This window comes from Eschscholzia californica, unplaced genomic scaffold (genome assembly GCF_041429995.1).
Source record: "Eschscholzia californica isolate CP2 unplaced genomic scaffold, dmEscCali1.0.p SCAF_1, whole genome shotgun sequence".
Taxonomy (NCBI): domain Eukaryota; kingdom Viridiplantae; phylum Streptophyta; class Magnoliopsida; order Ranunculales; family Papaveraceae; genus Eschscholzia; species Eschscholzia californica.
In genome coordinates, this window is record NW_028238198.1 from 24,994,928 (window position 1) to 25,225,324 (window position 230,397).

The window sequence follows — 230,397 nt, forward strand, 5'->3', positions numbered from 1 at the left end:
GCTACTTCAATCACCAAAACAAACAAACAAACAAAAGCAAGTTGTGACTTATTTATCTTATCAATACTTTAAGTGGGCTGGTCTTGATTTAAGTTAGTTTTTGAGTCTTTTCAGCATATTAGTTCGACAAAAAAAAAAAAAAGAGTCTTTTCAGCATAAGAGTCAATAAATTAGTCTATTAAAATAGGGGAAGAAAAGGCAAACTGCTTTTTTAGAATGCTGCCAACACCAATCAAGTCTAGAGTGTCTTTGTAACATTATCCACTTGTAACTAAAAAGTTTGTCAATTGGATGTGGGCATACAATGAGAGTTTGTATTAGACTAGGGTATAGCCCGTGTCTGTAGGACACGGATTTTTCAATATTGATATTATGAGAGAGTAATAAAAGTAAATTAAAAATAATAGTTGTGATTAAATTAAGTTTGGAGAATAACAATCATGGAGATTTTATTGAGTTCTTTTGAAGAAAGAAGATGAAAGAGAGAAAGAATCGTGTGGAAGTTTTAAGATAGGAGAGAGAAAAATAGTTTGAGAATATATAGGAAGTGGGTAGTTATTTTAACTTTTAAATATTAGTATAAAAGACTTTTGTAAGGAAAGGTCAAGATTTACTTAAGATATTTAAACGTTTAAGATTTATAGATAGAAGTTATGACATGGCAAAAAACCTATCTCATTTGTTATATAGATATAAAAAGAATCAAATACTTTTAATAAGTGAATTCATATCTCAAAATCATAGGATATTTTAATTGGATTTAGACTTAAAGCCCTAAATTTACTTAAATTTTTTTTTTCCATCTTCGTCTTCATCTTCATCTTCACCACCATCACTAGCACCGGTTCAACAAAAAGAAAAACCATCACTAGCACCGCTGCCGCCACACTGTTTTATATGGCGGTGATGTGAGTCGATTAGTGGTGAAGTTGAACAAGAGAGGGTGAGAATGACCCTTTTCATTTTAGTCACTCTTTGAAGTTAGAATACATACATTTTTTTTGTTAGATGTTGAACTTCGATATAAAACTTATATACTTAGATCTTTCTAACAGAATTCACTTTCAATAACTTTTTCTCACAAAGAAACGACGTTCTTTTCATTCTTGTTTTTATAAACCAGACCGCAAATTTTGCAAACTAGATAGCAAAATATGCAAACTAGATAACAAATTTTGTAAACTACGTACATTCGCAAATCTCACAAATTCGATTTGTAGATGTAATTCAATATGTAAATCTGTGATTTGTGAATCTCGCAAACTGGGTTTGGAAAAGCTCGCAAACTAGGATTGCGAAATTTACAAACGCGGTTTGCAACTGCAAGCAAATCTAAAACCAAAACTAGGAAAAAAAAATCCAAAGAAAACATCAAAAAGCTTAACATTCTCATTGAAGAACATCATAATTCTACTTTATAGGTCACTGGTAATGTCACAATGAACAACCCCAGAACTCTAAATATTTTCACTTGCACTCTATCAAATAACTAATAACTATGACATAATAATAACTCTCCATGGCATAAGAGCATGTTCAACCCCAGTCTGTCTTAGGCCGAAAAATCACTTTTTCACTCAAAATTTTTGGCCTCAGCTCAGCCTCTAAAATTCAGCTCCAGTCCCAGCCTCTCTTGAGGCCGAAAATTTGTTCATGTGGGAAACGCGTGTGTGCACTTTTAGTTGGTGTGCGAAAAACGTGTGTGACTTTATGTATATATAAAACACGTGTTTGAACTATTTTTCGAAAAAAAAATTATTCGGGGACCGACATTTGGTGAATGTATTTTAATTATTAATATTTAAGTTTTTCTAGAACTTTAAAAAAAAATTAAAACTAATTAAAATTACAAAAATATGATTTACATTTAATGTTAGTTTTGATTTTTAAGTTATTTTTAATTTTTTAGTTATTTTTAGTTTTGTATTTAATTTTTTTGTATTTTTATTTTATATAAAAAAAAAGAGGTAGATCTGGCCGTTGGATAAACCCAGGGCCGTGTGGTGGGGGTTGCGGGCCGTGCGCCCGCACAGGGCCCCCACCACACGGGGCCCATTTGTTGCTCCTTTTAAGGGTATATAGATAATTAGAGATAGAAAATTCAGAAAGATAACATATAGCTGAACCAGCTCGGTTGGTTTTGCTGCGTGCTTGCATACCCGGAGGTCATGAGTTCGAGAACAATTAGGGACAATTGCATTATTTTATCAACATAATACTTATGCTCTTTTTCTCTAAGAGCACAACACTTGGTGCTTTCTGTCTTTTTTTCTTTTTCTTTTTTGAGATCACAATGCTTGTTTGGTTGTTAGTTGGTTATGCCATATTCAATTTTAGTTTGATTTTAATATCTCTTTAGTTAGTAAGTTCTTGCAAATCAAATAAGTATTAATGGTCGCAAACAAATCACGCTTCATCACTCTCTAGTGTGTATCTCCTTCCAAAAAATTTCTTTCTCTTGTTCATCGACCTCACCTCTTTCTCAAGTTTGTCGTAGGTCAAAATATAATGGACAATCGTACATTGAGAGGATGATATTTCAATCTTTCTCGTATCTTACCAGACAATAACATTTGATTATTTCGAAAAGAAGTTTTCATGAATAGTGTTATGTCCTTATTCTCATAGTTTAGTTTTCATGTCTTAAACTTCAAAATAATAGTTTATAAGAAAAATAAGACCCGTCAAAACAGACAAGTTTTACATGAATAGTGTTACGTCAATCATATATTAACATCATACATTGAGTTTAGATTCGTCAATGATTCAATATTTTTATTATAGTTAAATCATTTCAAAACAAAAATTTGAAGTAAAAGAAAATTTTCAACTCTCGTGTTTTTCATAGAAAGGGGCCTCGTTTCAAGTTTGGCATCGGGCCCCTAAATTGTCAGGCACGGCCCTGGATAAACCAACGACCAAGATCTGTCCCCAAGTGACCGTTGGGGCCCCAACAGTCACTTGGGGCCTCTCTTCAGTCGCCCCTAACATTAGGGGCGACTGAAGGAGGAGCCCCAGCCTCCGCTCCAAGCGGCTGGGCTTGGAGCGGGTGGCTGAGGCTATAATTTCAAAATTATGGCCTCAGCCGGGTTGGGGCTGGACTTGCTCTAAGTAAAGGCTTGAATTTTTTATTTGACTATTCTTGTTTTAGATTCATTTGTTAGAGTGATCATGATTTAGTTGATTCGTTTTAGTATAGGAGTTGCAAGTGTTCCTACTCAGATCTAAAGAAGAAGATGATATTCGGTTAGTACTGATGCTACTGAAGATGACATTGGTGAAGAAAAATAAGTAACAAAGAAAGAATCTTTGGGTGGAGTGGTAAGAGGTATAATCTTCCACCTTATAGGTCAAGGGTTCGAGGCGCACGCTGAACAATAAAAAAAAAACCTTAAGATATCCAATTATTCATGAGTGAAAATGAATTTTTTTTATTTAATATATTTTAGAATGAAAATATTGTAAATAAACTAATTTAATTTTAGACATCAATCCACACGTAAGTCAGAGTAATACATGATCATGTAGGACACTTTGAATTATTCAAAACACTTTATATCGACTCAAACAACAATTATTCATAGAGGGAATTTACCATACTTTTATTTTTGTTGAACTGAAATTTACCATACTTTTTTTTTTTTTTTTTTTATGTTGAAAGGAATTTACCAATACTTTTTTTTTTTTTTTGTTGAAATTAATTTACCAATACTTGATATGGCGAAGATATAATTCTAACATTTTCCATCCATCTAGAATTAGGCCCCACACCTAAGAAAACACATAATAAGCCTTATGGATAAGAGAGTGGAAATGGTCTATAGCACGTGATGTTATTAGTCCTAAACTGATCGATCCTATTCACATTCAGGTGGAACCCCACCTAGATCTGCTCCACCAGAGGTCATGCGGAATTTTAGTTATAGATATCAATTGTTATACTTTTTCTCAAAAAAAAAAAAAAAAAAAAAATTGTTATACTTTTAGTACATAGATGTGCCTATATTTTATAATACAAAGGTCTAGGTTTCTCCATTGATGACATAGTGTTCACAAATGTTATAATCATGACTATTTTTTCCACAAAATTATTTATATTCACTATGAGTAGTTGAGTGGGTACGTATAAGATTTCGTTCTCGGAGTCTTTTAGCCTATCAATAATCTGTACATTATCTTTCAAAAAAAATCTTCACATCATTGTAGTCTCATTTAAATGATAAAGTTACAAAAATTTTTAACAAAACAAAGTTCCTAGTTGATGTGGCGGGAGTAGTTTGAAATTTTGACGAAATCTAGGCCGTTGAGAGATGAATATCACAACCGCCACATCAGTTGGAAATTTTCTTTTGTAAAAATTCTTTGTAACTTTAGCATCACCCTTGTTTTTTTCAGTTTAAACGAAAATTCTCAGTCGGGTAATTAGATAAAAAACACTTAATTATGTATTACACGTTTTTTGTTTTTATGTTTCTCACTAGTACATCTGTTTTCCCTTGTTAATTATTTCCTATTGTTAGTTGTGTTTGGCCATTTCTACTATAAATAATTGTTTTATCAAAGAAAAAGTTAAAAACAAGAAAACAATTTTGTAGGGATACTAACAGACCACCTGAAATAGGAGGTACACACAAAGCTCAACTTATTGTTTAACTTAAAGATCTCCGATGTGAATTTACAAAAAGAAAATTCATTAGTCACGCGTGTCAAGTCTCATTTATGACTCTCATATCTACGCGGCAAAGTACATTTATGGCTCTCATTTCTATGCGGCAAAGTAGAGATTCTTCAATTTTTGTGTAGCCAGTGCAAATTTCTAATTTTGTTTTGTTATTTTCTTTATGAATAGGAAAACAACAAGAATAAACAATCTAAGACCTTGCCCCAACAGAACTGATTTGTCAAGTTATGCGCGAACTAATTTCGAGCTCTAACACAAAAACCCCTTACACCACTTTTACTTATTTTATTGGTAAAATAAGGAATTGTCATCTTCCATTTTATTGGTAAAATAAGAAGGCAACACCATGTTTACTGGTTGTTCTTATAATGAAAGATGGCGAATGGTTTCTCCTTCATCAAATCTGAGTTGAAGAAGATAGCTATTAAAGAGAGTAGGAGAAGGAAAAGAAGAGAAAGAGAGGATGGAGGAAGAGGAGATGGTGGTCAGAATTTTTGGTGGCCGAAATTTGTAGTGCCAAGAGTTTCTGGGATTGAGGTAAGGGAAAATGAAGATTTAGAGGCAATTTCAAAGGGTCCGTGGGTATATAGACCAAAATAATATTCAAAAAAGGTTTATGATCCAATCTTCCCAAAACATGGATATTTAGTCCTTTTACATTATGGACATAATAACCCATTCTTTATGAGATAACTACCGTCCATGTCCCTCCTACAAAAATCACGGGATTTTTAATTTTCCAGGGTGAATTTAGAATGTTTCTAATGTGGGCGTGATTTAGGGGATTTAAAGCTGCTAACGTATAAATCCGAAATTGATTTTTCTCTATCTTCTAATCGTTTTGGAAAGCAAATTTATTTCCAAATCAATTCAAAACAAAAATCGTAACCAAATCAATTTTCTCTCTCTTTACAGATTTGGAAACCAAATCAATTTTCTCTTTCTTGCTATGTAAATTTTTTTCGATTCAAATCAATTTTCTCTCACTTAACTTTCAGATTTGGAAATAGTGTATTTTCTAGGATCAATTTAACGTGATTTGGGGGTTAATATACAAACATATATCACTTTCTCTCACTTAACTTTCAGATTTGGAAATAGTATATTTTCCTGGGAACATTAAAGCAACATATGTTTTCGTTTTTACTCATACATAAATACACATAGAATACAAATTATGAAACAAATACGTAAATTATGTATTATTTATGACGAGCAAACCATCATTTGTCAAGTATACAACATAATTTATCAAATGCATGTGGGTCTTGTTCAATAAATTACACATAATTTCTTTTACATTACACATCCTTTACATTCTGTTACGAAAAAGAGTACAAAATCTTCTTTGGTTCAAAAATGGTGCCCATCCATGTACTCTCCATTAGTTTCGTTGACTCACTTTGATTTGATGATTCTCTTTGAAATTTCATCTGGTATATCAAATCTACACACATAAATACACATACATTAAAGAAAAAAAAAATCATATATTGTATTATAAACTACATGTACAGTTTCGTAAATTATGTATAATGTTTGTCAAATTTTGACAACATTTGAAGGTTTTGAGTAGTTTGGTAAACTTATCAAGACTACTGTTTTGGGTGAAAAGTACACGTAATGGTAAATAAATAATACATAATTTATGTGCACTTATACGTAAATTATATACATAATGGTAAGAACATGAAGATATACGTAAATCATATATACTTTATTGCAAAGTACACGAGATTTGATAGTAAAGCGAAGTATTTCTACTAAAGAAATGAGTACTGTTTTGGTGTTAAAGCACGGGTAATGTTCTACAAATTATCCATAATTTACTATAAATTGTGGTAATTTACGATAAAGTACATGTATTGTAAATTCTGTTATGAGTAACCGTACGAAAGAACAAATGTTTCATAAATCCGTACGAATTGAAAACCAGATCTGAATAAAAAAATGAGAATATCATTAAGCTTAAACTACAAATCTAAAGATATCTGCTATGATGATTGATTGCAATAATGTCAATCTCGAGTTGAAGGAGTAAACATCAAGATCAAAAACATAAATGAAATTTGAAGAGAGAAAAAGAAAATAAACATCAAACATTCGATTGATATTGATAATCTGATATTTTGTGAGATCAGATTATCAATATCAATCGAATGTTTGATGTTTATTTTCTTTTTCTCTCTTCAACTCGAGATTGACATTTGAAGAGAGAAAAAGAAAATAAACATCAAACATTCGATTGATATTGATAATCTGATCTCACAAAATATCAGAAAGAACAGAAGATTAAACATAGATCTAAAGAAATATGATATTATCACTGGATGCAAACATAACATACTAACTTTGAAGGAATCATTGAATAAGGAATAAACATAAAGATCTTAAACAGTTATGAAAATTTTAGGGTTTTAGTTATGAATCATTGAATAAGGAATAAACATAAAGATCTTAAACAGTTATGAAAATTTTAGAGAGAGAAAATAAACATCATACATTCGAAGTTAATGAATTAGTAAACAGATCTTATAGATATGTATCATAAATCTGATACGTTTTATAATAGAGCGAAATAATTAGGATTTTAGTTATAAGAAGATATATTAAATATTAACAATGGTGTTTATAAAGATTTCGAAAATATTAAACCTGATAAATGATGAATTTGGGCAGCAATATAATGTAGAAGAAGATTTTCTGAGTTTAATGGAGGTTTGTCAACTGAATCGGTTTTAGAGAGATCAAATAAAGAATTTCCGTTACTGAAAATAATGAAGATATCCTTACTTTGAATAGAAACATGATTGCAGAGAAATATGGGAGATAAATATAGAAAAAGATATGCATAAATTTCGAAGGTAAATCAGTCATAAAATATGGAAAGGTTAGATTAGGAATTATGAAATAATATTTATTCTAGAGATTTGTGTTTTCTCTCTAGATGAGACCAAATGGACTAGATATCCATTTATATTATTTTTTTGGTTTTAAAACCCTTTATAGGATTAGAGAGGATTATATCTACTATTAGGACCCGTTTTTGGGCTATAAGCCCAAAAATTCAATTTCAAATGACAACTTAGTAAATTTTTGGGCCAAAGAATAAATATTCCCCTAAGTCAATCTTGATTGACTAAGTCTTTTTTCCCTATGAATTTTTCTTTATAAAGCCGTGGTTTTTCTTAGTCTTCAGTTTCTAGGTATTTTGACAGCTATCCGTTTAATGGCATGTTTCTTGCTACTAGTGTCATATTTATGGAGGCCATATATGCTTCCCTATTAAAGAGTTGATATTTATACCTTGTGTTTGAATTTGGGTTAGATATATAGAATTTAAATTAAATTTTATTTTGAGTATAACTCTTCCTAAATTATACATTTATGAAAAGCTTTATCCTGTAAGTTACAATTTTCTGGTTAATTACATTACATTCAACTGACACGGGTAACTACCATAACATTGTACGAATTCCTTACCCTAAGAAAATAATAAAATAAATTTATAAACTGTTAAATAACAGAACCGCAGCTGGCAATTTACAAGTTCCATATCGAATTTTAATCAGTGTCTTTTTGTACAATAACAAGGTAAACCTATAACTTTATCCGTACAAAAAAAAAAACATTTAAAGTGCAACCCATGTAGAGCCTCGTGCGCAAAGACAAAATTATTCATTATCTTATTCGAAATGGTACAAAATAAAATACATAGGAGTAAGCTTCTGCCACTATTTAAAAAAATCTTTGGGTTATTTTCTAAATGGCCCCTAATTTATGACTAGCTTCTCCCGTAGTCCCAGAATTTATCGAAAATATTCAGATGGGTCTTTTTTTTGCCGTTATCATTCATTGACCATTACATTCTGATTTTTTCTTTTTCAAAATTACCCTTCTTTTAATTCTTTCACATCAACCCAATTGTTTCTCTCTAAAAACTCTTTGGTTCAACTTCCCCGAATTGATTTTTTTTTTTAATTAAAGTGAAAATCCTGTCATTCATCATAAAGACACATTACATAAGGGGATGTGATAACAATTTCACCACAAGATCACAGTGAACTTACATAATAAACCCATACCATAAGCCCTAAAAGAAAAACCATACAAACCCTAAATTCAAAACCACACAAACCCTAGATATTGATGAAATTAAGCACTTTTTACTTGAATTGTCTTGGGTTTGGTAGGTTCTGGAGGCAATTTCTCAATAGTAACATTAAAACACGCCATCTTTACAAACATGTGAAATTGATTCAAGCAGTACAACATTCTCACGTGATACAAATTTCCTCGTTATTTTTCCAAATCTTCTTTTCATTCTCAAATCTTCTTCCATTATGTGATGAAGTGTTGAGATGATTGGGGATTCGAAATCCATGAATATGATATCCATTTTGAAATTTAAATGCAAGATTTGTGATTTTTATTGTGATTTTTAGGGATTTTGATTTCAAATGGATGTGATGTTGGAAGATAATGGCAAGTTTATAGTCGTTTGTGATTTCATGATGGTTTGAGATCAGGTTTTTGGTGTTTGAAGATGAATATCTGAATTTACAAAATTCAAACTTAGGTGATTGGGGAATTCCATCCATCATTTAGCCGCGACAATTCTTGGATTCCGGCTAGATGTCGTTGATTGTTAGGTTTTCCTCCTAATGGGAAAACCTAGTTGGATTTGGTTTAGGAAACAAACCCGGGCCCAAGTCGAGTTTCTTAGGGTCGGTTGCTTATGACGGTGGAATTAGGGTTAAAGGAAAGTCTATAATACTTCCTTAATCTTAATTAGAAGCAAGCAGCACAATTAGAAATGCACAAAAGAAGAAGGGAGAAAGAGGTTTGCCGAGAAGAGCGGTGGCCGAGTATTTTCAGCACGCACAGTTTTGGTTGTTCGGTAAATCTGACGGTGAGATCTTCTCCGATTAAACTAAAATTACGCATCTAATATTTGTACGGTGTGATTGAGATTTGGTGGTAGGAATTCTAGTGAATTTAGGGTCGTTTTGGACTGCATATTTCTAGGTTGTTTTGTTCTTTCTTGTGAGGGTTTCTTCGTGTCTCTTCGTGTTTGAGATTGATTCCTTTTGGAGTCATAGTCTCGGGTGGACGTAGTCTATACTACTTTGCTTATTATAGTTGATTTGGTTAGACTACTAGTCCCGTGTTCTCTCTTTAGATTTTCATGTTCATCCTTGGATATTTATCAAGGCCAGCGCTTTGGGGAAAGCTAAATAGTTTCCGGGGTGTGAAGACTTGGTCAAAAATTTGTCAATTTTGTTTGACAATTTTATTTAGGGGGAAAGCAAAATACTTCTCCACCTCAGCTCTCTCTCTCCACCTCACCTCTTTATCTTCTCCGATTAGGTCGCCGGCCGGAAAATTTTCCGGCCGGCGACCTAATCGGAGAAGACAGAGGTGAGGTGAATTTTCCGGCCGGCGACCTAATCGGAGAAGACAGAGGTGAGGTGGAGTGTTTTTTTTATTTCTCCTTAAAATTTATTTCCCTGGAAAATTTCTAAAATTCTACATATTCCCTTTAAAATTTCACACCCCGGAAACTATTTAGCTTTCCCCAAAGCGCTGGCCTTTATCAATCATCATCACTTTTCAGAAATTAAATATTCTTCTTCTTCTTTCCAATCTCCCGATTTTTTAAGCTAAATATTTTATTGATTAAGCTATTGAGGTGATTTGATGGGAGAGCGAAAGTGTTTTGATGATGAACGTGGCGATTAGTACTGGGAGTTGGAAATTGTTGTAGGGGAGGTGTAGTATAAAATCAATTTTTTGTACTACAGCTCCCCATACTAATTTGGTATTAGGAGCTATTTTTTCGGATTTGAAACTAAATAATGAAATGAAGAGAGATTAGAAAAAAAAACATTTACACAATTCAAATTTTTTTAAATTTTTCTTTTCTTTCCTATTCTTTCTTAAATCCTAAATATTTTAGCAACAATACCTCTCTTTTCTTCTCCACCATCAAGTTACAAAACAACCATTACCAATATCTCAAGATATTTATGATGTTGCTTCTTTATTGGAGGAAGAAGATATTTTTCAATCGAACCAACAACTACCAACTCAATCAAACAGTGTTATTATATATAGATGAAGATATCTCTTAAGATGTAAAGAATTCGCAAGATAAATATTTTCGGTTAAGTTTATTTCTCTTTTTTCCTTTAACTTTAAAAAATTGCCCAAAAAGAGGCAGAATCTTTCGGTTCGTTTAACAATTTCCTTGGGGAAATTTTAAAAAATTTCCCCCCAGGTTAGGGAAAAAAAGTAAAATAGTTTCTCTATTTGTAAAATTTCTCTATTTAGAAAAAAGGAAAATTGTTTCTCGATTTTGGTTGATGTCTTTTTCATTGGGGAAAATACTTGGGTAAAAATCGCCGGAAATTTGTAGTTGATGAAAGAAAGAGATTGCAAGAGGAGAAGCCGAAGGGAGAGTGGGAGAGTCGAATTCAAAAGAGAGAATGTGTGAAAGACGAAGAAAGCGTTTTTCTTTTTTGTTATTTCTGAGATATTTGACTATATTACACTTGAGTTCTTCAAATACTGAGTTTTACATTTCAAAATTTGTAACATAGAAGGTCTTTAAAATAACAATGCAAAAGTCTTATCTCCCCTTACTAATCGTTATAGCTCCCCAACCACAATAGCTCCCCGACAACAATTTTCAGCTCCCTTTACCAATCGCCATGAACATCTAGGTTGATGAGAGAGAATAATTTTTAGAGAGATAAACAATTCGGGAAAGATGAACCAGAGATAGTTTTTAGAGAGAGAAACAATTTGGTTGATGTGAAAGAATTAAAAGAATGGTAACTTTGGAAGAAAAATCTGACTTTAACGGTCAATAGACGGTAACAATAAAAAGGAGATCATCTGGGTATTTTTGATAAATTAAGGGAGCTATGCGGGAAGCTGATCATAAACTAGAGGGTCATTTGCGAATTAACCCAAAATCTTATGAACAAGTAATTAAAGTTGAATGGCCTCCATGTCTGTCCTCTTACGTGGAAAATCATTATTTGTCGGACAATTTAGACCAAGGGCTGTTGAATTAATCAAGCTAAAATAACTCAACCAACAATCATTTGAGGTAATAAGGAAATACTCAATAGTGAATTTTTTCTCTTTAGGAATTCTAACCATTCACCTAAACCAGTCAGAATTATACTTGGATCTAATCAATGCCGGGTCGAACGATTCGGAGAAATTAAAAATTAATTAAGACTCTATTTAACCCAAAAAAGATAAGGAAAATTTGTAACAGTGTTCAAGTTGAAAGTTTGGATGAAAGGTTGTTTTCAGAAAGAATACCACAGTGAAGGTTGTTGATGATAAAGATATTATTTAGTTTGGATATTTCTTTCTTTCTTTTGTCAATTCCCCACAAATAACACGTTCTTAATTTTGTTTCATGTCTCTGTCACTCTCTCAGCTAACATATATTCAACCCACCTCTCTCTCTCTCTCTCTCTCTCTCTCTCTCTCTCTATATGTGTATGTCTGTCTGTCTCTTTCTCTCTCTACCTCATAAACTTGTATTTAAGTATGAACTCTAGGTCATGTTTCATCTTGTACTAAATTTACAGATCATTAAGAACCAATAAAACATGAGTGAGTTACAAGAGTGGCCTGAACCAATAGTCAGAGTACAATCTCTTTCTAATTCCACAGTCATCCCTGATAGATATATCAAACCCCCCTCAGAAAGACCTACCCAAATTGACTCAACAAATGAACTTGATCAAATCCCTCTTATCGATTTAAGTCGACTCAATTCCGATGATCATGAACTTCGTTTATCGACTATGAACGAAATTTATAAGGCATGTACAGAGTGGGGATTCTTCCAAGTTGTGAACCATGGAATTAACCATCAACTTCTTCATAATACCAAAAAATCATGGAGGGAATTTTTCTATCTACCAATTGAGGTTAAACAAGAATATGCAAATTCACCCACCACTTATGAAGGTTATGGGAGCCGTTTGGGAGTCGAAAAGGGTGCAATTCTTGATTGGAGTGACTATTTTTATCTTCACTTTCTTCCAACTTCTATCAAGGATCATAACAAATGGCCTTCTTTACCAACTTCATTGAGGTATATATCTATTTATCTAAATTACCCTTGAAGATTTTAATCCATATATATAACAAGATAGTATTTTATCAAAGTTAATTGATATGTGTATAGTATAGGGTTGATATTAAAGGAAAATATAGGAGTATATCCATGGATCATTTAATATCCAGCCAGCCAAGATAGACTGCCCAATGGGTGCTAGTAATGGTCAAATTATAATGATTTCCAAATAATTATGTCAATCATTTATGGGTGCACTCACAGTTAGATCTAAGTTTTACTCATATACTATTTCAATAAAATAAGGTTAGATGCATGCACCAATATAGCATATTTATATATATACATGCATGTGGTAATGGACATCTACACCCATAGTCTTCTTAATTAGCAATTTCATATTGGGAGAGCCTACGAGTGCGAGCTCAAATTTAATAAGTGTTGAGGTCTTTTGTGTGGCCTTGTGTTTTTGCCAATAACGATACTCTGTATTAATTGGGTTTGAACTTAGCTAGCACCACAAAAATACAAGTTATTGTTGACGGCATAAGAACGTCAACAATAAAAAGAAGTATTGTAGAAACCACGTCTAACGGGAAAAAAAAACATCCGCAGTGCGTCGGGATAGTCTAACATAGCCTGGAAGAGCATTCAGAATGTAGGCTCTAGGTGTGTGCTCAAATATAGTAAATTTTGGGTGGACTCATGGAGTCTTTGTCAGGAAGAAGACCCTGTATCCATAGACTTTGATATGGATGTGAAAAGCATAAACAATTCGCTTACAGTTAAGGTTTGGACCGTTAAAACTTTTCTTTTTGAAAATCTCGGTATTAAGGCGAAAAAACCGACTAAACTATGAATTAGGCGTGTAGAGACTGCAGTACTCAAACTGGCCTCCTAGAACAATCTAACCCATGTTGGAAAATTTTTCTTAAAAATGGAGTTAGATTAATTATATTAGCAATATAAATTTGATAATGGACTGACTAATAAATATATGAATGATGTAGGGAGGAAACTGAGGAGTATGGGAACCAATTGGCCAAGCTAAGTGAAAAGTTGATGAAGATTTTATCAACCAACCTAGGGTTGGTTGAGGACTACTTCGGGGAAAAATTTGGAGGGGAAGATATTGGAGCAACTATGAGGGCGAATTTCTATCCAAAATGCCCACAACCTAATCTTACTCTAGGTCTTTCTTCACACTCTGATCCTGGTTCTATTACTCTTCTCTTACCCGACCAATATGTCTCTGGTCTTCAAGTTCGTAAAGCCGATACTTGGGTAACGATTAAACCCGTTCAAGACGCAATTATCGTTAATATTGGCGACCAAATTCAGGTGATCATCTCAACCTCTTCTCTCTCTATTAACATATTTTAGTCTAGCTAGCTAGCAAGAGATATATTATAATAAAAGAACCAAATATGTTTAGCTGTAGTTGAGATTTCGTGGTATATGCAGTTCTTTACTCCATGATACATATATATATATATATGATCACATGTAAGTAATGGTTTATATATGCTTGAAGAGGATGAAATAATAAGAGATGATTGTATGAATTAATATTGGCACATGGAATTGTTTGTCTTGGCTGAGTATTATCCTCATTAATTCTGTAGTTTTGATTCCATGGACTTCTGCCTGAGAATATTATATATATAACATACAATATTTTGTGGCAAAAGCTGAAACTTAGTTGCAAATTTAGGTTAAAACTGTTTGATAAATTAAAACACTTTTATGTATCAAAAATTTGGTTCATCCCTGCATTTGGTCCCTCCCCTAACCCTAGAATATATGCTCAAGAACAAATTCTATTCATCCCTTCATTTTGGTCCACCTCCCAGCCAGGGCCGTGCCTGAGAATTCAGGGGCCCGGTGCAAAATTTATTTGGGGCCCTTCCCCTTGTATAATCAAACTTAAAAAATATTTTAAAATCAGAATAACAAAAAAAATCAAAATAATTGATCATATTTGTGCTTGAATCATTTTTTTCTTCTTTTTACTTTTCCATCCTCTTTAAATTTCCACATTTGTGTTTTTTGGTGTCATAGATATGAACTACAAAAAAAATTTAAATATCCTATATTAAAACTTGATTTTTTTCTATGTAATTTGTAATCTCCATATAAAATTTTGTAGATGGGAGAAATCAAAAAACTATTAGAACCATTGCATCAAATTTAAATTTCTTCTTTAATTTATAAGAAATAGTTTAGGAATTTAGGTAAAGATAAATTAAAAATAGAAAAAGTTAAAGATAACAAGAGAGAAATCAAAGTAGTGCTCAAAAAAATAAAGAGAAAAACAATGAAATGTACTAAAACACAAACCCAATATTAAAGGAGAGAATAAAAGAAATATATCAGTACATACATAGAAAGTGGAAAAGTGATGTGGGGCCCCTCGTCCACATTGCTTAACGGTGAGAGAGAGATTTAAGGAAGTTACCGTGTTGGGAAACAGTCAACACATCCCCAAATAGCCAAATGTAGTCATAGTTAACAACTACCCTTAATTAACAATTCCAAAAGCTACCCTTAATTAAGTTTTGTGGGCCCTCTACATTGCGGGGCCTAGTGCGGGCGCCCTGCCCGCACTGGGCACCGCACGGCTCTGCTCCCAGCCCTCCGCTGACGTGCAACACATCACTTGAGTGTGGAACAATTGGAGAGAGAATGGTGAGAAAATGTACTCCAATGATATGTCGCCACGTTAGCGGAGGGCTGGGGGAGAGACCAAAATGGAGGGAGAATAGAATTTTTTATGCTCAAATAATATGTCGCCACATCAGACGGAGGGCTGGGAGAGGAACGGACGGATGAATATAATTTCTCTCTATCAAAACCATGGATGGTTAATTATTGAAATATGTACATTTTTTTAATCAATTTATGTTATCATAAACAATTATGTTATTTTTGGAATTATAAACAATCTGCTCAAAAATAGCCTTTCCTTCTATAGAAAGGACTAGTGGTTGAGTCTACAACTCTTTTTGGAACTATTCAACATTTCAAAGATAGAAGGAAGGGTGCATCAAGGAACAAGGTTGTTAATTGCAGAGGAGTTGCCCATTATTGACCATATGTTCATTGGTAGATGCAAAGACAAAATAGAAGGTTCATAACTATACCGAGGATCCCACTAAAGAATCTTCTAAATTTTAGACACTTTATAGAGAATAAAAGTCTAATTTTTCTTGATGATGTCCATTTTGATATTTCTTCTTAAAGATCATAAAGAATGGATATCTTGACATGTATGCGCCCTATAGAAACATAAGAAAATTGTGATAGTTCGTAGTGCTAATGTATACCATCTCATATCGAGAATGATCACTTTTATATATGTTTTCTTAATTGGGAGATGCTAGAGTTACAAAGGATTTTGACACAAGAGAGTTCCCAGTTGATGTGGCGGTTGTGATGTTCATCTCTCAACGGTCTAGATTTGGTCAAAGTTTCAAACCACAACCGCCACATCAGCTGGGAACTATATTTTGTCAATATCTTTTGTAACTTTAGCATTTTCCTTCTTAACTTTTTAGTTTGTATAATGAATTTTTCTTTTTTGTAAAATTAGATACTGAGCAATGGGATATACAAGAGCGTGGAGCACAGAGTGGTAGTTAATCCGGCTAAAGAACGTATGTCAATTGCCTTCTTCTCCAATCCAAAGCTTGATTTAGTCATAGAACCAGCAAAGGAGCTTGTGACACCGACTAGACCCTCTTTATACCAACCAATGACATTTGCCGAATACAGGCTTTACATGAGGAGAAGAGGACTCAATGGAAAATCTCAAGTGGAGTCTTTAAAATCGTAAAGTTGATTTACCACAAATACGATTATTTATATGTACATCTATGATCTATGGCTTAGTCAACATTAAAATATATATTACAAGATATAATGTAAAAGTGCCAACAACGGATAGCCTAGTTGGTAAGTACATCTACTCCGTAATGCAGAGGCCTCAAGTTCAATCTCATGGAAGTGCACATTCAGGAATATTGACCTTGGTACGAATAAAATAGTTTCTGCGGGCTTTAGACCAGTAGTAATTCGACAGTTATCGTGCTTATCACATCGTATCGATGTATTTATACTTTTGTATTGACCATTAAGTCAATATTAAAAAAAAGATATATTGTAAAAGCTAAGTATATGTTGCACTTGATTTTACAACTTCAACCTATATATATGAAAAAATATATATAATAATGTAAAATGAGTTGAAGTCTTTTTTTTTGTTAAGTCTTTCATTCATGAAGTCTTGTAGTTAAAAATAAAGTGAATATCAAAGCACTATAACTTTTGTTATTTGAACACTGTTTTCAATAAAACATAAACTCTTTATTTATGTCTCTTTTATATTACTACCGAAAAGTTACCAAGAGTGAATGAGGGTAATGGCCTATATATTGGATTGAGAAATGCCTTGTAAAGAAGATAAGAAGTAGTAAGTTCCTTGATGGGTACGAAAACTCGTTCTTACTGATGCAGGCGCATAACGGGACAGACCCGCGATCCCGCGCACCCGAGGCCTAGTCGGCCAATCTAGTTAGTTTAGGAAGTTTTAATTTAAGAAGGATTCATAATGAATCTAGGTTTAGGAAGTTTTAGGTATTTCTATTGTTTAGGAATCCTAGTTTATGTCTATCTAGGAAAGTTTAGTAACTATAAAAGGAGGTCCAGTCTTGTTTATTATTCATATTGAAGAGAAAAACCATTGAAGTTAATTAAGTTTTAGTTATTTATCGTTTTCTTTACCGTTCTTCGTTTATTTTATTGTTCTTATTTTAATTCCGCTGCGTCTACATCAAGTGGTATTCAGAACCATCAAAATTCTGGAATTTTTTTTCGTGAAGGTTAGTTTTTATATCAATGGACTCTTCGTCTTATAGTGATGAAAGTTTTCTTGAAGAAAGATCGAATTGCGAGGAAGATGATTTATCTTACCAAAAAATTTATTTCAATGATCGACAAGAAGATAACTTCTCCTACTATGAGGCAGAAAATTTCGATGAGTCGAATATGGATGATTTTGGATACGAATGGAAATATTCAAAACATAACTATGAAGACAAAATTCCAATTGAAGAAAATCATCATAACCAAAAGAAGCATTCAACATGTTCGTATGATTGGGAACTCGGAGACGAATGGGGCTATTCAAAACATAACAATATAAAACAAAATACAAATTGAAGAAAATCATCAAAAGAAGAATTCAACATATTCGTATGATTGGAACCCGGAGACGAACCAAGTAAGTCATATTTTTTTCCTTCCCCTCCATCTTCCTATTGCTCCATAGAACAACCAAATCATAACAAGTTTTTTGGAAATCCCTTGCCGACGCCACCATCACCACCACCACCACCACCACCACCACCGTATTCCACTTATTATTTTACACCAAGCCAAAACCCTGAATCTTCCCCAAACCCTAGTCCCACGATAACCACCCTAGTTCAACCAAACCGTACCCAACCCCATTACACACCGGAACACCAGGACCCTGTTAGGTCTTACCCGTTTACTACAACCCCATACAGGATGTCTAGTAAACCCATGACCTCGCTAAACCCTAGCACCATCCATCACCCATCTTTCCCCAACCAAAGCCTAAACGAAACTTCTCCAAACCAGAGCATATTCGGCCACCCTTTACCACCCTACCAAACCCTAGCCGAAGCAACACCAAGCCCCAGAGAAACCGTCCAACAGAACCTACCCACTCAAACCCTAGCATATCAACACTTCTTTGCCCATTACCCTAACCTGCCCGTCCACAACAGTAACTCAACGGCCCCATACCCACACACCACCAACCACCTAGCATACCCTACCCATTCGGCTGCAAATACCCGTCTCTATCAACCTAACCAACATTCCCCGTGGCCCATTCCGGAACCAAGATACACCCCATCTTTTACCCACGTCCCTTATGAAGCCCGACATTACCCTACCACCACTACCTACTCGGTTGCACCCATCAACTACACAACAAGCACACCTTGCACCTCTCCAAATCGCGACCCTACCCTATTACACGGAGACCTCGTCTACAATCAACACCCAAGCCCATCCAACTCCTTCCTAGCCCAAACCACGAAACAAAATTCTTACCGTGATCCTTATCAATCCTTTGACCATGAAACAACACCAAACCGAATCCACCTAAACCACCCACATGAACCGTTTACTCCAACCCTTGAATTGAACTTTCGATCACCACATTCATATCAACATAACCTATCAATAACCAACCTTACCACCACAACCGAAACCATCCACCAACCAACTACACCACCACCTAAACCAGCCAATTTCAAGAGGAATAAGATGGAACTATCTTCCACGCAAGAGTTTGACAAAAACATAATAGAGGAAAGTCATAATCTGGATTTTACGAAGGAAGCTGAGGAAGAAATACTTGTTACACAATCACCATGGATACAAGATGTCTCTACAAGTTATGGGATTTCAAATGGAGTTCTCTCTTCTTATATCATTGGCGTATGTAACTTTGTTGATTATGCTACTCGACTATTTTCGTGTGCCAATTATCAAGGTAACTACATTTGGAAACCCGGAGAATTGAGTATTTGCTTTCTAGAAGTTTTACAATGTTTTGAAAGGACATGCCTCTAAGTCAAGAGAGATCTCGGCAATTCATTGTTGCACTGAAGGATATTGGGAGACCATGAGATTTATTCTTTTCTGTTGATTCTGTTATTCGATAACTTTCTTGTGATGATTATCAAAGCAACTACATCTGGGAAAAAGGACATATATTATTTCAAATTCTGAAAGTTTTAAGAGGAGTTGTCCTTCGGGCATCTCCATTTGTTGATCCTTACCTCTTACGAAACAAAGTACGAAATCAAGTCCTACAACGTTAACCCGACATGTCTTCAAGAAAAGAGAGATCCCGACGATTACATTTTGCATCTCTCGGGATTTTCACTTTATTCCAGGCACACCCTTATATGTTCTTTATTGTGGTTCCTATGCACAACTCGAGGGAGGCCTCTTTTGCTCAAACCAAGCTTGGGTCACTATTGCCGATTGAAGAAGGTTCTGCAGAATTGAACACCATCCAAAAGTCGGTTCGGGACGAACCTTCTGAGGAACGGGGAGCTGATGCAGGCGCATAACGGGACGGACCCGCGATCCCGCGCACCCGAGGCCTAGTCGGCCAATCTAGTTAGTTTAGGAAGTTTTAATTGAAGAAGGATTCATAATGAATCTAGGTTTAAGAAGTTTTAGGTATTTCTATTATTTAGGAATCCTAGTTTATGTCTATCTAGGAAAGTTTAGTAATCTATAAAAGGAGGTCCAGTCTTGTTTATTATTCATATTGAAGAGAAAAACCATTGAAGTTAATTAAGTTTTAGTTATTTATCGTTTTCTTTACCGTTCTTCGTTTATTTTATTGTTCTTATTTTAATTCCCCTGCGTCTACATCACTTACCCATACCCAAAATTGTGCCAGCAATAGTTACCATGACCTTACACCTCATGCAACTTCATTGACACCTCAATCTCATGCAACTTGAATATAAGCACTTACCACCCCATACAACTTGAGTGTTGCTACATGCATCCATAATTTAATGGGCAACCACTAAATAATGTTACTCCCTCTGTCCCAATTTAAGAGTCTCGTATTCCTTTTTCGTCTGTCCCAAATTAAGAGTCCCATTCCTCTTTTATCATATAAAATCCGTAGATTTTGCAATTATACTCGTGTTGAAAATATATAATGTATTTTTACTTAATTAAAACAATTTGTATTTTGGTAATCTTTTAGAAAGAGATGAGAATAATTTGTGTTTATGGAAACTAATCTTATATATAGTACTAATTCTTTTGAATTCCAAAAACATGTTAAAAATTAATGTGGGTAAAAATGGAAAAGTAAAAGTTGTGAAAAAAAGTTACGTTTTTAAAATGGGACTCTTAATTTGAGATAGAGGGAGTATAACACTTCCCCTTGGATGACCATTAATAAAAATAATTGCCATGTTAAACTCTTGTCAGCAAAATCCAGTGTGACAAAATATGACACGCAAAATGTTGTCTCGTTAAAACCTTGCCAGGAAAACCCATTGGGATAAAAATTGGACAAAAGAAGAAGAGTACAGAGCGTAGATATCCAGTACTAGTGATGTGAAAATCTCCAAATGATAATATTCTCCTCCTGATGAATATCATATCGTGCCCGGTGTAGATGTACACAATCTGATTATTCAAGCTTCGCATTTCGATACCTTCTACTAATTTTCTGAACGTTGTAGTAGGCAGAGACTTTGTAAACAAGTCAGCATAATTCTCACTTGATTCTATTTTCTGAATATCAATTTCACCATTTTTCTGTAGATGGTGCGAGAAAAATAACTTTGGTGAAATGTGTTTCGTTCTGTCACCTTTAATATATCCTTCTTTGATTTGGGCAATGCAAGCCGCATTGTCTTCATAAATAATGGTAGGCAACTTTGTAATTTCAGGAAGTTCACAAGAAATTCTAATATGACTGATAATAGACCTGAGCCATACCCATTCTCTAGTAGCTTCATGAAGAGCTATAATCTCTGAATGATTAGAAGATGTAGCGGGCATACTTTGCTTACTTGATCGCCAAGAGAAAGTTGTACCGCCACTGGTAAAAATATAACCTGTTTGTGAAACTCCTTTATGTAGATCAGAGAGATATCCTGCGTCAGTATATCCTGTTACTTGTGAATCATCAGAAGAATTCTTCGAATAGAATAACCCCATGTTAGTAGTTCCTCGAAGGTATCGAAGTATATGCTTTACTCCCATCCAATGTCGCTTTGTTGGTGCCGAACTGAATCTGGCTATTAAATTTACTGCAAAAGAAATGTCAGATCTAGTACATTGAGCCAAATATAATAAAACACCGATTGCACTCAAATATGGTACTCCAGGACCAAGTAGTACTTCATTATCTTCTTTAGGATGATAAGGATCTTTTACAGTATCCAATGATCTGACAACCATTGGAGTACTAAGAGGATATGAAGTGTCCATGCGAAATCTTTTCAAAACCTTTTCAGTATATAAATTTTGATGGAGAAGAATGCCATTTGTACTTCTCTCAATTTGTAAGCCAATGCAGAATTTTGTTTTTCCAAGATCTTTCATCTCAAATTCTTTCTTTAAATATTCAGCAGCTTTTGTGACATCTTCAACTGTCCCAATTAGATTTATATCATCGACGTATATTGCAATGATAGCGAATCCAGTATACGATTTCTTAATAAATACACATGGACAAATAGGATCATTTACATATCCTTCTTTGGTCAAATATTCACTGAGGTGATTGTATCACATTCGCCCTGATTGCTTTAAACCATATAAAGCTCTATTAAGTTTCAGTGAATACATGATTCGTGGTTTTCCCTCAGGTAATTTGAATCCTTCAGGGACTTTCACATAAATATCAGTATCTATTTCCATATAGATACGCAGTAACGACATCTAGTAGATGCATATCAAGTTCTTCTTGAGCGGCCAGACTGATTAAATATCTAAAAGTAATTGTATCCATAACAGGAGAATATGTTTCTTCATAATCTATACCAGGTTTTTGTAAAAACCCTTGTGCCACAAGTCCTGCTTTATAGCGAACGATCTCATTATTTTCATTGCGTTTTCTTACAAATACCCATTTGAACCCAACTGGGTTTACATCCTTAGGTGTGAGAATCACTGGTCCAAAAACACTACGCTTATTGAGTGAATCTAATTCTGCCTGATTGCATCTTTCCATTTTGACCAATCGGGTCTTTGCCGACATTGCTCAATAGAGCGTGGTTCATAACCATCATTCTCTTTCAGAATTGAGGTTGCCACCGCAAAAGAGAATACGTCATCCATAATTATTTCATTTCGGTTCCACACTTCTTTTGAACATTCATAATTTATAGAGATTTCCTCATTGTTTGGTATCTCTGCCTCATTAAGGGTTTTACCTTCTTCAAGGGGTATTTGTTTAGAAAGTGTGGTTGTATCATTAATAGTCTCTTCTAGAGAACTATTATTTTGTGATTGGTTCTTCCTCTTTCTAGGGATAGTATCTTTAGAACCAATTGGTCGTCCACGTTTCTGACGTATTTTAGATGATTCATTCGCTATAGCAGTCCTTTAGGAATATTAATTCGTGCACGAGCATTAGCGGCTGGGATATATGATTCTGTTACCTTTGCTGCATCATTAAATGCATCTGGTAGTTTATTTGCAATGCCTTACAAATGTATTATCCTTTCTACTTCGAGCTCAGATTAATTTGTATAAGAATCAAGATGAGATAAACTTTGTGTACTCCAGCACAATTCAATTTGTTTGATATTCACTACAGACGAATTTTCTCCCCCTAATGGTGGGAAAACTGTTTCGTCAAAATGACAATCTTCAAATCTTGCAGTGAAAGTGTCACCTATTATAGGTTCTAGATACCTGATAATAGATAGTGAATCAAACCTAACATATATCCCCAGACGCCGCTGAGGTCCAAATTTTGTTCGTTTAGGAGGTGTAATTGGCACGTGCACCGCACATCCAAAAATACGCAAATGTGCTATGTTTGGTTGATGACCCAAAACAAGTTGCAAAGGAGAATGTTGACCATTCGCTGTAGGGCGTAGGAGGATCAGAGCAGCAGCATGTAATACTGCAGATCCCCATGCAGAAACCGGCAACTTGGTTTTCATCAACATTGGACGTGCAATCAGTTGTATATGTTTTATGAATGATTTCGCTAGACCATCCTGTGTATGAACATAAGCTATAGGATGTTCAATATCAATACCAACTGATATACAGTATGCATCAAAAGCCTTTGATGTAAATTCGCCTGCTCCATTAAGGCGTATGGACTTAATCGGAAAATCGGGAAAATGAGCTCGTAATCGAATAATTTGGGCAAGCAACCTTGCAAATGTATTATTACGAGTAAACATAAGATTAACATAAGACCATCTCGCAGAAGCATCTATCAATATCATAAAATATCGAAACGGTCCACATGGTGGGTGAATAGGACCACATATATCTCCTTGATTCTAAAAATTTAGGAGATTTGATATGGACTTTTGTGTGAGACGGTCTTACATTTAATTTCCCCAATAAGCAAGGTGTACAAGCAAAATCCATGCTTATTAGAATCTTTTGATTCTGTAGTGGGTGTCCCTGAGAATTTTGAATTATTCTACTCATCATGGTAGATCCCGGGTGTCCCAAACGGTTATGCCAAAGCGTCGTCACACTTGGATCATAAAACTTATGTTTTATGACAACATAAGATTCAACCGTTTTTATCCTTGTAATATACAATCCTCAAGAGAGAGTTGTCAATCTCTCGAGATCATGCTTCTGACTCGAAGTAGTTGAAATACTATACAAATGTTCTTCATTATTTTCATCTCTAGTCTCAAGGTGATAACCATTTCAACGTATGTCCTTAAAACTTAACAGATTCTTTAAAGATCTATTTGAATACAATGCATCGTCAATGGTTAACTTCGTACCACTTGGTAATATTATAATTGCTCTGGCAGAGCCGTCAATGAGACTAGATGAACCAGCGATAGTAATCGCATCAGCCTTATACAATTTCAGAGTCAAGAAGTACTTTTTACTTCGAAAGATGGAATTCGTAGTTCCACTGTCCATCAGACAAATATCTTCATCATCTCTCAAAAATGTACTTCTAGAATTCATACCTTAATGAACATAAAATATAAACATAAGATATCGATAGAAAACATGTAAGTTTTATATATTACATTGTTATACAATAGTCAAAAAGTAAAACATTAATATAATACAAATTTTACAACAACTAAAAATATTATAAAAATACTACTAAGGAGAGTTACGAATTCGATCAATCATTTTGTCAAACTCATCATCGAGTAATTGATCGAACTCATTATTAGTAAGATTTTCATATCCACTATCATAGATATCCTTTTCTTCGATGGGGTATTTCAACAACGATGTGGCACTATTCAGATTAATCCCATAATCTGTGACTTTTGACTCGGTCCTCACTTCAGTAAGATATATTTCAACATCGTCAGTTAAATAGTCAGATACATCCAATCTTGTGTTATATGAAGAATCACTAATTTCCATATGATTTGTTTCTACATTGGCAGTACGTTTTTTCAAGGATGCTTGATAAAGATCTATTAGATGTTTAGCAGTCCTACATGTTCTTTGCCAATGCCATGTCATACCACATTTAAAACAGGGTTGATTCTTCATTTCAGAAGGTTCATTTACCACCTTCTTCCCTTTATTTTGCCGATTATACGACTTGTATCTGTTACCCGAGTTATTTGCCCTTCGGCCTCGATCGTTGCCACGACCATTGCCACGACCGCGCCCCCCAGAACGGTAACCACCATTTGTAGTATCTTTATTTTGATCGTCACCGCGACCAGGTTCCTCCAAACTTTTATTGTGGTAGTTGCCACGATCACTACCCTTATGGTTTTGTTCCCGTCTTTCAGTAGAGACGGATATAGAATAAGTTTATGAAAAGTTAGTATATCCTGTTGGACGGGTTTCTTGATTTTTCATAATTACTTCCCTATTTTGTTCTGCTACAAGAAGACATGAAATTAACTTTGAATGACACTTAAAATTTATATTTCTATACTGCCCTTGCAGATTCATATTGGATATATGAAATGTGGAAAACGTTTTTCTAGCATTTGTTATTTAGAAACTGGATAACCACAGTGACCCAATTTTGTAGTTATTTTGACTAAGACAGAATTATATTCAGAAACTGTTTTGAAATCCTGCAGCCGCAGGTTTATCAAGTCATTCTGGGCCTTCGGTAAAATAACCTTTTTTAAATGACCATATCGATTTTCTAAATATTTCAATAATACAAGTGGGTCTTTCTGATATAAACATTCTGATTTGAGTTCTTCACATAAATGATGGCGGATTACAATGAGGGTCGCTGAGCGTCTGTAAAGCGGTTTAATATTTCCCTCGCAAATTGTCTTCTCTAGTTGTTTGGCTTCTAAATGAGCTTCGATTTCAAGCTTCCAAGTAATATAGTTTTTCCCCGATAAGTCGAGGGCTGTAAAATCAATACTTGTTAGATTCGACATATTAAACTTGAAAGATTACGAAATACCTGTAGAGTTTGGTTATCTCATTAAGTTGGATGAAATCTCCTCTATAGTACAGCTAGAGACTATCTTGCTCATAATGTTATAACATATAACCACTTAAAATAATATCTGCTTGGAGAATTCTCTTTTGGGTTATTTCTCAAATGACCCCTACTTTATGACCAGCTTCCCGCGTAACCCCTTACTTTGTCAAAAATACTCAGATGACCAATTTTCTGCCGTTAACGTCAAAAGTCCGTTACTTTATTTAATTCTCTCTCTTAATCTTTATTTAATTCTCTGACATATGTATATTTAATTCTCTCCCTTCCTTCTCTAAAAACTCTCTCCACAAAACTCAATTTTCTTTTTTAAAAGCTCTTTCTCTCTCTCTCTCTAAAATCTTTTCAAAGTGAGAATGAAAATGAAAATTTTGATCAATCGTAAGATTGAAAGAAAGTGAAAATAGTGGTGAGCTTGAAGTTACTAGTAATTCTATTTCCTTTTTGGAACCTTAATTGTGTCAATCTCCGACACCATGAATATGATGATGATGATGAAGGCGATGAAAATCAAGTTGTTCCATGGTTATGAATTTGATGATGATGAAGACGTTGATGATGATGATGATGATGATGAAGAAGAAGAAGAAGTTGATGATGATGATGATGAAGACGTTGATGAAGATGATGATGAAGACGTTGATGAAGATGATGATGATGAAGACGTTGATGAAGATGATGATGATGATGAAGACGTTGATGAAGATGATGAAGGAGATGTCCTTCGACCAAAGATGCAACGCGAGCAATTTGTAGGATATGACAGTTGATGATGAAGATCATCAAGTTCGGATGATTTAGGGGTCGTAGTGTTTATCCAGAAACCAACTGCGATCGTCGAATCGCAAAGCGATTCGCGGCTAACTTCGTCCGGATCCTACAACGGGTTACACAAAGAGTGCCAACTTGATCGGAGGATATGACTAGAGGGATGAGACATATATGAATGGGCAAGACCCATAGGTTTTTCCGTTAGGCCTAAAGGAAGTTTGGGCAAAGATAGTACGAAAGGGTCGAAAAAGGGTTATTTGCGTCGGACACCTAAAAGAGGTTTTTGGGCCCATTATAGGGGTCGGTCTTGCTTGGCCGATCAGCCTAAGGAGACCGGCCAGATCTTCCCTTGTAGGGCATATCTTGGCCGGCCCAAGGCAAGGAAAGAAGGAAACAAACTATTTCCTTAATCTTATCCATAAGGGACTTTTTGGTAGGGTTGTACTCTAACTTAGGGTTCTATATAATGTCTCTCGGCACTTGAATAAGTTGTGGATTTTCTTAAGAAACTTTCAATCTCTACAACATCAAATAGAGAAAGAAAGAGAGATAACACCTAAAACTATCTATTTAGTCAAAAGAAGTATTCTTCAATCTAACTACCATTGGTGTTATAGCTAGCAACTAGGTGAGAGATCAAGGTGATTACTCGGTGTTCCAAGTAGAGGAGCTACAATTAGAGCTCTTGGTCTTCTCAAAAGCGATTGGAAAGGTTCGAGGGAGAAACTAGTGATTAAGGTAATCTCTAACTCTTAGTTTATTATTAGCTTATGCATGAGATCTGGGGATACTATTGTTAGACATATTAGATGTCTGAGATTCCGCTACCAACACTAGGAGACATGATAACCCTACAAATGATGATGATGATGATGATGATGATGATGATGATGATGATGATGATGATGATGGTGGTGGTGGTGATGGTGATGATGAAGATGTTGATGATGATGATGATGATGTGATAATGATCAAGAGTTGCTTTTATTTGTATACTTATCCTTCGATGTGAAGGTTGTAACTCCCTTTCCATTCGCTTTCTTAGACTTAGAATGAGCTTGTAAAAGTCTTGGAATCTAGAGAGTGTGTCGACTCTAGAAGGATAACAATGGAGTAGTGAACCATGATCAAAATGGTTCTTTCTTCTCCAATTGAATCATCAAACAGATACATAATAAGAAGCGGAAATTTGAAAAGATGATTAAATTGTTGTGTTGGACCAGGAGATGGTCATGTTAAGTCGTGGAGTTTGATATTTCCTAATTATTGTTGGCTCTTGACTTGTCATTGGAGGACATGTATTTGAAAGTAATGACAGTTGAAATAAGAAAGAAAACAACAACAAGAACATCATCATCAGCATCCAAGTAAACCTTTTCTTGAAATAACCTTCACTTTCCTTTTCTCTCTAAAAAGACGAGAGAAAGTTTTTGAAAAAAATAAATAAATAAATAAGTATTTTTAGAGAGGGAGTTTTTAGAGAAGAGGGAGAAAGAGAATTAGATGCATATGTCAAGAGAAAAATATAAGGCAACGACTTTTGATGTTAACGGCGAAAGGGGATCATGTGAGTATTTTCGATAAAATATGGGGCTACGCGGGAAGCTGATTATAGAGTAGGGGCCATTTTGAGAAACAACCTTTTCTTTTTCTGTTTATTGTGATGAATGAGTGAGATTTGGATACTATATCAGTCCCATGGCACAATTTCATCATGTGTTAAATTGTGCTAATTTGGTTAAAATATTATTAATAAAAGTATTAGTATTATTATTAATATTTTCTGACAAAGTCATAAAACTATTATTTCAAAACACATCTGGAGCAATATTCTTGAAGCATGCTCCCACATATGATTCAATATATTTAGTGGCTCTAATCTTTCTAATGATTCATTATATCATTACAGTAGGATACTTAGTATTATATCATATATAGTAAAGTGTCACAAATAAAAAAAATAAATGTGGCGATAAATAATTCTAAAAGCTGCCAAACAAAGTGAAGTTGCATCTGTTTTACCGGCGAGTCACATCATTAAAAAAATTTGAACTATATATTATAATAAAATAGGTAAGCCGGGTTGTCAAAGGAATAAGTCTAACCATCCATTTTTAATGGAAGTTTGATATAGATTAAATCTGAGGGGCGACATGAAATTTTGTTTTTGTAATTCGATTCAAACTAAAGGGGTAGTAGTGTCAACAATTAAATAAGTTAAAATCGTCCTAAAAACTCTCTTATGACCCTTTCTTTATTACCCCCCTTCATTTTGCTCTTTTTTTTTTTTGAGAAATCGACTACGATCTACTTTAGTCGTTAGAAGGCATTGATACATCATGAAGATGTGATGAGTACGATAACCGCCTAATTGAAACTATAATGAAAGAGGCCTAAAGCCCGACAATATGAAAGAGGCTAAAGTCCGACAAATTTATTACAATATTTAATTTATTATTGCCTAAATTACATGGGACAAATTTGATGACAAACTGCTTCCACCGAGTCCCGAGACTCGATCCCATGACCTCATGGACTTAAGAGGGGTGTCCAACCATTACCAAAGGGTGGTGGACCCCACTCTCTTTTTTAAATCTTAATATATTATTATCTTTCTTCTTCTTTTTCAGAATTTTTTTTAACCATCACTATCTTCTTTTTTTAGACAAAATGTGATTTACCGGCGTAACCAGGAAGGATTTATCGCGTCCATAAAATCGTTTGTTTTAGTTTATAAAGGGGGAAATTGTGAAGCGACAATGATAAAACAAAGAGCGTCCGTTTAGTACATATAAACATGCCCTAGAGATCTTTCATGAATCATGAGTAAACAGAGACGCAAGTCCATGGGTCTCGTGTAAGATTATATAGTTTTGTTGTAAATTATCTCACTTTTGTGGAAATGATTATATAGTACCATAGTTAATAAAGGCCAGTGTTTTAGGGAAATAAACAAAATTTCTGGGGCTATAAATTTTGAGTGGAAACAAAATATTTTTGTTTCTTCCAAACATCACCCTTTTAATTTTTTTTATTTTTTCTTCTTCTCCTCTCATCTCAACTAAAACTCCGGCGAGTTCCACCATTAATGTCGGTAATCACCATCAACATTATTCTTTCTTCTCTATATTTTCTTCTTTCTTCTTTCCTTTCTCTCTTTACTTCTCTCTCTTTTCATCTCTCTCTCCTCTCCTCTCCCCCTCTCTCACGAAATTTCCGACGAAGGGGATCTCCCTTCGCCAGAAACTCGTCTGGATCTGGTTCTTCCAGATCCAGACGATGGTGTCCAAAGGCCTTCGTCTGGGAAACCAGACGAAGGAACCACACCTTCGTCTGGAAACCAGACGAAGGGTTCCGGCGAAGGGAAAGCCCCATCGCCGGAACTATCAAATAAAAAAAGAAAGGGGGAGAAGAGATAAAAGTGGTAGATAGAGGAGAGGAGAGAGAGAGAGAGAGGGGAAAGAAGAGAGTAGATAGAGAGAGAAACACGTCGTTGCTGATCATTTCCGGCCGGCACCTTAATTCCGACAACTTGGGGGAGTGCTTGGTTTGATTTTTTTTAATTTTTTACCGTCTTGCCTGAAAATTTTTCTGCTTTCCCCAAAACGTTGGCCTTAATAAATTATCTCACTTTGATGGAAAATTAAATTAGAGTTGAGTTATATTTGAGTGGCTAGTTTTTTTTATATAAAAAAATGTTATCACGTCCGACCTCTAGGACTATCGTAGGTAAATTGCACGATTTAGTGAGAAAAGTGAGATTGGTTTCTGTTTTATGCCCATCTACCTAAGCGGACGAAGATTATGCCGGCTCAAAAGTCAATACGAATGCCATAGTCCTTTTCGTATTAGTGGCTAAGACCTAAAAGTAGTAAAAAGACCAACATTAATTATAGTTTAAAAGACTAATAAGCTACACATCCATAGGCATGTAAGAGTCATTCTTTTCAAATTTGATAATCATGATTAGAAGGCCATTAACATTGGATGAGTGCAGTAATCACCAACCATACATGTAGTCTTCAAAAGAAATGTGGTTTTCCTTGTCGGGTACTTTTGAATATTTGATGGTGACATTCCCTATTGGACCACGTTTTGATTAAGTTGGTTGTTGGTATATACATGTACATATGTATATCGTATTTTGGTGACGTAATATATTGACTAGAAAAAGTCTCCAAACGAGTTTTACGTCATGCAACACCTCATATCATTTAGTCAAATATTTTTATCCGCATTTTCTTATAATAAATTTTCACATTTGTTTTTAATTGACATTTTCTAGATAAAATTAAGGCGTAAACTTAATGTAAAAGCAATGTGCATAAAACACAAAAGTAAAGAAAAGAATATACTCCACAAGATCATGTTGTAAAATTGTGTGGACCAGCTCTGGCGATGGTTAGTGATCCTATCTATTTTGACATTTTAGGACTTAGCCGAGAGAGCTGAAAGACTAGGTATGGTTGCAAATCTTGAGAGCCAGAGGCCCTCCTTTTGATTACTCACTCCAACACTCAAATCCCTAGAGTGGTTAAAGTGTTGACATATACTCCAAAGGTCTCTGGAGGTCCCGAATTCGATCCCTATAGAAGGTGGAATTTCTGGATTATTGATCCCGGAGTTATTAAGGCATAAATAATGTAGATGGACTTTAGGTCATAGTTAGTTGTGGTTTAGGCCATAGGTCAGATGGGTTTTAGGCATGTTCTTGTTTAATTTGGCAGCTACCGTGCTTATCACATCTTTGATGTATTAACGCCTTGTTATGACTATCGTACATCGAAGTCAAATTATCAAAAAAAAAAAAATTCAAATCCAAATAACAACTTGAGTCTATAATTCCAAGTTAGACTACCTTCATCGTCTCCTGCCTCATTTTTCAAGCATTCGAGATGAAAGATCTTGGGAAAACAAAATTCTGTCTTGGTTTACAAATTGAAAGAAGTACCAGCGGCATACTTGTACATCAGACTTTATACACTGAAAAAGTCCTGAAACGCTTTAACATGGAGAACTCTTATCCACTCAGTACTCCCATGGTTGTTAGGTCTCTTGATGCTCTGAAAGATCCATTTCGTCCTAAAGAAGAAGACGAAGCACTCCTTGGTCCAGAAGTACCATATCTGAGTGCTATTGGCGCATTATCATATTTGGCTCAATGCACAAGACCGGATATTGCTTTTGCAGTAAATCTATTAGCCAGATATAGTTCTGCACCAACTAAGAGACATTGGGTCGGAGTAAAGCAAATTCTTCGATATCTTAGAGGAACAACTGATCTAGGATTATTTTATTCAAAGAATCTATCTGGTGATTCTCAAGTGAAGGGATACACAGATGCTGGTTATATTTCTGATCCAGACAAAGGGATTTCACAGACAGGTTATGTTTTCACAAGCGGAGGTACAACTTTCTCATGGCGATCTAGTAAACAAACCATGCCTGCAACCTCATCTAACCATGCAGAAATTATTGCTCTCCATGAAGCCACAAGAGAATGTGTTTGGCTTAGGTCCATTATTGAGCACATTAGAAAGCTCAAGTGGTCTTGTCTCTATCACAAATTCCCCCACAGTTATTCACGAAGATAATTCGGCATGCATCGCTCAAATCAAAGAAGGATACATCAAAGGCGATAGAACTAAGCACATCTCTCCGAAGTTGTTTTATTCACACCATCTCCAGAAGAATAATGAGATTGATATCCAGAAGATACAATCATGTGAGAATTATGCTGACTTGTTCACCAAGTCTTTGCCTACTACAACGTTCAGAAAACTAGTCGAAGGCATCGGTATGCGACGTGTGAATAATTTAACGATGTAAGACTACATCAGTCTATCTGATATTCATCAGGGGAGCCTATTATCATATGGAGATTTTTGCATCGTTAGCACTGGATATTTACGCTCTGTACTCTTTTTCCTTCGTCCAGTTTTTGTCCCATTGGGTTTTTCTGGCAAGGTTTTAACGAGGCAGAATTTCGCGTATCCAACACCACTCAGCATCTATGCTATTGTACTCTTTTTCCTTTATCAGATTTTGTCCCATTGGGTTTTTTTTTTCTGTCAAGGTTTTAATGAGGCAATTAATTTGTGTGATGGTCATCCAAGAGGGAGTGTTATAGATGGATGCCCATAGAAAGATTTCTAGAAGAGTGCTTTTGGTTTCACACTTGCCAACATATTTATCCAATAGAAATGAATCATCTACAACCTATTGGAATAGAGGAAGAGGCATCATTTCCTTGCTAAAGAAGTTTTGTGTCAGGCGGTTTAGGGAGGAAGGCATGCGTGGGTATTTCTCTCTGGCGGTTTGCATGGGCGGTTCGGATAGAATTGTAAACCGCCTCTAGCCATTCCCACCTCCTTACTATTTTACTATAAATAACCATTACCCCATGCACTTGTAGAGACATCTTACCTCTTTCACTTTTACTTGTAATAGTAGATTCTCTCTCTCTCCCATACTCATATTAATTAAGTGAAAGTCCTTTAGAATTTATTTTGTTCTCCATCTTTGTCCATTATAATTTCAACACGTACCAGTTGTAAAGCTGACTTTGGTTGAATAGTCACATGTATACTACTAGGATTCAAATCTTAACGGTGTAAAGTATCATATCCCTCAACAGTACATAAACAATCTATATAAGAAGGGAGGAGGGTATCTTTCCCCCTCATCCCAAGGGTCAAGATTTGTCCTCACTAACTTATCTCTAATGGACAAGATTCATTCTCTCAAAATTTAGTGGCCCAGATTTATTTCTTAAACTGTTCAAGGGCTCCGATTACAAACAAAAATAAAGCAACATCTTTTGATAGATCATTTTTTTTAGTATACTTTTCCCCCCAAAATTTGGCCATTGGTAAGGGGAGCTGGAAATTGCTATTGGGGAGGTGTAATTTAAAATCAATTTTTTGTATTCCAGCTCCCCATACCAATTTGGTATTAGGCGCTACTTTTTAATTTGAAATTAAATAATGAAATATAGAAGGATTAGAAAAAACAATTACACAATTTAAAAATTTAAAAATTAAAAGTAATTTTTTTTCTTTCATTTCTTTCTTAAACCCTAAATATTTCAACAAGAATACCTCTTTTTTCTTTTCCATAATAAGTTATTAATTATCACTTTTTTCTTCTATTAAACTTACATTTATTATGTCTAAAGATATTTATGATGTTGCTTCTTTAATGGAGGAAGACGATCTTTTTCAATCGAACCAACAATCACCAATTCAATCAAACAGTGTTATTATAGATGAAGATCTTCCTCTCAAGATGTAAGGAATTCCCAAGACAAATATTTTCGGTTAAATTTTATTTCTCTTTCTTCTTTCAATTGCAAAATCTTTCCCAAAAAGAGATAAAATCTTTCGGTTCGTTTAGCAATTTCCCTGGGGAAATTTTAGTAACTTCCCCCAGGTTAGGGAAAAATGTACGAGTTTTACAAAAAAAATCGGTTTGGATTCAGAAGAGACAACAAGTGAAAGAAGAATAAAGCATTTTTATTTTCTTTTTGTTATTTCTGAGATTTTGACTATATTACACTTGAGTCCTTGATATTATGAGTTTACATTTAAAATATGTAACATAGAAGGTCTTTAAAATAACAATCCAAAAATCTTATCTCCCCTTACTAATCTTTACAGCTCCCTAACTATAATAGCTCCTCAACAACAATTTCCAGCTCCCCTTACCAATCGCCCGAAATTTCATCTCATCTCACTCCCGCCTCTCTACTTTCTCTCTCTCATGCAAGCCCCTCTTCTCTCATCTCATCTTCCTCTCCATCCACTCTCATCTCATCTTCCTTAATCCCCTCTCACCTTCCTAAACAAAGACTCATACATCCAACCATAACTGCAGTTCAACGGAAGACAAGGGTTTTCAATTTTGAGGTTTTCCATAACTGCTGGAGGTTTTCGATTTTGTGCAGATTCATCCAAATTTCTTTTTTTCACTCATGGACTGGTAGAGTTCTTTTCCAAAAAAGTCTAAAAGCAGTTGGTATTTAGTTTTTACTACAAAAGACTAGGGTGTTTGGACACTTAAGGTTTCATATTATAGATTTAACTCAAGTTGCAAACTAGGGTTCTTGAAAACTAGGGTTCTTAAAAACCAGGGTTTTTTTTGTTGAGGAAACTTTTCACAGAACCTATACCATATTTTATATTATAAAAACCATGAAACTTTAAGTATCTATCTATGGTATTTGGTTTACTAGACATGGTTCTTGAAAACTAGGGCTTTTTAGTTCTTCATTGTGCTCCTACCGGACAGGTTAGTACTTCTTATGTGCACCTTATATTCAGTTGCCCCTTAGGTTATCATCGAGAAGAGAATTTGAGATTTGTAAGTCTTATTCAAGTAAGCAATTTGATAATGGAGAAGAAAATTTGAGATTTGTAAGTCCTTTTCAATAGACGAAGAAATATTTGAGATTTATGATGTCTGAATTCGTTGTTATTCTGAGTTAATTCACTATTAGCTCAATTTTACACCGACAATAAGGTAGAGACGAATGAGATTGATCGTCGTTTAGGTTTACTTTTTAGTTTTCTTTGATAATCTATCATTTTTGTTAGATGAAAATCTTCAGTCTTTCTTTTGATTAGTCTTCTTTAATTTTGTGAATTAGATAAATTCATAAATTGCGTCCAAGTGAGTGATGATTGCTTAAATTGTGAAAGTTTGTGTTACCTTTGATTTTTCAGTGTTTTATATTGTAAATGTGATCATTGTAATTGATTTTATTTGGGTTTACAGTATAGGTGCAAATAGACTTAAGAATGTTTGTGTTGGCTTTCAAAATTGGTTTGAAAAACAAAACGCTTATGAGTATGTTTTTAGGCTGAGCCAGAGAACTGCGTATCGTTTCCAAACTTCCAGAAACAAGATTAATGATAATTAAAGGATGATCATATTTGGATATGTTTTCATTTGTTTTATTTTCATGTTTATATTTGCGAGCTATTAATACATCTTAGTTGTCACAATACAGTGCCAATACAAGTGGCTCCAGTAGTATAGGATGGCCCATCTTCAAATTATCTTTCAATCATTAAATTTTTTTCCTCTAAATGGTTAATGCACTTTTTGTTATAGGCAAATAAGGCTCGAATGTAACTGTGAGTAACATGTTCGAGAGTTCTCCTCCATACTATTGCAAATCTGAAACTGATTGTAAGTATACTTGGTGTCAACTTGATTTAGGGGGTCTTAACTTTGCATAGAGTGATGCCATGGAAATTTCTGGAAAAGCTAAAGTCTTCACATAAAACTTCTTCGGATTAATAATGTCCATCCTTCATTCAGTTGACGTCCTTCTTTATGTGCGATTCGAATAGAAAAGTCATAATATTAGGACATCTTTAGTTGAAGTTTGATTGGGACTTACATTACGCTTATTGTAGGGTTCGAATCGAAGAAGACGTTCATGACAGCAACGCCAACCCAACTTAATTGATTCACTGTCAACTTTTTATATTTTCACCAATACGCTTATGTACAAAAATTTAAATTTGCCTCGAGTTTGAGTTTCGAGCAACTTCTTAAGTTCATTATATAATTCATAATATTTTTTTGTTTAGTTCTTATCAAATAAATTCACATTCACTCAAAGTGAATCGAATTGGTTAATGCTCTTAGTGGAATAATTTTCTAAACAAAGTTCTTCAAATTCTTTTAATGGGTGATTCTAACGTTTTGTTCGAACAAATCTTGAGCTCAAAGTTTATTCAAACATACTCTAAGCTTACTAAATCTTGCATCTGTGATAGATTATTTTTTTCTTGATGAAAGAAAATAACATTAAACCACCAAATATACAAGATTTCTAGAGTAGTTTAGGAACAAGAGAAGGTACAACATTCCAAATTTCTCTTTTCCCGCTGCGTCTACCCCATTTCGCTTGGGCATCTGCCTGGATGTTGTTTACCCTCGGAGAATAGGTGAAGATGATGCCTTCGAACTTATCCTTGAGAGCTGTAACTTGTTACAAGATCTTCTGAGATTGCCAATGAAGTCCATTACTGTTGCCATTAATGAACTAGATTACTGCTAGATTGTCGCTCTCTATGTGTACATGATTTAATCCCAGTTGTATTGCCCATAACATACTAGAGTGAATAGCCAAGCTTTCACCTTCTTCCGCATTCTGACATCGAACTGCGTCAGCTGCTATGATAAAGTTTGCTTCTGCATCATGAATTATGCAACCAATACCTGCTGGTTCAGTGATTGTGGAAAAAGAAACGTCGACATTTAACTTTAGAAATGGTGTCGATGGAGGTCTCCTTTTTTTATTCTTTGGTTTTACCCTGCATTTGTTAGTGATAATAGACTCAATTTTGAGTGGGTTGGTAGAAGCATTGTTGATCCGAGAGATCATTTGTAAAGGGTTTTGTTTATTTGTTGAAAAGCAATTTTCGCACTTGGCTTTCCAAATAAACCATAGTATTTTTGCATATAAATTGATAGTCTCCTCATCAAGTTTTTTCCATTGTTTTATCCATAGCGTGACTGTAGTTAATTGATCCGTTCTGACCTGAAAGTGAAACCAGATTGGTTTCGCAAAAGTACAATGTAACATCACATAGTCAAGAGTTTCATATTCATTACAATTAATGCAGGCGAAAGAGTTGCCAATAAATTTTCCAATCTTGATTTTACTGGTAGACTGTTCGTACAACACTTCCATAAAAAATTTTATACGAGGAATCGTATTTATATTCCAAAGAAATAACCAATCATTTTGATCGTGCATTGGCTCTGCGCTTCCTGTCCTGAGAAAGTTATACATAGATTTAATCGAGAAGTTACCTGATTTAGTCAACGTCCAAATAGGTTTATCTTCTTGGTCTGCTTGTAAGTTTATGCTTTCTATTGATCTGCAAATATCATTATCAAAACATTTATTTATAACACTCATATCCCAGTTATTATTAGTAATTAGTTGCGCCACCCATTACAGATTCGAACCGCTCTGATTGATAATGGGAGGAGGATGATTGGGAATCCAGTAGTCGTGTCAAATATTAATATGATTACCTTTATTGATATTCTAGAAAACCAGACTCTCCATTTGCTTGTACTGCTTGCTAATAGATTTCCAGGGCCAAGAGTGATTAGCTTTAGGAAGGGATGGATTTCTAGATTTGGGGAAGTATTTACCTTTGAGCACTTGAACCCAGATAGCTTGAGGGTTATTTAAAAGACGCTAATTAATCTTGTTGAGGAAGGTTTGATTATCAAGGAGGGGGAGACGAAAGCCCAATCCGCCAAGTTTGCGAGGCTTGCAAATGGCTGACCAGTTTAGAGTGTGGAAGGTTTTGGATTTTCCCCACTAGAAAGTCCGTTGGAGGGACTCAATGCTGGTGCAAATGCCTTTAGGAATGGCAAAACACTGCATTTGGTATCGGGGAACGACCGCTGCGATAGTTGAGATCACTACCGAGCGACCAGCTTGGGAAAGAAGGTTAGTTTGCCATTTGGCGAGTTTAGTTTTGATTTGGGATAGAATTGGCTGAAAAGCCTGCTTTTTGCTCCGATTAATGAAAAGAATGGGCACGAGGTATTTATCTCCCGCGGAAGATTGATGAACCTTGAGTTCTTTAATAATCATCCGCTTGAATTTAGTGTGAGAGTGTTTGGAGAAGAAGATGTTGGATTTAGAGTAATTTATCATTTGCACTGACGCCGCGCTGAATTCCTTCAAAATTTGTTTGAGCTGGTGGATATTATCAAGAGAATTAAGCTCGAAGATAATGCAATCATCTGCAAAGAGAAGATGTTTGATAGTTAGTTTCGAGTTGGGGATGGGGAATCCAATAAAGGAAGTATCATTGTTATTTTTCTCTAATAACCGACTGAGGCCTTCCATGGCGATGGCGAACAAGAAAGGAGAGAGCGGGTCACCTTGTCTGATCCCTCGACTGACATCAAAAGTCAAACCGGGTCGACCATTGATAAGCACCTCCATAGAGCTGGTAGTAAGACAAGTGTTAATGAGTTTGATCCAATTCTGAGAGAAGACCATAAGTCTCATAATGTTATCTAAATAGCTCCACTCAATTCGATCAAAGGTCTTCGACATGTCAAGTTTAAGACCGAAATAGCTTTTGGGCCCTTTAATCTTTTTAAAAAGAATGAATGAGCTCTTGACTGATGATGATGTTGTCAATGATTTGCCTACCGGGCACATAAGCGGCCTGGAAAGGGGAAATAAGATCAAACAAAACCGGCTTGAGGCGATTTGCCATAATCTTAGTAATGATCTTATAAGTAGTGTTGAGCAGGCTGATCGGTCTATAGTCAGTGGGTGATTGGGGGGTTTTAGTTTTAGGGAGAAGACAGATGTGAGTGTGGTTAGAGTGGGCTGGGAGAGAAGCATAGCTAAAGAATTGGGAAACCATGAGAGTAATGTCCTCATGAACCGTATCCCAGTTAGCCTGATAGAAGAAAGGAGGGTAACCATCCGGGCCTGGAGCAGCCCCCGGTTTAAGGGAGAAAGTGGCTTTTCGTATTTCCTCCACAGAAGGAATCAAAATCAAATCCTCATTCTGAGTATTAGTAAGCTCGGGAGTGCATCACTCCATAAGGTTGGAGGACAGAGTAAATCCCGTAGTCGAAGAAATATTGATAAGATGGTTGGAAAAGATGGCAGAGATTTCCGTCTCGTCATCCGTCCAAGCATTATCATCCTTCTTAATTGAATGAATCTGATTCTTGCGGTTTCTAGTGGTAGCTTTAGCCTGAAAATATTGGGTATTTCTGTCTCCAAGATTGATATTCGCAATACGCGATTTCTCTTTCCACAAGCTTTCTTGTTGGAGCAGAAGAGTTTCGATTTGAGAGAACGTCTCCTTAAAAGCATTCAGATCTTTTATAGATTGAATCTTTTTGGTGAGTTCTTTGATGTTATTATCGAGATGACCGAAAACTTCTTTGTTCCATTTCGAAAGCTTAATGGCTAAGGAGTTGAGTTTAGCTTGAATGGGATAGGAAAGAGTAAGCCAGTTGGATTTGATGAATTGGGCACACTCGGGGCGAGGCATCCAGTTGCGAATAAATTTGAAAGGTTTACGACCCAAAGGCGAGCTGACTTTGGTGGTAAGAAGGATAGGGTTATGATCCGATCCCAGAGTAGAAAGGTGAGAAAGTTTAGACTGGGGATAGATAGTAAGCCACTTGTAGTTAACCAAAGCACTATCGAGCCTCTCCTGAATAAGATTGCCGCTAAATTGTTTGTCGGTCCAAGTATAAGGGTAACCAGAGAAACCAATGTCATGCAATCCCAGAACATTTATGGCTTGTTTGCAATGAAGCATAAATGGATTGTGGGCTTCTTTACCACCCTTCTTTTCAGAAGGGTCCAAGATGCAATTTAGGTCACCATTGACCAGCCACGGTTGATTGTTATCAGGGGTGAGATGGGCCAAAGTCTCCCACGACTTCATCTTGTTATTGTTATAAGGGCACCCATAAAAACCCGTAAGATATAAAGAACTACTGTTATCAACTTGAGTGCCCTTAACATGAATCATGTGGTGCTCCGCATAAAGAATGTCTATATTATACTTAGGGGACCGAAACAGAGCAAGCCCACCGGCTTTATTGATCGGATCTACAACATGTTTATCATAAATTTTATCAAGATTGAAAAGTTTGTCCAGGTTAGTGTTGATGCATTTAGTCTCCGAAAGGAAAATAAGGTCCGGGTTGTTATCTTTAATAAGACGCCTCAAATGCTTACGATTGACAAAATTGCCACAACCACGAACCTTTCAGGCCAGGACAACCAAGTCCATAGGAGGGTGCATAAGGCCGACAAAAAGGGCCCCCAAAGAGGCCAGAAAACAAAGCCACCATCCCACAGCCAACCACACCCACCAAAAAGGACGCCTCCTAAGAAAAGGTATAAAGGCAGCATCCCACACGAAAGCCAAACCCCAAAAGCTAATAGAAGGAACCCGCCTCAAAGGAAAGTAGAAATGTAGCCCTCTACTGGGAAAGACAGAGTCCACTCCCTCCTAGAACCCTTATAGAGGCACCCACCTAGGGAGAGGTCTAAAGCCAACCCCCAGCTGGGAAGGTAAAGCCACTCCTTCCAAAAAGAGAACCTACTGAGAAAAGAACTAAAGGCAGCCTACCACACTAAACCAAACCCTAAAAGCTAAAAGTTACCCGCCCCGACCAAAGTAAAAAAAACAGCCTTCTGCAGGGAAAGACAAAATCCTCTCCCTCCTAGGACTCTACAGAGGCACCCACCTATAAAAGAGTCTAAAGGCGGCCACCACAAAATAAACTTTCGCTAGAGCAGATGCTGCCACTTACGGTTTGTTCGAGTGATTAGGTTCCCTTACCCATCAGCTCAACTTACGGTTTGTTCGAGTGATTGCTGAATGGATTTATTAAAGAAATAAACTCCCGCAAAACTACTCACTAGGGTTTAGTGACTATCTTAGGGAAGTTTAAGAATGGTGGTAGAAGCAATAATGAAAAGTTTGTCACAGAAACTTCTCAGAAGATCGCAGGGTTGTGGTTGTGGAAGCGACAAACAAGATTTAGGAGAGTTTTTTCTTTAATTTGAAATGTTTATATGTTTGAACTTTTTTCCAAGGATTATATGTTTGAACTTATTACTTTAAAACTATTTTCAAATTGTAGCTTACATTTTGGATTTCAATTAGTGTTTATTTTGTTCTATTAAATTATTGTGAATTTGTAGATTTGTAAAATTGGATCGCGTATCATTTGAAAATACTGTTTGTGCCCTACGGGCACGGGTTACACGCTCCTATATATATAATATACAACATATGTATACCATACGGTGTATATACACACAAACACAATGAAAAATCTACTTTGACCTTTTTTTTTTCAGTTTTACCTCTATTTAAGTTTATTAATGGGTACATGTTATCTGTTTCGCATCTACAACATCCCAGGGATATCACTAATGGACATAGATATCATTTGGATATTGGACCTTCCTTGGTGATGGGAAAATGATTGTTGACGTTGAATCCTTGCCGCGGGAGAAAACGTAAGTTTGTAAGATATGATAGACTATTAGGGATCAATATAAATCATGACCTTCCCAAATCATTCATGTTTCCCATATACCAAATAGGGGACTTCACTAAGTCCATTCTTATGAAATCTCCAATCAGATTGTCGAGCCTCACGGCATAAAAATGCGTCACTACCTAAGGGTGCTGGATCCTCGTAACAGAGTACGTCCTGACTCCCACTTACGAGCAAATTTTTGTTGTTTGAACTTGCCATGGCTTGGATCATATGGAATAATTTGATTGAATAAAAAAAAGCTCTAAGGGTTAGGTACCCAAAGGGCATACCAAGAAACTAGAGAAAATTACATAGATATGAGTCAAATCCACTGGAGGAACCAAAATCTACTTGGGAGATTGCCCAGAGAACCGCAGAGAGGGATCAGGCGCCACTGCCATAGCTTACCTTCTTGAATGTGGTAGGTCTCGATTTTACTGTCCTCGCCCTAATGAACCGTTAACATGAGGTTTGCTTTTTCTCATTGTTTGAATCTAGCTCATCTCAATTCTCGCACTCAAATGAACATAAACATTATAAAGGGTCAGACGTCACTGAGTCGAATACTCTGAAATCTAAATGGAGTTGATCAACACCTCAAGTCAGATTTCAGGAAATAAAGAACACTATCAACAAAAAGACGCCTAGACCCCTCGCAAAAACATGCCCACTGCACATCCACCGAATAGAAAGAGGAAGAAGACATGAAAACAGAAATACAAAAGACAAACAACAAACCCAAAGCATTCTTATACAATGTCTAATATATAGATAACAGTAAAACAAGCATACATAGTTCAGGTAAGGAAAGCAAACAAGCAACTATACTACACTCCTGTCTGCTAAATCATCATCATAAATATCACATAAGAAAGATAACAACAAAAATAACTCACCCTAAAGTTCTTGCACCAATTGTTACTTACTCCATAGGTCAGCCGACACTCCCGATTCCTACTGCCTGCCTCTCTTCATCCCAGTGCAAGAGGGACATTTGTATTGTTTTATAGTCTCAGCTTTGGCCGGTGTTATCTTAACACATTTGCCATGGAACCATTTCTCACACATGTCACATCCAATCCAAAACTCGTCAGCGTTATAATTACCCCCACAACTTCCACAAAGGGTTTCGCTGTGTTCATCCTCATCCTCCCCATAAGCTTCATCGGCCAGCTTTGGAGTGCTCTTTACTACCTGTCCATCACTTGATCTCTGCCAAAAGCACGTACGATTTAAAATCAAAAGACTCATAAGAGTCGGACAGTATCACAGTAGTATAATGTTTTACCTTTGTGCTGAGTCTAGATTTGCTTCCACTATCTACACTTGGCTTTTCTTTTACAGGTTTCCTTTCTGCTACAACTTCATATACAGTAGGCAGATCATTGATCAGACTGAATAGCCTCTTCCTGTCAAACAAGGATACACAACTAGTGAGTAAGCACAACAGAAGACAGGCATGGTAAAAGAAAAATGTCAACTGCAAGAAAGCCTCAAAAGGATATATTCTAGTGAGTGCTAGATGAGTCAAGGGTGATGTGTTGGTTAACTCGCCTAACCGTTTTTTTTAAAACAACTTGAACGACGGCTTCCTAAAAACTCCACCTTTAATTCTTTAAGTATGCCAGTATCTACATGCTTAGTTTGTAAATGCAATAACTTTTTCAACAAATATGCTTGATATATGTACTATATTTATGCCTTCCTATTTAATAGACAGCTAGTAAGATGAAATTGCATACTTAAGTACACAAGGATTTTGTCCAAAACAAATGTCATGGAGGCTATAAACGTTTTATTCAAGGACTCAAACTTATTGAACTAATGTAACGATTTATAAGGGTTGTTACGTATCATTTGGCAAGTCCAGGTAAGGCAAGTCAGGCGGAGCTAATCACTTGCTTAAGTGCGAATTGATCATATAGGAATCACACTTTAAGTGCGAACAAACCAGACAAGGGAAACATATGCAAGGTTAGTCGATCCTTTCGCAAACGCAGCACAGGTCACAGTTAATTGGGCCCGTCTGAAATATTTGACAACGTAGCCTTGAACTTCAACAAGGCAAGAAAAACCTCGTATCATGAGTAATACTTTCTGTACGGTAACACACTGCAAATAGCCAGAGGCTGAGCAGAGCTTATGGTAGCAGGTAAATGTCCAGGACAAAAACAACTGTATAGCATGGATGAAGATTGTATCATTAATCCAAAATTAACGTATTAGACTCTAAAACCGTAACAGAATCTGCAATGTCCAACATTATCAATTCCTCTCATCTGGAGATTTAACCTTGCATTGAATGGCTTATCATTTTGATGTTCATCAAAATATTTCCAAATATAATCTTTAAGCAATATTTAATTATTATGAAATTTCAGAGTTGGAACAAATAAAAAAACCTTAAAATGTAATTTCACTCAATGACGGTTAACATCCATGGCAAGCCGCAAAATCTCTAAAAAGATGCCACCCACATTATGGTAATTCCCCGAACGACGTCACATGATTTCCTTTCTGCATCCTTTCTCTCTCTGACCACATTTCATTCCTCTACGTCCTCCCCGTATTCCCTTCTTTGTTCTCTTCATTATTGCTTTTCTCATCCCTTGATATTCTTTATGACTGACTTATTCTTCAAATGTCAAAATATTTTCTAAGCAATATGTACTGTGAAAATTTTGCATGTCATCTAATGCTTGCTTTTCTTGTTCTCTTCATTATTGCTTTAAGACTTCAGCATCAAATACTACCAAACCATTAAAATGTAATTTTCGCTCTATGTTTCTTACCGTCCAGCCGCCAAATCTCTACAAAAATGCCACCACATTTAAGGCAATTCTCCCACCGAGGTTACACGATTATATTTTCTTTACTTCACTTTCCTTTTTGGCCAGTTTCTTTCTCTGATTGATTTTCCTTCTATTACCACCTCACTTTCCTTTTTATCGTTCTCTTCATTACTTAATTATTGCTCATTCATTAAAGCTCTCTCCCGGATACTTATTATCTCGACTCTGAAACCATTTCCGTTTCTTACGTCAATCTTAACAGTGGAACAGAATCCAACCCTAGTTGCAGGAAAAGATACTTTCCGCTCGAATTCCTCTGCATGACAGCAGGCTCTGAGGCTTTTCGGAATTAATAAGAAGCATTTGCTAGTAATATAACAACACGTGGGTTTTTTCTCTTCTAAAGAACAAGTAATTGGTGGGAGGAGAAAGAGAAGGTGCAAGAAAAGCAGAAATAACAAACTTATTATCCTTCCACTGTACTGCTGATTTGCTCCAGCAGCAGCCAATCTGTCCACACCTCGCCTCTCGCTTTCCATCTTATCCTTTTCTCCATACATCAAACGAAAGAAAAAAAAATGTGTCCGGTCCAACTTAAAATCTCAGTGTGTAACAATCTCCAGATCAGGATAGAGAGTTAAAGCTAAAAGAGATGATCCTATCTAGAAAGACAGACTCTTTTGCATCAACGCGACAACACTGCATGAACAAATCAGCCCTAAAAGCTGACTGTACAAGCAAAGTAAAGAAACAAGCAACCATAGTATTGAACACAATCATGCAATATCATACAACTAACAAAGGAAAGTAAAATGGGACAGAAGGGGTCAAACCTCTCATTCCGATTAAAGCGGGCACCAAGATAGAAAGCCACCGAGAGCAACCAAGAATCGCTATGAACAGCTACGAGCGAAAGCCAGTCCCTACGATTCATCCCATCTCTTGCAAAGTTAATACCCAAGGCTGGCTCAGGAAGCTCAGGCGGAACTTCTTCAGCTGGAAGATTAACTTCCCAATTCTCATCCGGATGTCCATAAAGACACAAATTTTCCTTCTCTGAATAGCAAACATTAATCAACATTCCATAATACAAAACTCAATCAAAGATTCTGTAGAAAAAAAAAACCCTAACTAACAAGATCAAAAATTTATATATACCAAATGAAACAGCTAGGCATAGTTAAGAAAACCTAGCAAGCAACATGAAAGGAAAGTGCTAAAAAAGGGAGAATATTAACCCTAACAAAAAGATAATTTACCTGGATCGCAAAGGGCGTAGAACTCCTCAACATCTAAAAGAGGAAAAAACACAATTAGTTAGAGAGAGATCGAAGAAAAAAAAAAGGGGAAGTAAAGAAACAAAATTAGGGTTAAAAAAGTTACCTTGGGTTAAAGCTTTAACAATACCAGTACGACGACCACTATAATCCTTAAAGATCTCTTCAACAGTACGAGGACTGGAAGAAATAGGAGCCATTTCCATGGCGGAAGAAGATAAAAAAGGGGGAAAAAGAAAAAAGAAAGTGGACTTGATGAAGTATACTACCTAGTAAAGACAGAGATCTATCTTTTCGGAAGAGAAGAAGATGAGAAATTTGTTAATTTTGTAGGGATAAAGAGAAATGAACATCATCTGTCTGGGGGGTCAAGAAGAAAATACGAGACTAGAAGAAGAAGAAGAAGTTCCAATCCTTGAGCCCATTTTTACGCTAACCCTTTTCTTTCTTCTATACTTTTGCTGCCCCTCCTAGATCGATAGAACCGATTATTTCTAGAGAGAGAGAGAGAGATAGGTAGTTTCTAATATGCGCCGTGTGTTATAATTAAGTACTACTACTAGTTAGATAATTAAATGATCTCTTTATAATTCAATCTAGACCCTTAATTTGAGTTATTTTAAAAATAAACGGTTATGATTTATTGTATAAAACGTATCATGAAGAGGTAAAGAGCCCCTTTTCTGTTTTTTTAATGTTCCACGTGGCACCAAAATATGTACTAGTATGAATCAAATTGCATTTTTTAACAAGCCTAACCTAGTTAAGTTGACTTCAATTTTGACCCTTTATTTGACCATATTCTGCATTTTCATAGAGGTTAAATTCAAACGAGAGAGAAGTTTTCATAACCTAACACTTGGGTCATCACCTAACACTAGGGTTATCTTATTAACTCTGTTAAGAAATTTTTTTATCAAAAATTAAAAATGTTTTTAGGAGAGTAATATCGAAAATTTACGACAATTTAACAAACTAGTAGAGGAATAGATCAATGTGGGATTATTTTCTTTTAGTTGGTTTTCCTTCAATATATTTTATCTATGTACTGGATCATTATATCTTCGATCAACCCAAGCAGGTGAGGAGCCATATGTAGACTAGTCTAGGCCAATTTGATAATATGTAGAAAAGGATGGAAATCTAATTAGGAATTGGGTTTGGTCTAGTTAGGTTTCTCTTTAGAGCAAGTCCAATCCCAACCTGTCTTAGGCCGAAAAAACCACTTTTTCACCTAAAATTATTGGCCTCAGCTCAGCCTCTAAAATTCAGCTCCAACCCCAGTCTCTCTTGAGGCCGAAAATTTGAATTTGGAATTTCCCAATTTACTAATAAAATTCAATTAAAAAAACATCGATTACAACTAATAATTGATTAAAAATTTAAAACTACTTAAATACGACTAAACAACACTAGAAAAATTAATTAAAAATAACTAGAAGGGGTTTCTTGGGTCTCGTGGTGCACCGTTGAACCAAGCCTCTCGCGCCGCTAAAAGCATTTGTTGAGCATGTTCGTCGAGAGACCTAATATCAATCTTCATTAAGTCCATCGCATATTGTCGGTTCGCCACCTCCGTTTGCACCCGTAGTAAATCTTGTTGCACCTTTAGGGTCTCTTGTTGAACCCGTACTGCTTCACTCAAAGTTACTGATCTTTGTTGGGAATCTTCGTCTCTTTTTTCCCAATATCCCTCACTGGGAGTTTTTGAAGCGGTAGAATGTGTGGATGGTTCGCCAACTCTTGCATTTGCTTTGGCTTGTTTACGGCCAATTGGTCTTTCTTCCGATGGATTGGTATTAGAATCTCTTTTACCGGATGTTGACTCTCCTGACATGTCTGCCATCCATTTGTGTGTCATCAAAATTTTGTAAACATGTAGGAACCTAAACCCTTTACCTTGATGATTTTTTTTATACATTTCGATAGCTCTTTGTAACTAAAATAAACAAAATATATATATAAGTATATATTATGAATGAAGTGAAAAGATAGAAAAAAGAAATTAAAAAGTTAGAAACAATTACCCGGTCATAATCGTTTTCTCCGCTTTTTGGAACTTTATTTATTATCCTCAAAGTCGATATAAAACTTTGACATTCCGAGCTTATCTCACTGAAACGAGATTTACAACTTCTAAGTGTGCGTTGAAACTTTGCACTCGCATTATATTCATCCGATATTTTTTGCCAAAATACTTTGTATTTTTGGCTATTTCCGACAACCGCATCAAATGTTATTTTCAAATAACAATTAGTAAGTAAAATATCTTTATCCGGCTTATACGGTTCCCGTTTAGTTATCTTTGTCGAAGACGTCCCTCCTTGCACACAAGAATCCTCACATACTTCATAATCATCAACTCCTAGCTAATTGAGCCGACGGGTAAGTAGAATTAGGGGACAACATTTCCATATAACTTTGGTTATCGAATTCGTTGATGTCTAATGGATCCATGGGTGAACAAATGAAAAGATCAAAAAAAAATTGAAAGAAAGAGAGATAGAAATGGAGAGGAAGTTGCAAGAGATGGAGAGAAAGAAAGTGATGAAGAGGGTGAGAGATGAAAATGGATCCAACCCCTATTTATAGGGGTTGGATCCATTTCTAGCCGTTGGAGCAAACCCAACGGCTAGGGGGGCATCCCCAAGTGACCGTTGGGGCCCCAACGGTCACTTGGGGCCTCGATTCAGTCGCCCCTAACATTAGGGGCGACTGAATGGCCGACCCCAGCCTCCGCTCCAAGCGGCTGGGCTTGGAGCGGGGGGCTGAGGCCATAAATTTGAATTTATGGCCTCAGCCCGGCTGGGGTTAGACATGCTCTTAGTTTGGGCTTGAGAGGTCCCTAGTCCGAACCTTTCATCCCTCATAAACCACAACTCTATTTCACTTTTGAGACTATATATAAAAAAATGCTACAATTCAACGCACAACCACAATTGTTGTTGAGTTGGTCATAAGGTTAACTAACTACACATGAGTTGATAGTTCAAATCACATTCTTGACTTGCTATTTTTCGGGTGTTTTCTTTTCGTTCCAATCAAGACTATCAATACACACCCAAAAGTAACTACAAACCCTAGAAACACTAGTTGTTTCATTTCGGGTTTTCTCAACTTAGCCAAAAGAATTACTAATAATGATTATGATTTTGTATATTCCAAACAAGTATCTCAATGCACTCAAGATAACTATAAACCCTAAGAAAATAACCCTTTTCGAACAAACACTAGCTACCTCCATGAATCACACTTTCATTTATTAAAACTTTGATTACGACAACTAAAACTTCTCAATTTCTAAGATAAATCATAATTAAAATAGAAACGATAAAAGAGCAAAACGCTTAATTGAGAAGAGGTTACATGGTAATATTGGGAAAAGAAATTAGATCTAAGTGGTTTTGGGGCCAAATATGACTGTTTGACAAATATTGGGCAAATTTTCTAGTCCCACACAAGCTAAGGCAATATAATTAATCCAAGGGAAAAGAACTCTTACATTTTACAAACCAGCTTATTTAATTTCGGCTTTTTGTTCATATTTTAACCTTTGTCATGTAAAAATTTCCAATCACCTTGAAATACATTTGTTGTGACAAGTTCCCATTTTTTTTTGCATGACCTAAAGCTTATAATTACGAGTGTTCTCTTCTTGGAGTACCAGTAAAACTTTAGATCAATGGATTTTATGAAATTTTTGCATTACCTAATTTTATTAGTATTATTTTAGATTTGCATATCCAACAAGGTTGAAATGTTGGAAGAAACTTAGTTGCCACATTTACCTTATAAAAAATCTAAAAATACCTGTATTCCTATCATACTGGAGGGTGGTCTTAGGTGCTTTGGATAGGAGTATTAAAGTATGAAATAGTTTAGATAATAATAGAAAGTAAGAACTTAAAAATGACATGTAAGGTCCATTGGTACTTCATGGACCAACATTATAAATTTTATCTTTCTTAATTTTGTGATTTTTCATCTTCTCACTTTTCCACACAAAAATGAGAATGCAATTAGTCTAGAAAATATAGTAGAAGAACCTGGAAGAGGGGATACTAAGCCAATTGACAGAATTGAAACAATGAGTGCTCCCCCTATCTCGCATGATCGGGCAACATAATGAGATAAAAACAAGAAAGAAAGAAAAATAGAAGTGAACAACCGTACAAGTATTTTTTGTGCATTGCATATAGCTCTAGAATGGAATTTACTTCTTTCCATTCATGGAAGAAATAGAAAACATAAAGCCCTCAACATGATACCACATTCCCTTGTATTCTTTGCTTCAATTTTTCCTATTGCATTATTTTTCAGCTCTATTTGCCGTTCCATGATGTGACATATTTACTACGCTTGGTATTTGTTCTATCCAATTATTTTCAATTTATTTCTCTATTTGTTTTTAGACTGCGATTTTGGGTATCTAAAAAAATTTCCGGAGAATAAAGACTTTGATCCCCTCTCTTTATTTTGAGTCCAAAAATTGACTTGTTTATGTCTTTGTCCCCCTCTCTTCATCTCATTTTCTCCTTTTTTCCTTTCCTCTCTCCTGGTCATTCTCTCTTTCTCTATCTCGTTTTCTCTCTCCTGTTCTCTCTCATATTTTAGTTATAACCCAAAATTATTTAGTATTTAAAAATAACTCTCTTGATTGTGGTTTAGATCATATTGGTCTCCAAACCCCACTACCACAATCCCCAGGGCCAGGCCCATGTGCAGGCCAGTTTGAGCCATGGCACAGGTGGAAATGTGGAGATTAATAAGAAAGGATAAATCTAATTAGGAAATGTGTTTGACCTAGTTGGTTTTCTCTTTAGTTTGGGCATGAGAGGTTAATGTTCGAAATTTTCATCCAGACATAAACATAACGCTTTTACTTTTTAAACCGGACTTCAAATAGGGGCGAGGCCCCCGAGGGGTCTGCGAGGGCATGTGCCTCCACAGGGCCAAATGTGAGAAAACCTCACTACCACCTCCAACCCTTCCTGCACCTAATCCAAATCCAATCAACCATGTTCTCGTATTTAGAATCAAATCAATTTCAATAAACGGAAGCACATCTGCCCGCGAAGGAAATCTCTAAACCCATCTCACCCAATAAACCTTATCTACGCTGCTTCGATTTGTAATGACATAAAACAAACTTTTTTGTAGTTAGATGAGAAAACTGATTTCTCGCTTATTATTCCAAAACACTTTCTCTCTCCTTTCTTATCGGATGAGTCTCACATCCCCCAATTTTTTCTTTCTCCGGACTTTCTCACTCTTTCTCAGATTCTCTGGATCGACTCCCTCTCTCTAAAATTCATCTAATATTTAAAGGAACAATCATATCTTAGAACCCTAGCCTCCATGAAAGAAATTTGAAAAATCCAAATTGAAAAAGCGTGGCCAAAAGTTATCAAAAAAGTGTTGTTAAAATTGACCATAAAAGTATCCTCAAAGGTACTGAAAGTGTTGTTGAAACTAGTGTAAGGCTAAAATGTTGTTGAATAACCCAAAACATTGCAGAAATTGACCCCAAAAGTATAGCCGAAAGTTACCTCAATTACCTCGCCAGTAGTGACTCGGTAAAACGTCATCAAAAGTGACACCAAATGTGATATAAGCTAGTGAACTCTCTGGCTATGGTTGGTGCGCGGGAATGGAATGTCATTCCCGGGATCACATTCCCGTAATGTGATTTCCTGGAATCATATTAGTTTGGTTTAATGTTTGGTTCGACCAGGAATAGAAATTCCATTTCCGATAGATTCCTAACTTGTTGTTTGGTTTGTAAAGGAATAGGAATGAAATTTTTTATGAAAGTCATGTTATATCCTTTTACTTAAACTACATGAATTATAGGTCAACTTTGTTATATATATTTAATTAGTATTATCTATTCAAATTTATAGATATGAAATAGTAACGTAATACAGTAATTTAAATTGTATTTAAAGATTTATTTAAATAAATGAGGTCTCGGCAATTTTTTTTTTAAACGTTATGAATCATTTTTTAATGAACAAAGAGTGAGAGAGAAGAAAAAAAAAGTTGAGATGTGGAGAGAGAGAGAGGGATAGTTACGTTCGAGCGAGAGAGAGAGAGAGATGGTGGGAGAGAGAATGTGTTGGTGGTGGTTGAACCCCTAGGTTTTTAATTTTTTAGTTAAAATATAATGAGAATGACGATTTTAATATTAGTCATTCCAATATTTATCAAGGATTATTTTGTCAAGAAGTATTAAATCAAACAATCCCGGGAATGGGAATCACAAACTCACCCCCCTACTTGGGTTTGCTATAACCCGCGAGGCAAACAGTAGTCCGGAATATGATTCCCAAGAATCACATTCCACTCCCACGAGATTCACTTTTTGGGGAAAGTTGGCGGAAAAGAGGGGCAGGTGATCTTACTTTCTTTTTTCTCCTCTAGTTTGTCAATCAAACACGCAAAAAGTTTCTATTTAAAAAAAGAAATATATATTTCCTGAAAAAATAGTCTATCAAACACACCCTAAAAAGTTAGTCCCCACCCTCTTGTTACCAAGGCATTACCGGGGTGCCCCAATCCTCATATGAGGTAAACTTGGTAATAAATCAAGCATAACAATCGTTAGATTTCTTAAATAATTGCAGCGGAGATTTGTTCGCTAATTACACAACACAATGGATCTTAAGTTTCACCTAACAATCCTGATATCCTGTCCAATCCTACTCCGACTGAATTCCAATAAAAGTATGTGGACAAACAAGATTTAGAGTTAGTATTTGATAAGAATGTGTAATGTGTTTGTTATACTTTTATCTCATCCTATATCCCAATGAAAACTCACGTACGAATCATAAACTAACATTGATCTCTCGTAGACGGCAGACCCGTGGAAGGCCCAGTGCGGGCAGAGCGACTCCACTGGGCCCCCCACCATTTGGGCAGTGGCGTATCCAGGATTTACTTTGAGGGGGGTCTAAATAATCTCTATTAAAATTATAATAGAAATTTAAGCAAATAATAATGTCAGAAACTAGTCTTTCAAGTTAGAAAATTCGAAATTATGAGATTTGATGATTAGTTAGGATATATCTATAAACTAGTCTTTCTAAAGTTAGAAAATTCGAAAATCGGCTTGGAAAATTCGGCCAATTTCAGAAATCCTAAAAATTCAAATTCATCCACCACAAAAATAGGACTATGAGTCTTGAACCCGTGACCTAACCCTTCGGATTTGGTATCCAGAACTAACCACAGCGCCAAGATTCAATTTCTGTTGGTTAATGCACAAAATTTGATTTATTACTCCTCTTTCCAAGAAAACAAAGAAAAAATGACTGAGGGTGGTCTCGAACCCCCGCATCATTTAGGACGCTGCCCAACCCTTCATCCACTGAGCTAGTGATGAGTACTATTATAAGGAGCAACCTGAATCTATATACGCTATTAGGATATATATATATATATATATATATATATATATATTAATACATGTCGTATATTAAACCGTACAAGTTGAGAGGGGTCTATAGACCCCCCTAGACCATACATGGATCCGCCACTGATTTGGGGCCCATTTCTCTTATAGACCTGATTAACGCACTATATAGATATAGTTATAGAATCAAACAGTTAAGCCTCTTAGCTCAACTGGAAACCATTCTCATTTCCATGTCAGTGGCTCGGGTTTAAGACCCCTGGCCTCCTAATCACTTTTATATTTTCTCTAGAAGTACAATTGTTAAGTAACTCTTAATTTCTACTCCATTACATTTTTTTAACGTTTTTTTTTCTGAATAAATTGTTTTCATTCCCCCTAGTCATATTTAATAACTTGTAAACAAGTATTCAATACGATATCATATCAACAAAAAAAAATACGAAGTTTTCAATACAATATATTAAAGTGCAAACAATAATAAACGTACAATCTTTGTTTTTTGATGAATAGGCTTTTGCCTAATTTATTAATTAATTTCAGAGGTTACAAGATTGAGTTTAACTAACTCAAAACCAGTTACATTACTAGGATCAGGGAAATTCCCTATCCACCTCTTATTTAATCTATTATCGAAAGCAAAATCTGCAAGATTATGAGCCACTTGATTGGCTTGTCTTGGACAATGTTGGAATCTGATAAATAAACGTACAATCGAGGACATAATAAATTATCATGCACTCTAATTCACCTATGATTTTCATATAGATGTTAAATTATCTTGCACTCTGATTAACTTTTATTTGTAATTTTTTTATTGTACGGAAAATTCGTATTCAAATTTGACACAGGGTCCCTAAATTCTCAGCCACGGTCCTGGTAGACGGTAAAAGATTTACCGGTCTATGGGTACCTCAACGTAGAATTTTTCTATTTTTCTTTGAGAACCGATTACATTGTCGTTACAATTGGCATTGAATACATCAAAGATGTGATAAGCTTTCTATCCGCCCACTCAAACTCTAACATGACCTGACCTATAGCCCACTCAAACTCTAACATAACATGGCCTATAGCGCAACTACACTACACTATTTATACCCTAATAATCCCAATTCAAATAACCAAAGATTCCATCTTCTCTGGGATTCGAACCTGGGACCTCGAAGGATTTCTGGAGTTTATGTCAACACCTTGGAACCACTTAGCTACCAACGGTTGACTAGAATTTTTGTATTTGAAAAGCTTGAAAAGAAGAAGATAAAATCTGTATTCCTATTTGACTTCTTACCTAAAAACACAGATAATGTCTTCCCCAGATCAAAGATCACCAACGAGGTCAATAGCTCAATACGGTTCAAATGTATTCAAAATTCAGTTAGTACTCAATAAGATCCAACGGTCCTTATTCAAAGAGTATAGTCAACTTGAGCTGATAATAATCCAGAACCAAGCATCTTTGTGGTTTTGATTGATGTTTGGACCCACAGAAAACCAAAATCCATGAAAAGAACCCTAAAAAGAGAAAAAGAGATTGACCCTCCTCAATTTTGTCTTTCAGATTTTATAGAAGAAGGAGAAATCTTCTTCATGCATGCAACTCTTAATTTCCTCTTTTGACCCTTATTTTCAATCTTCTCTGCTGATTCATTCAATTTCTCAAAATGGGTTTTTGTTATTTTTGTCTTTCATCTATCTATTCAGTAGTAATTTGAAGTTTCAATTTAATGGCGGTTTCAGATATAGAAGCTGTTTTGAATTTCTTGAGAAAAAATGGGTTGTTAGAAGAAATAGAGAATATAATTTCGTTTGATTTTGAGAAATTTCAGTCTCCGATTAATCCGACACTTCCTCCTGTTAGAATTGTATTGGGTCAAAGTAAATTGGGGATTTCTGATAATGTTCTTGCCTGTTCTAGTTCCAGCTCTGATGATTTCATAAGCTTAGGTTCTTCTTGTATGAAATTTTTTTCTCCTTCCGTTATTCAACTTTAAATTCAAGGGTTTGCAGTTACTGGGTTTAGGAGAAAAATGTCATCTTTTGAATCTGTTTTAGCTGATAATTTCTGCTATTACAAGTTGTTTTGTACTAATTTGAATTGTTATTCGTTGACATTCAATTTGTAGAGTTTGGAAGTAATTAATTAATTTGTTAATATTGATGTTTTATATTTGTATTCAAAAACAGGATTCACTAATCCATATGGGTTGCCCTCGACAAATCAGACTAATAAATCAGATGATAGTTCATCTGATGGATTATCTCAATTCGGTGCTGCTCGTAATTACCCTGACTCTGATATGTTGAATGATATGTTTTATGTGATGAAAAAGATGAGGACTATTTCGATAAAGATTTCGTTAGTTGACGAAGTGAGGATAAGTTTATAACAACCCCAAATGCCATTGAGCAATATGAGAGTTCATCTCTATTGACTTATGCATCAGAAGGATTCCATTCTGTGACGGGTATTAACGGAACAAGCAAGTCTGTTAGAGAAGACGATGGTGTTATTGGAGTGTTAGCATAAGTGTTAGCATAACTTTAGTTGTTTCTTCTATAGGCACTCCTGTTAGTGTTCTGTTAGTGTTAGTTAAACATAACAGAATTTATCTTCTCTTCTCTCTCTATAACAAACTCTATAAACACTATAAATAGAGTAGAGATGTAAACTTGTGATTAAGAAATAATACACAATCTCATTACTACTGAAATTTCTCTCTCTTAGGGTTTCTATCATGGTATCAGAGGACCCAGCCAATATTATATCATCCACATATAGAAGTAACACCAATGTATCAACACCCAATCTATATACAAACAAGGAGTGATCAGTAGAGCTCTTTTGAAAACCATAATCCAAAAGAAAGTCAGCAAATTTGGTGAACCAAGCTCTAGGAGCCTGTTTCAGGCCATATAATGACTTCTTCAAGTGACACACATAATCCTTCTTTGAGATGTCTATAAAACCAGGAGGCTGTTTCATAAAAACATCTTCTTCAAGATTCCCATGTAAGAAGGCATTAGACACATCAAGTTGTTTGATGGACCAGCCTTTGGTAACAGCAACTGTGAGAACAGACCTTATGGTAGTTGGTTTAACAACTGGACTAAATGTCTCAAAATAGTCTAGCCCATCTAGCTGATGAAATCCCTTAGCCACTAGCCTGACTTTGTACCTCTCAATGCTCCCATCAGCCTTAAGTTTAGTTTTGAACACCCACTTACATCCTAGAATGTTCATAGAGGATGTTGCTGGTACCAACACCCATGTGTCATTCTGTTTTAAAGCACTAATCTCCTCAGACATAGCCTGACACCATTCAGGAACCTTAGATGCTTGTGTGAATGATGTAGGATCAGGGGTATGTTCTAATAATGCCATATATGTCTCAGAGAGAGGATGACACACTGAGAAATTAGCAACATAGTCAAGTAGATATTTGGGTCTATGTATAGCTCTAGTGATCATAGGATGTGCAGAAGTAACAGGGAGCACAATATCATCTTGTACCAATTGAGTGGACATATCAATAGGGGTACTAGAAGAAGAAGCTACCTGAGATGAAGAAGGAACTACTACCTCTGGCTGAAGAGAACCAACCACCACTTCTGGCTCAACTGCAATAGGAATATCAGGTTGAAAGTCTAACACCACTGGAGATGAAATGGGAAGCTCAGCAGATGAAGAGGATGAAGGAACCTCCTTGAAAGGAAAGCATTCTTCATCAAACATAACATGTCTAGAGATGTGCACCTTGTTTGTTACCAAGTCCAAACATTTAAAACCTTTATGTAGAGAGCTAATACCCAAGTACACACACTTAGTAGACTTAGGACTTAGCTTATCTTGTCTCACAGCAGATAGATGAGGGAAACAAGCTGAACCAAAGACCTTCATAGAAGTATAATTTGGTACCCTATGGAATAACATTTCAAAGGGAGAAGCACCATTATGTAGCTTGGTTGGAAGTCTATTAATGATATGAGTTGCAGCAGCAAAAGAGTCAAACCAAAACCTTTTTGGAACAGAAGCTTCAAACCTTAATGTGTTACCCATCTCTGTAATTTGTCTATTCTTTCTCTCAGCTCGACCATTCTGCTGAGGAGTATATGGACATGAAATTCATAGGAGAATACCAGATTCTGGAATTTCTATTTTACCAGGTGATCTTTCACATTTAACTGCCTTCTGTGATTCAGATTGGGCAGGTTGTCCGGATTCCAGAAGATCAACCAGTGGTTATGGTGTTTTTCTTGGGTCTACCTTAGTGGCCTGGTCCTCTAAGAAGCAGCCTACTGTGGCTCGGTCGAGCACAGAAGTTGAATACAAATCAATGGCAGTGGCTACTTCAGAATTGCTATGGATTTATTATGTTCTTGAAGAATTAGGCATTCCTTTATCACTTCCTATGGTTCTGAAATGTGATAATATGGGAGCAAAACATTTGGCTATGAACCCTGTTTTCCATGCTCGCACCAAGCATGTTGAAATAGATTATCATTTTGTTCGAGAATTGGTTGCTAATGGTGTTATTCGTGTGGATTTCATTCCTTCCTCTGCTCAGCTTGCTGATGTTTTCACAAAGGGACTGTCTGATCCACTTTACTCTCATCTTCTTTCCAATCTTATGCTTCGAAGCTCTGCCTCAGATTGAGGGGGAATGTTAGAGAAGACGATGGTGTTATTGGAGTGTTAGCATAAGTGTTAGCATAACTTTAGTAGTTTCTTCTATAGGCACTCCTGTTAGTGTTCTGTTAGTGTTAGTTAAACATAACAGAATTTATCTTCTCTTTTCTCTCTCTATAACAAACTCTATAAACACTATAAATAGAGTAGAGATGTAAACTTGTGATTAAGAAATAATACACAATCTCATTACTACTGAAATTTCTCTCTCTTAGGGTTTCTATCAAAGTCACTTTTTCTTAGTAATAATTCAGTAGATGATGTTGATGACATCTTCCTGAAAGATTGTTATCATTTGTATGAAACTTCCCAACTCGAAAATGGCATCAAATCTGAGACAGAGGGTGGAACCGAAAGTAATCTGTTGGTTCCGATTTATGGTTGTTGTATTGGACTAGAAGGGTTTAATGTCGAAGAGTCAGAGGATGGAAACCACCTAAAAATTGTGAAAGAACCCAACCTGATCGATATTGGTGAAACTGAAAGCCTCCTGGTAGGGATTTTACTTTAGAAAATAAAATTTTAGGATATGGCAATCCCTCCATTGACAAGGAGTCCGCTAATTTTGATAGTAAAAACTTAGAAAAGGAATCTGGTTTGGGAATTAAAGTTTGTGAGCAACCCTCCGAACCAATCGAAGATGATTGCTTTGAAATAGATGATAGTTTATTAATGGCTGAAGAAGCCCATGATGCTCAAGTTGTCGGTGAAGGAGAATATTGCAGTACTGAAAATGACCTGCCAATATATGAAGCCCTTGAGGATGAATACGAAGTATTCGATCTGAGAATTATTCATCGAAAAAATAGGTAAGAATTCAAACATTAGACCAGATAATGAAAGTTTAATGTTATTCAATTTGCAACCCAAATTTCAGTACAACCTTGTATAACTTATTTGAATTTTTGCTTCCAACCTTCAATCTATCTACTTGGTCAGATTCTTCTATAATTTTCTTGTACCAGTATATTTAATGGATAATTTACAGGACGGGTTTTGAAGCGAGCAAAGATCTGCCTATTGTTTTGAATACTATCTTAGCCGGCAGATATTATGTTACAGAATACCTTGGTTCAGCTGCTTTTAGTAAGGTTGTCCAGGCACATGACATACAGATGGGAATAGACGTCTGCCTGAAAATAATAAAAAACGATAAGGATTTTTTCGATCAGAGTATAGATGAGATCAAGCTGCTAAAGCTTATCAACAAGCACGATCCTTCAGACAAACACCATATTTTGCAACTATATGACTATTTCTATCATCAGGTACTAAAAAAACTTTTTCAATAGAGTAATAAATCATCACATGTCGAAAATATAAGTAGCATTTCATTATGGTTATATATATATATATATATATATATATATATATATATATATATATATATCCTTAGGTGATATCGGGAGAACTTCGTGAAACTCGTTAGCTGATATTTGAGGGTTCTGAATTTTGTGCAGGAGCATCTTTTTATTGTCTGTGAACTTCTCCGAACAAACTTATATGAATTCCAAAAATTTAATCGGGATTCTGGTGCAGAGGTTTATTTTACACTACCCAGGTTGCAGGTTTGTTCAAAACAATATTCGTACTTCCAATTTTAGGCATAGCCTCTGTTTAATTCTCCGTCATAGGTCAACCGTCTTGCTTGCTGAATTCGTGTTATTAATTAGCTGGTTATCCCTTTTTCCAGAGTATTACTCGGCAATGTTTAGAGGTGTTAGAATTCTTGCATCAATTGGGAATCATCCATTCTGACCTAAAGCCGGAAAATATTCTTATCAAAAGTTATAGCAGATGAAAGATAAAAGTTATTGATCTTGGGAGTAATTGTTTTCGATCAGACAACTTGAACTTATATGTGCAGTCTCGCTCCTATAGAGCCCCAGAAGTTCTCCTCGGTCTTCCGTATGACGAAAAGATCGACCTATGGTCTCTTGGTTGTATCTTGGCTGACCTCTCTTCTGGACATGTAAGTTCTTAGTATCTTTCCTCATGAACTCTGCTTAATTCTCCGTCATATCGTTGAAGATTTTTTATAGCTGAACCCAAGCAAATGAAATAAGACTTCCATTTGTGATTCCCAAACTGTTACTTTTAGGCCTTTTGATATTCCTTCACCGACCAACTAGCTCTTAGGATTTGGGAGACTAAGGCAATAGAGAGATGCATTATTGATCATGTATATATTCTTCCTTGTGATTTCGTCTGGTGTTCCTAACAGGTGCTCTTCCCGAACGAGGTATTGGTAATAATCCTTGCACGGATTATCGGGATGCTTGGTCCTATTGATATGAAGATGTTAGTAAACGGGCAGGAAACAGACAAATACTTCACGAAAGAATATGATTTATATCATATGAATGAGGTTTCTTTACAATCTTTTACTTATTTCGAATCAAACCGAGATATTAAGATGAACGTTCTTATACGAGTTTTAGTTTTATTTGTTGATTTGGTTCCACCATTAAACTCCCAAAAGCGAAGCCTTAAAGTAGTGCGGATTTCATATATAAAGTTATGTTCTCATTTCACGAAACAAACCAATTAGAGTATATAATTCCAGACGAATCATCATTGGAGCATCAACTAGAGGTTATCGATATCAGATTTATCGAGTTCATCAAGGAATTGCTCGAAACGAATCCAAGGAGGCGCCCATCTGCAAGTGAAGCACTGAAGCATCCATGGCTCTCGTACCATTACGAGTAAAGTTGTTTCCCTAATATCAAGCTAATAAGCAGGGGATTTTTTCGGCACACCATTTGAGTATGTCTATCTTGTTCAGGTTTTTTTATTTGTGATATATGAATGTATAGTTTTTGTTTTCTTTTTTGGCGTACTTCACGTGAAGTTCACGTAGTGGTAATAACTTCCTTCTTGTTTTATTTATCTTCATTACTTCCTCTTTGTCACATCCGTATGTATGAAGACTATTAGTTCACTAGTCATATCTTCCTTTCGAAAAGGTGACTTTGTCAAATAGTCCTCTTGAACAAAATTCACATGTGTCGTATGATTCTAAATTATTGGACTTAAAAGTCCATACCAATGGATCTTCTTCATGTGTCTTATGTCAATTTGACGCAATGACAAAACCAGAGTTGACCGGTTTGAATCCTTTGATTATATCCTATAGTATCATTGTTAACGTTTTAGTTTTCCTAGAACCGACTTTGTTAATTTAGTACTGATTTGAAACATTTGATGTTTCTAGAAGAACATAATAACACTTATTAAGTTCTAAGCTAGATCAGTGTCTAAACGAAGACTTTTGATCCCTTTCAGCATCCTTAGCAATTACTTGCTTCTGCTCCCTCTTGGATCCTTTCTCCTTTTAGTCAATTATGTAATTCCCTTGAGCTCCCACTGAGCCGCACATCCCGTTTCAAACACCTGATGAAGGAAGTCTATAATACTTGCCAAATTAACTTTGCTAACGAAGATACAAGAACTGGAATTTGCAATTCTGTTTCTTTTGTCTTCGAGGTACTTAGGGTAGTTTCCTTTAATGGCCTAGCCATTGTTTTAGAAACTTTTATACCAACCCTTTGTCCCATTGAATCATAAGAACTCTTCTTATATTCCTTTGGTTTCTGAATCTCACGAACTTGCCTCTTAGATTCAAACGTTCCTCAATGTTCTTTTCAGTTGTCTTCACAAACTGAGTGACTTATCCATGATTTTATCCTGTCTTTGTTCAATCTGTATTAAACCGGTGAAGGATAATATCTTTAGTCATTGCTTGAAGAAGAGAAAATCTGGAACCTTCCAGTTTTTCTTTCTTAAGACGATTTTCTTAGAGGTACCGAACCTCCCCATCCACGACATCTAGAGGAACTTTTCCTTTATTCGTCGAATGTTTGTGTATGCATCCATATTATGGATGTTCAAAAAAGACCTTTTGGATAATCATATCCTACTATTATCCTCAGTCGAGGTAGCTGCGAACATTAGAAATGGGATATTCTCGGATGTTTTATTTGTTTCGAATTCGAGAGTGTTTCTCGGGATTCCTTTTCAATCAAGAAAATAACTTTCGTTTAATTCCTTCTCAAGGAATGAATGAAGGTTGGAAAACTATTTTCTAAGAGTCATATATACTCTACATTAAAAGAAAAAGCAAAATCCTAAAACTTATAATCATAGCAAAAACACAGGTTTTGCCACATTATTCAATGAAAACTGTCCCTGTTGAATAATACGATTCCAAACCCCATTTTTTCGAGGTTAAGCGTACTAGGGCACTGCCCTTAACCCCGTAGTCCTAGGTGAGTAACTCCTTACTGGTCATACTCCTATGACTCTTGATTGATAAATAACACTTTTATGTGTTCAATTCATCCTTTGCCTCGAAGTCCAAAACCTTTTTGCTGACTCGTTGAGAATAACCATTAAGACATGTAGACCTCTTCATAGGTCTACCCGTATTGTCCCGAGGTTAAAGATGGCATCTTGCGGAGGCAGACCCACCATCGATGAACAAGGGCTCAACAGGTTTCTTAATCGGGTAGGCTTTACTCAAAATTCGTTTTCGGAATTTTTACGTATTTATCTTAGATTCATTCTTGTGATCTCTGACGTAATCATCCACGATGTAAAACGTAAACTAATGAATGCGCGCGAGAAATAAATCAAGCTGATTTGATCCTATTATGGCCCTATCCTAAAAAATCTAATCTTCATAAGTAGCTTCTTGTTTTGCCTTAGCTCGCATGGATCTCCATCATCGAACTTCCATTGATTTCTCCTATTTGAACCATGATCTCATCTTTCGGTTCTTCATAGGGGTGGGAATCGGTCCGGACGGGCGGAAAACGGACACTAACTCAACCGGTCCGGGCGGAACGGACACGAGTCCTAAGTGTCCACTCGGACATCCGGACAAAACGGGCGGACATTTCGGATTTTTCTTCAACAAAGTGCCCGTCCGTGACCGTTTTGATAGTCGGGCAAACCGGGTATCGGTCGGGCGGACACCGGTCACTAATGAACAAATAAAGAAACTTTTATTCGAAATTAAAAATGTTTAGTCGCTAAATACAACTTTCTAAAACTCCCACTTTACAATTTTAAAAAGTAAATGAATTCAAAATCGCAAGATAAGCATTAAGATTTCTCATGGATTATGATCGGTTTCTATGCTTCTTCTCATGGATTACGATCGGTTTATTGTGGATTCTCGAGTTATTGATGAGATACTGAGATTTTGGAGGAGATAGAGACTAGAGAAGTAGAACGACGAAGACAAGATTAAGAAAAGTGATTTATAGGGTTATTTATTTTTACTCTTGAAATCTAATGGTTGTAGCTAACTCTACAAATCTAAAGGCTTAAAATCAATCATATAGGCGGGCGGGTATAACGGGTAGGATAAACGGACGGGTGTGGACGGGTTCGGTCGGGCGGACGATATAAGCGGGCGGACGATATAAGCGGGCGGACTCGGTCGGACCACCGGGTAAAGACCTATGCCCGCGTCCGTCCGCTTAAGATCTTTCGGTCGGGCGTGTACGGACCGATTCGGGCATCAACGGTCACGGACCCTTCGGACTCGGACGGTCGTGGGCGGGTTCCGGGTTTCCGGGCCAAAATCCCACCCCTACTTCTTCAATGGACACTTCTATCGCCATACTATTCTCCGCATTCACATTCATACCTACAATAATATGATTTTCATAGGGGTCCGTGGGTATATAGACCAAAATAATATTCAAAAAAGGTTTATGATCCAATCTTCCCAAAACATGGATATTTAGTCCTTTTACATTATGAACATAATAACCCATTCTTTATGAGAGAACTACCGTCCATGTCCCTCCTACAAAAATCACGGGATTTTTATTTTTCCAGGATGAATTTGGAATTTTTTTAATGTGGGCGTGATTTAGGGAATTTAAAGCAACTAACGTATAAATCCGAAATTGATTTTTCTCTATCTTCTAACCGTTTTGGAAAGCAAATCTATTTCCAAATCAATTCAAAACAAAAATCGTAACCAAATCAATTTTCTTTCTCTTTACAGATTTAGAAACCAAATCAATTTTCTCTCTCTTACTATGTAAATTTTTTCCATTCAAATCAATTTTCTCTCACTTAACTTTCAGATTTGGAAATAGTATATTTTCTAGGATCAATTTAGCGTGATTTGGGGGTTAATATACAAAACATATATATCACTTTCTCTCATTTAACTTTCAGTTTCGAAAATAGTATATTTTTCTGGGAACATTAAAGCAACATATGTTTTCGTTTTTACTCATACATAAATACACATAGAATACAAATTATGAAACAAATACGTAAATTATGTATTATTTATGACGAGGAAACCATCATTTGTCAAGTATACAACATCATTTATCAAATGTATGTGGGTCTTGTTCAATAACTTACACATAATTTCTTTTACATTACACATCCTTTACATTCTATTACAAAAAAAAGTACAAAATCTTCTTTGGTTTACATGTACTCTTCATTAGTTTCTTTGACTCACTTTGATTTGATGATTCTCTTTGAAATTTCATCTGGTATATAAAATCTACACACATAAATACACATACATTAAAGAAAAAAAATCATATATTGTATTATAAACTACATGTAAAGTTTCGTAAATTATATATAATGTTTGTCAAATTTTGACAACATTTGAAGGTTTTGAGTAGTTTGGTAAACTTATCAAGGCTACTGTTTTGGGTGAAAAGTACACGTAATGGTAAATAAATAATACACAATTTATGTGCACTTATACGTAAATTATATACATAATGGTAAGAACATGAAGATATACGTAAATTATATATACTTTATTGCAAAGTACACGAGATTTGATAGTAAAGCGAAGTATTTCTACTAATGAAATGAGTACTGTTTTGGTGTTAAAGCACGGGTAATGTTCTATAAATTACCCATAATTTACTATAAATTGTGGTAATTTACGATAAAGTACATGTACTGTAAATTCTGTTATGAGTAACCGTACGAAAGAACAAATGTTTCATAAATCCGTACGGATTGAAAACCAGATCTGAAGAAAAAAAATGAGAATATCATTAAGCTTAAATTACAAATCTAAAGATATCTGCTATGATGATTGATTGCAATAATGTCAAACTCGAGTTGAAGGATTAAACATCAAGATCAAAATCATAAATGAAATTTTAAGAGAGAGAAAGAAAATAAACATCAAACATTCGATTGATGATTGATAATCTGATCTCACGAAATATCACAAACAACAGAAGATTAAACATAGATCTAAAGAAATATGATATTATCACTGGATGCAAACATAACATACTAACTTTGAAGGAATCATTGAATAAGGAATAAACATAAAGATCTTAAACAGTTATGAAAATTTTAGGGTTTTAGTTATGAATCATTGAATAAGGAATAAACATAAAGATCTTAAACAGTTACGAAAATTTTAGAGAGAGAAAATAAACATCATACATTTAAAGTTAATGAATTAGTAAACAGATCTTAAAGATATGTATCATAAATCTAATACGTTTTATAATAGAGCGAAATAATTAGGGTTTTAGTTATAAAAAGAAATATTAGATATTAACAATGGTGTTTATAAAGATTTCGAAAGTATTAAACCTGATAAATGATGAATTTGAACAACAATATAATGTAGAAGAAGAATATTTTCTTAGTTTAATGGAGGTTTGTCAACTAAATCGGTTTTAGAGATATCAAATAAAGATTTTTCGTTACTGAAAATAATGAAGATATCCTTACTTTGAATAGAAACATGATTGGAGAGAAATATGAGAGATAATAATGAAGATATCCTTACTTTGAATAGAAACATGATTGGAGAGAAATATGGGAGATAATAATGAAGATATCCTTACTTTGAATAGAAACATGATTGGAGAGAAATATGGGAGATAAATATGGAAAAAGATATGCATAGATTTCGAAGATAAATCAGTTATAAAATATGGAAAGATTAAATTAGGGATTATGAAATAATATTTATTCTAGAGATTTGTGTTTTCTCTCTAGATGAGACCAAATGGACTAGATATCCATTTATATTATTTTTTTTGTTTTAAAACCCTTTATAGGATTAGAGAGGATTATATCTACTATTAGGACCCGTTTTTTGGACTATAAGTCAAAAAATTCTTTTCATAGTATTCTATAGTATGTATGAGATTCGATTTTAAGATCGAATCTAGATTTGCTATAGTCAAAATAGTTCTTCGGGAGAAACTATTGACATCTATATGCCAAACGGACCCTAAATTTACTTTTGTAAATTTCAGACTAATGGCGTATTTTGGTTTTACCCTTAATGATTTCCAAAATCAATTCTAGGAAAAATTCAGCTTGGACCCTCGGATGCCCGGGTGAATTTCTGAAAAATTTGGGTGAAACCGGGAGAAAAATCGGAGAAAAGACCGAAAACTCCCACTCTCACTCAAGTCAAGGCCCATTAAGCCTCTAGTCAAACTCAAAAGACCCAAGTCAAATCTTGGGCAAGGCCCATTGACTAAGTCTCGTGTAAGCCCAAGACTAGTCTCGGCATGGACCGGTCATGGCCCAGACCAAGAATATGTTCCGCGTCCCTTTGAAATCAGTGGGTTCGAGCTGAATTTTGGAACCAAAGTCGGCTGGAGTCAACCGATTTCATGTCAAACACAGAAGTGGGAGTGTTCGTATTGAGAGAGGGCGCTCTTAACTGCATGGGAGGCTCTAGTAACATTGATGGGCGCCTCCATAATTTCCTTTTTGAAATTGCTAATTCATGTTCAGCACCCAGAATGTGATCAACTTGTTCTTTTCACCCCTCATTTAACCAATTTTCATTTTGACTCCATTTTTAACTCTTCAGTTAAAATAAATAAATAAATAAATTTTGACTCTTCTTTTTCGTTTCTTCCGTAAGACTGCCACATAACGTCACACCCAACTTGAGCGCAATAGACGTGTCATAGTTTTCGTTATAAATTAAGTTGGAGTCTCCTTAAATTTGTTTCACCGTAAGAAAACCATAGGCTATAGTAAGCTAATAACAGTATATTACAACTCTTTTTTTATGTTTTCAAATATGAGGATAAATTACAAAAGTACAAGTAGTACCAATTACATACTCTTTATTTTCTATAGCTAATGTGTAATCCATCTAACCATGATATGATGATCGACACTTTTTTTTTCTCCAATTAAGCAAATTGAACAGAAGGAATGCTTTGTTCGTTTTTGAAGAAATTTCCAGGATCAACCTTGGTCTTCACATGCACTAACCTTTCGTAGTTATTCTTAAAGTATTTTTCGCCCCAAGTCTTAGCTTGTAAATAAGTTGCTGTGCCGTTTTTGCTCTGACCTAAATCAATATCTCTGTAGTTGAGATATGCAGCTCTTGGAGATCTTGAAACATAAGGTGCCATATATTGATATAGCTTTCTAATCCAGTTGATTTGGTTCTCAGTTTCAACCAACCCTTCCCAATATGCCAAATACTGAATCTTGAATAAGTTTCCACTTCTATGTGGGAATGGAATTTCGGATTCTGAAATCTCACTCATTTTTCCACCATAAGGACTAAAGATCACCACAGGTTGCTTTTCTTCTAATAACCTTCTCCATAGTCCTTCTAATCCAACTTGTGAAATAGGTTTTTTCACGTAATCCGATTTTGCTTTGTAAAACCTCTTCTCTTGTGTCTTATTTAAGAGGGTTTCTAGAGGACCATCAATTTTGAATCCAGCAAAGTAGAGGGTAGATTGAATCCAACTCATTTCGGTACAATATTTTTTCTCCAAACCCAACTCAGGAAATCTCTCTTTCATCAAAGTTAGGAGATTCTTGGTAGTTCCAAGAAACATGGAGTTGAATGAAGCTTGAATAGTTTTGTCTCCTCTTTGATTAGAATTCGCGACCGTTAACATGATTCTAATGAAAAGATCATTAGAAAGTGTATGTGCAATTTCTTGCCACCTATGAACAAGTGAAGTAGCACCTTGTTGTAAGGTTTTAGAGATTGTAAAAACAGTGACAGTAGGTGGAACAGAAAGCAATTTGATCTTCCATGAAATAATGATTCCAAAGCTTCCTCCACCTCCACCTCTAATTGCCCATGTTAAGTGAAGACTTTGTGATGATGATGGTGTTATCAAAGTGTAAGAATAGTAAAGTTTTTAAAACAAAAGTGTGGGTGCCTTACCGTGCTATTGAGTGCCTAAACAAAAGTAATGTCTGCTTATATTCTAAATAGTTGTTAAAAGTTAGTTAAGAAGTTGTTAATCTAACAACTCTCTAACTAACTTTCTCTTTCTCTCTCTAAACTCTTTAAATAGAGCTAATCAGTTGTAATTCATTTTGATCGATTTCCAAGTTAATAAAATCGTGATTTCTCTTTATCCTCTCTGATAATCTTCATCTTCTTCATTACTAATTCATCACTGATTGATCATCTTCAATCACTATCATCTTATCCGCCATTATTGTCTTTAAGCTAATCTTTACATGGTATCAGAGCTATTAAACAACAAATTCACCTTCAATTCAACGAAATCGAATCAAGTAAGTTCCAATTTCAATCTCTCTTATCTCTGATTCATTCATATTCAAATGGAATCCTCAAGTTCTTCATTACAAAATTCGAATTCAAACACAAATGTTTCAATCTCAAATATATCCAATTTTATATCTGAAAAGTTAGATGGATCAAACAATTTACTGTGGAAAGATCAATTTGAGACTATTCTCTTAAGTATTGATCTTTTAGGTTATGTTGATGGATCAATTATGTCTCCAAGTAAATATATTGTTGAAAATGGTGTGGAAATGTTAAATCCATCTTTTCTCACATGGAGGAAAACAGACAGTTTTGTCAAGGCTTGTATGAAAGCCACATTCACTCGAGTTGTATCATCTGATGTTTTAGGGCTTGATTCAGCCAGAGAAATTTGGAAATTTCTTGAAATGATGTACATTGAGGAGTACGAAGCTAAGATTGCCTCTCTAAAAGAGCAACTCCAAAATGTTAAGAGAGGAGATCTATTTGTTAGTAATTACTTAAGGAAGATAAAGAATATTTCTGATTCCTTGACTGATGTGAGTAATAAAGTACCTGAATCCGAGCTATGTCGAATAGCTTTAAAAGGATTAGGGAAAGAGTATAAACAATTTGTTATTGCTACACATCAAAGAGAATCCAAATTATCTTTTCCAGAGTTGAGAACTCGAATTATTCATCATGAACAATGGTTAAGTACTCAAGAAAATGATGAAGTAAATGAGTCTGCCTACTTAACCAGAAGAATACAATTCAAACAGCAAGCAAAACCAAATCAAGTTAGTCAAAATCAATTGAGGTATTCACAACCTCAACAACAAAGGTATTATGCAAATCAAGAGCAACAAAATCTCTCAAATAGCAACAAATATAGCAATCATAACAGCAATCAGTACAGCAATTATAATAGCATTCAAAAGTCAAATAATAACATTCAAAAGAACTCTCAATCAGGTGAAAGAGCAAATGATTTCGATTTCTCTAGTATTCCTTGTGGGATTTGCAGAAAATGGGGCCATGCGGCCTCTAAGTGCAGATACAGGTATGCTCCTGATGACTCTTATAAACTCTATAATAGCAATAATCTAAATAATAATCATAATAGTACAAGCATTACTCATAATAGCATAAACAAGAATTTCAATAGCAAAGATAGACCAAACTTTGCTGGTTTGCATCTATAAGAACAAGGTGAGACTTCTCGTTCTCATTCTCATCATGAAGAAGAGAAACTAAGTGAAGAAGAAGCATATGATGCTCAATGTGGTCAATTTGGTCAATTTTTGGACAACAATGATTATGAAGAAGCTCTAATGGTTTCAGTGGTTAAGAAAAATAATGATCCTTCTTCAGCAATTTGGTTAGTTGATACAGGGGCTACAAGCCATATGACCTATGATGCAAATACTATTATAAATGAAAGAAGCTATTCAGGTTCCAACTCAGTTATGGTTGGAAGTGGAACATGTATACCCATTTCTAGCACAGGTGATACCAAGCTTACAACTGATGATCATATATTTGATCTCAAAAATGTGTTAGTTGTTCCAAATATCAAAAGGAATTTGCTCTCCATCTCAAAATTTACAAGAGATAATCAATGCTTAGTACAATTTTCTCCTTGGGGATATAAGGTCTTGGACATTTGGTCAAATCAAATTTTCAGTGAAGGTCCAGTGATAAATGATCTATATCCTATCACATTTCAAGTCCAAAAGTCCTATGAAGCTCATTTTTCAGAAGTGGCTATCTCTTCTTCCATCTAGCACAGTCGTTTGGGACACACTTCTGATTCCACACTTCACTTACTGGCTAGGAATAAGGCTATAGACTTGAATTTTGAACCCCAAAATGGCCTATGTCACTATTGTCAATTATCTAAAAGTAAATCACTCCCTTTTGCTAACTCTCAAAGCTATACATCAGCTCCCCTCTACTTAATTCACTCAGACATTTAGGGTCCAGCACCAATCTCATCATCAAGAGGAGAAAGATACTATATTCTCTTTCTTGATGACTATAGCAGACATTTATGGGTTTATCCACTTTAGACAAGATCTGATAGTCTTTCTTGTTTCAAACATTTTAAAGCTCTATCTGAAAATCTACTAAATACCCAAATCAAATACTTTCAATCTGATGGTGCTTCTGAACTAGCTAAAGGGGACTTCAAAGTTTTTCTTGATCAATGTGGCATCCTATTTAGAAGCTCTTGCCCATATACACCACAACAAAATGGCAAAGCTGAGAGAAGAAACAGGCAAATCACAGAAGTTGGAAATGCTTTGCTTTTTCAGTCCCATCTTCCAAAAGAATACTGGTATGAAGCCTTCTCTTCTGTTGTGTTTATTATAAATAGGTTACCAACTAAATTGCTAAATGGTTCCTGTCCTCATGAGGTCTTATTTCAAAAGAAACCAGGCTATACTCAGCTAAGAGTCTTTGGTAGTCTATGTTATCCCTTTTTGGGTAACACTAGACCAAACAAACTTTGCCCAAAATCTGCTGCTTGTGCCTTTATTGGCTATAGTCTTCATCATAAAGGCTATAAATGTTTAGATATTGAAAGTGGGAAAATTATAATATCAAGGCATGTTGTGTTTGATGAAAATGTGTTTCCCTTTTCATCTATTCAAAACTCTAAGTCCTCTCCTTGTACTTCTTCTACAATGTTGGAGTTACCACATCATATTCAATTTGGCTCTGCACCTATACAAAGTACTGCACCTGTTCAAAGTCCTGCACCAATTCAAAATACACCACCAATTCAAAGTCCTGCACCAATTCAACATTCCTCACCTATTCACAGCTCACCCTCTCTTGAACAACAAGTTGATCACTCACAGTCTGTTCATCCTATGAGAACTAGACTTAGAGATGGAATACTAAAACCCAAATTTATTCCTGATCATATAGCACACTATAGCAGTTGTCACCCTCTTCCTCTTACATATGTGGCCTTGCTCAACCAACCAGCTGAGCCTACTACCTATAAACAAGCAGCAAAAGATCCAAATTGGTGTAAGGCAATGCAGGAGGAATATGATGCTTTAATAAGCAATCATACTTGGGTTTTGATTCCAAGTTTTCCTTCTATGAACATTTTGGGTTGTAAGTGGGTTTATAGAATACAGTATAAGGCTGATGGCACTGTTGAGAGGTACAAAGCCAGATTGGTGGCTAAAGGTTTTCATCAAATGGATGGCCTTGATTATTCAGAGACTTTTAGTCCTGTGGTTAAAGCTACTACTATCAGACTTGTGTTAACAGTTGTTGTTTCAAATCATTGGAGCATTCTTCAACTGGATGTTTCAAATGCATTCCTTCATGGACTCTTGGAGGAGGATGTTTTTATGTCTCAACCCCCTGGTTTTACTGATGCTACATCTCCCTCCTATGTTTGTAAGCTTCAAAGGAGCCTTTATGGCCTCAAACAAGCACCTAGAGCTTGGTTTACCAGATTTGCTTCATTCTTATATACTTTGGGGTTTAAGAAGAGCTCTCATGATCACTCAATGTTTGTGAAGAGTCAAGGGTCTTCTATTATCATTCTCCTACTCTATGTTGATGATATAGTTCTTACAGGTACCCACTTTTCTGACTTAACTCTTCTTATTCACACTCTAAAGTCTAAATTCCCAATGAAGGAACTTGGTCCTCTCAATTTTTTCTTGGGTATTGAGGTCACTAGCAACTCTACTAATGAGCTTCTTCTCACTCAGAGAAAGTATGCTCTTGAATTACTACAAAAGGCAAATTTGTTGGATTCAAATCCTAGCATTACTCCTGTTTCAGGGGGTAATAGATTATCTAAGTATGATGGTGAGCTTCTTTCTGATCCCACTTTCTATAGAACTTTAGTTGGGGGTCTTCAGTATCTCACTATAACACGACCTGGCATCTCCTTTGGTGTCAACTATGCTGCCCAATTCATGCAAAATCCAAGTTTTCTTCATCTTCAATTGGTTAAGAAAATTTTAAGATATGTTAAGGAAACAATTGGGTATGGGATTTCTATTACTCAAGGAAATTTGACCAATTTGGTGGGTTATTCAGATTCTGATTGGACTGGATGTCCTGATACTAGACGCTTCACCACTGGTTATTGTATTGTGCTAGGAAATTCCCTTGTTTCATGGTGTTCAAAGAAGCAACCAATTGTTGCTAAGTCATCAACAGAGGCTGAATACAAAGCTCTGTCCATTGCTGCTGCTGAAATGCAATGGATTTCTTTTGTTCTCACTGAGCTAAAGATATCAATTGCCAAACCTTTTGTTCTCTATTGTGATAATCTTGGTGCCAAAAATATTGCTGCTAATCCTATTTGTCATGCTCGAACAAAGCATATAGAAGTTGATTACCATTTTGTTCGTGATTTGGTATCTTCTGGTTCTATTGTCATTAAGCATATTCCAACTGTTGAGCAACCAGCCGACCTGCTTACTAAGGGTTTGAGTCGAGCACTCTTTGTTCCTCTACGTGACAAACTGATGTCTTTGTTTGGTTCATCAGTTTGAGGGGGCATGTTAAGTGAAGACTTTGTGATGATGATGGTGTTATCAAAGTGTAAGAATAGTAAAGTTTTTAAAACAAAAGTGTGGGTGCCTTAGCTGTGCTATTGAGTGCCTAAACAAAAGTAATGTCTGCTTATATTCTAAATAGTTGTTAAAAGTTAGTTAAGAAGTTGTTAATCTAATAACTCTCTAACTAACTTTCTCTTTCTCTCTCTAAACTCTTTAAATAGAGCTAATCAGTTGTAATTCATTTTGATCGATTTCCAAGTTAATAAAATCGTGATTTCTCTTTATCCTCTTTGATAATCTTCATCTTCTTCATTACTAATTCATCACTGATTGATCATCTTCAATCACTATCATCTTAAATTCTGCCATTAACGTCGACTATTCGCGCATCAATAACATTATCAGCAGCAAGACCATATTTCCTTAACAAAGTACCATACCCACCTCCACTAAAATGACCACCAACACCAACAGTATGGCAAATCCCTGCAGGAAATGCTAGGGTTTTACTCTTCACTCCAATATTATAATAAACTTCGCCCATGGTTGCACCAGATTGAACCCATGAAATATTATTTTCTGTATCAACAACAATGGATCGTAAATTAGACAAATCAACAATCACGAAAGGAACATCGGATACGTACGATAGACCATCATAATCATGTCCTCCGCTTCAAATTTTTATTTGAATTCCAAGTTTCCTAGAACAAATTACAGAAGCTTGAACATGTGATTCATGCATGGCAGTAATTATTAGATTAGGTTTTGGAGAAGTAGGGGATATGAATCTTAGGTTTTGTATAGTAGATTGTAAAGTAGATGTATAATTAGAACTGGTTGGGGTGTAAAGAGGAATGGGTGTTCGAGAAGGTTGGGTAGTAAGGCAATTGAGGAAGTTGTTATGGATGGAGGTAGCTGAAGTTTTAAATGAAATTGATAACAACAAGAAAGTAAATAAGAATATGAAAGAACTTGGAGTACTAAATATTGTCATATTTGTGATGAATTTGTTATCATAATATGGATGGTTATTTATACTACAAAATTTATGACTATTCTATGCAATTAATTGTATCAAATTTGAATTTAGTTTGAATATGGAACTATTAATTGATGTGAGCAGGCTAAAAACGATAATTCTACTTTGAATGTCAATGAGCCACATTTTAATTAAGGGTCCCTAGTTTATGACTAGCCTCCCACTTTAGTCCTCATCTTTCAAAGAGTCTGATTTCATCCCCTTTGCTAACAGCCCATCAATTAGCTTTTAGGTATTTTTATTCCTTTTACAAGAATGCCCTCTCTTTTATTTGTTTTCTCCCCCCTTCTCCTTGTTTCTTTCTAGATTCATATTCAAGTGCCTCTGTTAATGGGTCCATGTCGTTTGTTTCTCTAAGAACAAAGAAAGAATAACGAGAGGAAAAATACAATTGAAGATCGACATTGGGGGTGAAATTAGCCTAAAAAAATTAAGATAATTTAATTTAGAAATTCTTATAAATTTATAAATTAAGAAACCCCCTAATGATTTAAATGATACAATCAAGGTCAACTGTCAAACATACATTACACACCAAAGAAATATAGATTTTGAAAATTATGCCATTCACTGTGCATTGGTCTTTGGCTTGCTAGAGAATTAGTTTCTGGTGTCTTGTCCATGGATAGAGACACTTTGACATATATCTAGTGGATGCCTTTTCCAATACTATTTCTGTATTAATTAGCAAATACAATATTTTTTCAATGACTATTCCATGGATTAATTGAACAAAAAGGTTGATTAAGTGAAAGTTGAGACTTTGATTTATAATTTGGTTAGGAACACAAGAACTTGGACTGAAGACACAATTTAATTCTTTTAAGTTAAAAATACAAGTTATGTTTCTGTGCTAAAACCTCAAACATTTATATTTTGTTTGGTTAAAAATTCAATATTTTTTACAAAATTGTTGTAAGGCATTACAAAGTTGTCGCAAGGTGTCACAAAACTGTAGCATGTTGTTGCAAATTAAAAAAACACCTACTTAGCTGAAAACTAAAAAAAGTTGACTGATCTTTTTTACCAAAACAAAAAATATATATGACGTTTTAATCAAAATTCCAAAAAAAATGGTTTGTGACGACTAGTTGCAAAAGAGTTACAAAGCTTACTTGCATTGGTTGCATTGCATTTGGATTTTTGACCAAGCAAAAAATATGACTAGTCTTTTTTACAACAAAAAAAGAAGTAAAGAACAAAAAGCTTGAGATACAGCCTTCGACCCAATTTCTTAGGTTGTTTTCTAACTTGTGCTCTTAGGTCACAAATTAAGACATGTGAGATTTTATACGCGATGTCTTTTATCCTAAGGCAATGGATTTTAACAGTTTGACTTGATCAATTTATTGTGACTAAGTTTGGTTAAAGACAATGCAATCTTTGAGGGTTCCGTTAACCCATCCGCCAAAAAGTCACCGGCCGACAAATTCCTCTTCCTTCTTCTCTCTTGTCTAGAAAAAAAATTTGCGACTCTTATTAAGATAATAATTTTTTTTATTTATATTTTGATAAAAATAGAAATCAGTCAGGAATTTATTTAAAGAATGGCATAAAAGTGATAAGGATGAGAAAAAGCGGGAGGGAGAAACAGTAGAGTAGATGAAGGTTTTGTTTGCTTTTTTTGTTTTTGTCTGAATCTAAATTGGCTTGGTTAACAAGTTAGTGTTAGTTTTTTAAATTTGAATCACTAGGTTTGAATTAAAATTTAACATTTTTAGCATTCATTGATATTTCTAAGAAAAATCCTAGTTTCTCTTAAAAATTTACTCTCTCCCTCTCTCTCCCCTGCTTTGTCTCTCCCCACTGTCGTTCCTGTCTCTCTCTCTCTCTATCTCTTTCTCTGTTTCTAGAACGGAAGATTAGGACAAAATTCTAAAAAATACTTCACTTTCTTCTTCTCCCTCTCTCATATGCTCTTTGTCTTCCTCCTTCTCTCTCTAGATCGAAGATTAAAGCTAAGCCTTTGCTAGATCTAGCGAGGGTTTCAAACAAGATGATCTGGCAAGGATTCACAAATCAAGAGTGTTCACAAGGATCTTTACTTGGTGGTTGTGGTGGTAGGGGATGTGGTGGTGTTGGTTGTGGTATTGTGTCCTCTGGTGGTGATGTTGTGTGTGGTGGTTTAGATGAATCCGAAAATAAATGGTTACATAAATATGCGAAAATTGAAGAGAAGTTCTTCCATGAGACCAAATCAATTTCTTCTTCTGGAGAAGACAAATACGAAATCTCAAACATTAAATTGCGAATTACATATACTTTTGTGCTTAGTGGTGGTGTTGTATTTTATGGTGGTGGTACTGTAATTCGCGGTGGTGGTCGTGTTGTGGTCTTGTGGTGGTGTGGTGTTGTTATGGTCTTGTAGTGGCATTGGTGTGGCGGTGGTTCTGATTATGGTGCAAGAAAATGAAATAAATTCTTTTTCAATTTTTGCAGGAGTGTACTTACTTATCATTTGCATTATTTCAGATTTTGGGCTCTCATTTTAGACGTATGTTAAAAGTCTGAAATGAGTGGACCTTTATCATTTCATTCAGACGTTAAGTTTAAGTCAAGATTACAAATTTTCTTAAATAAAAAAACAAGCATTTGAAATCTGAGACAGAGTCAAATTTCGGTTTCAAACATGAAAATAAGAGATCAACAGCAACCGAAGATACTTTTGTAAAGTCAAAATCTGATTTAGTTAGAGGCTAGGAAAATAAGGAAGTAATCATCTCAGAGTTTTTCCTAAACTAAGGGGCTAAAGGGAGATTGACCTTATTTCAAGAAGCCAAACCAAAAATTTTAGGGTTAATTCTGTTTTTGCCCCAAATTGTTGACCAACTCACCATTTTAGTCCCTAATTGTGTCCGGTAGTCCGTTTTGGCCCCAAGATCCACTTTTCGGGCAGTGCTGACATCATCAAGGCATGAGCAATATTTTTCTTTAACTAAATTACCCCTCTGACCAAATCAAAACAAAATCCCAGACGTGAAATAATTTAATCCTAATTTCTTTTCCCAAAACTCTTTCTTCTCCATTTTCATATCATTTCACTTTCTCTCTCTACATTTTCTTCTTTTTCTCTTTCTTTTCTTTCCACCTATTTTCTTTCTACCACCACAACCTTCATCTTCTTCCACACCCACCATCATCACTTACCACAAATCCATATAAAAACGAATATACAGAGATTCATTTTTATAGAAAAATCTAAAACTGTTGAAACGAATTAAACCAAAAACATTAATAAACAAGAATGTTGAAAGAAGTTTGAAACTTTTGGAGAGAGAGAGAGATAGGGATTCAATAGTGAAAACAACAGAGAACTGGTCGTTCAAGGGCTGATGAAACGAATGATTCTGAGTGGCTGAAAAAATTACGGGAGCTCCTACTTTGAGAGGCGTGAAAGAGGTGCAGAATGCGGCCTTATACATTTACAATCTATGGCTGATCTATTTGATTGTTAGGCATCAGAGGAAAAATCAAAAGCTCAAATCAGAAAAGAAAGCACTGGTTTCTCTTCCAGTTCCAATCTAATACCATTTCAACAAAAAATAAAAAATCTAACACCCCCACTACTTCCTATTTATAAATTAAATAATCATCATAGCTCTCAATTAGAACTACCCGTCTCTTCATCATTAACCAATGTTATCCCACCATTTCACCACCATCATCATCATCAATCCCACCATCATTGCCGAGAACAAATACTCTATATGAAATTTAACCACAAACGACCCATGAGCAGATCTTCTCTCTGCCCCTCATAAAATACCCATAACGAATCACCACCACCACTTTTCTGTAATTCATTGGAGCAAGGCCAAAACTTGTATTACAACCTAGGAGTGTTTCTCCTACAACAATGGAGAACACCAGCAACAACCAGAATTTGGATCTCATACTAACTCGATTGCTAAAAAATAACCCGACCAAGAAATTAGTCAACATGGTACGAGGGATTAAATGATTTAACATATGCATCCAACAAAAAGTAGAGCGAGAAAGAAGAAAATGTAGAGAGAGAAAGTGAACTGATATGAAATTGGAGAAGAAAGGGTCTTGGGAAAAGAAATTAGGATTAAATGATTTGACGACTCGGATTTGGTTTTGATTTGGTCGGAGGAGTAATTCAAGTATAGAAAAGTATTGCTTATGCCTTGATGATGTCAGCACTTCCCGAAAAGTGGATCTTGGAACCAAAACGAACTGTCGGACACAATTGGAGGCCAAAATGGTGAGTCAGTCAATAATTAGGGGCCAAAACATAATTAATCCAAAATTTTATAATGTTGCATGCCCCTTAAAAGGGGCCTAAAATGTGGTATGAAATTGAATTAAACCTGGTCAACCCATGGAAGCCCACAAAAAAGAGTTGAATTTGACATGTCAATATTTTTTTTTTTTTTTTGTTGAAAGATAAATTATATTAGATAGAAATAAGAGTTCTATTACAATTCAGCTTGCATAAAAAGTAAGGAACATGTTTCCAGGCCTTCGATCTGTTTTTCGTTCTTGCTCATTTAGCCAGCTTGGAGGACCACAACCAGTGAAGGAAGATGACCCTGAGGATTGACCAGAATTCCACCCATGAAGAAAGCTAGGAAAAGAAGAACCCCTACCCAAACTGTGCTCCTTGAATTTCTTGCTCATATATTGATGATGTTCATCTATTTCAATTTTAACATCTATCAATTTATCTTGGTCCTTCCTCTTTCCTTTCTGTTTAAAAATTTCATGAGGGGGAATAGGATGGGAAGGAACTAGATTAGGGGGAACGACAGTAAGGGCCCAGTTCTCCTCTGGACCATGAGCTACAAAGTTCACTTCCATAGGGACACTATTGTTATGATCATGATGAGGGAGACAAGGGTTAATGGGGTGCTCTACTATTCTGCATTTGTGGCAAATGGCCTTTGGGAACTTAAGATAGCTGAAGTTGATTGGCTTACCTCCGTCCGAAAACACTGAGTTGAGGGTGGCTAGCAAAGGTGTACGAACATCGTACATAAATTGAATCCGGAGGGTGGTGTTTGTAACCTTGCTAAAGTTTCGAGGCTGAATTTGAAGAATGAAACCCATGCATGAAAAGATAATATCTAAGTCATGTCGGTTTTGAATGGAAGAAGGCAAGCCTGAGAGGCTACACCACATCGGCTCAAGCATCAACTCTGGAATCTCTCCTTGAAATGGAAAATCCACCTCTTGCATAATAACCAGATACCCTCTGATAACCCATGGCCGACCTTGGTTGATTTTACTAAGGGCTATAAGGTTTCTGGGTTTAATCATAAAGTGGTTGGGACCTGTAGATGAAGGAGTGATCCTACTTTCTCTAAAGAATCTGGACTGAGCTGAGAGGTGCTTTCTTATGAAGCCAATACCATAATCGTATTGGCAACATAATCGAGCAAGAAAGCCAGACGATATCACTGGTTGTTGCTTGATCTCTGCAGGTTTGGGGTAGTTTATCGTCAGCTTGCCGTAGTCTGATAAACTTAATTGGATCGACATAAGCTTAGTGAGTTCTTCTGTGTTAGCTTGGGGTGTAGACGACATTAGAGAAAGACTGAGAAGGAGGAAGAGGAGGAGAAGGCTTCTCTGAATATGAAGGCTGGTCATAACTACTCTTAAATGGGTAGAGATAGAGAAAACTATAGGGCTTCTGCATGTCGAGATAGAAGCCCCATTAATGATCTCTCAATTGAATGTTGACCACGTGTAGTCTGCCAAGGTTATACTGCTCAACAAGTCTTCTCTCTCTAAACCACTTGGAAGATTCAGGGACAACAAAACCGAGACGGAAGGCCGAGCGTCTGATAATCCTTGGAACCCGGCGCATGCGTGATGTTCTTATGAGTAGCCCGTCTTGGATTACGGATTAGCTATTCCCCATGTTAATTAAGCTAATAGAAAAGAGACAGATGTAAATAAGGAGAATTAATGGAATAACTTACCTGTTGCTTGATCTTCTTTGGATTGTTCCCGAGGTTATTCGACTGGGCTTGCAGGTTCACCGTGTATCCTTCTATGAGATCTTTTTGGCGGCTTTAGATTTAGCTTGATTATTCCTTTATCCTTCAGCAAAGATAAGGTATCATTAATGGAACCAGTTGTGTTATTGTGGTTCTTTCAACAAAAAAGTTGTGTTATTGTGGTTTCCGATTCCTATTGTGTCTTGGTAGGTTGATGCTAGATCTTCTTGCTGTGGTTTAATCTTTGTTAGATATCCGATGAGGTTGCTAGTAGTTGTGGATAGGGATTAGGGTTACCAAAAGGAGAGAAGGAGGAATCGCCCGATGACGTCAGCACGGACTCTCTCTCTCTCCTCAAAAAAACCTCTCTTCATCTTTGAATTTGACATGTCAATAAGTCATGCCAACTCGCAATCAATTAATGTATTTGTACGCAAATTAAAATTGCATATGTTTGGACAAAGAAAATTGATTAGTAGGATGTATTAAATTACGTTTGGCCACTGAAGTTTCACAAAAATTTCTTCAAAATTCACTTAATCATATTGGAATTAATTGCATATATCCAAATTGCTATCCTAACCGATAGGGGTTCCAGGTTGGATATGCGGCACAAGTAGTTTGTAGATACGATAAATATTTTGAGGTACAAAACAAACTGTCAAATATTTAGGTGGCCAATATAGGGACAACCATATTTCTTAAGTGGACAACAAAATTGGGTCTAAATAAATTTATTTCAAGGCATCTAAATTGAAGGATTTAAATCTAAAGTGTACTATTCTTTCTTCTTCATCATCACTATTTCCACCGGCAACAACATACAATAACCAGCCAATCACCACCGGCAAGCACCATTTTTTCCGGCGACTACCACCATGTTCGTGTTCTTCACCCCTTCTTCATCTTCATCTTATCATCTAGCTACCAACCCATCATCTCATCTCTCTCTCTCTCTCTCTCTCTCTCTCTCTCTCTCTCTCTCTCTCTTCTTTCTTTGGTTTATAGAAAAATTAGGGTTTTTGTTGTGCCGGTGGGTGCCGCAGGCAAAGGAGTTCTTCCCCTTCCTCTGTTGAAATTTAGCAATATATGTTTCCAATATCACAAGCACATCTCTGAAAAGCAAGTTATGTAAAAGCATATGTGATTTTAGTCTAGCTTTACAAGACTGAGAAGAACACACCATAATGAAGTTCAAGCTCAATTAACGGGTTACCTCAACCTCATATGTTGGTCTTAGGTATAGTTGGAAGTACAGTAAGAATGTGAAGGATGTTTATGACATGTAGGAGAATATTGATACTGGACTTCTTGAGTCTCCCATAGGATGCCCTAATTTGCACAAACTGGAAGTTGGAGGATGCCCTGATTTGCAGAGTTTTAGATGTTTGTGGGTTTGCTTAGGTTGACCCTTGTGATAAAATCCTAGTTTTTTCTAAAGAAAAAAAAAGAGAGAGATGCAGAGGAGATGTGTTGTTGGTGGTGATGAAGATGAAGAGGGTGAAAAATGAAGACTATGAACATGATTGTAGTTGGTGAAGATGGTGATGAAGAAGAAAAAATTGTGTATTTAGTTTTAGGTCCTTCAATTTGATCTCCTCGAATTATAAATATTTACACCCCATTCATGGTTGTCCATCTAAGTAATTCGTTTGTCCACGTATTGGCGACCAATATTTATGAAGGTTAAAACAGGAGTGGCTAACAAATTAGGAGCCAAAATAGAATTAACCCATCTATATGATAAGAGATGTGTGTATCTTTTTAAGAAAATACCATCTTCTTTGCAGGGTCAGGGCCGTACTGAGATTTCGGAGACCTGAAACAAATTCTAAGAATGCGGCCTACACGTGTTTCACAAAAAAAAATTGTATATCAAAACCTCTTAAATTTTCCTTGCACATAATGTGAGGTTTAAACATGCACTTTTGTTCATAATTTGTAGTTTAAATCAAACGATCTGATTGAGTTAACTCGAAAATCGTCTCGGATTGTTCAAACGTCCTTAATTAGTTGATCTCCCGATCAAGAAGTTCAGCAAGTTCGGAACTTGGTTTGGGTCATTAGTTTGTTTTTTTCCTTTTTCTTAACCGAAAAAAGAATTATTACAAAATGGTGCTTATGGTGATAGTTTTGGTTGTGGTGTTGAGGTTTAGTAATGGTGGTGTAACGGAGGTACAGTAACTGTGGTGGTGGTAATAGCGGCGGAGGATTAGTATGTGTGGTGGTGGTAGAAGTATATATCAACTAAAGTAATTAAAAGAAGTACAATCTAAAGGTGGTGGTTGTGGTGTTGAAGTTTAGTAATGGCGGTGGTAGTGGAGGTAGAATGGTAGAAGTTTAGTAATTGTGGTGGTGGTAGTGGAGGTTTAGTAATCGTGGTGGTGGTAGAAGTGTCGACTAAAGTAATTAAGAAAATACACTACTATTTAAGAAGAAAAAATGTTTTGCTTGAGATTGTACTTGGGTTGTTCACACTCATTAACATGCTTTCTACCAATTGAACTAAAATAAGTTTTTTTTTTTGTTGAAAGGAGCTAAAATAAGCTACTTAGTGCTTTTCGTAATTTTTTCTTTTAATAAAATAACTCGGCACCCCCCTTAGTTCTTTCTTTGTAATTTCGTATAAGGCCCTTGCCTGTCCTGAAGGCCCAAAGCGAAGCTTTGCCTCCTTGCACCCCAGAGCTGGTCCTGCCTCTTTGATGGCTATCAGGCTAAGATTACTACTCACAAAATACTCATTCAACACAAAATCACAACAGACAACAGTTTTCAACTGCATATGTTTAACAAATAACAACGTGAGTATGTAACCAAGAGTCAGGAATGTCTGGTTCACAGGCTTGAAGGAGATTTTGCTTCAAATCAGATAATTGCTTACGTTATAATGTTTTTGGGTTCAAATTTTCATTGGCACATTAAGAACTTGAGTGATTCTATGGCGATTATGGTTGTTCAGTTTCTACTCATTCACTCACAGTATTATAACTAATTTATTTATGCTATTTGGTATACGTGTTATATACACTTTCTTTCCGGTTTTTACATATCTTTCGGTAACTCTATTTTGAGACGTAGTATTCAACCCATTTCTTGGTATAGCTTTGGGTTAATAGATTTTGTATTAATGGGGTCCCTTTATAATTAAGAGATCAATGTTTTGCTCATCAACTTAAATTTGTATTTTGTAAATTTAGAAATTTTTAATATGTTTTAAAATTGCTAAAATGTGATGATGGGAATGGTCTTAAGAAGTTTCAGTGCTACAAAAATATTACAGAAATGATTTGTTTGATATTGTGCATAACTGTATACCATCGTGAAAATGTTGTTTACGAGTATGAGCATCTCTATCGCCATCTGATAGTCAAATCTATGACTTCTTAGTATTTATATTTGAAACCATGAGTTATACATCATGAGTTACGGTAATTCTTTTAATCGTCATTCACCTCTACTTAGGGCATCTCTAATGCGAGCCCATCTTTTGGTGTGACAAAGTGTTGATAATGATCAAGGGACTTCTTAGAATAACAATACTTAACATAGCCTAGAGTACTTTATGAAATTTTAAGTAAATTATCTTCCTCCACTCTTTTATTATGCATACAGTGCTTTATTAAATCGTTCTTACCGGAAACAGGGTCATGCCTAGTAATAATACAAAACTTCAATTTGTTTTGATATTACATAAATGTAAATGAACATGAGGCTTGTTATAATGTCTAAATAAAGTTAAGTTTCAAGCTAAGCATCACTTGTCATCCCTAATTTTATTTCCACAAACTAGAAAGTTGGTATGCTTTGTTCATTCCTAAAGAAGTTTTCAGGATCAAATTTGCTCTTAATACGTACTAATCTTTCATAGTTGTTTTTGAAATACCTCTTTCCCCAAGCCATTCCTTGTAAATAACTTGTTGTACCGTTTTTGCTTTGACCTAAGTCGAGATCTCTATAATTAAGATACGCTTCTCTTGGAGAATTTGAAACATAAGGAGTCATGTATGTGTGCAATTCTCTAATCCAACTGATATGCTTTTCAGATTCTTCCGATCTGTTTCCTGCCCATGCCACTATATATTGAATCTTGTATATATTTCCATTTCTATGTGGGAAAGGGATCTCCGAATCCGATATCTCACTCATCCTTCCTCCTAAAGGACTTAAGTTCATCGTCGGCATCCCTACTTGTAAGAATCTACTCCATATACCTTCTAACCCAATTTGTGAAATAGGTTCCTTCACATAATCAGATTTTAGCTTACCATACCTTTTGGGTTGAGTCCTATTCAATAAAACATCTAGAGGAGCATTAACAGGATAATTCCAAAAATAAAGAACAGATTGAATCCAACTTATTTCTTTACAATCTTCACTCTTCAAACCCAACTCAGGAAATCTCTCATTCATCACAATCATGAGATCTTTAGTACTTCCAAGAAATAAGGAAGGAAATGAAACTTGTACTGTTTTATTAACCCCATTTTGAGTAGAATTCACCACAGTAAAGACAGCTCTTACAAAGAGATCATTAGGAAGTTGATGTGCAACTTCTTGCCACCTATGAACAAGTGCAGTTGCACCTTGTTCTAGGGTTTTGTTGATTGTAAAAACAGTAACAACAGGTGGAACCGGAACCAACGTAATCTTCCATGAAAGTATAACACCAAAGCTTCCACCAGAACTACCTCCTCTAATAGCCCAAAATAAATCTTCACCCATTGTTTTTCTATCTAGTATTCTTCCATTAACGTCGACTATTCGTGCATCAATGACATTATCAGCAGCAAGTCCATATTTCCTTAATATGGTACCATATCCACCTCCACCTAACAATCCACCAATACCAACAGTAGGGCAAATACATGCCGGAAATCCAAGGGTTGGACTATTTTCGGCGATCTTATAATAAAGTTCACCAGTAATCGCACCAGACTGAACCCATGCTGTACGATTCTCTACATCGATACTGATAGAGCGAAGATTAGACATATCAATGATAACAAATGGAATATCAGATGTATAAGAAAGACCTTCATAGTCATGACCACCACTTCTAACTTTGATTTGGATTGCCTCCTTTTTGGAACAAATTACAGCTGTTTGAACATGGGATTCAACCAAAGGTGTAATTATGAGAGTGGGTTTTCGTGTTGCAGACGAAATAAATCTCAGATTCTGAATAGTATTTTGTAAGATGGAAGTATAGTTTGAAGTGTTAGGTCTGTAAACTGGGATTTGAATGGAAGTTTGATTAGAATCAAACTGCTGGGAAAGACATTGAAGAAAGTTAGTATCAATTGAACTTGAAGCACCCAAGGAAAAGAAGAACAGAATAAAACCAATTAGTGTGGAAACTGCAGAAATGGGATCTTTTAAGCCTATAATCTCCATCTTAATTTGATGATAATTTTTTCAAGAGATGGATAAATACATAATTGTTCTTGACTATATAGACTGCAATTCAAGATCATTTGGATGTTGAATCGGTTAAGTATTTGTCAATTTATGGTGAGATTTATGCAAATTAAGTATTTGTCAATTCAAAATATTTTTCTCCCTGTCTTAGAAATGTTGAAAACGTGAGAGGAGGTAAGTTTGATTTGTTCAATAAATATATAATTTTTTTTTATTTAACCAGAAATGTTCGTAGTCAATCTTAAAGATCTTCTTATAACTTAGAGCATCTCCAATGCAAAACTCAAAAAAATCTTCATTCATCCTATGTGTTAAGTTCCATTTGAGATCCTCACTCTTAAGTGGCGTTAATAGAGATCCTCAATTTTTTCTGTCTCTAATGCAAAACTCTAAACTTATCTTATTTACTTATGTGACATAGTTATTTTTGTAAATAAATAATTAGTTATTTTAGAAAATATAGAAGACTCGATTTCTATTGGTTGAAAATCAAATATTGATGAGTTGGATCTTGAGATATCTCTATTCCACCCTCGACACGTCACCTTAGAGATCCAAATAGAGTGTTGCATTGGAGATGATTATTAAGAAAAAACTCTAAAAATCTTAAGTGGCACTCGGAGTGTCCTCTTAAGATATCTCTAATTGTCCAACTCATCAATATTTGATTTTCAACCAATAGAAATCAAGTCTTCTATATTTTCTAAACTAACTAATTATTTATTTACAAAAATAACTATGCCACATAAGTAAATAAGATAAGTTTAGAGTTTTGCATTGGAGACAACAAGAAATAGAAGATCTCTATTAACGACACATAGGAGTGAGAATCTCAATTGGAACTCGACACATATGATGAATGGAGATTTTTTTGAGTTTTGCATTGGAGATGCTCTTAGAGCATCTCCAATGCAAAACTCAACTAGGATCTCAAAGATGACGTGTCGAGGGTGGAATAGAGATATCTCAAGAGGACACTGTAGAAATAGAGTGTCCTCTTGAGATATCTCTAATTGTCCAACTCATTAAGATTTGAATTTCAACTAATAGAATTCAAGTTATCGTATATTTCCAAAATAAGTCATTATTTTTTTACCAAAATAACCATGCCACATAAGTAAAAAAAACAAGTTTATAGTTTGCATTGGAGACATACAAAAATTAGAGATCTCTATTTTCGCCACCTATGAGTGAGAATCTTAATTGGAACTCGACAAATAGGACGAATAGAGATTTTTTTGAGCTTTGCATTGGAGATGCTCTTATATGATGAAATATTCCTAGTCAATCTTAAAGATCTTCTTATATCTTATATCTTCTTATATCTTATATGAGTTCCATCAACAAAAAAAATGAGTTCTTATTTGAGAGGAGTTAGTTTGTGAAAACAAGATTGCCCTTATTTTGTTTTCTTTTTTTCTTCCTTGATGAGACATGAAAATGTCCCATCTGAATCCCATTAAGCCCTTAGTCAAACTCAAAAGACCCAAGTCAAATCTTGGGCAAGGCCCATTGACTAAGTCTCGTGTAAGCCCAGGACCAGTCTCGGCATGGACCGGTCATGGCCCGGACCAGGGACAACACGTTCCAAACGTGTCGAGTCCCTTGGTCCAGACGTGTCCTAGCCCTAGGCAGGAAGCGTCTTGACCAAGACCGTGTCTTTGGCCATCTCGGACGTGAAGTCCGAGATGCCTTAAACACACCCAGACGCGTCTAGTCAACAGCTCGAGGATGCGTCTTGACTTGTGATCGCGTCTCTAAGGCGCGACCTAAATCAAGGTCACATCTTCTCAGACTTTAAGTCCGAGAAGACCGGGACCTATCCTAGTCCTACACGGACTAGGGTTGTTGGTCCGGAAGATTAGAACTCCTAGTCCGAGAAGGACTAGGATTCCTGGTTGGATAGGCTAAGGACGCGACCTGGACACGACCAGGCCAGCAAAGCCAAAAATTTAGAAACTTCTAAATCTTTAGCTTCTTATTCCTTCTCACATAGTTGTTGTTGTATACTTCTGTTTTTGATGATTCGAGCATTCAGACCAAATCAGGGCTCTTCCTCGGGGAGAGAAGGGTCAGGACGACCGCCAGAACCAGGATAGAAAAAGTAGAGCCTTCATTAGAATCGTCACCCACCGGAATTACAGAGTCAGCAGTCTCGTTTCCTCATTCATCATCACTGAAAGGGAGGTCTTCCTTAACACCCTGCTCGGCAGCAACAGAACAATGAGCTCGGCCATATTATCCTTGCTGACACGACGTAAGGGAGAAGACAAATCAGGGGCATAGAAACCGCGAGCAGACTCCCAAGCAGCTTTGAAACTTAGTTTGCGTTGTCTCCTCAAAATCTATGAGAATTCTTCTCCACACTTGAAGTTGGCGATCACCTTCGCCCGGTTCTGATTGGCTAGGTCGAGGATGTTACAGCGAGACTAATGAAGAAAGAGCTTGTCTTTCTCCCTCCAAGTAACGAAAACGGCTTCCCTCTCCTTGTAGGCGTTAAGCTGCTTCTCGAGAGCCGAAATACGAGAGTCCGCTCGGGAAGACTGAAGCTCAGAACTACACCGGGACTGCTCGACCATCAACTTCTAGGAGTCTCTATCAGCAGCAGTGACATTCAAATCAGTAGTCAGGAGTGATGATGCATAAATTTTCCAAACGTTGTCTGAGTCCGGAAGTCAAGAACTGACCTGAAGTCCAATGGGTCAACCCGATTTAAGGCAACAGAACAGCTCAACCCTCGACGCTCCGCCACCTACACCCCTTGTTAGTTTTGTACGTCTCTAAGACTACTTAATCACCTAACTAATGTTGTAAGAGGAATCTCAAACGTCATATGTTTAACACTAGTTTACCCAGGATCATATGCATGAACTAATAATGAACTAAAAACATAAAGAGAATACCTGGATTCGCTTACCCGAATAAGATTCCAATGCCTTTATCCCGTAGATAAGAGCTCCAATTGTCGCTCCTCTACTTGAGACACCCAAGTAAGCGACTTGATCTCCCTTCTTTGATGTCAGCTAGGACTCCATTGAAGGTTGAGAAGAAGAACCAATCTTCTTTTGACTAATTAGATAGATTGAGAGTTTTTTCTCTAAAACCCCCTTTCTCCACTTAGTTATATATTGAGAGAGAGGGAGACTGTTTTTCCTTAGAGAAAAATCCACACCTTTTCTGTTCTCTAATGACCCTTATATAGAGAAACCCTAATTAGAATTCCAGTCCGATTAGGTTTCAGTAAGAGTCTCAGAAAAGATAAACACCAGAGTCCCATCTGAATGGGAAACCCTGGGATTCCCATTAAGGTTTCCCCTAATGGTGTGGCCGGCCAGACTAGCCCCTTAATGGGCTTAGTCTGTCCGGCCCACTCCCTCCTTTTGGTCGGTTATGATCAACCCATTACTGGGCTTGATCCGATCGGCCCAAAAGTGAGTTTTACACTTTTTCGGACTTCCCTTTCGAGACCGTTTTTTTCTATCTTTTTGCGCCTATCAAACTGGATCATATCCATCTATAGGCAAGCTCCCACTAGTCAACTCTCTCCGATCAAGCCACCACTCTTTGGTGTAACCCGTTGTAGGATCCGGTCTATGTTAGCTGCGGATTACCGAAGTAACCTGACGATCGTAAGCGGCTTCTAGCTATGCATTACGACCCCTAATTGGACCGGACTAGATGATCTTCTGGATAAAATCATCGTTATCTTAACTGAAAAATTGAGCGCATTGCCACCTTGGTCGAACTGCTATGCTCAAAAAGTCGGAAATCGGGACTAGTCGGTCGACCCGGGCCTAGCTACTAGGCGGGATGACAACGGGACCAGTCGGGTTTCATCGGTTAAACTTAAAATATAAATACATATATAATATATATATATATATATATGTATGTATATAATTGCATATATTATTATATTATATACTATAAATTATTACCATTATAAACATGGTTTATACATTAGAAATACAAAATTATGAATAAAATCAACTAATTATGGAAGTTATAAAATAAATCAACTAATTTTATCTAGTTAGAAGTAAGAACTTACTTAGAGAAAGAAATAAGACCAAGATGTAGAAACAATTAGAGTATAGAGAGAGAAAGAGAGATAATAAACAAGGTCGAACATACTTAGAGAGTTAGAGAGAGAAAGAGAAGAAAACATAATGATAGAGAGGGAAACTTTACTTGCAATGGAGGATTGGAGCTAGTTCTTGTTAAAGGAGTGAAGGGAAAACCCTTGAAACCTAGATCTAGGAAAATCTCGTTTCTAAAAAAAAAACCTACCTGACCCATAAACAAGTAACTCGGGGCCTAGCCAAGTCGGCTAGTCGGCTCTAGTCGGCTTCAGGCGCCGCATTACTCGCTTCTCTAAAAGGACTAGAACTTTTGACCCTAGTCGAGCGGCCACATGGGGACTAGCGTGTGATCGGGGCCCAGGCGATGCCTAGGCGGGGACTTTTAAAGCATAGGGTCGAAGGACATCTCCTTCAGACCGCAAGGATATATCCTTCACCCATAACTGGGATGTCGGTCAGGATAAGATAAGAGGCATCAGATCTGTTTCGCCCCCGGCACGAACAGGTCAACCCTAAAATATCTAAAGGAATGAGGGGGGGTCCATGTAAGCTACGCCTCTGTCTCACGCCCTAAACTGGAGAGGCAGGAAAGTGCCAACAGCTTACCGACTCAATCCCCGAATCTCCCTAAAAGATCTCAGTTGGTTACAGATTTTAAGTGTTTAAGCAAGTTTGGGCTCCAAGAGTCTCAAAAGAGAAAGTATATCTCCAAAGGTATATCACCTCGGCAGGATATCAACGAAGTATCTTTAAGCATAGGAACTTTCTGTTATTTTAGATATGAGATAGACTCTAAGGGAAACCCTAGATACTACTAAAGGGTAACTTCCCTACACGGTTTGACGGCCACCGCCGCACCTACGCCACTCATCGCAGTCGGCCTAACATCGCCTATAAAAGGGCCCCCCATCGTCTTCCACAAGACATCTCGAACTTCGCCCTAAACTACCACCACATCCACTGAGTAAAACATACTCGCCCCTAAAAGGTTCAATCAATATTCAATCTTAATCTTCAAAGAGCACCCTGACTGTCTTGAGTGCAGGAGCGGTTTTCAAACCTTTTGCAGGTTTTCCCCCAGGAATCAGGAACTATGAGCTGGAGCTAGGAGCGGAGTTAAGATCATGAGCAGGAACAAAGAGCTGGAGCAGGAGCAGGAGCAAGGAACGGAAAAAGGAATCTTAATCAACTCAAAGAATATTCGATCATAACGGAGGATGTCATGCATCAACTCTTTTTTTCATGCAGATATAACGGAAGACCATTTTTTGACATCAACATTTGGCGCTAAAAGGAGGGCATCTCTAGCAATACCATCAGTTCGGTAACCCGAACTCTCTCTCTCTCTCTCTCTCTTTATCTCAAAATTAACCATTTTCATTAGCTTCCCAGACAATTATGTCTTTTGAATCTTTGATACACACGCCTCCTGAAGGTCTCGAGACAAACCCCTCACAGCTGAGGAGTGGCTGGTCGAAATCGAACGACTCGAGATTGATCAGTTGAGAAAAGAACAAGAGATCAAACGGCTTCAAGAGAATATGTGCAGAGTCGAGGCTGCCCGAAAGAAGGCCATAGCAGAGGAGCGAACATGGACAATTGATAATTTGTCCAGGAGACTCTTCCCAACGTCCGCGGGCGCTCACCCAATAGCACCAACCGACGGACAACCGACGACCGATTCAAACCGAACTGACGTCCCAAAGCATGGAGGGGTCGATAGTGGACACACAAGGGAGCCGAATATCAATGAAATAGTCGTACATCAGTCGTTGGAGTTAACTCATAAGTTTGACCATAAATCAGAAACTCCAACAGAAGAGCCCAATGAACGCTGGAAGGGAGAGCGCCAGAAATCAGAAGGGAGACTGATTTGAAGATTCCAACTGATCTAGTAGCGTATAAGAAACTAAGAGGAACAAAGTAGAACATAAAGTAAACTAGAAATGGAGGCTAGATGAAAGAGAGATTGAGTTATGGAAGTGAGATTCAGAAGAATGTGGATGAGAAATTTTCTCTCTACTTCTAGCGGCTAGCCTATATATGGGATGAGTTTGGGTTTATGTGAATAAGATAGGTAATCGATGGCTCAGATTAAATTATATGTGGAGAGTTTAGGGTTATATCGGACGGGTTCTCGGGTTGAAGGTTGCGGGCTCCTATCGGTCGGGCTTGTCGAGCCGGACGTCGGGCAAAGGGATCTGCCCGTGTCCTGACCACTAAACCCGTCATAACGGACCGGGTGAGCTCGCCTCGAGTTCTCGGACCTCGGGTCTCTACAGATCGAGCGGTTAGGGTCGGGTGACAGGTTCTCAGACTGTTTTCCCAGCCCTATATCAGCCTATATAGATTGTTTAAAGTGCAGGAGATATATATCAGCCTATATAGATTGTTTAAAGTGCAGGAGATATGCAATTATCTTCTTAGTTTCTAACTTCCAAATTTCAGTGTACACACTTTTTTTTCCCTTTAGTGATCTTTTAGCTTGTTATTTGGTGTGTCTTGCACAAATATCGATGTATAGGCCTAACTTTGATACCATGCTAAGCTTGTAGTCATCAAATTAAAAACCAATTAACAATGAATAGAGAAGAGACATTATATTCTTGCTTATTAAATCACGTTCTTCCATGTGGGACTATTCTCACAACCTAAAATCTGTTACGGTTTTGTTTTTATTTTCAGTTTTCACACAAGAACTGGACTTGAAACATTAGAGGAAGACCAAGTAGACGCTTGGGTTAAGATAAAAACAAGCGACGTTTTAATTTAACGACGAAATGTTTATCTGTGAAGCGCCCAAAGGACACAGGTTACACATACAACCAATATCCATTTCACCTTACTCATCAAGTACATACAGAATTATGTATTTACAATACCATATCCTATATATATATATAGTATAAGTTTTTAGAGAGAATGTATGTGCTTGACCCTCTGAATTGCTTCTCTGACTTTTGCTGATGGTTCTTCATATAAAATGGCTGGATCATCAAACTGAGAAGCTGAACTTGGCTCGCAGAGAAAAGCCCTAAATGAATCTGCTACTGAATATGAAAGTGATTTCAGATTATAACCACCTTCTAGGAAAAATACGCACCGTCCTCTGCATAATTCTGTCGCTAGTTGTTTGATGTTCGATGCTAGCATATAGTATGTACTCGTCGTAAATTGTAGAGAGGCTAGTGGATCTAGAACATGAGCGTCGTATCTGATCATAAAAAAACACCAACCCCAAAATAATGATAATTAATAGTAATTCCTAAGTAATGAAGTACATTCTCAGTTTCTGAGGTCTGCTCTGATCGGGTGTTAACATGTGCATCTCTCCACTGACAGAGAACCGGGTTAGAATCCTGGTTGTGGAGGTTTATGGTCCTTTACAGGACCACAGTGCAATTCAGAATTGAAGAAGTAAATACTTGCTCCTCACCCAGCGGAAACAAGAACGATATCTGGCTTGAATCTTCGGGCAGCCGGTACAATGACTTCCTCGAACACATATCGCATCGTTGTATCTCCCGACCCTCCGGGTAAAGGTAAGTTTAGTGTTGTTCCTTCTCCTTTTCCTTCACCTGTCTCATCTATCTTTCCTGTTCCAGGGTAACTGCCATCCTAGACATCAAACATTAAAGTTCGTAGTTACTATGGTCTCTAAATGAGTGAGCGGTGAGCCTAATATCTTTCGAAATCTTACAATGGTAATTCACAGTATAAAAGTGTTGGGTGGTCCACTAAGGTAATGTTTGGGAGACTAGAATGGTTCTATTATGATTTGGTTTCGTTTTCATTCTCCGGATAATATAGATGCATCAGTTGAAAAAGCTAACAAGGGTAGTAGCTTCAAAATCTTCACTACTGCTGGCAACATCTGATATAATTTGTATAATGATGAAGTGCTTACTTGGTGAGTTGAAAGGAAGTAAATATCCGGGTCATCATAAAATGCATCATTTGTTCCATTTCCATGGTGAACATCAAAATCAATTATGAAAACCCTCTTTAGTCCATGAACACGCTGAGCGTAACGAGCTGCTACAGCCACATTTCCGAAGACACAAAAGCCCATGGGTCCTTTAGGAATAGCATGATGACCTGGAGGTCTTATCAAAGCGAATCCAATAGGTGGGCTCTTGCTGATCTTTGATGCCGCTACCTGGATATATACATCCAACGTTAACAAAAGAAATTGCCTAAATTCCTCCTAACAGACACGAGACAGTTTCTCATTGGAAACCGAATATGGGAGAAAAGGATCATATGTTTTACTTAGGTAGTGCTTGTGTCTTTCTCATTGTCCGAATCTGACTCGTTAAACTTGTCTCAATCTGAATCTGATTGACCCAAAGTCAAACTGAATCAGACATCAAGACGAAACAGACAAAAATAAACAGCTCGAAATCGACTCGTAATAATTCAGATCTGGCTTAGGAAAAAAAAATACTTCCTCAATCTCGGATTGTGAGAGGAGTTAGAACAGCAACTTTACCACAGAATCAACTAAGGAAATGCCTGCTCCAGCAGCTGTGAGTGACTCCTGAAATGTCTGCATCATCAATAGATTCAACAACATAAGAAAGATGACAATGAGGTAACGTAATCCTACACATGGATTTCATTTAAAAAAACTATATTAACCAAGTGCAAGTATCTAACATCCGTGACTAACATTACACGGTTAGAGCATACATCGTGGTTGATTTTTCATCCGATCAATCCGAAAGACCATTTGCTACCATGATGTAGAGCGAAAAATAGGTTGTAACTTGGCAGATGGAGAGGATAAAACCAGAGAACAAGAAAAACAAATTTTGGCGTGGTTTAGCCAATGTCTAACCAACATAAACAGTGCAAAGAAATCAGATTCGGCAAAGATAAATGCGTCCTATCCATCAAACTTTTTTTTTCAACCCAAACCATCTTATTGTAGAGACCCGAATGAACAACAGTTAAGTTACAAACTATTATTTTGTACTATGACACTCTTCTTTCTATCTGTGGTGGTGGTTGAGATCTGATTGCAAAAAAAGAAAAAAGAGTTTTGATGGGTGGGTGCAGCAAACAAGCAATACCATAGTTGTGAGTTTTAACAATAACACCACACAATAAAAAAGAAGCAAAAAGCTTAAGTAGCCATCTTACAGTTGAAGTAGCATATGTCGGCCCGGTACCTTCGATGAAAATAAGACCTTCTTGAGAAGCTCGACCCATCGCCTGTGTGGGACATGATAATATGTAAATTTACCTGACAAGGCGTCCCGCTTAAGTATTCTTTAAGTCCAATAGAAGCTCAGTTTACTGAACAGCAACTGCTCAGAAACGCCGGCTTTGTCCTTTAAGTTCTAACCCCTAAACCAAAAGGTTTATGTTCCACTTGGTCAAATTGTATCATTTTGTTTCTCCACTGAGGTAGCAGGGCTTGGCTCTTCGTCTTGGAGGTCAATGGTTTTATACAAAACCGGTGTGCTATTTCACACAAAAAGTATCTCAAGGCTCATAGGAAATGCAAAGAATTCATACATTCTCGTCTCCAAGTAAAGAAATTTCAAATAACGTTACGTTCTTTCTTTGAATAGGAAAACATATACAAGGTTGGATAGGAAAATGATATTGGTACCTTCTCCAGACCAGTAACGTAAGATCTTGCATGAACAGCTGCAATATCATTGACACTTGCGAACTTGAAATTTTGAAGTTCAACCACGTCTGAACCACGGTGCTGAAACAAGATTTCAACAAAGAACAAGTCTATAGGTGAAAGAAAGAGAAAAACAGGCATAGGTGAAAATTATTAAGAATTAACTTCAATGAAAAATATTTTGAAGATTATATTTACTAATACCGAAACAAGAACACAAGTTGTAAATAATGGAACATAAAACCGAACTAACTTCCTACTGTCCTTTTCTCAACCAAATCTATAAATGGCTTATTTTGTTCTAGATTATTACAGGAATGGATTGCAGGTTTCACTAATAACATAATGAGTTCTAACATGAAAATAGAGTGAAACAATAAATTATACCTTTGGTGTGAGCTCCATCTTTTCAAGAGCGCTCGTAATTGCAGGAACCCTGAAATGAGACTCTGGATGTGCTTCCTGTTAGTTATTATTAGTCAAATTATCAATTCAAGATACAATAGAAATAAAACTATCTGTAAGTCAAAGATATAAAATGCTAATCTCATGTACTTGAGAAGCTACAATCTCTAAAGTGCCTAAAAGGCTTGTCTAAGGGAACTTTAACCAAGCCTAGAGAACATGGCAAATCGGCTTCACTACGGTGAATAGATGTATAATGTACAAAATGGCAAAGGAGTCAATCCGTTACACGTTCTTTGGGTGTGGAGGCTCATTTTAGATATGAAAGCATTTCATAGGGGACGAGAAAAAGGGAGTAATATCCTCAGTTAGGCAAACTTATTTGAAAGGTCTACTAGAGTCCTGCACATACGCATGATGGTCTGCTCAAAACTAGCTAAACTTTCATGACTGAAAATTATTGATTTCTCATTTCCCTAGTCTTTCTTTTGGTGTCTGTGGGGGAGTACTTGCATTAACAATCACAATTAAAACAAAAGAAATGTTACACACCTGAAAGATACCACGATTAAAAAAACCGTGGATTATAAAGCGAAGTAGGAGAAAATGAACTCAATTACCACATACCTTGTTATGACCCATTGCTGGTGCTACACAATAAATGATACGTGCATCAGATAGTTGCTTATCTGAAACAGATACAACTGCATTTTCTTCTACACCATTTGAACAAGAAACAATATCTCTATGATTTCTTAAGGAAGTTCTTTTCTTTGATCTCGTACTCACAGAGAAACTTTTCTCTTGTTTGGATATCTTGTTTGCTAAACTAAACATGCAACGGTTCTCTTGTTTAGCTAGCAATGGCTGGTGTATCGAACTCAAGAGGTTCCCTGTTAAAAGTACATATATATAACTCATTGTTGAAAAAAAAAACTTAAGTTACATGGAGCAGAACAAACAATCGAATATCAACCAAACAAAACGGATTAACAGTAACACACAAGTAGTGGAGACAGAGTACAGGTCAATGTTATCCGAAAATCTGATCGTTGCGGTACGTAGTACGTGAACCGGTGCGCGATCCGCTATAGTATCCGATATGCTAGATGTATACCTATTCGATAAACTATTTTTGGTTTTGCTACATGTTGGACTATTTTCCTTGACAATATATACTCTTTATGATGTATATATAAAATGACATTGTTAACTAGGGGACTAAATGTTGATTGATAGTTACCAATTAAGTTAAAATATGTATAAATTCCCTTAAACTAAACAAAAATAGTATTTGATTTGCATTTTCCCAAGCATTTGGGTGATTTCTTATTCCAAATGATTAGTACCTAGGTCATATTTTAAATCAAAAGAAGAATCAAATCAATCTTGTATACTATTATTATCTTTTTACACTCAACTCTAGAAGTTCAACATCATAAAAAGAAAAAGAACATTAATATTTACCATATTCTCTAGAGTAGTTGGAGTAGGATTCAGTTTAAACTGGAGAGAGAGAGAGAGAGAGAGAGAGAGAGAGAGATAATACCTCCATGGCTTATTCTGATCATTGAAATCAAACCCCCAATCTGATAGCTTCTGTGGGTGGTGCTGAATTGGAGAGAAGACTGAAGCCTTATTCTCCAAAGATTCTTCTAAAGTGTGAAAGAGGGTTTACTTATGGAGAACGGGCCGGGATCGGGTAGGTTTAACGGGTGGGCGGGTTCGGTCGTTTAACGGGCGGGCGGGTTCGGTCGTTTAACGGGCGGGCGGGTTCGGTCGTCTAACGGGCGGGTGCAACGGGCCGGGACTCGAGTAAGAGGCCTTACCCGTGTCCCGCCCGCGGCCGATCGAAATTTCGGGTCGGGTATGCCCTACCAGGTTCTTCTCAGTTGTCGGGTCTCACTGGTCTGGCGGTAAGTGTCGTGTTTCGGATTTTCAGACCGTTTTCCCGGGCCTAAACACCATGAAATGAACCCAACAATCTGTCCAAACCTATTTTTTTTATAAAGTTGCTAGAATTTCATAAATATATATATATATATATATATATATATATCAACTTGTATTTACATAGACATTGTTCTTGTAGTATTTTAATAAAAAAAGATGGAATCTCCCACGCACAAGACAAAGAAGAGGTTCGGGTTGTTCGAGCTATAACATCAGCCAAAATATTAACCTTTCTAGCAACCTTAACAAAAGTAACTTCCAAAAACTTACTTTCAGCTCGATTTCCTCGACAGTGGCTCTGGAGATCCAGCTACATGTGTTCTTCCCAAAAAAAATTGCGTCAATGACATTCGAAGAATCTGATTCGTTGACGATCTTTAAAAAACGGAGCTGAAACGCCCATTCCAATCAGAGTATATGGACAAACAAGATTTAGAAAAAAATTAGTATTCGATAGGAATTTGTTTGTTATACTTTTATCTCATTTTATATTCAGAAAACTCACGCACAAATCACAAACTAACATTAACCTCTCGTAGATTGTAAAAGATTTAGCAAGTTATCGGTCTGTCCCCGTAGAATTTATGTATTTGAAAAGCATCAAAAGGAAAAGAATCAAACCCCATCTGCCTGTATTCCTATTTCACTTCTCACCTAAAAACACAGATAATGTCTTCCCCAGATCAACGATCACCAACAAGGTCAATAGCTCAATAAGGTCCAAATGTATTCAAAATTCAGTTAGTATTTAATAAGATCCAACGGTCCTTATTCAAAGAGTATAGTCAACTTGAGCTGATAATAACACAGAACCAAGCATCTTTGTGGTTTTGATGTTTGGACCCACAGAAAACCAAAAGCCTGAAAGAACCCTAAAAAGAGAAAAAGAGATTGACCCTCCCCCAATTTTTGTCTTTCAGATTTTACAGAAGAAGGGGAAATCCTTCTTCAAGCATGCAACCATTAATTTCCTCTTTTGACCCTTATTCTCAATCTTCTCTCCTAATTCATTCAATTTCTAAAAATGGGTTTTTGTTATTTTTCTCTTTCATCTATCTATTCAGTAGTAATTTGAAGTTTCAATTTAATGGCGGTTTCAGATATAGAAGCTGTTTTGAATTTCTTGAGAAAAAATGGGTTGTCAGAAGCAGAATCCGCTCTCAAAGATGATATTCTTGAAATAGAGAATATAATTTTGTTTGATTTTGAGAAATTTCAGTCTCCGATTAATCCGACACTTCCTCCTGTTAGAATTGAATCGGGTCAAAGTAAATTGGGGATTTCTGATAATGTTCTTGCCTGTCCTAGTTCCAGCTCTGATGATTTCATAAGCTTGGGTTCTTCTGGTATGAAATTTTTTTTTCTCTTATTGCTACTTCCATTATTCAACTTTAAATTCAGGGGTTTGAAGTTAATGGGTTTAGGAGAAAAGGTCATTTTTTGGGGATTTCTGATAATGTTCTTGCCTGTTCTTTTGTACTAATTTGAATTGTTTTTCCTTGACATTCAATTTTATAAAGTTTGAAAGTAATTCATTAACTTGTTAATGATTGATGTTGTATGTTTGTATTCAAAAACAGGGTTCACTAATCCATATGGGTTTCCCTCAACAACTCCGACTAATAAATCAGATGATAGTTCATCTGATAGATTATCGCAATTCGGTACTGCTCGTAATTACCCCGACTCTGGTATGTTGAATGATATGTTTTTATGTGATGAAAAAGATGATGATTATTTCGATAAAGATTTCGTTAGTTGTCGAAGTGAGGATAAGTTTATAACAACCTCAAATGCCATTGAACAATATGAGAATTCATCAGGCAAGTCGTTTTTTCTTAGTAATAACTTAGTAGATATTATAGATGACATCTTCCTCAAAGATTGTTATCATTTGTATAAGACTTCCCAACTCGAAAATGGTATAGAAGCTGAGCCAAAGGGTGGAAGTGAAAGTAATTTGTTGGTTCCGATTTATGATTGTTGTATTGGACTAGAAGGGTTTAATGTTGAAGAATTTGAGGATGGAAACCGCCTGAAAATTGTGAAAGAACCCAACCTGATCGATAATGGTGAAACTAAATGTCCTTCTGGTCGGGATTTTACTTCAGAGAATAGAGTTTTGGAAAGTGGCAACTCTTCCATTGACAAGGAGTCGGCTAATTTTAATAGAGAAAACTTTAAAAAGGGATCTGGTTTGGGAATTCAAGTTTCTGAGCAACCTCTTGAACCATTTGAAGATGATTGCTTTGAAATAGACGATAGCTTATTAATGGCTGAAGAAGCCCATGATGGTCAAGTTGCTGGTGATGGAGAAAATTGCAGTACTGAAAACGACCTGCCAATATATGAAGCCATTGAGGATGAATACGAAGTATTCGATCTGAGAATTATTCATCGAAAAAATAGGTAAGAATTCAAACATTAGACTCAGATAATGAGGGTTTAATGTTATTCAATTTGCCACTCAAATTTCAGTACGACCACGTATAACTTATTTGACTTTTTCTTCCTAAGCTTTGATTATCTATCTATTTGGTCAGATTCTTCTGTATAATTTTCTTGTACCAGTATATTTAATGGATAATTTACAGGACGGGTTTTGAAGCGAGCAAAGATCTGCCTATTGTTTTGAATACTATCTTAGTCGGCAGATATTATGTTACAGAATACCTAGGTTCAGCTGCTTTTAGTAAGGTTGTCCAGGCACATGACATACAGATGGGAATAGACGTCTGCCTGAAAATAATAAAAAACGATAAGGATTTTTTCGATCAGAGTTTAGATGAGATCAAACTGCTAAAGTTTATCAACAAGCACGATCCTTCTGACCACCACCATATTTTGCGACTATATGACTATTTCTATCATCAGGTACTTATAAAAACTTTTTCAATAGAGTAAGAATCATCTCATGTCGAAAATATAAGTAGCATTTCATTATGGTCACACACACACACACACATCCTTCAGTGATATAAGAACTTCGTGAAACTCGTTAGCTAATATTTGAGGGTTCTGAATTTTGTGCAGGAGCATCTTTTTATTGTCTGTGAACTTCTCCGAGCAAACTTATATGAATTCCAAAAATTTAATCGGGATTCTGGTGCAGAGGTTTATTTTACACTACCCAGGTTGCAGGTTTGTTCAAAACAGTATTCGTACTTTCAGTTTTAGGCATACCCTTTGTCTAATTCATCGCCAGAGGTCAACCGTCTTGCCTGCTTAATTCGTGCTATTAATTAGTTGGTTATTCCTTTTCCAGAGTATTACTCGACAATGTTTAGAGGCGTTAGAATTCTTGCATCAATTGGGGATCATCCATTCTGACCTAAAGCCGGAGAATATTCTTATCAAAAGTTACAGCAGATGCAAGATAAAAGTTATTGATCTTGGGAGTAGTTGTTTTCGATCAGACAACTTGAACTTATATGTGCAGTCTCGCTCCTATAGAGCCCCAGAAGTTATCCTTGGTCTTCCGTATGACGAAAAGATCGACATATGGTCTCTTGGTTGTATCTTAGCTGAGCTCTCTTCTGGACATGTAAGTTCTTAGTATCTTTCCTCGCGATTCGGGAGATAAAAGCAATATTGAGCAATGCATTATCGATTATGTATATTTTCTTCCTTGTGATTTAGTCTGGTGTTCCTGACAGGTGCTCTTTCCGAACGAAGCATTGGTAGTAATCCTTACACGGATTATCGGGATGCTTGGTCCTATTGATATGGAGATGATAGTAAACGGCCAGGAAACAGACAAATACTTCACGAAAGAATATGATTTATATCGTATGAATGAGGTTTCTTTACAATCTCTTACTTATTTTGAATCAAACCGAGATAATAAGATGAACGTTCTTATACGTGTTTTATTTTTCTTTGTTGATTTGGTTCCATCATTAAACTCCCATAAGCGAAGCCTTAAAGTAGTGCTGATTTCGTATTTTAAGTTATGTTCTCATTTCAGGAAACAAACCAATTAGAGTATATAATTCCAGAGGAATCGTCATTGGAGCATCAACTAGAGGTTACTGATATCAGATTTATCGAGTTCATCAAGGAATTGCTCGAAACGAATCCAAGGAGGCGTCCATCTGCAAGTGAAGCACTGAAGCATCCATGGCTCTTGTACCAATACGAGTGAAGTTGCTTCCCTAATATCAAGCTGATCGAGCATCGGATTTTTCAGCACAAGACTTGAGTATGTCTATCTTTTTCAGATTTTTTTATTTGTGTATGAATGTATAGTTTTCATTTTTGTCGTACTTCACATCGTCACGTAGTGGTAATAACTTCTTGTTTTATTTGTTACATTTGCTTGCAATAATCCCATTCTTTTCAGTCTCATGTCTCTTTTTGTTTTTGGTAGTTTGGTCATTTCCCCTTTAATGGATTTTTAGTTTTTTTTTCTCTGCTATTTATTTATGTGTTTGCTACTACTTTTAAAACCTAATTTATGTCTAATGAAACCATAGCCTCTACTAATGGTTCATCTCTCTTCTCCAATCTGCTTCTTTGGTTATTTGTATTTGGTAAAAAAAATTCACACATTGTATACATATGGCATTTTGTTTTATACAAATTATAATATATAAACGGCGATTTACATGCTAACGACAATTTCTTATACAAAATATAACATACAATATATAATTTGTTTTTTGTATAAAACAAATTGCAGGTATTATTTTCTAGCCTAGTAGAGGCTATGGTTTCATTAGAAGAGAGATGACCTAGAAGTGTTGACGAAAACATCACCAATACTGACACGAAAAACATCACAAAAATCATCTGAAACAATGCAAAAGTTATAACCTCAAGATAGAGCGAAACCCACTAAATAAGATCTCTGTAACTCTCCTCCTTATAGATACACTCCAGGGGCTACTAAGAATAGATTTAAAGTTGTCGATTCTCTCTTATTTGAGTACAAGAATGATTTTGTCATTGAAGTGGAAAAACAAGGTTAATATCACTGTAACTTAACCAATCCATTGGCTGCGTTCGATGATGGTAAAACTATCACTGTAACTTAACCAATCCATTGGCTGCGTTCGATGATGGTAAAACGGTTATAAAACTCGATCTATTGCAGTTCCTCCATAACATTACATAACATATCTTTCCCCTACACCATCACCACTTTCAAATGGAGGATTTAAAGAATTGAAGACCGATTGGTGCGAAGAAAGGGGATTGGAAAACATCTTGATTTGTTTTTTATTAGTATTATTGTGAATATTTTGTCGACCTTTAGGGTCTTTTCATCACGATCTTCAGGATCTTTTGTCGGCCTTTAGGGTCTTTTAGTCAATGTCGAGTCAATTTCTGTCCCTTCGTGAGGCACTTTACATTCGAAAGTTCAATGAACTTATCTTATGTAACTCTCATGAAGTTGAGGAGAGAAATAACAATATTTACCATGTAACTTCGTGATATTTATCAATTATGAATGAAAGTATGATTTTACTCAAAAAAAAAAATCACTTGTTAAAAAGTGACAAAGGCTCCAGTAGTGCGTTACAAAGATTTTGACGATATGAAAGAAGAAAAGCGTTAGGAAAAACTCCTGGAACATAAATCGACATCATTTTACACGAAAGTTAAGCAAGATCTCAAAGCACAATATTTATTGCCCTCGCCATTATCAATATTGTCCGGCTTAGACACCAATCCGCTGAGTATGAGTTTTGATCATAACAAAGACTCTTCAAGTTCAACTAAAAACCTTGGCACTTGTGTTCAAGGCATCACTTAGGGTTTGATATTGACAAAAAAAAAATGTAACGGCACAAACTTTACTAGTAGGCACATTATTTTTTTTCTCCCAAATTTTGTCTGGTTGGCAGACCTCAAAAGAACCATCATATTTCCTTCCTTAGTCCCTCCTCTCTCTCTATCTAGGTGGTGGCTAACGGGTTGTGCCATGACGGTGCAGCCAAGTAGTCGTGACGTGTCTAACACACCACGACTACAGACGCGACTTTGAGTCTCACCGTGTCGTGTCGTGCCCAAAGCACAGAAGTATGGGCAGAGAAACACCTAAGTCAAACATTGTGGTATTTTGTTTAAAGCACAACATGTTTTTTATTTTCTTTGTTAATTTGTTAGAAAAGAAGTTGTTATCTATTATAACTTTTTATTTATCTTTTAGTCGTTTAGACATTGGATTATATTACCAACTTAGGTTTTACTTTGTTACGATGTTTGTAAACATCTAATCATTACTTTCAACAAGGTGGTAGTAATATTTTATAAACTAAAACAATCTGTTTCTAGCGGGTTAACATGACTGTGAAGGAACGACATGGGTCGTGTTGTTGTTCCTAAAGTGTCGTAGTTAACAAGTTTGGGAACTTAAAATCTTACACCCCCACGACCAGTTTAAACCGTGACAGGTCAACACGAACGGGTTGTTCCGTGTCTACCGTGTTGCCTTATAAACAACGGGTTGTGCGGTCTGTTCTGGACTGACACGGTTTGTTGGCCACCTCTAATGAGTTTTCTTCTGATATCTTCTTCGGTTCTCTCCTCCCGTGACTTCTCATCTTTTGTTTGGAGCTTAACAAAATGCTAGTCAAACACTATGGACCAAATGAAGGAGGGAATATATGGGCCCTTTGTAAAACCCGTGTGCTCCTACTACTTTCCATCCCAAATTTATATGGGTTTATATACACTCACCGTTTTTACCATCCATACCCGACTTCTTAATGGGTTACGTCTTGTCGCCAATTCTGAAAGGAAAATGTTACATACACTTTACCGTTATACACCACTTTGATTTGGTCAATCAAAGCTTTGTTTTTTTTAGCAAATAAAACATATATTAAAAGTAGAGTTACAAAGTTTGAGTCCTATAGCTGACGGACTAAAATACGTAAGGATCAAAACAGTAACTAAAGTTAACAACAAAGGGTTTGAAAGGTAACTCGACACAATCAAGGGGCTAAACACGAACCAGGGAGATTGGGGGCGACTTGGTTATGAATTCTAGGGGTTAAACACGAAGCGGCCAGATTGTGGGCGACTTGGTTATGAATTCTAGGGCAATGAGATATCACCACGTTGCTTTGCCAGATTCTTGCATGCAAAGCTCCATGATGTCCGTAGATAGACGCCACATAATAACGATTTCGATGGTTGTGATCAAATCAACCTTCTCTCTATTGTTAGGGATCATACACCATTTTTACCACACTTGTCTCCCCACCTCCACCTAGGGGTGGGAATCGGACGGGCGCGGGCGGGCTCGGGCAACAATAAGCCGGACTCGGGCGGATCGGGCTCGGATAAGCCGAGCCCGCAGTAGGGAGTCGGGCGGATCGGGCCGGACCAAAAACGTCATATTGGTGCCCGTAGCCCGTCCGAGCCCGGCTGCCCGAGCGGGTTCAAAAGGGCTCGGGCCGGACGGGCTCGGGTTATTATATTGAAAAATTACAATACTAAAAATTGGTCCTCTCAAGTCTCAACTATCCAAAACCTCAATCAAAACAAAAAGTTCAATCAACTATGTCTTAACTAAGGAGGGGGTGTGTTATAAGCAGCCTCAAAATTTCAAGCATTAATGTTTTGGGAAGTTTCAAACTTATTCATGATGAAATTTCAAGCATTAGTGTTTTAGGATATTTCAAACTTGTTCATGATGAAGTTCAACTGACAGGAAATGGTGGAAAAAAATAATACTGCAGAATATCAGTCCTCTAACAAAAATTACAACATAACTAACCAAGATTACAACATTACTGACCAAGATTACTAACCAAGATTACAACATTACAACATTACTAAACAAGATTGATCAATCAAGAGAGATATTTACACAATGAAAATCTCAATAATAAAATAAAAAACAAATCAAGAACATTTAATCATATATATTTGTTTGATCAAATTTTTAAGATCTGTTTTACAACATGAAAAATAAATAAAAAAACAATTACAGTAAAAACCAAGAACATATATATATCAATATATCATGATAATATTAAATCAGAAAAAAAAGTAACTAATGTCGAAGATAATGTTCAAAAGCTTAACCGCTTCATGTGATCCGAAGATCATCGGCGTATACCGAACATCATCTTATCTTCTTGAATCTAAACCCACATGTAGATCGGAGAAAATGAGGAAGAAGGCTCCGGTTTTAGTTTATCTTGGTCTCTTACTCTCAGCCTTACATGAGATTTGAGAAGGGATAGAGTAAATGTTAATGGATGGTAGAGAGAGAGAGAGAGAGGCGGAGTGAGAGAGGCAGAGATTAGGGTTAGGGTAAAGTTTTGTCTTTTGAAACCCTATTTATAAGTCCAAGCCTCCAAGGGGTGTACCCTATTTAATCCAACGGCTGAAGTGTACTCAGTCGTTGGACTTAAAGGTGGACACACAGATGTTCTAGCGGGTAGCGGGTACATCTTAACGGACGGGTATCGGGCGGACATTTCGGGCGGGTTTATCGGGCCGGGACTCGGATTTGAGTCCCTGTCCGAGCCCGGCCCTATAAGCCCGAGCCATCGGGCCGGGTTAGCCCGGCTCGGGGAGTAAGCGGTCAGCGGTCTCTAACGGTCCGGGCCGAACGGGCCGGACCCCGGGGTCCCGGACCGTTTTCCCAGCCCTACCTCCACCAAGACCGCCACTTTCATTCTCTCTATATTGTTCTCTTTCTCCAGTAGAGAGAAAGTCGCTTGATTGACTCTCTCTAATCTTCTAATTGAGATCGTTGGTCAACCACTGATCGGCAATCTTCACTCGATGCAGATGATGGCTGGAATATGAGTGATAATTTGACTTGGTCAAAGTAACTTTACCAAGTCAGAGTATGGGTAACAATGGTCGGTGTGTATAAATCTTCCACCGTAGTAATCAACGAGAAATTTCACACTAAAGATTTTTTTTTATTGAAACGGTAAACATTGTATTATTTATATAACAAAGTTTATAAATGGGAGACAAAGTTGTAACATCATAGTAAAAAAATTAAACGGTTAATTCCATTTAGGCCCCCAATTTGTGACCAACTCACCGTTTTGGCCCCCATAAGTGTCCGACAGTTCGATTTGGCACCCAACTTCTTGTTTGACCCCCAAACATTTTCTAAACCTCCCAATTCTACCCTCATGGAAATTCTGTAAATTTAATTCTTTTTTATCTCTTTGCCCACCTCACCTCAACAATTTCCACATCACCTTCTTCCACATCAGAGTTCGCTGGAAAATGTCGCCAGAGAAGGTCACAGGTCAGTGACTTTTTCCAGCGACCATTAATTTTTTTTACCTTCTTCCCCAACCTCTTTTCTCTCTCTATCTTCTCTCTTCCCTTCCATCTCTATTCTCTTCCATCTTTCTCACTCTCCCCTCTTCTCTCCCTCCCCTCTCCTCCCTCTTTCTTTTGAGTTCCAGCCAAACCCTTCGCCGGAAACTCGTTTGGATCTGAGGTTTGGAGAACCCCAGATCCAGACACTCTTTGTCTGGGATATCCAGGCGAAGAAGGTTATCTTTGCCTGAAAATCCCAGACGAAGAGGGTGCTAATTGTCTGGGATTTCCCAGACAAAGAAGGTTCCTCTTCGTCTGGAAATCCCAGGTGAAGAGAACTCGGATCTGGGGTTTTCCATACCCCAGATCTAGACAAGTTTTCGGCGAAGGAAACCCCTTCGCCGGAACTCAAAAGAAAAAGGGAGGGAGAGAAGAGGAGAGAGTGAGAGGGCGATGGAAGAGAAGAGAGATGGAAGGGAAGAGAGAGAAGATAGAGAGATGAAGGAGGTTGGGGAAGAAGATGAAAAAAAAATTAAAGGTCGCCTGAAAAAGTCGTCGACCAGTGACCTTCTCCGGTGACATTTTCCGATATAGAAGAAAGTGATGGAAATTGTTGAGGTGAGTTGGACAAAGAGAAAAAAGATTTAAATTACATAATTACCATGAGTGTAGAATTGAGAGGTTTAGAAAATGTTTGGGGGCCAAACAGGAAGTCGGGGCCAAATCGAACTGCCGGACACTTATGGGGGCTAAACCGGAATTAACTCAAAATTAAAATATATAACTCTGAGCACACCCTCAAACTTGTAACTTTCACGACTGTAAGTAAAGTCGCTACGTGACTCTTTTTAGAGATAGTAGTATTCCCATTGACCTACGACTATACCCATGGTCGCTTGAAAATAAACGGACATGTCGTTGGTGAGCAACCATCAAAAAACAACCTTAACCAAGACCACCACTTTAACGTCTAAAACGGCTAAAATCACACAAAAAAACATATGGAAAAAGAAATACATAACTTCATAGAAGTCCTATGATTTCTTAAAAGCGAAGCCCGAGATTATTATGCCTCACCACAATCTAAAGAGATCACAATGAGACACCTGATAACTTGAGTTGCTAACGAAGTCCAAGCCAAAGAGTTCGTCCAAGCCAGTTAGGTAACGCATATAAATTGTGAAGGATGAGGTAGAGAACAAGAACTGGTTCGGAAAAATTTCTAACCAAAAAGTTTTGTTGTGTCAATCAAAACTTTGGGCTTGTAAAACTGGTGCCCTCACACTTACCGTTTGGAATAAGCCAAATGAGTTTGAACTTTGAAGTCATAGGAGAAAAAGTAAGAAAAGGATGCAAGTAGGTATTAGTCTCTTACCAGGTTGATGTTGAGGGTCAACATTATCAGAGTGATGAAGAAGAAACCAGAGGTTGCTTGACTTTTAACTACATCATGTACACTTCTATACTTGTTCTACTTCAACATATTGACCCAAATTAGTGAAAAGGACAATGAGGAGTTCTACAGGCGCCCTTATTACTGCTCTACCCACCCCGAGTTCCACCTAATTCAGATACGAATTCTGAACTAAAAAGCTCTCACTGTCTTCTGTCACAGTTCGATTTCGATCCGTATCGTATCGGACACGAAACGACTAATTCGAAATTTGTTTCTGTTTTGGATTCAATTGTTTCCTACCAAAATGGCATAAATCTCTGAATTTTGTATACAGCTCATATCTCCCCTGCATTCATTACTCTCTCTCTCTCTCTCTCTCTCTATTCTTACCGATGAAGAAGAAACCAAATTCAAGTCTCCTCTTTTCCGTCAAACCCAAGTTCGTCAGATGACGACGAACCCATCTTCCTCTTTCAAATTGAATCTACTTATCATCTTCTCAACTGTATTGATAGTTATAGTCAATGGACTTGGTTCAACTTCTACTATCGCCGTTAGTTATGGTTCCGGCACCGTTTGTGGTATACTAGCTGGAAAACCCAGACAAGGAATTCAGTGTTATATGGTAGGAAATAGAAATACTATTTATTTAAACCCTAACATTTCTTATGATTCAATTTCCGGTGGGGAAAATTTCTTCTGTGGATTAAAATCAGGTGGGTTTAGTTTTTTCTGTTGGAATTGGAATTCTTATTATTCATTCTTTCAACCTAAACGAATCTACTATAGTAAAACCATTGGATTGAGGGATTTAACGGTGGGAGATACCCAAGTTTGTGCTTTAGAGAAATTAACAGGGGTTGTTCATTGTTGGTGGAGAGGAGAGAGATTGGGATTAGGAGGATTAGGGTTTTCTTCTCCACAAAATGGTGAAACCTTTAAATCAATTACTTGTGGAAAAGGTTTTTCTTGTGGGATTTTGAAGAACAATAATGAAGTTCACTGTTGGGGGATTAATAGTAAAACTGCTACTGAAATTCAAAAACAGTTTCAAAATATTTCTATGATGAGTTTAGTAGCTGGTGATTCTCATGTTTGTGGGTTAAATTTTAATGGGTTTTTGATTTGTAAAGGAATGAATAATTTAGGTCAATTAGATATCCCTTTTGATTCAAAATCAAAAGCTTTTGATTTTTCGATCTCCGGTTTGGCATTGGGGATGAATCATAGTTGTGGGATTAGAAGTTCTAATGGTAGTGTGATTTGTTGGGGAGGAAATGGGAAGTTTTTCAGTAATGAAATTGAAGGTATATCTTTTGAATCAATAGTTGCTGGATTGAATTTCACTTGTGGGTTGACAACAAGAAATTTGTCTTTGATTTGTTGGGGACCTGGTTGGGATTCAAAAAACCCTAATCAAGCTAGATTAGATCTGCCATTGTCAAAAATTATTCCAGGTTCTTGTACTCAAAGTTCTTGTAGTTGTGGCATTTACCCTAATTCTGAAAATCTTTGTTCTGGGTCTGAAAATATATGTAAACAATGTGAACCCCAACGTCCACCATTTCCCGTTTCTCCACCATCACCACCACCACCACTACCGCCACCGCCACCAACAACAACAAAGTCGAATTCGATTGTTAGAAACAGGGCATTATTAGTTTTCGCCATTGTTGGTTCAGTTGGAGCTTTATCAGGTATCTTTAGTATTATATATTGCTTATGGGCAGGAGTTTGTTTTGGGCAGCAAAAGATTCATAATTCAGTACAACCCACCATTAGTGGAGGAGATCAAAATGTGGGTAGTGATCGAATGAGTCCTTCTGTTTCAAGATCATCGACTTTTAGACGTCAAAGTTCTCGAATGATGAGAAGGCAAAGAAGTGGGCCTTCGTCGAAACATGCCGATAGAGCTGAAGAATTCTCCTTTTCAGAACTTGCTATTGCTACTAATGGATTCTCTTTGGAAAACAAAATCGGTTCTGGAAGTTTTGGAATAGTTTACAGAGGTAAACTCTCAGATGGTCGAGAAGTTGCCATTAAAAGAGGAGAAATAAGTAAGAAAACAAAGAAATTTCAAGAGAAAGAAAGTGCATTTGAATCGGAATTAGCATTTTTATCGCGTCTTCATCACAAGCATTTGGTTAGTTTAGTGGGTTTTTGCGAAGAGAATGAAGAGAGGCTTCTGGTATACGAGTACATGAAAAATGGTGCATTATATGATCATTTACATTCGAAAAACAACACCGAAAAATCTAGTGATCTTGTAAATTCATGGAGAATGAGAATTAAAATTTCATTAGATGCAGCAAGAGGGATTGAATATCTTCATAATTATGCAGTTCCACCTATAATCCATAGAGATATAAAATCATCTAATATCTTATTAGATTCAAATTGGGTAGCTAGAGTTTCTGATTTTGGATTATCTTTGATGGGTCCAGAATCTGAGGAAGAATACATGTCGGCGAAAGCAGCCGGAACAGTAGGATATATGGATCCTGAGTATTACAGTTTAAACGTTTTGACAGCGAAGAGTGATGTTTATGGTCTTGGGGTAGTTCTATTAGAGTTGTTAACAGGAAGAAAAGCTATATTCAAGAACGACGAAGAAGATGGAGGACCGATAAGTATTGTTGATTTTGCGGAGGAGAAGATAATGGCCGGAGAGGTCGAGAGAATTTTAGATGAGAGAGTAGGATCCCCGAACGTTAACGAGGTCGAAGCAGTTGAATTAATGGCTTATATAGCTGCACATTGTGTGAAACAAGAAGGGAAAGATAGGCCAAGTATGAGTGATATTGTGGGTAATCTTGAAAGAGCTCTAGCTTTATGTGATGGTAGCCATGGAAGCATCTCTAGTGGTTCAATATCTGTTGCATCATATTGAAAAACCAGAAGATTGAGTAAAACATTACGAAGATGGAACAGAAAAATAAGTTCATGGGTTTTTTAAGGATTTCCATTTTTTTTAAGAATTTTAAACTTTTTATGTAATTTTTTAGTGTAGAGGTTAGGATTTGACATTGAATTTTAGTTGCAAACTTTAAACACTAACTAGGAAATTTGATTTTAGTGAAGAAGGTGTGTCTGGGGTAGAGAAAGGAGAGAAGGGTATTTGTTCATTCTTGGTTATGATATCTAATTTAAGCAATGTTTATAGTTTACTCAATCTCATTCCAATTCAAACATCACTTTGTGATCCCTTTCGGGGTAGATACATGTACCACCCCAGTTGATTACTTACAAAGGTATGTTATAAGATAAGAGGTAAAATTGTCATTTAACCGGTGAAACGATGATTTTGCCTCTAGTCCTAGTAGCCACCACGTACGTATGAAGAGACTGGCGTGGAAAGTTATTTAAATTATCCTACAACTACGGCTAGAATACTTCAACAACTGCACTCTTGTTTTTCGGTATCCTACTAGGTTTGGTATATTACTCCAGTCCTGATAATATGATATGGAAAGGGATCCTATGATTTTGAAATGGAAGTTTAGAAGTGTGAATTTATGGTTTAGGGCTAATGTGAACTATATACATAATACATGTGGTGAAGGACCGACCATATGTGAATCACATTAATAATAGGATTAATAAGGGGGGACAGGACAGAGACTTCACTCTTCCTCTACTATTTTTGTGAATTGTTTAACTTTTATTAATTTAATACTACTTCATTATTGAGGCTGGCAGCTATAAGAGTTAACAAATTTAAGAAGTACAAGTTTGAGATCTTAACTGAGCCTATCTTTTTTAATCAGACTTTCAATTCCAACAGAGAAGCAGGTAAAAGTTCTGGCCCACACCAAAGTCATACCAAGATGCATACTACCTGCTCCCAGACAAAAAGAACTGTGAAGCTCATCAGCTTAAGTGGAGGGTGAAACAGAAGAAAACTTCATTCTTGATTAGTTCGTAGTCATCTAATTTAAAATCAATTAGCCAAAGTACTCATTCCGAATGTGAGACTATTCTCACAGTTCTGATTGTCCGATCATTACGTTGGTTTTTAGACTATTACCCTATTATCGAAGAGTTACCACTTGGACAGTATTTCTGTAGCCACATTCAATATTTCTATCAAACCCAAGATAAAGTATCGTGTAAGTTGATTTGCAATATTACACAGAAAGCACAATGATTGACATAATTCAATACCCAAACTATAATGGGGGGTCTACAGGCGTTCTGGAAAATTTCTATAGGCCCGCCCCTCACTCTTAGCGCCAAATGGACAGGTCAGTCCGAGGGCACCTGTTGGGTTTGAACAACACAGACTCAAGCTAGTCTGACTGCCAATGGGTAGTGTGCTAAGAGAGAGGTGGGCCTATGGCAAATTTTAGGAGAGCCTATAGACCCTCGGTACTACAAATAAACAAACAATCATCTTTATACGCTAATGATCTCGAATCGCATAAGAAGCTTTACGTTCTTGTACTTCTCTCCTTTCTGGTTGTGAAGTGGTACGGCTCGAATCCCAGACCTTAACTCCGATACTGGCAAACAAGTTTGTCCTCCGAAATCATCCTTATCAGACATGTCATACTCGTGAACTTCAATCCTAAGCAACGCCAACTCTGGAACAGTCAATGGGAACTCGAACTCCTCATTCCATACTGGTATCCAATCATCCTCGATCTTCTTTGTTTTCTTCATTATACAATCAGCTGGTACTCCGGCAATTCCTACCTACATATATTAATGGGTATTATTTTGCCCCTCTTATATACAAGTTTAGGTCACAATCATTGTAGATAAGGAGCATTTCAGGAACACGTCCGATTTTCTCCCAAACACGAACAAAACTCGGGCAGTCTATATATATATACGAGAGAAAGTTATCTAAATCATAAGCTGACAGCTTAGTAGTAATGCCTTACCCGTGTATAGAAGTCGGGTGGGGAGTATAGGTCGAAGTGTGTTCGACTGAAATCCGAATACCAGCCTTCTCCCATGTATACTCTGACCTGTAATGTTGACATGAAAACCCGAATCAGAACAACTTCAGAGAATTCACAACTTCGGAGATGAAGATAAAATGATGGATATTCGGTGTACAAGATGGCGCATTCACCTTCAAGATTTGCTTCACTGGTAACCGTGCTTTAGGATTAAAGACGTCGTTATCTGAACCAGATTTTAGTAGAAAATCAGGCTTTTTTATATAACCACATCCTCCGTTTCCTCTGAACATTCCATGCATCAACCAGAGTGACTTCCCATATCCCTAAAAGAGTTCAACTCAAGTATAAGTACTTTTGTCCAAAAAAAAAGACTTTTAATCTCATCCACGATGATTTTCTTCGAGATGGTAATGTTCCTTCGAAAACGAACAATGAGAAGGACTAACCTGCATATTGAATGCAACCATTTGAGCTCCATGCATCCAACCAATTAGAGGGTTATAATTAGATGAATCAAAGCGTGTTCCCTTCGGGTATATTCGAAGCACATTTCTCTGAGTGAACCTAGAACAAATTCAGTGATTAGAGCAAACACCACACCGTACCGATATTCCTTCCAAGCATCGTTCATATGTAAAAGGAGACTGTATATGTGCAGAAATTTCTCAAAGTTAGGGCTTTTTGAAGGATCACATGCATTTCGTGTGGGATGTTTTGACTAGCTAGACTAACCAACAGGGCCTAGTCGAATCTGAAGAGTCCAATAAATACCTGACAATAGCTTTTCCATGAGTTAGCGAAGCCTTTTCAAGCTCTTGTTCGCTCATACTAAGACGTCTAACTTTGTCTGGATCCACCTTCAGTGCTTCTTCCAACCCGCCCCTAGGTTTCCCAGCACGAATGGCAATTAAAAGTCTATATTCTTGTGCAACATCTTGACGCATAGATTGGCTCCCATCATCAAGATTCTCGTCGTCCAAAAGATCTGCACTATCTGAACCTTCCTGCTAGCAAATGAGTATGTAATGAAAAGTTAAATTAGACAGCATACAGCACGTTCTTCAATATATACACTAACGGCAATCCGTTATTTCGGGATTGATAGCGGCCTACTGCCAAAAACCTGAATCCCAAAAGATGCTGAGGTATTATTGTGCGGGTGCGTGTGCGCGTGTGTTCGTGCACGCGTGTGCCTGTACATGTCTTTATACGAATAAGGTGAAATTTATAATTTTACTATACCTTACTATCATCCTCTTCAAGTTCAGATTTTTCTTGTACCGTTCCCCAGTTTTCATCGTCCGAAGAATCCTTTCTCTTCAATACATCATTGTCTTTATCCTTGGCAGTTCTATCAAGGTATTCTTTAGGTGGTTTAGTCGAGATAATAACCCGTCTTTTCAGTGACTCAGGTGATGGCAATTCTACTAACCCTTCTGGCCCAGTTGTAAACAACATTTCTCCAAATGTCTCAGTGATCATCTAAAAGATAAGGTCAAACAATCAAACAAACGAAAAACGAAAACCATGAATTCTAAAATCCTAGAAAACAAACTCACTTTTGCAACTTTAGCTTGAAGATGTGAAGGAAGGTGATCTTCTAGTGTTATAACAACAGGATATTCAGAAGCCGAAAAAGCATGCTCCTTAATTGACCTCAAACATTTGATCATTTCGACTGGAGTTGTAAGAGTTCTACAGAATTTCGAAAAAAAATCATTTCATTTCAGACATACCCAAGGAGATCAATAATGGCTAACAGATGACAACATTTCATTTCAACTGGTTGTAGTTTCATACCTTCCATGAAGAATGTTGACGTTATCGTCTGAAGAGTTAGGCCACATATCCAATTCAATTACTCTAACACCATTCTGTAAGGCTTTTATGATTGGGACATCACTACAATCACTACTGAGTTGATTTCCTGTTAAATAGGAATTATGCCCTGTATATATGTAATAATGGGATAATGGAGCTGTCATATCTTGGTGTACCTGCCATTAAAATAACCCTTAGATACCTAAAACTTTGATGATTTTCACCACCCTAAAGGGAAATCACAAATCCAACAATTCATATCAACAAAAACTTTGGATACTAAAAATCAAATTCTAGAAGACGGATTTTAGATACCAATTGAGGATATTCCTAGTAATCCCAAAATATCAGTATATTGTTTGGTTTGGTCAAGAATGAGACTGGTGAAGATTGATTTTGATTATTCAACATCGTAATGTGATTCTTAGTACTGCAATACTTTACTATATCGTCAAGTTTAGTCAAGAGTAAGATTGGTAGAGATTGATTTTTTTTATAGTAGCTTGTTTGATTGACTATTTCAAAGGAAAGGGAATCGTAAACCCACTCACCTATTGGGTTTGGGATGGGCGATGAATCACAATTCCTCTTCGAAATGTGACTCGCGATTAATTCTCGTGTATCAAACACCAATTTAGCCTAATTCCATTTCCACGCTAAAACATGGTCTAATGGATGACAAGTTTCTACAAATTTCCCAATTAAAGGACTTAAATAATTACTTAAAAAAGAGAAAGAAATAAAAATTTTAACTAGTAACAGAACTATTTGATGTGAAAGGGAATTTGAAAACATTTTGCAGTAATCGGCACTCCTATCCTCTTTGATGTGAAAGGGAATTTCCCTATAGTATTTCGGATTCCCATAAAACGGGAATCACGTTCCTCTTATGTGATTCTTGATTCATTCCTACCAATCAATCACCACGATTTGACCGATATTAACTAGAAATTAATAGAAAAGTGAAAGGGTTTTTCAAAACTTACCAAATTAATGTGTGAAAGAGGAGGATTAATAATATCAGCAAAGAGATAACGAAAGAAAGCTTCAAGATGAAGACCTTTTCGATGGAAAATATTGAGATGTTTAAAACTATCGATAATAGTTTGAGCATTTTCTTTTGTTGAATTCCTTTCTTTTTGATATTCAATCATGAATCTATGTAACTGATCAACGGTCATGATTCCATTATCTGAGTAAGTATTGAATAGGGTTTTAATCTCATCTGGTGCTTCAGCTAATGTTACTCTGAATCTTCTTCTGAAACAAAAGCAAATACTGTATGTCTCCTTCGTCGTCGTCATCTTTTCTTTGTCTTTTAGAGAGAGAAAATAAAGATTGTAGTTTTAGAGAGAGAAAGTAATTGCATTGAACTGAAAAATGGTAGAGAGAGAGAGAGAGTTTGAGTACAGTAGTGGGAAATGAAGAACTTCTTCGTCAACTTCGATCTGGGAAGACGAACGTTCATTTATTATTTAAGGCTATCGGAAACTTCAATTTTGATTTGGACCGTCGGATTATTTGATTAGTTATGTCAGTCTCAAAGTGGTGGGTGTGGCCCACTTTAAAGTTGACTCTGTCTTTTTGAATTTTTATTTTGTCGTGACTTATCAGACTCTTCTAGTCTTCTTTACTTGGTAGATTAAAATAGGTGCATGTGTATCTTGTGGAGCAATGGTGGGGAATGGGAATGCAATACCACTCGTGACTTTCCCATCATGTGATTTAGTGTGAATTTGATTATGAAGAAGAATTTGATTTGACTACAAAAAAAAAAAAAAAAATTAAGAAGAGGCTCTACTGAAACTCTAAAAAATAACATGTGACACTCTAAAGTGTTAGAGTTTGTTTGAGTGTCCCATTTGAGATGTTCTTAGAGCATCTCCAATGGGACATTCAATCTCTAACACTTAGAGTGCCACATATGACTTTTTGGAGTTTTTGTTAAAAAATCATCTCCAATGGAACACTTTGTTACACACTCTATTATGAGTTGGACATATTTATTATAGAGTGTCTAGAGAGAGAATCTCTAAAATGAGAGTGTCTACTTGAGACTCTCTAAGTGTTACTTTATTATTTCAACCAATAGAAAACTTTGCTTTTCAACTACTTTTTATCTATTGAATTGAAGAGGAACATGTGTATTAAGTAAGAGATTTTAGAGATCTCCATTGGAGACCAAACAAATGTAGAGTGTCTCTATATTGACACTAGGAAAGAGAAACTTTATTTGACACTTGACAACTAGATTTTTAGAGTGTTTATTAGAGTGTCCCATTGGAGATGCTCTTAGATTGTCTATATGTGGCACATAGGAAATAGACGCTTCAGAGATTTACTTTGACATTGAACACTTAGGATTTATAGAGTTTTCATAGAGCATCTCCAATGGACATTTAAACTCTAGAACTTAGAGTGTCACTTCCTAGAGACTTTGTCAAAAAAACTTCTCTAAGGGACACTCGAAGAGCATCTCCAATAGACACTCTAACAAAAACTCTAAAGTCTAGTTGTCAAGTGTCAAATAAAGATTTTCTTTCCTAAGAGCATCTCTAATGGGACACTCTAAAAAACGCTCTAAAAATCTAGTTGTCAAGTGTCAAATAAAGATTCTCTTTCCTAGTGTCAATATAGAGACACTCTACATTTGTTTGGTCTCCAATGGAGATCTCTAAAATCTCTTACTTAATACACATGACCCTCTTCAATCCAATAGATAAAAAGTAGTTGAAAAATAAAGTTTTCTATTGGTTGGAATTATAAAGTAACACCTAGAGAGTCTCAAGTAGACACTCTCATTTTAGAGTTTCTCTCTCTAGACACTCTATAATAAATGTGTCCAACTCATAATAGAGCGTCTAACAAAGTGTTCCATTGGAGATGATTTTTGAACAAAAACTCCAAAAAGTCATATGTGGCACTCTTAGTGTTAGAGATTGAGTGTCCCATTGGAGATGTCTTATTATAGAGTGTCTAGAGAGAGAAACTCTAAAATGAGAGTGTCTACTTGAGACTCTCTAAGTGTTACTTTAATATTCCAACGAATAGAAAACTTTGCTTTTCAACCACTTTTTATCTATTGAATTGAAGATGGACATGTGTATTAAGTATAGAAACTTTAGAGATCTCCATTGGAGATCAACAAAAATTAGAGTGTCTCTATATTAACATTTAGGAAAGAGAATCTCTATTGACACTTGACAATTAGGATTTATAGAGTGTTTGTTAGAGTGTCCCATTGGAGATGCTCTAAGTGTCAATATAGAGACACTCTAAATTTTTTTTGGTCTCCAATGGAAATCTTCCAAATCTCCCTACTTGATACACATGCCACTCTTAAATTGAACGAGGAAAAAATAGTTGAAAAGAAAAAGTTTCTCATGGTTTAAATTTTAAAGTGACACCTAGAGGGTCTCAAAGAGACACACTTGAGTGTTTCTATAATAAATGTGTGTTTACATCATCATGGATTCTCAAATAGAGTGTTCATTTGGAGAAAGTTTTTTAACAAAATCTCTAAAAATCCTAATGGCACTCTAAGTGTTAGAGTTTGAGTGCCCCATCGAAAATGTTCTAATAGAAAATTTTGTTTTTTTTATTACTTTTTGCCTATTTAATTCAAGAGTGACATGTGTACTAAGTAGAGATGTTTTAGAGATCTCCATTGGAAACAACAAAAATTTAGAGTGTCTCAATTTGTATCCCTTGTTTCTTTTTTTTGCTTGATATTTTGCTTAGTTTTACGTCTTCTATTCAACTTTTGTAATGGATTAACATTATAAGTTTGGTTTTTTATACTACATATTGTAGACATCTAAATTTACATTGTAAAATAAATAAGATAAAAATGTTTGTTTTCTAGATCATCAATTATTTCGAATGAGGGTTTCCTTATCTGAAATTTCCTCTTGTTATGTATATATTTTTCGTTTAATCTGCAGTAATCTTTTAGAAGTAGAGAGCAATTCGTTTTTTGGTTCTATATTTGAGAGATTTTCAAGATAACAGGCAAGAAGGAGAAGAAACTAGAAGATATTTTCCATATCCAAATTTCTTTCTCTTCCTCGTCAATTTGGAATTATGTATCTTGATGATAAGAAGAAAATCTCAATGAAGGAGGAAAGATTATGCAAAAACAACAAGAAGATAATGTTATGAAATCACTTAACCTTCATCTTCGAAATCAAGTATAATAATTCGTCTTCGAGAAACTTGGTGGTGCTCTTGATGAAATCGTAATTCGTCTCTACTTGGTCCATTCTGATTACATATTATTAAGTATCATAATTCACGAGCTTTAGGGTCTCCTTCGTGATCTTTAGGATCTTTTATTTGTGACCTTTAAGGTCTTTTTATTTTTGTAATCTTGTACTTCCTTTCCCTTCATGTTGTCATTAGTTTTGTAAGTTTCATTTTGTTATTTACTTGAGTAAATCCATGTTGTACTCAAAGGAGTCAAAATCATCAAAACCATGTAATTTGTTGGAATGTATTCTTTCTACGAATGAAATTCTGGTTTATCTCAAAAAAAAAAAATTTGTTTTCGACAACTATGTCGTATTCAATTTATGAATAATGAGTAGAATGAATTTTTGTCTGCATTCCTGCAAGGCAAACAATAATTTGGAACGTCCATGACTTACATTTTTCACGTGTCAAATATAATATTAATACAATTTTTTATTTTCCTTTCTTTCTCTAGTGATTTTCCAGTTTTGTTCACACTTAAAAATTTGTTATTGGGTTCTTGTGGCCAGACCAAAATAATAGGAGAGACAGTCATACATTACAGATAATTATAGATTAAACTAATTAAGCTGGGGATGAACACATTGGAGACACAATGAGAAAACTAGCTAGAGAACTTAAGAAGAACATTTATTGATTATTAAAAATACAGGAAGGAAGATAATACTAATCTTGATCTGGGAAGATCTCAAAAAGATTTCTTAAAACAGAACAATATAAAAGACCCAAGTATTTTTAAATTGAAGTCTTCCCTTTGAAATCCTCAATATTTGGAAAATATGAACAATTGACCCAACTGGTTCAGTACTTCAGTCTTATATTTAAATCCTTAATTACAACTCATGAAATGTTTTTTTTTTGAATAAGTTGATTTAATTGATTAAGGAAAACGACAGAAATACAACCGTGCAGAGACAAGGCAACGAGGCCAACGAGCACAAAACAAAAAAATACAAAACAAAAAAACAGGGATAGGGTCTAAACAAACACAACGCACTCTAAAGCGACTTAACAAAAACATCCCACGACTCGACCATGCAAATGAAAGAGAAAACTTTAGCCCACTTGTACAATCTACTCCAATGGTAAATAAGGCATTTAGCCGCGAAGAAGATGTATTCTGGCGATCGGGATTTATCTCTGAAAATACCATCGTTTCTAGCACTCCAAATCGCCCAAATGATTGCTTTAGGGATGATGTTGATGATAGCCTTCTTGTGTTTACTGCCCTTAATTCCTTTCCAAGCAAGCATGAGATCACTAATGGACCCGGGGCTACACCATGCAATACCAATACTACTCGTGAAGTAGTTCCACACTTCCCTCGTCTTATCACAATGGAGAAAGATGTGTTCGGCTGATTCTTCATCTTTCCCACAAAAGCCGCAACGATTAGGCGAAACAAAACCTCGCTTTCTCAAATTGTCCATGGTTGGAATCCTATCCCATATCACAGCCCAAATAAAAACGCTCACCCTCATGGGTATATTCTTTCTCCAAACATCTCTAAAGACCGGATTGATCTCCACCTCCTGATTTGACAATTTTAAAAACATCGCTCTAACTGATACGTCTACCGTAGTCGGATCCGGATTTGCAATCCAAATCCTCGCGTCCGGATCCCTGGAAAGGCAACACGGCTCTAGATCTAATAAAAGACGATTTGCCTCCTCCACCTCCCAATCATAAAGCCCTCTCCTAAAATCCATCCTCCAAACCTTAGAACTAATATCGAAGAACTCACTCACAGTCCCATCCTTCGAATTGGAAAGCACAAAGAGATTTGGGTAAGCTTCTTTGAGAGAGATATCCTTAACCCAAATATCCCCCCAAAAACTCGTATTCGTACCGTCCCCGACCTTGATTTTTGAAATTGATTTAAACTTGTGCCATCTATTGAAAATCCCCCTCCAAACCGAGACCCCATATGCTTTTTTAGGAGGTTTCGAAATCCACCCTAGATCCTCTTCCCCATATTTTTCCTTTATAATTTTTCTCCATAATAGATTCCTTTCCTTGCCGAACCTCCAAAGCCATTTAGATAAGAGAGCATCGTTCATCCTCCTCAAACTTTTGATACCCAATCCCCCTTGATCGATCGGCCTACATAGAATCTCCCATGCCACCCAATGGGTTTTCTTGTTGTCCAACTCGCCATCCCAAAAGAAGTCCTTGAACTTTCTTTCCAACTCATTGCACACCGAGGCTGGAACTGAGAAAAGAGATAAGAAATAAATAGGAAGAGCCGATAACACCGCTTTGATAAGAGTCAATTTCCCCCCTCTAGACAGGAGTCTTGCCTTCCATGGCGAGAGGCGTCTAGCCACCTTCTCCATGACTGGGTCCCATAAATGTTTGGATCTGTATGAGCATCCCAGAGGCAGACCCAAATAAGAGATAGGAAGAGATGCTTTAACACAACCAAAAATCGTGGCCAAGTCGTCTAAACCTTCCACCTTGCCAACTTCAATCACTTGGCTTTTTCCGAAGTTTACCTTAAGACCGGAGGCTGCTTCAAACCAAATGAGTGTATCTTTTAATTTGCGGATCTGGTCGATGTCTTCCTTAATAAAAAATAGGGTGTCGTCCGCAAATTGCAGAAGCGTACCGTTATGAATATACTAGAGTTATGTTTCTGAATAGAAATCCCTATAGCATCTAAGCACCAGTGGTCTAGTGGTAGAATAGTACCCTGCCACGGTACAGACCCGGGTTCGATTCCCGGCTGGTGCAATTTACATTTTTACGTTAATTGTGAACATACTGAGTGGTGCCTATATAATACTTCACATAATGTTAAGAGTAGAGCCCAAATTTTTCTTCCAATTTAAAAATATTTAAGGGCACTGCAAAACTTCTAAATCCAACCTGTTTATACACTGACAATGGACCTGATGATTATGACAGTGATGATGATTATGACAAAGGTGATGGAGATGGTAATGATGATAATGAAGGTGATGATGATGACAATGGTGATGGTGATGGTGATGGTGATGTTGATGGGGATGATAATGGAGATGGTGATGGGGCAATATTACCCATATTACTTTTACTAACATTTGCTTCATTTTTCTCATTCTCCTCCAAATCATTAACTATTTTTCTTCTCTTTTCAGTCCATTTCTTCATCCAATCATAATCAGCCCCCTGAAGTTTACATGGTATAGATGTTGATGGAGAAGCCATGGAACTTTTCAGGAATTGCTTCTCTCTTTCATTAGCATAACAAAGAACAGACTCCATACACATTTCTTGAGCTGATAAAGGCTTAACTGGCTTGAAATTTTGCAATTTCGAATACTCCAAGAGGAGATGATACATATAATCATAAACCCTTTCCATACTCAAATCTTCCATTAAATCTCTTCCTCCTTTACCTATAAACTCAGCCTGTTTAAACATAAAATTCAAGATATAAGTTTTTTGCTACTTCAGAAACCGTTGCGAAAAAAATACTAGTACTGTAACCATTTATTTATGTCCTACTTTCATGAATATTTTGTGATCAAATGAGGTCTAAGAGAGTACCTTTGATGGGTTAGAGTTCCCCCAATTGACAGCGAATTTTATCGAACGGCATAGAGTGGCATGAGAGACGGGCCAATAGTTCTCTCTCGGTATGAGACCACGGCTAAAGAAATCTTGGTACTGTGGAGATATTATTAGCGTCTCAGAACCACACGAGAGGATGTACTTCAAGCTAACTGACCAAGCGAAACCCTCTGCATATATCTTGTATCTTCAAGAGTATCAAAACAACTTTAGAATCAATTTTAATTTTTTAACCATTATTATGTTCAAATAAATTAGGCATATTAGGATAATCTTATAGTAAATTATCGACATACCGATGTCTACATTGGCTTGCTAGATCACATGTCTTGAAGCCCCCTTGTTTCTCTTTAACCCAATCCTATATTCAAATAAGTTCATGTTATCTTTAATATTTCGCGTATAAGTTTTTCATAAGTTTATACACTAATTAGTCTGAATCAATCTAGGTCTTACCACAGATTAATCGGTTATTGGTATAGAAAATCTACATGCTTTCAAGGTACCTGACGAAAAATTTCCGCTCCCCAGAGCTTAGAGTTATTGCACTTTAGTAATTCTAGTCAAACAGGCGAAGCTACATTCGGGTTTCCTCTCCAGTATGCATGACCAGTCCTGTTTCTCCAATTTAGTCCTCCAGATACTTTCTTTATCTTCTTGAATTCCTCATCCCATGGTTGAATATCTGTTTCTGGCCTGCATTTTGCAATTTGATCAAAAATCTCAGCTCAATATAGTTACAACTAGAATCATTTCGTGTCTCTGTAATGGGGTTATCAAAGTTCAGATCTTACTGTTTCAAGAAAAGAAAACACAGGCTCTTAATTATTAACTTCTTTTATAGTTCGTTGAAATCTGTGTATAACATTTCAAAAAATAAAATTATCACATGTTGAAGTTTCGCAGCCAGCTAACGCATGACACTTCAATAAGATGTGTTGTGTGGTGCCGGTCCCTTGACACCTGAGCACGGCATTAAGGTCTGGTGTGTTGTGTTTGTGTGCCACACGAGGTAGGGCAAGCATGTTGGCCTACTAAAACGCTTGTGGGTGGGCCACAACAGGCTGGCAATGCCAACCTCTGGACCACCGACGAGCTGTACTGAACCGTTTCCAAGTCAAACATGGCATGTTTGAAAACTTACCACCCCCAAAACGACCAATCGGGAAATGGGATATCAAAATGTCCTTCCGTAGTGCAGTACCGGAACAATGGTGGCGGGGGCCATCTCTTACGAGGCCTATATCTTGAACGGCTAACTGAAGGCCTATCCATACAATCTAACATAAGATCGACGTCTGGGATCATCCCAGGATATCTCCTCAGAAGTTGAAGTAATCCCCATATCGTAAACATAGCCCGTGTTTGTGTACAAGAATAATATAAATCCACATAAAGTCTTCCCTCAACAATCACAACACGAAATGCAGCAAATCTCTGAGCTTCCATCAAGTTTGACTGAGATATACCAGAATGAATCCACGGCTCAAGATCGTAATGTATCCAACGGTAGAAAGAGGGACATATGGAAGTCGAATTCCGGTATTGATGAAGTTTATTTTGTATTGGAACGTTGGTGCTAAATAGACAAGATAAATAAGAGCATTTGAGGAATTTGGAAGCTTTTGAGTATTTAGAAGAGTCTTCTTCTTCATTGAAGTTCTTGGGAGGGAAATGGTGCCATGGGGTTTGACCCAAGTTGTGACCAACTACTGTTTTAGTTTGTGTGGCTATTTGAGATGAAATGTCGTCTACCTGCGACAAGCCACGAAATTGTGAGAATAACCCTACTTGGAAAAGATACTATAGTAATCATGTAACTTTTATCTGCTCTCCGCCAGTTGGTTTCGAGAGGCACTCCGGAAAATTGTTATAGGCCCGTCCTAACTCTTAGCGCCCCCACAGACAGGGCAGTCTGAGGATACTGGGAGTAGGCCTAACCTGTGCTAGATTTGAACAACACAAACTAAATCAAATCCAAGTGCTCTCGGACTGCCCACTGGGTGTGGTAAGAGAGGGCGGGCGGGCCTTCGGAAAATTTTCGGAGCATCTATAGACCCATCCGTTCCGAGTTAGATGCCAACAAATTAACATAGTATCGGTGTTAAGCCTACACATGATATATAAAAGAAATACACGTCATAAACTTAAAAGAATGCCATATGTGAAAGGGGTATGTGAGAAGAGTCTCACATGAACAAAAAAATAATAATCTAGTGTTAATTTAGTTTTGAGTTAGACGTCCACAAACTTAACAAAAAATCGATCCCTACATATTTTATAGAGAAAAAAAAACAATGAATAGGAGAGAAGAAACCTTGAAGAGGAGAAGGGAGAGGAGAGAGAAGATAAACAAGAGAGTGGTGATCTTGAAGAGAGATGGTTGTGAACAGTAAAAGGTACTCCCGTGACCAATTTTCCATGATTCAGTTGTTGTTTCCATTTACTAGCTAGGTTAAAAATTTACTAAAGGATCATGGACTTGTCTTCTTTCTCTCCCCATAATATATACTCTTAATCAGTTGTAATTCACGAGTTTAGTACACACCAATTAAGTTTAGAAACGGATGCATGATTCTACATAAAGAAAAGTTGTCTAGTGCTTGCTTTTATGAGCATGTAGAAGGTGAGTTTCTCTCTTCCCAACCGTTAATTACTGGCAAAATGATTTACTTGCTTTCATAAGTGAAGGAGGTTTTGAAGGGACCTTTGTCTTATTGGCACCCCCACACTCCTATTGACTTGGTAAATCTAGGTTGTGTGCCGTTAATTACAGGCACTCTAAAATCGGTGGACTCTGACTGAATTTTGTTACATAATTCGGCTCAAAGTACTTACATGAGCTTAATTTGTGACAAAAGTTCGATCCGAGTCCACTGATTTGAGTTGTAGATTATTTTGTAACAAATTAGATCGAGCTCGCCAATTTTAAGTCTAAGAAAAAAAGAGTGTTTATTTTGAGCGAGGACTCTTTTAACAATTTTGTGCAGTATAGCGGCGTCAATAACACTATAAAGACTCTTGTAAACCACGTCAAGAAAGAAATAGTGAGTTTTTAGAAATTAATTTTGTTCATATAATATTTGACTATGATTCCATTGTCACCAAAACCCAATTTCTTCATGGGATATTGGGTTTCTTCTTTTAAGGGGGCATATTCAGCCGGGAATGCAATTTCTGATACATTTGGATGCGCACCAAACTCATTGTATAGTGCAATTTTAGGTAATTGTATTTAGTCTCCTGTCACAAGCATAGCTTAAATGTGTAAATATCTTTTTACAACCATAGGTAGACTAGAGTAGTTGGATCAACCTTTGTACGTATGATTATCTGAATTGCTTTTTGGACTTTTTTTTTTTTTGTTGAACAATTGCTTTTTGGACCTTGGTAGAGAAAACAAATGTTACCATGACGCAGTGGCAAATAGGTTATTTCAATGCAGACGGACATTTATTTGTAAACACGAACATTACAGGGAGTAATATTGATGGCGACCATCATCCTAGTGGGTCTTTCGGCTAGAGTAGTAATAGGCCTAACGGCCAAGTCACGTCAGTCCACGTTAAAATAACTACCAAGTTTGAGTATTTAGAGTTTCCATGTTTTAGTTTTTAGTTATCCTAGCAATCAAGGAAAGTATGTGTTAATAGTTATTTTCTTTCTTTATTTGAGTCTATCTAAAAAAGTCTAATCTCTATATAAGAGAAGTCCAATCTGTCTTGTTAAGCATTGAATTGAATCATCTAATACAAAAATCTACCTTGATTGCATCTTCTCGTTTTGTTTATTTCAGTTTAGTCTTACTTTTATCAATGAATTCTGTTAATTTTACGCTTCCGCCAAAGTCTACATCAGCTGGTATCATGAGCCCGCAAAATCCTGATAAGAAAAACGGTAATTTTTTTTCTCCACCACTCATCACGGCTTCACCACTACAACGTTCTTCTTCCATTCTTCCTAAGCCTCCAAAACACCCGGAACGACATAAGGTTTTCAAATTGAGTCTCACTATTAACACCAAAGTCTGCGACTTCATCATAGACAATGGTAGTGAAGAAAATATGATTTCTCGTCGTCTTGTCCAATCACTCGGTCTGCCTACAATCGAGCACCCCTTCCCATACAACATTGGTTGGATTTCTGCTGAGGGAGAGTTGGTCGTTCACCAACAGTGTAAGTTTTCTTTCTCGATCGGTTCTCACTATCGTGACTCCACATGTTGTGACGTCGTTGATATGGATTACTGTCACATTATCTTCGGTAGACCGTGGATTTTTGATGTAGACGCTATACACCATTGTCGCGATAACACATTCGAGTTCGTCTGGCTTCGAAAGAAAATTCTGTTCTTTCCACTTCAAGAAGAAACACATAAGCAAGTCGTACAGAGTTCTAAAAACGATAACCACGTACCACTTCCACAACGAGGATTCCTCCTAGCTGCAAATGACATATCGACCAAAGAGAGTGTTATACCCTTTGAGGTCTGAACCCTACTAGCAAGTAATCAGGATTTGGTCCCATCGACCTTACCACCAACCCTTCCACCTTAATGAGATATTCAACATCAAATCGTTCTTATCCCAGGGGCGAATTTACCAAACTTACCACATCACAAGATGAGCCCACATGAACATAAATTGCTTCAAGAACAGGTTAAGGAATTACTCGATCAGGTATTTATTCGGGAAAGCCTTTGTCCGTGTGCAGTTCCGACGTGATTGATTCAGAAGAAAGACGAAACATGGAGGATGTGTGTTGATAGTACAGTTGTCAACAAAATAACAATTAAGTAAGGATTTCCGATCCCTCGCTTAGAAGATATGCTTGATCACCTTGCTGAAGCTACAGTCTTTTCGAAAATCGATCTTAAAGCAGGATATCATCATATTCGAATTTGTGAAGGGGGCAGATGGAAAACAACATTCCAAACAAAAGAAGGTCTTTACGAGTGGCTAGTCATGCCCTTCGGTCTATCTAATGCACCTAGTACTTTCATGCGTTTCATGAATCAGGTTCTCAAACCGTCCTTAAACAAGTTTGTTGTCGTTTATTCGATGACGTTCTCATATTTAGTAATTCCAAGAGCGACCGACCACCTTCAACACATTCAAGCGGTTTTCGATACAATGCGCCTCAACTCGTTATACATGAATGTTCCGAAGAGTCACTTCTTCTTAGATGAGGTTTATTTTTTAGGTTTTATTATCAGAAAGGAGAGCATGAAAGTCGATCACGCAGAAGTTTGGGCTATTTCGGATTGACCGACCCCTTCTCCTTCGGAGATTCGTAGTTTCAATGGCTTGACATCGTTTTATAGGCGCTTTATTCGGGATTTCAGTTCTATTTTGGCTCCACTTACAGATTGCTTGAAAAAAGGGAAATTTGTGTGGGGGAGAGACACAATAAGAAAGTTTTAACTTAATTAAACAACGTCTTTGTTCAGCCCCCGTTCTCGCATTCCTGGATTTTTCTAAACTTTTCGAAGTCGAAGGCGACGCCTTAAATTAGAGCAGTCTTATCTCAACACAAAAGACCAATCGAATTCATGAGCGAGAAATTAGGAGACGCATGACGCAAGTGGACTGTTCATGAGTCTGACTTTTATGCTTTATATCGGGCACTTCGACATTGGCACCGTTTTCTAATAGGGGTGGAATTCGTTCTATTTACAGACCATAAGGCGTTACAAATGCTCAATGATCAACGTACAACCGACTCGATACATATGCGGTGGATATCTTATATCCAACGGTTCAATTTTGTGATCAAACACAAATTAGGAACCTTAAACACGGTGGCCGACACACTTAGTAGACGAGCCAGCCTCCTCACAATGATGGTTGTTCATGACCCCGGGTTCGACATCATCATCAACCAATACAAGGACGATCCATACTTTGCAACCATTTGGATCAATTGTACCGAAAACCGCTTGCCAGGTGAGTTCTTCCTCTCTAATGATTATTTATTTCGTGGGCAGCAACTTTGCATATCGATTTCGTCTCTCCGAGAACACATCATCTGTGAACTACATAACGAAGGCCATGTGGAACGTGATAAAATGTTCGCTTTGATTTTTGAATGTTTCTACTAGCCTAAATTACGGCGGGATGTGTCTCGTCTTATCGAACGATGTTTCACTTGTCAGACTAGTAAAGGCAAGACTCAACATACATGGCTATACATACCTTTATCGATCCCCGTTACCATATGGGAAGATCTGTCCATGGATTTTATATTCGGCCTTCCTCGCTCACAAAAGGGTCGTGATTCGATACAAGTAGTAGTCGCCCGATTCAGCAAGCTAGATGGCACATTTTATCGTTTGTAAGAAGACAGACAATGCTTCTAATATTGCCAATTTGTTCTTTTGGGAGATCGTTCATTTACATGGGTTACCTAAGAGTATAGTGTCTAATCGAGATGTGAAGTTTCAGAGTCACTTTTGGCGCTTCTTGTGGAAGCGACTCGATACTAAACTAAATTTTAGCAGCACTTGCCACCCTCAAACTGATGGTCAGACCGAGGTGGTCAACCGTTCCCTCGGCAATCTACTCGATGTATTACTAAGGTCAAGGGTATCAATTGGGAAACGACACTTCCACATGCGGAATTCATGTACAACAATACTATTAATCGGACCACAAAATGGCTCCTTTCGATGTTGTTTACACGTCCCCGCTAAAGCATGTCCTCGACCTTGTTCCACTCCCTTCAATACCAGATTTGATCCAATCGCCGAGACATTGGGTACTAAGATCCTACGCTTACACGAAGAGGTGTGAACTAATATTTCAGAGGCAAATTCCTCGTACAATGCTTCGGCAGACCGCCATCGGGTTTAAAGATTTCGCGGTGGCGACTTGGTTATGATCTATATATCGAAGCAACGAACCCTAGTCGGCACTTTCAAGAAACTCGGACAGAAGAAGTTTGGTCCTTTCAAGAAACCCTAGTCCGCTTTATGATGACACCAACTTGGGGGCAAGTTTTTCCGCAGTGGGGGAGTATGATGACGACCATCATCCTAGTGGGCCTCTCGGTCAGAGTAGTAATAGGCCTAACGACTAAGTCACGTGAGTCCATATTAATATAACTACCAAGTTTGAGTATTTAGAGTTTCCATATTTTAGTATTTAGTTATCCTAGCAATCAAGGAAAGTATGCGGTAATAGTTATCTTCTTTCTTTATTTGAGTCTATTTAGGAAAGTCTAATCTCTATATAAGAGAAGTCCAGTCTGTCTTGTTAAGCATTGATTTGAATCATCTAATGCAAAAATCTACCTTAATTGCATAAGGGTTTTTGGGCTTACCCCCTCAAAACTAATCATTAATTGAGTTTACCCCCTTCAGTAATTAGTAATTGAGGTTACCCCCTTGAATTTAGTGTTTTTAGCAAAACTGCTAAGGACATGTTTGGTATGGGACGATAAAATCGCAAATTACAACCAAAATCAATCTTTACAAATCTTATTACCGACCAAATCAAACAATAAAAGTAAGGTGGAATAACTACGAGGAATCATATTGAAGGATAATTGTTCTTGGTAGTCATATTTATTTCACGTATGCCAAACACAACCTTTGTGTTTTTGTCAAAAATAGTAAACCTAAGGGGGTAAACTCAATTTCCCATTATTGAGGGGGGTAAACTCAATTACCAATTACTGATGAGGGGGTAAGTTCAAAAAACCCATTGCATAATTCTCGTTTTGTTTATTTCAGTTTAGTCTTATTTTTATCAATGAATTCTATTAATTTTACGCTTCCGCCAAAGTCTACATCAAATATTTATATAAAAAATGAGGTATCTTGTCCCATGACGCTTCCCACAAAGTTTTTTTTTTACAAGTTTAGCTAAGTAATCTGCTATAAAGTTATCAGAACGGAGCGCATCTCTTTCCATCATAACCTGTTAAATCTCCCGTTCCTTCGCCCATGGGGATTCTTTTTTGCTTCCCCTTCCTCGATGCATCTTGCCGTGTCAACCTAGATATAGCGGCGGCAACACAGGTTTTTTTTTGTTGAAAGTGTGGCAAGTAGGATTGTAGATGTGACTTCACAAGGTTTTTACATATACATGCATCTGCGTGTGTTTCTTTCATCTGGTCTATCACCAATGTGGAATTTAAATTACGTAAGTCATCAGAATTTTGATGTAAAATACGATGGTGTTTTCACCTCTCACATTGACAACTTGTTTGATCTAATCTAGCTGTCTCAGTGTTCCTTAATCATCGAGTCACTATTTTATAACAACAAATGCACCATTTTTGAAAATTTCTTGTAAAACAAAAAGTATAATCAGGGGAAATAGAGATGAATGGCTACAAAAAAAAAAGTATAAAAAATATTTATGGCTTATTTTGTTAGAGCATCTCCAATGGTTCCCCTCCAAATGAGCATCTTCTCCAAATTTGGAGCCCACTTTTGGAGGGGTTCTCCAATGGTTCCAACTCTATCCACCCCTTCAAAACATTTACTACATTATTTTAATCTACCATTTAAACAAAAACTCATTTACTACATATATAGGAAATAAAAAAAGACATAATAATTATATTAAAAATCACTAATATTTAGAAAAAAAAATACTAAAAAGATTGCATGAAAAGAGAATTAAACAAAAAATAGATAAAAACAAAAAAAAAATTAAAGCAGGGACTTAAAATGAATAAGTAAGAACTTATACAATAAATTAGGACTAAAAAAATAATTTAAAAGACTTAAACTAAACACATAAAAGCAAAAGGACCAAATAAAAAGTCCCATCTCATATGGAGAAGGTGAATAGTGGCCCCTTCATGTTTGAAGAAGCACTATTCATGGTTCTTCAAATCTTTGGAGATTTGGAGAACCATTGGAGAAAGATTGGAGCTCCATTCCTCCAAAAGTTGTACTCTTTGGAGGAATGGAGCTCCCATTGGAGATGCTCTTACATGATATGTCTATTTATTGTTACATAATTCAAAATATTTATACGCTCATTGATCTTGTCGTTTCACCAGATGAGAACCAAAAATGTTGGTTCTATATACTTATTGTCCGCATTAGTATGTTGGGTAGTAAACTATAAAATACAACGAAAACACTATATATTAGTATTATATTGCCGAACATACACCCATGTGACTTGAGTATGGGTTAGCCGTTAGTGTTGCATGTGAGAGGTGATTTTTGACAATCATTTCGAACTTATTCCGCGTTCAACCTAATAGGATTTAAATTATGTTATCATTGGATTTGGGTCAAAACCTTAATTTCTATTCTAATGGTATTCTTTTGACTAGATACAAATATGACAAATACGAAAAAAAAATATAGATAAAAGGGTTACTCTTGATTAAGAAGTTAAACGTATTAAATACTACATTAGTTTAATAAAAATTTAGGATTTGGCTTAAATCAGATCATGATAAACTGATTAAATAATCATAATGGTTGAGAACGGCCCAATCATCCACGATGCAGTAATTGGCCGACCATTTTGTTTCTTATAATGAAAGAATCTAACTCATCGATGGGTTACATGCGTATATAGTAACATGGCTCCCATACTGACTAGACTTCGTTTTTAAAACTCTCAAGTCTCAATCATCAGAAAAAATTTCAATATCATAATGGAATTAAAAGGTAATTCAACAAAGGGTCAAATGAGAAAGGTCAGATCTTTGGTCTCCATTTTATTTTCATCACACTCCTAAGACAGAGGAGGTCACAAATTTCACTTTTTCATGTAAAAAACATGTCTATTAAGACAATAATCATGTAACTAATATATCAAGAAAATAAAAGAAGATGATTGCAAATAAAAGAAGATGATTTTAAATTCTTCACTGTAGCTCATTTTCCAGTAACACAGAAGGTAGAGAGAGCATGTATATATACATATAAGGACAGAGAAAACGAACAGGTGACATAGGGAGGAGACAATGGATGGAGATTAAGGAGTACAAGTGAACTTTTGGGTTAAAAAATAAATGTCCTTTAAATCAATCTTGATTGACTAAGTCTTTATGTCCCGAAAACTTTTCTTTATGCCCTAAAGAATCTTTGCCTTATAGATTGATGAGCGTACGCCCACCCATTAGGACCTGTTCGGTTCCTTGAAGGGCAAAACTGTTTCAATTTTGGATCTTGACAAATAAGTTTGTTAGAGCATCTCCAACCTCAGTCTGTCTTATGCCGAAAAAATCACTTTTCCACTCAAAATTTTCAGCCTCAGTTCAGCCCCAAAAATTAAACTCCAATCCTAGCCACTCTTGAGGTCAAAAATTTGTGCATATGGGAAACGCGTGTTTGGGGTTTTTTGTAGGTATGCGGCAAACATTTGTGATCTTGTGTATGCGCGAAACACGTGTTTTGAACTATATTCGAAATAATATTTTTTTTCCAAGGTTGGAGAATTATTCGGGGATCGACACGTTGGTGAGATGTATTTTAATTATTAATATGTGAATTTTTGTTAGAATTTAAAACTTTTTTTTAATACTAATTACAGTTTTAAAAAAAAATTTAAAAGTAATTACATTTAAAAAAGAAAAACAGAGAAGACCTAGCCGTTGGATTAACGACTAGGGGATTACATCAACATGACCGTTGGGATGTCCCCAACGGTCATGTTGGGGACTTCAGCCGACCCTCATCTTAGGGTCGACTAAAGTGGTCGGTTGAGGCTAAGCCCCAACCGACTAGGGTTGGACTCTCCGACTGAGGCAGAAAAATCAAATTTTCGGCCTCTGTCGGGCGCAGGTTGGAGATGCTTTTATACCCGTTGACTTTAATTAGTTATAATTTTAGCATTAATATTTCTTACTTTCGACTCCCATTTCAAATCAGTTCCAAGTCTAGCCCTTTCATTTGTGAGTCTGTTTATTCGTTTCAATGTCATCAAGACTTTTGGAGAACTTACAATATTGTATTACAACTAAAAGTGCCCTCTGAAGAAAAATGTTTTGGATCAGCCACGGTAGATATTAGGGAGTGAGAGAATGAGAGATTTGCGAGAGGGAGAAAATAAATAGACTTACTAGGTAAAAAAAAACTAGATTTGGGAGCCATTAACATTAAGCCGGTACATCTTTCAACTGCAGTATTGCTGTTTTATTGCACAAAAAATACTTTCGCCTATAATTATAAGAATATAATACGTCTCCCACTTTGGTAGTTGGAAACAAAAGGCCCTTTGTAGTGCCCCTCCTGATTAGTCGTTATAGTTGCACGAGATGAAATTTGAGAGCAGGGGCGGTCCTGACTTTTCGGTGGCCCGAAGCGAGGTCTGAAAATGTGGCCCTTTCTATCAAATTGTAAAACGTATAAATGTATTTACATGAAAACCGTAAGTACAGCAAAATATTTTCATCATATTTATATAACAAAATAATTTTTTGATAATTACAATCACTGAAATTTTGTTCTTCTTAAATTTTTCGCTTCAAAGTCACTAATAATTGTCGAATAATCAAGACTGTCAGCTATATCCTTCTCAACAGATAATATAGCTAACCCGTTTAACCTTTCTTGTGACATAGTAGATCGAATATAAGACTTAATCAACTTCAACTTAGAAAAGCTTCTTTCTGGAAAGGCAACAATAACTGGAATCGTTAACATAATTCGATAAGAAACCCATGTGTTCGGTTAACAACCTTTCATATATTTCAAATAATCTAGCACTTCAGTTGGTCTTTTGATCTCATCTGGTAAAAGACGCTTCAACACTTTCAGTTCAGAAAATAAGTCTATTCCGTCTATGTCATATGACTCATTATGCTTGAAAAAGGTTCCAAGACGAACACATGAATCTCTCAAATCACCATCATCTTGGGAGTTTAACTTTTATAACTCAAACAGAAAACGAAATATTTCTTTGTATTTCTAGTTTGCTCGAATCTGCTCTTAAATGAAGAAAGAGTCTGATCTGATATGTATATGTAATAATTAACTCTAAATGCTTCTTCAGGTGACATTGATGGATCTTCACACGCATTCTCGTCAAACTGTTTTTTTCTTCGAATAATACGTTTTTCTCGAAATGTTATTTCAGATCCCATTTTAATGACAATCTCTTTAGCTTCAACCATGCCTTCTTCAAATCTCACTTCTCTATAATCTTCAAGATAACGAATGAGTTCATTCAATTTCCACTTTTCTTTAATGCAACATCAATATCTATATCTTCAGTTTGAAGTGTTTTGCTAACAGAGTTTACCACAAACAGTATATTATGCCAAATAACCATGATCAAAAGGAATTCAAAATTTTCAAAGTCTTGTTTTAATATATTTTTGGCATCATAAATTGTTTTTGAATCATCACTTGTCTCCACCAATTCTTCTAAAGCTTCTCGTAATTGTGGAGCTTGAAACCTAATGTCTTGGTGACCCTTTTTACTTAACATTTTTTAAATGGGTTAAGCTTCTCGTAATCATCACTTGTCTCCACCACTTTTTGAATCAACACTTTCTACTCTGCTTTCCCATAAATCAAACAAACTTTGAGCCCGCCTTTCATTTAAAGATCAACAAATTTGGTGGCCCTTTTTACTTAACATTTTTTAAATGGGGCCCTTATAATTTTTTTTAGAGAGTTGGACTTCTTATATATTTCTTACAAAAATTAATGTCTTGGTGGCCCCTAAAAACCGGTGGCCCGAAACGACGCTTTGTTCGCTTTGGCCCAGGGCCACCCCTGTTTGAGAGAGAAAAGAAGAGAGAGTTGGGCAATAGAGTTGAAAAAAAGAAAAGAGTTGAAATGAATGGAAGCCGGATCAGGAAATTAGGAAGTTGGAATCTTTGACAAAGAAAAGAGAAGTAGAGAGAAGAGAAGAAGCCTCCATTTGACTTTGACCAACGACTTCCACGTGTTCTAAACTACCAAGTTACGTTTCTTCTTTCTTCAACTACCAATTTTTTGCCCTCTCCACTCCAACCTCCAACTTTACTAGGCAACTTCTATCCATTACTCTAGAAGCTTTTCGTTACAGTCATAAATACACACCAATATCTATAGGTCCGCCAATCAAAAAGAAAGATACTCTCTTGTCTAACACTGTCTCAATTTTAAAATCCATCATTTATTGATTTGTGTTCAACAAAAGTTGATCTACATTTATTGATTTGTGTTCAACAAAAGTAAAGATCAACTTTCGTTAACCGAGGACGATTTTTAGGAATCTTTATATGAATTTCTAAAGACCAAAATGTTTTTAGTGATGGTAAATATAAATCAAGATATGTCTGGCCAACAATCTTTGGTTGGAGTGGTAAGAGGTATAATCTTCCACTTAGAGGTCAAGAGTTCGAAGCACACGCTGAACAGTTCAAAAAAAGGTACGCCTGAAAATGTCTAAATTGACTCGAAAATTTAAAACTCTTATTGTTGTATTTACTTTGTGAAGGTCGACTCGTTTAAATGATTTATTTGGGTTGATAGGGTGAGAAAAGATTTACAAAAGAAAAAGAATTGTCAAGTAAGTAATAATATAATATCTAAGTCATTTTCGATCCCATTTAAATTATATGACTGTAAATATGTATAAAAATTAGGTCAATTTGAGAGAGATGATTCAGGCTAAAACAAGTCAAACTATCCCAATGAAGAGACAAAAAAAGGCCACTTTCATAGGTTTTTGTATTAGAGATTAACAACAAAATAGTTTAAGCGTTTGGGACGCGTTCGTCACTATTTTTCATTTATATATAAAGTCATCGATTACGCCAAGTTCACGCGCAGGGGCTTTTCTCCTTCTCTCTCTTCCTCTCTCTCTCACTGTTCTTTTTCTTCTCTTTCTCTCTCTCTCTAGCTTAACTTTTGTGCTAAGATTTATTGAATCATCAATTTTGATTTGAGAAACAAGAAGAAGAACAAGAGGATTGAATCACTGAAGAATTAAAGATGGGATTGAAAAATCAAGAGAAGTTTAGACGTAGTTTAAGAGCTATTAAGACTTTATTTTTCTTAATCACGATGTTATTCTCTTTCCTTTTATTCTCAGCTCCTATTCTACTCATTTTAGCTGATTCTATTCTACCTTCTGCTATTCTCTCTCTTTCTCTTCCTCCTTCATCTCTCTCTCTACAAAATTTCTACTCCAATTTGATTTTAAATTATGATTTCCGATCATCTCTCATTGATATTCCTTTACTCTCTATTGTTCGATCCGCCGTTATACTATGTAAGTAACTATATATTGAATACTTCAAGAAAGAAAACCTAATTCCTGATTTCAATTTGAAAAGCAAAACCTAATTATTTGGGGATTTTTTTTTTTTTTTGGTGCAGGTGTTTATTGTTTATGTGATGGGCCGAAGCTTTCTCATGGGCCGTATTTGGGGATTACTATGTTTTGTTCAGTTGGGTCTTTGATTTTTGTTTCTCTAAAAGCTTCATATGTGGTTTGTGGAATAAGTGGCGGCGCCGGCGGCGGCGGTGGTGGTGGTGGATTTGTTCGACCGGTTAACCTAGCTTTGATTTTGAGTTCTATTGTTTTGGCAGTGGGGCATATAATTGTTTCATATCGGACTAGCTGCCGAGAGAGAAGAAAACTTCTTATTTACAAAATTGACATTGAAGCTGTAAGTATAGTCATTCCTCTAGTCATTCCTCTGCGAAAAATGTATCTGTACATATAATTCTCTCACATAAGGTCTCTCTGATTTAGCTGGTCAATCTGTCGTACAACCGGCTCGTGTGAGAGAACTATATCCGATGTTAACATCCTGGCTGACTGAACTTTTTTTTGTTGTTGGGTTATTTCTGCAGGTTAATGCTTGCCACAAGGGGTATTCAAGTTATAATAAAATTCTACAACAAGCAAGAGCAAAATAGTTAAGGTAGTTTCATTTGTCCAAATTTCATACACTTATTTATTACCAACCGGAACGGTGGGTGTGAATTTGAAGATGAATATTTACTTCGAAGTGGCGGCAAAGATACGACACTTGACTACTTGTTTGGGTACAAGATTATCAGGTCGGTCGATAATTTGTCGAAGTCTTTGTATTATACTATAGAGAGGTCCTAAACAAGAACCAAAAACAAAAGAAGGATTGATATATCAGGTATCTTCCTTCAATTACAATTACATGTATATTTGTAACTAGTTCACTTATTACATTCAAGATAGACATAAATTTCTTTTTCTATAGGGGAGATTCGAACTCAAGTTCGAAAAGATTAAATGTTGTAATTTTTTCACATTATGTATATATACTCTTTATTCCTAATGTCACTGTTCTTGACTAACACCTAACACAATTGCGCAAAAGAGGCGGATTTCACCATCATCATCATCATCGGTTTAATCTTCTATTTCTAACATACATTTCGTGGTTACTTCAGAAAGATTAGTTATCTTCTTTGATAATTGAGGATCTTAATCGAGGCAGCATAGAGACTAAAGAAGAGTGCACAGAAACAAACAAGTATAAGTGCACTAATACCAATCATACCAGAACCAAGTCCATAACCAAGGTATTGTTTGATGTATTCTTGAACTGACCCTTCGAATCCAGCACCGGTAATATGAGCTTTAGAATCACCTAACTGAGACGTTATAATACCTCGAAGTGTCCATGCCAATGGGGAAATATAGTGGCACCAAATCCACCACGGGGGAATGCTCTATATGTATATTTATAAGTTAGAATTCAAGAAAAATGTATGGGGAGTATACGAATTAAGAGGAAAAGTAGAGGACTTACTGGCTTGGGGATAAGAAAACCAGCGGGGAGGTTCCAGAGTGAGTAAAATGCGGAAGAGATAACAGCGGCTAATTGTGTTGAAGGTGTTAAACCAACGGCCGTCATCCCAAAAAATGTGAAATACATGAACGTAAGGAACATAAACAACACGTACAACAGGAATTTTGCTGCAAAAATCAGAAGCGTTTTATCATATTCAGAACCAATGTTACTTCACAAAAATGAGATTATTTCAAGTTTCACCAATGTTACTTCAATGTTACTTGAGATCTGAATTGACTCAAGTCAGATTTCAGATTGTTCAGTTTTGTCTGACTCATAATGTCTCGCTCGTCAAAATGGTCAAGGCATCCTTCTTTTGAGTCTAATTGAGTCAAGGGCATGAAATAAATCTAAAATTAAGAATCCCTTGTCTGAAGTAATCTAAAATAATTAATTTGCCCCAGACTAAGACACATAGGATTTAGACGAGTCAGTTTCGGACAATGAGAATGTAATAAGTACCTTCACTAACATGAAGATTAGTCAAAAAATATTACCTATTGTTCTCTCGAAATTGATCATAAAGAATGTAATAACAGCATATATTACTGTCTGTACAGCAATGTATGGAATTTCTATAAGACCCTGTTGGATGAGAAAGAAAATAAGTATAACTTGCTCGCTTTCAAATACAACATAGATAAATTCAGTTGAAAAAGCTCTTACTTGGGCAGCCGCGTAAGGAAACGAGGAGTACATTCCAGTTGCTTTCTCTCTGTAGTACACAGTTCGCTCGATGGCAACTACTGGTTGAATGGTGGAAGAGTTATTGACGCCAAGAAACAAGCAAGCTGAATATAAGGCTCCCATTACTGTAATCACATCTTGAGTTGTTTCCCTATAGAACATAAGGAACATGTTATATATTAACCGAACGATAAGAAAAAAGAAAACGAAGATGCAAAGATTTTTTCATCAAGGGTATATATGAGGCAAAGATCATGCGATTGATTGGAATTTCGGAGGAGAAGGAAAATTACCTTTTTGAACCAAGTTTCCAAAAACACGAGCCTAATATGAATGCACAAATTGTAGTAAAGATCAACCGCATGACATTATACGATGGATTTCTCCAGTACATAAGATTTTGTTTCCATAAGCAAGTGCGAAGTTGAGTTATACTGTCTTGTGAAAATACGGAGTCAAATTTCAGGGGCTGTGAACCAACAGGTGGAGTACTTAAGTTCTCGATTCGAGCTTCCACTTCCCTGCATAAGAAGCATGTTATTTAGTTATAAGTTATATCATTTTGTCCAGATGTAGAGTGTGTTGTTCCAATAAGAAAGTGTTCAAAGTTACCTGAATTGAGCAGAGTTTCTGTATATATCTGCAAAATCTTGACCAATTTGTTGTTCCGAAAATAGTGTTGTAACCTCGAGAACCCAAGTTGCTGGATTATATCCACTACGGATACGAGGAATTCCCTCAATACTCTGAGGAAAAAAGAGATAGTCATGTTGAATATTTTATTCGTAAATATCATTGTAACAGTATAGTATTTGGTATTTATACTCGCTTTTAATAAGCAAGAAAAACACTACATTTTGATCTTGACCTCTTCAATTGAATGAGCCGTCCTAGCTCAGCTGGTAGAGCGCACGGCTTTTAACCGTGTGGTCGTGGGTTCGATTCCCACGGACGGCGTCTCATTTATTTTTGCTTTCTCACAACCTTATATAATTCTTTCGACTAAAACATGAATGGTTTTTAGCAACTATAATAATGCTGAATTTAAAGACAAGCCTCTATGAGTACATATAACTTGACCTCCGCCTAATGAATTAACTATACCTGAAAGTAGTCGATCATAACTTGTGAATTTTCGCCAAGATTCCCACCATATATAACTTGACCTCCTCGTTTCATTAGAAGTAACTGATCCAACAAACAAGAAGCTAATTTAATATCGATAAAGTGTGCAAGTTACACTAATTATCAGAAACACGAAAGCTACCAACCTCATCAAATGCTTCAAATATATCGATACTTGGTTGATGTATAGTACAAACGACTGTTCTTCCAGTGTCAACAGTATTACGTACAGCACGCATTACGATAGCTGCTGCTCGTGCGTCTAACCCAGAAGTTGGTTCGTCCATAAAAATAATAGAAGGATTCGCCACAAGCTCAACTGCAATTGTAAGACGTTTTCTTTGTTCTGTTGATAAACCACTAGTTCCCGGCAAACCAACCACAGCGTTTCTCAGCTTATTAAGCTCTACAAGTTCCAGAACTTGTTCAACAAACTCCTGCATCACAAGAAAAGAAACTGTAAAAACTCATGCCGCAGCATTTATCAATGTTGTCTTAGCTTTTGACACCTCACACTAAGTCCAACAGCTACAGCCTACAGGGTTTTGTTTCTGATGAAGGAACCACAAAATCATCTAAAAAGCCTCGACGCTTACGAAGCTTGAGCTTGTACCTATAGCCCAGTGTCCAGATGCTCCTCAAGGACACAAAATACTATTGAAAAGTCTGAAGGCAAAAACAAGCAACTTACATGTTTCGTTTCTTTGCTGATTTCACTAGGAAGCCGAAGTGTTGCAGAGAACCATAGTGACTCTTCAACTGTCACCTGAGGAGAATGTATATCTGTTTGTTCTACGTATCCCGAAATTCTGGCAAAAGTACTTTGCTCTTTCGGGTACCCTGATATCATAATATCTCCTTCTATATATCCACCAGTCTTCCTCCCAGCAAGCACATCCATTAATGTTGTTTTGCCTGCTCCACTTGTACCAACTAATGCCGTAAGGACGCCGGGTGAGAATACTCCGCTAACATTTGATAAAAGTTGCAACTTCTTTTGTCCAGTACCTTCCATTTCCTGACGTAATCAAAATAAGTTTTAAGGTAATTTTAGTGATATTAAGTGATGAAAGAGAAGATGATAGACATTTTTTTTAAACAATAAGGATACAAATTTACCTTGGGCATATCCACAGAGTAATTGACATTGTGAAATGTCATTGACAATGGTTGAAATGGAAGAATCATTCCCTTCTCACGAGGTCTGTTTTCAATAGACACGGATCCCATTTTACGCGTGTTTTTTCTTACTGGTGTTACTGCAATTGTCAGGTTACTATTAGTGTGACAAATGTATAGCTAACAGTAGCCAAATGTTTACCTTCAGGTGAAATAATAAAACGTAAATATTTTTATTAGCTCTAGGAATGGCATCAAATTTAACTCTGGTTCAAACAACAAAGATAGTGGACTGACCGTTACTTTCACCAGAGATATGTTCTTCATTGTCAAAAGGGATTGCTGTTGGGGCCTTCGTGATAGCTAAAACAAATATTTCAGGCGATTATATTTTGACGATAACAAGCAGTCTAGATGGAAAAAGAAAGCTAAGAACAAGATTTTAGGTTAATGAAATATAAATGTAAAGAACAGGAGAATATTTTGATTGAGATGATGCTCAAAAAAATTCCATACTTACGATTAAGGTAAGACAGAGCAAGAGTCGTGATGATGTTGAATAAAATTGCGTAGAGTAGTAAGGCACCAACACCAAGCCAATACCATCGATCATCAGAAGGAAGCCCATGAGAATGAAGAACATTGATTCCAACTGTATCGTTTCCATATTTAGAGTCCTGTATAGCGATAATGAACGAAAAACTTAAATCTAGTCCCATAGTGGACCCAAAGTATTTATGTGAGCATGTGTATAAAATTTAAACAACGTTCGGGAAGACGAGCTCTGTGTAAGCATTACCTTCATCCATCTTGTCGCAGTGAACTCATTAAGCGAAATTGCACGTTGTGCATACGTTAATGGGGACAACCAAAAACCCCAAATCCACCACGGCTTGATTTGGTCTAAAAAGATTTTCAGAATCATTAGGGGCATCTAAGGATATAATATCATTATAGGCATCAAAATAGAATAGGTCTAACAACCTTTCGGAATAATAAATCCTCCCAGTAAGACTACTGCAAGTAAACAGGCAGATCCATATGTATTGGCAATAATCATATCTCGCCCAATAGCACCCAACATTCGAAATAGGCCCAAAGCCATTTGATGTAAGGAAAAGAGGACGAGCATGTATCGGAAAAACCTAAAACATTGAAGGAGTTAAATGACTGGTAAGAAACTTTTAGAACTGACTAACAACACAAGTTATCAAGCAAGATATACCTCCCAGAACCTGGGGCAAAACCAACTGTATAATATACAACGCATGACCAGACAATAGCTTCAAGCATGGAGTAAGGTATGCGCACAATCCAACTAGGAATAGACCAGGCCCAGGCGGGATGGAATAGATTGTCTCTGTGTTTGTAAAATACTGGGAGTCGAGATATCATAATAGGTAATTCAGCAAGTCCATTAAACATCAGATGCAGCAGTGAAAAATACGAGCAAGCAAGATATAAGTTTCCATTTATCTCGTCTGTAGGATGCAATCTTGTTCGTAGAAACATAGTGCATGTGACTAACCCCGTTAGAGCGACCTGTAAAATACGCAGTTGAAAATGTAATTCAGTAGTCAGACTCGAACTGTAGTGTGAGAGCATATAACAAAAAATTTATATTTCCTATGGCTTTTCAGTTTCAGCTACTGCCTAGGAAGTGACCGCGCGTCAGTTTCATGATATGGTGCCCTTGAAAAAAGCAAACAACTGTGGGTAATCAAGATTCAAGAATAGGAATTCATAGAAAGAATCAAATATGATCGAAGACTTACACGTATCTATACAGAAACATGAAACCGACACATCAAAAACATAATGGAACCACAAAAAATATTTATATAGATGCTACAGCTCTGCCTAAAACCTTAAAATAGTCTCAGTGTCTTGCTTTCATTTTCCCTCAGTCAGCACTTCGGTTCGATTAGAATTTTTTTTATATTTCAACAGAATAACAATGAACTAAGATTGTTCAAATATATCACTATAAATAAGAGGAAAATGGAAGAGAGTAAAGTAAAACATACTTGGCATGTTTTGAATGTGTAAAGGAACCTATGCCTTTTGATAAGCACAATTTCTCGATTAAAGCATGTTTTGAAGAGTTGCAATTTTGATATAGCAAACTTTGTCTTTGAAAGAGATGAAGGATGACAGTTCTTTCTATCATATGGAACTGAAAGAGTTGCCCTTACAGACTTTCCATATTCAGAGTTCTCAAATGCATGTCTAATTTCTGAAACAGGAAGAAACACATATGGTCTTGAACGATCAGCCCAGTATTTTTCTTGATCTTTTCTTGATGTGACCTAGGAATGAAAGTTAACTCAGGTTCTATAAAGTAAAAAACTAAAGTGAATGCCACTCTAAAGAATCATACCTCTTGAAGGAAATCTGCGACACCCTTACGAGGTGGCAATTGAAAGCCTAACGATTCAAAGAACTCCACAACTTGTTCTCGAGGACCTTGATAAACAATATGCCCTTCTGATAATAGAATAATATCATCGAACAAATCAAATGTTTCAGGTGCAGGCTGAAGAAGGGCCATCAACACAGTACCCTCCATTTGATGAACAAAGTTCCTTACGCATTTGACAATTTGATATGTTGTAGAACTATCGAGCCCCGTAGAAATTTCATCCATTAAGAGGGTCTTTATTGGCCCAACTATCATTTCTCCTAAATTTGGCAGCAACTAAAAAGTTCAGCAAACTCCCTGAAGCACGATTTTATTAACAATTGCCAGACGTGACGGCTTTTCTAGATATGGATAAAGGTGTCAAAAGCCGTGAAACAATTCATACATAAATGTGGGTGATATTATCTTCTGTCATATGTATTACAACATAAAAACTAAGATAAGCTGTCGCCTGGAAAAAGGAAGCGTCTATGCTAACTGGGGTTCCTGATCATGAATTACAAAATACTGCCAAATCTGAGCATAAGCAATCTTGCTTTTGTTTGATGATATGATTCTTTTAAGTAATACATGTGAAAGTTAGGAAGAAGATTTGATTTGAATGAAGTTACCTGTAGTGACTCTCTTCCTTTGACCACCTGAAATACCTCTGACCATATCATTACCAACAAAGGTATCAGCACATATATCCAGACCTAACACTTTTAAGATATAATCTGTTGCAAGACTGTGTCTTCTACCAGCAACACCAGATGCCTGAGCAGGTTTAAGGAAAAACAAAATGAAAATAATAGAAGTTATTAATCAAACGGGTAAGTCCTTAAGGAAGCAGATTGTTCAATCAATTCTAAGCACAAGAGATTTGGAAGACAACCTTCATAAATGCATCGATTTCTGGACTAGGGCGTATCTTTTTTTCTTTCTCTAGTCTGGCTAGATCATTCAAATACCCTACAAAATTACATTGTCAAGAGTAATTCTAATACTAAGTGAATCTTCTATCACAAAAAGTAAATGTCATAACAATGACCTTTACTTACTATCATAACAAGTACTTATGATGACGGTAACCTTCACATTCTAAAAATGAAGAGTGAAATTTACGTTCACAAGAGCACATAGATTTCTTCAAGTGACACAGAGAATGCTTGACAATTGATATTAGCAATATGTGAACAAGAGAACACACTTTTCATTGATAACTTAACCCAAATATATCTAAGTTGTAGTGAATAATTCTAATAAGCAGGTTTCCAAGACTTAATTGGGAACAGCGCACAATTAATAGATGTAGGTCAAACAAAGTGGTGAAATTGGATAATGAGTTCAGTAGACTAACCTCCATATCCATTGTTTGCACCTTGAAATCTTGCACCGAAATCTAGAGTTTCTCTGACAGTAAGCTCTGCAATATGATTATCCACTTGGCTTATGTAAGCAGAAGTCCGTTGGACACAAAACTCGTCTAACGCATGACCGTTGAATGTAATTTTCCCACTTCTCTGAAAAAGGGGAAAGAAGTATAAAAGGGCATGAGCTATACTTGCCATGGTTGAATAATATAACCAGACAATCAACTTCCTCTCTAGACCAATACCAGTGATGCTGTAAATTTACCTCCTCTCTACAAGATTCATTCGCTTACTTACTTGAACAGGACAAAAAATAAAATAAAACAGAAGCTAATTATAGTGCAAGTTGTACACCTAAAATGAACTAAATGGGGATAGGCGAGGATCAGAGTCATTTGTCAAAAGAGATCCACCCATAACTATAAGTAGGAAGAACTATTAATCTCTATTAACAATTAATAGGATTTGGAATCAAAGAAACAAAGCAACCAGTCTTACACATTTTGTTCTGCAAATATCCCAAACAATCTCATTGTATCAGAGTGCTTGGACTTGTTGCTATGACTCACATGATCAGATTTTCTATAGACTAATATGTGTTTTACCATTTAATCGTTGCTGACTAATGTTGGTGAATAGTGGTTTTGTTTAAATTTTCAGCATCATTCGGAACACGCTGGTACAGCCAAAACATGAGATTCATGCATACGAAATAAAAAGAATGTTTATATAAAGACCTCTAAGTTGTTATCGAGCTTCTCTGTTAAAGCTTTTAACAATGATGATTTACCGGAACCTGGGGGACCCAAAAGTAATGTCATCCTACAAGTAAAACCGCAGACCTGTTAGTGTAGCTGCAGAACAATGCATCCATGAGGAAATATGAGCAGAAAACATAACATGGATTTGGTCAAAAGTTTTCAGCCTTTGTTAGATGCAGTCCGACAAAAATACTTTCTCAATAAATCATATAAAACTCAATGTTAAGTGCTTCCCGTGGGAATATTCTGCATTTAACCATATAGACTATTTCAAATATATTATTCACCATATCGTGTTAAAGCTTCAGAGCCCGTCAAGTTGGGTATACCTTATAGCATAGAGCATTAATATCTAAAAGTAATAGTTTCAAGTCTTATTCCACTTTTTAGGGGATAGCTTTATATAAGGATGACTTCTAATCTTCTATAATGTTCTATGATTCAACAAGATCCACCCTCGAATCATTCCATGTAAACCACCAAGATAGAATAAAAATCACTCTAAATATTAGTCTCTTGCATCTATGCTTCAGTTTTTTTTTCAGTTTTGAAAATCAATCTCGTCAACACCACGGGTCCACATACAAACAGTCCGTGCAACAAGTGGAGTCGTAGAGCCATAAGGCATTAGTGTTGTGTGTCTATAGGATTAAATCCTTTTCTGGGCCAATATCAGAGATAGTACAAGAAAGTGGATTACTGTTAAGGATTGTTCTTAAATTTACGTCCTCGTAATTCCTGTGGAAAAGGAAATGGTGACAACCATCTAGCAGCATCAAACTGATCTTATTTTTTATACTGATTAGAATTATAGCTATTGAGTTGTATTTGGTTTCTTTCTCTTCCATGTGCATAAAAAACAAAAGATAATATAGAACTAGCGATACGGGGTATTCTACCTTCCAGGTTTAACGAAACCGCTGATGTTGTTCAAAATAGTAAGCGAGTGCCTAGTGGTACGAAATACTCGCAACTTTATAAGAACTTCCTGAAAATTTGATAAGCAAAAGAATCAGACTCTGTTCCAATAAACCTCAACTTTAAGTTCTTCAAGAAACATGTTTCCTTTTACCTCCACAGCATCACGAACATAATTCAGCAACGTAGGCAATGCTCTTGAGCTTGTTTGAACATCTGCCTTGATATTCAATCTCTCGAACCTAACTTCAACTTTAGGAACCTCTAATCCAACTCTGTTGGATAATGAAAATTTAAAGTACAGACATAAATCAGAAAACTGCTAAATACTTCATCAACTCAAATTCTGAGAAACTCAGAAAGATGCTTCTCTTTCATCCAATTAGGAAAAAGCACAGATACAATCATACTTATCAGAAATCATTCTCTCTCTCTCTCTCTCTCTCTCTCTCTCTCTCTCTCTCTCTCTCTCTCTCTCTCTCTCTCTCTCTCTCATTAAAACTAAAATAGTTGAAATGAAGATCAAAACTAGAGGTTTAAGGAGTTAACAAGATTACAAAAACTAAAATGCATAAACGATCTAAAGTTCTAAACAAATTCAGATTTTCAAAAAAAATACCTATCAAGACGATCTTTAACAGCAGATAATAACTTGAAATTATCTTGTTCATTAGTAGCAAAAGCATTCTTAACAACAAGTTCTCTACCAAAACGATCAAGTTTCCTAACATCAATCTTTTCCGTTGTTTTCTCATCTGATTCAGTAGAATTTCGTTTCAATAAAGCAAAATTAGATCTCTTACGAGTAGGTAATCTCTCAATAGCTGACCAAAGAAGTTCTTCTTCATCTTGAGCTAGAAATTCAGCATTTGAATGTCTTGCGAAACTCTCTCTTCTTGGTTCGATTTCAAGATCAAAGTACTCACTTCCGTTGGAAGCAGCCATTAAAATGACCTAATTTTTCTGACCAGAGAGCTCTCCCGCGAAAATTTTGAAAGGCAAATAACTTTGGGAAATTTATCCCTTATTTATAGCCAGTTACTTGTCAATTTCTTTACCTACAACTTGGAAGTACAAGTGAATGAAATACCTTTTTACCGGTTCATCCAGTTTCAAGGTTAATGACTTAATTATCCACATTTTAGTAGTTATGGGTTTCAATTAACAAAGAGTTATGAACTTTATAACAAATCAATGTTTCCTAATGTTATAATGATAGAGTAAATAGGATTGACCACTAAAAATGAACTAAAAATTGAAGCTTAATTTAGTGAAGTGATACTTGTCTTTTTTTTTTTACTTCTTAGTCAATCATAGATAAATTAAAGTTTGAGACTTACGGTTTCTAAGTTCATTTCATCCAACTGATATGACAATTTAATTGCACTTTTCATGACAATTTAGTTTTTCCAGAAAAAGTAGAAGTGAAGTTTATATTGTTAACTATTTGAGAAAACTTACTTCATTTGGATAAGTTGGCAAATTTTATGTTAGACACATTACCTATCTGATTATAATAAATCGTCTAAGCATGAGTCATGTTTATTAAATTTATTGGCATCTAACTCAAAAGTATTCAACAACAAAAGCAAAATATTGCAAAATATCAAAAAAGAAAAAGGAAATATCCGCTTATTGCTACTTGCTTTTGAGTTGAATGAGCACTGACTCAACACTATTATATGTACTTTCTTTGAGTAGATGGTATCTTCACCCATATGTTTCACTTTCTTCTGTTCTTGCACGAGAATTGAGTTCTCATCGGGGGACAAATCATGCCAACAAACAGAATTCTTCGAAAAAGAAAACACAATTGTCATAAACTATCATATTTAGAGCGAATATTAAGTGAATTAAAGAGACAAATAGCTAATCCTTTCTAGAAGTTATTATAATAGTTTAACTTTCCTTTATTTAAATTCAATTTCCATTTAAATTAAAATTAAAAATTAAATAAAACACCTTTTAACTTTGTATTTAATTTTAAAATAAAATAAAAGTAACCCGTCCTTTATGATGCTTATAGTTCCAATTTATCCAATCAACTCCCAAAGGGAAAGAGTAAAAATAATGAAATTTGGAACTAGTTATTTCTATTCAAAGGAAAGTAAGTAGAAAAATAATTAAGGCAAACTTAATCTATTCTTTCATTAAGCTTGCGGGGACGCAAGTATAAAATATTTGTCCCAAGTTCCAGGATCATTACTAATACAAGAATATACGTTTCTGTATACACTAGTCCTGTATTCGATTAAATATAAAATGTTTGGTTTGGATTCTCAGGCAATTACTTTGACCCAGATGAGAGAACTTTGAGAAATCTCCCAATGATTATAAATTTATAAGTTAGGGTTAATTCCAGGCTGGACCCAGATTTTTAACCAACAGGAAAATTTGGCCCCCTGTTGAATGTTCTAAATGCCTTTGAAAATAATGTAACCCGTGGTTAACAGTGACAACTGCTTGTTCCCCTCGGTACAAATATATTCCCCTCTCTATTCTTTCTCCTTTTTTATTTGTCAGAACCAGTCACATGCTAGACACTGGTCGCTAGGGGTTAAAAAAAAGATCTGGAAGACCGTTATCTGATCCATTCGACCGAGATAAAAATTGTCCATGGACACCCGATGGTCATAACGGTCAGTGTCCGACCGGCCCGAAAGAATTGGCAGACGGTCACGGTCAAAATTCTATGTCGAAGGACCGACCGCTAACCGACCGGTACGAGTGACCGAATAGGTTGACCGACTAAACTGTCCTCATTTTTAGAAGTTGACCGTTGAATTTCATAGACATGAATATATGATGATCGTTGGCTATAGTCATATAGTCCTCTGGAAGACCAAACATTAGTGCATGGCTTAATTATATCTTGTCAAATGATGATCAACTGTGTTTTTTCTTTTTATATTTACTTTTGATTTCTTGGCTAAACATCTTCATTTGTAAGTAATTTTGTTTGTGGTAATAAAAATAAAGTTCTGAATTAAGTAAATGTATTGGAAAGTCCGGACCGAGACCGTCCGGTGTCCGACTGGACCGGTAAAATAAACGGTCTTGGACGGTCAATGAACAAAGAATTCTTGAGAGTGACCGTCCGAGTCCGCCCGAGTAAATAGGTGGTCACCAACAGTTTATGACCGAGTCGATGAAGTTAGAGTCCGGTACAGACCGGTCCGGACCGATTCCCACCCCTACTGGTCGCCACCTTCAACAACAAAATAAATACTAAAACTTTAATTTTTTTCATCAATCTTCTTCCTCATATGCCTTACCATGAAAACCCGTGAGAAAACGTGCCCCTTTATTTCTTCCCTAATTAGTAATAAGCATGTCTACAGAAACTGATTCAAATTGAGTAGGAAAAAAAGGATAGCAGCGAAAACACCTTTGAAGTCTATATAACAAAACAGAAGAAAAAAAATGTCGACTGAGTCAAACCTCCTTTTTTGATAAAGGATATTGTCTAAAAACGCTTCCGAAATTTATAATATAGTTCTTCTTAGAAATAAAATACTACTTATTTGAAAGAAACAGTGTCCTTCTTAGAAATAAAATAGTCAATTTAAGAAAAAAAGAAACAAAATAAATTGCAAGGGCTAAAACAAAGAAATTGAAATCTCTTTCTCTCTCAATAAAATAACTAATTTAAGAAAAAAACAATTTCAAGGGTTAATTTTTTTTTAAATCACTCTCTAGATTCGTTTAAAATCTCGCTCTCTGGTTTGGGAAGAGCGCTTAGAGCAATACTATGGAGCGCCTATAGAAGCACATTTTCTTAAAGGGTTATTTCAAAGATTTAAAAAAATGAAAATCTCTCTAGATTCGTTTAGGGCAAGAAAGTTTCTACTTAGATTTCAATAAGAGGAATTCGGATTTGGGGAAAGTTTCTACTCAGATTTTAATTAAACTTCACTTTAGGGTTTTAAATATCACTTTATCTTCATTGAACTTCAATTCTACTTAGATTTCTGGTGAGTACTCAACCCAATATTCAAATTATTCTTCTTATTCTTTTTTCATAAATTATCATCTCCATTGTTATTTACAAAGAATTTGGTGAGCCTATGAAATCTCCATTGTTAAGTTGGTTAAATTATCATTATATTTCTTACTCATTAAATCTTATTAAATCTCCATTGTTAAGTTGGTTAAATTAATATCTCCTTTGTTAATTAAACACTATGAAATTTGTATTGGTTACTTATAAAGATTTGTGGTGAACCTAATTAAAATTTGAAAAGAGTCCTATGTTATTTTGGATGTTCATTTTTTGTTTATGTTTCTGGTGAGCCTAATTGAAATTTGAAACACTATGAATTTCTGGCAAGCCTAATTATACATTATGAAATTTATGGTGAGCCTAATTTATTTATGATACGACTATGAACACTATGAAATTTATGGTGAGCCTAATTCATTTATTATACAACTATGAAATTTCTGGTGATCCTAATTTATTTATTTATTTATTTTGAGAAATCGACCACGATCTACGTTAGTCGTTATAAGGCATTGATAAATCATGAAGATGTGATGAGCACGATAACCGCCTAATTTAAACCATAATGAAAGAGGCCTAAAGTCTGACAGTATGAAAGAGGCCTAAAAGCCCGACAAATTTATTGCAATAATTACTTTATATATTGCCTAAATTACATGAAATAAATCTTGTTGGCAAACTGCTTCTACCGAGACTCGATCCCACGACCTCATGGGCTTAAAAGGGGTGTCCAACCGTTACACCAAAGGGTTGTGACATTCTAATTTATTTATGATACAACTAGGGGTGGGAATTGGGCGGGTTCGATCGGGCTAGGACTCTTCCTTTCGCGCGCACGGGCATATCGGGCTTGAGGGTGAAATTTTCGATCGGCCATCGGGAAAATCGGAGCGGACAAATGAGTATCTTCATGCCCGTAGCCTGCACGACCCGTTAAAAGTCTCGAGCCTCTCGGGTTGCAAATCATTCGGAGACGAGTTAGTTTTCTGCCGAAGAAAAAAGTTATGGGATTTTCTTTTCAAAACTTGAGTTTATATTAGTTCTAGAAGTGAATCAATCAATGAACAAATTAGCAGTGTAAATGAACAAATATATTAATGATATAACCAGATATGTTAGTAATTTCGCAAAAAAAGAAAAATAAGATAACTATTGAAGTGAATCAATCCTTTTATTAGGGCACGGGCTATACCCTAGTATAGAGTAAAAAAGAAAAGATAAAAATAACTATTAAAGTTGGACAAACAGAAATATGGACCCTGTTATTAGGGGATGTTGAACAAATACGAGGGTCTATCTTTCAGTTGATCACAATGGAGGGTCAAATTGGAAATAACCAAACAAGTCGTGACAAAGAATCAAAATTTACTCTTCTTATCAAAGATCTGACCAAGCCTATCATCTCTTTGACTCATAATAGTTTAGGCAAACGTTTTATCCTCATAACTAAGTCATAGTCATACAAACCAAAATGAGGAAACACAAGCCAAATTGCTAACAAGTTTTGATCATAAATAGTTAAAAGAAAATTAAACACAACAGTAGTACAGCTACTAGGAAGCTTAAACGGGGAACAAAAAGGGCACCGGTAGTTATCTGAACCAGTCCATGAGCCCAAAATACAAATCGTCGGGACTGAATGTGGGCCCGCCCAAGCTGTATTTACCTGACACGAAAAAGGGTTACGTACATATAAGTTTAATGTACAAGGATGAAGCTTTCACCTATGTATGTGTCTTCTGATGGAACTGATGTAGGAATTATTAGCGCATAACCTTTGTTTTCCCCTTGTTCAGACTCCTTGATTTGGGTTCGGATTTCTGGGATTTGGAGTTCTTCCTCTTGGAGGTGAATTTGTCATGGTCAGAACCATCACTTTCGTCGTCAAACTTTTTGAGTTTCTTGTCAGCTCTTCCACAAAGAACCATTCGACTTTCGTCCTTCTCTTCAATGAGTTCGAATTTTTCCTTTGGTCTCCAAATGTAAAGGGACCTGAAAAATCACATGCTTCTTACTTAATCAGGATTCAGGAGTCTGGTAGTTTAAAAAGAATAATCGAAGGCTTTTATTTTATGTGGTGTTCGTTTTCTCTCGTTGTCTAAATACAAATCGGACAAAAACCAAACATTGTAAAATCTGACTGAAGTCAATTCACACCTCAAGTCAGATCTGACTTAGATAAGAACAAACACTACCATAATCAAGACTATTTTTTTCTCCAACAATACTTTCTGTTACTTCTTTATGACCCTATAAAAGCTACTTGGCTGTTTTGATTTCAGGGTTGCCTGGGAAGTGGGAAGCCATGTTGTTGACAATGTAATATTTAGTTTAGGCTCAGGCGGCGTCAGGAAGTTTTAGGTCCTGACCTTTTTGTTTTCCGGGTCCTAATCGCCTAGCCTGCCTGACCAAGAACTTCTTTTCAAAGGCAGTGTGGATATACACACACACACACACACACATGGTCTAAGGGCACAATAGAAAAATCATAAGATTCTATATTGGAAATTGAACTTGTACAACCTTAGAACGAAGCGGGGTTTTGATAAATAGATGAAAAAGAGCTATGATCAAGAATGTTCAGGTGGAACTTGATTCCGTCAAATTGGAATGCCTTCCTTTGCTTTACGCTTGATGTAAGGAAAAGCATTTTGCCTCCTCCGTTTCTTATAAGGACTTGATTACGAATAAAAAAGCTCTTAATAGTTATTACCACTCCGCAATGGTATTCTTAGTGTTGGTATCTAGTGATTACGGGTAATCTTGATCGACCGTCTATGTATATCATTATAACTCTATTCTTTGTTTCAACATAATTCTTCATTTCTTCAAAGAAAAAAAAGTTTAGTTGCATAATGGCATCATAAAAGAAACAAAGTTCAAACCTCGAACTCCCAGTTGCCATGACATCATCACGTGGGTGTAACTTGTTCACGGAACTGATGGTTGTTATGTTTGGTTCCACTATTTCAGCAACAAGTTGTCCTGTACTGGTGTCAATGAAATCAATGGGATGCAAGGCAGCTCCATTATAGTTTTCACTTATGTAACGTCCAATAACAGCAAGGGATTCAGACGGATCCTGTGAACATAAGTATTTTAGGCGTCTTAATTACAGTGGTTTTTGCGGCAAGATCAGAGAATGATCACCTTTGGATCCCATTCTGCTCTAAAAGGCGTCAAATGCCGGTTGAAATCATGACTGTGCACTATCTCTCTGCTAGGGGAGTCCAAATTGGCAAAGATGGAATCCCATACTCGAAGACGATTGTCTATAGAAGTAGTAAGAATTTTGCTGCCAGAATTGGGGGAAAAATAAGCAGAATTCACAACACGGCTGTGAGGGAGATTCTTAAGGGAGGACTCAGCTGCTAATTGACGCATATCCCAGATACGAGCCTGGAGGAAAATATAATTTTGACTTAAGAACTTATTAAAACACAACCACGAAAAATGAAAAAAAGAAAAGAAAAAAAAGGATTACAGATTTATGCTATTGATAAATATGCGAAGGAAGGAAGCCCCAAGACAATAGATAGAACCATTGATAACATCTAAACCAGTATTAGAAACTCACAAAGTGATCATTTCCACAACTTAGTAGAAGCTCCGGCTGAACGGGATTGCAGTGAAGCCCCACAACTTTAGTACCTTTTTTATGGATCAAATGAGTATTCTCGACCTTGCTGTTGGACCGCATATCCACACTAAGGACAGGAAAGGAAAATAACCAAATCTAATGTGGTAAGCATATTTGCGTAGTAACACATGATATTAGCTCGATCACATTACTACAAAAAATCTTATACGGTTATACCAAGGAAATTTCAGTCTGTTTCAAGCTCAAAATTTTGAGAAGTAACACTTCATGTCAAACTATGTTCAAAATTGTCCGACGACGAGAATGGTGAAGAGAAACATTACATGGCCGTCAAATCTTGGTCGACATGACACTGGACATAAGGCCCAGCCAGTGAGTGATAATTAAACACGACAGTTTTGGAGCCACACTTGATAGTTAATGATTAAGCAATTACTTAGCTTAACAATTACCAAAGAAGACATGTCGCCTACCAGATTCTATAGATATAATAGAAAACAATGACAAAAATGTTGAAGTAGTCTTTCCATATGACAATTGACAAAACAAAAGTGGTTAATTAAAATAAAAAAGTCATATGATCAAATATATGTGGGTTGAATGTACTCACGAGTAAAGATATCCAAAATTATCAGAAACAAGCACAAGACCTTTATCTGAATTGACGTCCATCCCGTACAACATTCTCCATTTACTAGGGCCCTATGAAAAAAATCCCCGATCAGTTCTGACTGGAATTTCAGTTATAACTTTAAGAAATATACCATGGAGTTATCAAGGCTCGCACCATAAACATTTTTCTTTTGCTTCTCGATTATTTTAAAACTCGAATACCTAAAAGCAAGGAGCAGGAGCAGGTAACGGTGATAAATTACCATGTTTAGCTACCAGCTCAACCCATGGCAGACTAAAGAACTTCTAGTCGGCATAGCATTAAATAGTTAACATTGACACAAAATCTGCTATGCAGAAATCCTAAATTTCATTCTAATGAAAAGGTCGGTCAAATATAAGTTAAGCATTACAAGAACATTGACTGATATATTTAGCACTTCAGAAATTCTCTGCATGGTTTCATGCCCAGACATAATATGGGATCTCGAAATTAGATAATTATCTAAGATCTGCCAAAATCTAGATAACATGGAAGAAACTTTTCTTCAACAATTTCTTGGAACAATGAATAATATTACTGTAGTAATCACAATTCCAATGCGAAAAATGCTTAACCACAGCTTTTCTCGAACGAAAAAAGAAGGGGAGATAGAAAAGAAATAGGGGGGCGTAAGAAAGAAAGGAAATAAGTAAGAAAGAAGTACCTGCCATCCATCTGGATTGAGGTTCATCAACTCAGATGACAACCCAGTCTCTAGGTCAATGCAACTAACGGTCCCATCAGATGATGCGGCATATACAGTTCCATCATTAAAAGGGTTGAACCTGCATGAAATAGAGAACAAAAATATCAGCCTTCATAGTAAGTAATAAAAATGATAAGGAAAAGGGACTTCATATAGAACTGAGAAATCAAGTGTGCCCAGTGATTAGACTTGCCTCATGTTGTTAAGGATACAAGAATGTATGTTCCCATAAACCGTCTTCTCATGTACCTTCTGAAAATCCCAAACTCCAAGTTGCCCTTTCTTTGCAATAAAAAGGTGAAACAACAATTGTTGATCATTAATAAAAGACCATAAAACCTGTCTACTTCGATAATAACAAGTAGTGACGTTTGAATGTACCTTATCTCCTGATAAGAGAATGTTATTGCTAGTGGGATGGAACTCCAAGCAAGTTACACGTCTACTATGATATCGTATTACAGCACAATCCACTTGATCCGGTATCACAAACGTTGGCTTGATCTATCACATAGCAACCAGTTTTATGAATGTAACCTTTCCATCTAACCCCAAGTCATCAATTAAACTAAACAATTATCCAACTTCAAACTGGTACATGATTAAATCAATATAATCCATATGCAGTGTGCTTTCTGGTCAGTTAACATAATCGACAACGTTTTTTCTAGAAAATAAATAAATAAACCTGGGGCTCTAAGTTTCTGTATGCTACTACCATCCAGTACAAGATCACCAATAACTTACACTCCACGAATATCCATTACTTCCAGTTTGTCAAGGCCAAATTCAATAGAATAACCATTTTGGCATAATTCACTCTCTTGCGGAAACGTATAGAAACTAGAAAGAAGAAGTTTAAATGCAACCCACATGAATTCCTCACGACACAAAACATTCTGGCATAACCAGCATATACGACACAAAGCAAAACTCCAAAATTCAAGTTCGGTTAGTGTAACAAACTGGAACTAAAAAAAAGGTGTTAACAAGGAGCAATAATGACTAAGATTGAATAAGACAACTGAAATCTTACAAAAAAATATTAAGAATAAAATAATGTACCCATAGGCCATAGATAAGAACCACATACCTTCACAATTTTGGCTTTTATCTGTCTTTCGAAAATGTAATCCAAAGAACTTCTAGTGTTCCTACAAGGCGAGGGGATAACCCCCTTCTCTGTTGCTACCTTATGTGGACAATACATTGTAGTATGACCTTCAATTAAAGAAAAACCAAAGAAACAACATACTCCCCATTAATACATAAATACTACTAAAATCCAAATTCAAGATTTATAACAACACGACTATACCAAGAACTTAATGACAAGTACTTGAAAAGAAACCAGATAAGTTTGTTGTAATCCAACTCAAAATCAATTGGCAATGAGTATAGAAGATCTAGACATTATAATCTTGGTTACTAGAGTGCTCATTTCTCATGTGGGATTATTCTAAGACACTCCCTCACATGTGGCATTCTTTGAGCTTAACAAGCATCTTACTTATTTGGGTGATGTGGGACACGTGTTCGTTGGGTCTATCACATATTGGTCTAGTTCCGATACAAAGTTAAGTTTGTGGTCATCCAACTCAATACCAAAACCAATTTGTGACCAGTGGATATGACCTAGAAATATATTCTTGGTTACTATAGTACCCTTTCCTCCTATGGGACTCTTCTCACAAAACCCCAAAGTAACCTAATTAAAAAAGATCAACATTACCAGGCATTTTACATAGGAAACAAGGTTTCATGGGACAATCGATATAAGTAGCGCCCAAGAATCCAGCTTGATGACCAGGACGTTTACAAACCTGTAGCCAGAAAAAACTATGAGAACTACTGTTAAGAGAGACATACCAAAAAAAACCCTAGAAAAAGAAAAATCACCATACTTTACAAACTTTCTTAAGACTGATAGTAATAGGAGATTTTCCTTTCTTCTTAACATCAAGATCATCAATAACTTCTTTTTCTTCTTCAAATTTCTCGACATTTTCTTCCTCTAGTTCTTGTTCTTCTACTACTTCCTCTTCTTCTGATGAACTTACTTCAGAATCAGTTTCTCTCTCTATAACGACCCTGGGAAAAGAACTTCTTCTGGTTTGTGGTGGCATTTTGGGGATAAACTTAAAAATGGTGTTTTCTTGAAGATTGAAGAAACTGAGAAGAAGACGAAGAAGATTTAGGGCGGAAAAGAAGAAGACGAAAGAACAAATTGAATAATAGCGGGAGGAAAGAAGAACAACCGACTTGACCGATACTTCTTATGACGAAATTGCCCTTTCGAATGTCTGCTAATTATTGCTTTTCCTAATAGGAAATCTCAAAAAATTGAGGGTTATATTAGGTAATTTCTTAAATTAATTGGCGGGATAAAACGTGGCTTAGTAACCACCGCTGACAGCTTAATGGGCTTTATACTTTAGTTTTGGATTTTTTTTTTTGATCTGAATTGAACATTTTACTCTCTGGGAAATGTTAAATGCACTACCCATCTTTGTTATATTCACTCACATCTCTAATTTGAACTCAAAACCTTTGATGAGAGTGCATATAGAAAAACTGGTGACCGCGTATAAAATTTCCCTTTCTTTCTCAATTCTCGATTCGACCATACCCCATGCTCAACCAATAGGAATTTTGTGTTAAAAGCGCCTCACATTTATGGCACCCCAACCTCGTAGAAGATTGTTATGACCTTTCTCAAAATGAACACTCTTACCCTTGTGTCTGATCTAAAATTGGAGGGTTCGAATCAGTTTTAGTGCACAAAATCGATTCAACTTTTACTAATTTACAGAGAGGTGCGAAACAATTTCTCATTTTCTTTTTCTTTAATTTCCTCTCTGAGTTAAGATGTTTATACCGTATTTTCTTATTCAGAGTTAGAACACGAATCTTGAACTTTACCTAAATCACTTATAAATAAGATGGGTTTTTTCAAGTTAAATCAATTTACCTAAGGTTAACTTCTTCGGTATCTATGTCAAACTCAATTTTACATACGACAGAAATATTAGAAAAATAACTAACCTAAAGAATTAATTGGGATGTAATTACTTTACTAGATATTAATAATATCCTTTATTTTGATCACCAAAACCTACTTCTATTGGGTTTTTGAACAAATGTTTCTCTTTAATTTATTCAATTTATTTTGAACATAATATATTTTCTTTTCTTTTCTTTTTTCAATAAATTTTACCCAACAAAGGTTATCTTTTTCTTATATTGTATAGTAAAGAAAACATTTTATAACCTTCATCCATTTGTGATATTTATTTTTTTAATGGGAATATGGCTGTTAAAAATCATTATCATTATCTAATGATAAATTATTATACTAAATAATGAGATTCTTAAACAAAAATAAACTTCAATGATCTCATCTATAAAACGACATATTGCCATTATAATGAATAGTAATAAATGATTATTAATAATGAAATGCATATTGAAACAATTGTAATGTAAACATCTATATAACAAAAGAAAAAGGTTGTGACTAGGACAATCTGACTAGGACAAACTTAATGTTCCTAGATGCTGACTAGGGTAAATCTTGTCGTCCTATTCGCCACGTCGGTAGATATCTAACGGTTCCGTGCTACCCATCAACCCTTCGTTACCCTCTTCCAATCTTCCTCTGAAACGACTGTCCCTCAATCTACCCATTTCTTCTTGTACTCCCAAAACAGATAATCATAATCTTTAATCCACGGGTTACACATCAATCAACTACTTCATTGCCATCTCTCTCTTGTAACAGATGATTTAACCGATTCATCTCCCCCATCTTTTTCTTTCTTTCCTGAACCTTTAGCTTTACCTCTCCCATTCTATCATTTTACATCTTCTTCTCCCATTACACAACCGATTTAGGGTATCAGGTTCTGGGTTTTGATTTAAGGATTTTGTGTAGTCAACTTGATTGGTATGTTCTATATATATATATATATATATATATATATATATATATATATATACAGAGAAAGAGCTTTTTCGGTGTTTGAAGAACTGCCAATGAGAACAGTGATCAATTGCGATATTGATTGGTATGTTCTACATATATTGGCCATTTTAGGTATTCTAAGAAATGCCTATGAGAACAGTCACTAGGGTTGTATTAAATCAAATAGGGTAACAAACCCTTTTCAAATCAAAATTAGGGTTCCTAGAACATTTTTATTAGATGTGTTTATGTTAGTAGATTTTACCTCATATTCCTATAGAGTTAACAGTTCTTATTTGTCTTTCATTTAGGTACTCATCTGCACTAAAGAAAGTTGGATTCGCTGCATCTACATTCAAAAGTTGAGAGATCTCCAAAAGGTAATACTTGACTTTTTTGCTTTAGTCTTTTAATTATCATGAATCTAAAGAGAATGCTTGATTATTTGTTTAACAAGTTTTGCGTTAGTTGTGTTGTTTTCGTGAAGTGGATTTAATACCTTTTGATCTAATACTCATTGTGTTATATATTGTTTCATTAAAGATTTAACGTTGTTTTATTTGTATAGCTTTGATAATCCAATCCCTGATGCTATTATTATTGTTTTGTCAATAAAGCATTAATATAATTCCCCGCTATAGAACAAATGTTGCGTGTATGTTTTTTCAAAGCTCTAACTGCGCAGAGTTATTTTCATATTAGTTAGGTAAGAGGGTTCTTCTGCACATTGGTTAGGTCTAACCTTGCATCCAACTTGAATTATTAGTGCTAATTGTATGTAGCCAAGAACCGAAGAATAATATCTTTTACCTACATCTAACTGCTACATAGTTCTTTTGAGCATTATATTTGTTTCAATTACCATTACCTAGAGCAAATTCCCCAGAACTGACTATAAGCAAGAATAATTTGCACAACTTGAATTGCTCTCAATCTCTCATTGTTTGAAGAAATATGTAGAAAACTAACACAAAGAAGTCACTAAAAAACGTTGTTGATCTCCTTAAAAAATTATACAAGAACAACTCAGTTATAGCTTATGTGTAACCACATTCTCTTAAGTGTCACGACTCGAATTAAGATAAAAAATTTGGCAGTGCCTAGATACTACTTATAAATTCTCCATTTTGTGCCTAACCCGTGAACTGTTTTAAGCCCATGGGGCTCCTGAGTTGGCTATAATCAATTGGTAACCGTAATCAATAATGATGAACTGAGTAGTGGAACACACCTATTTTCAATAAATTTCATAACCAATATTCCTTTTTGCTTGGAGATTGTTTGGTAGCTCTAATCCAACTTTATTTGTTTCAGTTTCAGGAATACGGTTGAACTCGAGCCTTATTGCTTGTAGACTATTTAAGCATGTGAGTTCTTAATCTTTTGCACACTATGTGTTTGATGACATGTCTGATTGAACTTGAATACATGTGTTTAACTCTTGTGTTATTGTTCTAATACCTATTTGGTTATTGTTTCATTGTTATGGAGTGTTGTTCTGCTTTTTTTATTGTTAAGTGTGACAGTTTCAAACAATCGTAAATGACTGAACTTGAATACATGCTCTTGAGGTCTGATTCAAACACATTTTTAAAAGTTTCACGAACAGTTTCAACATCACAGACTTATCTTGGGATTTAAGTCATAGTATAGTAAATAATTACAAGCCCATTTTGACAATAAGTGATGCATTCCACCCACACACGAAGGGAACGACAATGTAAGAGTAAGGCTTGATTTGAAATCAGCAGCAAGTAGGTCAACCAAAGTCATGTAGACTTAGACCAGTTGATGATGCGTTCAATAATCTCATTGGTATTAGAGATTTAAGGTTGGTTTCTTTGTATAGCTTTGATAATCCAATCCCTAATGTTATCCCAAATGGTTTTGTCACTGAGAAGAAGAACACCATTGTGTTATTGGTCTAATACCCATTGTTATTGTTCATTATTAAGGAGTAATGTTTTGTTCTCTTCATTATTAAGGAGTGTAATAGTTTCAAATAATCATAAATAACTAAACTTGAATACAAGCTCTTAGGTCTGATTCAAACACATATTTAATAGTTTCTTGGATAGGTTCAACATCACAAACTTAGCTTGGCTTTTAAGTCATAGTATTTACTTAATATTATCTTTCCAAGAGTTGTTGTTCTACAGGAAATTGGGTAAACAAACAGGCGAGTTGTATCCAATAACAAACACTTTTCAATTTCTGGTTTATTTCTTCATTTTAAAAATCTCTAGAATATTAATTTACTTTATCTTTTGTGTTCTACAGGTTAATACTTTCTGTTATTGTTTACTTTGCTTCATCGTGTGCCTACTTTAAATGATTAAAACTCCATTGTATGCAAATTTTATTGTAGCTACACACCTATTAAGGATTCAACCAAGCTGAACAGGTTATTTTCTCTCTTTTTATCTCTCTCTCGAATGTTAATGTTTCATTGATTTAATTTTTCCATCATACTTATTTTTTGGCCCAAAAATCTTTTCTTACGAACCGGAGAAAACTTGTCTGTTATTGTTTGGTTGTTGTTATTCTTTGAAGTGTTTATATTACATAGTGATTTGATTGTGCTCCTTACCAACCGGAGAAAAATTTGAAAGATTTAGGTTTTGGTTGAGGAAAACCATATACCTCTATATTTATTTATACTAGAAGAGAATTACAATAGATAGAAATAAATAACGTAAATACAGAAATAATCATAATTCTAGTGCATCCATATCTTGGAGATATATATGAGAATATTCCTTTGAATTTCTTGGGTAGGAATATTTGACTTGAACACCTCTTTTACCCTTATTACCCTCCCGCAAATTGAACGGAGGATCAAACCAAAAGTTCAATTTGGGAAATAACTTCATGGGGAGAAACTTCATGATACGATTCTTCGACATATACTTCATTATAATGGATTGGTTGTTAAGAAGCTTTTGTGTGGTGTAGATAACACAAATAATCAAGTAATTTAGGACAGTGGTAACGAGCAAATATGACATAATCACAACGGATTTAGAGGTTCATGGCAAAAAATAATCAGCGTCAAAACTGAGGTAATAAACAACGACCGAGAAGATTTCCCAACTGGGAAGAAACGAAATAATTGCTCCTGCCAAAACTGCCCCTTTTACGATTCTTTTACGATACCGATTTTCCACCAACACATAACTAACTTGAAATAGAAACCATTAACATGAACCGAGTAACACTATGAAGATCATCTTGAATATCTTTCCATAGGTTGATTATGATCTATTTACTAGCAAGTACTCCCATCCAAACTACGATCTGTTGAATCAAATATAATGAGAATACTAATAAAAAATTAGGATATTGACCTGATTTAATTGAAACTAATAAAAAAAAATTAGTGATTCCGGCGGACGATAGTCATTGAAGCGGCTACCGCCGCCGGTTAAGCGGAAGCAAAATATGATCAAAACTATACTCGTCTATATAACAAAACAGAGTGGGGTTGTGCTGACTGGGACAAAATAAATGCTCCTTGATGGTGAGTTGGATGTTGATTTGGACAACCACTTAGATCTTTTTTTTTTTTTAAATCTGGGTCGTTCACACTTATCTCACATATGGTACCCACGATCATAGTCGTTGGATCCAACTTGACTTAGGTCATTAAAACGGTCAAACCTCTGCAGTAAACCCTTAATGAGATCATCTAGACCATTGAGTGAGAACAACCCCTTATATTCCACCAGCATCTTATCTTCTCATCTTCCTTCTCTAATCGGTACTCAATTTCTTCCATTACTTCTAAAATCAATCATAATCCCTTTAAACACTCTCTCAAACTTGAAATATGTTCTTAATCTTTGCAAAAATAGAGAATTTAATATCTCTTTCATTGCTTAAGACAAAATCAATAAATCATCTTGTCGTCTTCAATTAGCAGTATTGTAACTGTAGTAGTAGTTAGGGAGAGAAAGGGTTGCAGAGCTCTTTAAGGAGAAAGAATATTTTAGAGACAGAGTAAGATGGAGGTGCAAATATGATGAAGATGGGTTATTACTGAAACTTCTCTCAATCTCTCATAGATCTCATCAGCTCTTTTTAGATTTCTCGGTTTTCTGTTAGGGATGATTAAGATTTTTATTTCTAAACATCAAAAGTAAGGGAAATAAGTAGTCATGGCTTTCTCAATTCTCAGTATTTCATGGTAATCTTTTTTGTTTATTAACGAAATACTAATTTGGATAATGGACTGTGAGCTCCAGATGTTGGATGAAAATCCTCAACCAAATAACCCATTGTATCTTCAAGGTTACTTTCTTTAATCTTCAATTTATTTAGTTTTTTCTTATCAAAATTATTAGTTTTTGAAACATTTTTTTGTGGATCTTAGTGAAGAATTTTGACATGTTATGGTTTGTTAATCACTTGTTTAAGTGATCTTGTTAGTTTAGATTGATTTGTGATAATACAAATTGATTGGAATGATTAAATTGTGTAAGGTGCTGTTTGTTTTTTTTATTTTTCAGATCTGAAATCTGAATTCGATGTCGGTTCAGATTTCAGATGTTTGTTTTTCAATTTAAGAAAATCTGAAAATTTTGATGAATTTGGTCTTTGACTGAATGGGCTGAAAAAGGTCCCACTTTTTTCAGACTTCAAAAGAAGTCTGAAACAAAGGCTCCATTTCTGAAAAGTATCAAATGACACTAATACCCTTGTGATAAATAAAAATTATCACAAAACCACCACCACCACCATAGAACCATCACCATCACCATAGAACCACCACCACCACAGAACAACCAACGCCACAAAACCATTGCCACCATAGAACCACCACACCCACATAAGCAACGCCTCCACAGAACCACCGCCACCATAGAATACCACCAACACAACACCACCACCAACATGACCCCAGATCTACCACAACTACAACGAACCAGATCCCACCACCACAATGAACAAGTTTTCGTCACCACCACTATCCAGATCGAGGCCACCACAAACTAGCCGCCACCACCAATACAATGAACAAGCAGCCACCACCACAAACCAGAACATAAAAATGGGGAAATAGATTAGGGTTTTGTTTCACCATCGGTTAGAGAGAGTGGGAGAGAGAGAGAGGGAGAGATCTGGCGACCATTTTCCCATCGGAGAGAGAGATCCGGCGAGTAGAGGGAGAGGGATATGAGAGGAGAAAATGAAAAAAACCCTAATTTCTACCACTTTTATTTGGCCAGGAGTTAGGGTTTTTTTTTAGAATAGGAGTTAGGGTCTATTTGGTTATTTGGAAGGCTTAGGGTTTGTTTGGTTTAATGTATTAATGAGGGCATAATGGTCAAAAAAAATTATTCAGACATAATGATTCAGATGAAGAAAACAAACATCACATTGGTAAAACAATTCCACCAATTCAGATTCAGTCAATTCAATTCAGCCAATTCAGATTCAGTCAATTCAGATTCAGACACAAATAAAAAAACAAACACCACCTAAGAGTAGTTTCTTTTGCTGGTTATATGTTGATATAAAATGTATTTGTCTAGCAGTAGGAGTAAAAGTAAAATCTGTAAAATTGTCTCAATATGTGAATTAACTTTGTTCTCATTCATAATTCGCAAGCATCTGTAGAGTATTTTCGCGAAGAAGGCGTCCAAATTAAACCATGTCCTCCCGGATTCTCTTTATTTCCGTTGATGATGTAAAGGCCTCCTCAGGAGAGAGCTTTGAGGAATTCTTCACATGAATGAATAAGAGTGAGAAAGTAAATGTGGTTGGAAGTATTTGTGCAGCTCCCTAATTCAAAGAAAGTCTAATCTTCAAACTCAAAGAGGTAAAAGTACACCTAAGCTTTATGTCCTGATGCAAAGTTAAATCTTCTTGAAATTGTTTTACATGGATCTAAATTTTAGTTTTCTTGAACGACGATTCTCTCTAATATTCAGTTAATCAAAAAATCGACATTGGTTTATCCTAATAGCAGTGAAGTATGGAATGCCAAAGCGAAGAGATAGCTGGTGAGTGAAGAAACTTCCTTGATTTGTTTTTCTTTAATTAAATTTTTGCGTCAATTTGAATATTGATATTCGTTTTTATAGAGAACCTACTCATCCATGTAATATATGGTGGATTTAGTTTATAGTTATGATGATATCTAGAAAAACTTTCTTTATCTTCTTTTGTTTTTCGTTGTCGGATTATAATGATCTTGATTTGGCAGCCATCCAAGTGTTTTGGTGAAAAGAGGTTCAAAGAATTTGTTACAAGAAGGCGGGATTAAGGAGCAACGTTGATCGGAGGTTGTTGTCGAATAAAACCTACCACCGTTCGAACGATTCCTAAGGTTCTTATTAAACACAAACACTGACTGGGCGTCTCACTGTCTCACTTTTAAATCCGTAAAGAAACGTTTTTACTATAAAAAAGATTAATTCATACGAAACTTAGATCACTAAAATAATATATTACATCAACAACTAAATCCTCATTTAGTAGAGAGGCATGCTTTAGTCTTAGCATTAGTTAGCATCATCTATCAAAGATTTTGTAAAAACACATTTCTTAGCTGAAACTAACAGTAAATTATTTATCCAAAATTTCTTGATTGGCTCCATAGATATCGACTACCAAGGTATTTACATACTATATGTTCTTTGCTTAAAGTAAATCATATGCTCGTTATTTATGTGTTCTTGTATTATTTATAATAATTAGTAAGCACTATGAACCCTTCGATCACGGAGGTTAAGTCTAATTAAAATCTAACCATTTAAGCCACCATAGTTTCGTGAGTTGTATTTACAAGTTCTTCTTGTGTGAACCTGTCTTATTGCCTAACGCAGAGTTTCATCACTCTATAACCACCAGGCAGTGCAACTTATGCTTGAAGGATTAAAACAACGCTATGCAACATCAAGCAGTCAAAGATGGTTTGGAAGTCAAACTCAATAACATTTCCGTTTAACTTTAAAATCTGAGCAACCCTATGCAGCATCAGTCATCTAAATCTAGCTAGGTTTTTCGAAACGATGATGATTCAAATATCGATGAAGAAGACTTACCTCTGGCTATGAGTTTAAATTCAAATGAAGATGACAACGCAAAACAAAGAATAATCTGAAATTGATATGAGAGAATTGTGTTTTGTTATACTTATTGATCTAATCTATGATTTCTATTAATCATTGCAATAGGAGAATAATGAGATGTTAATCCTGCATTCCAAGTTCTTGGAAGGTCCACAACCAATGGAAGGTAATACTTCTAATTAATAAGTGATTTATAGTTTCTTAAAAATGTTCTAGGTTTTCTTTTTTGTGCTTAGAGATGTAGATATTAGAAATCAACCGGTAAAGTTAAGTAACAACTTTATAATCTTCATATTAGGGTTTTCATATCTATGTATGTTTTCAGTGGCAATTGCATACCATACTTAGCAGGTGATTTTTTTTTTCAAATGATTTTTTTTATGTTTTCATATACGTGATTTACCTCCCTCTTTTACTATGGTCTTTGAATACGTAGCTTGAAGGAAAAACACTTAACAAGCTATCTCTCTTTGTGAGTTTGGTTTCAAATAATTATTACCTCAGATATCGAAAGAATCAATATCTAACATTCTTCTTTTCAGCCGTAATAAATGTACATTTGTAGTAAGCAAGTTCGGATCCTGCAAAATAATATTGTTAAAGCTCTCAAATTTGACATTTCAATCTTTGGTTCTTTTGTTAATCTTACAAATTTTTGAGTTTGCAAATGACATGAATTTTGCAGAACTAATTCTAGAAGGTCCAAAAGAATATTGGGTTGTAGAGGTCATGGCAAAAAAATTCTTCATCAAGTTGGTATTTTAAGGTTCGGTTACATGAGTTTAACATAGTGAAACGAAGAACATTAGACTCGCTCCAAACGAATGGAAGAAGTCTCAGAGTCTTCTCTTCGCTCTTCTCAGTTCAATGTGGTAATTAAGGTTTATAAAGAACACTATTTATCATGATCAATTTTTTCGCTTAGAGAAGTATGGTTTGACGAGATCTAATAATACCATTGAGGGGATGTCAGGAAAACGGAACTCATAATTTCAACCATTTTGTTTTGAGGGTTTCTTTTGCTATAGTAGAGAAACCATAGTATTTAAATTTATCGGAAGATTAATTAGGCCTTTGGAAGTGGATTGTTTTCTGAACGAGTTGATTTCAATCTTGATTTATGATATGTAAAACCCTTAACTAATTCTTTTTTAGGTTTCGAAGATTTTATTGTCCAAATTTGTACTTTCATTTTGGACGTTTTTTTGTTTGATTTAATATTCTGAGCTATTTAAGCTTTCATGAAACTACTTTTGTCAGACTGCGTTTCTAAGCTCCCTATGCCCAAGTTGAACCAAACATAGTTGTTATCTTTTCCTTTCAATTTTTTTTTGTTACTTTCAAGTATATCAAGTCTTTTAGGAGAACTGAAGTACACAAACAAAAAAGTCCTTTAGGAGAACACAAATACACAAAAGAATTGTTTTTTCTTTTATTTTATTTTTCGATTGATGTGTAGTCTTTATATCTGTTAAATTTTTTTAAGAAAAGTTTTTAATTATTTAAGGCAAAAAATTCAGTATTTTCTCTTGATTAATTATCAATGTCCAAACATTTCAAAACAAAAAGCGTTGAAGTTCTTACCGTATCATTTATTTTATATTTCTTCACAATTGTATTTAAATATGAGTTTAACCGTGCCGGAGGCACGGGTTTTACCCTAGTCTATTATAGAGATAAAATGTTGTTCTAAAGTTGACAATACATTTTTTTTTATTTTTTATATGATTTGGTTGAATCTAACGAACCTAATTTAAGTATGGATTAATTCTGTTTTGGACCTCAATTTTTAACTGATTGGATGTAATGTCCCTCAATTGTGCTCAACAGTTTGTCTTAGGTCTCGGAAGTTCTTTTCTACTCCCAATTTTCGTCAAATTTATCAATTTTGTGACATTTTTGTAAATATTTGTTTTCACTTCTTTTAGTTTTTTTTTTCTTTTAAAGCATTTTTATCTCCTGAGTCATTGCTCTCTCTTTTTTATCTTCAACGATCGGTCGTCGACTGACAACCATCGGATGCCGACTTTCTCTTTTGCGTTCGTTTTTTTCATTTTTATCTTATGTCCATTTTCTTTTTCTCACTCTCTACTCTCGATCTCTTGTCTTTCACTCTCTATCATCTCCCTCCCTGTTCACCAGATGAAGGGGGTCTGGTGAATAAGGTTTTTTTTCCTAAAAACAACCTGATCCTCAACTTCTAAAGGGAAATGATAGAGTGTCCAGCTAGAATGCCGACTAAAATGCCCAATTTTCCTCATTTAGAAATAAAAGCGGTCCCCACCATAATCAAACTTTGAAAAAATCTTGTCTTTTAATGAATTCATGTCAGCTGGGCATTTTAGTGGACACCGAGCTGCGCACTCTAGCATCTCCCACTTCTAAATTGGGTGGAGACACTAGTTTTCAGTAGCATAATTTTCATTATAGAATGGTATTGGTGATATAAAACTAAGGTATGATGATTCAGACACAACAAATAACCCATTAACGTGTTATATGAAATAAGAGTATCTACTTTGGCAACTACTTATACATTCTCCATCTCCTAAATTATGAAACTAATAATGAAAACATGTACTCCAGAACTCAAACAATTCACTCCACTAGTTAAACTAATTCATATCTGGACCATATGTTCTGAATAATCGTTCAACGCTAACAATTCGAATATTGGTTAATTATTCACTTCAAAACGAACTATCCAGATTTTGTAAATCTTATTAGTAGGAGTAGTGATGTAGCTACTGCATTGTAGTCCGATTAGGGAGGTGGTTTCAAATCAACGACTGAGATTTGCTCACAATTTAAAACGCAAACAACAGGAATTAGCGAAATAATCACAACCGTTAATTTGGAATTCTCTCCCAAACCTTCGTGTATACTGGGTATAGACTTCCTTTTCGGGGTGACTTTGGGTATATTAGTAATATGAGAGATGAGTCAATGAAAATTGCAATCTTTGACGAGGGACAAAGTGGAAGTTGAGAACCCCGGGAAATCGTATAGTCGAGAAGGAAAGATAGTTCCCGTAAAAGAAAAAGGGTAGGTTGGTAATTTAGCTCGTTCTTAACAGTTCTTAATTAGTAGTCCGATTATATCTTCAAATCAGACTGATAACTAGAGAGAGAAAAAGTTAGTATTCAAATTTTGGGGATTTCTTGAATTATCCCAAGAGAGATTTACTCTTTCTTTACTGTGATTTCAGTTGTTTCGTTCTGAGGTTTTCTTGGTTTTTAGTTTAGAGCGAGAGAGAAGGGGGATCCCTCAAATTTGCTTGGTGGTGGTGGTGGTGTTCTTGGATGGGAATTTAGTTCAGACAAAGGAATTTGCCATGCGAAAATCGTACAGGGATTCCCTCAAAGCTCTTGAGGCTGATATTCAACATGCAAATACTCTGTAATCCTCTCTCTCTTGTTTAATTTTGAATTTGGGTTCTGTTTGTTAATGGAATCAGTAATCTCTTATGTATTTGTTTATCTGTTTGTATTTAAAATCAGTAGAAATTCTGGTTTCTCCAGTATGAACAAGTTCAAGTTTTGATGCCTTCAGCGATAACCATATCTTTTTCTTTAGCTAGTTCAAGCTAATTACTCTTAGATTGTTTGTAGGAAACATTGGTAAAAGGCAAAATTGTGAGAATTAGTCCCACATGGACAAAAAGTACTCTTCACTCAGCCAATTGATTTTGAGTTAGAGATGTTTAAACCTAGATCAAACCTAGGCCCACATATAATAGGTTCCACAACCACGGGTCACCCACAAGAGACACGGGTTAGGCTCAAAGAACAACGCACGTGAGGCCGACTCAGAATAGTTCCACATGGGAAAAGTTTACTACGGTAATAGGAATATAATATCTAGGTTATATTCATTGAATTGCCTTTGGGATTTGAATTGGATGACCACAAATTTAACACTATGCTCCTTTTCAGAAAGCTAGTCTCTCAATGTATCTCCTTTTACCCTGTTCCATTAATTCTAATGCTTATTTGTATGTACTCTTTTGCTTTTGTGTGATCCAGCGCTTCACTATATCCGAGGGAATATGATGGTGGATGCTTTCAGATGAAATTATCTTATAGTCCAGCACCCCACTTGTTTCACTTTATGGTCCAATGGACTGACTGTAAGCTTGCCGGTGCCCTTGGATTGCTTAGAATCCTTGTTTATAAGGTTAACTAATGTCTATGAATCTTGTTTGTTCTTTTATGGGTTTTTGCATCTCGTTTCTCATACTGACTAATGTTAGTGTTATTTTCATCTGTGTATTAATGATAGAAGAATTTATGCAGGTTTATGTAATTGGCAATGGAATTAAGTTTATCGATGAAAGAAAAGCTAGTATTAAAGAATTTTATGGTAAGATTTTGCTTATTGAAATTAAATTAGTTTTTGTTTAGGTCAAAACATTATCTTTGAAGCATATGTACTTCAATGTGTGCTTATACATGGGCAGAAACGATCTTTCCTTCTTTACTACAAATCGAAAGAGGAATCACCGATTTGGACGACCGAAAACAAAGGGAGGTTTGTGCAACCAAGTATGTAAAAGAGGATGAGTTATTGAACAGAAAACTCTCGGAACATGATTTGGAGAGGGAAGAGGAATGTGGGATATGTATGGATATGAATAGTAAAGTCGTATTGCCCTCCTGCAATCACGTATTGTGTATGAAGTGCTACCGAGATTGGTACGTGCCATTCTATCATCACTTGTTTCATAATGTCATATTCTTATCTCTATTTATCTTTTCTTTGAAATTATTCTTTACGGTTCTTCCCAAATGTCCTATTTAACGCATAATTGTTAAATCCTTGGTTTGTGCACATGACTGAAGAATTTTATTAACATCCATATTGCATAGGGGTGCACCATGTTCATAGTTTAGACTCAACTTTTTTACCCAACTTGATCCTATTTACTATTCGTTAGGTTTGTTAACTAACTATATACTCTCAATAACAAAATCATCACTCTCTGTCGGATTATACTGTTAAGATCATCCACCCATTTTATCATGGTACATGAGCTAGTGTACTATTTGTGGTTTTGGATCGATAATAGCCTTATAGGTTTCATCTTGTCCTTGGTCTGAGACGAATTAATATTCGGTGGGCCTCCTTAGCGGGCTGACCACTCTCCTTTTGCACCACTGCTCGAAAGGCCAATTAGTCAATTGGCAACAGTTCTCATTGTTTGCAGATTTTTCAGTTTTGTCATTTGTTTCTTATGTTTGACTTCGGATATCCTATAGTTATCGAAAATTAACTATAATATTTAACAAGCTCTTATGTTTTGCTTCAGGCGCGAACGATCTCAGTCATGTCCCTTCTGTCGGCATAGCCTCGAAAGAGTGAACTCAGGTGACCTGTGGATTTGTACTGATACTCGGGATATCGTCGACATGTCCTTTATATGCAGGGAGAACTTGCATAGACTATTCCTTTACATTGATAAGCTTCCTCTCATGATTGAAGATCCAATCTATGTTCCCTATGATTGTCAACAACGAAAATGCACCTAGTTGTATATAATTGAACTCTGCAAATGATTTATGTTTACTGAAAAGCGGGTAATGAAATATAAAGTAGCTTTTGATTTTTCGTCCGTGAACGAACATAAGTCCTGCAACACTCTACTTATTAGCTAAGGTTGATTTTTATGACTTACAAACTTGGTTTTTCTTTAAAGTTTTCGGGACAGAGTTGGAAGTATACTCTCTCCCAAGACCTAAACTTCAGTGCATTATGAACTCGAAAACAATGATAGTCAGATCTTACTCCCATAGTCAGATCTTACTCCCTTAGTCTTTGCTGCAATGATAAATATGCTAATTTTTGCCATGTTTTTATAGTAACAGCTTTTGGGTCTCTAACCCAACCCAAACAAAGTTTTTCTTAATATCTACTTCTAGAAATTCATGGACCACAAAATAGATACGTGGACCGGGCCCAGCTCGGCTAATATTTTAGATGTTTGTAATCACACTGCATTTGTTTGCACCAGTGTGGATCTTGTCTAAAATGCATCTCGAACACCCCAAGTCATTTCCCAAGTCTTAGCAAATATCAATATCGTGTGGTTTTGATATCTAAGCTTCAAACTCGCAATTACTAAGTTTAGCAGACATCTATAGGCTAGATTCGAGACGCTTTTCAAGCTGTGTAGGACTATCGCAATCCTCCACTCTTGGAGACGAGTCTTCCTCGATGTTTCTACCAACACCTCTAGTCTTAAAAATTATTGATATCGTCCTCGGTTGAGCTCGTGCCCAACAACTGCAGAGTTTTTTCTTGACAAAGGGTCTGTGAGCTCACTAAAAATACTTCGACACTTATCAATTTTGAGCACACACTTATAATCTACAGACCGAAAAATTCTCCATAGCAACGTTAGACTATCACAATTATATCCCTTCTTGGCCTAAAATATTTCTAAAATATGATCGACAAGCTTTACAAATTGAATATCCTTGAAATGAGAAAGTAAGTGTAATAGTAACAAACTACAAGGGCCATATAAAACCCGAAAATCTTGTTGGACCCCATTAGTAGTGGAACTGTGTAATCGCCTCAAATTTTTTGCCCCATACATAATTTTTTTTTCGGAAAGATGGACATTTAGAATGGCTCCATTTTGGGTAGGAGCTCAAGTTTCCATTGGACACAAGAAAATCTTTTTTTTTGTTAAATACACAAGAAAATATTTAGTCTTAAGTTACGAAACCAATGGCATTGGGGGCGGGGTAGCACGTTGCTTTTCTTCTTTGTTTTCTTCGTCATGTCGGAAGAGAAACTACAAGTGGAGAATGCTGAGATAATTAAAAAACTGCTTTTACTTAATCGCATCTTCTGTTGGCTAGATTTCACCCAATTGTCATTTTAAGTACCTTTTTCTCTCTCTCTCTCTCTTCATCCATAGTTTACTTCTCCTTCTTCTTCTCTATAAAATTAGGTCATTTTGTGTTTTTCTAGAGAGAGAAAAGGGTATTTGTTGTGTAGTTGTGTTGGGAGAGATGGGTAGGCTTTATTTGAGCAATCTTGAAGGAAACATTTACATATGCAAACACTGTCAAACCCATCTTGCTCTTTTGGAAGACATCGTCTCAAAGGTCTTATTTCTTGATCTCTTCACTCACTTTCTTTTTCAATTTAATTTTCGTTTTATAATTCATAATTGTGTGATTTGATTCATAAATCATTAGATTATCGTTAATTCATTTAGTTATTCATCTGGGTAAGTATTTTAGGTCTGATTTGAGGAGTTTAGCTTGATCACTGAACAAGTAACAAGTATTTGAAGAATTTAACACAACCCCTTGTTTTGATTCTCCATTTTAAAGGGATTTTGTTGTTTGAGTTAACTTGTTTGACAATTTTCATCTAGGGTTAATTTTACTTGCCTGATGCTGTGTTATTTAGATCATGTTTTACAATCAGTTCTTGAAAATATGGGGATTTTAACATTGTTTGGATAATGGCATCAACTACATTTTCGCTTCCATTTAGGTTTTACAGAGTATGGGTAGTTTCAATTTTTCTTCGAAAGAAAACCAGTTTTGATGAATAATTAACCACCAAACTGAATTTCATGGCTTGTTCAATTCGAGCAAAACGAATTGAAACATGCTTCATGCCAAGAGAAACAACATAGTAGACAGTAGATATAGTGTTAATATTCGTTTCCTTTTTGTTGTTCCTTCGTGGTTGGGGTAGGTACTGTGAGTCATTAGTAAGATTGGATATTCAAATGAAAGTTTAGCGGTAGATCCATTTTAGAGATATTTGTTGTTGTTCCACGTTCCTATGTTGTGATATCTCACCTTATCTTAACTTCATGAACCGTGATTCTTGGTTGCATATCATTATATCAAAACTGAAGTATGTTTCATGTCGTTTTTATTGTCATTATTTTTGTAGTTTTTTTTTTGATGAGAAACCATTATTTTTGTAGTTAGGATAGTTTGGCGTATCAACATTCTGACTCAATATTCTATATGCATTTTTTGTTTAGCACTTCCATTGCAAGCATGGGAGAGCTTATCTCTTCAATAAGGTGTAAGTTGTTCCTGCTTATTCTTGCTCTTACTAGCCCGCAACTAAAATGCACATGTCTTTCGGATTCGACGTTGTTGTTATATTAACCTTGGTTATTCATGTATTAGAGGTGTGAAGTGAAGCAAATAGAAAAAACATTATGTTTATGCCATAACGGAGGACACACCCGAAGATATTTGATCAAACCGATAAAACAGACTTCGAACAATTCTATGCAAATGCTGGTGCAGGTTTATACCAAGTGTCAACTGTCAAGAGAGAGAGAGAGTGAGAGAGAGAGAGATAGATAGATAGATAGATAGATAGATAGAGAGAGAGAGAGAGAGAGAGAGAGAGAGAGAGAGACAACGTTTATGATCTGATATAAATAAACTATTCAATTCATAGTTGCCCGTCCATTAGGATTTCTATGGCTCTTTTGATGTGGTTTGATGTAACACCCACCTCAATACCAGCCACATTACTCTCGATTTAGACACCATCGGGGACCTACTAGCCTAGTCCGACATGGTATAAGGTTTTTCCTCGGCATAGTTCCTTTTTAGACCACCTTAGGCCTCTTCACTTGACCAATCTAGGCCAAACCCATTCAGAAGGCCTATCCAATATGTGGAACAAGGTATTATGTTATACCCGAGGTTTGGAAGCTCTTCGTAAGCAATGTGGGTCTAAGTAGTAAGTACCTTGCACACAATACTTCCACGCGACATTAAGGTATTTTGGTTATTTTACTCTACCGTCAACTTCATATCTAAAACACTTTGTCTACATAACTTGAAGCGATAGTTGTACATTCTTCATTGGCAAAACGATGTGAGTCCTTGTGCATAATTCCATTCTCAAGATATGGATGCTCCAAATGATTCTTATTCCAATATTTCTCGACAGTGTGAATGTTACTATGGGAGAGAAAGAAGACCGGTTGATGATGACCGGAATGCACACTGTTGCTGATGTATTCTGTGTTGGGTGTGGGTCAATTGTGGGGTGGACATATGTAAGTTATGGATGAAATTTATTTTTTCTCAAGTTAGAACATTTTCTCTTCTGGTATTCGGATTTCTTTTCTTTTTTCTTTCAGGAGTTTGCACATGAGAAGAATCAGAAATACAAGGAAGGGAAATTTGTTCTTGAGAGGTAAGTAGTATAGACAAATAACCAAGTTATAGGAGAAAGTTTGAAGTACTATTTTTGAAATTTGAGTTCTCTTCTTTTTCTTCATTTGGGCAGGTTTAAGGTTTCCTTTCCTAATGGAAATAACTACTGGGTCAATCATGAAGCTCAGGTTGGGGCGAGCGATGTCGATGATGCTTGATTGGATTAGCAGCGTCTCGTTGTTCCTTGTCCAATAACTGTAAATTCTCCCGTGTGCCGAAAAATGTTGCTTATGTCATCTGTAGTTCTCTCTCTTTCTCTTTCTGTCTCTACATTTGACAAATGACAATGTTAATTTACATTTTGTGCAGCAAGTGAAGCTGCAGCCCCCCAAAAATAACATCTTTCTTCATGGTGGTTGAATTTGTATCTATAAGATATGAATATGTCATGTGTATTGTCAAATTACTAAGGAAAAAAACAAGGGGAAATACCAAGTTGTTGTCATATGCTCACATATGAAAAACAGCCTGATACAATGCCCGGCCCCGGCCTCTCCCGACCAGGTGATGTGGCCAGGGCTAGATTTAGAGAGAGAAAACTTTTCACTTTCTCTTTCTAAATCTAAGCAGGCCACGTCACCCGACAGGGATTTGGCCGGAGAGTGGCCGGGCATAGCAACATTTTCCAATAAAAAAAAAGTCAAATTTGTATTTATCCATTTCAAGGGAGATGTGTGTATCTAACAAAAATGGTGTGCATATAAAAGATTCCCAAAGTCAAGATATCAAAAGTCTTTAAATCTGTCAATATCAACCATCAAATCCAGTTTTGCTTATCTGACGAGGTTAATCCAGTGTTGCTCATCTGGGAGGTTTTGGGATGGGCTAGCCAACTCGGGTTGCCAGTTCGGCACTTCGGCCTGGGACTGGGCCTGCTAAACCCTGGGTTGGGCGGGGCCAAGACACGGGCCTGGCTGGACAACGTCCTCAATGCCTGGGACTGGGCCTGCTAAACCCTGGGTTGGGCGGGGCCAAGACACGGGCCTGGCTGGACAACGTCCTCAAATTTCAAAGAGAAAATATTTTATGAAAATGTTACGAACTTCCAAACCAAAAATCAAGGTGATAACGGAGCAAACGTGGTTTGGTCGCATTAGCAATATGATCCTCATAACATTCTTTTTGTTTTTTGATGAAAGACCCTCAAAACATTCTTAATTGTGTATTTGGTACATATGAGAATGAGTATCAACAATTTTTTTAAATTTTGGTTATACCTTCAATTTAATCAAATCCAGCCTGAGACTGGAAAAAGTCCTGCCTGACCTGGCCCGTCCACACTCAGGCCAGTCTTGCCGGACACTAATCAAATCCAAGTCATCAATCGATTAAAAAAAAAAAAGGCATGTTCTTAGACTACTAGGGACGGATAGCTTGTCTTTAGACAACATACTTTTTATTTTTTGAAAAAAACAATCTACTTTTGTTTGTACTGATTATACAAGTGGAACTAATGTTGTTATAGGTGCTACTGTGATAGTGAGGTAATGCCGAAAGCTTCAAGACAAAGAATAATATGAAACACAAAAAGAAGAATAAACTGTTTAGGTTTCTTTTTAGACGGACCACATCGCTTGGGGGAACATCTGTTGAACTTCAGGCGCAATTTCAAGCCTGGGCCCCCCAAGTGTCAAGGTCTTGTGGTTGGTCTCATCGGCATAAGACCGGGACATTATCGGGTTAAAACGAACACGATACAACCTCGGACACCATTCATGTGAGAGACCGGTCACTGTCTGTACACTTACATTTCCGTTCTTTTCTTTATCCACACAATCTCTCATTTCTACAGCGAAATAATAAAAGGACTTATCTTCATTATAATGCATGTCAGGATTCTCCAACCATCCCTATACATATAGAAATACATATATAGAAAATACAAGAAGAGCCCTAAACTGCCGATATTTTGATTATAAATTATGATTTTCTTTAGCGTCACGGCTCGTAAGAGAAGGTCTCATAGTAACAACAGCCGACTCGTTTGCTCCAGCTCTTAATGCAGCCCTTCCAGCTTCCAAGAACCTAGCAATTGCATCTTCTGCATACTTATTAGCTTCACCCACTGTCATATGGTTTCCTATATTCGGGTAAGCATTAAGAACGTGATCGCCATTGAGCTGTGATGCTAGCTGAATCATCTCTACCTGAAACCCTGACAAGCTAACATCTTCTCTCGGTCCAAATGGTCTAAGTTGTCTTGTCACTTCCGGAAGTTTTTCTGGTCGGAAAACGAAAAAATGACGAAAAATGAGCGAAGTTTCAGAAATGGGTCTTCATCAATGGAGATTGGTATGGAATCAAACCTGGGCAATCGTCACGGGGAGTGTCACGAATGTTGAAATACTTGTCGAAAGTTCCAGCCCATGCATCTCTCTTTGTCAGGAAATTCGAATTCAGTTTGAAGAGATTCTTTACTGTTGCAGGAATTGAAGAATGTTCGAACTGTGAACTAGGTGTTGGTCCTTCCGGTTCATGGATTACTGCATTAAACAATCGTCTGTTTAGTATATTTCCAGCTAGAGGATTAAAATGAACATAGAAAATCATGGGTGGTGGGGTAGACTCATAATGAAGTTGCTATAGCTTCAAGATATGCAATTTGTAGAGAGAGATCGTTCCGGACACAAAACAAAGGAGAAAGTAATCTTAGTCGATGATCTCGTATCCCTCTCACCCCCAAAACCTAGCTCAATACGTTAGTGTGTCGAGACTTCTTTTGTGTCTCTCTCACCAGAGGAGCTCTAATACTATAGTTCGGTGGTCTTAAGACTCTTAAGTCCCTCTCACCTAAAACTAATTCAAGAGGTGAATTTTTCTCCCCATTTATAAACTCCTCAACTACTCCTTCCACAACCAATGTCGGATTATACTGAAAACATCAATGTAATATAGTTTCCACTACAATTCCTTCAATCCGAATCTATAAAATTGAATACCAGAACCAATAGATCAAGAACAAGAATCGAAAGAGAAAGAATAACTTACCAGTTCCCTTCTCAATCCAAGGTGAGATCAATAGAGTTGGAACTCGAACACCCAATCGATCAAAATTGAAATAAAATGGGTCAGGTCCAGTAATTCCATCAGGACTAGGAACACCAGAAACAGGTGTAGGTACATGATCATAAAACCCTCCATGTTCATCATAAGTTATCAAAATAGCCATTTCTTTCCACTGTGGACTCCCTCTTAAAATCTCATAAACTTCTTTCACAAATTTTTGCCCAAAAGCAACATCATGAGAAGGATGATCATCATTTGCTGGATTCAATTTATTATCAAAATATCTTTGCTCAATTACTACATAATTTGGTAGAATACCCAATTTAGCATGTAATTTGAATGTTAATTCATACTCATGAAACTTAATTATGTTCTTGAGTTTCCTTAAGTTCTTGAAGAACAAAGTTGCAGGAATATTTTGATAATAAATCCCAAAACTTAAATCATTTTCATCTAATGAATCGAAAATCGTTTTCTGAGGAAACCCATTGATTAGATCTTTCCTTACATTACTAGTAGCTCCATGAGAAGTAGCTGAATGAACATAGAATCGGTTTGGCTGAGTTGATGCAGGAACAGAAGCAAACCACTTATCAAAAACAGCAAATTCATTAGCTAAAGCTGTATAAATCGGTAATAACTCAGGCTTAAACCCACTCATTACAGTTTTTGCCATTCCTTTTTCAGTCATGTTTAAAGCTTGTTGAACAAACCCATTCATTGGAGCTGGATTTGCTGAAACATTTTCCGATCCAAAAATCTGTTCACGAATCGCTTGAAACGAGTGACCTGGATCAGAATCAATGAAGATAGCATCGTTAGTAACGAAATGTTCTTCTGAGTTAGGATCAGAAGATATAACCCGATTCGATTCTTTTCCAGTTAAACCATCAATATCTGGTCGAGTTGATTTTAACCAACCAAGAATATGATCAAAAGAACGATTCTCCATTACTATAACAACTAGAGTTTTAATGGGTCCTTCAATTTTACTGTTTTTGGAGCTGGAATCTGCCGATTCACATGGATTGACAAGCAGGTAAATGAAGAAGAAACAGAGGAGAATTTCCCGCCGGGAAACTAACATTTTGGGTTGCCGGAAAACCAAATAAGTTTAACTAAAGGAATGAAATTATGGGGTTTAGAGGAAAGTGATCGAAGATAGAAGAAGGTGATACTATTTGACACACAAACCAGTCACTGTTTTATCCAGTCTAAGTAACCGACAAGTTATTCACGGTTTTGCAATTAATGAATCTTTTTTTGACACTATTTGATACTTATGATTGGTGCTAAAGGCAGTTGGTGAACCTGCTATTAACAGGCAGGTCCGTCTCTTGGCACGTATTTTTTAATTTTTCTCAAAGTGTGGGAATTATTTTTTATTTTTCTTTCTTCCTACCACCACAACCACCGACCACCACTACCTCTGAATCTGACCATCACTTATCATTTTCTCTCTCTAAAGTTGTTTGAAATATGACGGGTTTCGACCGCAATTTCCATTGAAATTTCATAACTTCAATCAAATTTACGATTTCAATCGATACTAGAGATAGAAAGAAAGATAAGGTAATGGTAGTGGTCAGACTAGCGGCAGTGATTGGAGAAATTTTTATTTTGTAAAATTTGTGGATAATAGCAATCTATAAACACTTTTGGAACACCCATTAAAAATCCACACACGTGTTTCCCACATGCACAGATTTTCGGCCTTAAGAGAGGCTGGGGTTGGAGCTGAATTTTTGAGGTTGAGCTGAGTAGGGGTGAACATTGGTTGGATAACCGACTTTTTTGGTCAATCCAAAGTCCTAGCCGAAGGATTCGGTTATTTCAAATCTCAATCCGAACCAATCCGTTCATGGTTTGGTTGGATTACCGACCCGAACTATGCATGACCGATTTAGATCGGTTGGATAACCAACCACCTGTGACATTTTACTATAAACAAAATTTCGCCTTTCCGAATTATAAACCTGCGCCAATTAGACATGCTGGAAATTAGTATTGATTCATGTGGACGGTAGAAAATCATACAATTAAGAGATCGTCGATTGGTGGGCCACCGACAACTTGGGCTTTAGACCTCGAGACGGACGAAGTTCCGGTTGGACCTGTAGACAGACAAAAACAAGTAAAACCGTGAAGTCTTGGGGAAACCGGGATGGTGTCTTGCCAAGGGCACTCCGACGGTCAAGTCAGCAAACTATAAAAGATAAGTATTTAAACGATTGAATGCTGAGGGTGTCACCGTGTTGTATCGTCGGAGGGTGGCTAGACTCGTAGAGTGGCCGGAGCTTCGAATCTACGGGATAGTTGGTCGGATTGATCTCCTGGAGCAGGTCGAGAGGTCGTCTCGAAAGGACTTCAGAAGGACTTCGAGGGTGATGGAGCTTGAAGATGTACTATCGTCGTCTAGAGTGATCCCCTAGAAGATTACGCCTCAAGTCTTCTGGAATTCGAAGGTCAATTATCGTCATCTAGAGCTACTCATGGAATCTAAAGTAATATATTGAATTTGTAAAGTAAATGGAATTACAAAAGATTAATGGAAAGAAATTTGCAAAATTTCAAAATCCATATTCCCACGTATCTCCATTTTTTTCCAAAATTTGCTCCATTTGTTATCAAGAATTTTACTCCAAGAATCTCAAGTAATAGCTATTTTATTGCACCCAAATAAGAAAAAGGAAGAAAGTAGATGTAGAAAGAAGTTGAAAAGAAGAGATGAAAGGGGATAAAGATGATAGAAGAATATGGAAGAAAGAAGGAGATGACACTATTAACGGAAGAATAATAGTGAAGAGAGGAAGTAGTAGTCGTAGAGAAAGATGGATAAAGAATGGAAAGAGGGATGTGGTAGTAGAGAAGAGAGAAAGAAATAGGTAAGAGGGGATAGGGAATAAGAGAGGCTAAGAGGGGAGACTTTGGTTCATTCTCTAAAAGTGTTTATATAGAGTTAGGGTTTAGATGGGTTAAATGGTAGAAAAGGATAAAAGAAGGGTCATTTTAGGAATTTCTAGGGTTAAAAATCACAAAACCCTAATTTATTCAAATAAGGCTGGCGGCTAGGGTTAGTTGTTGGAATTTCGGATGCTAGGGTGTAGCCGGTTATAAAATAATAAGGTGAGACGACTCAGTAGTCGTTGGATTTTTAAGTGCGCGGATCTAAAGGGACAGGACAGAGCCACGTGGGCTGGAGCATGATAGCTAAACAACTTCGGGTTTCATGGGATAATCAATAAAGGCGCAGATGCACAGGATCCGTTGGATTTCAAAAACACGGAAGGTAGCGGTAAGGATTAAAACGTGGGTACGGGGCTACCTAAGAAAGTTGTGACGCGCTACACCAAATCAGGCCTATAAGGAATCTTTGCTGCTCAACGCTAACACGGGAGTTGGATATCCCGGCTCCAGAGCGCGCCACGTGTCTTCCTGTATACCGCGCGCCAGACCATGCCCGAGGATATCCCACCAGTCAACATCCTTTGACTCATCTTTGACCTTGATTTATTCCGTCGTCCGGACTCCGATTTGACTTCTGTTTTCTCCTACAGACTCGTCTCGACCTCTACTTTTCACCCATGTACTCTCACTGGCCAAAATACCAGAATGCCCTTGACTCCAAATGACCAAACTACCCTTTGTATCTGTTTCTAACCGTTTTTCATACCTAACTCTGCAAAAGACACTTAATCAAGAAAATCAAACATTCTATTACAATAAAGACTCAAAACAGACTAACTCGGCTAATTTAAACGACTCTGATGGGACATTTTCATGACCCATCATCGATCTGTCACCTGGAGTAACTCGATCGTACGATTACGCCGCCTCGACTTTAGGCTCTTCGTAGTCTGAGATCGCCTAACGGTACTTAAGGCGACGTGGGGTTTTAGAAGGACTTCGTCAAATGAATACGTGGCGAGGTCTCCGGAGTCGAGGTTTACTCGGTAACCGGCAGACTCGGTTGAGGGCGACCAAGGGACGCTTGGAGCATTATAACTTTTGATAGGTTATTGTTCGTCTAGATGGACGTTCGCAAGGGCTTAGAGCCAGTTGGACCTCTAGTGGGTTGACTTCCACGTTGGAGAGTGTCCAACTAGTAGACGAGTGGGTTAGGCCCAAGTGACATTTATTCGAAGTAGGTTGGGTCTAGGCGACATTTAGGCGAAGTGGCCTAAGATGATTTTTGGCCACTACAGTTTGTCCCCCACTCTCTAAGTTAGTGAGTTGCTCACTTAGAGAGTAGATTTTTATTAGCGTCGAAGCGGTGGCAGAGTTTAGTGTCGTACGCAGTTTGTCTAGGTTCTAACCTTATTTTACGTCGACCTGCAAATCTTAATAGTTCACTAATAACATAATTTGAAAACACCTTTTGAGTGTCTAGAACGACGTGTCGAATATATTTTGTGTCGACCTAGGCGAGAGAACCCCCCAAGCCGCCGATGGTTAGACTGGAGAGAAAGCTCTCCAAATTGCCCACGGCGGTTTGGTGGAAATTCCTCCAAAGTGCCTTTAGGCAGTTTGGAAGGAAGGCCTCCAAACCACCTAAATGGCAATTTGGAGGAAAAGCCTTCCAAATTGCATTTGGGCGGTTTGGAGGCTATGTCCCCCAAACCGCCCAAAGGCAGTTTGGAAGCTAAGTCTTCCAAATTGCCTTTCGGCAGCTTGGAGGTTCTCCACACCGCCGTTAGGTTGTTTGGAGATTTTCCTCCAAGCTGCATGGGCAGTTTCATTTTTTTTTGTTACATACATACATATATATATATATATTGTTAAAATTATCGCTATCCTTACTCTTATATTTTATAACAAGAAATCTTTTTTTTTTACCGTTATTCTCATGCATCGGATGACCAATTTCTATTCGCTTTGATGGATTTTGTCTTGGAGATGCCTAAAGTTATCCAGGTGGATTAACGACCGGCTCGTCCCGTTCGAGTGGAATAGAAACATTTCTAAATCTTTAGACTTCACATATGTCGACTAGATTTACCGGAGCTTGTATTTGTCACGCTTGTAGACTTGAAATGATCATATCTACCACAACTATAACCTCGAATATTTATGGAGTTCACGACAAAGTCTAGATGGACTTAGTGTCGGCTCGATCCGTTTGAGTGAAATCGAAATACTTTGAAAGCTTTAGACTTCACAAATGCCTCCTCATGTGGGTGATCCATATACCGCTTTGTGTACTGTTGGTCGTATCTTGGATTTTTCACGCTTATAAGGTCCTCTCTGACTATAAATTGTACATTAGTGAGCTGGAGGCAACTTGTTGAGGTAGGGAACTCTGCTAGATTGTGTGTTCTAGCCAAGATGATGGAGAATTACGAGAAAGGACTTCATTCATAATGAGATGTAGCAGGAGAGTTAACACTCTAGAGAGTGTGGCAAATGGCCTATGTTGTTTAATCTCCTAGACAGATATTGAACGCCTTCGAGGTATGTATGGCTTCCGACGCCCATGGGGCTTTTGTAGTGCTTTGTTGTTGTTCTAATCACACTTTGTTTATATTCCTTTAATAGAAGTGTAGTGTTGAACTTCTGGAAATTCGAAAGGATGGTAATCTCTTCAATGAAATTCATGCTTTAATTTACATAGTTTGAGCATATTGAGTAAGAAAATATTACAAGCAAGTAATTCAGACTCGAGGTTTGTCCTCTCGAGCCTAGTGGATGAAATTTTGAGGGCACTCTTTTCGAGGTTGACCTTCGAGTCTCCTCTGTCATCTACTAAGTTGGACCTGGAGATACCATTCTTGAATAAGGCCATTTGGGATGACAAACTTTCGGTACCATAGTTGACTTTCAGAGTCAAAAGCCTTGAGGCGTCATTTTTTCAGGTGGAGCTCGAGGGTGAATTCTTTCAAGAAGAGAGTGAGATCTCGAAGCCGTTGTGTTATTTTGATGACTTTGAGGTCTCGAGCTTTCCTTCTCTTTTGGTAACACTCGAGGTATTTATATTCCCCAGGATGTGTCTATCTCGAACCTTCCTTAGGCCGGGTGGAGTCTCGGAGACGTCTCGACCCGCTACAATGTGTAGAAAGAGTTGTAAAAGAGTATTAGAGGAAGGGAGATTAATGGCGCCTTATGTGGATCATGTGGGGGGTACAAAAAGGTATCTAGTATTGTAGTGCTCCCTTTAAAGCCGATTGAAGTTCGAGCGAATCCATAAACCGAATCCATAATCCGAATCCATAAACCGATCCAAAACACTCGATTTTGACCTTTTAATATCCGAAACAATCTAGATCACCATTGGATCGCTCCCCAAATCGCCCAAATCCGGTTGGATCAGATTGATTGGTCGGTTGGGATACTAAATGTACACCCCAAGAGCTGAGGCTGAAAATTTTGAGTGAAAAGATAGTTTTTTCGGCCTAAGACAAACTGAGGTCGGTGTTGCTCTAATAGCGGTCAACACTTGATTGCCCAAGTGGTTGCTAGTGTTGACATAAACTCCAAAACCCTGAAGACCCCAGGTTCGGTTTTTGAGGATGTGGAATCCATAGTTATTGAATTTGGGTTATTAAAGGTATAAATAATGCAATAAGTTTGTCGGACTTTAGGTCCCTTTCATGTTGTTGGGCTTTAGGCCTTTTTCATTATTAGTTTAACTTAAGCGGTTATCTTGCTTATCACATCTTTATGATGTATTAATGCCTTATAACGACTAACGTAAACCGTAGTCGAATTCTCAAAAAACAAAACAATATGAGCTGGAAAATGAGCCAAAATGGGAATGGGATGAATGAATTTCTTCGAAAGTATCCAGAGAGAAAAAAGTAGGGAATTTTTGTTGCCATCGGGTGTGAATTTCTGCCCATTTCTTTTTCTCTTTTATCATTTTAGCTAACTACCTTAGTGGGAGCATTGGGAGCATTTTTTGTACAATGTGAAAAACCAAAAATCAGGGCAACTGCGAGGACCAAGGACTGATGTTTGTTGTCTAGTCTACTGAATCATGCACGAGGCATTGGATTGAGACAATTTCCAAGTCCTCAAATGTCCTATGACAAAATACAGTCGAGTGCCTTTAGAATTGGTCGATTCACCTAAATCTATAGCCAGGCTTATGTTATATTGCAATCTTAAGCCTACAAAATGATGGGACCTTGCGGCTTATGGGAGGTTTTATTGGCACTCTCTGCAAGATTAAAAGAGTTCTCCACGGTAAATTTTAGGAGAGAAGTACGAAAGAAAGGGGGCCTTTGACAAAGTTGGAGATTTATTCTTCTCCCAGCCCTATTAGGACCCAATATACGAGAGGAAGTTATGTAAGGACCAAAGTGATCTACTTTCATACTAAACTTTGACAAAGGAAATTTTAAAATCACTCATACGCGAACATTCATTTTGATTTGGTCTATTTACTTTGACAAAAGTTCTCCCATATCGCACTCTGGCCACCATCTTTGTCAGATGAAGATCGTTTGGTCGGGATTGAGCATTTTTTAAAGTTTAGTGCCAAATGACATTTCATTGTTTAGACGACCTTCTAGTAGGGTTTTTTTTTTATCATTTCCAGTAAACTTTCCTTTTAGGAATTTTTCTTAAGGATTGGGCCACTTCCCATTGGTAGATGGCCCAATGACATGACTACACCTTTTTAGGGCCCTCGAAACCTTTTAATATGCAGTTTGACCCTTCGACTTCGATTTTGATTTTCTTTTTTTATGTCAGAACATCTAGTTTTCTTCTTCCTCTCTGGAGAGGCGGCGGATTGGTTGTTACTATTGATTGTTACTCTCTGTATTTTCTTATCGCTCTTCAGTACATATTCTAATAGTTTGAAGCATTAGAACACCAATTCATACAAAAGTGTTATTGGGGAGCAAATTTTAGAAGAAGAGGCTGAAGAAAGGGCCCAATAATACTTTTGAGTGGCGCCTTTAAAAACATCCATACTTTGTTTTGTCAAGCAGAGACACGTAGCTACAGAACAAACATTCGTATAAAGAATCTTTTTTGTTAAGGGTTCGAATAAAGAATCTGGATTCAAGAATTTGAAAATTCAAATTATGAGGGTATTTTGGTTAATTTAACTTTCACCCATAGCCATTTGCGTCATTTTGATATTGTTTAGTAATAAATAATCTAAAAACGTAGCCTTTAAGTGAAAACTCTTCATCTTCTTTCTTTCCCCCCATTTTCACGCTTCACTTCTCTCTTCACTCGAGTTCAAATACTATCTTATTACACCATTACCCTCTCTCTCTCTAAAACTCTTTCTCTCTCTACAACTCTATCTACGTGAAGCTCTGTTTCGGCATTAATGGCGGCATTCTGTAATCTGTTTTGAAACCTAACGGCGTAGTAACGTAAGCTCTAGAAACAGTATCAAAACTGTATGCTTTTAATTTTGAAGTTCGTTTTGTTTCTCTAATCGATTCGGTTCAGGAACGTCACTAGAAATGTTACTTGTCTTTTTCCAAGAAAGTTTTTCCGTCGTTGTCCACATCTGTCAATCTTGATTTTACACCTATCTTCTGATCTTGATTTTCAGTTCAAAAATGACGGTTTACTTGGAAGAAAGATAGTTTGAGAAGTTTTTGGATTTTGATTTGGAGATTTCATCTCTCTATTTTTGGTAATATATAGGTTAGATTTGGTGGTGATTGAATCGTAGTTTCAGGGGGCTCTGGAATCGCAAAGTGATGACGACGTCCGTACAACATAGACTCCATGGAAGGAACTTCGGGACGATGAAGAAGGAGAAAGAAGAGGAATTAGGTTTGTTTCTTGATATGAGGAGACGGGAGAAGGAGCGAAGCAATCTTCTCTTACAAAATTCGGATGGTTTGGAAGCTCCTCTTGGTAAGAATTTGTCTATTGATTGATTAAGTCTTGATTGACTAATTTCAATCTCTGAGTTAGTTTAATCTTCAAATCAATTTCGTTTTGTGATTGTTTAGCTTGATATATTAAACTTTATGGGTTGATTCATCATATTTGGGAAGAAAATGAGTTCATTATAGTTGATTAAGTTGGTGAAATTTTCATCAATGAAAATTAGTTCAATTTAGAGTACGCCTTGAAAGGAAATTTATCCACTTTTAGGTTCATCTTTTGCTGCTAATTGATATTCTATGGATGCAGGATCTAAAACAGGTTGTTCTACTATGAATAAGATAGTGTCATCTCCACCCCGACGCAAGAATTTTACCGATGAGTTCCTAAACTCCGAGAACAATAAGAATGATTACGATTGGTAATGTGACATTATCTCTTTGATTTGTAGATAAGTTGATTGAGTTTCTTAGCTGTGTATTAGTGGATATGAAAGTCTGAAGATTAAATTTCAAAGTTCCCTTTTGTATATCAAACTTATGAATCAAACATTGGTTTTGTTTTTAATAGTTGAAGTTCGGCAAGTTTCACCTGTAGAGTTTTTTCATTGGTGCATTAGTTTTGTGCGCCACGATAGCTTTCCTCTAGATAGTTGGAGGCTCTTCATTCTTCATATGCTATACCATTTTGAACTTGTTAAATGATCATTGAATTACCTGATTAAATGAAAACTCGCCATTGTGGGAAAATTATGATGTGTTGCTTTTCCTGGCAATGAATTTCTGACCATGTACAAATACTTCTTTTCCCTACTAGTTGAAAGGAGACACTAGTATTTAAGTTGAAATACTTTAGAGTTTAGAGGATGAAGAATTTTTTTTTTTGTCTCGTAATCACTTGAAGTTTAGAAGGATTTTAAATAAAATTTCTTATTTGAACTGTTGTGTTTTATAGATTCAGTTTTTAGTATCAAACATGTTTTCTACACTTTATTTGTTATACAATTTATTGAGCTTCTGTTGTTATTCAAGGCTTATTACACCTCCTGGAACTCCTCTTTTTCCGTCATTGGAGATGGAAGCAAGGAGAACAACAAAGAGTCAGCCCGGAACTCCTAAGGGTCGGCCAACTTCATTGAAGTCCAGGGTACAATTTCCATTAACTTTCATGACTTGAGTTGATTTCAAGTTCATAGCTCAATAATTATTCGTTCCTTGAGTAAAATCTAATCCCAAGGGATTGATTACAAACACAAAAAGTGGTCGCAAGGCCATTAATTTTGTTTTGCTTCATTTTCTGTTGGCCAATTTTTAATTGATGTATGGTTGCAACCTCACATGGGTATTGTGTGGTTGAATGTCAAGATCTGATGAATTTGAATACAATATTACTTTTTAGTTTATGGTTCAGCTTGAAAATGGAGAAATTGAATACTTCGATGTGGACAAGTCCATGTTTCTTTTACGGATTGTGTATACTTTTTTGTACTATTCTTGAGCAATTAGTTTCTTGGGAGTTCTCGGTTTCTTATTATCTGTTTGAATTTAACTTGTCTCAATATTTGTCATGTTGCAGCTAGCAAACTCCCAAGTTGAGCTTGGTTCAAGGGGCAATCCAGCATCAAGGCAACCGCCTTCGTCGCCTGGCTGGAACTCTTCCAGTACAGAAATTCGTAGGCCAGCATCATCAGGGGGCATAAGATCAACTGCGTCTAGACCTTCTACACCTACTGGTCGCCCCACATTAAGTCAAACAAATAAAGGTTCAAGACCTTCCACACCTACTTCGAGGCCCACCTTACCTTCCTCTAAGCCCATGGCTACTTCCGGAAGGTTCTCAGGCCCTTCTCCAAGATCTTCTACACCTACATCTAGGGCAACTGCACCTCCATCCAGGCCCACATCAAGACCCTCTACACCAACCCGACGGCCTTCGACTCCATCGAGTGTATCCAGTGGTTCTGCTGCTGCTCCCGGCAGGTCTTCTTCTGTTAGCAAATCAGGTCCCATAATGTTAAAAAATCCAGTGCCATCACGTGGTAGTTCTCCTACAGTCAAATCGAGACCATGGAACCCCTCGGAAATGCCTGGATTTTCACTAGATATTCCCCCAAATTTAAGGACGTCGATGCCTGAAAGGCCTGTTTCTGCCTCTAGGGGTAGGCCCCAAGGACCAATTAGTCGATCCTCAGTTGAGGCTGGTTCAAATGGAAGGCCAAGAAGACAATCATGTTCTCCTTCAAGAGGCCGAGCTCCAAATGGTATGATCCATAGCAATGGGACCTTGGGTCCTGCAATGAATCGAGCACATTCTAACAGTACTACTGACTATCCAAGCCCTGTTTTGATGGGAACCAAGATGGTCGAAAGAGTAGTAAACATGAGAAAACTGGCACCTCCAAAGCAAGATGATTTGCGCAACCGTAATATTTTACTAGGGAAGTCATCTTCTTCCCTTGATAGCTCTGGTTTCGGGAGATCACTTTCGAAGAAATCGTTAGACATGGCTATGCGCCATATGGTACGTTAATTACTTTATCTCATTTTTCGCTCTAAATTCAATCTATCTCCGGGAATATCACAACAACAAGAAGCTGATGATACCCATTTTCTTACCCGTTAGTTTCTAGATTCTAATTTCGGTTGTGTTTTTAATGAGCAGGATATAAGGAGAAGTATGTCAGGTGGTAGCTTACGGCCATTAATGACGAATATTCCAGCTTCTTCAATGTATAGTGTAAGATCAGGACCAGGAAGAAACAGAACAATGAGTGTTCCAGACTCTCCTCTGGCTACAAGTAGTAATGCCAGTTCCGAGCAAAGTGTCAATAACAATGCCTTATATCTTGATGTTGGTGACCTAGAAGATGATGTTAGCAGTGAGAGAGGATCACTTTCTTCTATGTCCTGCCTACGTGGCAGATAATCGCTTGTGGTATAATTCTGAGATCAAATCTCCATCTATGATAGCTCGATATGGTGAACTTTTTCTCCATAAATCTTATAGTGGTGACTATAAACTAGTGTCTCCTCTTGTGGCATGAAGTCTCTTCCAACAGAGAAATGTGGAGGTTTTTGCATTCTTGTGCAATATAATTTCCTCTATGAACATCTTTATCTATTAGTGCGATAATTATTCACTTTACCTGTTAACATTATCAACCAAGAACTTGGTGGTCTTCTAGGTGTACAAATTTGAAGCTCAGATTCTATATATTTCCCATTAGTATTAGAAACAAATAAGTCATATTTGATACAAGGGGTTCTTGGTATCTGTCTCCATTGACATTTTGTTTTCTTGTTATGGGAGAAAAAGACTCATCAAGTAACAAAAATATAAGCCTTTATAACAATAATTCTTTTTAACCCTTAGAGCTAAATGGGACAAAAGGTAGAAAAATTCATAGCCGGACTTCATAGTTCATTCTCTCCACCCTGTAACCCCATTTGTTTGTAACCCCTCTTCGCACTGACCCCACCGACCAATCGTCTCCACACTAACCCCACCAGATCCCAATGTCTGAGGGAAAATTCATAGACCGACTGTCTCCAACCTGCTTCCCCATTGACCCCACTGACCGCATTGACTCCGCACTAACTCCGACTCCATCGTTTCCGCATTAACCTCACCGACCCCATTGTCTAAGGAAGGAAAATTCATAGACATACTGCATCCTCTCCATGGTGTAACCCATTCTCTCCAACCCCTCTCCACACTGAACCTATTGTCTCCACTCCAATTCATGGAGTTCACCTATTAATCCCACTCCCCATGGACCCAAACGGTGAAATGTAACAGCACTCACGTGGTGTAACAAACGGCCCGCATAAGTATACTACACAATAACATGAAAAAATTTAATATATATACCTTGGAGCAACCTTACCAATATGATATCTATAACATAACACAACAAGGATCAAACAGAGTCATCAATATGACAAAATCCTATACTACAAACAACATAGCTTTCTACAAATAGACAACGACAACCTGAACCAGGAGATTATCCAATGGACCATAAGGTATTATAAAGACTCGATCAGAGACCCATTAAACTCTCTCACTTCAATTCTCTGCTATTAAGCAGCAGCTACAGTCTGGGTCGGAGGAGACAGAGCTGTGGCTATAGTATTAAAAAGGACTGGTTTTAGCATCTTTCCCAGCAGGAGGATTGGTTTTAGCATCTTTAGCCGGAGCTGATGGTGGAGGTGGAGGAGGCTTCATATGAGGAGGCGTATTATGTTTGAGCTTAACAAGAATATGGCGCATCCTAGAGAGATCTGTTGGTTTCCCGGGTTTCGGTCCTTGAATAACAACAATTGAAGGGGTTTTCTCTTTATCCTTCTTTCCCCTTCTCTTCTCTACAGCTGGTACTTCATTTGGGATTAGCTCAGCTATGGCCTTCCAGTAATTCTTGTCAGCTTCAGCATGAAACTTGTCTCGGTTCGCCACAAAGAGCTGGTGTGGTAAGAAAAAGTCAACAAAACCAATTCGGTATAGATAACAATAACATGAAACTTGCGAAAAAGTCAACTGTTTTTTAGTATAGACAATAATAACTTGAAAATTACATTCAACATCTTTCGAAATATATGAATTAAATTGATGACCTTAAATCGACAACATTTCGTCCATAGTCCAATCATTATCATCCAAATTCAGAAGCTAACTACGTGCTTAAGGTCCAAATAGAAAATACTATAAGAAAATTGCTCGAGTTTTGTTCTTGCCAACCTTTCAGTTAATCTTGGCCGTGACTATTCCTTCTAAATTTAAGATATAGTCGACGACTTAACTCAATGATGACATAAGTGAGCGACATAAACAAAAGGTTATAAACTATTTATCTGACTTTTCCAAAAGGTAGAATTAGTCTGATTTAGCTATTTAACTCCATTGGTGACAGACGATAGTTGAAATACTAATATTTTTTTGTTTTAACAAGAAATATTCAAATTTGTAGGAACAATGGTTGATTAGAGCATCTCAAATTGTACGTAATAAATTTATAGCTGAAAAAACTTGAAACTTTAGATCTTAACGAAAACACCAAGACCCAAAAAGGTACACTAGAATTGTTTGTAAAAACAGCCAAAGAAAACAGTGAAGAAAGAAGGAACGGACAAACAACAAAAGTGTAAAAGAAACAGAGGCCACTTACCTTCTCCTTTTCCCTGTTAGAGGATTTGTTATTCTCTACCGTGACCGTCCTCTTTCTATAGAATTCAATTTTATATTCATCTGCTTCGTCTATTATTTGGTTCAACAATTCTTTCTCCCTCTTCTCCTTCTCCGCCAGATGAATAGCGTTCTGCCTGCAAAAACATGTGTAGTCTAGCTCAATATTTCTTTTTTGGACGTTGAGGCCTCAACCATTTCTACGATATATTAAAATATAAATAACTTATATTCTTTTGGATGAAGTATTACTTCGTACTAGGCAAAAACAAGATAGCTAGAAACGATTCAAATACAAAATTATGAGCTTTTGCCGTAAAGCCCGATCCACCATAACATCTGTGAGAACCGTGGAGTGGTCCTCTTTCACCCTCGAGAGAAGAGGCTACAAGTCAAAGCCTACTCCAGACCTACACAAAATCAACCGTCTCCATTCTCGAGTAAACTCTCTCTCTCTTGATGAACTTTTTCACTCTCGAAGGACGGTTGATTCCTATTTAGGTCGATGGAGGTCTACTTTTGTGGCCTCTTCTATCATTTTTCTTATCATAAGTCTTAACAATGCGCCCCTTACCCATCTGTTTTTAACCTAGGCTGATTGTGGGACTAAAACTGTGTATCTTGGTCTCAGATATCAGTGTTGGGTACACAAAGAAATTCCATCAATAAAACTATTTTAACGAGTAACGATGACCACTCAGACCGGAGTTAGGTGAAGGTGGAGTTTTATTCTAAGTCAGATCTGAATCTGACCCAGTGTCCGAATTGACTAGATCAAATTTCAGATAGTTCGGTCTCGTGATGTTTAACTCTTTTGAATGGGTTTTTTGGGTTGATTTTGGGTTCATTTGAGTCAGATGGTTCATATTCAGCCGAGTCAGATTCAGCCACTAGGGGGAAAAAACAACACTGAAGCTACTCTCTGAGTTTCTGTAATCAAATAAAACCAATTTTTGGAAGGAACTCATAAATTGAACTAAAGATAATCAACCCACCAATTGATACTGAGTAATAAATAATCAAATATGAACGTACTAGGTATTGTTGTAAAAACTTATAAACCCTAACTACAGTAATCAGTTCACTTGTATACAGATTTGATAAAGAGGTTACCTTCTCCATTCCCTGAGTGCAAATCCTTCGTCAGCTTGCATCTCAGCTGGAGTCGGAAAACTTGGACTATCCAATTCCGGCGAAAATGGTGAAAATCCACCGCCACTAGAACCATAAATCGGCGGCGGGGACAGTGTTTCAGGGACTTGCTGAGTTGAAAACCCATCGTCAGCTGAGTTATCAAAGATCAAATCCGATTCACGAACTGAATTCTTAACAGATTCATCATTATCAGCGAAACTAGTAAAAGAATCAAATCGTTGAGAAGGAAGGCGAGGATCATAAGTACCTAAGTAAGTATCGTCGTGGAAAGGACGAGTTGAAGCGGGCGATCGTGACTCACCGGAATCTGGAAAAGAAGAAGACATGCCGAGTTGATCAAATTCTTTCTTTTCTTCTTTCAACGCGAATCGGTTGTTTGATTTCGCAGGCAATAAGCTTCTATTTGTTCTTGATTCTGATGTCTTCTTGAATATGATGACGGTGGTAGTCGCTTTTCCTCCTGGACCCACTAACCTGGAATTGTTCATGCTTACGTGGTATTTGCGACTATGACCTGTTCCCTCCCTCTTCTCTAATAATCAACATGTCTAAAAGACTCAAAATTTGACTGCCCTATGATTTTTGAACCATTTCACTAAACGATATTAAACTATGATTCCAAATACTATGATTCCAGATCAAACTATGATTCCAAATACTAGTTCTGCTTCTGCCCTTATGTCTAGGCCAGGTATCATAAGAGATAAAAATTTTCATAGACAACCATTGGTTATCATCAATGAAGAAACTAGTCAAAACATGCAGAATGCTATTCAGGATCACACTATGATTACTGAACGAGATTTTTGTGAAAATATCTGTGGTAAGCGAAAAGGGCAATGCCTCCAAATTCTGGACATGGAAAATGGTTTAGAAGTTGTTCATGCGTGTGAAAAGTTTAAAAAGTTTAAAGAAGACATGGTTGGGATTCAAGATATGGAAGCTGTTGAAACCTATCATCCGCCAATAGATCAAGATGATGCGTTGTCTCAAAACCAGTTTGGTAAGATTCTTCGTAAGTGTTTAAACTTTCTCATATACTCTTACTTGGGTATTCATTTGGATACTCGGTTTCGCAAACATATCCATTTCTTTCTGGTCTTTTCTTCCCTTTTTTCTTTTTTCTTTTCTTCCAACAAATATTCTATGTTACGAAGGCGCATACTGGTTTTTTCCTTTTTGTCTCAACTATTGTTCATCCATATTTTGCATATTACTTTTCATCCAACAGATCATATGTCTCAGTCAGTAGCTTGTTACAATGAATCAGAAGCTGCCCCTCGACTTCAACACATTGAAATTCCCGCTGAATTTGCATCCACTACTGCTTTTACTCTTGTAAGTTCACCTGATCAACTTCTCTTCTTAGGCATTTCCTTACTTGTATTTACACTAGTCCACATTATGAATCATGTTTCCACCATACCTATCAAAATTCTATCTTGGAACACACAAGGATGCGGATCCAACCTAACAGTCCATTATCTTAGAAACTTGCTGAGTAAACATAAGCCTAATGTCATTTTTTTACAAGAGACCAAAATTAATAGGTATCGTATATCAAACATCCTTCATACTACACCTTACCACAACTTTCACATTGTTGATCCTATTAACACTGCCGGTGGATTAGTTCTTGCCTGGACGGATGATATTACTATAGAGATAAACCATGATGATAACCATTTGATTCATGCGAAATGTGTGCATAATGCATCTTCTATTGATTACATGCTCACATGTTTTTATGGTAGTCCTTATTATCATGATAAAGTTAAGCATTGGAATACATTACATAAGCTTCATGCTCATATCACGCGTCCATGGATTGTTATAGGCGATTTAAATATCATTATGCATCCTCATGAAAAACAAGGAGGTAATCTAGGATCTTCCTCTTTGCATACTCACATTCTCAATATCATTAAGCAAATGGGTCTTAAAGATTTAGGTTACATTGGTGAGCCTTTTACTTGGTCTAATCGTCAATACACAAAAAATTTCATTCAAGAAAGGCTAGATCGAAGTCTAGTTAACTCTTTTTGGATTCAGACCTTTCCTCATAGTAAATTACTTCATTTAGACAAGGTCGGCTCGGATCATGCCCCGATTTTGCTTCATACTAATCATAACATTCATCACTTACCTAAACCTTTTAAATTTTATAGAACTTGGAATCAAGACTCTTCTTGTAGCAAGCTTATTGAAGAAGTTTGGACCCTTTTAACCAAAAAATACACGGGTTTCCACATTAACATTAAACTTAAATATTTAGCAAACAAATTGAAACATTGGAACCGCACTGTTTTTGGCTTCATTGATTCTAAGATTGAGTTTTTGATTAAGGCTTTACAAATCCAAAAGGACCCTAATATCATCATTCAAATTCAACAAGAAATTGAAACTCAATATGCTCGCAAAGAGGGTTTTTGGAAGGAAAAATCTAGAGACGATAACATAAAACTGGGAGACCGAAACACCAAATTTTTTCACGCTAAAGCTCTAGCTAGGGGCCAGACCAATCAAATATTAAGTATCAAAAACTCTAATAATATTTGGACGGATAATATGGATGAAATTCATGACATTTTTTTACAACACTTTCAAAACATTGCTACTACGTCTAATCCTTCTGCTAACGAAAACATTTTGAACTTATTTCAACCTGCTATTTCGGAAGAACAGAACATATTTTTAACGAGGTGTCCTACTCTTGAAGAAATTCATTTAACTGTTAAAAAGCTTAGAGCTGAGGCAGCCCCTGGTCCGGACGGCTATCCACCTTTTTTCTTTCAACATAATTGGGGCATTATTCAAGAGAGTATCCACCAAATGATAATTCATTTTTTCACTCACAAACAAATGCCACCAGATATTAATCATACCCACATTTTTCTTTTGCCTAAAACTAAGAATCCTCAAACTCCAAATGATTTTCGTCCGATTAGTTTACTTAACACTACTTATAAAATTATCACTCGTATTATGGCAGATAGATTTAAAAGCACTTTGGATGATATCATATCCCCTTTTCAAACTGCTTTTGTCCCTGGTAGACACATTACTGATAATATTATTATGGCACATGAATTAGTTCATTCTTTCAAATATGTGAAAGGGGCAAAATCTTATTTTGGCTTAAAACTAGACATGTCTAAAGCTTTTGATAGGGTAGAATGGTCTTTCATCATAGATATCATGCATGCATTAGGTTACTCTCATGATTGGTGTGATTTAGTTTATCAATGTTTGTCGTCTGGTTCATCTTCTATCCTTATTAATGGTAGCCCCACTTCATGTTTCACTCCATCTAGAGGTGTAAGACAAGGAGATCCTCTCTCTCCATTTCTTTTTTTAATTTGTATGGAAGCACTCTCTAGGTTATTAGATAGGCATAGGCACAATGGACAATTCATAGGTCTGCATATTCCACATTCAACTCTCCATATTACTCATTTATTATTTGCTGATGACTGTGTGATTTTTGGTGAGAATAATTTACATGTGATAGACACTCTGAAGAATATTCTACATACTTTTGGCATGTCTTCCGGTCAACTGATAAATTTTTCCAAGTCTGGTATTTTCTTTAGCAACAACACACCAAAAAAGTTTTCGAGAATCATTAGTAGCTCTATGAAAGTTCGCAGAATGGACCCTACCGATAAATATCTAGGTTCTCAGCTTTTTAATCAGAGGAAAAAAATAGAAACTTTTAGCTCTATTCTGCATAGGATTACTGCTAACTTGTCTTCTTGGAAGAATAATCTTCTATCCCTAGCAGCTCGCACTGTTGTGGTTAACACAATTGTTGTTGCAGTCCCTAAATACCAAATGCAATGTTTCAAACTTCCTAAACACATTTTAAGTAAGATTGAAGCAGCCCAATGTGCATTTTGGTGGGGAAACAAGAATAAACTGCACACTAAAGCTTGGCATACTCTATGTACTCAAAAAGTGCATGGTGGCTTAGGTATACATGTACCTGATACTGATAACACTGCTCTGTTGACTAAGTTAGCTTGGAAACTTCTTACATCCAAACCTAAGCCTTGGACTCTATTACTTCAAGCCAAATATTTTCCTAACAGAGAACCTCCGGGACTTATTAAAGCCACTCATTCTTGGCTTTGGAGGGGAATTTATAACACCTTTCGCTTTATTGAGTCTAATACTATATGGGAAGTTCATAAAGGTACGCAGATTAGCATCTGGAATCACAATTGGATACCTCATTTTCCTTCACCTATCACTAACGCTTATGGGTCCACACTTAACACTGTTAGTCAATTGATTCAGGATGATCATTGGCACATTCTAACCCTTCAAAACGCATTAGAACCTCACATAGTTCATAATATCCTCACTATTCCTTTAAATAAAACTTTATCTGACATTAGGCGTTGGATTCTTACTAAGTCAGGGGACTATTCTGTTTCCTCTCTCTATAAAAAGCTTAATGCTAGTCCTAATGTATCTCAAGATGAGGTTTCTTTCTGGAAACACCTTTGGCATTTACACACTTTGCCGCGTATTCAGATTTTTCTTTGGAAATGTTGTGTTAATGCTCTACCTCTTAGTACCAAGCTTTGTTATATTATTAAATGTAGTGATATCTGCCCTGTATGTCATATTTCTATTGAAACTGACACGCACTTATTTTTACATTGTTCATTGGCCCGTTGCGTTTGGTTTCACTTCGGCATTAGAACTGAATTAATCACTGCTTCCACTATGAAGAATTGGATATCTTCTTGGTTTATCTCTAGTAATAATACATCATACCAAATAGACACCACCATGTACTCTTTTATCTTATGGCACATATGGAAACATCGATGCACAATCCTCTTTGACAACAAACAACAAACTCCGCATCAAATCATCCGTGAAATTACTTACTCCTATAATCATTTTAGGTCTAATGTTACTCAGCAAGTTAATACTTTTAATGGTCACTCAATTCCTTCTCATGATATATGTTGGAAGCCTCCTGTGTTTAGTATGATCAAGATAAATGTTGATGCTTCTTTTATATCGGTGGATAAGCCGGCATCTATTTCTTGCATTGCTCATGATTATAAAGCTACTTTTCTTCTAGCCAAAGCAGATATTATTAGATGCCGAAACAGCGAAGAAGGAGAGTGCCGAGCACTCTTGCTAGCCCTTGAATGGGCGTTGCAGCTCCGTTTTTTGAAGGTCGTTATCGAATCAGACTCTTCCAATGTCATTGATGCAGTTTCATTTGGCAAGAGCACGTGTAGTTGGATCTCCAGAGCCACTATTGAGGAGATCAAGGAGCTGAAAAGTAAGTTTCATGAAGTTACTTTTGTTAAGGTTGCTAGAAAGGCTAATATTTTGGCTGATGTTATAGCTCGAACAGCCCGAGCCTCTTCATTGTCTTGTGTGTGGGACTCTGTTCCCTCTTTTTTGTTTAAATACTACAAGAACAATGTCTATGTAAATGTTAGTTGATATATATGATATTCTAGCAACTTTATCAAAAAAAAAAAAACGATATTGACATTTGGGTCCAAATTTGGAGTCAACTGTAAAAATGAAGGTTGATGTGGTTTTTTTTGTTGAACGAAGGTTGATGTGGTTGATTGATGTGGTTAGAGTTCTAGAATTTTTCTCCTGCTTCTAAAACAACACAACGAACGTCCCCTCTTGTAAGGGGTGCACCTCGTATGTATATATAACATCTTGATAATTTGATATAAAAGTGATGCAACTAGTGAAAAAGGTTACAAATCTTTTGAAAGTGGTTTTCCAATTTTTCCCCTATCCTAACACACCATAATCAATAAACCGCCCCTCTTAGAACGAGTGCACATTGTCTGTATACACAACATTACCTCTTGATAATTTGATATAACAGTTAGTCAACTACTGAAAAAGGTGGTTACTAATCATTTGAAAGTAAGATCAACCGGTTTTAGAGTTTTTTTTATTGTTGCAAGGAAGGTTTTAAAGTTGGAAGAAGTGTATCACAAGAGAGAATTCTTGGCCTTTTATTCAAGTGTGTTTAATGTAACTCATTCTTTTTTGTCTCCATTATCATTTTGAATGGTCCAACAAAATTGATTTATATGATAATCTTGAGACCCAAAACAAACGTGTTCGTGTTATTTTTTTTCCACACCACCTACCATCATAACTTTTGACCTTTTAACAAAAAAAAAAAAAAAAATCATAACTTTTGACCACCTCCGACCACCACCACCACTTAAAACCACCGCCTACTGTCACCAATTACCATTACCAATTTTACCCATCTCCTTTTTTCTTTGTCTCTCTCATATCATTTATCCCTTCCTCTCTATTCCAACGAAGGCGATAGTTCACTTTTGTTGGAACGACCAGTGAAGCTTCGGGCTTTCCATTCAAACTAGATCAACTGTTTCGGTGAAAGTTCCCTTCATCGGAACCAAGAGAAAACGACATTACTAGTGGTGATTAGAAATAGTGGGTTGTGGTCGAAAGTTATAGCGGTGGAGAGAATGAATATTGATACTTAGAAAAATCACCTGGAATCAGTTGTTGTTGCGTGTTAGAACAAATTTGATACTCCAATGTAATGAACTTCACTTCTTTTCTAAGAAGTCGACCGTGTTCTTGATACTCCAATGCAATCGTTGATTCATATCCAAAGAATTCGAGAAAGTAGAAGAGAATTTGATATAATGCAATTCAAATACACCAGAAGAGATCTCAACTTGAATGCAGACAAGCTAGCAAAATGGGCGAGAAAGAAAAATAGAAGTAAAATGTGGCATAATGTTCCTTGTATTTTAGTTGATAAATATTGTAATAACGTTTATTCTTATTAATGAAAGAATAGTTCAACAAAAAAAAAAAAAGAAGTCGACCGTGTCGCGTCGTCAGTTGACGTATCGAGGGTACAGTTGTAATTTCAGTAGAATCAAGAAATGGGCGCTGGGTTAGAGTTATAAATAGGCGAATTGCCCGAGGAGAAATTTCACCAAAAAGAAGAAGAGGCCGCGACTGTGAGATAGAGAGCAAAACTGAAACCCTCTATAGATTATCAGAAACCCTAATTTTCGAGATAATTTTTTTTTTAAAGGTTTTAGATCTTGATCTTCGTCAAACATTTTTAATGAATTCTCTAGGGTTTAAATCGGTGGTTTATCATGGAGATTTTTGTTTAGGAGAAGTTAAAATTTTACCCGCCAAAACTCAAAATTTTCAATTTCTAAATAATGAAATTCGCATCAATCATATATCTCAAACGAGTGATCGATGTATTCCGTTAGCAATTTTCCAAACGATTTCTTCATCTTCGATTCTATGCAAGCTGGAAACAAATTCTTCTACTACTACTACTAACGATAAGTCTCAATTGATTCGTCTTCATGCCTCTTGCTTCCATGAACGCAAGGTTTAATCTTGATCTTCGAAAAGAAAACTCTATATAAAAACAATTGTGATATTTGAATGAATTTTGAAATTTTGACATTTTTTTGTTTGGTCTTGTTTTGATTTACAGACTGCTGTTGTGGTTTTTGGAAAAGAAGAGATTCATTTGGTTGCAATGCCTAGTAAGGAGGGGAGATTTCCATGTTTTTGGTGCTTTTCTGTTCCGTTAGGTCTTTATGAAAATTGTTTAGAGATGTTAAAAATCAGATGTCTCGCCATCGTTTTTGATCTTGACGAGACGCTCATAGTTGGTAATAGTTTGAAGTCATTTGAAGATAAAATTGGATTTCTTCAAAGTAGAATGGCTTATGAAACTGAACCTGATAGAATTTCAGTAATTTCAGCAGAATTGAAAAGGTATACAGATGATAGGTCACTGCTAAAGCAGTATGTAGATGCAGATAGTGTTATGGATAATGGGAAATTGCTTAGGGTTCAGATGGAGGAGGTTCCCGCAGTACCCGGGAGACAGGACCGATTATTTCGGCCTGTAATAAGATTGCAAGAACGGAATATTGTTCTTACTCGTATTAATCCAGAGGTTAATTAACTTATTATCTTATTTATTTGTTGCAGTTATGATTTCAGATTTTGATTTCACTTAGATTTTGTGTTTGCGCAGATTGTTTACAAGAATATATTTCCTGTGTTTGAATTAATGGAAATTGATTGAGATAGTTTAGTGAAAACTTGCTAATATTTGACGTATCTGAAGTGGAACTATTGCTAAATTATAAGTAGACGTTGTACTAGATTGATCTGTATGTACCGTACTTAACTATTGCTACATTTGTACTGAAAACCCGTTGTTTATTTCATTGGATGTTCAAATCTGGTGGCACGATTCAGTTTTTTCTTTGGCAAATAGTTTATGACCAAATGTAGGTATTGATAAATTATTTGGTAGTTTACAGGTTAGTTTATAAAGATACCCCTGAAAACATACTCACTGGCCCTTATATTTGAAAACATGTATAACTACTAGTTTTAAGTATTGCTTCCTTGAATAACGGAATCCTCTAGAAATGGTATATGGATTTTGAAAAATTGAGGGACCTTTGTGGTGGAAGCGTATTTCCTACTCGGTCTTAGTACGGGGAAATGAGTTTTCCGCGGGGTTGTGATACTTAAGTGATAATAGAATAGTATTAATTAGCATATTACAAGCATGGCAAATAATAGTGTAATTTTGTACGGGGAAATGAGTTTTCCGCGGGTTTGTGATACTTAAGTGATAATTGAATAGTATTAATTAGCATATTACAAGCATGGCAAATAATAGTGTAATTTTGGCAAGTGAATTTGTATGGAGGTTGCCATTGAGTATATTTGTTTATTTAATCCGACTTCTAACATGGTGTCACCATTGTCATGTTGAAGGTTTACGCAACCTTGTTATTTTCTCGAGCCCTTTTTTCCTTCATGTGTTCCGAAAGCACATACATTAAACCATTCTTTACGGTTCATCTCTGTTGTTCCTATTTTGGTTGTTCAGCTTTGATAAATCAGGGTTTGTTGTCCGCTTTCTAGAAATATGAACTTTGATTTAATCTCAGTTTTATGTTATTGGTCGTAGTGCTCGTCGAATATGTGCTTTTCAGCTTCCATAGCTCGTTAGCTCACTTGTGATATTCATATGATTTATTATCTATCTGTTCTTCTGCAGATCCGTGATACAAGTGTGCTTGTAAGGTTGCGACCTGCTTGGGAGGATCTAAGAAGTTATCTAATTGCAGGAGGACGCAAGCGTTTTGAGGTTTATGTTTGTACAATGGCTGAAAACGATTATGCTCTAGAAATGTGGAGGCTCCTTGATCCAGAGACACATCTGATAAGCTTAAAGCAACTTGTGGATCGAGTTGTGTGTGTGAAATCAGGCAAGTGGCTTACTTTTATTTAGATAACATTGTACTTTGGCCCGTGTTCGGAATTATGCTTAAGATATTCCAAAATTTGTTATCTGCATTAGTATCTTAGTTGACTCATTTATCCCATTAAAAATTTAGACTGCTGTTTGGACGATGACTTTGACGACAAAAGAAAGAAAATAGTATTTTATTAATATACAAGTTCTTTGACTCGTTCAAAAGAAAAGAATATGGATACCTCATGTCCTCATCCCATGGAGATGCCAATCGAACTTCATTGTACTTCAGAACGGTGGTTTTTTTTTCCTTTTCACCTCATGAAATTACTCATAATTTTATCATATTCTATTTATAGGTTGCAGAAAATCCTTGCAAAATGTTTTTCACAATCGGACGTGTCATCCAAAGATGGCAATGGTGATTGACGATCGGTTAAATGTTTGGGATGATAAGGATCAGCCTCGAGTCTATGGTATACCTCCGTTTGTACCATATTTGGATCCTCAAATGGAGGTAGTTAGACTTTCTTGGAAGCTTTTTTCTTTTAAAGATAATTAATATTTGTAACCTAATACTGGTATTTCCATGGTATGTTCTTAATAGACAGCAAATTCGTTGCCGGCCTTACGTGTAGCGAGAAATGTTGCAAGCACTGTCAGATCTGGGTTTTTCAAGTAAGTATGCCAGTTAATGTTGTACAGAATAATTGGTGCAGTCTTCATATATATATATATATATATATATATATATATATATATATATATATATGTATGTCTTTCTTTTTGTGGGCACAGTTATCACTGTGTGGTTTTTGACTTTGTTAAGAATATAATGTATTTGACAGAGAGTTCGATGAGAATCTGTTAAGAACAATTTCCTCTGTCTGCTATGAAGACGACACTGCAAATTTACCTTCTCCTGATGTTGGCAATTTTTTAACGTCAGAGGTAATCAAGTTGACTATTTTGTATGCAAATGCGTTTGAACTTTGAAACAATACTTACCCTCTTGGTATCTCTATGCTGCAGAATGCTGGTTTTGTACCAAACGGGATTGTAAATGCACCTGTCTACGAGGGAATAGCTGGTGCTGAAGTTGATCGAAGTTGGAATTGGGTTGTAAGTTCTGGATTTCTTATATCTTCTTATGCTTGATGACATCATTATTCCTATAACGTCTTACAGGATACAGTTTGGCCTTCATATTTGATTGTCGAAGGCAACTTAAAAAGTTTCTACTTGATTAGCTTTATTTAGTTGCTAATCTAGTTTTGATTTCTGAACCCGTCTTTGTAATTCGAGGAAAGTTCCCAAAACTAGTCAATTTTCACTTTTTCAGGATCACAGGAACACCACGGTGGATACATCAACACCTTTTGGCAGTAATTATCGTGATCCGAGGCCTGGCGCATCTCTACAACCTGTGACCATCTCACATAATAGTTTTGGGGATGCAGCATCTAGAACATTTGCTTCGTTACAGTGTATATATAGCTTTTTAATATCTTTAGTTGGTTATTTCGATAAACATGCATATTGGACGTTTGTTTGTTATTCTTAATTGGCATTATTAAGTATCTTATCCTTGTAAGGATTTCCTTTTGCATCTTAGATTCTACCCTTCCTGGAGGTTCTACCAAAGGACATGTGAGCCCCTCTGAAATCGATCCTGAAGCAAGGAGAAGATATTTCGCCATGCAGCAGGGACATCTTATGCCGAAACAAGGGTTCAAGAACCCTTTATCAAGACCACTTCCACCAGTATCAGCATTGTCAGGACAGAGTCGTGGAGGCTGGTTGGTTGAAGAAAACTCTGGTGCGGGATATCCTAAAAATCGAGCTGCAACGATGGCTCAAGGTGTTAGTGCTCCTCATAAACCGCAAGATTACCAAGCGTCTAGCGATATCAGAGAGATTCATAATGAAGGTAGAAAAATCTTTATGCGTCCTTCTGCCATATCCACTCAAGTACTGCAGGAGATTGGTCGGAAGTGCGAGACTAAGGTATGGAAGATAACTTAGGCTCGCTGTTCCCTTATTTGTCAGTTGATGTTCTTTGTTAAACATTAATATTGTTTACTAATGCTCTGTAGGTTGAGTTCAAGTTGGATGGGAGCACCTTTAAGGACCTGCAATTTTCTTTTGAGGTCAGTAATATGTAATTTTCTGTTAGTGATGAAGTATTGGTTTTGTCACTTTGTTTTTATAGTTTAGGAAGATGATTTTGAGCATCAACTCTGGATACTCTGAATGAGTCTGTCTTAATATTTCTGTATTTTTGCGATTTTAACTATAGTTGGTTGAAGTACTCGAGTTAATTTTTTCTAACTATGCTGTATTGCTGTAGCCATTTGGATTAACGCAATTTTATGTTCAATGGTTCTGATTGATTTAGGTATTCTTCAATGGTGAGAGGATAGGCTATGGTAAAGGCAGAACAAAGGCAGATGCCCAAAACCAAGCAGCTGAGGATGCCCTTCACAACTTGGCAGGTAAATCTTAATAATTGAGTATCCTTTATGGTTATCTTAGGAATTCTGTTTTCATCTTTCCTTAATTTGCTTGTCATAGTCTTTTGGACTCGAAATCTCTTATGTGAATATGCATGGGTACATATCTAACGCATAACAAGTTTCATTAACCTGGTATAGGCTCAAATACTTCCTTGGATTTTTGTTACAATCTTCTAGGACAGACTATTTCTACCACATAACAAATCGTTAGTTGTTCATAAAAAACCAATACCGAATCAAAGAAAGTAGAAAAAATGTCTCCGTTTTGTCTTGAATGTATCTAACATATTTTGTGCATTCAGCATCAGTATATACACTCTGAATTTTGAATAGCACTTCCAGCAATAGCTGAAACTAGAATACTTATGTTTTGTCATGTCACATGTTTTGCTGATAGACGACATTTGATAAATGGTAATCTATGATGTGTTCTTGGGACTTAGGTTTGTTGATGTACTTGATCATATATCATACTATTTTATCCATCTCTCAGTAATTCTTGTACTAATTAGGTCTTGGATCCAATTATCTCATTACGTAGCGAGCTTCACTATTTAAAAAAAAAAGGAAAGAAAACTTTGTTATCTTAAGCGTATCAATTTTTTTAACCAGTTTAACACATGAAGTACGAATGATATATCGCTTTCATCTTAGTGCTTTCCGCTTATTCATAACGTGTATTGTAGTCAAATGCAATTCTTTTCTGCACTAATTTCATATAAGAATAGTTAGTAAATAAAGGTAGTTCTCTAATAATGCAGGTAAATATGCGACAGTTGTTGCACCTGATCCTGGAGTTACTAATAAAGATTTGCGTAAGGACTCCCTTGAAAACGAGAATGGTTTTTTATGGGAATAAGCTTCCAAGCGAACCCGTTATGCCTAGCTTCAGTACTTGTCCGGTGAGTCGACATTTAGTCTTCATAGTGAAATCAATATTATTAGGAATTCTCTTAACGAGAAGCTTACCAGAATGTAATAACCAACAAGGTACAAATAAACCTATTGAGTTTTCTTAGCTTGGAGTTGCTTGAAATGAGTAGAGCTTCTTATGTCTAATAGTATTATAAGTTATGTTGTATCCATTGCCCAATACTGGGATTTGAATTTGAAGATTTAAGGTCGTGTTTGTTGTTGTTATTGTTGTCTGGATCTAAATTGTTTTTTTGAATGGCTAAGTCAAGCTGAGGCAAATCAGATTCATACAATAACACCACCTAGGTTAGTAGCCTTTGTTTTTTAAGGCATGTACTCCAACTTGTGTCTTTCACAGATTATCTAAATTTGATTTATGTAATCTGTACCTAGTTGATAACTACATGTAAACCTATAAATACCCATGTATACTTCATTTTTTTTTATGAACTCCCATGTATACTTCATTACTAAAACACAAAGAAATACTCTCCAAGCATTCAAGTTAAATTCAAGAGGTGATTTACCTCTTCAGAGACACTCATTTAAATTCCACCCACGCAAAGCCTATAAACATAGTCCAACAGAGTGGTCTATCCTCAACTCTTTTATAATAACCCCAATGGCATTACTGATGTGGGAGAAATTTGGAACCCGGCCCTAACTGCTCGATCCAAGATGACCCGGAGACCGAGAAACACCCGATTAGGTATACTCGATCCGTTGTAAGTGTGTAATCTAAATGCTAACTACGTTAATTGTTTAACTATGTATATACGATTGAAAATGTCTAAGTAAGTCAAAAACATTAATCGGTTGGACTCGAACGAAATGTCGGTTAGAGCCTTTTTTTCGTGCCCGTCCGACTAAACTTGGCGGTTCGGACGGGTAGTGTGTGTCTCGGACACCGGACTGCCACGGACACATCGGGCTTGGGTGGTTTGTGGACGGACCTGGGCTCGCAGACCTTTTTCCCGTGGGTAGTTATGTCACATTCTTCATCTGTTGGGATTCCAACTGTTTCTTTTTTATAAGGGATTCCAACTGTTAGATTTTGCAAATCTAAGGTAGGATGGGTGCTGGTCGTTCATGCTCTCCAAGAAATTATGAAGCTAAAAAAAGCGAGACTTTGACTCCCACATTGACCACCCATTAAATCTTAACAACCACTAAGATTATTCCGTTTGAGTGTATATGAGCCATCATATCTCGACGTTCTCGGAAACTGTTTCTTTTTCACGAAAAATGTTTTTTCCACAAAAACTATTTTTTCCTTATGAAAGTCGTTTTTTTCGCGAAAGCGATTTTTTTAAGAAACAATTTTTTTTCACAAAAACGATTGTTTATGAAAAAGAAAAACGATTTCCATAAAAAAACTATTACAACTCCTGCAAAAAAATATGCTTTTGAAAAAAAAAAAGTTTCTGGGAAGAATGGTGCCTTGGAAAAGAACGACTTTTGCGAAAAAATAGTTTTCATGAAATAACAGTTAAAACATTTTTTTTATGAAAAAAACGATTTTCAAAAAAAAAATTAGGAAGAATAAGGTTTTTGAGAGAACGATTTTTGAGAAAAGAAACAGTTTTCGAGAAAAAACTGATTTTTGAATTTTTTTTTATAAAAAATGTTTTAAAAATTGGCTAAAAGTTTGAAATTTGGACTTAATAATCCAAAAGCTTAGAAAATTTTAGGAGGTAGGGTTGGATTAAACCAAGGAATGAAATTTCGGTTTCGATGGAAATTTCGGTCGGTCCAAAAGTGGACACGTTTCGTAGAAACGTTTCGGTCTGTGTGGAAATTTTACAAATTTGCGGAATGATAAAACAACTCTAAAACAATTAAGTTTGGTATTAATCTGCAATAAAACAATTAGTGTAGGGGATAAATTGAGTTATTTAACTCTATTAGTACTAAAACAATTAAGTTAGGTGTTTATCTGCAATTAAACAGTTAGTTTAGGGGGTACATTGAATTATTTATCAGATGTAAACCTAAAACAGTTAGTTTAGGGGTCCAATCTACTATAATAGTAATAGTTAGGGGGCTAACCAGAAATAAAACATAACATTCTTGTTTTGTAGTAAAAAGTGTTTTTCCCTTAAATACAACCCTTAATCCCTATTTCTAAGACTTCTCAGCCGAAACCGACTGTTCCCTCTTCCCCCCTCTCTCTCAAATCGGAATCTGAAGTTAAAGATCACCTAAAGAAGAGAAGAATCTCTTGAAGAACAAAAGATTTAAGAAGTAGTCACGAAAGATGGAACAAGTTAACAGAAAGGTAGAAGATAAACGACTAAGGTATTATATGAGTTATGATTTTAGAATCTTTCGAAACCCTAAACCTAAATCTCTGTTCCGAAATTTCGTGTCAGCTTTCGGTGGAAATTTCGTTTCGGTGATGTGAATTTAGGACATGTTTCGGTCATTTTGACCGAAATATGCCGACATTTTATTCCTTGGATTAAACCGAAAGAATTATGCCACTTGAGTTGAGGTCCAACCTCGGGTATTCTTGGCACCCGAACTCTGTTATGGATTAATTGTAGAGGTAATTTCTAGAAAGGTCAAAATAATATTGAAAATGAGTAAAAAAACACAAAACATTGGAAAATTATTATTCAGGTCAAAAAGTGTGCAAATACTAAAATACCCCTTTTTGTCATTTTGTGTAACAAAATTCTTTTATTTTTCTTTAAAATTTAAATCGATATAACTTTTGTTTGAGATGTCGGATTTCTATAAAAATTATATAATTAGAAATGATTTTTCATTAGCTTTCTAACAAGATCCACTTTCAATACCTTTTTCCAAAAAAAAAAAAAACCAGAAAAACGGCGTTTTCTTCCTTTACGTTTTTCTGCAAACGTGTTTGCGAAAATCTGTTATGCAAACTGTTTGCGAAAATCTGTTATGCAAACTGTTTGCGAAAATCTGTTATGCAAACTGTTTGCGAAAATCTGTTATGCAAACGTGTTTGCAAAGAGTTGTTATGCAAACGTGTTTGCAAAGATCTGTTATGCAAACGTTTTTGAAAAGATCTGTTATGCAAACGTGTTTGCAAAGATCTGTTATGCAAACGTGTTTGCAACAATCTGTTATGCAAACGTGTTTGCCAAGATCTGTTATGCAAAAGAAAACTAGACTAAGGGTAAGAAAATGGCAAACTTGTCCACCTCTAGTTTAGATATTCTCTATTGAGGAGAAATAAATCCTCCTTCAAAATGTGATTTCCTAGGGATGGAAATTTGTTTAGCAGAAAACACCACCCTTGGTAACACACTTGGTTGCGTGGTGCCGACTTGGTGGTCATGGCGTGCCAAAAATCCCTCCATATCAAAGAAGTTGGCATGCCCACGGATGACGGACTTGACACACCAGGCATTTTTCGTGCAGTTCCGATAGGTAAAATTTCAGGCCGTGTTGGTGTAGCTCGCGGGCCACCACGACCCGAGCTCAAACCACTAGTGATTTATTATGCCCTCTAGTGCACCAAACTCCATAATTGATCCTTCGGAACCTTTCCATTTTTGGTACAAAATTCGACCCCAGTGACCATTCATTTTTGTAAGCATTACCTCATATTCTTACTACTTATACCAGCAACTAGGTTCAAGTGGCAGTGATTGGAAATGCAACATTAATGAAATTAGATATTGATGTAAACCTAGAACACACACACATATGTAGTCTTAAACTAAGTACACATATTACAGAACAAGTCACACAAGAACCTGGTCAGACCATGCCAACAAAACATAGATATATGAAAAGAAAAATGCAATCACCAAAACACCAATCACGGTCAACTATAGACATATAAGTTGTATTTACAAACCCTAGTTCTTTTTTTGCTTCCACAGATAAAACCAAGTCAATACACACACCGATAAATCATATATAAGGTGGTTTGAGATTGGGGGTATGACTCAAAATGAATCACAACAGTTTTGGCTGAAACAAAACTATATCGATACGGAGATTATCGAAACAAAACTATATCGCTTCCAGGTGTTTCGTAAAAAATCTCCACTTTCCGACCAAGGCAAAAGTCAAGCTGTGAAAAACGAACAAAACGACCCCCATATCTCCCGAAACAGTGGAACTTAGAACCTTCCTCGCCCACCAATCCTTCCTCGGACACCACCACGTTCATAGCTTCCTCCTCTCCACCCTCCTCTACCTCTTTCATATCCACCACCTGTGAAAACACACTATGTCACGAATGGGTCGACTTGCCAATTCATATTAAAAGATAACAAAGCTAAATGGAAGATGAGGTTCGGTTCCTATATAATACCCACAAAAACAGAGGTATACGAGGCACGAATTGGTCGACTTCCTAATTCATATCAACTTCCATTATTATAGATGAACTTCCTGAACTACTAAATATTAGGTCACAAAGTTCTTGGCTATTTATTCCCTGCTTTAGACACCCAGGTCCAAGTCCACAGGTACGGGGTTTTGTTCTTGGCGGAGGATCCACGAACCCACCCAAAACGACTCGACATTGGCAAAAACACACATTCACGTTACCTATCAAAGTGCGCAGCTATACCGTGGTCTCTGACATGTAAGATTTTGACCTTACTTAGCCACCAACCACCGTGGTGTGAGGTTTAGTTCCACTGTCAACAAGGTCTTGAAGATTGTTCATTTTCGATTCATGTGTGGTATTCAAAACGCATTTACAAATGCAAACATGTATGGTCAAATTGGCCTATATGCACAAAGAGATACTTATATAAAAGTATTTACCATGATTATCCCAGCCCCTACTCTGGCCGCCTCCTCCACCCCAATTCCCAAAGCCACCATTTTCTGTGCCAAGCAAATTTTGTGGTAAGTATACTGGATAACGACAAAAAGCATGTTAGAATCGTAAAATACCCAGAATAAGAAGTACTGGAGCTGGGTGATTCTATGTGCTAAATTGGCTTAAGGATTATTGTGTTTTTCAAGTAAAGCAGAGTTGATCTGGAGCTACAAGTAATTAAACGATCCAAAAGTACTGGACTAGAACCGAATATGGATACCGGTTATACTCAGAACAATAAGATGGTGGAATAGCAATAATGACTTCTAAGAGTTCGTAAGCACCTAAAACATAATCAAATGTGTTTGAACAAGTAACTAATAGTAAGATTAAGCTAACAGACAAGTAACTAAATTGCAAATTAGGGTAAAGATAAGATCTAACAAGAGCTATTCAATTAGGGGTAAAATCAACAAGTAAAAGATTTTCATAAATTTCATTATTTTGACAACCAAGTAAGATCATATATGAACAGAGTGTAAGAACAAGTTTGATCATCATATTAACAAACCCTACTACAATTCTAAACTTTATTAACAACTTACTAATCAAACTTAAAGAGTTGAAGTCAATTTTGTACCAGTTTTTCTACATTTCTTCAACCAAACACCTATCTTCATCTCCATCCAGATAATCCACCATATAACCCACATCGCAGAAACTCATATAATCATCATCGTCTTCGTCTTCATCTTCAATTCCAGTATCAGGAGAACTAGGGTTAGGGTTTTCTTCTTTAACGAAATGGATAGTTATCTCCTTTGGTTGAGCATGACGATCAGAGGGCTTGATATTACGTTGGTGATTAGGGTTTTGTTTGTTGCTGTCTTGCTGAGAAGTAGAGGAACGGAGAAGAACGAAGAAGAAGAAAACCTAAACTTTTTTTGGGAGTTTTCAGAGAGAAAATAGGTTTTTAGTAGCAAGGGTATTTTGGGAACGAAAATATTAGAAAATGACCTGATTAATAATTATTTTTATTATTTAGAACTCTATCTCTCATTACTTATAATATTTTGGCACATTTTGATCAATAAGAAAAGATGCTTGCTTTTTTAGTCATTAGGTATAATTTCTTGACCCATACAGTCATTTTTCCTTAATTGTAAGCGAATAGGTGGATCCAAGTTAGCTCTGCCTCCAAACCTTACTCTGACAAAGAGAGATAGCGTAGGGAGGTTTGCAGAAAGGGCGATCTTGGCATCTAAAGCTTTGCTCTGCCTAAGAGACATGTGGAAACATGAAAATGGAAATTACACTCCACTAGCTTGGAATCTTCATTGGTGGGGGCGATTTTTTTTCATGACGACCACACCACGTGATTATCATCAAGTCGGTGTCTTATCACCGCAAGATCTCAACTAGTGATTTTTCATCGCCCTCCAAACGTATATAAATGTAACAAATTTTCCTAAAAAGGTGATCAACTCTAATCTTAAACAATTTCATTGATTGTTAAACCTACACACTGCACTAACATGAGCGTTAGAGTGTCTTTGCAGGTAGTTTCCTTCTTCATCTCGAATCACCGTTACAATATCAGGAAGACGTCAAATCAAATTTTACAAAGCTATTTGTAAGGATAAATGGAAAAATCAATTTCCGACGTTATCATCTTACTTAACTTTAAAGCCGTAAAAAACATTAAAACTTCTAAAGGAAGTCAAATCTTAAATGAAGTCCGGAGTGCATCCCATCCCCTCCCATCCCGTCTTAAATTAAGTTTTTTTTTGCTGTTTGTGTTATCGAAGGACACACTAAATAAATGTATTTTTTGTTGCAAATAGAAATAAATTAATAAATGTCAGAATCGGGTGGGCCGCCTAGGGCCTCCAAATTTAGGGGGCCCCAGATTTATATATATAGATAATACTTTTGTATGTATTTTTATGCATACCTTTATTAAGTTTGTGTAGGCAGTAGAGTTGACATAGTAGTTGGTTAGATAACCCAAAGTTAGAGGTTCGACTCCTACGAGTTACAACATTTTTTAAATATATATATATATATATATATATATATATTTCTTTTTCTATGAGTTACATTAAATAACAAAGTCTATCAAATGAAACCAATTAAAGTTAGAAAACATTAAACACGCCTGAATTAATAGGAACCTTAAAATACAAAATCATAATATTTAAACTTTATTAACTACTCATGGAAGCTTTTACCATACTCCTAAATAAAAGAATGAATTTGGCCAAAACTCCCTAAGAAATTATGATTTTGGTTAAAAAGGATTCATCAAAGTTTTTTAGGCTTCACCTCCCTGATGGCAATTATGTAATTTTCAATTTCAGTAAAAAGACCAACCTAACCCTAGTCTAAGAAAATACCTTGCAAACACCTTGCACTGCCTTGCAAACACTTTGCACTGCCTTACAAACACCTTGCAGAGCCTTGCAAACACCATGCAGAGCCTTGCAAACACCTTGCATGGTTGTTGCAAACACCTTGCATGGTTGTTGCAAACACCTTCGATAGCCTTGCAAACAAATTGCAGAGCCTTGCGAACACCTTGCAGAGCCTTGCAAAAACTTTGCGGAGCCTTGCGAACACCTTGCATGACTTTTGCAAATACCTTGCACAACCTTGCGAACACCTTGCAGAGCCTTGCAAAGCTTTGCAAATACCTTGCAGAGCCTTGCAAAGCCTTGCAAACACCTTGCAGAGCCTTGCAAAGCCTTGCAAACACCTTGCAGAGCCTTGCAAACACCTTGCAATGCCATGCAAATGGTTTGCAAATTAGTTTTTGAATTGATTTAACATGAAATTTGTTACAAATTATTATATTTTGTCTAATAGAATGTTGTATCGAAAAACTAGCTAAAACCATACAAATTCATAATAACCATTTTGTAAGCTCTAGCACCATCACTTTAGTTTTCTTCGAAAAACTTCAAAAGCTTTCATGAAATTCTCAATTTGAACATAAATACCAATCACGATTGTCCAAGAAAAAAAAATATTTCTCACAGGCATTTCATCTAACAACTTTATAGCTATTTCAACCAACCTACGTCTTGTATAACCAACTAACGTTGCATTCCAAGCAACAACATCTCTTTCAAGCATTTTATCAAACACATTGCTTGCATCAACTATACTTTCACAAATTCCATATAAATCCAACAAATAAGTTTGAACATAAACATCAAAATTAACAAATTGTCATCCATCATTCATAACTCAATGAAAATAAAGCAATGAAGAAGTTGGATTATACCTTGAAACACTATCAAATTCTCCTTCCATTGAAAGTATATAAAACTTTCTCTCTCTAGAATTTAGAACCAAAAACTAAATCAAACCCCTTAAAAGCCTCTTCAAACAACAAGCAAATAGATTAAATCACCAAAACCTAAAAACATCAACCTATCTTATAGCCAAAATCGATTCAAACCCCGAAAATTTTAATCAGCGTCGACAATCCAACGGTTCGTTCATGAGAAAAACTCAAGTTCATGATTTATTAGTTAGATTATTACTAGGTATTTCTAATTGAATGAAGGGTATTTTTGACTCTTAAAAAGTTGGTGCCTTTAAAAATGTCCTTCAAGCCTATTTTTATAACTTATTTGGGGCCTAGCTAGTTAAAAAGATGTGTTGTCTTTTTAACAAAAAAATACAAGAAATTGGGCCTCCGGCCCAATTTCCTGTAACAAAAATCAAATTAAATACACATTCTTATAATTTCTATTTTTCTCTTTTTTAATTTCTCTTCAAACTTCAATCTCACATTTCTATTACATTCTCTACAAAGGTTTCTTAATGTTCTTTTAATTTTTCTTCGTTTTTTATTTTTTATTTATATTTAAATTCTTATTACTACTTATTAAAAATGCAAGAAAAGCGATGTTCAAGTAGTATTTGTTTCGCGACTAATTTTAACAACTATAAAAATATCAACTCTTACATTTTTTTTCCAACTTAAAGTGTAGGGGACGTTCGATACGTTCGCCTAGGACCCCCCGAAAGTTAGAGCCGGTACTGATAAACGTGAGAGTTATTACAACAATAATGTTTAATAATAAAGGGAACAACCTCCCAATTACTAGTACTCATCGTCTTCCTTGCCCATTTCGCTAGAGGGTCGGTTAGATCATTGCTTTTGCGGGGCAGAATCGTGCCCTGGATGTCTTCTGCAGTACCTAGAGTTTCTCCTTCTTCTGTTGTTTTAGTATTAATAATAGTAGTATGGGCATGCATAAATGCCGCTTCGTCATTATGAAAGATGTTACTGGTACCTGCCGGTCCTTGATATCGATAAAGGAGACATTCGTATTTAGTTTGACAAGTGGGTTGATTGGGGGCAGGGGTGGATCTGTGTGTAGACTAACCAAGGCTACAACCTGGCGTAGTTCTTAAAAGTGTCGGACTAAAAGATAATCAATTGGAGGAATTAGCCTGGTGGTAGATGCCAAACCTGTGCGCCCATGAGGACAAGAGTTCGAATCTGCTTCGAGCTTTTAATTTTCCTCAAATTTTTCCTGCTCAGTTTTAGTCTGAGAAGGTTAATTTGCCTTTTGGCCCTCAAGTTATAACGGAATCCAGATTTTACTCCTAATTTGGAACAAACTAATGTCTTGGCACTCATGTGTGTCCAGGATTCCTTTTTGACCCATCTTTTTCTTTTCCAATATTGTGCATATTGTGTTCTTTAATTTTGTTGTTATTACATTTTTCTGTCTTTCACTTTATCCTTCTCTCACCTATACTATATATTTTTCTCCTTTTTCGTCTTTCTCTCCTTCCTTTTTTTCCCTAAGGTGTTACATGGAAAGAGAGGGTTCACCTACAATATATTTCTCTTTGTGTTTGTCCATTGATGAATTGATGTTTGTTTGTCGTTTCATGGTCATGTTTTATGAATTATAATTCTTAGTTTCTTATGAGTTATGAATCTTAGATAATTATTTCAAATCTAGTTGACGTCTAATTGTAGGTCGACATTGTTTATTGATCCATGTTTAGTTATTTGATTGTTGATTGATACTGGATGATGTTTGATTCATGTTTAAATTTTTTTTAGTGAGAAAGTTTACATAAGTGTGAAATGCATCGTTAAGAATGTATAATTATCACTAGAATTTACCATTAAATAGCATTTTTACATGTATTTACAAGCATCATAGGTGGAAACTTAATTTTATTGACTTTTCGATTAAAAAATTTGACTTAAGTGAAGTTAAAGTTTAGCCCTGTCCGAATGGAAATCCAGGCTCCACCCCTGATTGGGGGTTGCCATGAGGCCTGGTTCTTGGAAGACTATGTCTTATCTTTAATATCGTTTAGATTGATGAAAACTAAGATTTTGATGAATTTTAACAATAAAAAAAAACAGGAAAAATTTATTTGTGGAAAGTTTTTTGCATGTTAATTTTGACATTCTTTTGAGAAGTATTTCTTAAAGTGTAAGAAAGACCCAAACTTGTAATGCATCTAAATAGTCCGAGATGAGTTTTTTGGTCTATTTGGGTCTAAAAGTTGATTTTCTTTTTCTTGCTCCTTATTTTCATCTCCCATCTTCTATCAGTTTCTATATTGAGTTTAATACTTTTTCTACTTCAACCATCATAGTTTCTAAGTTTGAAGTTAATTTCGCGCCCGAAGCTATATCGGAGCCCTTACCGCGAAGTCGTTAGATCTTGGGAATTTTCGCGGGTTGAAAGCGAGTCGTCCAGATCTAGGCGTGCTCACTTCGTCCAATTGACCCTCAAACTGACTTGTCCTATTTGCCGCTTTAGTCCTTAGTTTAATCAATCTTCATCAAACTTTAAACTTGAATTTCTCATTCATCCGGAACTAGATTCGAGTGTTTCTGACCTATAAATTAAAGAGCCCGATAAGACACACAAAAGCATGTTCTGTTTCTGAGTTTGATGAGTCAGATCGATTCAAAGTCAGCTCCGCTTCTGACAAAGTTCTCATGTATGATTTTAGATGACTCAACTTTTGTCTTCAAAATTATAACTAAAAGTTGTCCAAAAGACAATGTTGAAAGAGAATCAAATCGAGTACTTACAAAGTAGTCTACTGTTGCTACTAAGGCACCCTTTTCATAAAAACAAAACGGAAGACGCCTTTAGAATTTCCAAAAGTTGCTACCAAATCCCATAAGCTTGGTAGTTTGTAGGATGTTGAGCTAAGGGTGGAAGACCTTGGGTGGGTGTTCCAAGCTTGAAAATATCAATATTTTGGACAAAATTCACTAGTTAAAGATGGACTTACCGAGCAACGTGCTAATCCAACAACCTGTAATTTTGGTATACAATTTTCCTATAAAAACAACACAATTTATTTATAGTTTCTTATAACAACTTAATAATATTCCTTAATAAAAAAAAAACTTACTAATACTATTTCTAACCATTCACATCTGATTATCTTTGGTGCTAGAAGTTTAGTGGGGTTAGGTAAGGCCATTATTAGAAGTAAACAGTTTTAAACTAGGGATTTCAATATGGAACAGATTTCATAAATTCATTACCCAAAATCAAAACTTTTAATAGTTTCTGTTCCGGTTCCTAGCTATTTTTTGGGTTCTACAATATAAAGATAAGGAACTTGAACCTATACAATGGTGGGAACCCAATACTATCTGTGGACGGGTAGAAAGTCACACGGTTAGAGAGGTCATTAGGAGGGCACCAACAACTAGGCTTTGAGCCTTCAAATAGACGGGCGAACGGGCAGAAGGTCGGTTCTGGTAGTTGGGTAACTGGGTAGCGAACGTCTGGGTAGGAAATGGGTACTAGTAGACCACGTCTGGGTAGGAAACGGGTACTGGTAACCTATAGACCTGCACAAAGGAAACAGAACCGTGAAGTCCAAGGGCACCGGGGATGGTGTCGGCCAAGGACCCTCTGACGGCCAAGTCAATAACTTAGTACGATATAATAAAGTAAATAGATCGAAGATAGAGTTACTAATGATGTTAGTGTCGTTATAGTGTCGGGGTGGCACGACTCGTAGAGTGACCGGAGCTCGATTCTACGAAATGATGAGTTGGGGTAGGTTCTGGACTACTTGATCAACAGAGTAGACTTCTGGTTATAGAAGAGTAGGGTTCTGCTTGCGGAAGGGTAGATCTCTGCTTGCGAAGGGTAGACTTCTGCTTACAGAAGGGTAGACTAGCAAGGTATGATTGAAACGAGAAGCCTCTATAAGTTCCGATGGGGTTTCGTCGTTACTTCTAGCCGAAACCTTTGCCTTAGACTAGCTTATATCAGAGGTTTGTCGAAGGAGGTGACTTCTAGCCGGAGCTTGGTATAGAATGAGTGAAGTGATCGGAGTAGAGCTTCTGGGTGCTAAGTAGAGAATGAGTAAATGATTACGAGTGAGAGTTAGATGATCTTCTCAAGAGCAAGGTTTCTTCTATTTATAGAGTGTAGAGGATAGTAAACGCATGCTTGTTAGATCCGCAATAGTAGGATCCCATTAGACTGTTTTCGTAGCCGTTGACCTCTTGAGAGAGAATGGTAGCCCTATGATACACGTTATCCTAGCCTGTTCGTTGCTAGTAGAAATGATCCATTACTCCTTTAAAGTAGCGCAAGACTCGGTCTCCTACTATGATTCCAACGTGTAGCGAAATGCTAAGATTGGGCTGACCCAATCTCTAACGACTTGGCCACGCGTGCGCACAACTAGCTGAAGTGTGGGTAGATTGTCATGGCAGACCATATCCTAGTATGTCAGAAGCATGGGCTTGAGTAAGTATGCTAGACTTTCTGGGCTTACGAGGCGTGTTGGGCTTTCGATGGGCTTCCTTACTAGGTCGCCGAGGCTACTGAAGGCACTCCTCTCATGTAGAGCGAGGGTGGGTGCATAAGGAAGGCCCAATGCTATTTTTTGCCAATACAGTTTATCCCCCACTCCCTGAGTTAGCGAGTGACTAACTTAGGGAGTAGATTTAGCTTCAAACATTGGAATCGGGCCCCGAGGCTTTGTATTGTCGCTTTGTCTCCCATGTGGTACGCCGGAGTGTTTTGATATGGACTTGAAGAAGAGGCGCAGTGGTTTACAGAAATTCGAGTCAAGGAGACCCGTGTTTCAGAGGGAGTCATGGATGCTTGATCAATAGACCATGCTCGGAACGCGGTATGCAAAGGAGACGACCCGATTGATCGGGCGAAGAGGAGCGACCTACCTGACGTGGGGTGTCTGGGCTAGTGAGTACGACCCAGCTGGATGGGCAGGGCATGAGCGCTTTGCCTTGCTGGGACGCACAGGGCAATAGAGCGTCCTGCCCTGTCCCCGGGCAATTTTCTTCTATGTCTTTTTATATATATATACGTATACGTGTATTATGTATGTATATACGTGGGGATTACCTGAAGTTTCGTTCCCGAATTCTCGGCTCAAAGTAACTTTAGTAGCGCGACGACCGATATAGCTTATCCGTGTTGATCATTCGCGAGATTAATCTGCCAAGTTCCACTTCTCCCTGTGATATCTTGTGCATAACATTTTTGAAGGTTGTAGATGAGCCGTGTGGCGACGAGATGTGTCAGACGATGTGGTCTGCTTAATTTACTTTGTCACCCATATATAAGGGGATGAGGGGTTTTGGACCCTTGTTGGTTGCAAGAGTTTATTGGAGGCATCTTTGGAGAGGATTTTTTGGAAAAAGCTTGGAGAGAGAAACTTGAAAATCTTGAGGTAATAGTCGAATTTTCTTCAGTGTTTTTCGTATGTTGGTAAAACCTTATATTTTGATCTTTCCAACAACAATTTGTAGCATGTTTTCCATATTTTGATCTTATGGTAGTGTAGGATTCCACCAAGCTATATTTCTTGCTTGCCATGTTAGTATAGTGAACTTGACATATACATGGCAGAAAATGTGTAACGGCGAGGTAGAATCATGCTAGGCTTGTAGTTGCCATGTAAGCTAGAGTAGAATTTTCTTTCCATAACTATGTGGGCTAGGGTAGCCATATGTATGTCTTGTTTTACTCTTGTGGTAGGCGTAGGATTCCACTGAGTTATGTTTCCTGCTTGCCATGTTAGTGTAGTGAACCTAACATATGCATGGCAGATAATGCGTAACGAGGGGGCAGAATCATGCTAGGCAGAAAATGTGTAATGGCAGGGTAGAACCATGTTCGGCTAGTAGTTGCCATGTAAGCTAGGGTAGGACCTTGTTACCGCAACCGCGAAGGCTAGGGTAGCCCTACCAAGCCCCACTTTTTTTGTGCCCGTCCAGAACTTCACGTGGCTAGAGTAGCCATATGTGTTAGTCTCAAGTAGTGAAGATTTTGTGTCGGTTAAGCCTCTTCCCTTTTGGTGGTCGTAAAGGTTAGGCCAGATCCTTGCTGGAAGTAATCTATTTTTACTTAGACGTGTGCTCCGTAGGATGGACGAACGGGTAGACGATTCTTCTAGTGGGTACACTAGGGCTTCAACACAAGGCAGAGTTAGCTCACGTGCTCCTGCTGGGCACCTGATGTGTTAATAAACCCTCCATCTACCATTACCGACACCTGTTTGAAGAGAATCAGGAAGAAATACAAGATACCCAAAGACGTAAAGCTCAGAGTGCCTGACCCGTCAAAATTGGTAGACAGTGATATACCAGGCTGGGTTGCTTTATACGAGCATAGCTTCGAAAGCGGCCTCCGGCTTCCAATCCCTTCCTTGGTGTATGACACCGTTAGACCGTTCGAGATTCACCCATCCCAGCTGATGCCCAATGCTTGGAGGGTGCTGCTATGTCTCGACTGGTTGGCTAAGCCGGGTAGGATATTGGACGAAGAGGATGTATTCGCATTTATCTCCTGAAACTTGATAAAGGTCGGTATTAGTTTCGTATCTGACAAGGTAGGACGCAGGTGGTGTTAGGCTTGTCTTCCAGCGAGAGGCGACCGTACGACCGGTACTTCTTTGCAAAGGGTCCCAGCTTGTTTGATTGGCGTGACATGTCGTGGATGCCTTCGGGATGGAGACTTGCTAGTGAGTGGTGTCTATTGTTTGTTTGTCAGTGTTGTGTGAGCTTTGTCGTTTCCTGCTTCACTTGGTCTAACGGTGTTAGTTTATGCAGGTACCGAACAAGGGAACAAAATCGACTTTGCGGAATGGGAGGTTGTTAGGCGTTTCGACTTCTACCTGACTCTTAGTCCCCTCGAGAGGCATTGGGAGGTCATACTTGGTCATAAGAGAGTTGACCAAGTGACCCTTGGTATGTGCTCTATATTCCTTGCATTTTATTGTTCCATATTCTTGTCTTTTCTAGCTTTTTAAAGTAGTATGGGCTTACTTTCTTTCAGAGGACGTTATGACGAAGAAGAGATATCGTATGCCCGAGGTTGTTGTTGCTAGAGAAGCAGCTTCCGTAGGTACGACAGCGTCGCCTCCTCATCCTCTACGTATCCGTCTCAAGCCCTCTGTCGCCCCTTCTCCTCGTGTTGCAAGTGCTGAGCCGCTGCCTATGACCGTGGCTCATTCGACGGGTAGTAGTAGCAATGTGGTGCATTTCGAGGTGCCTTCGTCATCGTCAGTGCTTCGCGATCCTTCTTTCGTGCCACAGGTAGTCCCTCACTTGCTCATGGAGGAGGACATGCCTGGCTTTACGGAGATGGGGTATGGCGGGATCATGGACTGGTCTATGACCCTGGCTTATCGGGTTTGTACTCCGTCTTTCTTAGGTGCTTTCAGCGTTCCTTGTATTGATTTGTTGTATAACGTTGTGTTTTTATGTGCTTCTGTTGCAGGCTTTGTCTGACATGGGTTATGCTAAAGATCTTCAAGACCAACAAATTTTCGAGTGGAAGCAGAAGTACTATGCAGACTATCTCCTTGTTGAGGAGAAATCTCGCCTTGTTGAGGAGAAGAGTCGTCTTGCCGAGGAGCGGGGTCGTCTTGCCGAGGAGCGGGGTCGTCTTGCCGAAGAGTTCAGAGGCAAGTTGAAGGTAAAAGAAGACGAGTTTGATGAGGCGATTGAAGATCATTGGGTGCGGGTGCAGATACATGCTAGGGCCACACTTATGCGGGAGTACATGTCGGGGACGTATCTTACCGAGTGGAACCCGACCGTTACGGTTGCGCTTGACAACCAATAGCAGGCAGAGTATAAGGCGATTGAAGAGGCAGAGAAGGCGAAGAAGGCTAGGGCTAGGGCTGAGGCTAGAGCGTCGGGTAGCCGTTCCCACTGAGTTGTGCTGTCATTGGTCTAGCTCCTCTTACCGAGCGGTAGTTAGATTCACTTTATCTTGTTTGCCCATGGGGCTATGTCGTACTTTCTATTGTGTCGGTTTGCTCTTTACTTGACGTTTGCAAGACTGCAGTATGTTTGGTTGCCCATGGGGCATGTTAGACTCTTTTATGGGATTGTGTTGACAAAATTGACGTTTGCTTTAACCATGCTTTAACTATGCTTTATTGATGTCTTGCAAATTAGTGAACATTGAGTACAAAAACCCAATACAAAATGTAACGAGTATTAATGTAGTAGGACAAAGAGTGGTGCACCAGGGCAACCTAGGAAGACTTGGTGTTTGTGATTCCTGGTTCCCCGTTGTTTTAAGGGGGTAAGAAGAGGCACACATCAGGGTAGCCTGAATCGTCGGCTACGCACACTTTGTTAGTCTTTGGTGGACTTGTTGAATAAATGTTGCCTGTCTTGTGCCTTGTTGAGTAGAGGGTAAGTTGTGTCCTCCACTTTGTTGGGTAGGGATGTGCATGCTAGCAAGGGGGAGGAGTCATCTGGGCAGAGGTGTCGAATTGTCTGTGTGAATCGTCTTTTCCCGTCTTTTATCTCTTATCCCCCCAACCTAAGTGTAGAGTTAGTTTACTCTGGACTTAGTTTGTTATTCTCGTTGGCGTCGTAGGATGGGAGAAGGGCGTCCTTTTTGTAGCTTGTTCAAATCCTCCATTAGATAGTCGATTATGCACACTAAAATGTGGGGCAGTCGATGGCAATGCCATCGACCTTTCGAAACTCGAGTTAGTGAATTTTTGAGATGCCAACAAAAAATGGACAAAGGAGGTAAGGGATTGTATGACTCCCCCTCAGGTTAAGTGTTGGACTAGGCTTGTTCTAGTCTGAGGCTGCTATCCTGGTTGACGTCGTTGGATGGGAGACATGTGTCCTTTCTCCAGCTTGTCCAAGTCCGCCATTAAATAGTTGGTCATGTACACTGAAATGAGGGGTGGTCGATGGCACTACGATCGACCTTTTGGAACTCGAGTTAGTTAAGTTCTGAGATGATAACAAAAGTTAGACAAAGGAGGTAAGGGCATGTGTTACTCTCCCTCAGGCTAAGGGTCGGACTAGGCTTGTTCTGGTCTTAGGCTGTTATCCTGGTTGACATCATAAGATGGGATAAGAATGTTATGTTTCCAACTTGTTCAAGTCTACCGTTGGATAGCCAACCTGTACACCAAAAGAAGAGATGGTTGGCATTGCCATCGACCCTCCGACACCCAAGTTACTAATGATCTGAGGAGAAAATGGAAAACGGACAAAGGAAGTAAGAGTATGTGATACTTCCTGTTCCCCTTCGAGGGGTTAGATTTGGGCATGTCGTGTGCCATTGAGTTATATTGGAGCTATGGCTGCCCTTATGCTCCTTGGTCTGGGAGTTGAACCAACTTCACCAGATGCATATGTCCTATGATGGCAGACCAACTTTTCTAATGGGTCGTACCTCACTTTATTTGTTAAGAAGCCTATCGGAGAATGAATGTGAGGGGTAGCTAGTGGCATGGCCACCGACTTTCTGATGCTTAAGTCAATACAAGTGTTATTGGAAAGAGTAAATAAAGTAAAGAGATAGGGTCTAGAAATGGTACAACTTTAGATGAGTGGCGTTCCAACTGTTGTTAATATTGAGCCCATCTTTTGCTTGGAGCTTGTACGCCCCCTGGCCTAGTACCCTGGTGATTAGGTAAGGGCCTTCCTAGTTGGGGGCTAGCTTGCCTGCTCCAGCCTTTCTGGTATTCTGGAAAACCTTGCGGAGGACCCAGTCACATACTTTCAAGGTTCGAGCCCTAATGTTCATGTTGTAATGACGGGCTACCTTTTGTTGGTATGCTGCATTCCGTATTACTGTCATGTCTCAAAGCTCGTCGACAGTGTCGATGTTGTGGTTGAGTTGCTCCCAATTTGACTCTTTTGTAGTCCATTGACAACGCACTGATGGTACTCTGACGTCTACTGGTATGACCGCTTCAGAACTATAGGCTAGGGAGAAAGGAGTCTCGTCAGTTGGGGTTCTAGCGGTAGTTCGATACGACCAGAGAACCCCTGGTAACTCGTCTGCCTAAGCCCCTTTAGCTTTTTTTAGGATTTTCTTCATAGTTTTCGTGATGGTCTTATTAGAAGACTCTGCTTGTCCGCTAGATTGAGGGTAGCGTGGGGTAGAGAAGCTAAACTTGATTCCCTATCCTTTGCAGAAGTCCTGGAAATCGAAACTGGTGAACTAGAAACCGTTGTCCGTAACGATCTCCTTGGATACCCCGAACCTGCAAATAACATTTTTCTAAAGAAAATTCTTTACGTCGCGATCTCTGACCTGGTGGAATGCCTCAACCTCGATCCACTTGGTGAAGTAGTCTGTCACGGCTAGCATGTAAACTCTCTGCCTTGGAGCAGTGGATAGTTTTCCCACGATGTCCATACCCCACTTCATGAATGACCATGGTGAGAGTATGGAGTTGATTTTTTCTGGAGGTAAATAGGAGGAGTTGATGAGACATGAAAATGCCCCATCTGAATCTCTTAACTAAGGCTAGTTAGTCCAATTCGAGCAAGTTACTCTGATGAATTGTATGTTTGTTTTGTCCAGGTGTCTTTTACAGAATTGAACGTGGAAAGCAGATAAGGTCGTGAGAAAGACACACTTGAGGGCATTTTGGTCATTTGGAGGCTAGGGTATTCTGGAAATTTTAATGCTCGAATGAAAAATAGAGTCCAAGACGAGCTCGTGGCCAAAAACGGAAGTGAAATCGGAATCCGAATGAGAAAAATAGAGAGGTCAAAGTTTTGCTCCAAATCGGTTGACTAAAGAGCATCCAGACGACATGTGGCGGCCAATCTAACGGTCAAATGATAGTTTCGGTATTCTGGTGGGCATTGTCGGGACGACCATTGGGATTTGGTTTGAAACTTGTTTGGTGTAACGCAAAGCAACTTACTACGGTGGGCCGAGCCAATTTGATGGAAGTGGGACACGCTTGTGCTGATCGGACAGTCGTTGCACTCTATTACAATACTCTGCGAAGCACTGAATTGGTCCCTATTGACAGCTAACAACCAACACGTGATTCGTTTCAAAATTTAAGGAAAGTTGTTGTTTGGGCGATTCTCTTTCCTCTCTTTGGTCTCTTATCTCTTTTAAATGGTAACTGTTCAAAACAGTTTTAGAGAGAGAACCGAGAGAGATGGATTTAGGACATGGAAAGTTGCAGATTCTTAGATCATCAAAAAGAGTTTTCAATGACTGAAAGTTTTATAGAAAGTAGAAACCGAAATCTTCCACATTAGTGTGAGAAAGGAAACCGAGAAAGATGGCCGAGATTTCTAAAGGAAGGGAAAGAGATCAAACCAGATTTATAGAGAGAGATTCTATTGGGGGATTAACAGGGAAAGAAATATTTTAGCAAGATCAATGAGAAGATTTTAGAGCTGAATATATTTCTTAGATAGTTAGAGATGGAAGTGAAGATTGAGAAAGGGAGATTTTCAGAAGTTGGAAATATCATCATCTCGGTTGGAAACAGAGGTAGTGATGGAAATATACCAAGAGCAGATTTTTAAAGATTGATTCGTGATAGAAAGAGAGAAATTTATTTCTCTTAAAAACAGAGACCGGATCAGTGATTGAGCTAGAGGGAGAGATACTTAGAGATTGAGAAGGTTTAATTCCCAAACTTATAGGAATTTAAATCCCTTCCCATCTCGGTTCTCTATCTCTCTGTACTGTTTAAGAGAAAGAAATCGGATTATAGAGAGAGGAACAAATTCGGCTGAATATTTAGAGAGAGAGAAACTGTCTGGTTTTGATTTTCTTTCTCTCTGATTGACAAAAGAGATAGCTAGGGATTGAGTTGCTGTTTTTAGAGAGAAGGGAAGACTTGAGAGCTTTGATTGTTTTCTTATATAAGAAACAGAAACAGAGGAAGAGGAGGATCTCGGTTGGGGGGATCAACTTCTATTAAGCTCAACCAAACTAGAGAAATCAGAGAAAAAGAGAGAAGGAAAAACAGAGAACTCATACCATCATCATCATCATCATCATCATCATCTATTATCATCTTCTTCAATATCTCTTTTAGTGAGAGAAAGAGATTAAATCAGAGAAGAAGAGATTAACAGAGATTATCATCTAATTTTCTTCATCATCTCATTCTTTAACTAATATTCAATCGTTCTAATTTCTTTGTGAGAGAGAAATAGAGTGATTGTAGAGTGATATAGAGAGAAACATAAAGAGTTGTTGAAGAGAGAAAGAGAAATTCAATAAAATCAGAAGTATTATCATTGTCTTCTTCTTTTCTATTGTGTTTCTAATTTTTGTGAGAGAAATCAAGAAACAGAGAGTTATAGAGAGAGACAAGAACAGTTTAGAAGGAGATAAAAGAGAGCTTTCAGAAAGTAGAGAGAGAAAAAAAAGTTGGAGAAGACGAGAAAATCTGTGGGAAAATAATTTTCCCACAGAGAAATTATTTCCGAGAAGACGAGAAAATCGTTTTCCCTTAGGGGTGCGTTTGGCTGCCAGGGGAAAATCAGAAGGAAATTATTTCCAACTAGAAAAAGTTATGTTTTCTCCTTTCACTTCTTACTTAATTTTCCGAGTTTTATTATAATTTCCATGAGTAAATAACTCTTTTATCTAGGGTCTTAGATGAAGTTCATCATAATCATTTTTTCGGTACAATTTATTAATAAGTTTTACTGTTTTTAATGATAAAATCTTCCGGGTTTTTAGACCGTTCATGGACTAGAATCTGAGTTATATAAAGAATTCGCTAATTAAATCCAAATAAATTGTCGTTAGAATTGTTAGGGGGACGGATTCAGGAAACCCTAGGCTTTACCCCATTTGAGTTCCTTGTATCAATTGTAATTATTTTCTTTCCGTAATTTTACTTAATATTTTATTCATTTCAAAACCAAAACCAAATCATTTTAAAAATCTTATTACTTCCTAGTTTTAGAATAGATTCAACTAGTCTCTGAGGAACGAACCGGTCTTACCGGAACTATTACTTGACGCCCGTATACTTGCGGGTGGTGACCTATTTAGGAAACTTTTTAGGCCCATCAGGAGTTGTCAAACCTCTGGAATTATCGCAATTTCTGACGTGATTTATAGAATCTGTTCGCATGGTAGGCCAGTAGTAGCCAGCTGTTAGGACTCGACTGGCTAGACTACGACTCAATGAGTGGTTGCCACATTCTCCTTCATGAATCTCGGCTAGCACATACTTGGCTTCCTCTGGAGTGACACATTTGAGATATGGTCCAGAGTAGGACCTTTTGAGTAGCTGACCTTCCAACATGGTGAACCTAGCTGCCTTTGCTCTTAGTTTGCGCGCCTCATTCTTGTCTTTTGGTAGTTTGTCTGTAGTCAAATAGCTTATTATGGGTGTCACCCAATTGTTGGTGGAGTCCACATTTGATACTTCTAGGGCAAAATTTTTCCATGTGGCTGGCCATTGGAGGATAACCAGTGGGATTGACTTCTCTGACTTGGCTGGAATTGACGACCCAGATTGGTTAGGGCATCGACGTGTCCGTTCTCCAATCTGGGTACTTGTGTTATGTTGGCTTCTTCGAAGTCAGCTAACATCTCCTTTACCATGGCTAGGTAAGCGGTCATCCTGGCATCTCTGGTCTGGTATGCTCCTTGCGTCTGATTGACTATCACTTGGGAGTCTGACTTTATTTCTGGCCTTCGAATACCCATTTCTTTGGCGAGCTACTTCGTTGTTTGTGACTTTGAAGTCACATCTGATGGCACACTGGATTTGGTCACCCTCAGAGGATTGGAGGACCAGCCCTAGCCCGACCCCATTCATGTTACTGGAGCCATCAATTGACAAGGTTCATTCAAGTTTTTTCTGCTCTACAAGACGTAATGACTCCTTCTCGGCTTGAATAAGAGTACTAGGTGTAAAACCGGCTATAAAGTCAACCAATACTTGGGACTTAATCACAGTACGAGGCTGGTAGGAAATATCATGCTCGCTCAGTTCGACTGCCCACTTGATCAGTTCACCAGATAGTTCTGATTTGTGAAGTACATTTTTTAATGGAAATGTAGTAACTACGACTATCGTGTGGCACTGGAAATAGGGTCTTAGCTTCCTGGCAACCATTACTAAGTCCAGTGCAAGCTTTACTAGTTGGCTATAGCATGTCTCTACATCGAGCAGGGACTTGTAGTTGCTTACCTTGTTCTTCTCGTACTAGTACCGCAATTACCGCCGTCTCAGAGACTGCTATGTAGACATACAAGTTCTCACCATCCTGAGGCTTTGACAGCAAAGGTTGAGCGATTAGGTTCTCCTTCAGCTGTTGGAGTGCTTCTTCACACGTGGAAGTCCATGCAAATTCTTTGGACTTTCGCAGACTAAAGAAGAAATGGTAGCATTTCTTCGAAGAACGTGAGGTAAAACGACTAAGTGCTGCCACTCGACCAGCTAGTTTCTGCACATCTTTGATGCATGTGGGAGAAGGGATGTTCATCACAGACTAGATCTGGTCTGGGTTGGCCTCTACTTTTCTATGAGTCACCATGTAGCCCAGGAACTTCCCTGAAGAAACCCCGAAGGAACACTTAGTAGGATTAAGTTTCATATTGTACCTTTCTAGCACGTCGAATGCCTGTTGGAGATGTTTGAGATGTTCATCGGCCATCAGAGACCTGATTATCATGTAGTCGATGTAGACTTCCATGGTGTCCCCCAGCATGCCAGTAAACATTGTGTTTACCAGTCTCTGGTAGGTTGCCCCTGCGTTCTTCAACCCGAATGGCATGACCTTGTAGCAGAAGATGCCTCTTTCGTGATGAAGGCAGTCTTTTCCTGGTCTGCCGAGTGCATTAATATCTGATTGTACCCAGAGAATGCGCCCATAAAGCTGAGTAGTTGGTGGCCTGTAGTGGCATCGACAAACATGTCGATGTGAGGTAGCGGGAATGAATCCTTGGGACAAACTTTGTTTAAGTCTGTGAAATCAATACAGACTCTCCACTTCCCATTTTTTTCTTCATCACGACTATGTTAGCCAACCAGTCGGGGTAGTTGACTTCTTGAATAGACCCAACTTCGATCAGCTCTTGAACTTCCTCATTTATTACCCTGTTGCGTTCTGGAGCAAATTTTCTACGCTTTTGTCTTATAGGAGGATGGCTAGGATCTACCTGTAATATTTGTATCATTACCTGGTGGTCGATTCTAGACATGTCAACATGAGACTAGGCAAAGCAATCTTGGTGGGTTGTAAAGAGCTCGACAAGCTTACTCTGTAGGGTATAATTGAGCTAAGAACTAATCTGCACTTTATGATCCGAGAAGTCTGGG

General features: G+C 36.7%; 17 protein-coding genes, 2 long non-coding RNA genes, 2 other non-coding genes and 4 pseudogenes across 32 annotated transcripts; 14 read left to right on the forward strand and 11 right to left on the reverse strand.

The window, feature by feature from the left end:
* Window positions 1-11,836: 11,836 nt before the first annotated feature.
* LOC147565413 (jasmonate-induced oxygenase 2-like) lies at window positions 11,837-17,120 on the forward strand. Its single transcript, XM_086651900.1, has 3 exons — window positions 11,837-12,806; window positions 13,799-14,129; window positions 16,381-17,120. Exons 1-3 carry the CDS (start codon window positions 12,316-12,318, stop codon window positions 16,621-16,623), a joined length of 1,065 nt encoding a protein of 354 aa, XP_086508026.1. The 5' UTR covers window positions 11,837-12,315; the 3' UTR covers window positions 16,624-17,120.
* Window positions 17,121-39,398: 22,278 nt separating this feature from the next.
* On the reverse strand, window positions 39,399-40,680 carry LOC147565414 (uncharacterized). The gene is made up of 2 exons (XM_086651703.1): window positions 40,593-40,680; window positions 39,399-40,435 (listed from the first exon to the last, which is right to left on the reverse strand). The coding sequence occupies exons 1-2, from the start codon at window positions 40,678-40,680 to the stop codon at window positions 39,399-39,401; spliced, it is 1,125 nt and encodes a 374-aa protein (XP_086507829.1).
* Window positions 40,681-42,611: 1,931 nt separating this feature from the next.
* On the reverse strand, window positions 42,612-46,375 carry LOC147565415 (PHD finger protein ALFIN-LIKE 2-like). Its single transcript, XM_086651901.1, has 5 exons — window positions 46,059-46,375; window positions 45,935-45,967; window positions 45,509-45,731; window positions 43,172-43,292; window positions 42,612-43,095 (listed from the first exon to the last, which is right to left on the reverse strand). Exons 1-5 carry the CDS (start codon window positions 46,156-46,158, stop codon window positions 42,838-42,840), a joined length of 735 nt encoding a protein of 244 aa, XP_086508027.1. The 5' UTR covers window positions 46,159-46,375; the 3' UTR covers window positions 42,612-42,837.
* Window positions 46,376-55,096: 8,721 nt separating this feature from the next.
* Window positions 55,097-60,771, forward strand: LOC147565416 (uncharacterized; annotated as a pseudogene).
* Window positions 60,772-67,247: 6,476 nt separating this feature from the next.
* LOC147565417 (tetrahydroberberine oxidase pseudogene) lies at window positions 67,248-68,175 on the reverse strand (annotated as a pseudogene).
* Window positions 68,176-83,701: 15,526 nt separating this feature from the next.
* Window positions 83,702-85,593, reverse strand: LOC147565418 (tetrahydroberberine oxidase pseudogene; annotated as a pseudogene). Its single transcript, XR_015237257.1, has one exon. The product of XR_015237257.1 is annotated as a tetrahydroberberine oxidase pseudogene (transcript).
* Window positions 85,594-92,374: 6,781 nt separating this feature from the next.
* LOC147565419 (histone deacetylase 14, chloroplastic-like) lies at window positions 92,375-97,359 on the reverse strand. Its single transcript, XM_086651902.1, has 9 exons — window positions 97,229-97,359; window positions 96,307-96,572; window positions 95,662-95,736; window positions 95,254-95,355; window positions 94,779-94,850; window positions 94,126-94,182; window positions 93,541-93,792; window positions 93,070-93,251; window positions 92,375-92,847 (listed from the first exon to the last, which is right to left on the reverse strand). The coding sequence occupies exons 1-9, from the start codon at window positions 97,248-97,250 to the stop codon at window positions 92,547-92,549; spliced, it is 1,329 nt and encodes a 442-aa protein (XP_086508028.1). The 5' UTR covers window positions 97,251-97,359; the 3' UTR covers window positions 92,375-92,546.
* A 751-nt stretch (window positions 97,360-98,110) lies between these two features.
* On the forward strand, window positions 98,111-101,979 carry LOC147565420 (uncharacterized). Of its 2 annotated transcripts, none has more exons than XM_086651904.1 (7): window positions 98,111-98,978; window positions 99,213-100,041; window positions 100,227-100,506; window positions 100,666-100,773; window positions 100,898-101,176; window positions 101,289-101,432; window positions 101,600-101,979. In XM_086651904.1, the coding sequence occupies exons 1-7, from the start codon at window positions 98,720-98,722 to the stop codon at window positions 101,774-101,776; spliced, it is 2,076 nt and encodes a 691-aa protein (XP_086508030.1). In that variant the 5' UTR covers window positions 98,111-98,719; the 3' UTR covers window positions 101,777-101,979. The 2 variants fall into 2 exon arrangements, with proteins under 2 accessions (XP_086508030.1, XP_086508031.1); XM_086651905.1 differs by having other exon boundaries at window positions 98,465-98,978; window positions 101,289-101,421.
* A 6,149-nt stretch (window positions 101,980-108,128) lies between these two features.
* LOC147565421 (putative serine/threonine-protein kinase-like protein CCR3) lies at window positions 108,129-111,449 on the forward strand. The gene has a single exon (XM_086651906.1). It carries the CDS (start codon window positions 108,726-108,728, stop codon window positions 111,165-111,167), a length of 2,442 nt encoding a protein of 813 aa, XP_086508032.1. The 5' UTR covers window positions 108,129-108,725; the 3' UTR covers window positions 111,168-111,449.
* An 887-nt stretch (window positions 111,450-112,336) lies between these two features.
* LOC147565422 (phosphoinositide phospholipase C 2-like) lies at window positions 112,337-116,845 on the reverse strand. Of its 2 annotated transcripts, none has more exons than XM_086651908.1 (9): window positions 115,995-116,845; window positions 114,988-115,184; window positions 114,747-114,882; window positions 114,430-114,669; window positions 113,959-114,191; window positions 113,634-113,751; window positions 113,358-113,510; window positions 113,164-113,250; window positions 112,337-112,972 (listed from the first exon to the last, which is right to left on the reverse strand). In XM_086651908.1, exons 1-9 carry the CDS (start codon window positions 116,310-116,312, stop codon window positions 112,673-112,675), a joined length of 1,782 nt encoding a protein of 593 aa, XP_086508034.1. In that variant the 5' UTR covers window positions 116,313-116,845; the 3' UTR covers window positions 112,337-112,672. The 2 variants fall into 2 exon arrangements, with proteins under 2 accessions (XP_086508034.1, XP_086508033.1); XM_086651907.1 differs by having other exon boundaries at window positions 113,959-114,194; window positions 115,995-116,617.
* A 5,076-nt stretch (window positions 116,846-121,921) lies between these two features.
* TRNAG-GCC (transfer RNA glycine (anticodon GCC)) lies at window positions 121,922-121,992 on the forward strand. The gene has a single exon. It is a non-coding gene; the product is annotated as a tRNA-Gly (tRNA).
* Window positions 121,993-122,067: 75 nt separating this feature from the next.
* Window positions 122,068-125,260, reverse strand: LOC147565424 (uncharacterized; annotated as a pseudogene). The gene is made up of 6 exons (XR_015230194.1): window positions 125,132-125,260; window positions 123,959-124,569; window positions 123,321-123,510; window positions 123,111-123,175; window positions 122,791-123,001; window positions 122,068-122,652 (listed from the first exon to the last, which is right to left on the reverse strand). The product of XR_015230194.1 is annotated as an uncharacterized LOC147565424 (transcript).
* Window positions 125,261-136,547: 11,287 nt separating this feature from the next.
* On the forward strand, window positions 136,548-138,048 carry LOC147565425 (uncharacterized). The gene is made up of 3 exons (XM_086651912.1): window positions 136,548-136,997; window positions 137,105-137,397; window positions 137,585-138,048. Exons 1-3 carry the CDS (start codon window positions 136,718-136,720, stop codon window positions 137,648-137,650), a joined length of 639 nt encoding a protein of 212 aa, XP_086508038.1. The 5' UTR covers window positions 136,548-136,717; the 3' UTR covers window positions 137,651-138,048.
* Window positions 137,857-148,079, reverse strand: LOC147565426 (ABC transporter G family member 31-like). 3 transcript variants are annotated; one of them, XM_086651909.1, is made up of 24 exons: window positions 147,571-148,079; window positions 147,106-147,226; window positions 146,933-147,021; window positions 146,010-146,094; window positions 145,260-145,422; window positions 144,795-144,871; window positions 144,532-144,676; window positions 143,879-144,180; window positions 143,526-143,807; window positions 142,724-143,040; window positions 142,483-142,643; window positions 142,298-142,401; window positions 142,019-142,175; window positions 141,796-141,861; window positions 141,499-141,638; window positions 141,071-141,397; window positions 140,526-140,816; window positions 140,359-140,442; window positions 139,867-140,000; window positions 139,548-139,775; window positions 139,234-139,405; window positions 139,065-139,152; window positions 138,526-138,692; window positions 137,857-138,445 (listed from the first exon to the last, which is right to left on the reverse strand). In XM_086651909.1, the coding sequence occupies exons 1-24, from the start codon at window positions 147,894-147,896 to the stop codon at window positions 138,173-138,175; spliced, it is 4,299 nt and encodes a 1,432-aa protein (XP_086508035.1). In that variant the 5' UTR covers window positions 147,897-148,079; the 3' UTR covers window positions 137,857-138,172. The 3 variants fall into 3 exon arrangements, with proteins under 3 accessions (XP_086508035.1, XP_086508037.1, XP_086508036.1); XM_086651911.1 differs by lacking the exon at window positions 146,010-146,094 and having other exon boundaries at window positions 147,571-147,951; XM_086651910.1 differs by lacking the exon at window positions 143,879-144,180 and having other exon boundaries at window positions 143,526-143,734; window positions 147,571-147,951.
* TRNAK-UUU (transfer RNA lysine (anticodon UUU)) lies at window positions 140,139-140,211 on the forward strand. The gene has a single exon. It is a non-coding gene; the product is annotated as a tRNA-Lys (tRNA).
* A 4,223-nt stretch (window positions 148,080-152,302) lies between the features above and the next one.
* DDB2 (damaged DNA binding 2) lies at window positions 152,303-158,199 on the reverse strand. The gene is made up of 11 exons (XM_086651913.1): window positions 157,821-158,199; window positions 157,649-157,739; window positions 157,010-157,137; window positions 156,298-156,420; window positions 156,110-156,198; window positions 155,875-155,995; window positions 155,166-155,257; window positions 154,532-154,661; window positions 154,105-154,353; window positions 153,840-154,036; window positions 152,303-152,946 (listed from the first exon to the last, which is right to left on the reverse strand). Exons 1-11 carry the CDS (start codon window positions 158,040-158,042, stop codon window positions 152,718-152,720), a joined length of 1,671 nt encoding a protein of 556 aa, XP_086508039.1. The 5' UTR covers window positions 158,043-158,199; the 3' UTR covers window positions 152,303-152,717.
* A 1,178-nt stretch (window positions 158,200-159,377) lies between these two features.
* On the forward strand, window positions 159,378-164,347 carry LOC147565429 (uncharacterized). The gene is made up of 3 exons (XR_015230195.1): window positions 159,378-159,983; window positions 160,192-160,260; window positions 161,195-164,347. It is a non-coding gene; the product is annotated as an uncharacterized LOC147565429 (long non-coding RNA).
* A 767-nt stretch (window positions 164,348-165,114) lies between these two features.
* Window positions 165,115-168,465, forward strand: LOC147565430 (uncharacterized). Its single transcript, XR_015230197.1, has 4 exons — window positions 165,115-165,701; window positions 165,814-165,885; window positions 166,089-167,122; window positions 167,642-168,465. It is a non-coding gene; the product is annotated as an uncharacterized LOC147565430 (long non-coding RNA).
* Window positions 168,466-169,959: 1,494 nt separating this feature from the next.
* On the forward strand, window positions 169,960-172,567 carry LOC147565431 (E3 ubiquitin-protein ligase AIRP2-like). Its single transcript, XM_086651914.1, has 5 exons — window positions 169,960-170,355; window positions 170,982-171,132; window positions 171,252-171,318; window positions 171,416-171,650; window positions 172,265-172,567. Exons 1-5 carry the CDS (start codon window positions 170,291-170,293, stop codon window positions 172,482-172,484), a joined length of 738 nt encoding a protein of 245 aa, XP_086508040.1. The 5' UTR covers window positions 169,960-170,290; the 3' UTR covers window positions 172,485-172,567.
* Window positions 172,568-173,578: 1,011 nt separating this feature from the next.
* Window positions 173,579-176,509, forward strand: LOC147565432 (protein yippee-like). The gene is made up of 5 exons (XM_086651915.1): window positions 173,579-174,071; window positions 174,974-175,017; window positions 175,906-176,014; window positions 176,099-176,154; window positions 176,248-176,509. The coding sequence occupies exons 1-5, from the start codon at window positions 173,976-173,978 to the stop codon at window positions 176,330-176,332; spliced, it is 390 nt and encodes a 129-aa protein (XP_086508041.1). The 5' UTR covers window positions 173,579-173,975; the 3' UTR covers window positions 176,333-176,509.
* A 1,462-nt stretch (window positions 176,510-177,971) lies between these two features.
* On the reverse strand, window positions 177,972-180,430 carry LOC147565433 (non-specific phospholipase C1-like). Its single transcript, XM_086651916.1, has 3 exons — window positions 179,163-180,430; window positions 178,481-178,657; window positions 177,972-178,395 (listed from the first exon to the last, which is right to left on the reverse strand). Exons 1-3 carry the CDS (start codon window positions 180,265-180,267, stop codon window positions 178,088-178,090), a joined length of 1,590 nt encoding a protein of 529 aa, XP_086508042.1. The 5' UTR covers window positions 180,268-180,430; the 3' UTR covers window positions 177,972-178,087.
* A 6,713-nt stretch (window positions 180,431-187,143) lies between these two features.
* On the forward strand, window positions 187,144-191,218 carry LOC147565434 (uncharacterized). 4 transcript variants are annotated; one of them, XM_086651919.1, is made up of 6 exons: window positions 187,144-187,510; window positions 187,825-188,006; window positions 188,289-188,400; window positions 189,011-189,125; window positions 189,555-190,499; window positions 190,641-191,218. In XM_086651919.1, the coding sequence occupies exons 2-6, from the start codon at window positions 187,847-187,849 to the stop codon at window positions 190,902-190,904; spliced, it is 1,596 nt and encodes a 531-aa protein (XP_086508045.1). In that variant the 5' UTR covers window positions 187,144-187,510; window positions 187,825-187,846; the 3' UTR covers window positions 190,905-191,218. The 4 variants fall into 4 exon arrangements, with proteins under 4 accessions (XP_086508045.1, XP_086508043.1, XP_086508044.1 ...); XM_086651917.1 differs by having other exon boundaries at window positions 187,256-187,510; window positions 187,791-188,006; XM_086651918.1 differs by having other exon boundaries at window positions 187,308-187,556; window positions 187,791-188,006.
* Window positions 191,219-191,827: 609 nt separating this feature from the next.
* CLC2 (Clathrin light chain protein) lies at window positions 191,828-194,757 on the reverse strand. 3 transcript variants are annotated; one of them, XM_086651923.1, is made up of 4 exons: window positions 194,563-194,756; window positions 194,274-194,445; window positions 193,144-193,297; window positions 191,828-192,440 (listed from the first exon to the last, which is right to left on the reverse strand). In XM_086651923.1, exons 1-4 carry the CDS (start codon window positions 194,639-194,641, stop codon window positions 192,114-192,116), a joined length of 732 nt encoding a protein of 243 aa, XP_086508049.1. In that variant the 5' UTR covers window positions 194,642-194,756; the 3' UTR covers window positions 191,828-192,113. The 3 variants fall into 3 exon arrangements, with proteins under 3 accessions (XP_086508049.1, XP_086508048.1, XP_086508047.1); XM_086651922.1 differs by having other exon boundaries at window positions 194,274-194,478; window positions 194,563-194,741; XM_086651921.1 differs by having other exon boundaries at window positions 194,274-194,757.
* Window positions 194,758-194,927: 170 nt separating this feature from the next.
* LOC147565436 (uncharacterized) lies at window positions 194,928-199,790 on the forward strand. Its single transcript, XM_086651725.1, has 3 exons — window positions 194,928-195,318; window positions 195,547-195,653; window positions 196,662-199,790. The coding sequence occupies exons 1-3, from the start codon at window positions 194,928-194,930 to the stop codon at window positions 199,788-199,790; spliced, it is 3,627 nt and encodes a 1,208-aa protein (XP_086507851.1).
* A 1,389-nt stretch (window positions 199,791-201,179) lies between these two features.
* Window positions 201,180-207,275, forward strand: LOC147565437 (RNA polymerase II C-terminal domain phosphatase-like 2). Its single transcript, XM_086651924.1, has 12 exons — window positions 201,180-201,717; window positions 201,826-202,296; window positions 203,422-203,632; window positions 203,979-204,136; window positions 204,227-204,297; window positions 204,468-204,570; window positions 204,652-204,741; window positions 204,962-205,106; window positions 205,235-205,626; window positions 205,716-205,769; window positions 206,018-206,114; window positions 206,897-207,275. Exons 1-12 carry the CDS (start codon window positions 201,436-201,438, stop codon window positions 206,992-206,994), a joined length of 2,172 nt encoding a protein of 723 aa, XP_086508050.1. The 5' UTR covers window positions 201,180-201,435; the 3' UTR covers window positions 206,995-207,275.
* Window positions 207,276-230,397: the final 23,122 nt, after the last annotated feature.

Excerpts from the sequence above, each read along its gene's own strand:
- LOC147565414 (XM_086651703.1), bottom strand. The coding sequence starts at position 40,680 with ATGGTGGCTTTGTTTTCTGGCCTCTTTGGGGGCCCTTTTTGTCGGCCT. Across the intron at positions 40,436-40,592 it reads TGGTTGTCCTGGCCTGAAAG|ATCCGATCAATAAAGCCGGT; the intron begins GTTCGTGGTTGT and ends AACATGTTGTAG.
- LOC147565426 (XM_086651909.1), bottom strand. The coding sequence starts at position 147,896 with ATGGCTGCTTCCAACGGAAGTGAGTACTTTGATCTTGAAATCGAACCA. Across the intron at positions 145,423-146,009 it reads AGCTCGATAACAACTTAGAG|AGAAGTGGGAAAATTACATT; the intron begins GTCTTTATATAA and ends CCCCTTTTTCAG. Across the intron at positions 140,817-141,070 it reads TCAGCAAAGAAACGAAACAT|GAGTTTGTTGAACAAGTTCT; the intron begins GTAAGTTGCTTG and ends CTTGTGATGCAG.
- CLC2 (XM_086651921.1), bottom strand. The coding sequence starts at position 194,641 with ATGTCTTCTTCTTTTCCAGATTCCGGTGAGTCACGATCGCCCGCTTCA. Across the intron at positions 193,298-194,273 it reads GCACTCAGGGAATGGAGAAG|GCAGAACGCTATTCATCTGG; the intron begins GTAACCTCTTTA and ends ATGTTTTTGCAG. Across the intron at positions 192,441-193,143 it reads CTAACAGGGAAAAGGAGAAG|CTCTTTGTGGCGAACCGAGA; the intron begins GTAAGTGGCCTC and ends TTACCACACCAG.
- LOC147565413 (XM_086651900.1), top strand. The coding sequence starts at position 12,316 with ATGAGTGAGTTACAAGAGTGGCCTGAACCAATAGTCAGAGTACAATCT. Across the intron at positions 12,807-13,798 it reads TCTTTACCAACTTCATTGAG|GGAGGAAACTGAGGAGTATG; the intron begins GTATATATCTAT and ends TGAATGATGTAG. Across the intron at positions 14,130-16,380 it reads ATATTGGCGACCAAATTCAG|ATACTGAGCAATGGGATATA; the intron begins GTGATCATCTCA and ends TTGTAAAATTAG.
- LOC147565432 (XM_086651915.1), top strand. The coding sequence starts at position 173,976 with ATGGGTAGGCTTTATTTGAGCAATCTTGAAGGAAACATTTACATATGC. Across the intron at positions 174,072-174,973 it reads TGGAAGACATCGTCTCAAAG|CACTTCCATTGCAAGCATGG; the intron begins GTCTTATTTCTT and ends TTTTTTGTTTAG. Across the intron at positions 176,015-176,098 it reads CAATTGTGGGGTGGACATAT|GAGTTTGCACATGAGAAGAA; the intron begins GTAAGTTATGGA and ends TTTTTCTTTCAG.
- LOC147565433 (XM_086651916.1), bottom strand. The coding sequence starts at position 180,267 with ATGTTAGTTTCCCGGCGGGAAATTCTCCTCTGTTTCTTCTTCATTTAC. Across the intron at positions 178,658-179,162 it reads TTGGATTGAGAAGGGAACTG|TAATCCATGAACCGGAAGGA; the intron begins GTAAGTTATTCT and ends TGTTTAATGCAG. Across the intron at positions 178,396-178,480 it reads TCCCCGTGACGATTGCCCAG|AAAAACTTCCGGAAGTGACA; the intron begins GTTTGATTCCAT and ends TTTTCCGACCAG.
- LOC147565419 (XM_086651902.1), bottom strand. The coding sequence starts at position 97,250 with ATGATCAGAATAAGCCATGGAG. Across the intron at positions 94,183-94,778 it reads CGACATATGCTACTTCAACT|ACATTTCAGGAGTCACTCAC; the intron begins GTAAGATGGCTA and ends TTGATGATGCAG. Across the intron at positions 93,252-93,540 it reads ACTTCCTTTCAACTCACCAA|GATGGCAGTTACCCTGGAAC; the intron begins GTAAGCACTTCA and ends TTTGATGTCTAG.
- LOC147565437 (XM_086651924.1), top strand. The coding sequence starts at position 201,436 with ATGAATTCTCTAGGGTTTAAATCGGTGGTTTATCATGGAGATTTTTGT. Across the intron at positions 203,633-203,978 it reads AGTTGTGTGTGTGAAATCAG|GTTGCAGAAAATCCTTGCAA; the intron begins GCAAGTGGCTTA and ends TTCTATTTATAG. Across the intron at positions 204,298-204,467 it reads GTCAGATCTGGGTTTTTCAA|AGAGTTCGATGAGAATCTGT; the intron begins GTAAGTATGCCA and ends TGTATTTGACAG.
- LOC147565421 (XM_086651906.1), top strand. The coding sequence starts at position 108,726 with ATGACGACGAACCCATCTTCCTCTTTCAAATTGAATCTACTTATCATC.
- LOC147565422 (XM_086651907.1), bottom strand. The coding sequence starts at position 116,312 with ATGACGACGACGAAGGAGACATACAGTATTTGCTTTTGTTTCAGAAGA. Across the intron at positions 114,883-114,987 it reads GTCAACATTCTTCATGGAAG|AACTCTTACAACTCCAGTCG; the intron begins GTATGAAACTAC and ends GAAATTCTGTAG. Across the intron at positions 114,195-114,429 it reads TTGAAGAGGATGATAGTAAG|CAGGAAGGTTCAGATAGTGC; the intron begins GTATAGTAAAAT and ends CTCATTTGCTAG.
- LOC147565436 (XM_086651725.1), top strand. The coding sequence starts at position 194,928 with ATGATTCCAAATACTATGATTCCAGATCAAACTATGATTCCAAATACT. Across the intron at positions 195,319-195,546 it reads GTTGTCTCAAAACCAGTTTG|ATCATATGTCTCAGTCAGTA; the intron begins GTAAGATTCTTC and ends TTCATCCAACAG. Across the intron at positions 195,654-196,661 it reads CCACTACTGCTTTTACTCTT|GCTTTACAAATCCAAAAGGA; the intron begins GTAAGTTCACCT and ends TTTTTGATTAAG.
- LOC147565431 (XM_086651914.1), top strand. The coding sequence starts at position 170,291 with ATGCGAAAATCGTACAGGGATTCCCTCAAAGCTCTTGAGGCTGATATT. Across the intron at positions 170,356-170,981 it reads ATTCAACATGCAAATACTCT|CGCTTCACTATATCCGAGGG; the intron begins GTAATCCTCTCT and ends TGTGTGATCCAG. Across the intron at positions 171,319-171,415 it reads TAGTATTAAAGAATTTTATG|AAACGATCTTTCCTTCTTTA; the intron begins GTAAGATTTTGC and ends ATACATGGGCAG.
- LOC147565415 (XM_086651901.1), bottom strand. The coding sequence starts at position 46,158 with ATGGAAATGGCTCCTATTTCTTCCAGTCCTCGTACTGTTGAAGAGATC. Across the intron at positions 45,968-46,058 it reads TGTTAAAGCTTTAACCCAAG|ATGTTGAGGAGTTCTACGCC; the intron begins GTAACTTTTTTA and ends TTCCTCTTTTAG. Across the intron at positions 45,732-45,934 it reads CTACGCCCTTTGCGATCCAG|AGAAGGAAAATTTGTGTCTT; the intron begins GTAAATTATCTT and ends TTTGCTATTCAG.
- LOC147565420 (XM_086651904.1), top strand. The coding sequence starts at position 98,720 with ATGGCGGTTTCAGATATAGAAGCTGTTTTGAATTTCTTGAGAAAAAAT. Across the intron at positions 98,979-99,212 it reads CATAAGCTTGGGTTCTTCTG|GGTTCACTAATCCATATGGG; the intron begins GTATGAAATTTT and ends ATTCAAAAACAG. Across the intron at positions 100,042-100,226 it reads ATTATTCATCGAAAAAATAG|GACGGGTTTTGAAGCGAGCA; the intron begins GTAAGAATTCAA and ends GATAATTTACAG.
- LOC147565425 (XM_086651912.1), top strand. The coding sequence starts at position 136,718 with ATGGGATTGAAAAATCAAGAGAAGTTTAGACGTAGTTTAAGAGCTATT. Across the intron at positions 136,998-137,104 it reads TCGATCCGCCGTTATACTAT|GTGTTTATTGTTTATGTGAT; the intron begins GTAAGTAACTAT and ends TTTTTGGTGCAG. Across the intron at positions 137,398-137,584 it reads ACAAAATTGACATTGAAGCT|GTTAATGCTTGCCACAAGGG; the intron begins GTAAGTATAGTC and ends TTATTTCTGCAG.
- DDB2 (XM_086651913.1), bottom strand. The coding sequence starts at position 158,042 with ATGCCACCACAAACCAGAAGAAGTTCTTTTCCCAGGGTCGTTATAGAG. Across the intron at positions 157,138-157,648 it reads TTTCCTATGTAAAATGCCTG|GTCATACTACAATGTATTGT; the intron begins GTAATGTTGATC and ends CTTTAATTGAAG. Across the intron at positions 155,996-156,109 it reads TGTATCCTTAACAACATGAG|GTTCAACCCTTTTAATGATG; the intron begins GCAAGTCTAATC and ends TATTTCATGCAG.
- LOC147565434 (XM_086651919.1), top strand. The coding sequence starts at position 187,847 with ATGACGACGTCCGTACAACATAGACTCCATGGAAGGAACTTCGGGACG. Across the intron at positions 189,126-189,554 it reads CAACTTCATTGAAGTCCAGG|CTAGCAAACTCCCAAGTTGA; the intron begins GTACAATTTCCA and ends GTCATGTTGCAG. Across the intron at positions 190,500-190,640 it reads ACATGGCTATGCGCCATATG|GATATAAGGAGAAGTATGTC; the intron begins GTACGTTAATTA and ends TTTAATGAGCAG.